The sequence below is a fragment of the Diceros bicornis genome, chromosome 19 (genome assembly GCF_020826845.1).
Source record: "Diceros bicornis minor isolate mBicDic1 chromosome 19, mDicBic1.mat.cur, whole genome shotgun sequence".
Classification (NCBI taxonomy): domain Eukaryota; kingdom Metazoa; phylum Chordata; class Mammalia; order Perissodactyla; family Rhinocerotidae; genus Diceros; species Diceros bicornis.
In genome coordinates this window covers 55,894,688-56,183,045 of record NC_080758.1, presented here as the reverse complement: position 1 = coordinate 56,183,045, position 288,358 = coordinate 55,894,688, and positions in this window count along the sequence as shown.

The following is a 288,358-nucleotide window of genomic DNA, read 5'->3' as shown; positions in this document are numbered from 1 at the left end:
CACCCGAGTGCTTCCCAGGTTGGAGTGAGAGCCAATAGTACTGCTGCACCCCCAAAAGTAGGAATGCGCCTTGGTGCAACTCTGGGAGGTGTTGGCGGCAGCCCTGGACCTGCAAATGAATGCTTTCCTGGATGGTTGGAAAGCCCACCGTGCCACTGCAGTCCCAATGATTGGCCAATGCTTAGAACCCGTGAAGAAGTCCCACATACCAAGTACAGAGACTGGCATGAGCATAAGAAAAGGCAGCAGCAGATATATGCACACATGCAAATGCTTTCCCAGATGGCACAAATAACCATAGTAGTGCTGCGGTCTCACAAGTGGGTAGGTGCCTCCGTGTGACGGCAGCTCTGAGCCCAGTGTGAATGCTTTCCCAGCGGATGGGAACACTCACTGTACCCACACAACTTCCAGCATATGGGGTGGGATCAGAAACACAGCTCATGCTTCCCCCACAGTGGTAGCAGGTGGAATCTGTGACCTGATACTACCACAAATACGCAGGCAAAAGATTAGTTCATCAAACACCATCAGAAACTACACTAACAATTCAGAGCAGAAGGAAATGACAAATCTCCAGAAACGAACCTTGAAGTCACAGAAATTTACAATCTAAATGACAGAGAATTCAAAATAATTGTCATTAAAGAAACTCACCAAGTTACAAGAATGTTAAGACAGTTCGATAAACTCAGGAATAAAATTAATGAGGAAAAGGAATACTTCATCAAAGAGACTGAAACTATTTAAAAAAAAGACAAGCAGAAATTCTGAATATGAAGAACATAATTAATGACATAAAAAAGAATCTAGAATCCTTAAAAAACAGAGGTGATATTATGGATAAAAGAATTAGTGATTTAGAGGATAGAAATATAGAAATGCTTCCAGTGGATGAGGAGAGAAGACTCAGATTTTTAAAAAATGAAGGAATTCTTGGAGAAATATATGACTCAATTATAAAAGCAACCTAAGAATTATATGTATCCTAGAGGGAGAAAAGAGGGAGAAAGGAGCAGAGAGCTTGTTCAAAGAAATAATAGCTGAGAACTTCCTAAACCTGGGGAAGAACCGGACTTACAAATACATGAAGCCAACAGAACGTCTAACTACATCAATGCTAAAAGACCTTCTCCAAGGCATATAATAGTAAAATTGACAAAAGCCAATGACAAAGAAAAAATATTAAGGGAAGCAAGACAGAAGAAAATAACCTACAAAGGAACACCTATCAGGCTTTCAGCATATTTCTTGGCAGAAACTTTACAGGCAAGGAAAGAATGGAATGATATATTAAAAATACAGAAAGACAAAAACTTTCAGCCAAGAATACTCTATCCAGTGAAACGATCCTTATGATACAATGGAGAAATAAAAGTTTTCCCAGATAAACAAAGGCTGAGGGAGTTCATCGCCACTAGATCTCCCATACAAGCAATGATCAAGAACGCCCTCATACCTGAAACAAAAAGAAGGCAAATGTCTACAAAGCTTTGAGCAAAGAGATAAATAGACAGACAAAATCAGAAAGCTACAGCTCTGCTTCACAACAGGGTAGCAAATACTTAATTATAACTTAAAAGAAGAAGGGAAGGAAAGCATCAGAAGTAACTATGAACACTTCAGCTTAGTCACAAATGCACAACACAAAAATGAATAACTTGTGACAACAATAACTCAGAAGGAGAAGAGGAAAGGAATGGAACCTGCTTAGGCTAATAGAGATAAGAGGCTCTCAGAAGATGGACTATGTCATCTATGAGATCTTCATACAAACCTCACAATAACCAGCAAACAAAAAATCAGAGCAGAGCCATAGATCATAAAAAAAGAGAGAACCTCCACAGAAAACCCCCAAAATGAAATGGTAGTCAGAAACACAAAGGAAGAGAAACAGTGGAAATATAGATTAGGTGGGATTAAGCCCTCATGTATCAATAATCACTCTAAATGTAAATCGATTGACTTCTCCAATCAACAGACACAGAGTGGTGGGGTGGATTAGAAAACAAGACCCAACAATACGCTGCCTCCAGGAAACACATCTCAGCACTAAAAACAAACAGGCTCAGAATGAATGGAGGGGAGAAAATACTGCAAGCAAATGGCAAATAAAAGAAAGTAGGTGTTTCCATACTTATATCAGACAAAGCAGACTTCAAGATAAAAAAGACTATGAGAGACAAAGAGGGGCAGTATATAATGATAAAGGGGACTTTCCACCAAGAGGACATAACACTTATAAAGATATATGCACCTAACACAGCAGCACAAAAGAATATAAAGCAACTATCAATAGACCTAAAGGGAGAAATTAACAGCAACACAATAATAGCAGGGGAGCTGAACAACCCACTTACATCCATAGATAGATCATGCATAGAAAGGCAACACGTAAATAGTGGAATTAAATGAAACATATGATCAGATGAACTTAATCGATATATATAGAGCATACCCTCCCAAAAAAGCGGAATACACATTCTTCTTAAGTGCACATGGAAACTTCTCAAAGATATAACATATGTTGTGAAACAAAACAAGCCTGAATAAATTTAAGATTGAAATCATATCAAGCTTCTTTTCTGACCACAATGCTATGGCACTAGAAATCAACTAGAAGACAAAAGATGGGGAAGTTACAAATATGTGGAGACTAAAGAACACAGGACTGAAAAAACATTGGATCAATGAACAAACCAAAGGAGAAATCAAAAAATACCTGAAGACAAATGAAAATGAAAAGACAACAAAACAACTCTTATGGGATGCAGCAAAAGCAGTTCTAAGAAGGAAATTCATAGCAATACAAGTGCACCTCAACAAACAAGAAAAATACCAAATAAGTAACCTTAAACTACACCTAATAGAACCAGAAAATGAAGAACAAATGAAGCCCAAAGTCAGCAGAATAAGGGAAATAATAAAAATTAGAGCAGAAATAAATGAAATAGAGACTAAAAAAACAGTAGAAAGGATCAATGAAACAAAGAGCTGGTTCTTTGTGAAGATTGAAACAAAACTGACAGACCCTTAGCCAGACTCACTAAGAAAAAAAGAGAGAGGCCTCAAAGACATAAAATTAGAAATGAAAGAGGAGAAATTACAACAGATACCACAGAAATCCAAAGGATAATAACAGAATACTTTGAACAACTTACATGCCACCAAATTGGATAACCTAAAAGAAATAGATAAATTATTAGATTCATACAACCTCCCAAAACTGATTCAAGAAGAAATAGAGAAAATAAACAGACAAATCACAAGCAAAGAGATCAAAATGGTCATCAAAAACCTCCCAAAAAACAAAAGTCCAGGACCAGATGCCTTCTCTGGAGAATTCTACCAAATATTCAAACAAGCTTTAATACCTATGCTTCTCAAACTATTCCAAACACTTGAAGAAGATGGAACACTTCCTAATTCATTCTATGAGGCCAACATCACCCTGACAGCAAAAGCAGGCTAGGACAGCACAAAGAAGGAATATTACAGGCCAATATCGCTGATGAACACAGATGCAAAAATCCTCAACTAAATATCAGCAAATCGAACACAGCAATATATTAAAAGGATCATATACCATGATCAAGTGGAATTTATACCAGGGATGCAGAGATGGTTCAACATCCGCAAATCAATCAATGTGATACACCACATTAACAAAATGAGGAATAAAAATCACATGATCCTCTCCACAGATGCAGAGAAAAGATTTGACAAGATCCAACATCCATTTATGATAAAAACTCTCAATAAAATGGGTATAGAAGGAAAGTACCTCAACACAATAAAGGCCATATATCACAAACCCACAGCCAACATCATACTTAATGGTGAAAAACTTAAAGCCATTCCTCTGAGAACAGGAAGAACACAAATGTGCCCACTCTCACCACTCTCATTCAACATAGTACTGGAGGTTTTGGCCAGAGCAATTAGGCTGGAAAAAGAAATAAAAGGAATCCAAATTGGAAAGGAAGAAATGAAACTCTTGCTGTTTGCAGATGAGATGATTGTAAATATAGAAAACCCTAAACAATCCATCAGAAAACTATTAGAAATAATGAACAACTACAGCAAAGTTGCAGCGTACAAAATCAACTTACAAAAATCAGTTGCATTTCTATACTCTTATAATAATGGACTAACAGAAAGAGAACTCAAGAATACAATCCCATTTACAATTGCAACAAAAAGAAAAAAGTGTCTAGGGGTAAATTTAACCAAAGAGGTTAAAGACCTATACAATGAAAACTATAAGACATTGATGGTGCTCAGGGCAAGCTGCCCCAGGAAGCACCACTCTGGTATGCGGATTATTTCGAGCTGAAGACAATAAGGACTCAGAGAGCTCAGGAAAAATATTTGAGTTTCCCCTCCCAAACTGCCTAAAGAATTTAAAACCAAAAAATCTGTTTTAGGAAGGGGTTATTATCATGACTGCTATAAAAGATAATTTAGGATAGAGGTTACAATAGAAAAGGCACCAACAAGCCCATCTTATCGGGAGTCCTGTCTCTCTGGCCACATTCTTTGGATGGCCCTGCGAGGAGTTGTCAGACAATCCTTTACAAGGGAAGTCTCCATTTGCAAAGGTATCTCCCTCTCTGTATTGAGAAAAAGGGGGGGTGAGCTCATTTCTAGTAACTTATCAATGTGGAAGATGAGGCCTTGGGGCTGTATAATAAACCTTACTCTTGTTTACTGTGCTTTAGTGGTAATCTCCTGTAACTGACTCCCCCCACCCCCAAAATCCTCCTTTGTCATTGGCTGAAAATGATATTTAAGACGAGAATTTCTGCTATTGTGTTGAGAAACGCAGTGTCCCTGCTTTCTCCCATGTATACATGTTATTAAACTTGGTATTATTTTCTCCTGCTAACCTGTCTTGTTGATTATTTGGCCAGCCAGAAGAACCTTAAGAGAAAGGGGAGAGGGAGATTCTCCCTCTTCCCCCGACAGTTTTGGCGAGCCAGCCAGGAGAAGCACTGGCTGGTAAGTTGCCTTCTCTGGCTGGAAGACCTGCCTTCTCCCTGGACTACTGCAGATGGTGAGATACGGGAACGCCTGACGAAAGCCGGCAAAAGGTAAGACTTCTTACCACGTCAGCCTCCCGGAATCTCTATCTGCGGAGTCCGGCGGAAGGAAGTGGTGAGAATTTTTTCTCTTTCTAAATTTAGATTGGCAGGAGAAAATATTTGGGAAACTAGTTTCTTGGGCTTTTAGTGACTCTTGGTTTAAATTTGGTAGAGTACTCTTGGTTTTTGATCTTGATCCCTTTTCCTCCCAGAGATAGTCTCTGTTTTTCTCTTTTGTCTGTGTCTTTTGTCATAAGAAGGAAATACCATAGGGTAGGACACAGGCATAGGCCGTATAAGCCTGCTGTCCGGGCAGGCCCCACAGACTGGTGAGTTTGCGGGTCTCACCAGACCGGCGTTTACAAACTTTGCTGTGGGTTATTATGCACATGAAGTGAAGGCCATTGCCAAGGGCATCTTGGAAGCCAAAAAGGCCGCAAATTTGGTGGGCGCGGGTCGAGCAGTTAAGAGCCATTAGGGCTCTCGCCACTTTCAAAAGACTCCCCTGTCAGGATAAGTTGGGTCACGGAACGGGGTAGATGACACAGGTCCCCCGCCAACTGCAAGAAAATGTCCGTGCAATGACGAGGTACTCTGTAAAGCACACAGTCCCCAACCCCGCGGCACCTCCCCCGCTAGGTATTATTCTGGCTCCAAGAGACCTAAGGCGTGGCTAAAGCTGTCATTGTGCACATAAGAAAAAAAAAAAAAACCGGATGAGGTTTTTCCTTCTGTCTTGTTCTGTGTCCTGAGAAAACTTGGCTTTGTGACCAGAGAGAATATTCTCCTTGGTCTCCACCATACGGAAGGTGCATTTACCGGGGTGCACCTTGGTGGCCAGTAGAGTAGACTGGGGTTCCGAACTGTCTCTGTCCGGCTGTGCCAAGCTCTCAGGGGAGTCTGAATATCTTTGGGAGTGAATTCTACACTCCCAAAGGGAGTGTAGATGGGGCTACATCATCTGTGCCCTCACCAGGGACACCTCTTGCGTCCATGGGAAAGATTTATTTTAAGCGTGGAAAGTTACCTCCGGGTCTTTCCTTAAAAAGGCTTATTGGTTCGAGTCACTATTGGAATAAATATACAAATGAAGATCCTACTCGTCAATGGCCAGACGACGGATCCTTTGAATTGGAAAAACTTCTATATTGGGGAAAAAAAATGTATTGAAAGCTCTCACATAATTGCTTAATTGGTACCTAAGAATTAAGGCCAGAAAAAGGAAGGAAAAAATTTGACTAGTCTTAAGACCTTGACTCAGGTTACAATTAAATTGAGAACATGTAAAAGTGTAAGTGTTGATAAGATTATAAAGGTTGGAATGTTTGAGCTAATTTTATACAAAGAGGTTACATCAACTTTGCCTGAGTATGTTTTAAAATGTCTGACTGGGAATGCTCCTCTTGTCCAAAATTAGAAGATCAGGACCTATTGATAAAAATCTTAATGATAATTATGTTTAAAGGTATAAGAGGTGACGAAATTTACATGAAATTTTGTAAGAAAAAAACTGTTATTTCTATTACAGAACTGGTTAACAAAAATAGTAGTTTAAATGATGGCTAATTTTATCTGAAGTCTTATGAAGTCTTGTAGGCAATCTAAATAATTATTGGGAATAAGTAACTAAATAGTTGTGAAAAAGATGAATGTTGGATGAACTTTAAACAATAATTATGTGTTATGGTGGTTACAGCTTCCAAACTCTTTTTGGTGACTTAAAACTTGAGAGTTTTGCTAAGTTTTATGATAAAAATTCTCTGAGTATCATCATTTCCAAATAAGATAAGATATTAGACATTGATTGCTAAATGTACATTTGTCTACTTTTGGCTTTTCATTACAGGAAAACTAAAAGGTGTTTTGGGTCTATTGGTAAACATGTGTTTTATTAAAAGATTGTACTATAAAGTAACATGTTTCCAGAAATGATGAAGTAAGTGTTCATAAATTTTCCAAGCCACAAGATACTAATGTAAAAGAAAGTTTATAATTGTTTACTTAGTTTTTACTTACAAATTAAGGTTTCTAAGGGGTAAAATTCCTAATTAGTATATGTGATTGAAGCTACTAAAAATTAAGAAAAATGTGTCTGTGTACAAGGAAAGAAAGATGTATAAAGGTACAAAGAATGGAAATATTTTGTTTGGTTAAGAAAGATAAATTTGTCCTCAAGTACTAGGAGGGAAAAGAAAGACATGGGACAAATTTTGAATGTAAAAAGAAAGTTATAGAAGGTTTGTGGAAGAGGAATTCTGGAAAAGGAGTTTTATGCATGGTCAAGTTGGCTAAGATTGAAATGAATTTAAGTAAATGAGTTTTAATAGCAGAAATAAGCTGGTGCAAAATTAAAATTTGGTCTTCTGTCTCTTAAAAGGATAATTTGCTTAAACTTGATAAAGAGGTTACAAAAGATTTTTCTTTACCTTTGAGTAAGTCTACCTAAAAGACAGAAAAAAAAAACTGTTAAAATAATTTCCTACGTTCAAAAGACTGAGGTCTCTCTATTAAGACTTTTGGACTGTTAATGCTCTGTTTGCTTTGATTGTTTATATTTTTGACAAGCTCCCCCAAAATTCATATCTTAAAGTCTTTTTTTTAACTTTTATTTCTTTGGGAATTTTCAAAGGGCCCTGGAACTTCTCAAAGAAATTTGCTCTCTTCCTATAAGGGGAAAGATACTAAACTTATTAGGCTTATTCAATATGTTCAATTACATGGAAAGCATTGTCAGAACAGTGATGATAAGCCTGCTTAGGTGCTATTATGTGGGCAAATGTTATTGACATAGGTGTTTTAAAATTGTATAACATTACTGAAATTCTGATCTGTTCTGGTTATCAGTCATAATTCTGGTTATTATTATTTTAAAGTGTTGTATGTCACAAAATTAACCAAATTTCCTTGTCAATTGCCATTTTGAGGTCTTGTTGTTTACAGACTTATTTCTTGGCTCTAATGCTTTTGCGAAATGTTTCAACATCAGAAAAATTCATAGAAAGGACTCTGACATTTACACTGGAGTACAGGTTTCTGACAAACTTTCTGATCATAAAACTGAACTTGGTAAAAAAATTACAGAAATCCGATGGAGAAACTGATGACTTCATAAAGCCACTAACAAAAAGAGTGGGATCAAGAATGGATTACACAGGACTGAATAAACTGATAAGGATGCTTATAATTTTTATGATTTTTCATTTGAAGTATTGCTGAATTTTTAATGTTTTGTTTTTTCAGATTTAAGGAAAACTTTTTCTCTTTTCTCCTGAGCTAGCTATGACATAACAATTTGATAAATGATACTTTTGTAAGCAAAATTGAAATATTTACCTTTTTCTCTCTACCTGATCCCTCGAATTTAGAAACTCTTAGTAAGTGAGTATTGTTGTCTTCATGGCAATATAGTTATTTGCATAAGTTCAATAAGAATCTGTTCTCCTTATAACAGGACACAATTGGAAACACTGGTTCTATTACCAAGGTTGTGACTGGAACATCATATTTGCAATATAACCATACAGCCTTTGAGAAATGAAGATTGGACTTTATGGAATAAAGCCACATGGAAATATTAGCCTGGTACCTTATGTTCCAAGCAGCACTTACCAGGATAAGTAAAGAATGTCACTTATCTGGCAGGTACAAGGAAACTTGAAATATTTTGGGGAAACCTCGGAATAGAGGAATTCACCCAAATCTATAGGTATTGCAGGCAAAGTCTGATGACAAAATCCTTGACTTGGCTTTCCTGGCCTCGAGAGACCTTTAAAGTTCAATGTGAGATTCCTTATAAAAAGTTCCAGCAAAGCAGATTTAAAAGAGCCTATGTGATCAACTGCTATTCTTGCTGTACTTATGTAAATAATTGGGCCAACTCTATTGGAACTAGACTTATTTTGCAAACTAGTTTTAATTTTGCTATCAATAAAAATGAGGGTGATTTTAGAGAAAAAAATTATATTTCAGTAAAAACTATTTCAGTATAAATTTGCGGATATTAGATCCTAGTTTTGTTGTCTTTTGAGGTTTTTGTTTTATATCTGTTGACTAGACTGGATCCTGATTTCTTCTAGTCTCCTGAAATATCTGGCTACAGATGTCCAAACTAACGTTTTCTATTTTTTTCCATCATTTTCATTTAAAATCACTGAGGACTGAACCTGCCCTTTTTCCTGAAGCCTTACAAACTGAAGCTGATGAACTTGATATAAACTTAAGAGATGACCTGACGACACCATCAGAGACATTTTAAACTGCAAAAGATACTTTGACGCTGACATCTAAAATTCTTCTTCACTGGCTGTCCTCTGAACTCAAAAACTGGTTTACAATTTGCTCTAACCATTAATCTTGTTTTTCTTTCATTTACACAAATATGCTTCTGGAGTCTGCCATGCTGTTGGCACAATTTGGAAATCCCGTGGATTCTTAACTTCTGCAGGAACTCCTATTGCTAATGGACACTTAATTGCAGCCTTATTACAAGCTATTCACCTTCCTTCAAAAATTGCCATTGTTCATTGTTCAGCCCATACTAAGGAGATTGATGTCATATCTTTAGGGAATGACAGGGCTGACAGAGCTCCTAAACATGCAGCTCACTATGGACCCCCTTATCCGTTTTCCACCCAATTCTTAAACCTGCCTTTATCCCTGACTGATGTTATTAACTATTAGGCAAATGCCCCACAATCTGAAAAAGACAATTGGATACAAAAGGGTGCCAAACAATTATCAGATGGATTATACATTGGACCAAATGGACTTCCAGTAGCTCCTTTTCTTTTGACTTTTTGGCTTACACTTATCTCCCACCAAATGGGACATATGTGCAAACGGGGGATAGTTAAGGAACTAAAAGACGATTGGTTTTGCCCTGGCATCCATAACATTTCTGACCAAATCCCCTCCCAGTGCACAACTTGCAAATCTTACCAAGTCTCTGGGAGAAATCAGTGTGATCCAGGAAGTCCTCCCAGGCCCACGCTGCCTTTTGCGGCACTCCAAATGGATTTTATAGACATGCCTTCAGCTTTAGCTTACTCTCACTGTTTGGTTATTGTCTGCATGTTTAGTGGATGGACTGAATGCTATCCGACCAGACATGCAGATGCCACAACAGTGGTAAAGAAATTAATAACTGAAGTTATTCCTCGCTTTGGCATTCCTTTATGGATTGAATCAGACCAAGGAACTCATTTTACAGCAGAGATAAACCACTTGCTTGCAAAAACTCTGGGTATTCATTAAAATTTCATACCCCATATCACCCTCAGTCATCAGGGCAAGTGGAACGTAAAAATCTAGATATAAAAAGAACTCTAGGAAAAGTCTGTCAAGAAACTGGACTTAAATGGCCAGAGGCTCTGCCCTTGGCCCTTATGAAGATTCAAAATACTCCAAATAGAAGGCATGGACTGACTCCTTTTGAAATAGTTTTTGGACGTCCGATGCCTACTGGCGTCTCTAAACCTTCAATTCCTGGATTAAATGAATATTATGGGAACTTAAGTGAACAATTTGATGCTATGACTTGTTATATACAAAAATTAACTAGTATACTTGAAGCATATCGTCAACAGGTAAAAGAGGCATGGCCACCACCTTCTGACAAGTCTTACCATCCCTTTCGACCAGGAGACCTGGTGTACATCAAGGTCTTTAGAAAAAAACACGCACTGTCACCTCACTGGGAAGGACCTTATGAAGTTTTACTGACGACCTGCACTGCCATCAAAATAAAAGAAAAATCTTCCTGGATCCATGCGAGCCACGCCAAAATAGACCCAGAACATCGCTCTCAAGACAACTGGGAGATAATCCCCACAGGAGACCTTAAACTAAGGATTTCGAGGGCCAAAACCCAGGCCCCAGAAGCAGCCGACATCACGAAGTAGACAGCTTTTCCCAAGATCACGGATCAAGAAAACCTACTTTGACCCATTTCCTCCCCCTTGCTTCAAAACTCCCTATATATATACACACTCACACACACAAACTATTAGTGGATATATATATATATATATATATTTTTTTTTAATCATTTAATAGAAAGCTGACTGGAGAGTGCTGGTCTCTATCTGTCCCTCTTCCCCTCTCTAAGTCTCCGCTATGGGCTCTTTTACGATCTGTGTCTTGCTTTTACTAACCCTCTCCTTTTCAACAGGTCGGGCACAGACCAAACACCCCCTTATGCCAGTTTACCAAGCCCTAGCCACGCTAACTAATCAATCTGACTGTTGGTTATGTCAACAGCTAGATAGTGCAAAAGAACCTGAACTAGTCTTTGTTCCTGCTGATATGAACACCTGGTAGACTAAGTATGGAAAATGGATGAATAACAGCGTATGGTATCCGCAACAAGGGAAACTTCACTCTGCTTCTTCTCCTGGTGAGTCACTTGGGCCCCAGAAAGATTACTTAGAAGGTCAAGGACTGTCCCTTGCCCAAGCACAAATAATAAGTGAAAGTTTTTCCCTCTGCATTGAAAGTAAACATGGCACTGGACCTTTCCTGGGTGATATACCGAGACAATATTGCAGTCAAACTCTGTGGTTTGATTCCGCAGGTGGCATCTTCAGAACTCTCAAGGGAATTGTAAGTGACTCTATCACTACTCCCTCTGGCACAAACATTTGCCAAATCACCAAGTGCTCTGGATGGCTTACGAGCCACCCGTGTGCAACTTGGGGTATAGCAGCTATCCGCATGGTTAAGCTGCCCAATGCCACAGACTATATATGGGTGGATCAAAAATCTGGACTCACCTGGTCAGGTGACAAGACCAGGCTTTATAGCTGCCAAAATCAGACTGCAGGCCTCCTGTACCAGCTATTCCACAATCTATTCTGTTCTCGCAGACTGACAGGAGCTCATGGGAAATGGAGATGTTTAGGTAGTAATAGTGCAAGTGGCACAGATCATGAAATAGTCCAGATCCTGGGAACTACAGATTCAATTCTAACCTTGTCTTTAAACTACACTGGTCTTTTCATTTTATGCGGCAACAAAGTGTATAAAGGATTCCCACCTAATTGGTCAGGACGATGCGGACTTGGATACCTGGCTCCTTCTGTCACCAAACACTCCACCTTAAATGCTAGCCAAATTACAAACTTGGGTTCGTTTGTTCATAAGATTGTGCCACATAAACGTGCCAGTCGAGAAATCGTGGAAAATCCACTTGTGTATCACAACTCCAAGTTCTTTTCAGCCTTGAGAGTCCTATTCCCCGGCTTTGGAGATTATGAGTTAGAGAAAGCAATATTAAATCTCTCTATGGTAATGGAACAAGAGTTCAACACCACCATGCAAACCTTAAACATACTCCAGTCAGAGATTAACAGCCTAGCATCTGTGGTGCTCCAAAATCGACGTGCTCTGGACATACTCACTGCTCAGCAAGGAGGAGCATGCGCAATCTTTGGAGAAAAATGTTGCTTTTATGTGAATCAAACAGGTCAAGTAATATCTAACTTAAATCTATTAAAAGAGAAGATTGACATTTTTCATCAGATAAACGAAGCTCACACATTTTATTGGACTGACTTATTTCCAGGATTGGGGGACTGGTTTAATGGAATGTGGGGAAATGTGCTCCGATTTGTTCTTTTCTGCCTGTTCATCCTCATTCTAATCTACGTTCTTTTCTCTCTTTGCAGACTTCTTATCACTCGGATACTAACACGATTTCTCTCTCCACAGTCACCAGCTCGGCTTTTAATATGTGAAACTTCTAGGGAAGTTTCAGAGGAGGGAACTGATGGTGCTCAGGGCAAGCTGCCCCAGGAAGCACCACTCTGGTATGCGGATTATTTCGAGCTGAAGACAATAAGGACTCAGAGAGCTCAGGAAAAATATTTGAGTTTCCCCTCCCAAACTGCCTAAAGAATTTAAAACCAAAAAATCTGTTTTAGGAAGGGGTTATTATCATGACTGCTATAAAAGATAATTTAGGATAGAGGTTACAATAGAAAAGGCACCAACAAGCCCATCTTATCGGGAATCCTGTCTCTCTGGCCACATTCTTTGGATGGCCCTGCGAGGAGTTGTCAGACAATCCTTTACAAGGGAAGTCTCCATTTGTAAAGGTATCTCCCTCTCTGTATTGAGAAAAAGGGGGGGTGAGCTCATTTCTAGTAACTTATCAATGTGGAAGATGAGGCCTTGGGGCTGTATAATAAACCTTACTCTTGTTTACTGTGCTTTAGTGGTAATCTCCTGTAACTGACTCCCCCCACCCCCAAAATCCTCCTTTGTCATTGGCTGAAAATGATATTTAAGACGAGAATTTCTGCTATTGTGTTGAGAAACGCAGTGTCCCTGCTTTCTCCCATGTATACATGTTATTAAACTTGGTATTATTTTCTCCTGCTAACCTGTCTTGTTGATTATTTGGCCAGCCAGAAGAACCTTAAGGGAAAGGGCAGAGGGAGATTCTCCCTCTTCCCCCGACAACATTATTGAAAGAAATCAATGATGACCTGAAGTAATGGGAAGATATTCCATGCACATGGATTGGAAGAATAAACACAGTTAAAATGCCCATATTACCTAAAGTAATCTACAGATTCAAAGCAATCCCAATCAGAATCCCAATGACATTCTTCATAGAAACAGAACACAGAATCCTAAAATATATATGGAATAACAAAAGACCTCAAATAGCCAAAGAAATACTGAGAAGAAAGAACAAAGCTGGAGGCATCACAATCCTAACTTGAAAATATATTACATAGCTATAGTAATCAAAATGGCATGGTACTGGCACAAAAACAGACTCATAGATCAATGGAGCAGAACTGAAAGCCCAGAAAACAAACCACACATCTGTGGTCAGTTAATCTCTGACAAAGGAGCCAAGATCATACAATGGAGAAAGGAAAGTCTCTTCAATAAACGCTGTTGGGAAAACTGGACAGCCACATGCAAATGAATGAAAGTAGATCATTATCTTCCACCATACACAAAAATTAACTCAAAATGGATAAAAGACTTGAATCTAACACTTGATATAATAAAACTCCTAGAAGAAAACATACGCAGTACAGTCTTTGACATTGGTCTTAGCTGCACCCTTCCCAATACCATGTCTACTCAGGCAAGGGAAAGAAAAGAAAAAATATACAAATGGGACTACATGAGACTAAAAGACTTCTGCAAGGCAAAGAAAACGATGAACAAAACGAAAAGACAGGGCCAGCCCCGTGGCTTAGTGGTTAACTGCGCAAGCTCCGCTACTGACGGCCCAGGTTCGGATCCCAGACGCACACAGATGCACCGCTTGTCTGGCCATGCTGAGGCCACATCCCACATACAGCAACTAGAAGGATGTGCAACTATGACATACAACTATCAACTGGGACTTTGGGGAAAAAATAAAGGAGGAGGATTAGCAATAGATGTTAGCTCAGAGCTGGTCTTCCTCAGGAAAAAAGAGGAGGATTAGCACGGATGTTAGCTCAGGGTTGATCTTCCTCAAAAAAAAAAAAAAAAACGAAAAGACAACCCACGAACTGGGAGAAAATATTTGCAAATCATCTATCTGAGAAGGGGTTAATCTCCAAAATATATAAACAACTCATACACTCAACAACAACAAAAAAGATAATCCAATCTAAAAATGGGCAGAGGATATGAATAGACATTTTTCCAAAGAATATATACAGAAGCCCAACAGGCACATGAAAAGATGTATAACATCATTAATTATTAGGGATATTCAAATCAATACTACAATGAGAGATCACCTTACACCTGTCAGAATGGCTATAACTCCCAAGACAAAAAATAACAAATGTTGGAGAGGATAAGGAGAAAAGAGCACCCTCACACACTGCTGGTGGGAATGCAAACTGGTGCAGCCACCAGGGAAAACAGTATGGAGATTTCTCAAAAAATTAAAAATAGAAATACCATACCTTCCAGCTATCCCACTACTGGGTATTTATCCAAAGAAGTTGAAATCAACAATTCAAAGAGATTTACGCACCCCTGTGTTCACTATGGCATTATTCACTATAGCCAAGACATGGAAGCACCCCAAGTGCCCTGCTACAGATGAATGGATAAAGAACATGTGGTATGTCTTATATACAATGGAATACTACTCAGCCAGAAAAAAAAAACAAGATCATCCTGTTTGCAAAACCTGGATGGACCTTAGGGTGTGATGTTAAATGAAATAAGCCAGACAAAGAAATATGCATAATTTCACTCATATGTAGAAGATAAACATACACAGGGATAAAGAGAACAGATTAGTGCTTACCAGAGGGGAAGGGGGCTGGGGGTTGAGTGAAAAAGTTAAAGGGGTACAGGTGCATGGTATGGATAAAAGTCAGACTACTGGTGGTAAGCACGATGCCGTCTATACAGAAAATCACAAATAATAATGGACACCCGAAATTACACAATGTTAAAACCCTTTATAACTTCAATAAAATAATTAAAAAAGAAAAAAAATCATTCATTCCTTTTTATGGTTGAATAGTACTCCACTGTGGGGATATACCACACTTTGTGTATCCATTCACTAGTAGATGGACGTTTGGGTTGTTTTCCGTTTTTGTCTACTATAAATAGGTTGTTATCAACATGTGTGTACAAGTCTGTGTATAGACATATGTGTTATTTCCCTTAGATGGATTCCTAGGAGAGGAATGGCTGGGTAGACGTATGTAATTATTAAAGACGAATCCAAGCTATTTTTCACCAGCACTGAGAGTTTCAGTGACTTGACATCTTCAACAACATTTGCTATAGTCAGTTTTTTTAATTTTAGCCATTCTCAAGTGTGGTGGAATCTCATGATGACTGTCACTTACATTTCCCCAATGACTCATGTTGTGAAGGAGAAGGCAAGCCACACACAGACTGGGAGAAAACATCTGCAAAACATATCCCTAGAAAAGGATGTGTATTTATAATATATAAATAGCTCTTACAACGCAATAGTAAGAAGACCAGCAACACGTCATGGCTTACCAGGAGACAGCAGATCAGGCCTGTGATGAGCACCAGGAGTCCTGCCAAGCAGATGAGGATGAGGGCCCAGAACGGGAGGTCTGGGGAGACAAGTGGTGGGGTGAGCCACGTCCTTTCATCGCCCCAGGGCTCCTGGTGACCCCACTGTGTCTCAACCCTCCTTGACAAGGGTTGGCCAACATTCTTCATCATCCAAGACACTGTGCGCATGGTTCTCTTCGATGAGACACAGCATCAAGACACTCGTCCCCTACCATGGGCTGGGGCTTCCTGCAGGTTTACCAGGCTTCTCAGTCAAGGTGTCATCTCTATTGGGAGAATATTCTGGAAGTGAATGAAATGGAGAATGCATGTGAGTGTGTTTCACTCTTTTAAATAAAACTTTTTAGACACAGAAAAATAAAGGCAACAGTCTCATAAACATCCATCATCTAGATTTAACAATGTATAGTCCATCCAATTAAAACAATATTTCATCAATGTATAAACTATTAACACTTGCCACCCTTGATTCATCCCATGTTTTCAATGAAATATTAAAGTCAAGTAGACATCATGATGTTTCACCCCATTTTAGTTTCCATCTCTAAAAAGTGAGCACACTTTGCTACAAAATCCAAGACCATTATCACAGAACAAAAGTGTAATAAATTAAACCAAATTCATACCTCTGGGCACAGAGGACTGAATTTGGGCTGGACTTTCTTATGACGGTCGGGGGGAGAATGGGTCATCACAGTTGGCAAGCCTATGGGATCTCTCTAAATTTGTAAAATCCCACTCAAGTGTTCTTCCATGCCTAGAAACATATCATCCACTTCTCCTTTATCTATTTGCTTAATATTCATTTTCTAGGATTAACCTACAATGTAATATCCTGCAGGAAGTCTTCTCTGATTACCGCCTCCAAATATGAGTTTGCTCACATCGAATAATTGATAAGTTTCAATTCTCTATTCTTGTTATTGCCAGCTACAACATAAACTCCAGGAGGGGAGGACACACAGCACCCAGTGGGCATGGGGGGAGGGGTGCAGGTCCCCCTACTTGTACCTCTATCTAGACAAACTCTTAGAGGTGTGCTGTCTGATATGGATCAGCAACAAGTCTCGTTTTGAATTAAAATTAATTTTAGTTAAATAAAATAAAAAAATCTAGTACCTCAGTAACACTAAAAATCAGTAACAATAAAGAGCAGTCACAATATCATCCTTCGAGTACTCAACAGCCACATATGGCTATGCATTGGAGAGCACAGATATAGAACATTCCACCACTGCAGAAAGTTCTAGCGCATTGGTGCTCATCTAGCGTGGGACTTGGCAAACTATAGCCTGTGGATCAGAAACCACATGACCCCCAAACCTGTAAGTCTGCTTCACACACAGCTGGAGGCCCTCACTGACCATCTGGCCCAGTGGCTTACAGTGCAGAGATAAGGAAACAAAAGTCCAGAGAGGGGAGGTGACTAGCTTGAGGTCACAGAGCTGTCTAGGAGAAGGTGACGGCCTCTTATATCACACTGGTGTCCTTTTCTCTCTCTCAATGGTGGGTAAAGACTGGGGGACTATGCCACCTCCTGCCAGCCTGAGAAAGGTCAATGCTCTCTCAGCCCCAGGCATCCAGAGTCCCCAGAAAAGCCTCACTTCCTTTCACAATGACCAGGGAGCCTTACCATCCCCAAGGACACTCTTCCTGTCCAGAGTCAAGTTCTGCAGCTTGGTCCATTCTTGGTCAGCTGCAAGAATTCCTCATAGATGGCAACTCTGTCCAGTCTCTGTGCCAAGGCGACAAGGTACACAGGGAGTCCACTCCAGTGTGGTTACTGTGGGGGACAGAACTGGAAGGCCACAAGGGATGAACAAGAGTGTCTAGAATTCTACCCTGATTCTAGATTCCCTTCTTCTGGGTCCTGTCCAAGATAACTTTCTACAATAATGTAAACATTTGTCTGCACTAACGAATACACTCATTATTAGCCCCATGTTGTTATCGAGCACTTAAAATGTGGCTAGTGTGTGTGAGTGAGGAACTGAATTTCTCATGTAATTTAATTTTAAGTAATTAATTTATAAATAAATAACCACAGGGAGAACATTTTTGAAACATTTGAGAAAGGACTTCTGCAAATGCATAAAAACAATGAGAACACTGGTAAAAATGGTCAAAATCAACTTTTCAGAAGTCTAGAAATTAATCAACGGCTTGTAAGAATCTGAGGAGGGTTTAGTGAAGAAACATGGTGGAATCTTGATAAAGGGAGCAAACTTTGTGGCACTATAACTTGCACTATCCCATCCTGCTCTCACAATATCCTCCATAACTTTGAAAGCCATCAGTCTCAGAACCATGGTAGCTGAGACAACCAGCAGCCCAGCAGCCATAATGGGTTTGGAGCTCTGAAAAGACCCATCCCCATCGAACTCTCACTAGCTGACCTGCCTGGCAGCTCCCCGAAAAAGCCCCATGTTCAGGGTTTGACGTTACTTGACTCAGAGCTTGCCCAGGGTGGAAAGTCTGTCCCCAGGACACTTGATAAAAATATTCAGGGCTAATTGTTTTCTATTGTAGTTGCCTGAGGGAGTGATACCAGCTGAGACAGGCAAGAGGTGAGCCAAAAACTTAGAAGAAAAATTGGGGGAATGAGATGTCCACAGGGGGCTTTGAAAAGCTCCAGTGTATTTGCGGGCATCTAGAAGGCCACAAGTGCTCAGGGCTGTGGCACGCCCAGGAAAGACTTGAGAACATCTTAATCTCTCACCTCTAGTTGAAGGGTTAGCTTAATATCTGAAAACTTGGTTATGTATTACACAATATTAATAGAATACGGGCCAATACCATGCAATCTCCATCACATATACAGAAAAGAATTTCACAAAATACAACGCCCTTCATGTCTAAAAAAGAAAACACTCAACAAATTAGGAATAGAAAAAAACTTTCTCAACCTATAAACAGCATCGATGAAAAACCCACGGCTAACACCATATTCAATGGTGAAAGACTGAAAATTTCCCCCTAAGGCCAGGGACAAGACAATGATTCTTCCCATATCTCGTATGTTAATCACAGGTACTAGAGGTTCTAATGAGGGCAATTAGGCAAGAAAAAGGAATAAAGAAACCCAGATTGGAAGGGAAGAGGTAAAACTATTTGTTTTGCAGATGAGAAGATATTGTATATAGAAAAACCTAAAAAATACACTCCTCCCCACACATAATATGTCAATCGTATCCTAATAGGTGTATAAAAAATTTAAATTGCCCCATGTGTTTAGTGGCTAGACCTTTGGAGAGCACAGTTAGACTGCTGATATTTGTTGAAAGTCTCCAGAAGAGGAGGAGGAGGAGGATGCTGGAGGTTGGTGACACTAAACGTTAATGCTTTCCTCATCCCCCCAAAACCTATGGAAGGAGATGTTAGGATTAGCTGACAGGGATGTGGGGCAGAATGGTCACGATGTAAGTGACTTCCAGATCAATGATGTGTCACGGGAGCTCAGAGTCATCAGCCACCAGCTCAGCCAATGCTTCCAATCTCCTCAACCTACATCAAGTCGGTGACCAGGCAGGAATGAAATATGTCTCAAAGCTGGCTGCCTCTGTAGAGCTTGGTGACCTAGAACAAACATGAGGGAGAGTGGGTGAGGTGGAGGTCTCCCGGGGACGCAGGGGGCCACTGGAGCCAGTGAAAGATCATAGACCTTGGGGCAAGGGAGACCTGACTTCTAATCCTGGCTCTGCCCCTAACTCACTGTGTGACCTTTGGCACAATACTCCCCTTTCTGAGCTTCAGTTTACCCATGCGAGAAATGGGGAAGGCAGCTAGGACATCACATCTGGACACTGAGAGAACCCAGACATGCAGGGAAAGTGAAGGGTTGAAACAATCACACAACAGATATAAGTCAGACAGAGGAATGACGGTGCCCTCAGGGCAAGGAGAGACGGGAGAGGGAAACCCCACCTGGTCCTGGGTGTCCCTCAGCAGGGCAGTGTACTCCGAGGATGTGGGCTCCGAGTTGTTGAGGTTCCAGCTGATGATGTAGAAATGTAGCTGGTGCTCTTTCTTGATGGATAAACTCCAGGCTGCAGAGCCTGGAGCCACCGAGAGGAAGAGCAGACAGGTGGAGATTCTCAGCTCCCTGCACAGAGGCATGGTGGCCCACGGGGTCAGTGTGGTGGGTGCAGACAGCGTCCACACTGGTGGCTGGCCCATCCTTCTCAGGCCTGGGGAGAGAGGGATGTGGGGACTCTAGAGAGAGGTCCTGAAAGCTCTGGGGGTGGGGGCCAGACCAGGAAGGAAGAAATGGGAGGACAGTGGGGAGACAGAGAGGGGTGGTCACAAAAGTGGTCATTAGGGGCAAATGCTCAGGGGAGGGTCTCACCTGAGGGAGACCAGTCTGCAACTCGAGTAGAAGGGACCCAGGCTGCTCTTCTTAAACAAGGATCCAGCTGGGGAGGAAGGAGGAGGAGGAGGAGCAGGAGGGACAGGGGTTGGGGGAGGGGCTGGGTGGGAATTAACCCACCAGGAGCTGCTGGGACCAGGGTCTCACCAGGATCTGCAGGAGCCTCTCAGTGGAGTTGAACGTGGCTGAGCCGTTGCTCATGTGTGATGAATACCGAAGGGTGGAGATGGTGACATTGACTGTGAGGGTCTTCAGGTTGTGCCCCAAAGCTGCAAGACGAGAGGGAGAGCGATGGCCATCTCTGAAAGCTGGCCTGAGACCACACCAGAGTCCTGTACTCATTATAATCTGTCGTCTTCTGTCCCAGTGGCACCACCACCCACCCGTGTGGTCACCCAAGTCAGAACCAGCATATCTGCTCAGCTCCTCCTCCCTCCCAGTAACACCCATTCACCTTGCACACTGGTCCTCACATACACTCCCTCTCTCCATCCCTGTCCTAGCTCAGGTCTTAACTTCCTTCACCCGGACCAACACCCCAGCAGACTCACTCGATGCTCTGTCTAAATGATGTTCTACGTGGACTACTAGAAGAATCTTTCTGAAATGAATACCTCACTAGGGCCACCACTGCTCTAGTACCACCCATGGCTCCCTATGGCCTTCAGTGTTTAGTTCAACCTTATTGACCTGGCACTCAAGGCTCTACTCAATCTGGCTCCTGCTGACCTTTCAGTCTCATTTTATTCATCTTCTGCAGGTTAAACATTATGCTTCTTGCAACCCAAATTCGTTTCAATTCTCCCCATAGGGCATGTTGTTTCTGGCCGGAGCCTTTGCTCATGGAATCCTCTCTGCCAGGAAAACCCTTCATCCTCTATTTGCCAGGTACCCTCCTACTCATTCTTAAAGTCTTCATTCTTGTGTAACTTTCTCTAGCAAGCTCTTCCCCTCAAAATTATGCCAGGTGCCTCTCCCCAAAATATCCCACATTGTATTATAATGGTGTGTTAATTTCACAAGACTAGGGGCTCTCTGAGGGCTGGCCTCAGACTGAATCGTTGGTATAATCTTTGTGATCAGCATGATTGCTCTAAAACCAGAATTTCACACCCTGGCTTCCCAGCTCCTGGATCACAACTGGCTCGTGGGGGAGTGGGGCCAGAGAGCTTCTCTTGGGAAGGAAAAGGGGCCCCCAGATACCTGTGGTGGCTTCTGGTGGCACAGGCGATGATCAAGTATGCAGGGACGTGGTGGCCGGCTCGGGAGCTGTGGAGAGGGCTGTCAGCAGGGAGGGACAGAGTGGGAGGAGCCTCCAGGCTCACACGGGCTCCAGCACTGGCTGTCTCAGGACCACCATTCACAGATGAAGCATAAATGAGAGTGAGGGGACGGGTGACTGTGTGAGCAGAGGGACGAGCAAGCCTGTTGGTGAGAGGAGCCCAAGAGAGAGAGATAGGTGAACAAGAGAGACTGAACTTGGAGGAGAGACAGATAGACAGGCAGAAAAATGGGCAGATGGATAGGATACCTGGAAAAGGAGGACCAAGGGGGGGGCTTTAGGAGAATTAAAGTGAAAACCACGTGGGGTCAGAATGTGGTGGAGAACATGTTTGTGTCTAAGGCTTTCTCACACTGGGCTGGGACTCTCCACCAGAACCTGGGCGGGAGAGAAGGGATGATTTAGGGCCCTTCCAGGTGCTTCCCTCACCAAGGACAGCAGGTGAAGGAGAACAAGTGCTCCCCAACCCCAAATGCAGACGGGACACAGGAGATCAGGGCCAGGAATACTCATTGGTGGTAGTCGGGGCCACGGCTCCATAGGTGTAACCTGTGGAGAGAAGGCGAGAGGAGCTGAGCAAGAGTTGGGGTGAACATAAAGAATTAAGGGAGAGGAAGGATGTAGGGACCTTTGTGGGAAAAGCAGAGGGGAAAGCAGCGGGGACGAGTGGAGGGGTGTTCAGGGGGAAGGCAACGAGATGGAAGATGGCTGGACCCAGTGATCACACAGTGATGAGAAGACTGAACCCAGACCAGGAGGATAGAGAGATGGATCATAGCTCACTTTAGAGCAACGGAGGGAACACAGAACTCCGACTGGGAGAGAGAGTGTGGCTGTAGCACAGCCCCTCACCACCGACGTAGAGGCTGTCCCCGTCCAGGGTGAAGGCGCCCAGGTGGGTGACACACTGGGTCTCATGGCTCAGCTTCCAGTAGAAGCCCTCTCTGTCCAGCCCGGGACCTGTGGAGGTCAGAGTGGAAGGTGCAGATCATGTCCACCCCAGTGGCTGCCCCATCCTTCTCAAGCCTGGGTGAGGAAGATCATGGGGATGTGGAATACTGAGCAGGGTCATTCTGGGTGTGGATAGCGAGAGAGGGGAAGGGAGGAGGCTGATGGAGATGCTGAAGGGGCTGCTCTGATGCCTGCAGGGTCTCTCCTAGGTGTCTCCCGTGTGAGACACCCCCCTCACAAGTAAGGCCTGGCTTCTTTTAGGATGTGGAGGGGGGCCTGTGAGTGGCAAAGAGGGGTGAACACACAGACCTGTGTGAGGGGGTGCCTGCAGGTCTGCACGGACAGCAGCGAGAACAGTCAGTGCCCTGTGCCATCTGACACATGCAGGCAAGAAAGTACCGTTATGTTCTCTCGGTTCTACATTCCAAGGTCTTTTCTTTCTACTTCTTTCCTACTCCACAGCCATCACCCAGGCCTAGGGAACAATCATCTTATTCCTAATCTTATTCCCAGCACCTCCCATCTTGCCTACTAAGTCTTCATTCTTAACCATGAAGTCCATTTTAACCCACGTGCTTAGACCAAACGCTAATCACATCATCCTTCTACTCGCATCTCTCCAGAGTCTTCCCACTGGTCTTAGAACAGAGTCCCAAGTCACCCCTGATCTGGTCCTGCCTGTCCTCCCCTCGCAAGTGTGGCTCACACCGCTCCCCCTGAGTTGACTCGGCTCGGCCATCCCTGTTCTCAGTTCATGGACACACCAGGCTCTCTGCTTCAGGGGTGTCCTCATGCGGGTCCCTCTGCCTGAAACGCTCTCTTGAACACACTCCCACACCCTCACTCCAGTCTAACCCTCCGACCAGCTAAATCCAGTCCCAACTCCAGCTCTCAAGCTAAATATCAGTCCTTCTCAAGAGGGCTTCTCTGCCCGCTCATGTTGATTCCCCTTGTGCCAAACTCCCACATCACTCTTATCATTAACTTTTCAAAATCCAAATTCCCAAATACAATATAAATTCCATGGAGGTGGGACAAGGTCTCTCTGGTTCTCCAGGTCCCCATGCATGTGTCCCAGGGCCTGGCTCATGAGATGAGGAACCATCCCGGTTTGTCTAGGACTGCCCTGGTTTGAACACTAAACGTCCTGTGTCCTGGAAAACCCCACTGTCCTGAATAAACGAGGATGGTTGGTCACCATAAATTATACACTCAAAGACTATCTATTGCATGACAAGCACACATTCCCCTCAAGAACATCACAGGAAAGCTAGAATGAAAAAGGCACACACACATACACACACAATTAGTAGAGGCCAACAACTAAATACAAAATTACTTAACAAGATTCTCTGCAACGTGAATCATCAGACCGTTATTTCAGAAAAGTTTCAAAAACAAAGTTAATTCCCTTTAAAAGGCAAGGTGGTGAGGACAGTCTTTTTGGAGACTAGCGCCCTTCCCTTCAATCTACAGTGTTGTTTAGTACTCCTCCAAATGATTTGAAATGTCATAAAGAAAAAAAATGCTCAAAATAAATCTGGCTACTGGCAAATTCAATTTTAAATTTGTTATTAATACAAAGAAGTTCAAATCATCTTTTTCCCTGAATGCTCCTTTATTTCAAATTTTTGTGGATGATTTATAGGACTTTAGAACTCAAATTGAATGGGTCTAAGGAATGTTGTTGAGTATCCCTGCTAATATTTCATGGGATGTCTTCTAATACTAGATACACATGCAAAACATTTCTGTATTTATATTATATATAAATCCTGACTTTTGAGTATTATGCAATGCAAGTAAATCTATATTTTCTTCTATAATACACATTTGCAGTTATTTACGTTTGTTTCATGTGTTTTTACTTGCATATAACTGTACTTACTGAAATATTTACCACACAGAACCACACACAGCTTACCATATTTCCATCCATCCAACATCAATAATATTTCTCAAGATACCCTCACTCTCAATGACTCCCTGTGGTGAGAACCTGAGCCCAGGAAAGCCCACTGGCAGGTCTTCTGCACAACGGAGGCTGCCGGAACCTGTTGGTACCAGGTCCACAGGGTACTCACCTGGTCACACAGAAATCCATGGATCAGCGAGGACAGGTGGACCCTCAGCCTGGTTTCACCTCAAACTTGATCTCCACGGATGCTTCTTGTGTCTGAGGGGGGAAAAAAAAGCACAAACAAGCTTTTGAGGCCTTTTATAGGGTGTTGGATGGAAAGTTCACCCCATTCACTTTTCTTTTTCGTATTTACTGATTTAACTGTAACCGTTGGTTGTGACTGGATTTTCCCGATTCCTATCCAGCCACCTGCTGCTCCCAGAGAGGGGAGAAAGCAGCTTCGTGCTGTGTGCACTTGAGTCGCTCAACTCACTTGGCTGGACAGAGACTTTTTGGTGACTCTGGACCCTTTAAACAAGCTTGTCATTTAGGGACCCTGTAAGTGACTCGCTGACTTGTCAACAATTTCCACACTTCATTCAGGGCTCGGGAGATTTTCAGACCCTGGAGCAGGTTTCCCAACCTCGGCATCACTGACATTTGGGGCTGGATAATTCTCTGTCAGGCTGTCCTGGGCCCTGGAGGACGCTGAGCAGCATCCCTGCCCCCCCCTCTAGATGCCAGGAGCGCCCCATTTGTAACAACACAAACACCGTCTGCAGATGCGGATAAGCCCTCTGGGGACAAAATCACACGGAGGACGATGACGGGGACTCTGAAGAGGGGACGGCGGCGCCTGGAGCCAGGAGGAACAGCAGCCTCGGGCGCCCTGAGCAAACAGCCCAGGGGAAATGGGGCTCCGGGAGGACGGAGGGAAGCCGGGCCCCGGCGGGGCTGCACCTGGCCCATGCCCCTCCGTGGACCGTGACTGGAGCCGGGACCGCCCACCGCTCACCGCGCTCCGCCCCTTCGGGCGAACATCCACGGGAATGCGGTCCGCTCCGAGAAGACGGAACACACCTTGCAGAACGCCCGCTCCATCCACGGCGCCGCACGCGCTTCCGGTTCCGGTCTCAGGCGGACGTTCGGGGAGGACGAACGTTTGGGGAATGCTGGTTGAGGCGGCGGGCGAGGCGAGGCCACGCACCACAACCTCGGGGTAGGTGTCTAGTTTCTAGAGTGAGTGAGAAGCTGGAAAGCGGTCTGGGTCAGCTCCAGGGACAGGGACAAAATCTAGGGCGGGGCTGTGTGCGGGAACCAGTTCTAGGGGCCGGCTGTGGGCGGGGACAAGGCTGTGAGTGACAGCAGGCTGGGGAGGCGCTTCTGTGGGCGGGAACAAGGCTCCCGGAGGGGCAATGAGCCGGGACCAGGCTGTGGGCGTGGACCAGGCTGTGGGCTGAGCCAGGCCCGAACGTTGTGGGCGGAGACCAGTTCCAGGGGCGGGAAGAGGCGGGCGTGTGGCTGGAATAATTCAGGCAGACTTCACAGGGGGAGGAAATCAGCTCCAGGGGCGGGGCTGGAGGCGAGGCTTTCTGTGGACCCCTAGACTGTACAGGTAGCTGGATGTTGAACAGCTGTTCTTCATTCCTTTCCCCACCTTTACACAGCCTCATAGAATGATGTGCCCATATTTAGAATTCTAAATTTTTTGTGCGTTTGCTGTTCTCAATTTCGTTAAAAAATTGGATCATATATTCACATTTGTCTACAACTTGATGTTCCAAGCCAGTAGATAAGGATATAACGCTATTTTAATTTTAAAAATCTGGGGGGAGGTAGGCCCACGTCGTAGGTGCACGTATACGAAAACTTCAAAGAGTGGTGCAAAGTCAATAAAATATTCTCACTCTACCACTGTCTCCCGGTACTTTTGCACAGAGATAAACATCCTTTCCTCCTCTATCCTTCCAGACATACTGCGTATATGTGGGACCGTGTATATGTTCAAGCCCAAGAGGGATGTCCCCAAGCAAAACCTGAAGCCCATGAATTGTCTCATGCATCATAAGTTAATGAGAAGAGATTTAATTTTTTGGTGGAAGGAGATGAACCAGTGATGAATCCATAGGAAGACAACAAAGAAACAAGAGAATTTTACCATTTAAAAGGTCAAAGGAAAAAGTGAGAAAGAAAATGTATTCATACTATCTGACGTAGCACATCTCTGGATAAGATTCATCTGCTATAAAATTGTAAACACTTATGTCATAAAACAGAGGACATCGAATTTTGAGTTATCCTAATTCATTAAATAGTTATATTGGGCAAGGGGAATTATGTTTTTAACATATGTAAGAACTCTTCATGCTGATTTTTTTCAGAGAAGAAAGAAACTATAAATAGTCAAAACCTGAAAAATGAAAAAGCTGTATGAGTAGCTAATTTAGAAATATAGATTTTCAACCAGAAAATTAAAGAAGTTGTTTTTGGAACCAGAGTCAAGAGTGGGGAAGGTAGCTTTTCATTATCAGGTTTGAAGTATTATTGGAGAGATGTGCGTATACATACACACATATGCACACACACGGGAGCCTGAATTTGTATTCCAAAGGGATCATCTAACTCTACAAAGAATTTGTAAAAAGGATTCACTTTACAACAGTAGAATGTATTTTGAAAACTACAGACTTCAAGCATTAAAAAAGCTGTCATCATCCCGGTGGAAAAATGAATGGGGCATCACTTTCCAACCCACATGGTGATAAGCATTTTACATACATTACTCTTGACTTTTCTCACAGCAACCCATAAGGAAGATGGTATTATCTATCTCCATTTTGCAGATGAGGAAATTGGTGACAACAGATTGCTAAAATTTTCATATAAGTTCTCAATAGATATTGTTTTATGTTAAAATTGTTTATTGAATTTTCTTTTCATTAATAAAATGATATGTGTCACTCTTACAAATAAGCAAAGGCTGTGTAAAAACAATTTAGCAAAACTACAGTTTTCTTTTGATATAATTAAATATAACAATCACTTTATTATATTTCTGCTCTCTGCCTCACATCTACGAAGATATTTCCTATCCTAAAGGCTTACTAGAAAACTCTACTAAAAATCAAGAATCAGGGAATACCCATATTATGCAAGGTTCCTGAATACATGCAAAAAAAGCCATTATAACAAATTTTTGTACAAAAATCTTAGATCATTCATGAACTGATAACAACACAAATCATGATTAGGCAAGGTATTTCTGTAGAATGACAAATATTTAAACTTTAGACATTTAGAAAGGTAGTTCATTACAGTAACTAATGTGTATAAGAAGAATTTTTTCAAACTCACTAAGTGCCAGGAAATTATTTGACAAAATGCACTGCAATATTATTCACAATAGCCAAGAGATGGAAACTACCTAATTGTGCATCCGTGGGTGAAAGGATGAAGAAAATCTAGGGCATCTATACAATGAAATATTATTCAGCCTTAAAAAGGAAGGAAATCCTGTATTCAGAATTGCTTGCCTGGATCATTTCAGTAGCCATGTGCTTTCTTCCTTAGTACCCTCTGATCCATTCGCCAACCAGGAACCAGGGTGATCCTTTTACAATGTAAGCGCCACAACCTCTAATGGATCCCTAAAACAGATTTTGGAGGTGGACTGCCTGGGTACCGGTTGTGTGACCTTGGTCAATTATATAACCTCTAATATTCCTCATCCATACAATAGAGGTTAATAGTATTGTCTCCATGGCATTGTTGTGAGGATTAAATGAGTGAATACATGTCAGATGCCTAGCATGTGCCTGGCATATGGTAAGGCATCATGAAAAATTTAACTGTAATTATAACCAAATTAAATATTGTGATGGCCTATTAATTAAGTTAAACCATATGAAATTTCTAATATTCAACCATTTTGACCCATTATTATTGTTGAATAAATGATAAAACTCAGTCAAGGCAGGTTGCATAGAGTCAAAAAGGATTGGATAAATGAAAATATTTTTAGAAAAAATAAGCTGAAATAGATTGCTTTGTAATTTACAAAGCAGTTTCTCATACTTTGTTTCATTTAATCTCTATAGAATGCTTTTCAGGGTATTATTACCACTGTCTCTGAAGGAGTAACTGACTTTCCCCAAATCACACCACATTAAATAACACAATTAGAGTGGAAACATCATTTCAAGTATAAATCCCATATGATATTTTATTTCCCCTTCATAATAACATCTGTCCTCTCAGGAAAGTGAGGAAATAATGCTGATTCATAGGAACTTAGTCTTAAAGAGACATACTCTCAGATGATAAACACTATGTCTTTGAAACAAGGGTGTTGAGAGAAGAAACTTGGGACCAATGCTTTCTGGGTTTTCAAGTCCATGATTAGACTTCTGGTAAACAGCCAAAGAAGGGAAAGGGTGAAAAATAGTCCAGAATGAAAAAAGTTTGACGTATATGTAACTTTATTGATCACCTCAAGATTCTCTTTTTGTTTATGGTCTGTGTCACCCTACTAGAATATAAATGCTCTCAGGGTAGATGACTGCTATCGTGCAGCAAGTGGTAGGCGCTGAGTAAATATTTATTAAAGGAATGAAAGTGGCCTTGAATACATCTGCTCTTTACTCACCAGAGAACAGCCCCATAGCAGGCAAATGGCATCATTAACAAAATTTTAAAAATCATATCCTTATTAGCTCATAACCATGGATACAAGGCTCCCATTTATTTCATACTTTCTAAGTACTTCAGCATTCTGTTTTATTAGGGAGTGTTTCCACAGCCTTGCTGTAAAATAAAGCAAGACTTTTTGGCCCATTGATTGCTGTTTCCAGCAGAGCCCATCTCTATACTTACCTCTAAACAATTAACTATAGATTTGTTATCCCAATGAACAGCGATTTGTTATGGAACCTGTTTTATCAGTGTCATGCGAAGGTAGACATTTGACATGTCTTTAAGGGGTGATATGGATAATAATGTTGATGCAGAAGAAAACTAAAAATTCTCTCTGGTCTTTGTCAAGTGCATCTGGGTGAAGGGTATCTTGTTGTCACTGGATTTGAGAACTCAAAAAGACTCGCCCAACTCTTCATGTTACAGGTGAAGAAAATGAGGTCTAAAGAGGTTGAGAGATTTGACCAAGACTAATTCCTGGGACTAGAGAAAGATCTTCTGATTCTCAGCTGGCCACATTGTCATAAGATCTCCAGCTCCAAACAGCCAAGAGACGCAAGTCTGTTGATTTCCAGGCAGAAATGATTCCCCTTCACGTTTTTACTTTTTCTCCCTTAGATGCCTGCTCTGCCCTGACAAGGAATTTATCTGATGTTTACGCTACACTTAAGAAGAGGAAAATGCTCCTGGCAAACACTACTGTGATTCAGTGTGGCATTGGAGAGCCCAGTCATGAAAAAACGAGAATCAACAGAATAAGAGGTAAATAAAATTAGAGAAGAAGAGAAAATCTATTATTTTAGTGGGACATAACTTATAAAGTTTAGAACTGGTAAATAAATGCAGTAATGTGTAAGGAAGCTAGATTTCTATATGAAACATCAAAAATACTGTTACATGAGCAAGAATTAGTTTAAACATGTAAATAATTATTCCATTCATAAGAGCAATGAATTATTTAAGATGAGTAGTGAAAATAATTGGAACTACACATTAGTTATATGAAGAAGATTATAAAAAGATACAAAGCGTGTAAAAGCTCTGATTAAATGGAGAGATATACTATACTTGTGATTGAAAACAGTGTTTCAAAGATATAAGTTTAATGTTTCCAAACATTATTCAGATTCCATATGCTTCAAATCAACTTTTAAAATGATGTAGTGTTTGTTTTATAGACTAAAAGATATCCATTTGTAAAATAAAACACTGGACCATCAACTAACATTATTCACAAGTAAATCATTCCAAATGGATTATAAGGGCTAAAATTAAAAGTAAAAATCCCCTGCGTATAACAGTAGTGGATGACAATATAGAAGAATATCCATAATCTTAAAATTAGTGAAGATATTCTTAATATATATGCTTAAAGATGTCTGGTTGAAAAGAGGAAGGAGAAAAAGTAAAATGGAACGTGATATTGTCTCTGATTTTCTTTCAGAGACTTAATCTAGAGAAGAATATTCCAGTCTACGATATTGGATAAAGAAATAGAAATCTGTGATAATTACACAAATAATGAGATGACATATATAAATGGTAGCATAATGTATCAGTTAGCTTTTGCTGTATAACAAAGCATCCTAAAATTTGGTGGCTTCAAATAAGAATAGTTTACTTTTTCTCAAGATTCTGTGGGTTAACTGGGCAGTTATTTTGATCTGGACCTATTGGTTGCTCAGCTAGGATTGGCTGGTCTAGGACGGCCTTACTCACATATCTGATTGTTGACTTGAAGTCACCTGGAGTGATGGAGATGTGCAGTCTATCTAGACTCATTCACATATTGATGGCCTCAGGCTTCCCAAGGGCAGCCAGAGAAGGACAAGTACCAACAATGAGCAAGTGTTTTTCAAGCCTTTGCTTATGTCATTTGTTAATGTCCCATTGGCCAAAGCAAGTTACAAGGCCAAGTTTACCCAGAGTCAACGTGGGATGGTACAACCAAAGAGACAGTGGGAGAGGACTAATGTGTGGCCATTTTTGCAATCTTTAACACATAAGTTTAGAGGAGAATTAGTATGAATGTTTTTGTATTTGTTCATTTGAATGCCCGAGGAAAATTGCACAAAGCCAAAAGAAACATAAAGCAAAAAATTAAGTGGAGATGTAAGGTAAGTTTAGTTGGGACTTAAAGTGGGTCTGCACAAATGTCGTAGTTTATTTTTCAAGTGTAGGCAAGTTCTTGTGACCTATGAAAATAACTTACATTTCGATTATTTTCTCGCTGAATGTGTTTTATTCATTAACACATTTGATGTGTTTCTCTCTGGCCTTAGGAAAATAACGTAGCACTTGGGAGCAAAGATGCAGCCTAATAGCCCCACACTGGAGGCCAAGATAGAGCAGACATCCATGGCCACCATGACCTTGCCCTTGGTGCTGTGGTAGATGGGGAGGAAGGTGACCCAGACACTGCAGAACACCAGCATGCTGAACGTCAGGAACTTGGCTTCATTAAAGGTGTCAGGCAGGTTCCGTGCCAGGAAAGCCACAATGAAGCTACCCAGGGCCAAGGAGCCCAGGTATCCCAGGACACAGTAGAAAGCAGTGACCGAGCCCTTGTTGCACACGATGAAGATGTGGCCGTGTTGAGAGTGTGCATCTGTGTCAATGAAGGGAGGAGAGGTTCCCAGCCAGATTCCACAGAGACTCAGCTGGATAAAGGAGCAGATGGGAAAGATGAAGTTAGGTTCCTCTGACACCAACCACTGCCTCATCCTTCTCCTTGGTGCAGTGACCTTGAAGGACACAGCCACAGTCATAGTTTTGGCCAAGACACTGAAAACTGCCACAGTAAATACAACTCCAAATGTGATTTGTTGAAGACTGCAGGTGGCTGTGTTGGGACGACCAATGAAGAGTAAGGAGCAGAGGAAGCAGAGGGTGAGGGAGATGAGCAAGATGTAGCTGAGAGTCTGATTATTGGCCTTGACTATGGGAGTGTCTTGGTGCTTCACAAAGACCCCCAGCACCACAGCTGTGAGGAGAGAAAAGCACAGAGCTGTGCACCAGGGCCATCCCTAAGGAGTCCTCCTAAGCCAGAAAAGTCACAGCTTTTTTTGAGGCAGCAATCTCACCCTCTGTTGGCATACTGATGATCTGGACACTTCACACACTGATCCATGTCTGGGGAGAGATGCAAAGTGTCCTCAGCCCAGGTTCAGTCATTCTCTCTCATTCGCATGCCCCCAAAGAAGGCATGGGGTAAGCTTAGCCAATTGTCTTCCTTTGTTGCTCCAGGCACCAAATAACAGAATGCTCTGCAGAGAACCATTCCCAGTTAATACTGCCCATCTTATTTATGGTTAAGTAAAGCTATTATCCATCTCAGTATTTATCTTGCATATTCATGAAAGCACATTTTTCTCAGCAGAAAACCAAACGTCCTCCCTGTCTCTCTGAGCTATACCCCTGTAAACTATGGCCTAGATTTACTCATTCAATGAGCAAGCAGTTATTGGAAAACCTCCATGAGGCAGATAATATGCTACATACTAGGGAAACAGAGATGACCAAGTCATAGACCTCACTCCTCGGGAGTTTCAAAATGAGACCATTTCTACCATCTAAAATGATCTACAAAACATTTCATCTTAATTTCACTTCCACCACTTCTGTTAAGATTTTAGTCACTTCTCTCCTACGTTATCATAAGATCCTTTTACTCTGGTTCCCTGCCCTTGTCCTGCATCACAAGTGATACGTCTACATGTAAGTGGGATCATGTTTATCCTCCATTAAAAAATCCGACAAAATCGTAGGAAGACCAAAAAGACTGTATAACCTTGGTCATGCCTACCTCTACTACCTCTGCTCTGATTTTTAAGATTCCCAAATCTTCATGTGGTTCTGAAAGTGTTCCGTGCCCACTCATCCCTGCAGGTATGAATACATGCTTTTTCCTTCTACAGGGGCATTGCTCCTTCCTCTTTACGTCCTCTTAAATTCTCTCACTTTTCACGTTTAGAAGTACAATCTGCCTGATAACGTTTTCTGTGGATGGTGTGAGTTAGGGTTGGTGAGTCATTGCCTTCTCCATGAAGACAGCCAATTTACCCAACATGGTTTATTGAAAAGGCTTTCATTTTCCCACTCCTCTTCAGTGTTTCCTTGTAAATCAGACGTCTATACGTGAGTCCCTATATGAGCAGCTTTTATCTGAACTCACCATTTGGTTCCGTTGATTTTCTTGTTTATCCTCTTGATGAACCTCCTCTATTGTGATGCTATAATACTTGATGTCAGGTAGAGTAAGTCCTCCCACTCTATTCATTGTTTGCAAGATTTTCTTAGCTAAGTTTTTCCTTTATCATTTCCATAAGAATTGTATCAATTGTAATTTCCACAGAACAGGTCAGCATTTTAGCTGCAATTTTGTGGAAGCTGTAGATTAATTTGGAGAGTTTTGATATCTGTAGAATTTTGAGTCTGTTCAGTCACGAATTTGATTTATCCCTCCAGTTCTTTCAGTTTTCCTCCATTTATCTAAATGCTGTTCTATAAATTAATGGACAGAAATCTTTTGAAAGTCTCATTAAAGTTATTTCTAGGTACTTCATACTTTAAGATGTTGTAAATGTCATTTTTTTAAATTTAAATTTTGAATGCTTATGACGGGTAGATGGAAGCAAAACTTTCTATATTAACCTTGTATTCAGCCACCAATAAACTCAGTTAATACCTTAATTTATATGGATTTTACATTTATACCATAATATCATCTGAAGATAACATCAATTTTACTTCTTCCTTTGAAGTAAATTATTCCTTTTATTTCTTTTCCTGCCAATATTTTATCAAGCAAGACCTCCAGCATAACGGCTTATAGAGGCAGTGATGTTGAACATTCTTCTCTTATCCTTGCTTTCATCAGTGTAAGATAAAGTTCCATTCTGTGAATACTGTGTATGGGAGTAAGAGAGTTTCGTTCTGTTCCTGATTTGGTAAGTGTTTTTTCTGTTGTTGTTGTTTGTTTTAAAATATGAATAGGTGTTTAATTTTACTAGTTTTTCTTACAGTTACTGAGATTATTATTTCTCTTTTTTCAGAGATTAGTGTACTGAATTACATTGCATGAACCTAACTTGGTCATGATATGTTCTTCTTATAAAATATAGCTAGATTTGGAACCTTGATTTGATTTGATTTTTTTTTTTTAGGATAAATGAATTTAACCCAACAAAGAATGTGGCCTGTAATTTCCTTTCCTGCAATGATTTTGTTAGATTTTGGTACCAATGTTAATCTAGTCTCTCAAAGTGAGTCAAAAAGTTTTCAGTTTTTCCTATTCTCTGGAAGAGTTTGAGTAGATGTATATTATTTTTTTCTTGAATATTTTGGCAGATTCATCAGCTTTGTACCAAATAAATAGCTTACAATAAAATTTTGTAGAAATGTTTTAAAGGATGGTCTCAATTTCTGTAATAGGTCTGGCAATATTCAGATTTTTCATTTTTTCTTGAGGCAGTTTGGTAACTTTTATTTGCCAGAAATTCGTGAATTTCCTCTAAATTTTCATTGTATCAACATGATGTTATTTATGTTTTCTTCATGTTAAATATTTTCCATGTGATCTGCACAGATTACTCCCTTTTCTACCTTGGTATTATTTTGTTGCAATTTTTCTTTTTTTGAACACTAGTACTAGGATTTTATTGAGCATATTTGTCATTTATTAGAATCTAATTAGTTTTATTTATCCTTTTGATGTTTGTCTTTTATTTTGTTAACACTTCCTCTAATATTTATCACTTTGTGTTTTCTCTTTTGCTTGTGTTTACATTTCTGCTCTTTTTCTAGTTTGTGATGAATGCTTAGAACTTAGAAATTCAACCTTTCTTTATTTAAATATACACAATAATATATAAATATATATAATCTAGGATTATACATTTCTCTTTAAGGATAGATTTAACTCCACCCCATCAGATTTGATGAATAATATTTTTAATTGGAAATACATTCTAATTTCCATCATAGTTTACTCATTAATCATCGGTTGTTTACAAGTGTATTTATTAATATCCAAGCATGTAGGAATTGAAGCTAGTGGACGTAGTGTTCTTTAGATGTGCATATGGAACATATACCCAAACTCACCACATGCCAAATGTGCACGTGGAAGCTTTATCCAAATTGACGATATGCCAGACTATGTCATCAATCTCAGTACATTTCAAATAAATTGAAATTATACAAAAGATGTTGTGAAATTAAGCTTCATATCAATCACAAAAATAAAATTAGATAATGCCACCATTGAGGTTATTTCAACATTGCACCGTTTAATATCATAAATCTGAGTAATTCCAAGATGTTAATTATTGTATGAAAAATCTTCAGTGTTGGTTTTCTGTCCCTCTTCTATTTCATGACCCAACTCCCAAACCCACATTGTCTGTGTTCTAGTCACGTTGAACCTTTTCTCAGCTCCCTAGAATATTAAATGCAGGGCTAATTTGCCAGTTTCTGCCATTTCTAAGAATTCCACCAAGAATTTAATCTGCTTACATTAGTCTGATATAATACTAATGCTACTGCCTCTATGAAAAAGTCCATGACACTTCCCTCCCCACAAACATATATGCTATCACTTATTTCATCCCATGGGTCTCTGCATACCTATATTGCAGCCCTATGTCACCACCTTGAATTTGCATCACTGCATATTGTCTCCCCTACTCACCTGTGAACTCGAGGAGATCAGAAACCAAGCAGTTCCATAAGCTCATTGTACACCATAGAAATATTTACTTCTTAAATCAAACACAACCTTCTGAGCTCCTGTTCTGTGCCAAGAACAGCACCAGACACTGGAAAAATAAGGATTTCTTCAATGTGATCTAAATGTAGCTTTAAAGATGATGAAAAGTAAGGACTTACAATACCATGTGTTAGATTCCATGAGAGAGATTTAAGTTAGTTACTGTGGAGTGGTCATAAAGGGTTTCCTTGAGATCATAATGCCTGCAATGATGCTAAAATGAGACAAGTAAGCTAGTTCAAGGTAGAGAGAGAGGGTATCATTTTGGGAGGAAATATTATTGGCTATAAAAGTTAAATTACTAAATGGAGGAAGGCAACATTTTGACCCTGCAGTCCTCATCAGAGTTTTTCCATTTCTTTGGGAGAACGGTGCATACAAAAGAGAGGTGGAGAGCCAGCCCTGATAGCCTAGTGGTGAAAGTTCAGTGCTCACCACTTCGGTGGCCCATGTTGGTTTCCTGGTCATGGATCCACACCATCTCTCTGTGAATTGCCATGCTCTGGTGGTGGCTCACATAGAAGAACCAGAGTGATTTACAACTAGGATATAAAACTATGTACTACAGTTTTGGGGACAATAATAAAAGAGCAAGATTGGCAACAGATATTAGATAGCTCAGGACAAATATTTCCCTTCAAAAAAAAAATAGAAGTGGAGAATGTCGCTGCGAGGCATATACTCACCTATTTCATTGGAAATCACATTCTCTGGGCTGGGAATGCAAGCAAAACAACAGGCAGCCTTGCTCTCTTGAGGGCTCTTCCTGAATCCCGGACTGCAACTCTCACTGCATACAGAATGTGGAGTCTGGAGAAAATCAGATAACACTTGGTAACAGCTGTGACTTTTACCTAATTTTCAAGTAGCTAGAGTGTTTAGAGTATTGGGCCTTAACAAACTTAATCTTGAAATATCTAAATCCAATTCATTGGTTGGACGCCATGCTTATTGTATGATATAAAACACTGGTACACCTCAGAAATACTGTGGGTTTGTTTCCAGAGCACTGCAATAAATCAAATATTGCAATAAAGTGAGTCACACCAATTTTTTGATTTCCTAGTGTATAAAGAAGTTATGTTTACACTATACTGTAGTGTACTAAGTGTGCAATAACATTATCTCTAAAAATCATGTACATAACTTAATTTTTTTTAAAAAATTATTCCTGAAAATTACTAACCACCTTCTGAACCTTCAGCAACTTGCAATCTTTTGCTTATGAAGGTCTTGCTTCTATCTTGGATTGTTGGTAAATGAAAAAATTACTTCAGTTGGAAGTGAATTGTTAAATTCCCATATGTGGCCCTTTATGAAGCTCTGAGGGGGCACAAAACCCAACAAGATTTTGGTTATTCATGTGTAGTGTAAGTAATTGTGATTGGGTTCAACCCACCTCAGTAATTCCCGTGTCCCACTCAATCACCTCCTCAGATAAAGACAATTCTTGACCACGTGGAGCATGTTGGGAATATTCTCCTACTTTCACCTTAAGTCCAAGACCTTCGGGAAAATTCCAAAAGTTGAGAATGGTTTACTCTGAATCTGATTTTCCTTCATCAGCCAAATTCACTGAGTCACCAGCAGGATTGTTAAATTCTATGTTCCTCAGAAAAGGGTGCAGCTAAAAGAGACACATCATCCTGTGGTGAAGTGGGCCCGGGTGTTAAAGAGAAAAACCCTGAATTGGGGACAGCCTTTCATTGTCTGTAATCTTTGCTTCATAGTGTACCTTTATTACAAGTATCCAATGAAGTAAAGCAAATGAAATCATATGGAGAACTAAAATATCATAATGTTTCTAAAATATCAGTTAGTTTCGAGAGAAAATGACTAAAGACAAGAATATCAAGATGATCAGTGGTGATAGGATTCAGACAAATCTCGAGTACAAGGTACAATCTAGCCACCCTCATGCACTCTCTGAATTTTCCCAGACCATCAATCTGCAAAATGATGTTAGCAATACCTAAAGTTGTTACAGAATTAAATGAGATCATTTATGTAAAGTATTCACTATGATGTTCAGCACCAGATAGGCACATAAAGGACAAGTTCTCTTCTTGTCATTGAGGAGCTTCATGGGAGAAGACAGGATATTCCCTATTGAAACGTTAGGCAGGCAGGATGTTGGGATCCTTTGTAACACAAAGCATTGATATTGACTCATAGCTCACTTCCTCGTTGCCACTAGAACCTTCTTGTAGATGACTTACTACTCAGGACTAGATATACCTCCTAGAGAGTGAAACAAGTATAGAAACTCTTGTGCTTTTCTTGGAGAAAGAGTCCTAACTGCTTGGTTTGAGCACCTGTGGAACCATAAGAAAGTCACTTTTGCGAGTATACATTCTGTTAAGTCGAAGAGACTTTACCTGCCAGGGACAAAACACCAGACCTTCCCACTTCGCATTGGCTGCATTTCTGCATGTTGAAGAAGCAGCTTGTGAAGGTTCCAGGCCACAGCATACACAACATTTTACATACTGTAACTCCATTCAGTCGTGCTTGTGTCAAACATCTGCCAAGGCAGCCATGCTAAGGAGGCATTAGGTGGACAATTCTCCAGTGTTTTACAGTAAGACTCAGAAATCGTGCAAGGAATAAAGGGAAACCACAACATAGTGAGGTAAATGTCTTCTGGATATTTGGAAGGGTTAACTATCTGGATAAAATTTTCAAAGCCAGGGACCTCACTATGGTGGTGTGAAAAAATGAGAGTCCCATGGAATGAGTCAAGGATGAAATCTCTCTCACTGTGGATAAAATCCCACTCTGATGTCGTGACCCAGACTTTCCATATCACTAAGTACTCCCAAGTAGAAAAGCTCAAGCTTATGAGAGAGTTGGCATCACCAGAAATGATAACCACATTCCCTTCTGTTTCCTCTACTTGCAAATCATATGGCCATGTCCTTGAGTAATATGACCTTTCAGTCACAGGAATCTTTTCCACAAAGGCTGCACAGATTCCATTCCTGTCCATCTCTCCTCTCAAGTCTGAGAGAAACACAACACCTTTCTTGTCTTCTGAGATGACCAGCCCCACCCAGCTCCAACTCAAATGAAGCAGCAAAGAGTCCATGCCAATGGCTAGAGATGTGTCCCTGGGGGCCATCTAATAGAGAGATGGAAACTGCTTATCATCATTCAGGGTAAGATCAAAAGGACCATAGGTAAGCTAAAAGGAAAAGACAACTGGAAGTAATATTAGGAAGGGGATTGGCAAAAATCACACTCTCAGTCCTGAAGGCTGTTCAGCAACACCTGGAGTGGTAGAAGAGGACAATTGCTCATTTCATTTTCTAATCATTTTGCACTCCCTGAAAGCTTTCTATAAAATAAGATCAGCCAGAGTTTCAGGAAACTGCTTTGTCTCCTTCCCCCTCAAACTTCTCTCTACTCCAAAGAAAGGAAATGTCATTCTCCATCGAGGTCCTGTACACGGATCCTTTGAGATCATATCCTTTGAGAGATGCACAAACCCAGTCTCCTCCTCTCTTCCTTTTTAGGCCCCTGAGAATGGCACCAAAGGAGACGTGGTTTCATCTCTCCCCATCCCATGCAGTCTTACCTGTGGAAATTTGTACAGTTCTAGCAGTGTTCCAATCTGGGCAGAAATTGCCCAGGTGGTTCCTGTAAGGACCGCTAGAGACTTACTCTCTCTCCTGCAGTCGTAATTAGGGATGTCCTTGCCCAACCCTGAGAGCCAAATCAGGGAACTCTCCAATGTCCTCCTTTCACTGGGTAGGGCATTATAGAGATCAAATCCCAGAGACATGTTGGGCAATATATGAGGGTCCCTGTTGATTTCCTCAATGGCAAAAACCAAGGACAGAACATACTAGTAGTTCTTGTACTGAAACCTGCATAGAGGGATAAGGATCCTTAGGGAAAATACTCAAAATGATTTCCTTCAAATGCAATACAATGACTTTATTAAAATGAATTTGCTATTGACTCGAATGTCTGTGGCAACAGATGACACTCTTGAAGCCTTAGAATTTATAACTAAAGAAAATAACATGACTCCAGCTGTGGAACGTCCTTACTGAATTCCACACTCATGAAAGAAACTGGTTAAATACACAGAAGAAAGTACAATGAATGGAAAAACAGATCACATTCAGAGTAGACTTGTAAATGGCTCTTTGGTTCAGGATCCAAAATGCTTGTTTATATGAGCACACCATTAAATCCTTCCTAGAAGAGCAACAATATTAGCATGAGATTGGAGAAAGCCCTGGGGAGGAAGAATAATTGCAACTGGAAGATACGTGACAAGCATAGACGCATGACATGTGCACGTTGAGAATGGTGCAACAGAAGGCTGTCAATCAAATTGCCTAAACCTCTGTCCCCTCAAACCTGTGCGTCTGCCACCATCAAAACCAGGAAACTAAGGTGAACTTCAGAGATCCAATGAAGGAGGAATCATCAACAGGCAGGAACAATTGAAAGAATCAAGAAGGACTGAAGGGACTAGAAACACTTAGGAATCTAAGAGAGAGAGCATTGTAAAGTTTAAAAAGCTTCTCATCCATTTCTTATTTTAAAAATATAAAATTAAAATTAATCATTAACATCTTTAACGGTACCTATTCCTGATAGCCCATATTGTCTTCATCTTTCCTACAGACTTTCTGCACACAAATAACACCTAAGCCAAAGAAAATTCTCTGCATTTCTATTGCCTGGGATTTGTAATAGCATCAAGAATAAAATAGAGCAGTCTCTTATACTTATTTCAAGTGTTCTATTATTTGAGGATTGATTAGTACCCTAGTTCATGCTCACTGCTTATTAATGTTCCCCATGTCCCTGTGAAGAATAGGTGTTCTTCACTTGTTGGGTATAGGGTTCGATGTGTATCCATTAAATCAAACTTGCTAATTTGTTTTTCAAATACTCTATTATTAGATATATGTTATTCTTTGTCTCAGAGGAAAGTTGAAATTCTTCACTATGATGATATATTATGTCTACCTCTCCTCTTCCTCTGCCTCCTTCTCTTGTACTTCCTCCTCCTCCTCCTCCGACTTTTTCTTCTTGTCTTCTCCTTCTTCTCCTTCTCCTCCACTTCCTTCTCCTCCTTCCTTTCCTAGTTGAGGCTATATTATCTTCACAGGACATCGTGTGTAGTATAACAACTATATCTTCATGATAAGTTGAACTTATATACCATTGGGGATTAACCACTTAATTCCTAATGATGCTTTGTTCCGCATCTGTTTTATCTCATATTATTATAGCTACCCTGGGTTGATTTTTGATTGATTTTGTCCTAGCATATCTTTATATCTTCTATTCTGTTTTGAATTTCTAGTTTTCCATGTTTTTTAGTTTTCACAAGTCTTGTAAACAAGATATAGCTAAATTTATCATTGTCGCATCAAATTTAACAATCTGTATTTAACTGGAGAATTTATTGCATTTACATTTGTTTTATTTATATCCTTCTTTTGCTCCCACTATCTATATGTTTTCCTTCTATTTTTTCCACAAGTTTTATTATGTTATTTCCCTTTAAAATTTATTGATTTATACTTGTTTTCCATATTCTATTGTATCTCCTCTATTTGGGTGAGAGTTATAGTCTCTACTTCTATTTTACCACCAGCCCACATTGCCTGAAGTGGATATAGTTTCTCATCTCCTGAGAAATTTATAGACCCTTTAACTTTCAGTTTTACCCTCATGACTCACTTGTTTTTGCTGTACAGTACTTTATTTCTCCTTTTTCTTTACTCTCTCTCATCATCTCCATATCTAAATTATCTTTCATGTTTTTTAGTTCCTTGTCTTTCTATGCTGCATTCTATTTCCTTCAGAATTCAAATTTGGTTTTCTATTCTCTCTTCTGTTGTAGAACCCATCTATGAAGTTTTAAAACTCAACAGTTATGTATTTTTCATCTCTTAAAGTTCTATAAGGCCCTTTGCCAAATATGTCATATCATTTCTAGAGTCTCCTGCTTGATTTTGTTATTCCATTTTTTGTCGTTCCATTTTTTATACACAGTTATTTTATATCTTGAAGTTGGTAAGTCTAATAGTGAAGGTTTTGGTGTTTAAATCTATTGTTTTATTTTTAATTTTCTTATGTCTTATGACTCTTATCGACAATGGCATGTATTCCTTATTTGTTTGGAGAACTTTGATTATGAGCTCATATTTGTCTGATTTTAATGTGTACAGAATGTAAGGCTTTAGTTTAGATTCTTTCCTCCAGAGAAGAATGTCACTGGTTTCTGCTCACAGTCATGTGGGATGACACCAAGCTAAGTGCCTTTTTTGTGTGACTCACAACTAATCTGTGAGTCCCAGATTCATTCCCTCAAATCACTGGTGACTCAAAGACAAATCCTTTCATGAGAGGATCATACTGGCCTTTGACCACTGGGTGAATCCAAATTTGTCTAGTGCTTACAATTTCCTTCTTCTGTCCTTTGAGACTTGGCTTACATCTTGTGAACTCAAGAATGCAATAACATTATATTTTATGGAAGATAGCGTTATGTGGAGGGAAACTCCTTTGAGGTATCTAGTCCTCCATACTCCTAGTATTTCATTCTTTTGGATACTTCTTTGCATTTCTTTCTTTTAATAAAAATTCTTTCTTTAACTTGAAAAGAAAATAAATTTTAAAATCAAATGTGTGAGCTTGGGAGTATAGAAATAATTTACACGCTATTCAACAAAATAAGTTTAAGATATAGATAATTTTCCAGTAATGTATGTATGGATTAGGTACATTTAAGTGAAACTAAGAACCTCTATTTAGAACATATTTAATCAAGTTTTAGGAGAAGAATCATTGAGATGCACACTCCAGGAACATTCTGTTTCTGTGAGGTGCACACATACTACACATATACCTGATCGTCATGTGACAAGCCATGATATGGCCAACTTTAGTTCAACTTAGTTCAGGTGTGATGTGATCAATTAAACTTGAAGAAGGGAGAGTGTCCAGAATGTCCAGAAGCCCCATGTGTTTCCAATGTTAGAGCATTAAATACTGAGAACAAGGAAGAATGGTGCAGGTGTTGTATAAATAAATTACAATGTCTAAAGAACAGAGAACAGCATCCACATTAAACGTATTGCTGATTGTGCCACATTTCTGAAAATAAAGCACACCTTTCAGAGGAAAAATGAAGAACGTTTTTGTGTCAGTTAGGGCCTCAAAATGCTGAGGTGGAGTTAGGAGTACAAGAAGATTATTGTGGCATAACACCTGTGAAGAATCAAAGGCTTGGGTAGGAACAGCCCGCACACTCAGATACGGATTTTACTCCCTCTGAAATGAAAAAAAATAAGGAATGTTAGGCAGAGGAGCTTTGAATCACAATGTGGAGATGCTAGTCTCCACCCGAGACCTACTGAATCAGAATGTTTGGGGTGGGGTACAGCAAACCTTCTGTGTTTTAACAAGCCTTCCAGATAATTCAGATCCATAATCAAGTTTGAGGTTGACGAGTTTCAAAAAAAAACACAGTACCAAAGAAGTGAACACTGAAAAATTAAAACAATTGTCTCAGTACTTTGTGTTAATGTGATTTTTAAAAAATGCAAAACACAAACTACTTTAAAGAATGTGCATAAAATTTAAAACCATCCTGAACCAAGAGCTTAATCTATACCTAGAGACACTGGATTTGGAGAAAAAGAAAAGAAGTAGAATACTAATTAATTTTTCACCTAACATTGAGGAGGCAGTGAGGCAAGACTTCAGATTCTGGGTTCTTCTTATTTCTCAAATTAAAAATATTGTAAAATAGGGGCCAGCCTGGTGGCATAGTGGTTAAGTTTGCACGCTCTGCTTTGGTGGTCTAGGGTGCGTGGGTTCGGATCCCGGGTGCGGACCTCTGCACCACTCATCAAGCCATGCTGTGGTGGTGTCGCATATAAAGTAGAGGAAGATGGTCATGGATGTTAGCCCAGGGCCAGTTTTCCTCAGCAGAAAAAATAATTCTAAAATAGAATGTGAAAAAGATGTATATATCCAACATGGTGAAAAAAAGTTTAATAAGGAAAATTACTTTAAATGGTGCAAAACAAGGAAAAAAGAAAAAAAGCAAAGTACAAAATTTAAAAATAAAACCACAGAGATAATGCTACATATAGCAGTTATACTATACTGAAGTTACTTAAATCACTTTTTCAATATTGAATGTTACTCTACATTCCACAAAGACATAGGAAACTAACATTGAACATAGATGCTGAAAGAAAGGGGATTGTCAGTGATATTCCATACACGTGCTCACAAAAGTAAAGCCACAACTAATATGAAACTTTTATATATGAATGTGTATAATGGTACACATATCTGAAGGCAAAATATTTAGGCGCTAAAAGGTGGTTAGCAGTCAAAATGTATATGTTCAATTATAGTATCATATATTTAAAAAAGGATTTAATAATAGGAAGTAAAGTGAACCTAACTACAACCAAAGTAAGAGTATTCAATTAACTTCTCAGTATTTGTCCAAAAAAAGTCAATATAGGAATCATATATATTGTTAATCTTGATTTATCATTAAATATGTTTGGAGCATACACACACACGTGCCTGCATATAAATATCAAACATCCTACTTCAAAACAAAGAAAGCATATTATTATAAAATTAGGTCTATCCTTGTCCAGCAAGCAATTTCGACATAGCAATCAATTCCTGAAGCCGCCAGAAGAGAGATACATGGCCAACCATAGATATTCTGACTCAGTAGCTCATCAGAGGAACGGGCAGAATTGAAATCCAGTTCCTTAACCAACTTGCACGCAAAAATGCTCATTAACTGCCAACATATCTTAAACAAATCAGACAATTTATAAGCCAATAAACACTCTCATGCATAACCGTTTGGTCAAACAGGAAATCAAACCAATGATTAGAAAGGAGTGGTGATGGTTTGTAATTGGTATTTGAGTGGTGAACACGATGTAATCTATGCAGAAATAGAAGCATAATGATATAAACCTAAAATTTATACAGTGTTATAAACCAATGTTACTGCAATAAACAAAAATTAAAAATAAATAAATAAATAAATGAAGGAGTAGCAAGGAGCCCTGGAGAGAGAGGAGAGAGAAAGGAAGAAGAAAAGAAAACTGTCTGTTCTGAGAGAAAATATCTCAGCAAGGGAGGGGGAGAGGGGAATCACCTCCCCCAAACCTGGAGGAGGAGAGAGAGGGGGAGGAAAGGGGGAGAGAGAATCCCCCTCTGACCGTTCCCTGCAGGATCTTAGGGCTGGCCAAATCCTTAACAAGACAGGTTGGCTGGAGAAAATCAGACCCAGCTGAAGAACATGTGTCCATGGGAGAAACCTGGGAAACTGAGTTTCTCCACACAGGGCAGAGATTCTCATCTTGCATCCTCTCCTGAGCTAATGACAAAGGTGTATGTCTTGGGTGGGCCTGGGGGATGGGAGAGGGGGAGAAGGCCATTGTCATGCAGAGGGACATGGAAAGGCTTATCTGAACCCTTTCCCCTGCACTGGGGTCAGGTCCAGAAGGGCCAGCACGGAGGTGACCAGGAACAGGCCTGTCTGTGGTGTGGCTGGCCCCGGGGCAGGCATGGGGGTGGTGGGTGGAAGTGGGATGGCGTGTGAGTTGGCACCAGCCAGCGGTGGAGGCAGCGACTCAGAGGTCAGGGGTCTCTCTCTCTCTCTCCCCCTCTCTCTCTCTCTCCCCGCCTCGGGGACCTGAGGAGAGTAAGGTGCTGCGCCCTGCCCACCTCGCCTACCTCTCCCATGGGCCCTTCTTTCTCTGACCGCTCCAGGAGCCCTGCGGGCTTGGGTTCAACCCTCCACACCCCCGTACAGGCCAAGGGCGTGTGCGCGATCGGCGGGGCCTAGGGCTGGCCTCGGGGGTCCGCAGTGAAGGCCCCGCCCACCCGCCAGGCTCTGACCGGCTGGCGCCACCCAGCTGCAGCGGTTTCATCGCCGCCCTTCTGGACTTGGCTTCAGCTGCTGTCTCCCTCCCCTCCCCCACTCCCACTCAGCTTGAAGGCCGCTTCCCTGCCTTGAAAGCATTGCTCTGGCTCTGATGGCCAGAGGCGTACCGGGCTTCAAGCTCAAGGCTCTGCCTGGCCAGCTGCTTCGTCCCCTGGCTCATTTCTTCCTGGAAAGACAAAGCTATTGCTTCACCCCACACCTCCACTTTGCGACTGCAGCCAGGCCAGGTGTAGGAAAGGCTCTTGAAGTCAGAAGTGCCGAGACAGGCGTATGGCACTGCAGGGCTAGGGAGCCAGGGCCCTACTGGCCCTACTGGCCCTACTGGGCAATCCCTTCCCACAACAGCTCCCAGCCTCCTCTCTGGAGTCGGGAAGGTCTGGCCTTCCTAGTCCTTGGCCATGGCTCTAGGGAGAAATCCTCGCCAGAGTGTGGCATGAGGCCCTCTGACTAAGGGTGCATGTGCCACACCCAGGGCGACATGAAGGCTGGCGCAGATCGCGTGCTCTTTCCAAAGGAGGCTTGCCTATTGGCTCATCCACCTGCGCCGGGCCCCTTTCCTTGTGGGATCATGTCCGGTGGAAAGAGCCTTGGTGCCTGCTGCCAATTTTTTGGGGTGTGTTCTTGCCCCCTTCTGCGAAGGGAACCACTTGACAACTGCTGTGCCACACCTCGGGTCTTTTAGCCTCCCTCAGCTGTGTCCCCGCCATGCCCATTCCTACCTCCATGGAGGGACTACTAAGGTCTTGGCACTTGCCAAGTGGAAATAGTCATTAGAGACTTAACTTGGAGTTGTAGTAAAAGAGCATAACATAACAGCATTGAGCTTGGGCTCTGCCATTTATGAGCTGTGTAACCTGGATGAGTTTTCTAGCCCCTGCACCCAGTCTCTTCATCTATATAATTGTGAAAAGACCAACATCTACTACGTCGGGATATTTTGAGGATTATGTGTGTTAATGTATCTTCAAGCACAGAATTAACATTCAGAGTGTAGTGCCTGGCTCAGTAGAAGTGTTTGCTGCTGTTATTATAATTATCATTATTTCATGTCCTTCACTTCCTCGTGAGTTCCCTGTCAAACCAACCATGGTCCATGGTGTCAACAGTTTTATTCCAGGCTCCTGCTTAATGGCCTGCAGAGGGATCCTCCCGCTCATAACCTCTTATTTTTATCCCAGTCTCTGGAACTCTTTCTTCTTGGCACTGAGGCACTGAATGGGGTCCCACACCCAACCCTGCATGTACTCCTTTTAATATCCCATGCTTTTGAAATACTGTTTAGTGTTTACTTGGTGGAATATACTCCCTGACATGAACAACACACGGGAGATAGGATTTAGGAAACATTGTTCCATGTAGGGCTCTGATTTTATCATAACACAGAGTACAGATGATCAAGGGCCAAGGTAGAGTTCCTTATTGCAAAAATCTTCAGAGATGAGGGTGTTCTAATGTGACACCACCTGAAAATAAAGCCAGCACATAAAAGCAGTTGTAGTTTTAAAAGGAAAAGCACACAACTGAAAGAATTGATCCCATTAAATACACTATTCTATTTGTTTACGTATCAAATTACTGATAGGTAATAAGCAGGTGTACAGATAGTAGAATTATCAATTTCACAGAGAATTCTTTTAACAGTTGTTCATATCTTGTGTTTTACATCATTTATTAAGGTAATATTTTCATCTTTACTTTTCCTTGTGTCTCTATCTTTCTCAACTTTTCCAAGAGATATATTTATATTATCTTCTCAAATTTTAGGGAAAGTTAAAAAAAGTTATGAAACATTTGAAGTTGTTGATTTTGTATATTGGAGGAGGACTAGATTGCAAGTGAATTAGTGATAATTAGAGTTTTAGTTTGGTAAAAGATGGTAGCTGGAATTGATACCAGGATGTTTGTAAGCTAATTTTTACTTCATTATTTGATATAGTTTCTAAAATGCCAGAACCGGTAATTTTAAATTTAACAACTTGTCTCATTTTAAAATATGTGTTCTTGGAGAGGGTGACTGAGGTAAGTAGACAATAATTTACTGTAGTGACTTGTTTTTCTCCAATTAATCTGTTATAAACCCAACAGGCATATAGCATTCTTTTGTCCAAATGACCTGATGGCACTTTCTTAACTTTTCTTGCTGTGATTCTAGCAATCTAGGGTCACACCACCTTCTCTCTCCTAGTCATGATTTCAGTTGTAAGAGTCACATTGTCAATAATATGGTGACAAATTTGCACACAGTCTACAATTTACTAAAATATATATATCAATTGCAAGCTTTGATAACATGATTGTTAAGGAATGAACAATTTGCAGTGCACTTAACAGCTGATTGCTACACATTATTGTGTAAGGACATCATGGTTAAAACCATTATTTGCAACATGGGGCCCCTTTCAATTTTATTTTAATGGAAAGTGTTCAATGACATTTTTCTTTTGAAGAAGAAAGACTTGCATTTCCATCTTAGAAAATTATGAACTTGTTTTTAGCCCTTTTTCTTGTCTTCAGCTCTTCTTTATATTGATTACTAATTCACATGTCCAGTTACTTCAGATTCATGGTGCTATCTCCTCTGCCTTTTTCATGGCTCTCACATTAATTTTTCCATAATCCATTCTGTGAAAGAGGTTTATCTCCACCTTCATATATTGAGGAAGGAACCGACCCTCCTTTATGTGAACTTGGAAAGAAAGGCCAAGGTGATGCCACGGTGTCCTTCCCCACCACTGAGCTGCAGAATGGCTGCAGAGTCCTGTGAATCTTTTGCTCACCTCCTGGCTCCCTACATACTTGGCATTGTCTGCGCGGAGAACCCCAGCTTGTTACAAGTGAATTTTTGAAGTCTTTAGAAGCCGGCTGAAGGATAAGACTGGCTAGAAAGGACATCAGCAAGCAGTGTACTCCAAAAGTTGGTGGCAGAAACATTAAGAAGAAGAAAACCTTTCCGTTTATCTTGTTTTCTCTTTATCTTCTCTCTTTTCATTTTCCTTTAGTTATATGGTATAAACCCTATCCACCACCCATGGTGCTTTTTTTTTTTTCCCTCAAAACCCCAGTACATTGCTATATATCTTAGTTGTAGGTCAACCCATGGAGGTTCTTTTTCTTGGAGTCCCATGGCATTTTATTCATATCTCTTTCTATCAAATTATTTCCATAGCATAATTTATCTGTTTATACATATCTGTCTTCCTTGCAGACCCCCAACATTTCAAGACCTTTGGGCACATAATATATACATAAGTATTTGAGTGAATCAATGAAGATCTTTTGTTGAATAAGATCTAAATAAATACAATACCTACTCAGCACATGAATGCAAGCATTTGAGAGAGAGTTTTGTGTCTGCTGAAGCAAGCTGTGGACCAGTTTAGGGGCTCAGTGCCAAGGTTACTCAATAGATTGAGACAAAATGAAATAGATAATTAACTTTAGTTTTAAAATTCATGGAGAACAGGAGCAGGATATCTAGGTGTGAATCAGCACTTGATCATTCATGTTGCATGTTTGGAAAATCCAGTCCTTTATTTTTCTATGAAAATGTGACAGGCTAAGAGAGTGAACAGAGGACTGGTTTTTAGAAAGGCAATTTTGTTGCAGGAAATCGTGGAGGAAAATATATGGAAGGAGAGCTGGTAGAAACATGGCAGAAACTTTTTGTGTAGAAATCCTAAAAATTGAGTTTACATGCTGGCTGAAAGATTTGTAACTCAACATTTCTCCAATATAGGTTAGAGCAAATTTTAAATATCTAGGTATACAAAAGGAATACAAAGGAACATAGATCAAACTGAAAGGAGTTTAGGATAGAACAAAGAAATGAAGCTAAGGTAAACCAGCACACTAAAATGTGTTTCAGAAGGACCTGCAGTTTTTAAAGGTAGTTGGAAATTTATCACTCAGGTTTAAAGTAGAAAGGGAAATGGGAACAATTCTCTATCATTTCATGTCCATGAGATTAAAAGCTACATTCTGTCAGAGAAGCAAAACTTGTATGCCCTCTAATGTCCAAAAAAGTGTTTTGAATCATACCTAATGAAAGATAGTCTGTGTGATGTAATGCAAATACAGTATCATCAACTCATTTCCAAGTTTATTACAAACACTTTAGCATAAGTTTAATTGAGGTAATGCAGAATTCTATAAGGGGCCAAGGAAGAGGCTGATAGCATTCTCTCTTTCAGCTTCTCACTTGACCAAGGGAGAAAATGTTCTTGAACAGATTGACTACGTCTCCTAAAGACAGTGCTCATTTTCAATTTTTCTTTTTATAAACTCATCCTGCATTTCCCCTTACATATGCAAGCTAAAGCGTGTGTGTAGACATCCTTCATTGGCAATGAGGAGCAGATCCATACTATTAAATAATCAAATAAGCAGAACATACGGTTGGTGCCTTTTAGGAAAACTACAAGTTTAAGCCCACCCTCATTGGTGGAAGAACATGGTATACCCGAATTAAAATATCTACCATTTATTATGCAGCTAATCATGTCATGCTATTTAAATGAAACTTAATGAATTCTTCTTCTATAAAATTAATTTTATTTTAGTCAAACTGATGTATAATTTTATATAAGTGCATTTTTACTTAAAATGTAAAACTCTTTAGAGTCTGCTTCTTTCAGTTTTAGAGGCATATTTTGTATATATTTTTTTTAAAGATTTTATTTATTTATTTTTTCCCCCAAAGCCCCAGCAGATAGTTGTATGTCATAGCTGCACATCCTTCTAGTTGCTGTATGTGGGACGCAGCCTCAGCATGGCCGGAGAAGCGGTGCGTCGGTGCACGCCCGGGATCTGAACCCGGGCCGCCAGCAGCGGAACGCGTGCACTTAACCGCTAAGCCACAGGGCCGGCCCATATTTTGTATATTTTGGTGTGATTTTATTTATTATCCTTCATAGCAGAGAGGCACATCCTACTCTTTTTCTTGCTGTCCTCTCTCTACAAGTTAAAACTCATCCAAGTTTATTTTGCTTTATAAGGCATAGGCTTACTTTGTGAATGAAAAAGAGATCATTTCTGAAACATGTTTGGAACTGTAGGGAGCCCAGAATTTTAGACTATGCTCAGAATTTTGTGAGGTAACTTCAAAAAAGATGGAACATTTAACGTTTGCCAGGAAAGTTTTCTGCTACTTTGCTTAACAGTAGGGTTTTTTTTTTTTTTTTGGTTTCTTAATTCTTTGAAAGGATGAGTGAAGGAGTTGGCAGGTTTAAATTTACCCTTGATAGAGCTCCCTCTGGGTTACTCTTTCAAAACAACCATCCCAGTTGATGAATATTTAATGGGGACTCTGTCAGTCCCAGAGCTGAGAGAGGCAGTTCTCAAAGCTCCAGCAGGTCCTGGGAGAGGAGAGCGCTGGTAGCCAGTGTTGTTTGAGTTTGGATGAGGCATGGTCTTTCTCAGGATGTTAGAACTGAGTGGAGTTCTCAGATGCAGCCCAGTGACTCTAGAACTGAGCCCTGCTCAGAAACCAGTTGACTTTTCATTCGCTCTGAGCCTGGTGTCTGCCCTCTGCTCGTGCCCCTTTCTGCCATTTCTCATGCTTCTCCTGACTCTCTCTCTTTCCTACACCTTCTTTCTTCTTTTTTCTCTTTTTCTTACTTTTACTCTCTATTATATTCCTTCTCCTTATCATTTTTCTCAGTCTCTTATTGTTCTCATTCATTTTCTTTTTATTTTGTAGTACAGTTACTCTGTACATCACATTCACCTTAAAATCTTGATCCTCTACAACTCCTATACTTCAGCTAGCTATGTTTTTTAAAGATTTTATCTATTTTTTATTTTTCCCCCCCAAAGCCCCAGTAGATAGTTGTATGTCACAGCTGCACATCCTTCCAGTTGCTGCACGTGGGACGCAGCCCCAGCATGACCAGTGAAGCAGTGCGTTGGTGCGCGCCCGGGATCCGAACCCGGGCCAACAGCAGCGGAGCACGCGCACTTAACCGCTAAGCCACGGGGCTGGACCTCAGCTCGCTATTTTGAAGAGAGTATTTTGATAAATTTCTCTTAGATGTTATAACATGCTGATTCAAGGAAATAAAAACTATCACAAATGGGATGGGGATGAAGAGTGAATTCAGTTCAGGTAGCCATGGAATTAGACAGAGGGAAACTGAGAGCTTAAGTGTAGGTGTTCAAAATATTTCCTGATACATCTTCGTAGTTCATTGTTGTGGTAAACTGCACAGAGTCTTATTTACTGCTGGAGCCCAGATGTTTGCTCCTTGGGGCAGCTCATCAGACCTTGGCCTATAGAAAAGAAGCTAGGAAACATTACATGCATTTCTAATGTGAAGAACTGTTAGTGTTCCACCAGGAGACACCTTGGGATCTTCCCTGCACTATCTGAATAGAAAAAGAGGAAGAGAAGCTTTTCTCCATCTGCACAAAACCAAGACCTTATCTTGAGTTTGAGAGGATTGGAGGTGACTGAAAACAAAAGTTTTCCCGAGTTTGGATTTGCTTTAACAAGAACTATTTGCTGGCTTTGATGTTAAAGGTCTTTATTCAAAATTGACTACCTCTAATGCTAAGTTCAGAGTGGAGATGTGTCAGTATAAGAGAGAAGAATCCCTTTTTGATTATATCACTGAAATACAGTATTTGGGAGAATGGTTATATTTGAAGGTCACTTGTTCATATTCTGTTGCCACAGTGACATCTGTTGGTAAGTGACTACTTCATGCTATTCTCGATGATTTCTGTTTGAAAGACATACTGAGCTTGATAAATAAATGGCAAGCAATAGGATATAATGGAACACATGAGGAAGCCATTTGGGGTAAAGCTAATTCAGTCTGAATTTGTTTTTCCAAAAGGGTCTGTCGCCTGCACTGTGTATCTGCTTTGCCATGTCCCAAAGAGAAGAGTAAATGCCCTTAAGATAAGAATGTAACTTCCCCCTCATTGGCATTTCCTTAAGGATAAGCATTTCTCCCTAGGCTAGGATTTGATTGTTGCAGTCATCCTGTGATCACCCAGCTCCAGACAACAGACGTGACACCAGCCATGCCCATTGAGACAACAGATCTGCTCCCCGCTGTGTCCATCAATAGCTGTTCTGGCAGGGCAATCTGGCAGGGCTGATCTCGTGGCTATTGTAAAAGGGACATTGCAATCACTTGCAATACATGCTCTTTGATGGTATATAACCGCTCTGTACAGCCCACTTCTTCGGTGACCTTCCTTCCTTAGGGAAGGAAGGCCACAGGTCATGGTCCTCAAAAGTTGGCTCATAATAAACTCACCCCAATTTTGATTTATAGATTGATTATGGATTATTTACGTCGACAAGCTGAGGTGTAGGAAGCAGTAAAGGCACAGTGGTACTCGTGTTGCCCGATATAAAATCTTTCCTCCCTCTTTCCCTTCCCAGGATACCCACTCTTCATGGTGGCACCGACTTCCATGGTGTGATCATTCTTCTGATCACTACTTTCATTCCCTCTTACAATTACTCAACAAATATTTAAACACCTACTGTATGCCAGGCTTGGGATACACTAAGGAAAAATTTTTCTACAAAATCTCTGTCTTCACAGAACTTGTTTTTGTTGGCTAAGTGAGATAATGGATAAGTAGACAGACAAGAGAATTACATAGTCTATCGTGTGATGATCTGTGTCAAGAAGAAGGTAAGCGACAGGCAATGGGGAGAGCTAGAGAGTGAGTGGGTTGCTACTTTAATTAGAGAGCACAGGGAGGCTGGAGCAAGGCCCAGAGGGAAGGGACAGAGCAGGAGGACATGCAGATATCCCAGGGCTGCAGAGATGCTGTGGAGGAATTATGACTCGGATGTTGTTGGGCAGCAAGAAGCCAGTGTGGCTGGAGCACAGTGAGCAAGAGGAGAAAGGCAGAGAAGGTTTGAGATGCCAGGGAGGGTGAGCAGATGAAAGAAGGCCCCTGGGCCCATCAAAACTCTGCTGTAAGTGAAATGAAAACTTTCAATGTCATTTAACTATACGTTATACAATTTAAGTAGTAAATACCTTTTGTTTTTCTATAGTCTTGTTAAGCACATCAACTAAAATGCTGCTAAATTGGGAATGTCTAAATTATCCCCAGGAGTGACTGCTGTATCTTGTCAGGCGTCTGGTCTGCACAGCAGTCGGGGGTGGGAGTGATGTGACAGTCAGGAGAGGAGCTCTAGTCTTCAGGTTGTCACAAACAGTTTGTGTTATGTTTCATCTGTAACATGCGAAGGACGGAAAAGATGAGTGGTTTTCAGACTCCGATCCATGGAGCGCTGGATATTCCTGAAGGCTCTTGGTTTTTGTTTGTTTGTTTGTTTGTTTTTGTGAGGAAGATCGGTCCTGAGCTAACATCTATCACTCCTCCTCTTTTTGCTGAGAAAGACTGGCCCTGGGCTAACATCCATGCACATCTTCCTCCACTTTATATGGGATGTCACCACACCATGGCCTGACAAGCGGTGCGTCGGTGCGCGCCCAGGATCCGAACCGGTGAACCCTGGGCCGCTGCAGCAGAGCGCGCGCACTTAACCGCTTCCCCACCCAGCTGGCCCTGAAGGCTCTTTGTTTTTTTTCTTATGTTTATAAACTTCGATGCAAGCTTCACATAGAAGAGAGTGTCCCTTAGCTTTAAAAAGATTCCTGGACTTGGTCCTCACTTAGGTTTTCCAGTACGAAGAGTTTGCAGTCTCACAGACTCCCAAAGGACAGACAAAAGGAGCAAGATCCCTTTTTTCCGAGTGTCTCTTGTGACAGTGCTCATTGTCGCTCATTTAAACCAGAAGGTGATTTGTCAATAGTGAGATATAGCATTTGAGACCCCATCCTTCAAGATGGCTGAGTTGTCGTCCATCATTTTACAGACTTATTCTAAGTGAATAATATAAAAAGTGAATGTCTCAGCAGGTACTCTCTGACACAAAATAGAAACTAGGAATTGAGAAAAGTAATTATGATTGATGTCTGTCAATAAGGGCATAGGGCTAGTCTAATTCAAAAGTAATTAAAGGCATGAGTGTTAGTCACTGTACATATTAAATATATTGAAAAGTATTCATGTTCTCATAACACAGAATTATAACTGGAAGATAAACTGGATGTTTTTGGTACTTATGGTTAAAGATATATTTTATTTAGTTTTGTTTTCCGATTGAGGAAATGAGAAAATTTATTTTTTAATATATTGACTATCTTCTTCCTTTCCAACCTAGAATCTCAATCTGCTATTTTGGAAACTCTGAAAAATATGTTCAGATGCTGTTCAACAGGTAAGAAAATCTTGTTAGGATGTCAAATACTTTTCTCTCTTATTTATCATAAAATTGTGACAGACTCTCATTTATCTTCCTGTCTGCCCATCTGACTAGGCCACCTTGTTTCTCTAAGCCTGCAGGGGAATCCAGTCAGGTGGAAAGGGATGTTTTCTTCCACTTAGACTTTGCAGAGAAAATCAGCCTTGAAGTGGAACTGAGCACATGCTTTTCAGAAGCTGCATCATTCTCTACCCAGCCAGAGCATTGGGCCTGACAACAGCTGGATCCAGTAGAAAACTGGACACTCTAGGAGATGTCATGTGCAGATGTGCCTGGCTGGACTAATAGTCACATGGATATGAGTTTTAAAAAAATCTCTCAGAGCTTTTCCAAAATCCAATAATATTCTTAAGTTGCTGTAGTAGATGAAACATTAGTTAGTGTCTTTTTAATTTCAACAGAAGCTTTTTTTTTTGTTACTAAAGAAGCCAAATTTCATGTCTTTTTTCTTGTTACCAAAATGGGCTTACTATTAAAAAAAAGAAAACTTCAAGAAAGGAAACACTCATATGGAATAGAAATTGTGAGTAACAATTGCTACTTTTTTATATAAAATCATCTGTTTTATTTATTTACACTTTCTATCAACGGCGCTTTTGAAAATAACTTAGTATTAGAAATTACCAGTAAGAAGAGGGTGTGCGCCCTTGAGTGTGGTCCAGTAGAAGTCAGGTGACTCAGACCTGAGTTCTAGGCCCAGGTCTGTTTCTGGTTAGTGTGTGACAACGTACTTAGGCTCTCTGGAACGTAGTATTCCTTTCTGTAAAATTAAAGAATTGATGATTTTTGAGAACTTTCCCAAATATTAAATGACTTCTCTTATAAAAAGTAGAAAGATCCTTCTCAAACTTATAAATTATCAAAAATTTTTTGTGACCTTTCACGTACCAAGAACAACTGATGTCCCCTCAATTATATTGATTGAAAATAAAGATCGTAAAAGTATATATTTGGTAATCTAATAAATGAATTAGCATAAAAATGAGCCAGGAAAAATTTTATGATCAATCAAGATATTACATTATGAAAGTATTACTGTTTGTTACAGTATATAAAATTATGACTCTAAAATAGTATCTTTTTGCTGTCTGTAAGTTTATATTGTTACTCATATATCACTATTAACCCTATTATGTTTTACAAGAAATAAAATGTCTTGAAAGGAAAAAACAATAAAGCAGCAGCCCTGCATTACACATGAAAGTTGTGCTCCCCCTGGAGGGAAAATGAGGATACAACATTGGTCGAGTACTTCATTTTGTAACCCACTGGTGCCTTTCAAAAATATAGCTATTATTGTCATAGTAAAGATATTCTTAAGAATAGTGCCACAAAACTGGTTTTCCAGCTTCTTTTTGTCAGAGCTGAGACCTACATCAGGCTGGGGCACTTGAAGAGGCATGGGGGACTCAGCTGAGGGTGGTTTAATTACTGTAAGATGATTAGCCAATAGCAAATAAGACAGAGAACGATTAAAAAGAGGTAAAGGGAAATAAAGTTGGAAATAATTAAGAAAAATAGTGCCTTCAAAATATCCTCTCATTATTTTTATAGCTTTTTATTTATTTTATTTTATTTTTTTTGAGGCATGACGAGGATAGTATGTTAGATTTTTCTAAACCCTTATCTCCAGGGCATATATTACTGAGTTTTTCATTATAAATGATAATGCCAAAGAAAACCTGGACAAAAGTATTCTGTACTATCCACAAGGACAAAACATGTACAACATTGCTCTATATATTAAGAGTCGAGCTGTAATAGTCAAGATATATACTCATGTGTGTAAAATTATAATGATTTTCTAATTTTCTCGGGCTGTGAACCATGGTAAAATATACAGGAATAAGCAGGAAACCTGAAAAACTAGGTGATTTAAAAAACCTGATGTTACAGCTAGACCATTCATGGGTGAAATCAATTTCAATTTCACACTTCTCCTTTCCTTGTAGCCAGTGAAGTGTCTGGAAGACAGAAAACACATAAAATTAATTGAGAGTTAACAGTATTTGGAGGCAGTTGAGGTTAAGCATTCAACAATGATGTCCCTTACTTCAGGAGCCATTGAATTTTTGTCATAAGTTTACTTTATACACGGGTTCTCTTCTTAGATTATTTCTGTATGTTTCTTAGAAGAGAAACAGGGAAGGAGAATTAACTATCAATCTACTGTGCGCCAGTTCCTTTACTGTATTCCCTTATGCAATTCTTACAATAATCCTTTAAAGTAACTGTTATAATTCATATTTGATAAAGAAAACCATGTTTACAAAATTGATCAAGGGTAAGAGGGAAGATCTGAACATCAGTCCATTGGGTTCTGCCTCATATTCTCCCCACTGTGATAAAAATGGTGCTTCAACATGGGTTCTCACCATCTGGCTATTTATTACTGGCTCCTGCCAACAGCATTGGATGAGATGAGATGAGAAGTTATTTCCAAAGATATTCTATTATATTTAAACTGTACTATTTATGAGTCAGATGTCAAGACATGTTTTAGAGACATAGAGAGCAACTGATTAGTTCACCCACACATTATTAATGTTTACTATAACTTTCGTGTGCCACATCGTGTCAACTTTACCAACTTTAGTGCTTCACTGTTCTTTTTGAAAAAACTCAGAATGTCACTTTTCGTGTCAAACACCTTGCTGTTTTATTCTTATTCACTAGATGACAGTTCTGTATCTCTGTAAATTACCACTGCAGCAGGAAACGAGAGGTCTTAAGCCAGTTTGCTCTGCACAAATGATGGACATAGGAGGACTTCTGCTCCATCAAGGCTGCCTGTGTCATTCCGTGGCTGTAACGGGGATGTCCAGGACTGCTTAGTCAGAGGCACGAAGCAGAGTCAGAAAGCATCCTCTAAATTCTTCAGATGTGAGTTCAGGCACCTGTCCTCTCACCTGAGCACACTGGAGTTTATTGAATGTGTTCTGACTCTTACTCTCTCCCTGTAGTTAATAAGTCTGGGAGCTCCATAACTCTAGAAAAAACACAGGACTCATAAAGCCTTTTCTCAACTAAACAGAGTTGAGGGCTATGGTGTTGCCCGAGAGTCTCATGCTTAAAGAAATTACAGCTGGTGCTCAGGCGGAAGGCAAGTGTCAGCTACTCCTGGAGGGGTTTTATTGATGCTCCCATGGAATGAGCAAGTTTAAAAGAAAACCACATTGCTTAAACCTCACTAACTGATTGTTTTATTTTCAAGTAATATGCTCTGAAATCTGCTATGTCTAAAAAACCATTTCAGGCCGGCCCCATGGCTTAGTGGTTAAGTGCGTGCGGTCCGCTACTGACGGCCCGGGTTCGGATCCCGGGCGCACACGGATGCACTGCTTCTCCGGCCATGCTGTCGCCACGTCCCACATACAGCAACTAGAAGGATGTGCAAATATGACATACAACTATCTATTGGGGCTTTGAGGAAAAAAAGGAGGAAGATTGGCAATAGATCTTAGCTCAGAGCCAGTCTTCCTCAGCAAAAAGAGGAGGATTAGCACAGATGTTAGCTCAGGGCTGATCTTCCTGACACACACACACACAAAAAAAAATTCAGTCTTTTTTCTTTGCTGTCTGTTTATTATCATTTTTACGAATGCTTTGATTTCACCATCTTCTTGGCACCACAACAGTAGCCATTGAGATGTTATTATAGATTCAGTTTTGAAATTTTATCATCTTATCTCTATTTCCTCTGCCATTTCTTAGTTTTAGTTCTTACTGCATCTTATGCTTGAAAATATTTGAAGCTTATAGTGTTTCTTATTTTCTCAACTTTTTATTATCTAAGGGCCCTCAACTATCACTTTTTTAAAAAAGGAAGTGAAATACATAACAGAACAATACACTGTAATAAATTGACCAATTATAAAATTAAGTTCAACCTGAAATCCCTCCCCACTTAACAGAGACCATCTTTCATAATTCACCATACTTTAGTTTGGGCAGGGTCAGTTTATCAATGATTTTTGGATGTTTTAAACCACACGTTTTAAACCACACGAGATGAATACAATATGGTAAAATTGTTAATCTTGCAGAAGTTGTAGAATTTCCTGATGGTTAGAGAAGTTGATGGTGGAGAACCTGAATCATATGAAAAGTAGTTGATTAATTAACACCTGACAGAGTTTGTTAATTTGTTAAAGATGATGATAAGATATACATGCTGAAAAGATAACTTTGCATATCAGAGTATTGTGAGAGGCCACTGGAAAAATTCATAATGTTTTCAAATACTACAAAAAATGGCCATTTTTTCATAAAAAATGTCATACATGATGGCATCAAATACTTATGTCAGAAAATTTACAATGAAGAAAATTAACACTTGAGTCATTTTAATTCTAATAATTTGTTCATGCTTACTATTAGGTTGCAAACAATTTTTAGAAATAAAGTGATAAATGATGTACTTGCTTAATTTTTAATTTTTTTAGGAAAAGACTTTTTCACATTTTAAAAAATATTTATTTGTATTTATTTTATGCTGAATTTATTCCTTGGCTCAAAGACTTTTTTTTAATTAACTAACACCAATTCTTTTCAAACTCTTTCAAAAAGTTGAAGAGGAGAGAATACTTCTAAAGTCATCCTATGGGGTTAATACTACACTGATATCAAAGCCAAAGACACTAAGAGAAAAGAAAACTATAGGTCAATATCTTTCATGAATATTGATACAAAAATTCTCAATAAAATAGTAACAAAGCAAATTCAGCAGCATATTGAAAGGATTATACATCATTTTTAAGTGGGATTTATTCCTGGAATACAAGGATGTTTCAATATATGAAAATGAATCAATGTAATTAACCACATTAACAGAATGAAGGAAAAAAAGTGATCACCTCAATGGATGCAGAAAAGGCGTTTGACAAAACTAAACATGCTTTCATGTTAAAAACACTAAAAATCCCTCAGAGTAAAAGGAAGCTACTTCAACATAATAAAAGCCATATACAGAAATCCACAGAGAACATCGAATTCAAGGGTGAAAGACTGAAATGTTTTTATCTAAGATCAGGAGAAAGGCAAGAAGGCCCACTTTCACCCTTCTATTCAACATGGTATTAGAAGTTCTAGCCAAAGCAATTAGATAAGAAAAAGAAAGAAATAGCATTCAAATTGGAAAGGAAGAAGTGATATTATATTTGTTTACACATAATATCTTATATGTTGAAACCCCTAAAAATTTCACAAAAAATTTTAGAACTAATAAATTATGCAGAGTAGTGGGACAGAAAATTAACTTGCAAAAATTAGTTGTTCTTCTATACATTAATAACAAGTAATCTGAAAAAGAAATTTAAAAAATTTACATTTTTATTTACAATAGCATCAAAAAGAGTAAAATACTTAAGAATCAACTTACTCATGGAGGTAAAAATCCCAATGATTTTTTTGCAAAAATAGAAAAATCTATCCTAAAATTCATATGGACTCTCAAGGGACCCTGAATAGCCATAACAATCTAGAAAAAGAACAAAGTTAGAGAACACACACTTCCTGATTTCAAAACTTACTACAAAGTAATCAAAACAGTGCAGTACTGGCATAAATACACACAATATACTAATGAAATATTAGAGAGAGCCCTGAAATAAACCTTTGCATATATGGTCAAATGATTTTTGACAAGGGTGCAAAGATCATTCACTGGAGAAAGGATAAGTTTTTCAACAAATGGTGCTGGAAAACTGGATACCCACATGCAATAGAATGATGTTGGACACTTACCTTACACCATATACAAAAATTAACTCAAAATGGATCCAAGATATAAATGTTGGAGTTGAAGATATAAAATCCTTAGAAGAAAACACAGGGTAAAAGCTGCATGTCATTGGGTCCAAATGCCATTGCCAACAATGATTTCTTTACTATGACACCAAAGACATAAGCAACAAAAAAAATAACAAATTGCACTTCATCAAAATGAAACGTTTTCTGTATCACAAGATACTAGTAACAGAGTAAAAAGGTAATGCACAGAATGGTTGAAAAGATTTGCAAATCACATATCTGATAAGGGATTAATATCTAGCATATATAAAGAACTCCTACAACTCAACAATAAAAAAAAACCCAATTTAAAAATGCACAAAGGACTTGAATAGACATTTCTCCAAACAAGATATAAAATGGCCAGTAAACACATGAAAAGTTGTTCAACATCACTAAGTATCAGGAAAATGAAAAATAAAACCACAATGAGATACATGTTCACACCCATTAGCATAGTTACTATCACAAAATCAGAAAATAACAAGTGTTGGCAAGGATGTTGAGAAATTAGACCACTTGTGCAATGAAGGTGAGAACGTAAAACTGGAAAACAGTATGGCAGTTCCTTCAAAAATTAAAAATAGAATTCACCATATGACCTAGCAATTCCACTTATGGGTTCTGAAATAATAGAAAATATATTTATCAGTCTCTGCCTCCAGTTCCTGGCACAGAGCTCCTAAAACTTTGTAATTTCCTAAATGATAAGAACACTAGGAGCAACTCTTATTCTAATATTTGTCTTTGACACCATTCCTGACACAGAGACCCTAAAACCCTTGTAATTTCCATTTTTTTTTTTTAGGAAAATCAGCCCTGAGCTTACATCTGTGATAATCCTCCTCTTTTTGCTGAGGAAGACCGGCTCTGAGCTAACATCTATTGCCAATCTTCCTCCTTTATTCTCCCCAAAGCCACAGTAGATAGTTGTATGTCATTCTTGCATATCCTTCTAGTTGCTGTATGTGAGATATGGCCTAAGCATGGCCGGAGAAATGGTGCATCGGTGCGTGCCCGGGATCTGAACCTGGGCCGCCAGTAGTGGAACGTGTGCACTTAACTGCTAAGCCACGGGGCCTACCTCCTTGTAATTTCCTAATTGATAAGAACACTAGGAGAAGCTTTTGTTCTATTGAGGCAACTCTGGGTGGGCTTCTGGATGGCTCCTTGATGGGGGCTGGTCACCAGGAAGACCAAGCCCTGATTAGAAGGTTCGAAATTTTGGCCCTACCCCTTATCTTGCAGAGAGGGGAGGGGGGCTGGAAACTGAGTTAATAATTAATCATGCTTATGTGACAGAGACTCCATTAAAATCCCAATAGAAGGAGGTTCAGAGAGCTTCCAGGTTGGCAATGACAAGGAGTGCTTGGAGAGTGGTGCACTTGGATATGGCATGAAAACTTTGTGCCCCTTCTCACATACCTTTCCCTATGCACCACTTCCATCGGCTGTTCTTGAGTCATATCCTCTTATAATAAACTGGTGATCTAGTAAATGTTTCTCTGAGTTTTGTGAGCCACTCTAGTAAATTAATCACACCCAATGAGGAGGTTGTGGGAACCTCTGGTTTATAGCCAGTCAGTCAGAAGTACAGGTAACAGCCTGGGCTTGTAACCGGCATCTGAAGTTGAGGTGAGGTAGGGTGGGTGTGCAGTCTTATAGGACTAAGCCCTCAACCTGTGGAATCTGATGTATCTCTGGGTTGACAGTATCAAATTGAGTTGAATTATCTGACGACTAGCTGGCATTCCAAGAATTGCTTGTTGGAGGTGTGGGGAACCCTCCCACGTGTGAAAAAATGAATCTCAGAACACCATTTATGAGCATACACCCAAAATGATTGAATGCAGAGGTATAAAGACATAAATGTACACCCATGTTCTTAACAGCATTATTCAAAATAGCCAGAAGCTGGAAGCAAACCAGGTGTCCATCAACAGATGAAATGACAAAAAACATGTGGTGTATACACACAGTGAAATATCATTCACCCTTAAAAAGGAAGAAATCCTGACACATGTTATGACAAGGAAGAACCTTGAGGACTTTATGCTAAGTGAAATAAAGCTATCCACAAAAGGAAAAATACTGTATGATTCCACTCATATAAGGTACTTAGAGAACTTAAATTCATAGGAATAGAAAGGAGAATGGTGTTTCCCAAAGGCAAGAGGAAGGGATAACAGGGAGTTGTTGCTTAATGAGCACAGAGTTTCAGTGCAAGGTGAAAATAGTTCTGTGGATCGTTCGAGGTTATGGCTACACAATAATGTGAATGTACTGCATGTCACTGAACTGTACACTTAAAATTGGTTAAAATGGTCAATTTTAGGTTATGTATATTTTATGACCATTTAAAAAAATTAATTATTTTCAACAAATGAACAAACACTAGCTACATGCAATAGATGAATATCACAACCAAAATGCTGCATAAAAGAAATTATATTCAAAAGGCTATAGATTTTTTAATTCCATATATATAAAATCTAAAAAAGAAACAAAACCGAGGTCTGGCTTCCAGTAATGGTGGAGTGGCTTGTTGAACTAACACTCTCACAGATAACAATGATAAAATCTGCATAAAATATTATATGTATTTATATAGAATCATGTATTTATATGTAATACACATATAATAAATGCATATATGTGTGTATGTATAAATGTCTTCCGAAAGCAAGCAGAACTGAGAGGGAGCCTTCCCTTAAATGATGGGAATTGCACCAGGAGATATTTGCAAGCTTGAGTCTTTTGCCTCAAAGCATTCCAAAATCTGTACATGGCCGAGACAGGGGAAAAACTACAGTCTTACTTGTAAAGTTAGAGGATGTATTTTGGGGCTGACAGAGTAGCTGGAAAGTTAAGGGAGAAATTCTGGAAGGGAGGGAGACACACAGAGGAAAATCTCAAAATATGTACGTAAGTCTCCCCCCCACACACACACCAAATTGGCAGATCTTTGAACAACACACATGCAGGGTAGACACCAGAGGGCTTAGTGTAAAAACAGCAATTGGTAGATGAAAGAACTGAATGAGAATTTCAGCTATGCTCACGGTAAAGGAGAGAAGATTGGAGTTTCAGTCCAGCCAAGTTATCTCCCTGCTAGAAAAATAACAACACTCTTCAAAGGAATACAATAGAATCCAGAGTCTCTATAACTATCATTCATGGTTTCCAGTACACAGTTTAATTTTTTTTTTATTTATTTTTCCCCCAAAGCCCCAGTAGATAGTTGTGTGTTATAGCTGCACATCCTTCTAGTTGCTGTATGTGGGACGTGGCCTCAGCATGGCCGGAGAAGCAGTGACTCGGTGCGCGCCCGGGATCTGAACCCAGGCCACCAGTAGCAGAGCATGCACACTTAACTGCTAAGCCATGGGGCCGGCCCTCCTGTACACAGTTTAAAAAATCATGAGATTTGAAGAGATGGGAAAATGTAATCCATATATGACCAAAAGCAGGGAGGAGAAACTCTCCCCAAGGTGTTGCAATTAACTGACAAGGATAAGACAGCAGCTATTATAAAGAGGATCAAGGTGGTATGAAAAATATTCTCATAATGAATGAACATATCTGGAAACTCAGCAGAGAAGTGGAAATTACAAAAAAGAACCAAATAGGAAGATTAAATAAAAAAAATACTTTTGAGTTTACATGTACATTAGAAACAGTAGAAGAGGGCCGGCCTTGGGGTTTAGCAGTTAAGTGTGCGGGCTCCACTGCTGGCGGCCCCGGGTTCGGATCTTGGGCTCGCACGGATGCACTGCTTCTCTGGCCATACTGAGGCTGCATTCCACATACAGCAACTAGAAGGATGTGCAGCTATGACATAGAACTATCTACTGGGGCTTTGGGGCAAAAAATAAATAAGTAAATAAAATTAAAAATAAAAAGGAACAGTAGAAGAAACATGATGATAGAGCAATAGAAATTATCCAGTCTGAACAAAAGAATGTAAAAATTTTGAAGAAAAATGAAGAAAGCCTTACCTGTGAGATGATTGAGTCCCCAGCAGAGAGGGGAGAGACAGAAAAATTAAATGAGGCAGAAAGACAAATCAATAAGTAATAGCATAAAACTTCCAAAATTTGGTGGAAAATCTAAAATTTTAGATCCAAGGAAGTCAGCAAACCCAGAAAATAAAATACAAAATAAAACCATACCTGGGCACATGATAGTCAAGCTGCTAAAATCCAAAGATAAAAACAAAATCTTGAAAGCAGTCAGGGAAATACATATATACAGGGGAAGACATTACATACAGGGAGAAATAATGTCATTGATGGATGATATATTATCAAAAACAAAAGAGACAAATCAACAACAAAATGACATCTTTCAAGTGCAGAAACAAAACCCAAAAGTCAACACGAGATTCTATATTTAGCAGATCTCACTTTCAAAAAGGAGGCAGAAGCCACAATAATATTCCGCACACCCATTAGGTGGCTGAAATAAAAAATAAAATTGCAAATATCAAGTCCTGGTGAGGACAAGGAGCAACTAGAACTGGGAATGCAACATGATAGTTGCATTCGGATAATGGTTTAGCAGGTTCTTATAAAGTTAAACATACACTTATTATATGACTCAGATATCCCACTCCTAGGGATTTACTCAAGCAAATTGAAAACTAATGTTTAAACAAAATCTTTGGGTGAATATTCATAACCATGTTATTCATAATTACCACAAGCTGAAAATAAACTAAATGTCCTTCGTCAGGTGAATGGAGAAAGAAATTGTGGTGAATTGTGACATTAGAATACTACTTGGCAATAAAAAGGATAAACTCTTGATTCACACAACAACATGGATGAATCTTGGCTGCATTTCTCTAAGTGAAGGAAGCCCGATTCAAAAGGCTGTACAGTATGTGGTTTCATTTGTATGACTTTCTAGAAAAGTCAGCATTACAGAGATGAAAAATGATCAGTGGTTGCCAAGGGATGGAATGGGGGAAGGGGTTGATTACAGAGGGACAGTATGAGAGAATTTTGGGGAGTGAAAAAAACAGCTCTGTATGCTACTGTGGAGGTGGATACATGACCATAAAGTTGTCAAAACCCACAGAACTGTACACTACAAAGAGTGAATTTTACTCTGCAAATTTTAAAAATCAATCAGGATGCTGGGGAACTCAGATGAAATGCAGTGACAAATGAATCTCACTGTATTACAAGCATGTGACATAGCCACACATAATGGGTGGGGATGAAAGGTCCTGAACTAAGTTACAGTGGAAGACAGTGTTTTGATGGGATACTGTAAAACTAAAGTAATGTACACAAACACTCTACTCTAGGTGGTAAGTTTGTTTTTCATAAGGGTATGGATTAGCAATTCTGAAACTAGTTGACACATTAGGAAATATATTGTAGCTAACTGGAGTTAAATTTCTCACTGTTGGTCAAAGAAGTTAAAAATAAACAAAAGGAGAATGCTAGAATAAACTCTGTGGTGCTGGATAGGAGTTGGAAGTATCAGTATGAATCCATGTCACTTCTAATATATCTATCCAGATAGATGGATAGATTGATAGATGAATAGATAGATGTGTATACCTGTGTTTATATTCATACATACATTTCCAGGCTCTGCTGAGAGGGTCCAGAAGCACTGACACCCTAGTATCAATGAGCACACTTAGCTCCCAGATCTTGGTTTCCAAATATCATTCTCCAATAAAAAGAACCAGGTTTTCTTGGAGAAATGGCTAATTCTAGGGTGGAGATGGAAAATACAATATGAACCTGGACCATCTTGTAGTGTCAGAAGTAGGAAAGTGCTTTAAATAAAACACAGCAAATGATGAGATGTGTCAAAAGGAATCAATCTGAAAGACTTCTCAATGGCTCAAGCTGGAAAACTGTGAGCAACATAATAAATAATGGTAGCATTGGATTATTATACAGAGAATAAAATAAATATCCATGAGTCTATACTGACATAAAATAGATTAAATAAGAAAGGAAGAAAGAAAGAGGAATAAAAAAGAATAAGAGAAAGAAAGGAAGAAGGACGGGAGAAGGAGGGAGGGAATCTTCCTCACAGAATTCCAAATAATAAATGTGGCTGGATAGCATGAAATAGAGAATCGCCACTAGAACACCACAGTAATAATTATTGTGGGTAAGGCTGACTGATGAATGCAAAAACTGTGGGTGAAATTAAAAAAAAAGAATACATTTGCAGAGCCTCAAATCATCTGCCTCAAAATATATAACTTTTTTATGTTAATTACTTTAAAAGACCTATGACTATTGAAAGCAAAAATTATAACACTGTATTGTGGGATTTATAACATGAGAAGATGTAAAATTTATGATAACAATAGCACAAAGGACAGACAGAGGTAAATGGAACTGTTCTGTAGCAAGTCTTCCATATTTTACATTGATTAAACTGGTGCACTATTAAGTCTAGGTAGGCTGTGATATGTTAAAGATGCATATTGTAATCTGGACCAACCACTAAAAAATGCAAAGGTGTGTCACTTAAATGCTAATAAAGGAATTAAACAGCATACCAAAAAACGTTTGTACAAGACTGTTCACAGGAGATGACCTGCACGTCCCCAGGACGAAGAAGAGCCCACTGCGACGCATCCACAGAGCAGAACGCCCTCAGCTGTGCCGAGGAGCAAACGCTGACACACACATGCTGGGAGAGACTCATCAACCTCGTGCCGAGGGAAGCAAGCTGGACAGAAAACAATACACGTGTGATGATTTCAGCCGAGATGAACCTATGCTGAAAAAACCAGAACAGTGGTTGCCTCGGGGGAAGGAAGAAATTGCCTAGGAAGGAACAGGAAGGGGTTTTCTGGGGGTGATGGAAATATCCTGTTCTTAAAGGGGTGAAGGTTATATGGGCATGTTTATTTGCCAAAAATGTAAGGTTGAGATTTGTGCCTTTCAGTGTGCGTACTTCTTACCCCCCCCCACACACACAAAGGACTAAAAGAATAATAAAGTGATGTGGGAATGGGATGGAGTGTGGAAGAAACAAAAATGGCAGATGATTAGTAGTTGTTGAAGCTGGGTGACGAGCCTACTATGCTGTTTTGTTTATTTTGTATATTGTTTAAATTGTTCTGTAATAAAACACTTGTATAAGAAGACAAACTCGATATATAGTGTTCGCTGGTAAGGTGTCAGCTACCTTTGGGGAGGAAGGAGGGAGAAAGGGATTGTCGGGGCCTGAGTGAAGCTGGTGCTAGTTCTTGGTCACACAAGTGTGTTCACTTTGTAATAATTCTTTGAGGTTTACATGGATGACTTCTGCGTATATTTCTATACGCATGTTATACATCAATAAACATTTTAAATCCGGTATATTTGCAAAAAGATCCTAACTCAATATCTCAGAATAACAGCAGTGTTTTGTTTTAAAGTGGAACACGTTCACTCATGATATCATCAGATGGATTTTAATACTCCCAAGTATCTAGTAATGCCCTCACCCTTGAGTGGCCCCCCTGGGTGGTTCCATTTTTGCCTCAATTTGGCAAGTGGCATGGCTTTGAGTTTTTATGATGGGTATGGGCCCTTAAGGTGGGTGGGTTCCAAGGGGAGGATCTCTGCAGCGACCCTGATCACGAGGTCCAGAGGGAGGAACATGGCAGGCTGGATGGATGGAGGGGATGGTAGGACAGATGGCCTTGAAAAGGCAAATTCCAGGATCCCATGCACCTGGTATTTCTATTTTAGATATTGAATTTACATTTCAAATACTGGCCAGGGAGCTTCCACCAGGGCTGCAAGCAACCTCAGCAATAGCCAGGCTGGTGAGCCCCACCCCTACCTGAGTACTGGCCCCAAAGGATGCAGCCCAACCACACTGCACAACTCTGGGGGATTGGCAAGGCATGGAGAGATGACATTGTATAGAGAAGAGGCGGAGTAGAAGGTGGGGTGTAGAAGCAGAGGGGCGTGGGCCAGGGGTGGAGGGACAGGTGGGAGTGGGGTCCCCTAGCTGTGTATGCTTGGTGCTTTTGTCTCTTAACCATTCCCTGCTGGGAGCTTGCAGGACAGCAGGACTACAACTCCCAAGATGCTCTGGGCACGGGGCGGTGTCTAGCCCTGGGGGGAGGAGCAGGGCTGTGAAGGCTTGCCTCAGGGCAAAACCGCCGTTGACTCAGGACTCTGGTCCTGCACCCGCTCCAACTGGACTGAGTCCCGGAGGGATGTGACGGGACGAGAGGGACCAGGGAGTTAGGAGGGTGTGGCAGCTGCATGGGCAGCTGCGGGCCTGCAGCGTGCAACTGCTTTTGTCCAAAATTGAAGCTGAACTCATGCCTCTTCCCCACCGCCTCCCTCCGTTGCTTGATTCCTCCTCCCCCCTGTGTGCCTGTGGGTCTTTCCACAGCCTCCTACCTAGTCCAAGGCCAGGTGCTTCTCTAAAGTGCTTATGGGAACTGGTTTGACATCCCAGAAACTTTCCACTTTGCCTGCTGCCCTCTGCCTTCTCCAGCCAAAGTGCCATCATTTCATCAGCTTTTGGGAGACATTCGCCCTTGTGGCCCCTCTTGCAAGCCCAACTGAAGAGTTTGCAGGGTGGTAACATTGGCTGTTGCTTGCCTTTTTCGCAGATGTGGAAGTTGAGGCATGTGTGAGGTTACTCACTGGTTTCCCCACAATCCACTAAGAGCAGAGGAGAACAAATCAATTCCCAGGCAAGTATCTAGTAGGCCGTTTTCACCAACCCATTCCAGTGCAGAGGCCTCCAAAACAGCATCCTTAAGATGAGAATAGCTTAAGTATTTTGCCCTTTAGATTGATCACCTAATCTCAGCTCAGGCCTGAGTGGCCAGTCTCTCAGGGACATGGGTGGTGATTCTGATCCCTCAGGAAGAGACCAGTGGTCCAGCTTTGCGAGAGGGATATTCGTGGTAGACAGCACCTGGGCAGCATTTGAAACCCGTCAGCTTTAACATCTCTGTTTTGGATTCAGGCAAGTTTCCCAGATAAACACACCTTGGGATAGTCAGATGTACCGTATTCTTTAAAAATTGATTACATCAGTGAAAAGAACAGAACATAAAATATCCTGCTCATTTGCAAAAGATAAAATGCAAGCAAGACTTTCTTGTTAATTTTTTTCTGCTCATTCTCTTGGCTGTACTGTACGCTTGAATGCAGAAACAAAAAACTTGAATTGCCGTATTCTCTTTTCCTGAGATTAGTAAATTAACTTAAAAGTCTTATTGAAACCTGTGGAGGAATGATTAGCAGTTTTTCTGATTTATGTCATCCTTAAAAGTCTGGGCGTTGATTTAAATGAAAACAAGTCCTTGTTTATATCAAACACCCCAATAGGTTACATTTCCGATTCCTGAATGTGTAATATTATCAAAACAACTGGAAAACCTGGTCATCGAAACTAGACCCTGTCACTTTGTCAAGAATTTGCCTCTTTATGAATTAATGACACATGAATTCTTCAACATTTTTGTAAAGAAAGGATGAGAATCTCTGCAGTGTCTCTGAATGTGGCAAGACAGGGAATTCTCGTTAGACCGCAACCTCGGGTTCTTCTCTCGTGTTCAACAGGCCCGGGTGGTAGTCCGTGTGGTCAGGTGCAGCACCGCTCCCCAGCCCCCAGTGTTCCATCCTACTCTGGCCTGTGACCTCTTCAGGGGGTTCTGATGACACTCGTCCACAAGTGTTGGAAGGAGACATTGTAACGTGAGGATATTCCTCATCTTGAAACAAGAATTAATTGAGAGGAAAGTCTCTGGGTCTGTGTGCTCCGATGCACTGCTGTTGGGGTGTGGCTGCAGTGACCACTGTGCTCCCAGCAGTCCCCACAATGGCTGCCTCATACATTTGATCTTCTGGTGCAACCACAGCAGCTGTTGACAGAGCTGGGCGCTCACCATGGTTAAGTGTCTTCCATCAATTTTGTGGCTCTGACCCTCCTCTGATCAGCCCCTTCTCATTCCTAACTGCTGCATTGATTGCTTTGTAGTTGTTTCCTAGGAGCCACTGTGTGTAACTGGATTTCACAGTGTCTTTAGGGACCCACCTTCACTACACGAGTCACTGTACAACAGCCACTTATCCTGGTGTAGCCCATGTTCGTCCTCTAAAGTGGAGCTGTGAAGAACCCTGCTTACTCGGAGCTCCTCTCATTCTCATGCTGCTGGGGCTGCTTATGAAGCTGGGCATCTCGTCTTTGGTCTCATCACATTATTCTTTTCATCGATTATTCTGAAGTCGGATACGACTTTGTTAATAATGTGACACTGGCTGTCACAGGCACTTCTATGTATCTTCCTCAACAGCTCTGTGAAGTATGCCTGTGATCCCCATTTTACAGGGGGGACACTGAGGCTCAGAGAGGTCGAGTAGCTTCCTTCACACAGTTTCTTGGTGCATTTTGAGTCTCCACCTGGAACTCCGCCTCTCAGGTGTGTGCACTTAGCTGGTGTTCCACTTTGTCCCTCTCTGCCAGCCTCACCAAAGGCACACGGCCCATCCTGAGTCCATTGTCTGCTAGTTGGCAGTCACCCTGCACAAACAGGCCCTGGGTGGGGAGTGGACTAGCAGGGCGTGGTCGTCCGGCCTACCCTGGGCAGATTCTAGGTTTATTGCAAGAGCTGGAGTAGTGGAAGATACTGACCGTCACTCACCTGCAAGGTTTCTTATGTAGAAATACTCCACTGACTTTTTACAGGTGTCATGTCTTTTTGTCTTCATTGCTCCTCTGGGCTTTCTCCTACAGTCCGTGTTGTGCAGTAACATACAGTACAGAGACTGGTGAACATAATATTGTTGCCCTGCACCAAACGGTCACATCATTCATTTTTCTAATTATGAAAGAATTACATACTTCGTAAAAAAAGGCAAATTACACAGATCTATGTAGAGTAAAGTGAAACCTTCCCCTTCCATCCCCTTCCCTGCACACTCACTCCCCTACTCAGAAGGAACTATTGTTAAGAGGTGGCAGCTTATTCTTCTGGACATTTCCTATGAATTTATAAATACACATAAAGATTTTTTTAACATAAATAAATTACATAACTACATCGTTTTGCAGCTTGCTGTTTCCCAAAACATATATCATAGACGTCTCTCCTTATCAGTGCACGTCCCTCTAACTTAGCTTTTTAGAAGTTTTAGAGCTACTCCAAAGAACAGGAATACCATGATCTGTATATTTCTTCTTTGATAGAGATGGGGTTATTTCCAGTTTCACTATTATACATAATGCTGCAGTAAGATCCTTGTATGGAATTTATTACACTGCTATTCAACTGCTCAATTTGCTTTGTTCCCTTTTAGTCAGAGACTATGATATATTTTTAACAATTTTATGGGAATTGTTTTATAGGGAAATTAATTTTATCTCTGAATCAAGACATTTATGGGGAAACTGGAGTTCAAGGTCATCCATCTCAGTATTCTGGAGAAAAATCATGAAACTTAGAAGATATTATGCTAGCTGCATCACATTCTAACAAGTCACGTTAACAATTTAAAGTTGAATGTTTGGGCTGGCCCGGTGGCGCAAGCGGTTAAGTGCGCGTGCTCCGCTGCGGCGGCCCGGGGTTCGCGGCGGCCCGGGGTTCGCGGGTTCGGATCCCGGGCACTCACCGACGCACTGCTTGTCAAGCCATGCTGTGGCGACGTCCCATATAAATTGGAGGAAGATGGGCATGGATGTTAGCCCACGGCCAGTCTTCCTCGGCAAAAAGAGGAGGATTGGCAGATGTTAGCTCAGGGCCGATCTTCCTCACAAAGCAAAAATAAAAAACAAAATAAATAAAATTGAATGTTAGTATAGCCTTACAGTCTTTGTTCAGAAGAAGGATGACATTTTCTTGTCTTGAAAACTTCTGACTCCAGGGGCTCTCAGTTGGGCTTCAGAGAGGATAAGATGTTGGTGTTGTATCTGTTTCTCTTCAGCTGTAGGCTGCATCTTCTAAAGATCATAGAATTGAACATGGTCCAATCTATATATATGATTTGGGTCAAAAATTCAAAGTAATGAACCCAAGATAGGAATCTATAACTTTGGTTCATTTTTAAAGTTTTTTATTTATTTATTTTTTCCCCCAAATCCCCAGTAGATAGTTGTATGTTATAGCTGCACATCCTTCTAGTTGCTGTATGTGGGACGCGACCTCAGCACGGCCGGAGAAGCGGTGCGTCGGTGCGCACCCGGGATCCGAATCCGGGCTGCCAGCAGTGGAGTGCGCGCACTTAACTGCTAAGCCACCGGGCCGGCCCTATAACTTTGGTTCTTAATGAAGAATTTCCTTTGATATCCTCAAGTCTCTGTGATTACTAGTAAAAACTCACCTGTGGATGAAGAGATGTGGTTCTGCTGGCAATGTCTGGCTTGAACATCTATAGTTAAGGCTGCCACATCCCTAGGTAGATTAGACTTGACCTCTCCATGACCTCTGCCCTTGTTCTTTGACGTGGGAAAAATAAGAATTTAAAAAAACTGTTGTTACTAGCACTGAATGCTAGAAATGCCCATTAAAGAGTGAGTTTGATTTGGTAAACCAAAGGGAGTATAAGCAGAAGAAAATCTTTAATATCTATGAAATTTCAAGAAGTTCTAAATTTTTTAAATGTAACTCTATTTTTGCAACAATGCAAAATGTATATATATGAATGAAATATCCCTCTGTCTATTTCTTAACTTGTTTCCATTGATTTGATGGATTTATCCTCTAATCAGGATTCCAAGTGTGAAAGAACATCTTGGTATTTCAAAGAAAAGAAGCCATTGATATTTGATTTGCTTTTAGCTCGGCATCCTACAGGTTTGAGGAATAAATTATCATGTAATGATACAATGATTCTGAAATCTAATTGTTAATTAGAGGAGTGTAAGGGATGATTGAATAGTGGTTCATCTCCATGGTCAGGGGTATTGTACACATGGACATGTAAACACGAATCAGGAAGCTGCTTCAGCCCCGTGACATCGCTGAGAACCACAGTGCAGGAGGATCTAGGGGCACAGCCCTTTGCCTCGATCTCCTGGGTTACATGTAGATCCAGAGGTCTTGACAGTGGCTTCAGAGCAGCTAACTTTTGTCTATTTCTCCCTTTCCTTCTCTCCAGCTTATCTCAAACAGTCCTGACTACCATGTTTTAAAGTAAGGCCAATTATAGTTATTTACATGAGCTTCTTGTTCATTATTGAAGAGTAATAATCAGGCATAACATTAAATATCATTTAATCTACCTAAATAAATTTGTTGTACCTTTTAATTGATTAGAACACTAAAGTTGGTTCAGAGTTTGATATTCACCAAGTGCGTTAATCTGCTTACAACTGCCATGTGCCTCACTCCTCTTAGAAGTGTATCATTGGCCCATCACAAGATTTTAATGACTCAAATCATCATAAATTAAGATAATGCACTCTCTTTTTGATGACCGGGAAGCACATGGGTCCATTTTGGAAATATGCCCATCTGTCTTTTCTCCCCATGGGAAGTTTCTTGTCACTAGGTCTCCAGTGGCTTGCACAAGCCCTAGGTCTGTAATAGCTTGGTGCCTCTCCTTCTACTTGGGGTAGAAATAAAAGAGGTCAGAGAGACTTATTAAAGTTTTGGTTGCATGAAGTCTTCTATGAAGACCATCCATACATATTGTTCTGGATAGCTCTCTGTTCCTAAGACTACTAGTTATTTTAAGGGCTTGTCAGAAACCGTGAAAGATCTGATGTTTTACCTTACCTGCAAACCAATAAGTTAGCCTACAATGGTCTTACAGATGCTGGCAAAAGTCAAGAGACCCAGGCGTCAGAGACAAAGGACTTAATGACACAACAATAGCGGTGGCTAGAGTATCAGCATTTGCACCAGTTCAATAAATCTCACTTCCTACAGGGTGATACACAGTGGGCCAGGTGACATGCAGAGAGATGCAAGATCTCAGAGCCTAAGGAACTCAAATCTTTGATAACGGGCAGGATGTCTGCTAACCTTTGCCCTGGGGGCGGGGGGTGTTATTTTTATTATACTGGGCAGTAATCAAGCCTGCCCTTTGCTCCAGAGGAGGCCACTATTTCTATCTTCCAAGGCTGACAGCTCTACACACATCCTTGAAAAGACAGCCTGGTTTTACTGGCTTTCAAAGATAAGCTTGAGTGAGACTTGATCATCATTCAGTTCTTCTGTGTCCTGTTTTGAGATTGTGCAAATATGTTCTTTTCTCTGTAAAGTTCACTAACTTTATTCATACATAAGAGATGCTTTTTGTTTTATTTATTAAGTTGAAATTTTCTTATTAGAGAAAATGATGAAACTATTATGGGTTGGATGTGAAAGTATGTTTTTTCAGGAAAAATGTGAAAGTAGATCGGTGCTCGCAGAACTTTGCCACAAGGAGCTGATAGCAACTTAAATGATTTTAATTTGAATACTGTTTTGTACAACTTTCTTCCATCTTACATCATCCTCTCTGCTTCCTGTAATTCCCATATGGGAATGGGGCAGTTTCAGGGATTCACTGAACTCATATACAGTATTCAAATGGTTTTGTCTGTTGTGGTTTTTTAATTGAGATAAAGTTGACATACAACATTAAATTAGTTTCAGCGGTACGACATAATGATTCAATGTTTGTATATATGTTGAAATGATCACCACAATAAGTCCAGTTAACATCCGTCACCATATAGAGTTACAAATTTTTTCTCTTGTGATGAGGACATGGCATATTTCAAGGTGCAGAAGAATCAACGATGATGTCATACATTTCCATAGACAGCTTGATGAATTTGGACTTAAGCATACACCCTTGAGACTGTCACCACCATCAAGGCCACAAACATATCCATCATCTCCCAAAGTTTTCTCTCACCTCCTTTATTACTATCATTCTGTTGTAAGAACTCTTAATATCTACTCTATTAGCAAATGTAACGTATGCAATACAGTCTTGTTAGCTGTAGGCACTATGTCGTATCCTAGATTTCCAGAACTTATTTATCTTGATAACTGAAACTTTGTATCTTTGAACATCAGCTCCCCATTTCTCCATCTCCCCAGCCCCTGGCAACCACCATTCTAACCTCTGCTTGTGTGAGTTTGACTATTTTAACTTCCACAAATAAGGGAATATTTGCCTTTCTCTGTCTGCCTTATTTCACTTAGCACAATGTCTTTTAGGTGCATTCATGTTATCAAATATAGCAACAATTCCTTCTTTTTTCAATGTTGAAGAATATGCCATTTCTTTATCCCTTCATCCATCAGTGACGTTTAGGTTACTTCCATATCTTGGCTATTGTGAATTTGCTGCAATGAACATTAGAGGGCAGATATCTCTTTGAGACCCTGATTTCAATTCCTGTGGGTGTCTACCAGAAGTGGGATTGCTGGATCATAAGCTAGTTTTCACTTTTGGAGGAAATTCCATACTGTTTTCCATAATGGCTGTACTAGTTTACATTCCGACGAGGTTTCCTTTTCTCCACATCCTCACCAACATTTGTCATCTTTAGTTTTTTTGATAATCGCCATCATAACAGGTGTGAAATGATAGCTCATTGTGGTTTTGATTTGCATTCCCTGATTTGTGATGCTGAACAACTTTTCATACACCTTCTGGCCACCTGTATGTCTTCACTGGAAAAATTTTACTCTGGTCCCTTGCCCATTTTTAAATTGATTTGTCTTTTTGTTTTTGAGCCAAACAAAAAAAGAGAACAAAATTTCCAGGCATTATGGGTGCTTCCCAGTTGATGCAGATGGCTTTGTATTTACAGTGGTACAAAAAGATCGTGTTTCGTGCTTTTTCTTCAGCTTGTCATAAGACCAGCAGTAGCTGTGGCACGGCAGATAATCGGGATGTTCTGGGTTTGGAGGTTTACAAAATAAATGAGTGGTAAGGAATTTTTTATTTTTCCAAGGAAATTATTGTGATCATAGTCCATGGAATCCAGGATTGATAGGTGTAGGAGGAAATTAAGGTGAGAATCGTTGATCTGGCATTACTACTGATCTTGAGGGACAGGTATCTACTGTATGAATGTTTGAATAAAAATATTAGAGATCAGGCATCTGTGATGGGTGAATATGTTTTCTGAGTTGTTTACTTTTGAACATAACCATTTGGATTATGTGAACATCTGGGATATGGGAGTAAGTTGCTAACAGGGGGTGGTTGATAACGTCACTATTGATTTAACCTCTATGAACACAAAGTGGTCAATGGATTAAGCAAATGAGTAGACAGAAAACACAGAAATGGTAAGATTTGGGATTTAGTAAAGGACTGGGGGCCGACTGTCCTGAGAGGGAGTGCCAGGACTTGTGCGGTTGAGAGTGACAAGGAAAAGAAGAGAATAGACTAACACTCAAACAAGGAGGGCGTGTTAACAGGATGGAGGGGGAAATGATCTGGAGGAGCCTTGAGTTTTGACCTTGAGCTTTCTGTTCTTGATGCAAGTCTGCCTGATGACATCCCAGGACACAGGTCAGATATATCCCGAGTGCGTAGAGGGAGGGTGGAAGTACAAAACAGCCAGGATAATTGTCCTAAAAAGGCAGGCCTCTTTTATCATTTGACCCAGTTTCATGGTTTGTTTTTATAGGGTAAGAGGAAAAGAAGGATGATAAGTCACGTCTTCACAGAAGAAGCAGCGTAACTGTGGGAACCAGTCCAAACCAAAGCCTGGTTTAAGCATTTCCATTCTTTTGAGGTTGTCCAGTGACATATTCAAGAGGCCAGTTACTAGAATCCCATCCCATCCTGGCAATTTCTGGTCTCTGAGAGGACAACTTGGACCAGCCCCACCAGATCTGCTGGCCCGAGAGACCGCAAGGACTCCAGGCCTGCAGCAGTGCATGACAACACGTAAGTCCTTTCAATCTTGCCAAAACGTTGTAAAAACTTGCACCTAGTCACACAGGTGAATCCCTGCCAGGTGTGCTCGCAGGTGGTCTGCATTCCAGGTCCCATTCCCACTCCTGCTGGTCTTCAGATTTGGCAGAGATGATTCCAGGAACTGATCTGTGCATTCCACAGCTCCACTGTGGAGGTATCAGGAAGGAGGAAAGGGCAGTGAAGAGCACAGGAGCGAGACTGGTGATAGCACTGATGGCGGACACACTTGCTAGCAAGGCAGAGAAAGTGAGGGTCTAAGAAGGCCGTCCTGACAGCAGATTAAATGGAGCAGGCACCTCAGTGAGGTCTCTTGGCAGCGTCCCTAATGTTTCCTTGCTTTGAGCTCTTGAAACTTTAAAATATATTGATACTTTTCTTTTATTAAACTCTGCTTCGAGACATAGAAAATATAGACAACAGTTTCTTTCTGAGGTGAGAGGTTGAGTTTCAGGTGAGGAGAGAAAGATCTTCCTTTTTCATGCTGTTCTCTCATTTTCCTTTACTATGTATATTATTTATTTGTACTTTAAAGTCAGCAGCGAGTTATCAATGTCACGGGATGATTCAGTTTTTCCCCTCACAGTCACAGTAAAACCTACTAAAAATGGATTATTCTTTTTGTATAATATTCCAATAGATTCCAAAATATTATTTCAAACGCACTTTTGTGTCTATGTTCTCAAATTAGATATTTACTTCTTGGTCTCCATTTTTCTGTTCTCTGTTGCATGCTAATTCAGAGTTGCATCTAAGGAAATACCAGATTTCCCTTAGTTTTTTAGATCCATATGTGTTGGAAATTTGATTCATGGAGATGAACATGGCAGTTGGGGGATCGTGCGATTATCAAAAGAGATCTTTTCAGCATCAATAATGCGGAAAGAACCCACTGCTTGTTGGGATTTAATTGTCTATTTGAGGGATCAAGCTTTCACTGTTGGCTCTTCTCTTTCTCTTTGGAGAGAAAGTACAGCCTTCCCAGTCTTTCCGTTACCAAATCACTTTCCTGGGTGGCTGTGCCATGTCAGGAAGGGCTTGGGATGCTGGGAACCAGGATTCATTTTCAGCTTCTGGTTGTCCTGAGAAGGCTTCCCTGGCAGAGTGCAGCCTGTGTGTCTGAGTGACACTTGCAGCCATCAGAAATGAGGGGATAACTCACAAATGCCAAGCAATTCATCTGGTCCTTGTCTTACAGGGTGTTCCCAAGGGATGAGGTTCAAAATGCCACTTGGTAACCATTTGAAAGCTCCTAGTCATGGGGTGGGTTCTCGGTGCGAGCTCAGAGCAGTGTCTGTTCACCACCAGATGGGAAGCATTTCAGTATTTTAATTGGTAAGGCTGTGTTCATGCACGTCCATGGACCATCGGTTCAGTGGCATTCCCTGCTGTAGCCCCCCACACCTCTGTCGTGCGTCATCTTTGAAAGCTCCAAACAGTGTTCACACTCCAGCAGGTGGTGGTAATGTAACCACAGCACAGGACTGGGGACAAAAACACAAAAACCCAGGGGCAACACAGTTTATGGGCTCAGGCCCAATTGCCCCATTTGGACGAGTTGGTAACACCAACACTTAGTGTGTAAACTGGAGGATTGTCCAAGACCATGGACCTCAGAATGACACGGGCTCAGAAGTCACCTTGGACAGCAAGGGACAGTGTGAGGTCACTCACTGACCAGGATTATGGTCCCTTATACTGGCCAAGTAGAGCTCACCCGGGATCCATCGAGGGAGGAGGCTTGGGGCCTTCTGGGGAATTTCTGCCCTAAAGGGAATTGCATAAGGAAGGCAGGGGTGCTGAAAATCCTAGTTCACAGGGAGCAGTCATGTTTATGGAACGAGACCCAGCAGTAGCCTTAAAAGCTGCGTCACAAATCTTTCCGCCTGGATACAAAACAAGCAGGAGAAGGAATTCAGAGTCCTGGACAAGGATCCCAGCAGGATTCAAATCCACGTCAGGGGTGAACAGGGAGCTCCTAGAGGGGCCTCAGGAGCGAGGTCCTGCCTGCCTTTAGTCCATTTGCAAATGAGCTTCCTTGGGCCTTGTCCTCTCAACGTGAAAGTTTTGATCTTTTTACATTGTTTTCATCACTTAGAGCTGATGCAATTCCAGAGATTCAACTAGAAAACTACAAGTTCCTAAAATTTAGTCAAAAGAAATCTCAAAAAGAGGAGCAGAAAAAGTTCCCTGTTCCTCAAGAATGGAGAAAGGCAGCCCCTGCCTGTGGCACGACGTTGTCCTGGGTAGTGCTATTTTAAAGACACCCACATTTCAGTGGTTGTTGCTCTGCCTGTGAAAGTACCTTCAACCTTAAAATCCCAAGAGAAAGGGTGGGGGCCATGTCTGCTCCTGGAGGAGCTGAATGATACTGAAATGAACTGATCTTCGGAATTATGGGGACTTGGGAGTGTCCCCACTAAGCAGGGAAGGGGCTGGCCCTTCTCCCTTCGCCCACAGACAATAAGCTGATGAACCCAGAAGAGTTCGTGATTCAAGTAGAAATGTGAGATTCAGTGTCTCACTTACATGCCTACAGAAAGCGACAGAACCACACCACAACTCCCAGCTCTAAAGGGAACAGGACTTTAATATAATATTCAAATAGGGCATTTATTATTTACAACAAATAACTACTGTCCCTCCCCAATGGGTGAATAGGTGCTGGGGTAGAGACATCAGGGAGCTGGGGTGGGGTCGTCCCCTCTCTCTTGGGTTTCAGGGGACCTCAGAGATCAGCTTACAATGCTCCCCTTCCCGTCAGGTGGGAGGAGCTGGCCCAGTGCATCGAAAGCCTCCCAGCTGTGTCCCCGCTGCTGAGGATGGGGCTGTGATCGGCCACTGGTACAGGGCTCGGTGTTGGGGCCTGGGGACTGAGTAGAAGAGTCGGGTTACCCTGGGGGGCCTCCCTCAGAATCATGGCCCCCACCCTGTCCCCACTGCACTGAGTGCTCCAGACTCTGTGCTCAGTGCTGTCAGCCACCAGTACCCCATTTGTCCCTGCCACGCAAGAGATCATTTGGTATCACCTATTTCACAGAGGAGGAAACGGAGTCTCAGGAAGCTGAAGAGAGTCACCCCAGTCACAGGACTGCTCAGTAGTGGAGCTGGGATCCCAGTGCCAGCTGTCCAACTCCCCAAGGGCACGTTTAGCCCGAAGCTTTACTGAACCCCTGGGAGTCAGTCACCACGGCCCAGACACTCACTCACCCCTGACCTTAATGATGGCGGGTTCTTCTTATCCTTGAGTATTCTTCTGGCCAACTAGGTCTGGGGGGTCCAACTGGCAGGACAGGCTGTAGCTCCAGGACAGAAAGGCACCTGTGAGCCTACCAGGAGACACACCTCAGGTGTCCCCCCACTGCCTGCCCAGCAGCTGGAGTCTAGGAGTCCCAGAGGTCGCCATGCAATAAGACCTGGGGCTGAGTGGGGGGCCACGGAGACAGGCTCTCTGGACTGGCCAACAGGGAGCGTCCACCCCTGCCCTCACCCAACTCCTGCCCGGCCTCACCTATCATTCTCGTTGAGCAGCTCCATGTCCTAGAACCAGGCCCCAAATCGCTCCTCGGGCTCTAGGTTGTAATTCTTTGCGGCCACCTGGAGCAGAAGGATCGCCCTCATGACTGGGTATTCCTGGGACCAGAGGGAAGGAGAGGATGCAGATAGGGCCTGGGTGGGGGATGCTTCATGGACCTTGTGGGTGGTGAGGAGTGGGGCAGGGGACCATCCTGGGAACCCTCCTTCCCTCCAGTTCCATCCAGGCTCTACCTGTTCTCAGAATGGGAATAATCAGCCCCTCCTCCAGGATGTTTTCCTTGATGTCATCTTCCCCTCAACCCACCCGCCAATTGGTTGGGTCTCCCACTTCTCTGTTATCAAACTCTTCCACTAAATGTAAGATACAGGGGGTGGAGCCAGGGACTGTTCTGCCCAGAGGGTCTCTGATTTCCTCCTCCTTCCCCTCCCCTGCAGGCAGTGCGGCAGCTGTTCACTTCAGTCCTCTTCTCAGGTTGATCTCATTCCCCTGGAAGGCAGAGAGCCAGAGTCCATCAGACAGGGCCCTCTAGCCTGACTAGACCCCTAGGCCCACCCCTTCTCATGTTGCACTACTGCCAGGTCCCCAGAGGGGGCCGGGCATGCACAGAAAACAGGACTTGGACCTAGGCTGGGATCTGGGCTCCAGAGAAGCAGGACATGGGGGAGAGGCTGAGGGACCTGGCAGCACAACCCTCTCTGATGACAGACTTGGAGGCTGAGGCCTCAGGCAGAGGGGACTGCTCAGCCACTTATGTGCTGCCTGACTTGGAGGGGTCTGACATCTCTCTCCCTCCATGGGCAGCGTGGGAGGGAGAGGCTGCGTCCAGCTCAGATAAAACCTCAAGCAGCTGTGCCGTCAGGCAGATCTGAGCTTCCCCAGCCTGAGGAACCAGAATGGGTGTCTCAGGTGGAGCCTCTGTTCACTCATCCCTAAGATGGGCCTGATGCCCCAGCTCCCAGGGGTGGCTGAGAGGCTCTTATGACAGGAGATGTGCCAAGCGCTGAGAGCTCAGAGCTCAGTTCGGGGGCTCCCCATCCCAAGGCTCAGGATCCTGGTCCTCCCTGCCTGGTCCTCAGGTGCACCCATCTCGAGATTATCACCCATCAGCAGGTGCAGCATCAGCAGGTGACCAAGGAAAGTGCCAAGATAGGGGACGACACTTTGTGATATCGGGGTGTGGGTGGGATGAGTCCTTGCTCTCAAGTCAGCCCCCTGCAGAGCCTCCCCTGAAAAGTCCTCACCCTCAGCCTCCTGGCCCACCCCAGGGTTCCCACGGGGAGCAGCCAAGACCCTTAGCAGCCTCCCCTCAACTCCTCCTCCTTTCACAGCCCAAGAAAACCACACTCCTCCTCCTCACCTCCCAGGGCCGGCTTCTGGCAAATCACAGGGTGTGCAGTCCCTGGCCCTCCCCACAACAAACCCATCCTGCACCAGCTCTTCCAGGCCCTCACCCCGGTCACTTCTACTGGGGGATTCAGGCACTGTGGCAGCAAGAGGAAGGGGCCTCCTCTCTTGATTTGAGGGCCTCCAGCTGGGAGGGCAGAACCCCTCCCCCACAGGCACACTCACCTGCTGCTGCTGCTGCTTCTCCTGCACTCTCTGGGGGCTGATCTGTGGGGGGGCAAACGTGGAGGGCCTCTGCTGCCAGGGTCGAGGTGAGTGTCAGTAAGACCATAGTCCCCTCACTCCATTTCTCTCCAGCACCGCTGGCCTCTGACCGTGGACATCTGACTCCAGGCATCTGGTACCAATAGCACTCCATCCTCCAAGGTGTTGTGATCCTAGAACAAGCCAAGCTCCAACTCTCACTCTGGGTGTGAGCTTGGGCTTTGGGCCAGGCCTCCCCGAGGCTGTTTCCTCATCTGGAAGGTGTGAGAATTCCAGCTACCTCACAGGTTCTCCTGAGGACTCAGTGTCACATGACACTGTTCTCGCCCTCACTCTTCCAGGTGGATCAGGCAGAAAGCTCCCACAGTCCTTTCTTCCCTCTTACCTCATCACCCCCTTGTGTGGCCTGAAACTGAGGCTCAACTTGGGGAGGACTGGCCCCCAAGTTCACTCTCAGCTTTCAGGGTTCAGTTTGGACTGAGAGCCTGAGTTTCTTTCTGTCTGTTGGCCTGGGCAATCTCGTGCTTCTCTCCTCTCTAGGCGTCCACATTGGGCAGCCCAAAAACACTGGTATTTGATTCCTCAGTTACAGGGATTCGACAGAGTGAGAGAGAGAGAGAGAGAGATGGGACATGAAAGAGGGAGTAAGAGGAAGTGAGAGACTTTTTTAGTTAAAATTTAGACAAGACATCCCATCACTTTGGCTGTTATTATGTTAAGAAGCCAGTTACTAACTACTTAGTGGTTCCACTGGGATGGCTATACCATGGGTGGCGCTTACTAGGTACCACTGTGGAGATTGCCCACCTCGTATGCGAAGATGAGGCACTTGGGTCACATTCTCCATTAAACAGGAAACAATTGAATGGTTTTATGCCACAGGATGGCAGTATCTAAATTTCCATTAGTTTCAACCCCCTCATGATGCTGACCTGAAAATGAGGCCAAGTTGGAAGCGACTGTTCCAATATCACATTGCTAGAACCCAGGCCTGTTTTGAGTGGTGTTCTGTGCTACCTGTCACCCCTTCTTGTTATTCTTCCATCTCTAAGTTTGTGCCTTACGTACATGTGACACCAGCCCACAGGGGTAATAGATATTATGTCATATACACCGGGTGACATCCCTAGGAAGTAGATTCTAGCCTGATCCCCATGGTGCAGGTTTAGAGACTGAGGAGGACCTGAGAGGTACAGGGACTTTCTCAGGATGAAGAACTGGTAAGAAAAAGGAGGTCTGCATTCGTCTCTGTCTCCTCAAAGCTAAGACCCGACTTAGGTTTCCAGGGAGCTGTGGCTAGGGCTGTGTAGGCTCCTTGTGTACAGTTCAAGAGATGACATGGGGGAGGAGGGTTAGCAGCCAGGGCACAGGCGGCAGCTCTGGACAAGTCTGATTGAGGGAAGGGGCCCAGGTAAAGGAATCTTGAAAAATGACCTCACTTCCTTGGTCATAAACCTCAACAGATCTTAGAACTCTGGTAACCAGGCACCCACAGCCCCCAATTCAGCTCACTTGACTGGAGACAGTCAACAGGCAAAAATATTTTGTTGTTGTATCCCAAATTTTGGAGGATCTAGGCTCAAAAAAAACCAGAAAGAGAAACTTTTTGGTCGTTGCCGACGTTGGCTCAGCCCTCATCCCCGACGCCTCTGGACATCTGGCAGGAGGCAGTGAAGGGTAACACGGGGCAGCCCAGGAAAGGCTAGTGCAGGCCAGGACACAACTGTGATCCCACCTGATCAGCCCCACACCCCTTACACTTCATCGTGTGTGTGTGTGTCTGTGTGTGTTTGTGCAGAGGGGAGAAGGCAGGGTATGAGGGGTAGGCCATTCTTGGGCAGGAGCTGGTTGTTAGGTGTCGGAAGCATGGTGGGCCTGTCATGTTCATAGCCCAGGTCATGGCTGGCAGCATGAGAAGGTGAGCTCCTCTACTCTTATGTTACTGAGCCATAGAGGTTTCATCTCTTTTCCTGCCTGACCACAGTTCTTTGCAGGGATGTCCCTCTGTGCCTGAACTGAGGAGCAGACTTTCTCTTGGGGGTTGACCCCAGTGGCAGTGTGCAGGCAGCCCCTGATTCCTTCTGGCCCAGCTCCAGAGCAGTCTTTGCAGAACTCCAATCAGAAGGTCATCGAGGAGCTGCCCAATGGTTTCAATTTCACCAACTCACTAGGCAAGGGGAAGGTGCCTGAGGCCACAAACACCATCCAGTGCTGCTCTGAGATAAGAGCAGGAGCAGAGGGTCTCCACACTCAGGACCTTGAGATAACCAGGTTGGAGCAGAACTAGGGCATGACCAGACTGGGGCTGTCCCTTTTTCAAGCTAAAGGGGATGTACACGCAGGTAACCTTGCCTGGTTCGGAGCTGAGCTGCCATGACCCTCTTACCCTTGCCCGGTTTGAGCTTCTGGAGGCCACTGAGACAGAGGCAGAGGGTAAGGGGGACTGCAGGCTGCATATTCCTGGAAGGGAAGTGGGATCTTTCCTGTGTTTAGAGGGACACATGGACAGTCAGCTATGTGGGTGAATCTTTCTCTTTATCCCACTGTAGCGCCAGCTGCAGAGCTCCAGCCAGTGGCAGAAGCAGAGCAGTGGGCAGTGGTGGAGGTAGAGCTGGCTACAGCTCCGTTGACATCACCCCTTCTAGCGTTGGAGCCAGCGTCCCCTCCATCAGCAGTGTTGGAGCTGGAGCAAGGGCCAACATCGGCTCCAGCAGGAGTGGGAGCTGCTGAGCTGGAGTCACCTGGACCATCATTTCTAGTGGGAAGTCTGTCTCCACCTGTGGCTGTTAAGGAGCGTGAGAAGAAGCCCAACCTCACGGCCTTCTCTCCTAAGCAGGTGGTAGAGCGGTTGACCGTGATGGATGCGGTGAGCAGCTGGGCTCTCAGGGCAGGGTGGAACAGGCCTTCCCTCCGCCATCGTTGTCCCAGACCTGATCCAGACTCCCATGATCTGGGCCCAAATCCCAGCTCCACCCCTTACCAACCGTATGACCTGGGCAACTTCTGGAACCCCCAAGCCTTTGCTGTCCACCTGCAGATCGTAGAGGTGGACACTAACAGGACCTGCTGCACAGAGTGGCTGTGCCGGCTCCATGAGGTAGAAGAGATGGAAAGCTGGACAGGGCCTGGCCCATCAGCGGTGGAGGGGAACTCACTGTGTGCAGCCAGGTCTACGGTGGCCCTGCCGTCTCCTCAGGAGGCTCAACAGCCTCAGGACTTGACACCTGATGTGTGCTTCACTACAAGGGAGACAGACAAGGCCAGTGGTTGTAGCTGCCACGGGGGAATGTGCATCAGAATGGGGAGTGGGATCAGAGCGGAGATCAAGGTGGTGGAAGATGCCTCCTTGACATGAGCAGAGTTGAGCCACCATCTGGAGCTTGGAGTTAGCCAGGACGGGCTGGGTGCAAATGCCCCTCTCCCTTCCCTGCCGGGATTGGGTCCTGGGTCATCCTGTGCTGGGCACCCTCGGTGGACAGAGAAGAAAACCCAGGGACTCTCACAAGGCTCAGGACACATCCTGAGCTTCCTGAGCTCCAGCTCTAAACTGTGACACCTGTGTCGGACTTTAGGGGCTGTGGACACAGAGGTGACCTGTGGCAGGGCTGGATGACATTCCCCCTGTTCCCCAGGAGCTCTTCTGGAAGGTGGTGCCCTCTCAGTGCCTGGGATCCACCTGGCACAAGAAGAACAAGCCTGGCAGTGAGCACTAGACACCCACCATCCAGGCCACCATCGACCAGTTCAGAAGGGTGGCCAGCCTCGTCATCACCACCTGCCTCAGGGACGCGAGCATGACAGCCCAGGACAGGGCGAGGGTGGTAGAGCACTGGGTCCAGGTGGCCCAGGCGTGCCGTGGGAGGCCCAGTGGAGCCCCTCTCTGGAGACTTGGGAACTGCCTCTCCACCTTTATCAGCTCCCAGGATTGCAGTGTGTGGTCTAAGCTCCTGCAAGTCCCTAGGCGCTTCCTGCCAGGGGCCCACTGACCTTGACTCCAGGTCCTAGTGGGAGGATGCTCACTTCCTACCTGTCTAATTCCCTGGGTTGAGCTAAACTCCTCCTCCTTGTGAGTGTTACTCTCTGAGTCCTAAATGTCCTTCTGGGGCTCCCTGAGCATCTGTCTCATCCAGGAGGGGAGATTTAAATAGAAGGGGACTGAAGCTAGAGCAAGCGGGGCTCCAGTGCCCAACCTCACACCTCATTCTTTTCCCTTCCCCAGGAGTGCGAGATCTGGAAGAACTTCTCCTCGCCCTGCACTGTCATCTCTGCTCTGCAGAAAACTTCCACAAGCCACCTGAAGAACACATCGGGGGAAGTTTCCCCGTGGGTAAGCCTCTCTCCATAGGAGGACCAGGATGGATGGGGGATCTCCTGTATGACTGCCATTGGCGCCTCAGTCAGCTGGGAACTCCTGGGAGGCAGCAAATGCTGGGGACAGGGCCTGGGCGTCGGCAGTTGGTCTCTAAGTCTCCTGGTGTCCTTAGTGAACCAGTTCTGCTTCAGGACTCAGTTTCCCTAAATGTCAGGTACTGGGTTGAGCCACATTGGAGATTTTCAAGTGTTTATAGCAACAGAACTCTATGGTCAGTTGAAACTCATAGTGGTCAAAACAGAGCTGCTCTGTAGAGCTGGGGAGTGGAGACCCCAGTGACCAACAGGAGAGTCCCCTCCCAGTCCCATGAGACCTTAGCGCTCAGAGGAGCCCAGTGAGAACACTCCTCCAGGCAGGTTGAATCTCTTGGGTTGTCAAAGAAAAGGGATTTGCACTCAGACCCCTCACATTATCCCTAAATTTATCCTTCCCTCTTTCCCCTCCCCTCGGGTAAAGCTCTGAAAAACTTAAGGAGCTCTATAGCCAAGACGAGTCCTTGAGCAGAGAACTGATGACCAAGACAGAGTGGAGGCTGTGGGTCTGGAAAGAGAGGAGGGGAGTGTGGGGCAGGGGACTGAGTGGGCTGTGGTTTTGATAGTTTCTCACTTGAGCATTCTCTGAAACATTCCCATCTATCTTGTCCAGGTTAACAAGCAGAGGGATCTGTTCAGCCCATGGGCAGCAGGGTGCCATTTTTGGGCAGGAGGCCCTGGTCATGGGACACAGTGGTGTTGGCTGGGCTGTTCCAGGAGGAGTTGCCGAGCTGGTGCCATCAGCAGGTCTCTGGCTTCCGTGCTCGTCTATCCTGCTGGATGTAGCTTCTTCCAGGCTGTTGCGGTGGGTTTAGCCCTCAGCCTAAACCTGTCCTCAGGAAGCCAGGCCCCTGCTGCTCCTTCTGTGTTCACCAAGTCTGCGAAGACGTGACTATCATCCTTCTTATCATCTTTCTTTTCCTCTTACCCTAGATAAACCAATCATGAAAGTGGGTCAAATGATAAAGGAAGCCTGCCTTTTTAGGACAATTATCCTGGCTGTTTTGTACTTCCACCCTCCCTCGATCCCCTGGGGATAGATCTGACCTGTGTCCCAGGATGTCATCAGGCAGATTTGCATCAAGAACAGAAAGCTCAAGGTCAAAACTCAAAGCTACTCCAGATAATTTCTCCCCCTCCATCCTGTTAACACCCCCTCCTTGTTTGAGTGTGATTCTATTCTCTTCTTGTCCTTGTCACTCTCAACCGCACAAGTCCTGGCACTCCCACTCAGGACAGTCAGTCCCCAGTCCTTTACTAAATCCCAATTTTTACCATTTCTGTGTTTTCTGTCTACTCATTTGCTTAATCCATTGACCACTTGGTGTCCATAGAGGTTAAATCAATAGTGATATTATCAACCACCCCCTGCTAACGACTTACTCCCATATCCCAGATGTTCACATAATCCAAGTGGTTGTGTTCAAAAGTAAATAATTCAGAAAACATATTCACCCACCACAAATTCCTGATCTCTAATATTTTTATTCAAACACTCATGCAGTAAATACCTGTCCCTCAAGATCAGAAGTAATGCCAGATCACCATTCCTGACCTTAATTTTCTCCTCCACCTATCTAATCCTGGATTCCATGGACAATGATCACAATAACTTCCTTGGAAAAATAAAAAATCCTTACCACTCATTTATTTTGTAAACCTCCAAACCCAGAAGATCCCGATTATCTGCCATGCTGCAGCTACTGCGGGTCTTATAACAAGCCGAAGAAAAAACACGAAACATGATCTTTTGGTACCACTGTAAACACAAAACCATCTGCATCAACTGGGAAGCATCCATAATGCCTGGAAATTTTGTTCTCCTTTTTTTGTGTTGGCTCAATAACAAAAAGACAAATCAATTTATAAAATGGGCAAGGGACCACAATAGACTTTTTCCAATGAAGATATACAAGTGGCCAATAGGTCTATGAAAAGGTGTTTGGCATCGCTAATCATCAGGGAATACGAATCAAAACCACAATGAGCTATCACTTCACACCTGTTAAGATGGCGATTATCAGAAAAACTAAAAATGACGAATATTGGTGAAGATGTAAATAAAAGGAACCCTTATGGGAATGTAAACTAGTACAGCCATTATGAAAAACAGTATGGAGGTTCCTCCAAAAAAGAAAACTAGCATATGATCCAGCAATCCCACTTCTGGTATATACACACAGGAATTGAAATCAGGGTCTCAAAAAGATACCTGTACTCTAATGTTCCTTGCAGCTAATTCACAATAGCAAAGATATGGAAGTAACCTAAACGTCACTGATGATGAATGGATAAAGAAATGGAATATTCTTCAACCTTGAAAAAAGAAGGAATTCCTGCCATTTTTGACAACATGAGGGACCTAGAAGATATTATGCTAAGTGAAATAAGGCAGACAGAGAAAGACAAATACTTATATGTGGAATCTAAAATTGTGAAATTCATACAAGCAGAGGTTAGAATGGTGGTTGGCAGGGGCTGGGGAGATGGAGAAATGGGGAGCTGATTGTCAAAGGATACAAAGTTTCAGTTATCAAGAGAAATAAGTTCTGGAGATGTAGGATACGGCGTAGTGCCTTCAGCTAACAAAACTCTATTGCATACGTCACATTTGCTACTAGAGTAGATACTAAGAGTTCTTACCACAGAATGATAGTAATAAAGGAGGTGAGAGAAAACTTTGGAAGGTGATGGAAATGTTTGTGGCCTTGATGGTGGTGACAGTCTCAAGGGTGTATACTTATGTCCAAATTCATCAAGCTGTATATAGAAAAGTATGACACCATCGTTGAGTCTTCTGCACCTTGAAATATGCCATGTCCTCATCACAAGACAAAAACATTTGTAACTATGTATGGGGACGGATGTTAACTGGACTCATTGTGGTGATCATTTCAATATATACTCAAACATTGAATCATTACGTTGTACCCCTGAAACTGATATAATATTGTATGTCAACTTTACCTCAATAAAAAAAAACACAACAAACAAAACCATTTGAATATTGTAAATGAGTTCAGTGAATCCCTGAAAGTGCCCCATTCCCATATGAGAGTTACAGGAAGCAGAGAGGATGAAGTAAATGGAAGAAAGATGTACAAAACACTATTCAAATTAAAATAATTTAAGTTGCTATCAGCTCCTTGTGGCAAAGTTCTGTGAGCACTGATCTTCTTTCACATTTTTCCTGGAAAAGCATACTTTCAGATCCAACCCATAACAGTTTCATCATTTCCTCTAATAAGACAATTTCAACTTAACAAATAAAACCAAAAGCATCCCTTATGTATGAATAAAGTTAATGAACTTTACAGAGAAAAGAGCATATTTGCACAATCTCAATAAAGGAAACAGAAGAACTGAATGATGATCAAGTCTCATTCAAGCTTATCTTTGAAAGCCAGTAAGACCAGCTTATCTTTTCAAGGATGTGTGTAGAGTTGGGAGGCTTGGAAGATAGAAATAGTGGCCTCCTTTGGAGCAAAGGGTAGCCTTGCTTACTGCCCAGTATAATAAAATTAACACCCCCCCAGGGCAAAGGTTAGCAGACATCCTGCCCGTTATCAAAGATTTGAATTCCTTAGGCTCTGAGATCTTGTAACCCTCTGCATGTCACCTGGCCCACTGTGTATCAGCCTGTAGGAAGTGGGATTTAGTGAACCAGTGCCAATGCTGATACTCTGGCCACTGCTATTGCTGTGTCATTAAGTCCTTTGTCTCTGACCCATGGGTCTCCTGTCTTTTGCCAGCATCTGTAAAACCATTGTAGGCTGACTTATTAGCTTGCAGGAAAGGTAAAATATCAGACCTTTCACAGTTCCCGACAAGCCCTTTAAGTAACTAGTAGTCTTAGGAACAGAGAGCTATCCAGAACACTATGCATGGATGGTCTTCATAGAAGACTTCATGCAACCAAAACTTTAATAAGTCTCTCTGATCTCTTTTATTTCTACCCCAATTAGAAGGAGAGGCACCAAGCTATTACAGACCTAGGGCTTGTGCAAGCCACCTGGAGACCTAGTAACCAGCAACTTCCCATGGGCAGCAAAGACAGATGGGCATACTTCCAAAATGGACCCATATGTCTCCCTATCATCCAAAAGACAGTACATTATCTTAATTTATGATGATTTGAGTCATTAAAATCTTGTGATGGGCCAAAGATACACTTCTACGAGGAGTCAGGCACATAGCAGTTGTAAGCAGATTAACACACTTGGTGAATATCAAACGCTCAACTAAATGTAGTGTTCTAATCAATTATAAGGTACAACAAATTTAATTAGGTCAATTAAATGATATTTGATGGTATCCTTGACTATCACTCTCTAATAATAAACAAGAATCTCACATAGATAACTATAATTGGTCTTACTTTAAAATATGGTAGTCAGGAGTGTTTGAGGTAAACTGGAGATAAGGAAGGGGAGAAATAGATAAAAGTTAGCTTCTCTGAAGCCACTGTCAAGACACCTGGATCTACATGTAACCCAGGAGATCGAGGCAGACGGCTTTGTGCCTAGATCCCCCTGCACTGTGGTTCTCAGTGATGTCACGGTGCTGAAGCGGCTTCCTGAATCGTGTTTACATGTCCATGTGTACAATACCCTTGACCATGGTGATGAACCACCATTCGGTCATCTCTTACACCCCTCTAATTAACAATTAGATTTCAAAATCATTGTATCATTACATGATCATTTATTCCTCAAACCTTTGGGATGCCGAGCTAAAGGAAAATTAAATCTCAATGGTTTCTTTTTTTTGAAGGACCAAGATGTCCTTTCACACTTGGAATCCAGGTTTGAAGATAAATCCATCAAATCAATGGAAATAACTTAAGAAATGGACAGAGGGATACGTCATTCATATATACACAGTTTGCACTGTGGCAAAAACAGTTATATTTTTAAAAATTAGAATTTTTTGAAATTTTATAGATATTAATGACTTTGTTCTGCTTATACTCCCTTTGGTTTACCAAACCAAACTCACTCTTTAATGGGCGTTTCTAGCATTGAGTGCTAATAACAGCAGCTTTTTTAAATTCTTATTTTTCCCAGGTCAAAGACCAAGGGCAGAGGTCATCAAGAGGTCAAGTGTAACCTACCTACAGATGTGGCAGGCTTAACTATGGATGTTCAGCCAGACATTGTCAGCAGAACCACATCTCTTCACCCATAGGTGAGTTTTTACTAGTAATCACAGAGAGTTACGGATATCAAAGGAAATTCTTTATTAAGAACAAAAGATATAGATTCCTATGTTGAGTTCATTACTTTGAATTTTTGAACCAAATCACATATATCGATTGGACCATGATCAATTCTATGATCTTTAGAAGACGCAGCCTACAGCTGAAGAGAAATAGATACAACACCATATCTTACCCTCTCTGAAACCCAACTGAGAGCTCTTGGAGTCAGAAGTTTTCAAGACAAGAAAAAGTCATCGTTCATCTGAACAGAGAAAGTAGAGGCTATTCAAAGATTCAACTCACATTGTTAACATGACTTGTTAGAATGTGATGGAGCAAGCATAATACCTTCTAAGTTTCATTATTTTTCTCCAGAATACTGACATGGATGACCTTGAAGTCCAGCTTCCGCATAAATGTCGTTATTCAGTGATAAAATTAATTTCCCTATAAAATAATTCCCGTAAAAGTGTTAAAAATATATCATAGTCTCTGACTAAAAGGAAACAAAGCATATTGAGCAGTTGAAAGCAGTGTAATAAATTCCATACAAGGATCTTATAGCAGCATTATGTATAATAGTGAAACTGGATGTAATCCCTTTGCTATCAAAGAAGATATAAACAGATCATGGTATACCTATTCTTTGGAATACCTCTAAAACTTCTAAAAAGGTAAGTTAGAGTGATGTGCACTGATAAGGAGAGAGGTCTATGATATATGGTTTAGGAAACAGCAAATTGCAAACGATGTAGTTATGTAATTTATGTTTAAAAAAAATTTTGTGTATTTATAAATTCATAAGAAATTTCCAGAAGAATAAGTCACAACCTCTTAACAATAGTTTCTTCTGAGTAGGAGAGTGAGTTTGCAGGGAAGGGGATGAAAGGGGAATGTTTCACTTTACTCTACATAGATCAGTGCAATTTGACTTTTTTACAGTGTGTATTTGTTTCATAATTAGAAAAATGAGTGATGTGACCATTTGGTGCATGGCAACAGTATTATGTTCACCAGTCTCTGTACTCTATGTTACTGCACAGCCTGGACTGTAGGAGAATGCCCAGAGGAGCAATGAAGACAAAGAAGACATGACACCTGCAAAAAGTCAGTGGAGTATTTCTACATAACAAACCTTCCAGGTGAGTGACGGTCAGTATCTTCCACTGCTCCAGCTCTCGCCATGAACCTAGTACCTGCCCAGAGTAAGCCGGAGGACCACTCCCCGCTAGTCCAATCCCTGCCCGGAGACTGTTTGTGCAGGGTGACTGCCATCAAGCAGACAATGGACTCAGGATGGGGCGTGTGCCTTTGGGGAGACTGGCAGAGAGGCATAAAGTGGAACACCACCTAAGTGCACTCACCTGAGAAGCGGAGCTCCAGGTGGAGACACAAAATATACCGAGAAATTGTGTGACGTGAAGGAAGCTACTCCATCTCTCTGAGCTTCAGTGTCCCCCCCTGTAAAATGGGGATCACAGGACTACTTCACAGAGCTGTTGGGGAAGTTACATAAAAGTTCCTGTGACAGCAAGTGTCCACATTATTAACAAAGTCATATCCGACTTCAAAATAATCGATGAAAAGAATAATGGCAATGAGACCAAAGACGGGATGCTCAACTTCATAAGCAGCCCCAGCAGCATGAGAATGAGACAGGGTACTAGTAAGCAGGGTTCTTCACAGCTCCACTGGAGATGATGAACACGGGCTACACCAGGATAAGTCACTGTTGTACAGTGACTCGTGTAGTGAAGATGGGTCTCTAAAGACACTGTGAAATCCAGTTACACACAGTGGCTCCTAGGAAACAACTACAAAGCAATCAACTCAGCAGATAGGAATGGGAAGGGGGTGAGCATAGGAGGGTCAGAGCCACAAAATCTGACGGAAGACATTGAACCACGAGCGCTCAGCTCTGTCAACAGCTGCTGTGGTTGCACCAGGAGATCAAATGTCTGAGACAGCCATTTTGGGGACTGCTGGGAGCACAGTGGTCACTGAAGCCACACCCCAACAGCAGTTGCATCGGAGCACACAGAACCCGAGACTTTCCTCTCCATTAATCGTTGTTTTAAGATGATGAATATCCTCATGTTACAATGTCTCCTTCCAACCCTTGTGGAGGAGTGTCATCAGAACCCCCTGAAGAGGTCACAGGCCAGAGTAGGATGGAACACTGGGGGCTGGGGGAGCGGCGCTGCACCTGACCACACGGACTATCACCCGGGTCTATTGAACACGAGAGAAGAACTCGAGGATGTGGTCTAAGGAGAATTCCCCGTCTTGCCACATTCAGAGACACTGCAGAGTTTCTCGTCCGTTCTTTACAAAAATGTGAAAGAATTCGAGTCATTAATTCATAAAGAGGTAAATTCTTCACATAGTGACAGGGTCCAGTTTCCATGACCAGCTTTTTCAGTTGTTTTGATGATATCCCACATTCAGGAATCGGAAATGTAACCTATTGGGATGTGTAATATAAACAAGGACTTTTTTTCATGTAGATCAACACCCAGGTTTTTAGGGAGGACGTGAATCATGAAAGCTGCTAACCATTCCTCCACAGGTTTCAATAAGACTTTTAAGTTAATTTACCAATCTCAGGAAAAGATAACTTGGCAATGCAAATTTTTTCTTTCTGCATTCAAGCGTATAGTACAGCCAAGAGAATGAGGAGAAAAAAATTAACAAGAAGGTCTTGCTTGCATTTCATCTTTTGCAAATAATCAGGATATTTTATGCTCTGTTCCTTTCACTACTCTAATCAATTTTTAAAGAATACGGTACATTTGACTATCCCTGGGCATGTTTATCCTGGAAACTTGCCAGAATCCAAAGCAGAGATGTTAAAGCTGACGGGTTTCAAATGCTGCCCAGGTGCTGTCTACCATGAACATGCCTCTCCCAAAGCTGGACCACCGGTCTCTTCCTGAAGGATCAGAGTCATCACTCATGTCCCTGAGAGACTGGCCACTCAGGCCTGAGCTGAGATTAGGTGATCAATCTAAAGGGCAAAATGCTTAAGCTATTCTCATCTTAAGGATGCTGTTTTGGAGGCCTCTGCACTGGAATGGGTTAGTGAAAACGGCTTACTAGATACTTGCCTGGGAATTGTGTTGTTCCCCTCTGCTCTTAGCAGATCCTGGGGAAACCAATGATTAACCCCGAGGATGCCTCAACTTCCACACCTGTGAAAAAGGCAAGCAACAGCCAATGCTACCACCCTGCAAACTCTTAAGTTGTGCTTGCAAGAGGGGCCACAAGGGCGAATGTCTCCCAAAAGCTGATGAAATGATGGCACTTTGGCTGGAGATGGCAGAGGGCAGCAGGCAAACTGGAAAGTTTCTGGGATGTCAAACCAGTTCCCATAAGCACTTTAGAGAAACACCTGGCCTTGGACTAGGTAGGAGGCTGTGGAAAGACCCACAGGCATGCAGGTGGGAGGAGGAATCAAGCAACGGAGGGAGGTGGTGGGGAAGAGGCGCCAGTCCAGCTTCAATTTTGGACAAAAGCAGTTGCATGTGGCAGGCCCGCGGCTGCCACTGCAGCCGCCACACCCTCCTAACTCCCTGGTCCCTCTCATTCCCTCCGGGACTCAGTCCAGTTGGAGCGGGTGCAGGGCCAGAGTCCTGATTCAATGGGGGTTTGGCCCTCGGCCAAGCTCACATTGCCCTGTTCCTCCCCCCAGAGCTAGGCACGGCCTCGTGCCCAGAGCCTCCTGGGAGTTCTAGTCCTGCAGCCCTACGGGTTGCCAGCTGGGAGCGGTTAAGAGAGAAAAGCTCCCAGCATGCACAGCTCGTGGCCCCAACTCGTGCCTTGTCTCTCGGGCCCTGGGCCCCACGACTCTGATTCTCCATCCAACCCTCTTCTCTATACCACGCCCATTCTCCATGCCCTGCCCACCTCCCAGAGTATGCGCAGTGTGGTTGGGCTGCATCCCTTGAGGCCGGGACTCAGGTAGGGGTGGGGCTCACCAGCCTGGCTGTTGCTGAGGTTGCTTGCAGCCCTGGTGGAAGCTCCCTGGCCAGTATTTGAAATGTGAATTCAATATCTAAAATGGAACTACCAGGTGCCTGGGATCCTGGAATTTGCCTTTTCAAGGCCACTGTCCTACCATCCCCCCATCCCTCCAGGCTGCCATGATCCTCGCTCTGGACCCGTGGTCAGGGTCGCTGCAGAGATCCTCCCTTTGGACCCAATCTGCCTGAAGGGCCCATACCTTGGTCAGGAGTCTTAGAAGGACTGCCCTGAGCCATGTCATAAAAAGGAGAAAACATCACATTGGACAGCCCCAATTCCTGCATTATACAGACAGGAAACTCAGGCGCACTGGTAAGTGACCCCTAAGCCACTTCAGGGGACCACACACATGTCCCTTTTCCCACGCTGCACACAGGCTGGTTCACTGGACTTCCTTATCCCAGTGTGGACCTCTTGGCCTCGTTAACATAGGCAACAACACCGAAACGTCCCTTTGGTCCTTCGCACAATGTTAGGCAAGTTTGTGCAGGAAGGTAATATGCAATTTCTGCTCTACTATAGGGCTGGCTCCTTGGGAACTAGTTTTAATATCCTTGTTTGAATATACCCTCAGAATCACAAAATAATTTGTTGCTGTGGGGGGTTATGGTGATAATTCTCTGAAGTCGTTTTTCCATTTAGCTTTTCTGATTGACTCCAAATACTACAGCACCACACACTTCTTAGACTGGTGGATGCACAGCTCCACTTCTTTGCAGGGAGGATGCACAACAGCAGAATATCTGTGGCCTGACTTTCTGGAGCATCGGTATTACTACAAGATTTGGAAGAAGAAATGTTAGGTCATTTCCAAGGTAAGGAATTAAAAACTTAACACTAAGATGAGGTGGGAAAGTCATATGCCATTAATAATTGTCAGTAATCTGTGCCTGAAATGTCAGACTTTCTCTGAGAAAGAACTCTGAGACCCTATTTCCCATTGTTTTAAATAGGAAAAATTAGAAGGCATAGCAAAGCTATCGAAAAACTCTACCAATTTCCTAAGTCACAGTATGGCACCTAGACATAAGTTACGAACATCATGAGCTCCTCATTTTGTTCCTCATCCAACCCAGTCTCACAGGTCTTCAGTGCATGCTGTGAACACGGCACTGTGCTAGGTCTCGAGGCCTTGGTGAGCATCGTGGTGGGGGTGGACCTTGCTGGAGAAAGATGGCATCATAAAAACTCAAATCCATGCCACTTACAAAACTGAGGCAAAAATGGAAAGACCCAGGAGCCACGCAGGGATGAGGGCATTAATAGATACTTGGGAGTATTAAAATCCATCTAATGGTGTCATGAGTGAATGTGTTCCACTTTAAAACAAAACACTGCTGTTATTCTAAGATATTGACTTAGTATCTTTGTGCAAATATGCAGGATTTAAAATGTTTATTGATGTATAACATGCGTACAGAAATATATGCAGAAGTCATCCACGTAAATCTCAAAGAATTATTACAAAGCGAACACACTTGTGTGACCAAGAACTAACACCAGCTTTACTCAGGCCCCGACAATCCCTTTCTCCCTATTTCCTCCCCAAAGGTAACTGATATCTTACCAGTGAACACTGTATATCGAGTTTGTCTTCTTATACAAGTGTTTTATTACAGAACAATTTAAACAATATACAAAATAAGCAAAATAGCATAGTAGCCCCATCACCCAGCTTCAACAACTACTAATCATCTGCTATTTTTGTTTCATCCACACTCCATCCCATTCTCACCTCACTTTATTATTCTTTTAAGCCTTTGTGCGTGTGTGGTGAGTAAGATGTATGCACACTGAAAGGCACAAATCTCAACCGTACAGTTTTGGCAAATAAACATGCCCATATAACTTTCATCCCTTTAAGAATAGGATAGTTCCATCACCCCCAGAAAACTCCTTCCTGTTCCTTCCCAGACAATTTTTTCCTTCCCCCGATGCAACCCCTGTTCTGGTTTTTTCAGCATAGGTTCATCTTGGCTGAAATCATCCCATGTGTGTTGGTTTCTGTCCAGCTTGCCTCCCTCAGCACGAGGTTGATGAGTCTCTCTCAGCATATGTGTGTCAGCGTTTTCTCCTTGGCACGGCTGAGGACGTTCTGCTCTGTGGATGCCCCAAAGTGCGCTCATCTTGCTCCTGGGGACGTGCAGGTCATCTCCTGTGAACAGTCTTGTACAAACGTTTTTTGGTATGGTGTTTAATTCCTTTATTAGCATTTAAGTGACACACCTTTGGATTTTTACTGGTTGGTCCAGATTACAATATGCATCTTTAACATATCACAGCCTACCTAGACTTAATAGTTCACCAGTTTAATCAATGTAAAATATGGAAGACTTGCTACAGAACGGTTCCATCTACCTCTGTCTGTCCTTTGTGCTATTGTTGTCATAAATTTTACATCTACCCATGTTATAAATCCCACAATACAGTGTTATAATTTTTGCTTTAAATAGTCATAGGTATTTTAAAGAAATAAGAGAAATAAGTTAAATGTTTGGAAGGAAATGCTTTGAGACTCTGCAATTGTACTGTTTCTTCTTTAAGTTTCCTCCACAGTTTTTGCATTCATCAGTCAATCTTTCCAACAGTAATTATTACTGTAGCGTTCTAGTGGCGATTTTCAATTTCATGCTATCTAGCGCATTTATTATTTGGAACTCTGTGAGGAAGATTCCCCACCCTCCCTCTCCTTTCCTTCTTCCTTTCTTTCTCTCTTTCTCTCATTCTTTTTTTTCCCTTTTTTCTTTCTTCCTTCCCTTCCTTTCTTATTTAATCTTTTTTATATCAGTATAGCCTCGTGGATATTTATTTTAGTCTCTGGGTAATAATCCAATGCTACCATTATTTATTTTGTTGCTCACAGTTTTCCAGCTTGAGTCATTGGGAAGTCTTTTAGACTGATTCATTTTGACACGTCCCATCATTTTCTGTGTGTGTGCGTGTGTGTGTGTGTGTGTGTGTTTTAAAGCACTTTCCTACTTTCTGGCACTACAAGATGATCCAGGCTCATTTTGTATTTTCTATCTCCAGCCCTAGAATTAGCCATTTCTCCAAGAAAACCTGGTTCTTTTTATTGGAGAATGATATTTAGAAAACAAGATCTGGGAGCTAGATGTGCTCATTAATATTAGAGTGTCACTGCTTCTAGTCCCTCTCAGCAGAGCTTGGAAATGTATGTATGAATATAAACTCAAGTATACGCATCTGTCTATCGATCTATCAATCTATCTATCTTTTTTGATAGATATATTAAAAGAGACATGGATTCATACTGATACTTCCAACTCCAAGCCAGCACCACTGGGTTTATTCTAGCATTCTCCTTTTGTTTATTTGTAACTTCTTTCACCAACAGTGAGAAACCTAACTCCAGTTAGCTACAATATGTTTACTGTGTCAACTAGTTTCAGAATTGCTAATCCATACCCTTATGAAAAACAAATTGACCACCTAGAGTACAGTGTTTATGTCCAGTACTTTAGTTTTACAGTATCCCGTCAAAACACTGTCTTCCACTGTAACTTAGGTCAGGACCTTTCATCCCCACTCCTTCTGTATGGTTATGTCACATGCTTGTAATACAGTGAGATTCATTTGTCACTGCATTCCATCTGGGTTCCCCAGCATCCTGATTGATTTTTAAAATTTGCAGAGTAAAATTCACTCTTTGCTGTGTACAGTTCTATGGGTTTTGACTTTATGGTCATGCATACATGTCCACAGTACCATACAGAGCTGTGTTTTTCACTCCCAAAGTTCTCTCATGCTATCCCTTTGTATTCAACCCCTTCCCCTACTCCATCCCTTGGCAACCACTGATCATTTTCCATCCCTGTAATTCTGCCTTTTCTAGAAAGTCATATAAATGGAATCATATTCTATACAGCCTTTTGAATCTGGCTTCCTTCACTTAGAGAAATGCAGCCAAGATTCATCCATGTTGTTGTGTGAATCAAGAGTTTATCCTGGGACCGACCCATGGCTTAGCGGTTGAGTGCGTGTGCTCCCCTACTGGCGGCCCAGGTTCAGATCCATGGTGCGCACTGACACATCGCTTCTCAGGCCATGCTGAGGTCGTGTTCCACATACATCAACTAGAAGGGTGTGCAAATATGACATACAACTATCTACTGGGGCTTTGGGGGGAAAAAGGAGGAGGATTGGCACTGGATGTTAGCTCAGGGCTTATCTTCCTCACACACAAAAAAAAGAGTTTATCCTTTTTATTGCCAAGTACTATTCTAATGTACCAATGCAACACAGTTTCTTTCTCCATTCACCTGATGAAGGACATTTAGTTTATTTCCAGCTTTTGGCAAGTATGAATAAAATGGCTATAAAGATTCCCACAAAGATTTTTGTTTAAACATTAGTTTTCAATTTTCTTCAGTAAATACCTAGGAGTGGGATATCTGAGTCATATAATAAGTGTATGTTTAGCTTTATAAGAACCTGCTCAACTGTTTTCTGAATGCAACTATCATGTTGCATTCCCAGTTCTAATTGCTCCTAGTCCTCACCAGCACGTCGTATTTGCAATTTTATTTTTTATTTCAGCCATTTAATAGGCGTGCAGTATCTTATTATGGCTTCTACTTCCTTTTTGAAAGTGAGTTCTGCTAAATGTAGAATTTTGTGTTGACTTTTGGGTTTTCTTTCTGCACTTGAATGATGTCATTTTGTTGTTGAGTTGTCTCTTTTGTTTTTGATAGTACATCATCCATCATTCACAGTATTTCTCCCTGTATGTAATGTCTTCCACTGTATGTGTGTATTTCCCTGATGCTTTTAAGAATTTCTTTTTATCTTTGGATTTTAGTAGCTTGACTATCGTGTACCTAAGTATGCTTTTCTTTTATATTTTATTTTGTGGGTTTGCTGAATTTCTGGGATCTAAAATTTTAGATTTTCCAACAAATTTTGGAAGTTTTATGCTATTACTTATTGATTTGCCTTTCTGCCTCATTTAATTTTTCTGTCTCTCCCCTCTCTGCTTGGGACTCAATCATCTCACAGGTCATAAGGCTCTCTTCATTTTTCTTCAAAATTTTTACATTCTTTTCTTCAGACTGGATAATTTCTATTGCTGTATCTTCATGTTTTTTCTACTATTTCTAATCTACCGGTAAACTCAAAAGTATTTTTTTTATTTCATCTTCCTATTTGGTTCTTTTGTGTAATTTCCACTTCTCTGCTGAGTTCCCACATCTGTTCATTCACTATGGGAATATTTTTCTTTACCACCATGATCACCTTTATAATAACTGCTTTCGTATTCTTGACTGCTAATTAGAACACATTGGGGAGAGTTTCTACTGCCTGCTTTTGGTCACATATGGATTACATTTTCCTATTTTGTCAAATCTCGTGCTTCTTTTAAATTGTGTACTAGAAATCATGAAAGATAGGTATAGAGGCTCCGGATTCTATTGTATTCCTTGGAAGAGTTTTGTTATTTTTCTAGCAGGGAATCAACTTGGCTAGACTGAAATTCCAATCCTATCTCATTTACAGTGGGCATAACTGAAATCCTAGTTTAGTTCTTTCATCTTCCAACTGCTATTTTTACACTAGGCCTTCTGGGGCCTACCCTGCATGTGTGTTGTTCAAAGATCTGCCAATTTGGAGTGTGTGGGGGAGAGACTTACATATATATTTTGCAATTTTCCTCTTTGTGGCTCCCTCCCTTCCAGAATTTCTCCCCTAACTTTCCAGCTACTCTGCCAGCCCAAAAATACATCCTCTAACATGACAAGTAAGACTGTAGTTTTTCCCCTGTCTAGGCCATGTGCAGATTTTGGAATGCTTTGAGGCAAAAGACTCAAGCTTGCAAATATCTCCTGGTGCAATTCCCATCATTTAAAGGAAGATTCCCTCTCAGTTCTGCTTGCTTTTGGAAGTGATTTATACATACACACAAGTACACATTTATTTTATGTGTATTACATATAGCCACACGAGTCTGTATAAATATATATAATATTTTGTGCAGATTTTATCATTGTTATCTGTGAGAGTGTTAGTTCAACAGGCTACTCCACCATTACTAGAAGCCAGACCTCGGTTTTGTTTCTTTCTTGGATTTTATATAAATGGAATTATAAAATATATAGTCTTTTGAATATAATTTCTTTTATGCAGCCTTATGGTTGTGATATTCATCCATGCTATCGCATGTAGCTAGTGTTTGTTCATTTGTTGATAATAATTAATTTTTTAATGGTCATAAAATATGCATAACATAAAATTTTAACCATTTTTAAGTGTACAGTTCAGTGTCATTCAATACATTCACATAGTTGTGTAGCCATAACCTCCAACCTTCCACAGAACTGTTTTCACCTTGCACTGAAACTTTGTGCCCATTAAGCAACAACTCCCTGTTATCCCTCCCTCTTGCCCCTGGGAACCACCATTCTCCTTTCTATTCCTATAAATTTGACTACTCTAAGTACCTTATATGAGTGGAATCATACAGTATTTTTCCTTTTGTGACTGGCTTTATTTCACTTAGCATAAAGTCCTCAAGGTTCATCCATGTCATAGCATGTGTCAGAATTCCTTCCTTTTTAAGGGTGAAGAGTATTCCACTATGTGTATACACCACATTTTTTTGTCAGTTCGTCCATTGATGGACACCTGGCTTGATTCCAGCTTCCGGCTATTTTGAATAATGCTGTTAAGAACACGGGTGTACATATATGTCTTTATACCTCTGCGTTCAGTTCTTTTGCGTGTATACCCATAAATGGTGTTCTCAGATTCACTTTTTCACATGTAGGAGGGTTCCCCACGCCTCCAACAAGCAATTCTTGGAATGCCAGCTGGTCGCCAGATAATTCAACTCAATTTGATGCTGACAACCCAGAGATACATCAGATTCCACAGGTTGATGGCTCCGTCCTATAAGTCTGCACACCCACCCAACCTCGCCTCAACTTCAGATGCCAGTTACAAGCCCAGGCTGTTACCTATACTTCTGACTTACTGGCTAAAAACCAGAGGTTCCCACAACCTTCTCCTTGGGTTTGATTAATTTGGTAGAGTGGCTCACAAAACTCAGAGAAACATTTACTAGGTCACCAGTTTATTATAAGAGGATATAATTCAAGAACAGCCTGTTGGAAGTGGTGCATAGGGAAAGGTATGGAGACGGTACACAGAGCTTTCATGCCATCTCCAGGTACACCAGTCTCCAAGCAGTCCTTGTCATTGCCAACCTGGAAGCTCTCTGAACCGCCTTCTCTTGGGATTTTTATGGAGGCTCTCTCACATAGGCATGATCAATTATTAACTCAATTTCCAGCTCCTCTCCTCTCTCTGGAGGATAAGGGGTAGGGCTAAAAATTCCAAGCTTCTAATCAGGGCTTGGTCTTTCTGGTGACCAGCCCCCATTCAGGAGGCATCCAGGAGCCCACCCAGAGTAGCCTCAATAGAACAAAAGATTCTCCTAGTGTTCTTATCACTGGGGAAATTACAAAGGTTTTAGGAGCTCTGTGCCAAGAACTGGACACAGAGGCTGATAAATATGATTTTTATTATTTCAGAACCCATAAGTGGAATTTCTAGATCATATAGTAATTCTATTTTTAATTTTTGAAGGAACTGCCACACAGTTTTCCACAGTTTTATATTCTCACACTCAGAGCACAAGGGTTCCAATTTCTCAACATCCTTGCCAACACTTGTTATGTTCTGATTTTGTGATAGTAACTATCCTAATGGGTGTGAAAAGGTATCTCATTGTGGTTTTATTTCACATTTTCCTGATACTTAGTGATGTTGAGCATCTTTTCATGTGTTTCCTGTTCATTTTATATCTTCTTTGGAGAAATGTCTATTCAAGTATTTTGTGCATTTTTAAATTGAGTTGTTTTTTTATTGTTGAGTTGTAGATGTTCTTTATTTATTCTAGATATTAATCCCTTATCAGATTTGTGATTTGCAAATATTTTCAATCTTTCTATGGTTTGCCTTTTTACTCTGTTGATAGTATCTTGTGATACAGAAATCTTTTTCATTTTGATGAAGTAAAATTTGTTATTTTTTTTGTTACTTATGTCTTTGGTGTCATAAAGAAATCATTGTTACAATGGCATTTGGACCCAATGACACACAGCTTTTACCATGTGTTTTCTTCTAAGGACTTTATAGCTTCAACTCTAACATTTATATCTTTGATCCATTTTGAGTTAATTTTTGTATATGGTGTAAAGTAAGGGTCCAACCTCGTTCTTTTGCATGTGGGTATCCAGTTTTCCCAACAACATTTGTTGAAAAACTGATCTTTTCTCCTTTGAATGATCTTTGTACCTTTGTCAAAAATCATTGGACCATATACGCAAAGTTTTATTTCTGGGGTCTCTGTGCTATTTCATTAGCATAGTGTGTGTATTTACGCCAATACCACACTGTTTTGATTACTTTATAGTAAGTTTTGAAATCAGGAAGTGTGAGTTCTCTAACTTTGTTCTTCTTTTTCTAGATTGTTTTGGTTATTCAGGGTCCCTTGAGAGTCCATATGAATTTTAGGATAGATTTTTCTAATATTGCAAAACCATCACTGGAATTTTTACCTCTTTGAGTAAGTTGATTCTTAAGTATTTTACTCTTTTTGATGCTATTGTAAATAAAAATGTAAAGTTTTTAAATTTCTTTTTCAGATTACTTATTATTAATGTATAGAAGAACAACTAGTTTTTGCATGTTGATTTTGTGTCCCACTACTCTGCAGAATTTTCTAGTTCTAACAAATTTTTGGTGGAATTTTTAGGGGTTTCAGCATATAAGATACTATTTGTAAACAAATATAATATTACTTCTTCCTTTCCAATTTGGATGCTATTTCTTTCTTTTTCTTGCCTACTTACCTTGGCTAGAACTTCTAATACCATGTTGAATAGAAGTGGTGAAAATGGGCCTTCTTGCCTTGTTCCTGATCTTAGAGAAAAAGCTTTCATTCCTTCACCCTTGAATATGATGTTCTCTGTGGATTTCTATATATGGCTTTTATTATGTTGAAGTAGTTTCCTTTTACTCTGAGGGGTTTTTTAGTGGTTTTAGCATGAAAGCATGTTTAGTTTTGTCAAACGCCTTTTCTGCATCCATTGAGATGATCATGTGTTTTTTTCCTTCATTCTGCTAATGTGGTTTATTACATTGATTCATTTTCATATATTGAAACATCCTTTATTCCAGGAGTAAATCCCACTGAAAAATGCTGTATAATCCTTTTAATATGTTGATTGATTTAGTTTATTACTGTTTTATGGAGGATTTTTATATCAATATTCATCAAAGATATTGACCTATAGTTTTCTTTTCTCTTAGTGTCTTTGGCTTTGATATCAGGGTAGTGTTAATCCCATAGGATGACTTTAGGGGTATTCTCTCCTCTTCAACTTTTTGAAAGAGTTTGAAAAGAATGGGTGTTAGTTAATTAAAAAAAAAAATCTTTGGCCCAGGAATAAATTCAGCATAAAATAAATACAAATAAATATTTTTTAAAAATATGAAAAAGTTTTCTTACTAAAAGAAATTAAAAATTAAGCAAGTACATCACTTATCACTTTCTTTCTTTTTTTTTTTGATTTATTTATTTATTTATTTATTTTTCCCCCAAAACCCCAGTAGATAGTTGTATGTCGTAGTTGCACATCCTTCTAGTTGCTGCATGTGGGACGCGGCCCCAGCGTGGCCAGAGAAGCGGTGCGTCGGTGCACGCCCGGGATCCGAACCCGGGCCACCAGCATCGGAGCGCGCGCACTTAACCGCTAAGCCACCGGGCCAGCCCTCACTTTATTTCTAAAAAGTTTTTTAACCTACTAGTAAGCATGAACAAATTGTTAGAATTAAAATGACTGAAGTGTTAATTTTCTTCATTGCAAATTTTCTGACAGAAGTATATGATGCCGTCATGTATCACATCTTTTATGAAAAAATGATCATTTTTTTGTAGTATTTGAAAATATTATGAATTTTCCCAGTGGCCTCTGACAATACTCTGATATGCAAAGTTATCTTTTCAACATGTATGTCTCATCATCATCTTTACCAAATTAACAAACTCAGGTGCTAATTAATCAACTACTTTTCATATGATTCAGGTTCTCCACCACCAACTCCCCTAAGCATCAGGAAATTCTACAACTTCTGCAAGATTAACAATTTTACCTTATATTGTATTCATCTCATGTGGTTTAAAACATCCAAAAATCATTGATAAACTGACCCTGCCCAGACAAAAGCATTGTGAATTATAAAAGATGGTCTCTGTTAAGTGAGGAGGGATTTCAGGTTGAACTTAATATTATGAGTGGTCAATTTATTACAGTGTATTGTTCTGTTATGTATTTCACTTCTTTTCTAAAAAAAAGTGATAGTTGAGGGCACTTAGATAAAAATTTGAGAAAATAAGGAACTGTTACACACTGTAAGCTTCAAATGTTTTCAAGCATAAGATAAAATAAGAACTAAAACTATGAAATGACAGACGAAATAGAGATAAGGGGATGAAATTGCAAAACTGAATCTATAATAATATCTCAATGGCTAATGTTGTGGTGCCAGAAAGGTGGTGAAGTCAAAGAATTCGTGAAGATGATAATAAACACACTACAAAGAAAAAAGATTGAAATTTTCATAGAGAGAATTTTTACAGTGATATGACAGAGAACAGGGAAGAGAAGTTGGAGTGAGAGACTATCTGCTTCTTAAATTATTTCCACTGTTGAGAACAAAAATCCAATTTGCTGAAATCTTTATTCCCCTCTATGACCCTATCTTTACCTGCAAAGTCTCAGCATTGAATCGATGTCACAGTCCAGCTTTTCCATCCCTAGGGAACAAAGCAATTTATCTCATCTGAAACCTCAATTGCTCAGGCTGTGAAACAAGGCCGGCCATCCATTCTCACAGAGGAGCCAACTGGAGGTAGGAGTTTGGTTCTGAATTCAGCTAAACATCTTCAAAGAATTGTATCTGGCCTTCCTTATCCAGGGCTATCAGTGAAGTGCTGGCTGGCTTTCAGAGAAGAACAATTCACAGTCAGCGGAGATATTTTCTGTTGAGCTCTCTAGAGAAGGCTGTGGGGCTTGTCAGTAAGAGTTAATTTATATGCGGGTTATAAATTTTTATTTTATTCAAAGATTTATAAAGAAATTTACATGGTAAGTATTATTATCAACATAAAACGTTGTCTATTCTCTGGTCATTTAAGCAAAATTTTCCTCTCAGGGTCCACCCATGGACAAAGCCCAGATTTAATCTCCAAGAGTCAGCCAGGCACTCTGTGGTCCATGGGAAGCCCTCAAGTTTGCAGCCTGTTTCCTTGTGTGCTGTGCTGGTGTTTAATCTTCCATCTCTTCTGGGTACAACTAGACAGATGCTTATCAAATCATCAAGGGACTTGACATTCGAAAAATGTACTTTTCATTATCTTTAGACTTCTGCACTTTTCAAAAAGACTCTCAGCATTTCCAGTAATTGTGCAGCAGTTTACCCAACACTAAGGTTCTCACTATTAAAAGTTAAAACAAATAAATGTTGAAAAGGAAAAAGTGATCTTTGCAATTTTGTACAGAATCTATATAATGGGTGCATCCTTATAAATGGAGGTGATGGTGCTCAGGGCAAGCTACCCCAGGAGGCACCACTCTGGTATGCAGATTATTTCGAGCTGAAGACAATAAGGACTCAGAGAACTCACGAAGAATATTTGAGTTTCCCTTCCCAAACTGCCTAAAGAATTTAAAACAAAAGATCTGTTTCAGGAAGGAGTTATTATCATGATGGCTGTAAAGATAATGTAGGATAGAGGTTACAACAGGAAAGGCACCAAGCCCCTTTTATCAAAAACTCTCTCTCTCCCTGACCACATTATCTATAGATGACCCTGAGAGGAGTTGTCAGGCAAACATTTGCATTTCTATCTCCATGTGAGTTGTCTTCTTGCCTTCTGAGGTCCCAGACCACTACCCATCCCCAACACCTTCCTCGTCTTTAGCTACAATACTTAAGCGGGCAGCTGAGACAGAGGGACGAGTTGCTCATTTCTGAGTTTCTCCCATGTATACATGTTATTAAACTTGGTTTTATTTTCTCCTGCTAACCTGTCTTGTTAATTATTTGGCCAGCCATAAGAACCTTAAGAAAAGGACAGAGGAAGATTCTCTCTCTCCCCCAACAGTTTTTGTGCCCAACGTGGGGCTACACTGGCTGGCAAGTTGCGTTCTCTGGCTGGAAGAACTGCCTTCTCCCTGGATTACTTCAGATGATGAGATACGGGAACGCCTGACGAAAGTCGGCAAAATATAAGACTTCTTACCACGTCAGCCTCCCAGAATCTCTACCTGTGGAGTCCGGTGGAAGGAAGTGGTGAGAATTTTTTTCTCTTTCTAAATTTAGATTGGCAGGAGAAAATATTTGGGAAACGAGTTTCTTGTGCTTTTAGTGACGCTGGTACATTTGGTAGAGTACTCTTGGTTTTGATCTTGATCCCTTTTCCTCCCAGAGATAGTCTCTGTTTTTCTCTTTTGTCTTTGTCTTTTGTATCGTGTGTCATAAGAAGGAAATACCATAGTGTAGGACGCAGGCATAGACCCTATAAGCCTAATGTCTGGGCCGGCCCCACAGACTGGTGAGTTTGTGGGTCTCACCAGACTGGCGTCTATTTAGACAAACTTTGCTGTGGGTTAATATGCACATGAAGTGAAGGCCATTGCCAAGGGCATCTTGGAAGCCAAAAAGGCCACAAATTTGGTGGGCACGGGTCGAGCGGTTAAGAGCCATTAGGGCGCTCGCCACTTTCAGGAAACTCCCGTGACAGGATAAGTTGGGTCACGGAACGGGGTAGATGACACAGGTCCCCCGTCAACTGCAAGAAAATGTCCATGCAATGACGAGGTACTCTGTAAAGCACACAGTCCCCAACCCCGTGACACCTCCCCTCCTAGGTATTATTCTGGCTCCAACAGACCTAAGGCGTGGCTAAAGCTGTCATTGTGCACATAAGAAAAAAACCGGATGAGGTTTTTCCTTCTGTCTTGTTCTGTGTCCTGAGACAACTTGGCTTTGTGCCAAGTGAGAATATCCTCCTTGGTCTCCACCATATGGAAGGTGCATTTACTGGGGTGCCCCTTGGTGGCCAGTCGAATAGACTGGGGTTCTGAACTGTCTCTTTGTCTGGCTGTGCCAAGCTCTCAGGGGAGTTTGTCATAAAGGGCCCAGTCCATAAGGGCTTTTGTCGTCTTAACCTTCGTTGCTTGTTAGTGCTGGAAAAATCCCATACCAGTATCACCTGCCCGATGTCACAGATTAGCGTAGCGGGTCTGTGACTGGAGGCGTCCCACACTATTGTGGGAGACCGGAGACACCGTTTTCACTACACCATCCTTACCGCCTGTGCAACGAAGGTCTTTACTTTCTCTGAATATCTTTGGGAGTGAATTCTGTGGATCATGGGGGCTACATCATCTGCGCCCTCACCAGGGACGCCTCTTGCGTCCACGGTAAAGATTTATTCTAAGCGTGGAAAGTTACCTCTGGGTCTTTCTTAAAAAGTCTTATTGGATCGAGTCACTATTGGAATAAATATACAAATGAAGATCCTACTCGTCAATGGCCAGATGACGGATTCTTTGAATTGGGAAAACTTCTAAATTGGGGGAAAAAAATATGTTTTGAGAGCTCTCACACAATTGTTTAATTGGTACCTAAAAAAGGGCCAGAAAAAGGAGGGGAAAAATTTAAATAGCCTTAAGAGCTTGACTCAGGTTACAATTGAATTGAGAACATGTAAAAGTGTAAGTGTTGATAAGATTATAAAGGTTGGAATGTTTGAGCTAATTTTATATAAAGAGGTTACATCAACTTTGCCTGAGTATATTTTAAAATGTCTGACTGGGAATTCTTCCCTTGTCCAAAATCAGAAGACCCAGATCTATTAATAAAAATCTTAATGATAACTATGGTTAAAGGTATAAGAGGTGATGAAATTTACATGAAGTTTTGTACAAAAAACTGATGTTATTTCTATTACAGAACTGGTTAACAAAAATAGTAATTTAAATGATGGCTAATTTTATCTAATGTCTTATGAAGTCTTATAGACAATCTAAATAATTATTGGGAACAAGTAACTAAATAGTTGTGAAAAAGATGAATGTTGGGTGAACTTTAAACAATAATTATGTGTTATGGTGGTTACAGCTTCCAAACTCTTTTTGGTGACATAAAACTTTAGAGTTTTGCTAAATTTTGTGATAAAAATTCACTGAGTATTATCATTTCCAAATAAGATAAGATATTAGACATTGATTGCTAAACTTACGTTTGTCTACTTTTGGCTTTTCATTACAGGAAAACTAAAAGGTGTTTTGGGTCTATTGGTAAACGTGTGTTTTATTAAAAGATTGTACTATAAAGGAACATATTTCTAGAAGTTATGAAGTCTTTATAAATTTTCCAAGCTACAAGATCCTAATGTAAAAGAAAGTTTATAATTGTTTACTTAGTTTTTACTTACAAATTGGGGTTTCTAAGAGTTAAAATTTCTAATTAGTATATGTGATTGAAGCTACTAAATATTAAGAAAATTATGTCTGTGTACAAGGAAAGTAAGATGTATAAAGAAGGAACAAAGAATGGAGATATTTTATTTGATTGATTAAGAAAGATAAATTTGTCTTCAAGAACTAGGAGGGAAAAGAAAGACATGGGACAAATTCTGAATGTAAAAAGAAAGTTATAGGTTTGTGGAAGAGGAATTCTGGAAAAGCAGTTTTTGTATGGTCAAGTTGGCTCAGATTGAAATGAATTTAATTAAGTAAATGAGTTTTAATATCAGAAGGAAGCTGGTACAAAATTATAATTTGGTCTTCTTTCTCTTAAAAGGATAATTTTCTTGAACTTGATAAAGAGGTTATAAAAGATTTTTCTTTACCTTTGGGTAAGTCTACCTAAAAGACGGAAAAAAAAAATCTGTTAAAATGATTTCCTGCGTTCAAAAGACTGAGGTCTCTCTATTAAAATGTTTGGACTGTCAATGCTCTCTTTGCTTTAACGTTTTCTATTTTTGACAAGCTCCCCAAAATTCATATAAATAAAGTCTTTTTTTTTACTTTTTTTCTTTGAGAATTTTCAAAGGGCCCTGGAACTTCTCAAAGAAATTTGCTCTCTTCCTACAAAGGGAAAGATACTAAATTTATTAGGCTTATTCCGTATGTTAAATTACATGGAAAGCATTGTCAGACAAGTGATGGTAAGTCTGCTTAGGCGCTGTTATGTGGGCAAATGTTATTGACATAGGTGTTTTAAAATTGTATAACATTACTGAAATTCTGATCTGTCCTGATTATCAGTCATAATTCTGGTTATTATTATTTTAAAGTGTTGTATGTCACAAAATTAACCAAATTCCTCTGTCAATTGCCATTTTGAGGTCTTGTTTACAGACTTATTTCTTTGCTCTAATGCCCTTGCAAAATGTTTCAACTTCAGAAAAATTCATGGAAAGGACTCTGACATTTACACTGGAGTACAGGTTTCTGACAAACTTTCTGATAATAAAACTGAACTTGGTAAGAAATTACAGAAAGCTGATGGAAAGACTGATAACTTCATGAAACTGCTCACAAAAAGATTGGGATCAAGAATGGATTACACAGGACTGAATGAACTGATAAGGATGATTATAATTTTTATTATTTTTCATTTGAAGTATTGCTGAATTTTTAATATTTTGTTTTTTTAGATTTAAGGAAAACTTTTTCTCTTTTCTCCTGAGCTAGCTATGACTTATAACAATTTGGTAAATAATATTTTTGTAAGTAAAATTGAAATATTTATCTTTCTCTCTATCTGATCCCTCGAATTTGGAAACTCTTAGTGAGTATTGTTGTTTTCATGGCAATATAGTTATTTGCATAAGTTCAATAAGAATCTCTTCTCCTTATAACAGGACACAATTGGAAACACTGGTTCTATTACCAAGGCTGTGACTGGAACATCATATTTGCGATATAACCATACAGCTTTTGAGGAATGAAGATTGGACTTTATGGAATAAAGCCACGTGGAAACATTGCCCTGGTACCTTATGTTTCAAGCAGCGCTTACCAGGATAAGTAAAGAATGTCACTTATCTGGCAAGCACAAGGAACCTCGAAATATTTTGGGGGAACCTCGGAAGAGAGGAGTTCACCCAAATCTGTAGGTATTACAGGCAAAGTCTGATAACAAAATTTTGGCTTGGCTTTCCTGGCCTGGAGAGGCCTTTAAAGTTCAATCTGAGATTCCTTATAAAAAGTTCCAGCAAAGCAGATTTAAAAGAGCCTATGTGATCAATTGCCATTCTTGCTGTACTTATGTAAATAATTGGGCCAACTCTATTGGAACTAGACTTATTTTGCAAACTACTTAGTTTTAATTTGTCCATCTTTGATAAAAATGAGGGTGATTTTAGAAAGAAAAATTATATTTCTGTAAAAACTATAGTGTAGATTTGCGGATATTAGATCCTGGTTTTGTTAATTGTCTTTTAAGGTTTTTGTTTTATATTGTTGACTTGACTGGATCCTGATTTCTTCTAGTCTCCTAAAATATCTGGCTACAGATGTCCAAACTAACGTTTTTTATTTTTTCCATCATTTTCATTTGGAATCGCTGAAAACTGAACCTGCCCTTTTTCCTGAAGCCTTTCAAACTGAAGCTGATGGACTTGCTATAAACTTAAGAGATTACCCGATGACATCATCAGAGACATTTTAAACTGCAAAAGCTGCTTTGACGCTGACATCTAAAAATCTTATCTGGCTGTCCTCTAAACTCAGAAACTGCTTTACAACTTGCTCCAACCATTAACCTTGTTTTTCTTTCGTTTACATAGAAATGCTTCCATTAAATACTTGATTGCTTGCTTCCACGATATAGGTGTAACCTTGAGAGCCCACCTGCATCACCACCTTCTAAAATGTACTTAATTGAACTATCTATTATCAGGACTAAGAAATGTGCTCAGTGAGATGAAACAATCTACCAACTCAGCTTTTGGACTATGAAACGTCTTTAATTTTCAAAAGGACTGTGAAACTTCTAGGAAAGTTTCAGAGGAGGGAACTGATGGTGCTCAGGGCAAGTTACCCCAGGAGGCACCACTCTGGTATGCAGATTATTTCGAGCTGAAGACAATAAGGACTCAGAGAGCTCAGGAAGAATATTTGAGTTTCCCCTCCCAGACTACCTAAAGAATTTAAAACAAAAGATCTGTTTCAGGAAGGAGTTATTATCATGATGGCTGTAAAGATAATGTAGGATAGCGGTTACAAAAGGAAAGACACCAAGCCCCTTATATCAAAAACTTTATCTCTCCCTCCACATTATCTATAGATGACCCTGAGAGGAGTTGTCAGGCAAACATTTGCATTTCTATCTCCATGTGAGTTGCCTCTTGCCCTCTGAGGTCCCAGACCACTACCCACCCCCAACACGTTCCTCGCCTTTAACTGCAATACTTAAGCAGGCAGCTTAGACAGAGGGATGCGTTGCTCATTTCTGAGTTTCTCCCATGTATACATGTTATTAAACTTGTTATTATTTTCTCCTGCTAACTTGGCTTGTTAATTATTTGGCCAGCCATAAGAACCTTAAGGGAAAGGGCAGAGGGAGATTCTCCCTCTTCCCCCAACAACAAGATTATCTGATTCCCAGAAAAAGAAAACAGTACTATAATATTAAGGCTACAACTGTCAAAATGAAGCCAATATACACTCAAGTCAAGCTTTTGCTCAAAAGTTAATTGGCTCCTCTTTGAAACTTTATCATGTTTATTATGTAAGCATAATATAGAGCCTAGAATATAGAAAGTGCTTATTGGTAAGTTAACATTGTGATCATTTATTTTGTAAATGTTAGTATGAGAGATGTAATTCGTTTTCTAGTATATTCAGATTTTCAAGTTCTGCTAAACCTAAAGCCACATTACTGGCAAGTTGGGATACCTCTAGACATCTGAAAAATATGAATCCTAAACAGAAGCATATAAATTCTCTATTCATCAGGTTCTAAGTTCTAAAACATTCTAAGGTGTTGGAACAAATCAATGGCATTCCAAATTTACAGTAAGGCTACATGTGCCACACAGGATCCTACAGGAAGAGAAATCCAGATTTTAAATAGAGGAGATTATGCACAAAAATAAAGTACGTTTTCAAGTCTGAAAGGGGATTTCAAGAAAGAAGAGACTCTCAGAACATGTGGGAAGTGGTAAATAACTTATCAAGGGCTCTCTAAAGGAGAACATATTGTGGACAAAAGAGCTTCACACCAGAGAGCTAAAATGGCATCTCTGGAATCCTTACGATGAAATAGATGCTGAACTACTATTTCCTGAAACTTAAAATGCACCTTGGGCCGGCCCCGTGGCTTATCAGTTAAGTGCACACGCTCCGCTACCTGCGGCCCGGGTTCGGATCCCGGGCGCGCACCGACGCACGGCTTCTCCGAGCACGCTGAGGCCGCATCCCACATACAGCAACTAGAAGGATGTGCAACTATGACATACAACTATCTACTGGGGCTTTGGGGGAAAATAAAAGGAGGAGGATTGGCAGCGGATGTTAGCTCAGAGCTGGTCTTCCACAGCAAAATGAGGGGGATTAGCATGGATGTTAGCTCAGGGCTGATCGTCCTCACACAAAAAAATAAAAATAAAATGCATCTTATCCTCCAAACAAATACCACCTCCTGCCTTGCAGCTTACCTGGACATAGTGATGTGTTGGAATCGTTTTTCTAATTCATTGGTTCTTTTTTTTTTTGAAGATTTTATGTATTTATTTTTCCCCCCAAAGCCCCAGTAGATAGTTGTGTGTCGTAGCTGCACATCCTTCTAGTTGCTGTATGTGGGACTTGGCCACAGCATGGCAGGAGAAGTGGTGCCTTGGTGCGCGCCCAGGAACCGAACCTGATCCACCAGCAGCAGAGCGTGCGCACTTAACCGCCAAGCCACGGGGCCGGCCCCTAATTCATTGGTTCTTAAACTTGATGGGCACCAGAAGCACCTGGAGGCCTTGTTGAAACCCAGATTGCCAGGCCCCACCCCAGACTTGCCAGTTCAGCAGGTCTGCAGCAGCACCTGACAATTTGCATTTCAGCCCAGTTCCCAGGTGATGCTGATGCTGCTGGTCCAAGGACTCCACTTTGAGAACCACAGCCTGATTTGCACCCTATATATGGTTACCAAATCCATTATTTTATCCTTTGGCTGCTACTTTTCCTTTATCACATCAGCACCTTAGCTCCGAATCTCCTCACCTAGCAATGGGAATACGTGGAGAGTTTAACAGCTGGTTCTCCTTTCCAGATCAGTTCTCCCTCTTCCTCTCAATACTACATTCTCTTGCCAGGTAACTGTTCCTTAAACATCAGTGCATCATAGATCTTCCTCGCTCAAAAACTCATGACTCTTATGCTGAACACAAGACATTTTAAATTCTCCACTTGGTTCACAATGTCTTTAATAGCCTTACTTTAATAGTAAAATGTGGACACCCTGTTCCATACCCTGCCTGCTATAAAGGAGTATGTGAGGATTACATAAGATACAGTCAGTTCTCTTTCTGCACAGTGTGACATTCTATAAGGTCATTGTGTACACTGAATCGGTGAATATGACCCACTGCTCCTACGGGAAATGCAGTGTTAGGTTTCTGTAAGCCTTAGTCACATTTTCTTCAACTCATCAGTACATTACCTTGTTCTCTGTGTGTTCTCTTTAAAGTCACCTTATTTAATATATATTGTTGATATATTAACATTGAACTCACACCAACAGCACTGTAACTCGTGTCTGATAGTAGCTTGTCGAACACACATACTTTCTCAGTAAAGGCACGTCACAGCCTCTTGCCCTGAGGAACACCAGGCAGCATTGCAGCACTACACATGGGGGACATATTAAATGGCAAGGTCACCAACATAATGCACAAAAAGATAAGAAATGAGGCACTAAATAGACTGCAAGAAGGACACTTGTTTACAATGTGGGCTGAAACAAGAGGGCAGAGCAGCACCTTGTTCCCCCTCAGCTGGGAACGTGCACGTCGAGTGAATCAAATTTCTCACCACTTTGTGCATATCTGCAAATGGACATGAAAGCCCTGAGAGTGTTCATTTGGGGGCTGCCAGTACATTTTAGCTAGTGGGCAAGTGTGCAAACACGGAATCCACAAATAATGAGGAGCAACTATATTATGAAAGCATCTTTTCAAAACCAGAATATTGCTTATATATAAGAGCAATAATGATAACATAACAGCTAACATTTAATTGCCTACTGTGTGCCAGGAGCTCTTCTAAGTACTTTACATAAGTTAATGCATGTAAATCTCACTAAAACGCTACAAGACAGGAGTTTTCAGTAGCCCCTTTTGATAGATGAGGAAACTAAGGTTCAGAGAGTAAATATTTCCACAGGTTCTCCAGTTAAAAGTGGAATAACTGGGATTGATGCCCAGACAAACTAGTCCAAAGCCCACAGCCTCAACCACTATGGTAGGAATGTGAGCGAATTTTCTACCACTCCCTAAAAAGCCCCTTCTGATGCAGCCTGTGTGGTCTCACACATACTTATTCACTCATCAAACATTTTCTGAGTGCACCAAAGGTGTCAGGTACGGTGTTTAGATACTGGAGGGACAAATAGAATATCGTCACAAATAATCCATAACCAACCAATAAATCAAAATTGGGGTGAGTTTATTATGAGCCAAGCTTTGAGGATCATATAGCCCAGGAGAGTCTTTTCACAAAGAAATGGAGCACTGCAAAGAAGTGGGGTGTATAGTGTGGTTATATACCATCAAAGAGCATGTACCACATGTGATTGCAATGTCCCTTTTACAATAGCCACGACATTGACCTGTTGGCACGTGGATTGATGGACACTATGGGTATCAGGTGTGCTGTCTCCATGGGCGTGGCTGTTGTCTCAAGTTTGGTGGTCACGGAATGATCGCAGCAATCAAATCCTAGCCTATGGAGAAATGCTTATCCTTAAGGAAATGCTAATGTGGGGGAAGTTGCATTTACACCTTAAGGGCATTGCTTTTGTCTTTGGGACACGTTAATTGCTTAAAGCGGATATACAATGGATGAACAGAGGCTACAGGCCCCTTTTGGGGAAAAGAAAAAAAAAACAAGGTCAGGCCCAATTAGTTTTACACCAAATGGCTTCCTCATATGCTCCAATGTATCCTGTTGCTGGCCATTTATTCATCAAGAAGAAGGATCGTCTCAGATTTAAGGAGCTCACTGTCTATGAGACAAGAATAAAACAACAGTTATGGAAAAGGAAATAAGTACAGGGTCCCAGAGTGGGGACATCAAAATGGGTCTCTAGATGGAGACCTCTCAGGAAATGTCTTCAAGAGGAAGGAACATTTGATATGAGTTTAGATCAAGAAATAGGAATTAAGTTGATTAATAAAGGAGGTAGGAGTGCAGAAGAAACACATATAAAAAGACAGATATAAAGGATGCTAAAGCTTTCAGAAAATGGGGGTATTTTTAAGGCTGGAACAAAGCGAACATGTAGGACACAGTGGGTGATGAGGCTAAAGATGAGGACAGCAAGAGAAAGCCTGCGTGTCCAGCTCAGGAGTCTGAATGTTCTCTCGGATGCTCTGAGCAGTCATTGAAGGAGTCTAAGCAGATATCAGATTTAAGCAAATTTGGATTCTAGAAGGTAACTCTGGAGGCATTGTGAAGGAAAGATTAGAAGAAATTAAGACTGAAGGAAAGGGACCTGTTGGAAGACTAGGCAGCGATCCAGATAAGATAGGTCTTGGCCGGCCCGGTGGCGCAAGCTGTTAAGCATGCGTGGTCCAATGCGGTGGCCCGGGCCTCGCCGGTTAGGATCTCGGGTGCGCACCAACGTAGCGCTTGGCAGGCCATTCTGTGGCAGCATCCCATACAAAGTGGAGGAAAGTGGGCATGGATGTTAGCCCAGGGCCAGTCTCCCTCAGCAAAAAAAGAGGAGGATTGGCAGATGTTAGCACAGGGCTGATCTCCTCACACACACAAAAAAGATAGGCCTTGGCTCAACCACGGAGTCTGCAGGTGGAGGAGGCCAGGAGGTGGGAAACAGTGCTGGGTTCCTGCAGGAGGAAACTGAGCTGCCTCTCAGTCACGGGAAGACTGTGCCTGTCATGGCCTCCCCACTCCCATGCCCAAATGCCATGTTCCTTTCTGCTTCAGTACCTTTCCTCTCTTCTCCCATCTGAAATCCTCACTCTTTCTTCCCTCCACCTGCTCAAAAGTGGTCCCTTTGAGGACTTGATCTAGTCTACCTCTCCTAAGAAGCTGTCCTTAATTACAATTTCTCGATAACATTCTCATTTTTTTTAAGGTTCTGTAATACAACATACACTAAATACCTTGGCAGAATCAAATTATATCTTGCAAACAATTTCATGTATGTGGAGGAGCTTGGAACCGTATAATTCTTTATATTTCCTTCGATACCTACCACAAATACCTTGCACATAGACGTCAATGGATGTCCAGTAAAGTTAAATAGAGTGGAAGCACACTTTATAAGCTAAAAACTTTTATGAGTTCAGTTATTCCTTTAGATCAGCTGCTTGAACCATTTGTTTTTCTCCACAGGTCAACAGTGTTGCCCAGCACAAATGAATTTTACACCTTCTCAAACTCAATAGAGCAAAGATGGATCTTCATTCCCCTTGCAAGTCTTACTGCCCCAGAGGAAAGCAACAACATGTGACGTCTAATTCTTTCTTCACATTCTCGTCTCAAATTGTAACTGTTTCCCAGTTGCTAATTGGTTTTCATTATTAAAACTGACAAAAAAGTTTCTCATAATTTCTTTCTTTCTTTTTTTTGTGTTATGAGAAAGATCAAACCTGAGCTAACTTACAATGCCAATCCTCCTCTTTTTGCCGAGGAAGATTGGTCCTGGGCTAACAATTGTGCCCATCTTCCTCCACATTATATGGGATGCCGCCACAACATGGCTCGACAAGCGGTGCATTGGTGTGCGCCCGGGATCCAAACCTCTGAACCCGGGGCTGCCGTAGCGGAGCGTGCTCACTTAACTGCTGCACCACCGGGCTGGCCCCTCTCTTTATTTCTAAAGCTAAAATGTCTAAATCTTTCTCTGGGCTAGTTGGAGTTTCCATAAAATGAAAATGTACATTCCAGAAAAATCCTTAACTTTCCAGAATAATCTTGAATATGGTAAACACCTTGGCAAAAATGTCACTGATTTTCAATGTCAGTGCCTCCACAAGGGTATCCTTGCATTGTCTCCCCTCCCAACCACCTCTCACTTTGGCCCTCCCCAGGCTCATGGGGTCAAACTCTTTACTGAGCGCTAGGAATGATCAGAGTCTGAGGGAGACTTCAAGGATGACTAAGCCATGGTTTCTGACCCCAACCATCTCTCTCCATCTCTGCTTTAACCTCTATTTTTCTTACTCTGGTTTCTACTTTAGTTGTTTACTTGTCTTGTGAATTGTTGTTTTGTGGTTTATAATTATCATGTAAATTCATATTACTTGTTGCCTTAGAGTTTAGAAAGAACTTACATTAAACAATGTTTTTTCCCAGCCCTTTGATGTGTCTAACACCTTTCAACGAAATTCAAGTGGCTTCTTGTTTTTACGTCTCCATCATTATTTAGAATTATGTTCACCCCACACTTTTGAACTGACTAATGCTGCTTTATTCTTTAAACTATTCTATGACAAGACTCACGTGAGGAATCCCTGAAGCACCATCAGCTAGGCATCCCCACATTCCTCACATCTGTTTCCTTGATTTGTTCCTAACTAAAGATGTTTCTGAAACTAATACTGAATTGTACCAAGTGGTCATTGCATAAAAAGCACTATCACAGATACCTTAAAGAGAAGAAATGGAAAAGAATATTCAATTCCTCAGATAAGTTTGCAATCCAATGAGGCATTGAGGGGACCAGGGGGCACTGATCAGAGCAGGAATCTAAGAGAAGAGTTTTAAGTCAATTTCAAATGAGGTTAAAACTGGAATGAGATAGTATTTTACCGGTTATCTGAAATCATAGGCATTTTTCTGACCTATGAAAATTTATTTGCATATAAACTGTACGTGTGGGGTAAGAGAGTGCTGATATTTTTTGATTTCTTTTTATTATTCACCACTTTGTAATAGATGTGGCTATTCACAATTAATAAATATCATAACGTGGAGAGACCCAATTGCCTCTTGTTATCAATTCTTACACAAAGCTAAAGTTTTAAAGATCAAACTTCATTCTAGTTACCTTGCAACTAGTCTATTTATATCAGAAAGATGCTGAGTTTTAGGAAAATACTTCAAAACACAAATTTTATATGTAATTTCAAAAGCAAAAAATGAGTTAAAAATTGGGTGGTAACCAGTTTTGCTGCTATATATTAAACTTTAACATGGGAGCAGACATTTTTAGAGAATATAATTGATATTTGCCTATTTGTATATTGTAGAATGTTAAAGGATTTACAGTTTTAATAGTATTTCAAATACCAGAGAATAAAAAACAGAACTGTTTCAGTTTTACGAAATAGCTTTTTAGACATAGCAGATTTTCAGAGCATATTACTTGAAAATAAAATAATCAGTTAGTGAGGTTTAAGCCATGTGGTTTTATTTTGAAATTGCTCATTCCATAGGAGCATCAGTAAAAGCCCTCCAGGAGTAGCTGATGCTCTTTCCTTCCGCCTGAGCACCGGCTGTATTTTCTTTAAGCCTCAGACTCTCGGGCAACACCATAGCCCTCAACTCTGTTTAGTTGAGAAAAGGCTTTATGAGTCATATGTTTTTTCTAGGGGTATGGAGCTCCCAGACTTATTAAGTACAGGGAGAGAGTAAGAGTCTGAACACATTCAATAAACTCCAATGTGCTCAGGTGAGAAGACAGGTGCCTGAACTCACATGTGAAGAAGAACTTAAGAGGATGCTTTCTGACTCTGGTTCGTGCCTCTGACTAAGCAGTCCTGGACATCCCCGTTACAGCCACGGAATAACACAGGCAGTCTTGATGGAGCAGAAGTCCTCCTATGTCCATCATTTGTGCAGAGCAAACTGGCTTAAGATCTCTCATTTCCTGCTGCAGTGGTAATTTACAGAGATACAGAACTGCCATCTAGTGACTAAGAGAGCAGCAAAGTGCTTTACATGAAAAGTGAAATTCTGAGTTTTATAAAACAGAACAGTGAAGCACTAAAGTTGGTAAAGTTGATACAATGTGGCACACGAAAGTTATAGTAAACCTGAAAAATGTGTAGGTGAACTAATCAGTTGCTCTCTATGCCTCTAAAACATGTCTTGACATCCTACTCATAAATAGTAGAGTTTAAATATAATAGAATAACTTTGGAAACAAACTTCTCATCTCATCTCATCCACTGCTGTTGGCAGGAGCCGGTATTAAATAACCAGATGGTGAGAACCCATGTTGAAGCACCATTTTTATCACAATGGAGAGAATATGAGGCATAACCCAACGGACTGATGTTCACATCTTCCCTCTTACCCTTGATCAGTTTTGTAAACATGGTTTTCTTTATCAGTTAAATATGAATTATAACAGTTACTTTAAAGGATTACTGTAAGAATTGCATAAGGGAATACAGTAAAGGAACTGGCGCACAGTAGATTGATAGTTAATTCTCCTGCCCTGTCTCTCTTCTAAGAAACATACAGAAATAATCTAAGAATAGAACCCATGTATAAAGTAAACTTATGACAAACAGTCAATGGCTCCTGAAGTAAGGGACATCATTGTTGAGTGCTTAACCTCAACTGCCTCCAAATACTGTTAACTCTCAATTAATTTTATGTGTTTTCTGTCTTCCAGACACTTCACTGGCTACAAGGAAAGGAGAAGTGTGAAATTGAAATTAATTTCACCCTTGAATGGCCTAGCTGTAACAACAGGTGTTTTAAATCACCTAGTTCTTCAGGTTTTCTGCTTATTACTATATATTTTAACATGGTTCACAGCCAGAGAAAATAAGAAAATCATTATAATTTTACACACGTGAATATATGTCTTGACTATTACAGCTGGACTCTTAATATATAGAGCAATGTTGTACATGTTTTGTGCTTGTTGATAGTACAGAATACTTTTGTCCAGGCTTTCTTTGGCATTATCATAAATAATGAAGATCTCAGTAATATAAGCCCAGGAGAAAAGGGTTTATAAAAATCTAACATACTATCCTAGTCATGCCTCAAAAAAAAAAAAGCTATAAAAATAATGAGAGGATATTTTGAAGGCACTATTTTTCTTAATTATTTCCAACTTTATTTCCCTTTACCTCTTTTTAATCTTTCTCCGTCTTATTCGCTATTGGCTAATCATCTCACAGTAATTAAATCACCCTCAGCTGAGTCCACCATGCCTCTTCAAGTGCCCCAGCCTAATGTCTGTCTCAGCTCTGACAAAAAGTAGCTGGGAAAACCTGTTTTGTGGCACTATTCTTAAGAATATCTTTACTCTTGGGCTGGCCCCGTGGCTTAGTGGTAAGTGTGCACACTCTGCTGCTGGCGGCCCGGGTTTGGATCCCAGGCATGCACTGACATGTCAGTTCTCTGGCCATGCTGACACCGCGTCCCAAATACAGCAACTAGAAGGATGTGCAACTATGACATACAACTATCTACTGGGGCTTTGCGGGGAAAATAAATAAATAAATAAAATTATTAAAAAAAAAAGAACATCTTTACTCTTACAATAATAGCTATATGTTTGAAAGGCACCAGTGGATTACAAAATGAAGTACTTGACCAATGTTGTATCCTCATTTTCCCTCCAGGGAGAACACAACATTCGTGTGTAATGCAGGGCTGCTGCTTTATTGTTCTCTCCTTTCAAGACATTTTATTACTTGTAAAACATAATAGGATTAATGGTGATATATGAGTAACAATATAAACTTACAGACAGCAAAAAGATACTATTTCAGTGTCATCATTTTATGTACTGTAACAAACAGTAATATTTTCATAGTGTAATATCTTGATTGATCATAAATTTTTTCCTGGCTCATTTTTATGCTAATTCATTTATTAGATTACCAAATTTATACTTTTATGATCTTTATTTTCAATCAATATAATTGAAGGGACATCAGTTGTTCTTGGTAAGTGAAAGTTCAGAAAAAATTTTTGATAATGTATAAGTTTGAGAAGGATCTTTTTGTTTTTTAAAAGAGAAGTCAGGCCTGGCCCTGTGGCTTAGTGGTTAACTGCGCGCGCTCCGCTGCTGGAGGCCCGGGTTCGGATCCCGGGCACGCACCGACGCACCACTTCTCCGGCCATGCTGAGGCAGTGTCCCACATACATCAAGGATGTGCAGCTATGACATACAGCTATCTACTCGAGCTTTGGGGGAAAAATAAATAAATAAAATTATAAAAAATATAAAAGAGAAGTCATTTAATATTTAGAAAAGTTCTCAAAAATCATCAAACTCTTTAATTTTACAGAAAGGAATACTACGTTCCAGAGAGCCTAAGTACGTTGTCACACACTAACCAGAAACAGACCTGGGCCTAGAACTCAGGTCTGAGTCACCTGACTTCTACTGGACCACACTCAAGGGAGCACACCCTCTTCTTACTGGTAATTTCTAATACTAAGTTATTTTCAAAAGCACAGTTGAGAGAAATTGTAAATAAATAAAACATGATTTTATATAAAAAAGTAGCAATTGCGACCCACAATTTCTATTCCATATGAGTGTTTCCTTTCTTGTAGGTTTCTTGTTTTTAATACCAAGTCCATTTTGGTAACAAGAAAAAAGACATAATGTTTAGTTTCTTTAGTAACATACAAAAAGCTTCTGTGGAAATTAAAAAGACACTAACTAATGTCTCGTCTACTAAAGCAACTTAAGAATATTATTTGATTTTGGGAAAGCTCTGAGAGATTTTTTTAAAAATCATATCCACGTGACTATTAGTCCAGCCAGGCACATCTCCACATGACATCTCCTAGAGTGCCCAGTTTTCTGCTGGATCCAGCTATTGTCAGGCCCAATGCTCTGGCTGAGTAGAGAATGATGCCGCTTCTGAAAAGCATGTACTCAGTTCCACTTCAAGGCTGATTGATGGAGACACTAGGAAAGGAAAAGATGAAAATATTACCCTAATCAATGATGTAAAACACAAGCTATGAGCAACCGTTAAAAGAATTCTCTATGAAATTGATCAAATCTACTATCACTACACCGGGCTATTTCCTATCAGTAATTTGACACATAAACAAATAGAATAGTGTATTTAATGATATCAATTCTTTTAGTTGTGTGCTTTTCCTTTTAAAACTACATATGCTTATATGTGTTTGCTTTATTTTCAGGTGGTGTCACCGTGTCAAGGCCTCGCGGGCAGGTGGGGCTTTCACTGAGGACCCCCAAGGCCCCCCCTAGGCCCGCTGGCTGTGCACGTGCCCTTGGCCTCATGGGTTAAACCCAAGGCCGCAGGGCTTCCATAGCGAGCGGCCAGAGAAAGAAGGGCCCATGAGAGAGGTAGGCGAGGGGCGCGGGCTCTGCCAACTTCCTCTTCTCAGGTCCCTGAGAGAGAGAGACACAGAGAGAGAGAGAGAGAGTGAGAGAGCGAGAGAGATCCCTGACCTCTGCATTGCTGCCTCCACCGCTGGTGCCATGTCACACACCATCCCCCTTCCCCCAGCATCCCCATGCTACCCCTGGGAAGGCACCACCACTGGGAGGCCTGTTCCTGGTCACCTCCCTGTCGTCCCTTCAGGACCAGAGCCCAGTGCAGGGGAGTTGGTTCAGACAAACATTTACATGTCCCTCTCCATGAGAATTGTCTTCTCCAGTCTCACATCCCAAACCCCACCCCCAACATCCTCCTTTGTCTTATCTGAAGATAGTATTTAAGAGGAGCATCTCTGCCATTCTTTTGAGAGACTCCATTTCTCATGTGTCTCCCATGTATACATGTTATGAGCCCAATTTAATCAAGCATGGATTCTTTTACTTGCCTATTTGCATCAGGAACATAATTACTAGCTAGAGAATTAATTAGAGAATATTCATGGTGAATGAAAGATGTCATTTCTAATAACATAATGGAATTCCTTGAGGCTTTATTCTGGGGATATGTGTAGGATTAAGTCAGGACACACTGTGAGAGTGATAGATAAGTTCTATATATTTTTCTTCTTCAAGACCATGAATTTCAGCCACAGTTCATACCCATCTACTTTGCAACAATGAAAAACAAACAATGACCTTGAATATTTTGCCCTCAGATTCATTAGTCTTTAAAGTATTAATTGAACAATTTAAATCTAGATGAGTGAAAGACTATGGAGACTTCTAGAATGTCACGTTAGGTCCTTTAGAAGTGAAGAATTGTTTTTATAAAACATTTCTATTCCTTCTTATACCTTGACAATAATGTTACTCTGAATCTGTTTTAAAGAGGATAATGGCAGATTTACTTTAATTTGCACCCTTTTTTAAGTACATTTACCTAATATTTCTCAGTCTCTTGAAAACTTTTATCTTTAGCTCAACATTCATTTAAATCACCAGACCTATTTGATGAAGCCGACATGAACATTTACTCGAAAACTCCTCAGAAAATTACTAATTTAACCTGTACTCTGGACGATCCATTGTAAAACGCAAACTGGATTTGCCAGGCCCCTCAAAACGGCTCATAACTCTGTTTGTACATTTATCTGGGCAGATACTATCTGAAGGTAATTGTTCTTCCCAAATGCTTTCTTTAATTCAATCAGCAATACTTCCAAAGTCTTAATGAAAATGTGGCCAATTTTGTGAAATCCAAGTGACTTTTTTGTTTTTGCATGCCAATGAGATTAAGAAAATAAGTGTTTTAATTATTGTTATTGATTTTAAAAATCAGAGACGAAGAAAACAAACTTCTTTGTCCAAAGACATTTCTGCAAATGAAATCGTCTGAAAAACTGACAGCTAGCCCCCTGTTTTAACCACTAAACCATAAGAAATGTAATACCGTGGGCAAACACTTGAGAGTTGTCACCTGCAGGAGTCCCCAGCACTGTTGCCCCATCAGGGCCATGGATCAGGGGAAGGAGCCAGTGGAGGGGAGTCAGCTGGGCCCTCAGCATCCTTCCTTCCTTGGTCAGAACCCGGTCCCAGCTGCTCCCTGTATCATCTTCTGGGGAAGCAGAGAATTCTTCTGGAGACACAACACATTGGGTGTTAAGGATGTCATTGTTCTTTTATAAACAGATGTTAGATCGTGTAACGGGCTTCTCAGCACAGGAGAAGCCACCTCAAGGGAAGGCAGAACTTCTCCAGGAGCTGAAGGTCATCCAGGGAGAGCAGAGTCAAGGGCTGCACAGCGTCAGCCGGCTCCTGCTCTCCATCTCATGGACACCTCGGTCCCCAATCCCCGACACCCCTCCCAGTGCCCCCCCCAAGGGTTCCCATTGTATCCTCAGAGTCCCGAGCAAGCGCAGGACCGGTGCTCAGAGTGGCAGAGGGGCCGCCGAGCTGGAGAGCCCCGGGGCGCAAGCACTGGGGGCGGAGTCCCTGATGCGGAAGTGGCGGCCACTGGAGTTTGTGTGGGGGGCTCAGGCAGTTTCTGGATCCTTCCTCCAGGATTTTCAGCGCGGGGAGCTCTCCTTTCTGCAGTGTGGAGGAGCGCTGGGCAGGAGCGGCGCTGAGGTAGGCGGTGGGCAGCGGGCTCGGCGTGGAGATCGCCGCCGCGTATGGCGGGAGCGCGGCGTCCGGGGCGGCGGATGGGACCGGGGGCCGGGGCTGCTGGCGGGCTGCTCCAGGCGGGGGAGCCCAACCTCTGTCCCTTGGAGGAGCAGAAGAGCGCCGCTTGGCCAGCCTGTCCCTGTGCCTTGGCGGGGCCCCACCTCAGCGGGGTCACACCCATCCGTGGTGCAGGGGGCGGCAGGGAGTCGCCTGCCCTGTGCGCCCGCCCTTGAGTTCGCGCCCCCCGGGACCCCGTCTAGGCCAGGTCGCGACATCTCTGGGTGAACGCTTTCCTTCGGAAGAGGGCCTGTGGTCAGCGCTCCTCTGCCTGACTCCGCTCAGGCTATTGGGTTCCTCATTGCCTTCATTAAACAAATGAACGGTTCCTACATCCTTGGGACCACCTTTATTGAAAAGCCTGATCGCATTCATGGTTTCTGATAATTGACTCTATATTTGCAAGGTGAACTTTGAAGCCTGTGAATTGTTGTAAACTGCATTTAATGAAAGGAGCTTTAAACAATCTTTGGTGCAAATTGTGTAGCTTCCTAATACTAACTCACCTTCTGTTAACATAGACTGATGACTGATCAATTGATGATTGACATAATGTGTATGGAATTTTGGTTTCAGTTGAAAAGATTTTCTTGGCAGTCGGTGCTAAAATTAAAATCGGATAAAGAGGAGGATTTTGGAAGCTGTATGTAGTGTCTGTTTTGTCTCCGTACTCATTTAGAATTGTAAGAATTTAGATTTGGAAAGCCCATAGAACAAGAAGTTTGAAATTTTGATTTGACTGACAAGGGGAAAGGTCAAAAGGTCAAATACGGTAAGATGTCATTTATATAATATTCTAGAAAAGATAAACCATAGGGAAAGACAACAGATCGTTAGTTGTCATTAGTTTTCATATTTAGTTAATCATTTAGTTCAATAGTTTAATCATTAGTTTTAATATTTCTTATTAAAAAATACATTTTAATGATAGCATCCTAATTATGCTTTTGGGTGATACCAGAAGTTGATAACCTATTAAATTCTGCAGTAGGAAGAAATGACATGTTGGTTATTGGCGTCTTTGAAGTGTAAGTATTGGCGGTAATGAAACTTTTAAATGAGCTTTTTTGGATTCTGAACTACTGATTTTTTTACTAGATCCTGTTGGACGTGGCATGTTACAAGTTTCAAAAGGCTCTTTAAATTATTGTAGCAGGCTGAAGCTATTAAATTATAATGTAAGCTCTTTATAGATGAAACAGGCAAAAATACAAAAAGCCATTCATCAATTTATTTTTGTTAAAAAATCAAGTGAATCTTACCATACACATGAATGACTTTTGGCTAGACAGACCTGAACTTGACAAGATGGACTCATTGGTATGGGGAACTTCTTTTGGAATGTTAAAATGGGAGAGGATATATAAATTTTACCTGAGGGTGACCCAAGTCGATATGGCAGGTTTAGTTGCTTTTACACTCTTTCTGAGTTATGATCTTGATTAAAAACCTGGTCATAGACATTCCAAGACATTTGGACCATTTTATGTATCAATATAATAAGATGTTTTATTTCTCTGATACTTTCTGATTTCAGGGTGTCTGGGAAAAACAGTTTCTCAACATAGGTACTTTGGAATATAATTTTTGATTGTTGACTTATTGAATCATAGAATTGTTGAGTTGGAAATAATTTTAGTGGTTTAGAGCCTAACCTCTTCAATTTCCAGGAAATGGAACGTGAGGTTTCTTGAGTTAAGTCGTCCACAGTCAGACTGCTACTTTAGTGGCAGAGTTGGAACTAAATGCTCAGATGCTTGTCTCCAGATTCCTAGTACAGTGCTCTCTGTGCTGCGTACTATTAAGTAGACAAATCAATGAGTTACCTTCTCATATCATATACATAGCCAGCAGGGTCGATTATTTCCCATATGCATTTCTTTCCTTTCTTTTTTAAGTAACTACTAACCACAATTAATTTATTCCCCTGCCATGTTTAATGACCATCCTTGTGTGTGTCTCCTCGAGCACACGTGTGAACTCCCTAGAATGGACACCTGCCTGTGATTGGATTGTTGGGCCAGAGGCTGATGTGCATCAGCCTCTTGATGAGCTGCAGCCAAATCATCCTCTGAAGTTTTAACAATTTCCATTCCCTCCAACAGTGTTTGAGTCATCCTTGCCCTGGGAATGGTCAGATTGGCATTGTCAGATTTTTAAATTTTTGCCAATCTGATGGGTGAGGAATGAAGTATTTGTTTTCCTCTTTTGACAAACGCATGGAGCTGTGCAACTACCAAAATTGAGATACAGAACAGTTCCAGCACCCAGAACTCCCTTGAGCTGCTCTTTTCTAGTCAACTCTTCCCCCAACCTTAACCCCTGGTGGTTAATGATCTGTTGTCTTTCTCTATGGTTTGTCTTTTCTGGAATATCATATAAATGGAATCCTACAGTATTTGGCCTTTTGAGTCTGGTTTCTTTCATTTAGCATGATACATTTATTTGAGTGTTCATCCATGTTGTTGACTGTATCAGCAGTTCCTTCTGTTTTATTGCTGAATGTAGTATCCATTGTATGAATTTACCACAGTTTATCCATCCACCAGTTGAAGGACATTTGAGTTATTTTCAGTTTTGTCTTTTTTGACTATGAATAAAGCTGCTATAAATCTTTATGATTTGAGAAGGCAAACAAGTTTTTGCATGAACATGTCTTCTTCTCCTGGGTAAGCACATAGAAGTGGAATTGCTGGGTCATATGGTATGTGCATGTTTAACTTTATTTTAAAAACTCTTTGTGGTAGCAAAGTCATGGCCCACAAAGATGTCCTAATCCCTGAACCTGGGAATACATTGGTTTACTTGGCAAAGGTGAATTAAATTTGCAGACAGAATTAAGGTTACTGATCAACTGACTTTAAAATAGGGAGAGGATCCTGGATTATCCAGGTGGGCCCAGTGCATCACAAAGGCCCTTAAAAGGGAAAGAGAAGCAGTAGAGTAGAAAAAGATCCAAGGGAAGCAGGGCCAGAGAGATGCCGAGTTCTTGGTTTTGAGGGTGGAGGAGGGGGGCATAGGCTAAGGAATGTGGTGGTCTCTAGAAGCTTGAAAAGGCTAGGAAATGGATTAAGCTTTAAAGTCCCCCCAAAAGAACCTAGCTCTGCCAACACCTTGATTATAGCCCAAAGAGACCCGTGTCAGACTGCTAACCTACAGTACTGTAAAACAATAAATCTGAGTTGATTTAAGCCATGAAATTTGTGCTAATTTGTTACAGCAGCATAATAAACTCCACTTTAAAACTGTTTTCCAAAGAGGCTGAACCACTTTGTGTTCCCACCAGCAATGTAAGGGTGTTCCAGTTACTTTCCATCCTCATTAACACTTGGTATGCTCAACCTCTTTAATTCTAGTCATTCCAGTATGTACATAGCAGGATCTCAATGTGGTTTTTATGTGCCTTTTTCTCATGATTAACGACCTTGAGCATCTTTTCATGTGCTTATTTGCCATCTGCGTATCTTCTTTGGTGAAGTGTCCAAATCTGTGACCATTTTAAACTTGAATTTTCTTATTGCCGAGTTTTGAGAGTTCTTTATAGTCCTGTCAGATATGTGATTTGCAAAGGTCTTCTCCCAGTCTGTGGTTTGCCTTCTCCAGCCTCCCACGAGTGTCTTTGTAACGTCCGTGTAACATAACTCGAGAGGTTTCACATGACCTTATCTTCCTTCATTGGGAAACAGAGTGAAGTTGGAGCACTTGAGTCCAATCAGACCTTGATCAGAGTTGGGTCTGGGTCTCAGTTTTAGTAAACCCAGGCCTTCCACTTTCCCCCTGTTCCTGTTTGAGGTGCTCCCCTCCCCCGCACAGGGGTCTGGTCCTAAGTCTGGTAGATCTGTCTCCTCAGGTTTGGGAGCCCACAGAAAACTTAGCTACGCCCGTCAGACATCTCAGCGTAGCTCTCCAGCCTCCTACCTTACATTGTTCACAATATGGCAAATTCCCAAAAGGTCACACTAGCAGTATGTTTGACTTAGGCCACTTCCACCACTTCTGGAGGTTTCGCTTTGCTTTGTGGAAGCTTTTGGCCTATTTCCCCAGATTCCTGTGTGGCACCAAAACTTAACACAGGTGCTGTGAGGAAGAGCAGTTGTGTGTCTGAGAGCCTTCAGGTTTCCTCTGCCACACCAAACTAGAAGTTTGGCTAGTTTCTCTTTTCCCTAGCCGAGGCTCTGACTGAGCAAGCCAGAGTCTCGGCAAGCACCTAGAATCAGAAAATGCCTGCAGGGGAAAGAAAGATAAAAATCCCTGCTCACATAAAAGAGTTTTCTTCTTTCTGGAATTTTAGTTGGTTGGTTCTGAAGTTCTCTGATGCTCTAAAAATATATTTATAATTTATCTGGCTTTGTCCAGTTTTGCAGCAAGAGTGTTTTCCTGTCCTAGTCTCCTCTAAACCAGAAGTTCCCTTGTCATTAGTTTTTAACTCCATCAGTTATACCCTGCCAATATTATTATTGTTTGGTAAAGTCATGCTTTCAATGATTTACTCAGACGTTTACCCTTTTTTATCCTCACGATCCATTTTTACATCTTAGCATTTCTTCTTCTATCAATTTCTTCTTAAAGTACATTCTTTTTCACTTTTTAAATTTTTTCTTTGAGGAAGATTAGCCCTGGGCTAACATCTTTTCCTATCTTCTGCTATTTTGCATGTGGGTCACCACCACGGCATGGCTGATGAGTGCTGTAGGTCCACACCTGAGATCCAAACCCATGAACCCAGGCAACCAAAGTGGTGCGTGGTGAACTTAAACCAATACACCAGGTGGCTGGCTCCCTTAAAGTACATTCCTTCGATGTTCCTTAATGAGCATTTGTTGGTGGTAATACTCTTAGTAAATGTTTGCATAAAAATATCTTTAATTCACCCCAGTTCTTGAGATATGGTTTGATTGGGTATACACTGAAAGTGATCGTCTCTCTGTACCCTGAAGAATTAATCCAACTCTCTCTTGCCTTCCGTTGTTAAGACACGTATCATGGGTCTAAATGTAAGTCTCCATAAGTGTTCTGTCCCTCTGCGGGGCTTTGAATATCTTCTTTTGTATTTGGTGTTCTTTGGTTTCCCTGGATGGATCTGACTCTAGATTTATTTTTTTAATTCTGCTTGAGATGTATTCAGCTGCCTGAAGCTAGAGTAGAAGAATTTTATCAATTCTGGAAATTTCTGTTATTATGTCTGAATATTCCTTTAAATCATATATATATTTATATTTTTTAATTCAAATATATATGCACATACTTATTTATACACATTCAATATATATTCATTAAATATATATTTATATTATTTAACTCAATGTATTATATTACTCAATATAATGATTTATGTTATTCAAAAAATACATATATTATTCATATATATAGTTTCCTTTACTTGACCAAACTCAAGCCAGGCTCCTTTGAGCCCTCTTCTTCACTAGGCCTTGATCTTGGCCTATAATAACTACAGCCTCTCAGCACAAATGGTTTCACCCCACACACACACATTAAAGAATTAAACACTGACATAGTTTCTAACAGCTCAAATCCACATCCCTACGATGACCCCTGCCCCCTTATAGTGCCTGCCTGAGAAAGCTCAAGGCAGCCAAAAGAATTGACTGTTTGTTCTGGCCAACACTCGATCATTGGCCCCTGACATCCCTTTCTTAGAGCATTTACCCAAAAGTGCTTACAACTGTGAATCTTTCCTCTGTCTTTTTGAGTTGTGTATGTGTCTCCTATAACTGCATTTCTCAAGGTTCTGAGAGCCATTCCTTGAGAGGAGGACAGGGTGTCTGTCTCCCAGACTCTGTGAGAGGAGAGAAGTTAAACTTTGATCATTTCCAACTAGCAGACACAACTGGCCAGATCACACTGCACTGACCAACACTCTGTAGCTGTTCCCTCCCTGACTCTACTGAGCCCCTGCTCACCCCTCTGCCTGCTCCCTCATTCTCCCTTTCAAATGCCCCGTCACCTCTGTACAAATCAAATTGAATTCAGCCCTGTTCCCTCTTCCCTACTGCAGTGGTATATTACTGATTAAAATCTGTTTTGATCTTTTTAACTAGATTCTGGCTTTGTGTATACTCTACATTTAACACACATCCTGATAATCTCATGCATATGCATATATATGCATATACCAACACAACCATGGGCCCTCCAGGACCAGTTCAGCTGACCCCATCTTATCAACAGAGTAGTTCCGCATTTTCTTTCAGGAACTGACACCCCTCGTCCAGTTCAGGCCAGTTGAGACCACCAACCCATCAACCGGGCCTGCGCAAATGCTTGATAAGTGACCTTTTTGACATCGAGCTAAAAGCTCCATCCTCAGATCATGGTAACACTGCCAATTTGTGAACACACATCTGATGAAGAGCCATGAAGCTTGACTTTGCTTGCGCAGATCATCAATTACCTCACTTCTCCTTACTTCCAATCATCTACCTCCACACATCAGACCACCCTACCCTTCATCCCATAAATTGTAACCCAAGCCCTGGATCAGGGAGACAGATCTGAGACAGACACGTGCCCCATCTCCTTGCAGATCAATCTCACAAAATAAAGCTACAATTCTTTCCCCAAAAGCTAATGCCAGAATAATTACCTTTTTTAATGTAGATTGGGCAAGAGAACCTCAATATTGTGCGGTAACATCAATACATATATATATACTTAATGGATGTTTTATCTTCTTTTTCTTTTTCTTTGCTGAGGAGGATTCACCCTGAGCTAATATCTGTTGCCAATCTTCTTCTTTTTCAAAGGAAGATTCGCCCTGAGCTAACCTCTGTGCCAACCTTCCTCTATTTTGTATGTGGGTTGCCACCACAGCCTGGACCACTGATGAGTGGTGTAGGTCCATGCCCAGGAACTGAACCTGGGCCGTTGAAGTGGAGTTCTCTGAATTTAACCACTAGGCCATGGGTCTGGCCCATCTCTAACTGTTTTGAAGATGTTACTAGAGATGTAATTGAAGTTTCACTATGATCTCTGGATTTCCTTGCTGCTCCTTTAGTCCCTCACTTCAGTGTATGTGTTTCTTGCTCCATCTTTCATGCTAGAGGAATTCCTCAAATATCTAGTGGTCCTTGGCTACCCATTCGTATTTCTGTGATGAGGAGGAAACAGCTGAGTATGATCTCTGTGGGCCTGATGGGGCCTGTGTCTGTCTGGACTCAGTGTTTCTTCAGGGGTGTAGAGTGTTGACATAAACAAGCAAACAATGTTGGTACCCACACTGATCTCTAACAACATACTTATTCCACACATTCCCACAATGACAGACATCCTCTGAACACTTGGAAATGCTGACAACACACACACACACACACACACACACACACACTATTTGCAAATGACCAGCAGCATTCAGCCTGTAAACTGCACCTGATAATGCACACTGATAATCAGAACATACACACAAACTCACACACATACAGACCACTCACTGTCTCAGAGCCCACAGTGACTTGAACTCTAAACACACACAGACATCAACAAAACACACATTCACATAGATGCTATAATAGCCATGCACCCTGTGACCATACAGAATTGCTGAACACACACACATCCACACAACAAGGAACGTGGCCATGCACGTGTGGGCTTGATCAGGGGTTTTTTCACACCTCAGCATCAACATGGACACCCCGGGGCGAGAGGGAGAGGCAGAGGGAACAGGGGGAACATGGGGGGAGCAGACAGGAGGCACTTGCATAAAGCAAATATGATACCTGCAAAGCTGGTTCCTAAATGACATATGACTCAAGGGTATGAGGAGCCAAGAGGGTCTGAAATGGTACAAAGGAGGTGACTGATACAAACCCATCACAAGATATTGAAATGTAAGGGACAGTGATATTTTAAAAGGCACTGAGGAGAGTTCATCAAAGCTTAGGTATAATTCCAGACAATGAGTGACATGGAATTCTGGCCAAAGAACAGCCATTATTGCTGTTAAAATTCCTATTTAAATGTTTCTTATAAAATTATACTCATTGAAAAATGACAAATATTCATTGGTTTAAAACATTTAAAACATTTCAGGATAAAATTACTGCAGGTTCCACTTTTATTGAGTAGCTTTCCTTGGGCAGCTATAAAAGCTGGATAAAGCACACAGAACAGCTGCTTGAAGGGTCAGAGAACATGCCGTGCAGGCAGGACTTGGGGGTCTATAATCTCTGAGATGAGGGAAGCACAAGATTGTGAGCACCAGCTCCATGCAGCTTCTCCCCTAAGGCATTTGCTATTTCAACAGTGAGAGAAGAGAGTCTGAGTAGAAAGAGGAGGAAAAATGAAATGAAATTTGGTTCCAGCAAAGTCCAGTAACTTCTGCTTCCAGTCAGATGTGGTAAAGGCAGAGCAACAATTAAACATTGATTTAATAAATACAGTGTGTTTGAAAACACCAAAGGGATGTGGAAGAAACAGGACTAGATGAAATAAAATTTCAAAAAGTTAAGAGCCTTTTTAGGTGAGATTGCCCGACATACCCTCACCCGGGGGAATTTGCGTAATCTGGACTGTGGTAATCAGACTTGTGTTAGCAGAAGACAATAGTAAGTATAATCTGTCATATTGATCTATGTTAGCTTTTTAATATCACAAGTTTTGTTTCCCTGTTAAATTTTATTGCCTCCACTAGAAGACTCTGTGAAGGGAAGGACATTGTATCATTTGCCACGTGATCTCCAGAACATTCTTCAGTTGGGGCTGCATGACTACTATAGATATTTGTTAATTGTTGGTTTCATGAATGCTATGGACTGAATGTCTATGTAACCCAATTTCATACATTAAAATCCTAACCCCTGACGCGATGGTATTTGAAAGTGGAGCCTTTGGGAGTTAATTAGGTTAGGTGAGGCCATGAGTGTGAAGCCCCCATGATGGGATTAGTGCCCTTATAAGGAGATGGAGGGCCAGAACTCTCTCTGCCAGATGAGGGTAGAGCAACAAGCTGTCCTTCTGCAAAACAGGAAGACAGGTCTCACCAAAAACAAATCAGCTGGAACCTAGATCTTGAACATCCCAGTCTTGAGAACTCTAAGGAATGCATTTCTGTTGTTAAAAGTGCCCAGTCTAGGGACAGCCCAGTTGCGCAGTGGCTAAGTGTGTGTGCTCCACTTCGGCGGCCTGAGGGTTTGCAGGATCGGATCCTGGGTGCACACTGACGCACCGCTTGTCAAGCCGTGCTGTGGCAGCATCCCATATAAAAAGTAGAGGAAGATGGGCACAGATGTTAACCCAGGGCCAATCTTCCTCAGCAAAGATGAGGAGGATTGGCATCAGATCTTAGCTCAGGGCTGATCTTCCTCACACACACACACACAAAAACCCAAAAGTGCCCAGTCTAGGGGCCTGCCCCACCACCTAGTGGTTAAGTTTAGTGAGCTCCTCTCTGGTAGTCTGGGTTCGGTTCCTGGACACAGACCTACGCCACTCATCAGCAGCCATGCTGTGGGGGTGACCCACATACAAAATAGAGGAAGACTGGCATGGATGTTAGCTCATGATGACTCTTCCTCAGCAAAAATATAAATAAAGAACCCAGTCTATGGTATTTTTGTTACAGCATCCCATACTGACTAGGACACTGAGTGTGTGAATAACTTCATCTAGATCCATGATCCTTCTTCCACGTGACACATTATTGCCAATGATTCCTAATTTGGTGTGAGTCAAATGTCCCTTAAGGATCATAAAGACGTTAGGGACCTTCTCCGTAGTTATGTACATATTGATACGCATGAAAACGTTGCATCAAGTGCTTTATCGACGCCTTAGTCTCACACCTCATCCCATTAGCCTTCAACGAACCTCAGTGTTACAGCCAGTGCTTTGGGAAATAGAGGAAAGTCCCTGGACGGAAGAGGGACTGGTGTCCATCGTGCAGCTCCTGTCCTCTGCCCAGCCAGCTCCAGCGCAGGGTCAATTTATAAGATGGGCTTTCCTCCAGGCAGCTCTGTCTTTCTCCCAGCCTGTTCTCATATAGGATGATCTCACCAAGAGCAATGAGTGGAAATTGGAAGGGAAGAGCTACAGAAGGCATCTGCCAGGGGAAATTCTTTGTGGTTACATGATCTAGAATATGGACACCCGGCTGCTCTAAAGGGTCCTGAAAATGGAACCCTTCCCATGTCTGCAATATCCCTCTATGTCCTCTTTCCCCACCATCTCTCTGTTCTTGGTGGCAAAATTCCCTTGGCAACGACAATATAAAAATGCAAATAGGGAATGGTCCATTTCCAGTCTCAGAATTCTGTGAAATTTTACTGCCTATCCCCAGTCTCCCAGGACTAAGGCCCTTTTTACTCTTTTAAGATTAGATCACATTTTAATCTCCTTGAATCAGAGTTTTCTCTCATCCTTGTTATGTATATACATTTTCTAACACAGAATATTGAAAACATTATTTTTGGCCCTACAATTTCCAGATTAATTCATAGCTATTTTCTGATGGATGCATGCCTTTTTAATTATGTTTATAACTCCATTAACTATAGAAATTGACTACATGCTGAGTAGTAATGTACTAATACAGGAAAATGGCCCATTTTTATTCATCATAAAGTTTCATGTTTTCATCAAGACAAATACACGAATACTTAATTATTCAGCAAAAACTCTTACTGTGTACATGTAAGCAATAATAAATCTATTGGAGTTGGTTTACCTTGTCGATTATTCCTTGTTTCTGAATTGTCCCTTCAGCATTTCCATGAACATTTTAGAATCCTGCATCCTTATCCTACCATTTTAAATACTAGGTCATTGACAAAAGTCCACATGAAGAAATACGGAATAGATAGAAAATGACTGGCTTACTCTGGTCCTAACTCAGATCACGTAGGGCTTGAATCGTTGAACAAATGAGCCATTAACGGCGGCTACACCACTGGGATTTCCTGATCTAACATCGGTTATACAGCCTATTGTGGATATGGACTCTAGAATAGGATTGTGCTGTTATCCTCAGGGTAACTTGTTCTGCTGATCAATATTTTGGATCAATAAGTGATAAAATATTTTGACTAGCTGGTCTAGATTTTAATCACTCGGTGGTTATTTTCTTCCCTGAGGTCACCCCAACCAAAATTCTTAGTCCATTTAAGTTTTGTTATCCCTTGATTTGGCTTACCTTTGTTTTTTTTTAATTAATTGAAGCTCCATAGGGTCTTCTCGCCTTATTTTGTCATTCCCACCTCTTCAGGGAAAGGTCCATTTCACTGTTTAAATGTAAGAGAGAGTAAAACCCTCGAGTGGCCCTTCATACAAGTTCTCATTTAGACAACAAATGATGATGTTGCCTTTGCAAGGTCTGGTCACCGCGGCTTTTACACCGTGTCACTGAGCAAGCAGTGCCTGTAACACCAGAAATGCCAGAGGAGATGCTTTTTCTAAACAGGTGTGGGCTGTGTTTGCCGATTTTCTTTTAATTTTTAAAGCTTTCCTTGAATGCCTACCTGTGTTGGGTTAACAATTAATATAATAAATAATTATTGGGTTGAATTTATTTTATTGTTAACTTTTGGTGATTATGTGTTCTGATATCAGATTATGCAAGGAGAAACAACTCTTATTCCTCATAGTAACAGTACTACTTCTATGAATTAATAGATTAATGCAGTATTAGATTAGGAGTTAGTTTCTGTGACTGAAATTAAGTATATTGTCGAACCCGAAAGCTTTCTTAATTGGTGGCTGAATTTAGGCCAACGAGGGTATTGTTTGTACTCCCTCTCTAAGGAAGGTTGTATCCTGTATCTAAAAGGCTGTACCTCTTTAGGGCTGGGTCTGGAGGAGGCAGGAGGCTGGACAAGTGTGGAGCTGGCTCTGGCCCAGAGGGATGAGCAAGAGACACAGGGCACCTGCTGCCACACACAGCCGCAGCAGACATCACTCATCAGTCACGACATGCTTGGCTGCAGAGCCAAGAGAGCCCCCAGTCCAACAAGGTGCACTCCGAAGCCACTCCCGGGCAGAGCAGGGGACTGTGATGAACCCATTTGCAGTCCCTGCTCCCCTAAGACGTGCTGCAGGCCTCCTCTCCCCACTTACCTCAGCAGCTCCTCACTGTCCTCGGGACTCAGGCCTTCAAGGCCCGCCAGCAGGCTGCTCCAGCACTTCTCCTTCCTTATCATCGTCTCCCCTCTCTGCTCCAACTCTAGTTCCAGGGCAAGTTACTTGTGGCTCCTGAGTGCTGCTCCTTGGCCTGGAAGGCCCTTCCTTCACCCCATCCACCCTGTGCACTCCTACTTACGCTTCAAGACTCGACTCCAGTGATGCCTCCTCAGGAAGCCCTCCCTGATGCTCCATCTTCCCAGGCATGCTCTGGGCCACCACTCTGCCTCCTGCCCACGTCCATCACTGCCGGGAACCTTGCTGGGCCCTTGTCTGGTCTCCACGTCCAGCCTAGCCCCTAAGGGGGGGAGGAAATGCTTAGGCTCAGGCAGTGGAGCAGACTCCTGGACCGTGGTGACACTCTCCACCCAAGGAGAGGTCATTCATTGACCCACTTCCAGCTTGGGCCCAATGCAGCTCAGGGGGAGCCAGGACACAGGGAGGCTGGCTCTGGGCTCCACAGGTCACAGGGTCAGCCTAGAGAAAGGGCACAAGGGGCCACACAAAGGGCCTCAGGACAGAACTCCAAGTCAACAATACCCTTGCCAAGGGCAGCAGGGGCCAAAGGCAGCTGCACAGGCCGCAGGAGGTTCTGGTGAGCTTTTCATCTGCTCAGAGAGGCCCAGGGCTGGATAGAAGGAACTCAGGAGGCCCGTCTGAGGTGGAGGCCACCTCGGGGGCATGTAAGCAGAAGCTGAGCTTCCCACAGTAAGTGGAATCTGAAGAGGTGACCCTCAGACCCCTGGCAGCTCTAACGTCTCCGAGTTGGAAGTCAGTCCCCTCAGTCACAGCCTCTAGCTGCCCCCTCATAGGGCTGTGCCTCTCAAACACAGCTCCCAAGGTGAGTGGAGGCTGAAGGTGAATCAAACTTCCTACCCGTGAGAACCTCTGTGATCCCGGCCTCCCACAAGGGGCCAAGGATGATGAGCAAGGGACAGAGGGACTGACCCACACGACTTCCCCACGGATTCTGAACATGCTTGTGATTCACGGGGCCAATTAGTATCTGTCCTCATCTCCACTCCTCTCTCCCCAAAAGGACATGTCAGTGTTTACTATGACATCCACAGACACATCAAGGGCATCTGGGAAGAGTCATGTGTACATCTGGAGAGAAAGGAACTGTGAAAACCAGTAATATCTGCATCCATGTGTGCAGATACTGACATCCACATACAGCTGTCACATTCCTCCAGCAGCCCTGGAATACTCCGCAATCACGCTGACAGGTTTTGGCACATGGGAGCCAAACCAACTGGTGCTGTCCCCGAATGCCACCACTGCTGGGGCCTACCTTGAGATTGGGGGGAGCCTGGGTGCCATGCCCCATCTCACAAAATTCTGGCTGTTGTCCAGGAGGGTCTCACAGCCTTTGAGGATCATGCACTCCATGGCTATGTTTTCCTGGATGCTCTCTGTCTCATTTACTTCATTGTTCATTATCCTGTGGGGACAGAAAATAAGCCAGAGACAGGCTGTCCCCACCTCTCAGGGAGAAGGGAATGCCGGGCCTCTGGCCAGACGTAGGAAGAAGGCCTGGCACCCAGGATGCTCAAGTGGAGCCTGTGGTCATGAAGGGGGAGAGAGCATGCATATTGAATACCTGCTGTGCTGGGCACTCTATGGGCATGATCTCACATCATCCTTCTGACAGCCCAAGGAGACAGATGGCCTTATTTCAGAGAGACGGAAATGGAGATTAATAGCTAGAAAGCAGGTCTGATCTAAAAGTCTGAACCATGTCCTTGAGGGCACATGCCTGGGGAGACCACTCGGGGGCCATGGCAGTGAGGGCCCCAGCTGGGAGGAAGCCACCTCTGGGAACACCAGGGGCCCATGGCCGGGAGGGCCCAGGCCCTAACAGGCTCCAGCTCTGGGCTGCGTGGAGAATGCGGTTAGAGCCAGCCCCTGACCCAGCGGACCACACAGGCTGTCCAGCTCCGCAGAGCAGGCAGTGTGGGAAGGTGAGGGGGAGCTCTGGGTCCTAAGCCCACCTCCAGGCCCTTCCTCCTGTCGGCTTAGAGCCTCAAGCGTTGGGCTCTTGCCCCAGACAAGACCTTGGAAGAGGCTCCACCTTAGAGTCTGAGATCAGAAGTGCTGTGGGTGTCCATCCTCAGCCCTGCTCGTGGGAGTGCTGGGAGCTGAGAGAGCCATTCTCCATTTGCTTTGTCTCTCTCTCTCCCCCTCTCTACGTTGCTGCTCTCTCTCTGACTTGCTTCATCACTGTCTCTCTCCTTCCCCATCTTTGCCTCTGTTCTTCTCCCCCTGCCTCTCCCTCCTGCAGATTCCCAGGCACATTCTGACACTGCATGAGCTCCTGGCCCACTTTTCATGAGCACATCGAGCCAATAGCCTGGACGACGCCAGGGCTAAAATGGAGGAGCTGTCTGGGTGAGCCCGGCTTCCGGGTGCCCCCGCCAGTGGACAAGCCAGGGCTGAGGAGGCTCCCCAGTGGGAGTTTGCTGACCCCCAGATGGTAAAATCTCATGTTCAGGTTAGGATCCCAAGTGGTGAGGGTTGGGGGACCCCCAGCTTGCCCCACCTGCAAGCAGGGCCCCCGGAACAATCTGAGGAGTTCACAGCTGAAGCCCAGTGGGCACTTGGTGGGATGGTGTGGGTGCTGTGCTGTCCTTGGCACAGATGGGGTTCGAGGAAGGGCCTTGGGTACTCACGTGAGCCCACCTGCCAAAATGGGGAACCGCCCAGGGACTCACAGGCACTCTGCCAACTTCCTCTGTTCTCCAGTGTCAGTGTGTCACAATCTGTGGTTTAGGAGCCCCAGAGGGGGTCCTGGGTGATGGGCCTTCATGTGCTCAAGGCTGCAGTCAACAGCAGGCAGTGTCATGGGTGGAGAAGCCCATGACTAGTCCAGTGTCAGAGGCCCCAGCCCTCTGGTCAAGGCCCCTCCCCTGCCCCTCTTTCAGTCACCAAAGTACGGGGCAACCTTCCTCTGCCGGGGCAGAAGCAGAGGGGCCAGGAACAAGGCGCCTACAACAACCCAGGCAGCAGTTGACGGTGGCCTGTACCAGGTGGTGGCAGTGGAGGCGAGAAGGAGGTTCAGATTCTGGGTGTGTTTTGAAGATGGAACCAACAGGAGTTTCTGATGCATTAGATGTGAGGAGAGAGAAGACGGGAGTCAAGGGTGAGTCCAGCGTTTTTGGCTGAGCAAGCAGAAGGTTGGAGTTGCTGCTAACCGGGATGGAGAAAGGTGCAGGAAGGGCAGGTGTGGAGGGGCAGTCTTTCTTGCTTCACTGGAGCTTTACTGGGGGCATGTTGAACTTGAGATGGACAACAGTGGTGGAGAGGACAAGAAGGGAGGAGGGTGTTTGAGTCTGGGGTTTCAGGATGGGAGCCATTCAGGAACCATCAGCTCGGAGATGGTATTTAAAGTCACAAGACTAGTGAGATCACCAGGGGAGTGAGTTTAGGCAGGAACGAGATGCGCACCAAGAGCTGAACCCTGGGTTCTCCACCTTATGAAGGCCAAGAGATGATGAGCAGCCTCGTAGTCAGTGTTGAGCTGCCACAAACTGCAAAGGATTGTCGGTGTGCAGTATGTGAGGTCCAGTACCCAGCCCTGCCAAACACTCAGTGCCCTAAATGGCTTCCCGAATCCAGCAAAAGGCAGCCAGTAGGGCCACGGATCCCAGCTGGGTAGAGGGAGGACAAGGCTGGACCAGGGTAGGGCACAGGCTCCGGAGTGGAGGTTCACTCAGGGAGCAAATGTAATCAGAGCGTGATTGCAGACTAACAAAAACCATTGTGGGGTGGGGACCCCAGTCTTCTCATGCCCCAAGGAGCCAAATCCTGCACACTTCCCCAAGGATGATACCTGGGTCTCCTGCTAGGCTCCTCGTCACTGTGGGTTGCCCTGTTCCCGGTCGGGCAGGAGTGAGGAAGGCACATGAGTGCCAAGCCCTTTGTCCCAAGACCCTGATCCCCTTTCCTGAAGCCTGTCTCCTTGGGCTGTCAGAAGGATGATGTGAGATCATGCCCATAGAGTGCCCAGCACAGCAGGTATTCAATATGCATGCTCTCTCCCCCTTCATGACCACAGGCTCCACTTGAGCATCCTGGGTGCCAGGCCTTCTTCCTACGTCTGGCCAGAGGCCCGGCATTCCCTTCTCCCTGAGAGGTGGGGACAGCCTGTCTCTGGCTTATTTTCTGTCCCCACAGGATAATGAACAATGAAGTAAATGAGACAGAGAGCATCCAGGAAAACATAGCCATGGAGTGCATGATCCTCAAAGGCTGTGAGACCCTCCTGGACAACAGCCAGAATTTTGTGAGATGGGGCATGGCACCCAGGCTCCCCCCAATCTCAAGGTAGGCCCCAGCAGTGGTGGCATTCGGGGACAGCACCAGTTGGTTTGGCTCCCATGTGCCAAAACCTGTCAGCGTGATTGCGGAGTATTCCAGGGCTGCTGGAGGAATGTGACAGCTGTATGTGGATGTCAGTATCTGCACACATGGATGCAGATATTACTGGTTTTCACAGTTCCTTTCTCTCCAGATGTACACATGACTCTTCCCAGATGCCCTTGATGTGTCTGTGGATGTCATAGTAAACACTGACATGTCCTTTTGGGGAGAGAGGAGTGGAGATGAGGACAGATACTAATTGGCCCCGTGAATCACAAGCATGTTCAGAATCCGTGGGGAAGTCGTGTGGGTCAGTCCCTCTGTCCCTTGCTCATCATCCTTGGCCCCTTGTGGGAGGCCGGGATCACAGAGGTTCTCACGGGTAGGAAGTTTGATTCACCTTCAGCCTCCACTCACCTTGGGAGCTGTGTTTGAGAGGCACAGCCCTATGAGGGGGCAGCTAGAGGCTGTGACTGAGGGGACTGACTTCCAACTCGGAGACGTTAGAGCTGCCAGGGGTCTGAGGGTCACCTCTTCAGATTCCACTTACTGTGGGAAGCTCAGCTTCTGCTTACATGCCCCCGAGGTGGCCTCCACCTCAGACGGGCCTCCTGAGTTCCTTCTATCCAGCCCTGGGCCTCTCTGAGCAGATGAAAAGCTCACCAGAACCTCCTGCGGCCTGTGCAGCTGCCTTTGGCCCCTGCTGCCCTTGGCAAGGGTATTGTTGACTTGGAGTTCTGTCCTGAGGCCCTTTGTGTGGCCCCTTGTGCCCTTTCTCTAGGCTGACCCTGTGACCTGTGGAGCCCAGAGCCAGCCTCCCTGTGTCCTGGCTCCCCCTGAGCTGCATTGGGCCCAAGCTGGAAGTGGGTCAATGAATGACCTCTCCTTGGGTGGAGAGTGTCACCACGGTCCAGGAGTCTGCTCCACTGCCTGAGCCTAAGCATTTCCTCCCCCCCTTAGGGGCTAGGCTGGACGTGGAGACCAGACAAGGGCCCAGCAAGGTTCCCGGCAGTGATGGACGTGGGCAGGAGGCAGAGTGGTGGCCCAGAGCATGCCTGGGAAGATGGAGCATCAGGGAGGGCTTCCTGAGGAGGCATCACTGGAGTCGAGTCTTGAAGCGTAAGTAGGAGTGCACAGGGTGGATGGGGTGAAGGAAGGGCCTTCCAGGCCAAGGAGCAGCACTCAGGAGCCACAAGTAACTTGCCCTGGAACTAGAGTTGGAGCAGAGAGGGGAGACGATGATAAGGAAGGAGAAGTGCTGGAGCAGCCTGCTGGCGGGCCTTGAAGGCCTGAGTCCCGAGGACAGTGAGGAGCTGCTGAGGTAAGTGGGGAGAGGAGGCCTGCAGCACGTCTTAGGGGAGCAGGGACTACAAATGGGTTCATCACAGTCCCCTGCTCTGCCCGGGAGTGGCTTCGGAGTGCACCTTGTTGGACTGGGGGCTCTCTTGGCTCTGCAGCCAAGCATGTCGTGACTGATGAGTGATGTCTGCTGCGGCTGTGTGTGGCAGCAGGTGCCCTGTGTCTCTTGCTCATCCCTCTGGGCCAGAGCCAGCTCCACACTTGTCCAGCCTCCTGCCTCCTCCAGACCCAGCCCTAAAGAGGTACAGCCTTTTAGATACAGGATACAACCTTCCTTAGAGAGGGAGTACAAACAATACCCTCGTTGGCCTAAATTCAGCCACCAATTAAGAAAGCTTTCGGGTTCGACAATATACTTAATTTCAGTCACAGAAACTAACTCCTAATCTAATACTGCATTAATCTATTAATTCATAGAAGTAGTACTGTTACTATGAGGAATAAGAGTTGTTTCTCCTTGCATAATCTGATATCAGAACACATAATCACCAAAAGTTAACAATAAAATAAATTCAACCCAATAATTATTTATTATATTAATTGTTAACCCAACACAGGTAGGCATTCAAGGAAAGCTTTAAAAATTAAAAGAAAATCGGCAAACACAGCCCACACCTGTTTAGAAAAAGCATCTCCTCTGGCATTTCTGGTGTTACAGGCACTGCTTGCTCAGTGACACGGTGTAAAAGCCGCGGTGACCAGACCTTGCAAAGGCAACATCATCATTTGTTGTCTAAATGAGAACTTGTATGAAGGGCCACTCGAGGGTTTTACTCTCTCTTACATTTAAACAGTGAAATGGACCTTTCCCTGAAGAGGTGGGAATGACAAAATAAGGCGAGAAGACCCTATGGAGCTTCAATTAATTAAAAAAAAACAAAGGTAAGCCAAATCAAGGGATAACAAAACTTAAATGGACTAAGAATTTTGGTTGGGGTGACCTCAGGGAAGAAAATAACCACCGAGTGATTAAAATCTAGACCAGCTAGTCAAAATATTTTATCACTTATTGATCCAAAATATTGATCAGCAGAACAAGTTACCCTGAGGATAACAGCACAATCCTATTCTAGAGTCCATATCCACAATAGGCTGTATAACCGATGTTAGATCAGGAAATCCCAGTGGTGTAGCCGCCGTTAATGGCTCATTTGTTCAACGATTCAAGCCCTACGTGATCTGAGTTAGGACCAGAGTAAGCCAGTCATTTTCTATCTATTCCGTATTTCTTCATGTGGACTTTTGTCAATGACCTAGTATTTAAAATGGTAGGATAAGGATGCAGGATTCTAAAATGTTCATGGAAATGCTGAAGGGACAATTCAGAAACAAGGAATAATCGACAAGGTAAACCAACTCCAATAGATTTATTATTGCTTACATGTACACAGTAAGAGTTTTTGCTGAATAATTAAGTATTCGTGTATTTGTCTTGATGAAAACATGAAACTTTATGATGAATAAAAATGGGCCATTTTCCTGTATTAGTACATTACTACTCAGCATGTAGTCAATTTCTATAGTTAATGGAGTTATAAACATAATTAAAAAGGCATGCATCCATCAGAAAATAGCTATGAATTAATCTGGAAATTGTAGGGCCAAAAATAATGTTTTCAATATTCTGTGTTAGAAAATGTATATACATAACAAGGATGAGAGAAAACTCTGATTCAAGGAGATTAAAATGTGATCTAATCTTAAAAGAGTAAAAAGGGCCTTAGTCCTGGGAGACTGGGGATAGGCAGTAAAATTTCACAGAATTCTGAGACTGGAAATGGACCATTCCCTATTTGCATTTTTATATTGTCGTTGCCAAGGGAATTTTGCCACCAAGAACAGAGAGATGGTGGGGAAAGAGGACATAGAGGGATATTGCAGACATGGGAAGGGTTCCATTTTCAGGACCCTTTAGAGCAGCCGGGTGTCCATATTCTAGATCATGTAACCACAAAGAATTTCCCCTGGCAGATGCCTTCTGTAGCTCTTCCCTTCCAATTTCCACTCATTGCTCTTGGTGAGATCATCCTATATGAGAACAGGCTGGGAGAAAGACAGAGCTGCCTGGAGGAAAGCCCATCTTATAAATTGACCCTGCGCTGGAGCTGGCTGGGCAGAGGACAGGAGCTGCACGATGGACACCAGTCCCTCTTCCGTCCAGGGACTTTCCTCTATTTCCCAAAGCACTGGCTGTAACACTGAGGTTCGTTGAAGGCTAATGGGATGAGGTGTGAGACTAAGGCGTCGATAAAGCACTTGATGCAACGTTTTCATGCGTATCAATATGTACATAACTACGGAGAAGGTCCCTAACGTCTTTATGATCCTTAAGGGACATTTGACTCACACCAAATTAGGAATCATTGGCAATAATGTGTCACGTGGAAGAAGGATCATGGATCTAGATGAAGTTATTCACACACTCAGTGTCCTAGTCAGTATGGGATGCTGTAACAAAAATACCATAGACTGGGTTCTTTATTTATATTTTTGCTGAGGAAGAGTCATCATGAGCTAACATCCATGCCAGTCTTCCTCTATTTTGTATGTGGGTCACCCCCACAGCATGGCTGCTGATGAGTGGCGTAGGTCTGTGTCCAGGAACCGAACCCAGACTACCAGAGAGGAGCTCACTAAACTTAACCACTAGGTGGTGGGGCAGGCCCCTAGACTGGGCACTTTTGGGTTTTTGTGTGTGTGTGTGTGAGGAAGATCAGCCCTGAGCTAAGATCTGATGCCAATCCTCCTCATCTTTGCTGAGGAAGATTGGCCCTGGGTTAACATCTGTGCCCATCTTCCTCTACTTTTTATATGGGATGCTGCCACAGCACGGCTTGACAAGCGGTGCGTCAGTGTGCACCCAGGATCCGATCCTGCAAACCCTCAGGCCGCCGAAGTGGAGCACACACACTTAGCCACTGCGCAACTGGGCTGTCCCTAGACTGGGCACTTTTAACAACAGAAATGCATTCCTTAGAGTTCTCAAGACTGGGATGTTCAAGATCTAGGTTCCAGCTGATTTGTTTTTGGTGAGACCTGTCTTCCTGTTTTGCAGAAGGACAGCTTGTTGCTCTACCCTCATCTGGCAGAGAGAGTTCTGGCCCTCCATCTCCTTATAAGGGCACTAATCCCATCATGGGGGCTTCACACTCATGGCCTCACCTAACCTAATTAACTCCCAAAGGCTCCACTTTCAAATACCATCGCGTCAGGGGTTAGGATTTTAATGTATGAAATTGGGTTACATAGACATTCAGTCCATAGCATTCATGAAACCAACAATTAACAAATATCTATAGTAGTCATGCAGCCCCAACTGAAGAATGTTCTGGAGATCACGTGGCAAATGATACAATGTCCTTCCCTTCACAGAGTCTTCTAGTGGAGGCAATAAAATTTAACAGGGAAACAAAACTTGTGATATTAAAAAGCTAACATAGATCAATATGACAGATTATACTTACTATTGTCTTCTGCTAACACAAGTCTGATTACCACAGTCCAGATTACGCAAATTCCCCCGGGTGAGGGTATGTCGGGCAATCTCACCTAAAAAGGCTCTTAACTTTTTGAAATTTTATTTCATCTAGTCCTGTTTCTTCCACATCCCTTTGGTGTTTTCAAACACACTGTATTTATTAAATCAATGTTTAATTGTTGCTCTGCCTTTACCACATCTGACTGGAAGCAGAAGTTACTGGACTTTGCTGGAACCAAATTTCATTTCATTTTTCCTCCTCTTTCTACTCAGACTCTCTTCTCTCACTGTTGAAATAGCAAATGCCTTAGGGGAGAAGCTGCATGGAGCTGGTGCTCACAATCTTGTGCTTCCCTCATCTCAGAGATTATAGACCCCCAAGTCCTGCCTGCACGGCATGTTCTCTGACCCTTCAAGCAGCTGTTCTGTGTGCTTTATCCAGCTTTTATAGCTGCCCAAGGAAAGCTACTCAATAAAAGTGGAACCTGCAGTAATTTTATCCTGAAATGTTTTAAATGTTTTAAACCAATGAATATTTGTCATTTTTCAATGAGTATAATTTTATAAGAAACATTTAAATAGGAATTTTAACAGCAATAATGGCTGTTCTTTGGCCAGAATTCCATGTCACTCATTGTCTGGAATTATACCTAAGCTTTGATGAACTCTCCTCAGTGCCTTTTAAAATATCACTGTCCCTTACATTTCAATATCTTGTGATGGGTTTGTATCAGTCACCTCCTTTGTACCATTTCAGACCCTCTTGGCTCCTCATACCCTTGAGTCATATGTCATTTAGGAACCAGCTTTGCAGGTATCATATTTGCTTTATGCAAGTGCCTCCTGTCTGCTCCCCCCATGTTCTCCCTGTTCCCTCTGCCTCTCCCTCTCGCCCCGGGGTGTCCATGTTGATGCTGAGGTGTGAAAAAACCCCTGATCAAGCCCACACGTGCATGGCCACGTTCCTTGTTGTGTGGATGTGTGTGTGTTCAGCAATTCTGTATGGTCACAGGGTGCATGGCTATTATAGCATCTATGTGAATGTGTGTTTTGTTGATGTCTGTGTGTGTTTAGAGTTCAAGTCACTGTGGGCTCTGAGACAGTGAGTGGTCTGTATGTGTGTGAGTTTGTGTGTATGTTCTGATTATCAGTGTGCATTATCAGGTGCAGTTTACAGGCTGAATGCTGCTGGTCATTTGCAAATAGTGTGTGTGTGTGTGTGTGTGTGTGTGTGTGTGTTGTCAGCATTTCCAAGTGTTCAGAGGATGTCTGTCATTGTGGGAATGTGTGGAATAAGTATGTTGTTAGAGATCAGTGTGGGTACCAACATTGTTTGCTTGTTTATGTCAACACTCTACACCCCTGAAGAAACACTGAGTCCAGACAGACACAGGCCCCATCAGGCCCACAGAGATCATACTCAGCTGTTTCCTCCTCATCACAGAAATACGAATGGGTAGCCAAGGACCACTAGATATTTGAGGAATTCCTCTAGCATGAAAGATGGAGCAAGAAACACATACACTGAAGTGAGGGACTAAAGGAGCAGCAAGGAAATCCAGAGATCATAGTGAAACTTCAATTACATCTCTAGTAACATCTTCAAAACAGTTAGAGATGGGCCAGACCCATGGCCTAGTGGTTAAATTCAGAGAACTCCACTTCAACGGCCCAGGTTCAGTTCCTGGGCATGGACCTACACCACTCATCAGTGGTCCAGGCTGTGGTGGCAACCCACATACAAAATAGAGGAAGGTTGGCACAGAGGTTAGCTCAGGGCGAATCTTCCTTTGAAAAAGAAGAAGATTGGCAACAGATATTAGCTCAGGGTGAATCCTCCTCAGCAAAGAAAAAGAAAAAGAAGATAAAACATCCATTAAGTATATATATATGTATTGATGTTACCGCACAATATTGAGGTTCTCTTGCCCAATCTACATTAAAAAAGGTAATTATTCTGGCATTAGCTTTTGGGGAAAGAATTGTAGCTTTATTTTGTGAGATTGATCTGCAAGGAGATGGGGCACGTGTCTGTCTCAGATCTGTCTCCCTGATCCAGGGCTTGGGTTACAATTTATGGGATGAAGGGTAGGGTGGTCTGATGTGTGGAGGTAGATGATTGGAAGTAAGGAGAAGTGAGGTAATTGATGATCTGCGCAAGCAAAGTCAAGCTTCATGGCTCTTCATCAGATGTGTGTTCACAAATTGGCAGTGTTACCATGATCTGAGGATGGAGCTTTTAGCTCGATGTCAAAAAGGTCACTTATCAAGCATTTGCGCAGGCCCGGTTGATGGGTTGGTGGTCTCAACTGGCCTGAACTGGACGAGGGGTGTCAGTTCCTGAAAGAAAATGCGGAACTACTCTGTTGATAAGATGGGGTCAGCTGAACTGGTCCTGGAGGGCCCATGGTTGTGTTGGTATATGCATATATATGCATATGCATGAGATTATCAGGATGTGTGTTAAATGTAGAGTATACACAAAGCCAGAATCTAGTTAAAAAGATCAAAACAGATTTTAATCAGTAATATACCACTGCAGTAGGGAAGAGGGAACAGGGCTGAATTCAATTTGATTTGTACAGAGGTGACGGGGCATTTGAAAGGGAGAATGAGGGAGCAGGCAGAGGGGTGAGCAGGGGCTCAGTAGAGTCAGGGAGGGAACAGCTACAGAGTGTTGGTCAGTGCAGTGTGATCTGGCCAGTTGTGTCTGCTAGTTGGAAATGATCAAAGTTTAACTTCTCTCCTCTCACAGAGTCTGGGAGACAGACACCCTGTCCTCCTCTCAAGGAATGGCTCTCAGAACCTTGAGAAATGCAGTTATAGGAGACACATACACAACTCAAAAAGACAGAGGAAAGATTCACAGTTGTAAGCACTTTTGGGTAAATGCTCTAAGAAAGGGATGTCAGGGGCCAATGATCGAGTGTTGGCCAGAACAAACAGTCAATTCTTTTGGCTGCCTTGAGCTTTCTCAGGCAGGCACTATAAGGGGGCAGGGGTCATCGTAGGGATGTGGATTTGAGCTGTTAGAAACTATGTCAGTGTTTAATTCTTTAATGTGTGTGTGTGGGGTGAAACCATTTGTGCTGAGAGGCTGTAGTTATTATAGGCCAAGATCAAGGCCTAGTGAAGAAGAGGGCTCAAAGGAGCCTGGCTTGAGTTTGGTCAAGTAAAGGAAACTATATATATGAATAATATATGTATTTTTTGAATAACATAAATCATTATATTGAATAATATAATACATTGAGTTAAATAATATAAATATATATTTAATGAATATATATTGAATGTGTATAAATAAGTATGTGCATATATATTTGAATTAAAAAATATAAATATATATATGATTTAAAGGAATATTCAGACATAATAACAGAAATTTCCAGAATTGATAAAATTCTTCTACTCTAGCTTCAGGCAGCTGAATACATCTCAAGCAGAATTAAAAAAATAAATCTAGAGTCAGATCCATCCAGGGAAACCAAAGAACACCAAATACAAAAGAAGATATTCAAAGCCCCGCAGAGGGACAGAACACTTATGGAGACTTACATTTAGACCCATGATACGTGTCTTAACAACGGAAGGCAAGAGAGAGTTGGATTAATTCTTCAGGGTACAGAGAGACGATCACTTTCAGTGTATACCCAATCAAACCATATCTCAAGAACTGGGGTGAATTAAAGATATTTTTATGCAAACATTTACTAAGAGTATTACCACCAACAAATGCTCATTAAGGAACATCGAAGGAATGTACTTTAAGGGAGCCAGCCACCTGGTGTATTGGTTTAAGTTCACCACGCACCACTTTGGTTGCCTGGGTTCATGGGTTTGGATCTCAGGTGTGGACCTACAGCACTCATCAGCCATGCCGTGGTGGTGACCCACATGCAAAATAGCAGAAGATAGGAAAAGATGTTAGCCCAGGGCTAATCTTCCTCAAAGAAAAAATTTAAAAAGTGAAAAAGAATGTACTTTAAGAAGAAATTGATAGAAGAAGAAATGCTAAGATGTAAAAATGGATCGTGAGGATAAAAAAGGGTAAACGTCTGAGTAAATCATTGAAAGCATGACTTTACCAAACAATAATAATATTGGCAGGGTATAACTGATGGAGTTAAAAACTAATGACAAGGGAACTTCTGGTTTAGAGGAGACTAGGACAGGAAAACACTCTTGCTGCAAAACTGGACAAAGCCAGATAAATTATAAATATATTTTTAGAGCATCAGAGAACTTCAGAACCAACCAACTAAAATTCCAGAAAGAAGAAAACTCTTTTATGTGAGCAGGGATTTTTATCTTTCTTTCCCCTGCAGGCATTTTCTGATTCTAGGTGCTTGCCGAGACTCTGGCTTGCTCAGTCAGAGCCTCGGCTAGGGAAAAGAGAAACTAGCCAAACTTCTAGTTTGGTGTGGCAGAGGAAACCTGAAGGCTCTCAGACACACAACTGCTCTTCCTCACAGCACCTGTGTTAAGTTTTGGTGCCACACAGGAATCTGGGGAAATAGGCCAAAAGCTTCCACAAAGCAAAGCGAAACCTCCAGAAGTGGTGGAAGTGGCCTAAGTCAAACATACTGCTAGTGTGACCTTTTGGGAATTTGCCATATTGTGAACAATGTAAGGTAGGAGGCTGGAGAGCTACGCTGAGATGTCTGACGGGCGTAGCTAAGTTTTCTGTGGGCTCCCAAACCTGAGGAGACAGATCTACCAGACTTAGGACCAGACCCCTGTGCGGGGGAGGGGAGCACCTCAAACAGGAACAGGGGGAAAGTGGAAGGCCTGGGTTTACTAAAACTGAGACCCAGACCCAACTCTGATCAAGGTCTGATTGGACTCAAGTGCTCCAACTTCACTCTGTTTCCCAATGAAGGAAGATAAGGTCATGTGAAACCTCTCGAGTTATGTTACACGGACGTTACAAAGACACTCGTGGGAGGCTGGAGAAGGCAAACCACAGACTGGGAGAAGACCTTTGCAAATCACATATCTGACAGGACTATAAAGAACTCTCAAAACTCGGCAATAAGAAAATTCAAGTTTAAAATGGTCACAGATTTGGACACTTCACCAAAGAAGATACGCAGATGGCAAATAAGCACATGAAAAGATGCTCAAGGTCGTTAATCATGAGAAAAAGGCACATAAAAACCACATTGAGATCCTGCTATGTACATACTGGAATGACTAGAATTAAAGAGGTTGAGCATACCAAGTGTTAATGAGGATGGAAAGTAACTGGAACACCCTTACATTGCTGGTGGGAACACAAAGTGGTTCAGCCTCTTTGGAAAACAGTTTTAAAGTGGAGTTTATTATGCTGCTGTAACAAATTAGCACAAATTTCATGGCTTAAATCAACTCAGATTTATTGTTTTACAGTACTGTAGGTTAGCAGTCTGACACGGGTCTCTTTGGGCTATAATCAAGGTGTTGGCAGAGCTAGGTTCTTTTGGGGGGACTTTAAAGCTTAATCCATTTCCTAGCCTTTTCAAGCTTCTAGAGACCACCACATTCCTTAGCCTATGCCCCCCTCCTCCACCCTCAAAACCAAGAACTCGGCATCTCTCTGGCCCTGCTTCCCTTGGATCTTTTTCTACTCTACTGCTTCTCTTTCCCTTTTAAGGGCCTTTGTGATGCACTGGGCCCACCTGGATAATCCAGGATCCTCTCCCTATTTTAAAGTCAGTTGATCAGTAACCTTAATTCTGTCTGCAAATTTAATTCACCTTTGCCAAGTAAACCAATGTATTCCCAGGTTCAGGGATTAGGACATCTTTGTGGGCCATGACTTTGCTACCACAAAGAGTTTTTAAAATAAAGTTAAACATGCACATACCATATGACCCAGCAATTCCACTTCTATGTGCTTACCCAGGAGAAGAAGACATGTTCATGCAAAAACTTGTTTGCCTTCTCAAATCATAAAGATTTATAGCAGCTTTATTCATAGTCAAAAAAGACAAAACTGAAAATAACTCAAATGTCCTTCAACTGGTGGATGGATAAACTGTGGTAAATTCATACAATGGATACTACATTCAGCAATAAAACAGAAGGAACTGCTGATACAGTCAACAACATGGATGAACACTCAAATAAATGTATCATGCTAAATGAAAGAAACCAGACTCAAAAGGCCAAATACTGTAGGATTCCATTTATATGATATTCCAGAAAAGACAAACCATAGAGAAAGACAACAGATCATTAACCACCAGGGGTTAAGGTTGGGGGAAGAGTTGACTAGAAAAGAGCAGCTCAAGGGAGTTCTGGGTGCTGGAACTGTTCTGTATCTCAATTTTGGTAGTTGCACAGCTCCATGCGTTTGTCAAAAGAGGAAAACAAATACTTCATTCCTCACCCATCAGATTGGCAAAAATTTAAAAATCTGACAATGCCAATCTGACCATTCCCAGGGCAAGGATGACTCAAACACTGTTGGAGGGAATGGAAATTGTTAAAACTTCAGAGGATGATTTGGCTGCAGCTCATCAAGAGGCTGATGCACATCAGCCTCTGGCCCAACAATCCAATCACAGGCAGGTGTCCATTCTAGGGAGTTCACACGTGTGCTCGAGGAGACACACACAAGGATGGTCATTAAACATGGCAGGGGAATAAATTAATTGTGGTTAGTAGTTACTTAAAAAAGAAAGGAAAGAAATGCATATGGGAAATAATCGACCCTGCTGGCTATGTATATGATATGAGAAGGTAACTCATTGATTTGTCTACCTAATAGTACGCAGCACAGAGAGCACTGTACTAGGAATCTGGAGACAAGCATCTGAGCATTTAGTTCCAACTCTGCCACTAAAGTAGCAGTCTGACTGTGGACTCAAGAAACCTCACGTTCCATTTCCTGGAAATTGAAGAGGTTAGGCTCTAAACCACTAAAATTATTTGCAACTCAACAATTCTATGATTCAATAAGTCAACAATCAAAAATTATATTCCAAAGTACCTATGTTGAGAAACTGTTTTTCCCAGACACCCTGAAATCAGAAAGTATCAGAGAAATAAAACATCTTATTATATTGATACATAAAATGGTCCAAATGTCTTGGAATGTCTATGACCAGGTTTTTAATCAAGATCATAACTCAGAAAGAGTGTAAAAGCAACTAAACCTGCCATATCGACTTGGGTCACCCTCAGGTAAAATTTATATATCCTCTCCCATTTTAACATTCCAAAAGAAGTTCCCCATACCAATGAGTCCATCTTGTCAAGTTCAGGTCTGTCTAGCCAAAAGTCATTCATGTGTATGGTAAGATTCACTTGATTTTTTAACAAAAATAAATTGATGAATGGCTTTTTGTATTTTTGCCTGTTTCATCTATAAAGAGCTTACATTATAATTTAATAGCTTCAGCCTGCTACAATAATTTAAAGAGCCTTTTGAAACTTGTAACATGCCACGTCCAACAGGATCTAGTAAAAAAATCAGTAGTTCAGAATCCAAAAAAGCTCATTTAAAAGTTTCATTACCGCCAATACTTACACTTCAAAGACGCCAATAACCAACATGTCATTTCTTCCTACTGCAGAATTTAATAGGTTATCAACTTCTGGTATCACCCAAAAGCATAATTAGGATGCTATCATTAAAATGTATTTTTTAATAAGAAATATTAAAACTAATGATTAAACTATTGAACTAAATGATTAACTAAATATGAAAACTAATGACAACTAACGATCTGTTGTCTTTCCCTATGGTTTATCTTTTCTAGAATATTATATAAATGACATCTTACCGTATTTGACCTTTTGACCTTTCCCCTTGTCAGTCAAATCAAAATTTCAAACTTCTTGTTCTATGGGCTTTCCAAATCTAAATTCTTACAATTCTAAATGAGTACGGAGACAAAACAGACACTACATACAGCTTCCAAAATCCTCCTCTTTATCCGATTTTAATTTTAGCACCGACTGCCAAGAAAATCTTTTCAACTGAAACCAAAATTCCATACACATTATGTCAATCATCAATTGATCAGTCATCAGTCTATGTTAACAGAAGGTGAGTTAGTATTAGGAAGCTACACAATTTGCACCAAAGATTGTTTAAAGCTCCTTTCATTAAATGCAGTTTACAACAATTCACAGGCTTCAAAGTTCACCTTGCAAATATAGAGTCAATTATCAGAAACCATGAATGCGATCAGGCTTTTCAATAAAGGTGGTCCCAAGGATGTAGGAACCGTTCATTTGTTTAATGAAGGCAATGAGGAACCCAATAGCCTGAGCGGAGTCAGGCAGAGGAGCGCTGACCACAGGCCCTCTTCCGAAGGAAAGCGTTCACCCAGAGATGTCGCGACCTGGCCTAGACGGGGTCCCGGGGGGCGCGAACTCAAGGGCGGGCGCACAGGGCAGGCGACTCCCTGCCGCCCCCTGCACCACGGATGGGTGTGACCCCGCTGAGGTGGGGCCCCGCCAAGGCACAGGGACAGGCTGGCCAAGCGGCGCTCTTCTGCTCCTCCAAGGGACAGAGGTTGGGCTCCCCCGCCTGGAGCAGCCCGCCAGCAGCCCCGGCCCCCGGTCCCATCCGCCGCCCCGGACGCCGCGCTCCCGCCATACGCGGCGGCGATCTCCACGCCGAGCCCGCTGCCCACCGCCTACCTCAGCGCCGCTCCTGCCCAGCGCTCCTCCACACTGCAGAAAGGAGAGCTCCCCGCGCTGAAAATCCTGGAGGAAGGATCCAGAAACTGCCTGAGCCCCCCACACAAACTCCAGTGGCCGCCACTTCCGCATCAGGGACTCCGCCCCCAGTGCTTGCGCCCCGGGGCTCTCCAGCTCGGCGGCCCCTCTGCCACTCTGAGCACCGGTCCTGCGCTTGCTCGGGACTCTGAGGATACAATGGGAACCCTTGGGGGGGGCACTGGGAGGGGTGTCGGGGATTGGGGACCGAGGTGTCCATGAGATGGAGAGCAGGAGCCGGCTGACGCTGTGCAGCCCTTGACTCTGCTCTCCCTGGATGACCTTCAGCTCCTGGAGAAGTTCTGCCTTCCCTTGAGGTGGCTTCTCCTGTGCTGAGAAGCCCGTTACACGATCTAACATCTGTTTATAAAAGAACAATGACATCCTTAACACCCAATGTGTTGTGTCTCCAGAAGAATTCTCTGCTTCCCCAGAAGATGATACAGGGAGCAGCTGGGACCGGGTTCTGACCAAGGAAGGAAGGATGCTGAGGGCCCAGCTGACTCCCCTCCACTGGCTCCTTCCCCTGATCCATGGCCCTGATGGGGCAACAGTGCTGGGGACTCCTGCAGGTGACAACTCTCAAGTGTTTGCCCACGGTATTACATTTCTTATGGTTTAGTGGTTAAAACAGGGGGCTAGCTGTCAGTTTTTCAGACGATTTCATTTGCAGAAATGTCTTTGGACAAAGAAGTTTGTTTTCTTCGTCTCTGATTTTTAAAATCAATAACAATAATTAAAACACTTATTTTCTTAATCTCATTGGCATGCAAAAACAAAAAAGTCACTTGGATTTCACAAAATTGGCCACATTTTCATTAAGACTTTGGAAGTATTGCTGATTGAATTAAAGAAAGCATTTGGGAAGAACAATTACCTTCAGATAGTATCTGCCCAGATAAATGTACAAACAGAGTTATGAGCCGTTTTGAGGGGCCTGGCAAATCCAGTTTGCGTTTTACAATGGATCGTCCAGAGTACAGGTTAAATTAGTAATTTTCTGAGGAGTTTTCGAGTAAATGTTCATGTCGGCTTCATCAAATAGGTCTGGTGATTTAAATGAATGTTGAGCTAAAGATAAAAGTTTTCAAGAGACTGAGAAATATTAGGTAAATGTACTTAAAAAAGGGTGCAAATTAAAGTAAATCTGCCATTATCCTCTTTAAAACAGATTCAGAGTAACATTATTGTCAAGGTATAAGAAGGAATAGAAATGTTTTATAAAAACAATTCTTCACTTCTAAAGGACCTAACGTGACATTCTAGAAGTCTCCATAGTCTTTCACTCATCTAGATTTAAATTGTTCAATTAATACTTTAAAGACTAATGAATCTGAGGGCAAAATATTCAAGGTCATTGTTTGTTTTTCATTGTTGCAAAGTAGATGGGTATGAACTGTGGCTGAAATTCATGGTCTTGAAGAAGAAAAATATATAGAACTTATCTATCACTCTCACAGTGTGTCCTGACTTAATCCTACACATATCCCCAGAATAAAGCCTCAAGGAATTCCATTATGTTATTAGAAATGACATCTTTCATTCACCATGAATATTCTCTAATTAATTCTCTAGCTAGTAATTATGTTCCTGATGCAAATAGGCAAGTAAAAGAATCCATGCTTGATTAAATTGGGCTCATAACATGTATACATGGGAGACACATGAGAAATGGAGTCTCTCAAAAGAATGGCAGAGATGCTCCTCTTAAATACTATCTTCAGATAAGACAAAGGAGGATGTTGGGGGTGGGGTTTGGGATGTGAGACTGGAGAAGACAATTCTCATGGAGAGGGACATGTAAATGTTTGTCTGAACCAACTCCCCTGCACTGGGCTCTGGTCCTGAAGGGACGACAGGGAGGTGACCAGGAACAGGCCTCCCAGTGGTGGTGCCTTCCCAGGGGTAGCATGGGGATGCTGGGGGAAGGGGGATGGTGTGTGACATGGCACCAGCGGTGGAGGCAGCAATGCAGAGGTCAGGGATCTCTCTCGCTCTCTCACTCTCTCTCTCTCTCTCTGTGTCTCTCTCTCTCAGGGACCTGAGAAGAGGAAGTTGGCAGAGCCCGCGCCCCTCGCCTACCTCTCTCATGGGCCCTTCTTTCTCTGGCCGCTCGCTATGGAAGCCCTGCGGCCTTGGGTTTAACCCATGAGGCCAAGGGCACGTGCACAGCCAGCGGGCCTAGGGGGGGCCTTGGGGGTCCTCAGTGAAAGCCCCACCTGCCCGCGAGGCCTTGACACGGTGACACCACCTGAAAATAAAGCAAACACATATAAGCATATGTAGTTTTAAAAGGAAAAGCACACAACTAAAAGAATTGATATCATTAAATACACTATTCTATTTGTTTATGTGTCAAATTACTGATAGGAAATAGCCCGGTGTAGTGATAGTAGATTTGATCAATTTCATAGAGAATTCTTTTAACGGTTGCTCATAGCTTGTGTTTTACATCATTGATTAGGGTAATATTTTCATCTTTTCCTTTCCTAGTGTCTCCATCAATCAGCCTTGAAGTGGAACTGAGTACATGCTTTTCAGAAGCGGCATCATTCTCTACTCAGCCAGAGCATTGGGCCTGACAATAGCTGGATCCAGCAGAAAACTGGGCACTCTAGGAGATGTCATGTGGAGATGTGCCTGGCTGGACTAATAGTCACGTGGATATGATTTTTAAAAAAATCTCTCAGAGCTTTCCCAAAATCAAATAATATTCTTAAGTTGCTTTAGTAGACGAGACATTAGTTAGTGTCTTTTTAATTTCCACAGAAGCTTTTTGTATGTTACTAAAGAAACTAAACATTATGTCTTTTTTCTTGTTACCAAAATGGACTTGGTATTAAAAACAAGAAACCTACAAGAAAGGAAACACTCATATGGAATAGAAATTGTGGGTCGCAATTGCTACTTTTTTATATAAAATCATGTTTTATTTATTTACAATTTCTCTCAACTGTGCTTTTGAAAATAACTTAGTATTAGAAATTACCAGTAAGAAGAGGGTGTGCTCCCTTGAGTGTGGTCCAGTAGAAGTCAGGTGACTCAGACCTGAGTTCTAGGCCCAGGTCTGTTTCTGGTTAGTGTGTGACAACGTACTTAGGCTCTCTGGAACGTAGTATTCCTTTCTGTAAAATTAAAGAGTTTGATGATTTTTGAGAACTTTTCTAAATATTAAATGACTTCTCTTTTATATTTTTTATAATTTTATTTATTTATTTTTCCCCCAAAGCTCGAGTAGATAGCTGTATGTCATAGCTGCACATCCTTGATGTATGTGGGACACTGCCTCAGCATGGCCGGAGAAGTGGTGCGTCGGTGCGTGCCCGGGATCCGAACCCGGGCCTCCAGCAGCGGAGCGCGCGCAGTTAACCACTAAGCCACAGGGCCAGGCCTGACTTCTCTTTTAAAAAACAAAAAGATCCTTCTCAAACTTATACATTATCAAAAATTTTTTCTGAACTTTCACTTACCAAAAACAACTGATGTCCCTTCAATTATATTGATTGAAAATAAAGATCATAAAAGTATAAATTTGGTAATCTAATAAATGAATTAGCATAAAAATGAGCCAGGAAAAAATTTATGATCAATCAAGATATTACACTATGAAAATATTACTGTTTGTTACAGTACATAAAATGATGACACTGAAATAGTATCTTTTTGCTGTCTGTAAGTTTATATTGTTACTCATATATCACCATTAATCCTATTATGTTTTACAAGTAATAAAATGTCTTGAAAGGAGAGAACAATAAAGCAGCAGCCCTGCATTACACACGAATGTTGTGTTCTCCCTGGAGGGAAAATGAGGATACAACATTGGTCAAGTACTTCATTTTGTAATCCACTGGTGCCTTTCAAACATATAGCTATTATTGTAAGAGTAAAGATGTTCTTTTTTTTTTAATAATTTTATTTATTTATTTATTTTCCCCGCAAAGCCCCAGTAGATAGTTGTATGTCATAGTTGCACATCCTTCTAGTTGCTGTATTTGGGACGCGGTGTCAGCATGGCCAGAGAACTGGCATGTCAGTGCATGCCTGGGATCCAAACCCGGGCCGCCAGCAGCAGAGTGTGCACACTTACCACTAAGCCACGGGGCCAGCCCAAGAGTAAAGATATTCTTAAGAATAGTGCCACAAAACAGGTTTTCCCAGCTACTTTTTGTCAGAGCTGAGACAGACATTAGGCTGGGGCACTTGAAGAGGCATGGTGGACTCAGCTGAGGGTGATTTAATTACTGTGAGATGATTAGCCAATAGCGAATAAGACGGAGAAAGATTAAAAAGAGGTAAAGGGAAATAAAGTTGGAAATAATTAAGAAAAATAGTGCCTTCAAAATATCCTCTCATTATTTTTATAGCTTTTTTTTTTTTGAGGCATGACTAGGATAGTATGTTAGATTTTTATAAACCCTTTTCTCCTGGGCTTATATTACTGAGATCTTCATTATTTATGATAATGCCAAAGAAAGCCTGGACAAAAGTATTCTGTACTATCAACAAGCACAAAACATGTACAACATTGCTCTATATATTAAGAGTCCAGCTGTAATAGTCAAGACATATATTCACGTGTGTAAAATTATAATGATTTTCTTATTTTCTCTGGCTGTGAACCATGTTAAAATATATAGTAATAAGCAGAAAACCTGAAGAACTAGGTGATTTAAAACACCTGTTGTTACAGCTAGGCCATTCAAGGGTGAAATTAATTTCAATTTCACACTTCTCCTTTCCTTGTAGCCAGTGAAGTGTCTGGAAGACAGAAAACACATAAAATTAATTGAGAGTTAACAGTATTTGGAGGCAGTTGAGGTTAAGCACTCAACAATGATGTCCCTTACTTCAGGAGCCATTGACTGTTTGTCATAAGTTTACTTTATACATGGGTTCTATTCTTAGATTATTTCTGTATGTTTCTTAGAAGAGAGACAGGGCAGGAGAATTAACTATCAATCTACTGTGCGCCAGTTCCTTTACTGTATTCCCTTATGCAATTCTTACAGTAATCCTTTAAAGTAACTGTTATAATTCATATTTAACTGATAAAGAAAACCATGTTTACAAAACTGATCAAGGGTAAGAGGGAAGATGTGAACATCAGTCCGTTGGGTTATGCCTCATATTCTCTCCATTGTGATAAAAATGGTGCTTCAACATGGGTTCTCACCATCTGGTTATTTAATACCGGCTCCTGCCAACAGCAGTGGATGAGATGAGATGAGAAGTTTGTTTCCAAAGTTATTCTATTATATTTAAACTCTACTATTTATGAGTAGGATGTCAAGACATGTTTTAGAGGCATAGAGAGCAACTGATTAGTTCACCTACACATTTTTCAGGTTTACTATAACTTTCGTGTGCCACATTGTATCAACTTTACCAACTTTAGTGCTTCACTGTTCTGTTTTATAAAACTCAGAATTTCACTTTTCATGTAAAGCACTTTGCTGCTCTCTTAGTCACTAGATGGCAGTTCTGTATCTCTGTAAATTACCACTGCAGCAGGAAATGAGAGATCTTAAGCCAGTTTGCTCTGCACAAATGATGGACATAGGAGGACTTCTGCTCCATCAAGACTGCCTGTGTTATTCCGTGGCTGTAACGGGGATGTCCAGGACTGCTTAGTCAGAGGCACGAACCAGAGTCAGAAAGCATCCTCTTAAGTTCTTCTTCACATGTGAGTTCAGGCACCTGTCTTCTCACCTGAGCACATTGGAGTTTATTGAATGTGTTCAGACTCTTACTCTCTCCCTGTACTTAATAAGTCTGGGAGCTCCATACCCCTAGAAAAAACATATGACTCATAAAGCCTTTTCTCAACTAAACAGAGTTGAGGGCTATGGTGTTGCCCGAGAGTCTGAGGCTTAAAGAAAATACAGCCGGTGCTCAGGCGGAAGGAAAGAGCATCAGCTACTCCTGGAGGGCTTTTACTGATGCTCCTATGGAATGAGCAATTTCAAAATAAAACCACATGGCTTAAACCTCACTAACTGATTATTTTATTTTCAAGTAATATGCTCTGAAAATCTGCTATGTCTAAAAAGCTATTTCGTAAAACTGAAACAGTTCTGTTTTTTATTCTCTGGTATTTGAAATACTATTAAAACTGTAAATCCTTTAACATTCTACAATATACAAATAGGCAAATATCAATTATATTCTCTAAAAATGTCTGCTCCCATGTTAAAGTTTAATATATAGCAGCAAAACTGGTTACCACCCAATTTTTAACTCATTTTTTGCTTTTGAAATTACATATAAAATTTGTGTTTTGAAGTATTTTCCTAAAACTCAGCATCTTTCTGATATAAATAGACTAGTTGCAAGGTAACTAGAATGAAGTTTGATCTTTAAAACTTTAGCTTTGTGTAAGAATTGATAACAAGAGGCAATTGGGTCTCTCCACGTTATGATATTTATTAATTGTGAATAGCCACATCTATTACAAAGTGGTGAATAATAAAAAGAAATCAAAAAATATCAGCACTCTCTTACCCCACACGTACAGTTTATATGCAAATAAATTTTCATAGGTCAGAAAAATGCCTATGATTTCAGATAACCGGTAAAATACTATCTCATTCCAGTTTTAACCTCATTTGAAATTGACTTAAAACTCTTCTCTTAGATTCCTGCTCTGATCAGTGCCCCCTGGTCCCCTCAATGCCTCATTGGATTGCAAACTTATCTGAGGAATTGAATATTCTTTTCCATTTCTTCTCTTTAAGGTATCTGTGATAGTGCTTTTTATGCAATGACCACTTGGTACAATTCAGTATTAGTTTCAGAAACATCTTTAGTTAGGAACAAATCAAGGAAACAGATGTGAGGAATGTGGGGATGCCTAGCTGATGGTGCTTCAGGGATTCCTCACGTGAGTCTTGTCATAGAATAGTTTAAAGAATAAAGCAGCATTAGTCAGTTCAAAAGTGTGGGGTGAACATAATTCTAAATAATGATGGAGACGTAAAAACAAGAAGCCACTTGAATTTCGTTGAAAGGTGTTAGACACATCAAAGGGCTGGGAAAAAACATTGTTTAATGTAAGTTCTTTCTAAACTCTAAGGCAACAAGTAATATGAATTTACATGATAATTATAAACCACAAAACAACAATTCACAAGACAAGTAAACAACTAAAGTAGAAACCAGAGTAAGAAAAATAGAGGTTAAAGCAGAGATGGAGAGAGATGGTTGGGGTCAGAAACCATGGCTTAGTCATCCTTGAAGTCTCCCTCAGACTCTGATCATTCCTAGCGCTCAGTAAAGAGTTTGACCCCATGAGCCTGGGGAGGGCCAAAGTGAGAGGTGGTTGGGAGGGGAGACAATGCAAGGATACCCTTGTGGAGGCACTGACATTGAAAATCAGTGACATTTTTGCCAAGGTGTTTACCATATTCAAGATTATTCTGGAAAGTTAAGGATTTTTCTGGAATGTACATTTTCATTTTATGGAAACTCCAACTAGCCCAGAGAAAGATTTAGACATTTTAGCTTTAGAAATAAAGAGAGGGGCCAGCCCGGTGGTGCAGCAGTTAAGTGAGCACGCTCCGCTACGGCAGCCCCGGGTTCAGAGGTTTGGATCCCGGGCGCACACCAATGTACCGCTTGTCGAGCCATGTTGTGGCGGCATCCCATATAATGTGGAGGAAGATGGGCACAATTGTTAGCCCAGGACCAATCTTCCTCGGCAAAAAGAGGAGGATTGGCATTGTAAGTTAGCTCAGGTTTGATCTTTCTCATAACACAAAAAAAAGAAAGAAAGAAATTATGAGAAACTTTTTTGTCAGTTTTAATAATGAAAACCAATTAGCAACTGGGAAACAGTTACAATTTGAGACGAGAATGTGAAGAAAGAATTAGACGTCACATGTTGTTGCTTTCCTCTGGGGCAGTAAGACTTGCAAGGGGAATGAAGATCCATCTTTGCTCTATTGAGTTTGAGAAGGTGTAAAATTCATTTGTGCTGGGCAACACTGTTGACCTGTGGAGAAAAACAAATGGTTCAAGCAGCTGATCTAAAGGAATAACTGAACTCATAAAAGTTTTTAGCTTATAAAGTGTGCTTCCACTCTATTTAACTTTACTGGACATCCATTGACGTCTATGTGCAAGGTATTTGTGGTAGGTATCGAAGGAAATATAAAGAATTATACGGTTCCAAGCTCCTCCACATACATGAAATTGTTTGCAAGATATAATTTGATTCTGCCAAGGTATTTAGTGTATGTTGTATTACAGAACCTTAAAAAAAATGAGAATGTTATCGAGAAATTGTAATTAAGGACAGCTTCTTAGGAGAGGTAGACTAGATCAAGTCCTCAAAGGGACCACTTTTGAGCAGGTGGAGGGAAGAAAGAGTGAGGATTTCAGATGGGAGAAGAGAGGAAAGGTACTGAAGCAGAAAGGAACATGGCATTTGGGCATGGGAGTGGGGAGGCCATGACAGGCACAGTCTTCCCGTGACTGAGAGGCAGCTCAGTTTCCTCCTGCAGGAACCCAGCACTGTTTCCCACCTCCTGGCCTCCTCCACCTGCAGACTCCGTGGTTGAGCCAAGGCCTATCTTTTTTGTGTGTGTGAGGAGATCAGCCCTGTGCTAACATCTGCCAATCCTCCTCTTTTTTTGCTGAGGGAGACTGGCCCTGGGCTAACATCCATGCCCACTTTCCTCCACTTTGTATGGGATGCTGCCACAGAATGGCCTGCCAAGCGCTACGTTGGTGCGCACCCGAGATCCTAACCGGCGAGGCCCGGGCCACCGCATTGGACCACGCATGCTTAACAGCTTGCGCCACCGGGCCGGCCAAGACCTATCTTATCTGGATCGCTGCCTAGTCTTCCAACAGGTCCCTTTCCTTCAGTCTTAATTTCTTCTAATCTTTCCTTCACAATGCCTCCAGAGTTACCTTCTAGAATCCAAATTTGCTTAAATCTGATATCTGCTTAGACTCCTTCAATGACTGCTCAGAGCATCCGAGAGAACATTCAGACTCCTGAGCTGGACACGCAGGCTTTCTCTTGCTGTCCTCATCTTTAGCCTCATCACCCACTGTGTCCTACATGTTCGCTTTGTTCCAGCCTTAAAAATACCCCCATTTTCTGAAAGCTTTAGCATCCTTTATATCTGTCTTTTTATATGTGTTTCTTCTGCACTCCTACCTCCTTTATTAATCAACTTAATTCCTATTTCTTGATCTAAACTCATATCAAATGTTCCTTCCTCTTGAAGACATTTCCTGAGAGGTCTCCATCTAGAGACCCATTTTGATGTCCCCACTCTGGGACCCTGTACTTATTTCCTTTTCCATAACTGTTGTTTTATTCTTGTCTCATAGACAGTGAGCTCCTTAAATCTGAGACGATCCTTCTTCTTGATGAATAAATGGCCAGCAACAGGATACATTGGAGCATATGAGGAAGCCATTTGGTGTAAAACTAATTGGGCCTGACCTTGTTTTTTTTTTCTTTTCCCCAAAAGGGGCCTGTAGCCTCTGTTCATCCATTGTATATCCGCTTTAAGCAATTAACGTGTCCCAAAGACAAAAGCAATGCCCTTAAGGTGTAAATGCAACTTCCCCCAAATTAGCATTTCCTTAAGGATAAGCATTTCTCCATAGGCTAGGATTTGATTGCTGCGATCATTCCGTGACCACCAAACTTGAGACAACAGCCACGCCCATGGAGACAGCACACCTGATACCCATAGTGTCCATCAATCCACGTGCCAACAGGTCAATGTCGTGGCTATTGTAAAAGGGACATTGCAATCACATGTGGTACATGCTCTTTGATGGTATATAACCACACTATACACCCCACTTCTTTGCAGTGCTCCATTTCTTTGTGAAAAGACTCTCCTGGGCTATATGATCCTCAAAGCTTGGCTCATAATAAACTCACCCCAATTTTGATTTATTGGTTGGTTATGGATTATTTGTGACGATATTCTATTTGTCCCTCCAGTATCTAAACACCGTACCTGACACCTTTGGTGCACTCAGAAAATGTTTGATGAGTGAATAAGTATGTGTGAGACCACACAGGCTGCATCAGAAGGGGCTTTTTAGGGAGTGGTAGAAAATTCGCTCACATTCCTACCATAGTGGTTGAGGCTGTGGGCTTTGGACTAGTTTGTCTGGGCATCAATCCCAGTTATTCCACTTTTAACTGGAGAACCTGTGGAAATATTTACTCTCTGAACCTTAGTTTCCTCATCTATCAAAAGGGGCTACTGAAAACTCCTGTCTTGTAGCGTTTTAGTGAGATTTACATGCATTAACTTATGTAAAGTACTTAGAAGAGCTCCTGGCACACAGTAGGCAATTAAATGTTAGCTGTTATGTTATCATTATTGCTCTTATATATAAGCAATATTCTGGTTTTGAAAAGATGCTTTCATAATATAGTTGCTCCTCATTATTTGTGGATTCCGTGTTTGCACACTTGCCCACTAGCTAAAATGTACTGGCAGCCCCCAAATGAACACTCTCAGGGCTTTCATGTCCATTTGCAGATATGCACAAAGTGGTGAGAAATTTGATTCACTCGACGTGCACGTTCCCAGCTGAGGGGGAACAAGGTGCTGCTCTGCCCTCTTGTTTCAGCCCACATTGTAAACAAGTGTCCTTCTTGCAGTCTATTTAGTGCCTCATTTCTTATCTTTTTGTGCATTATGTTGGTGACCTTGCCATTTAATATGTCCCCCATGTGTAGTGCTGCAATGCTGCCTGGTGTTCCTCAGGGCAAGAGGCTGTGACGTGCCTTTACTGAGAAAGTATGTGTGTTCGACAAGCTACTATCAGACACGAGTTACAGTGCTGTTGGTGTGAGTTCAATGTTAATATATCAACAATATATATTAAATAAGGTGACTTTAAAGAGAACACACAGAGAACAAGGTAATGTACTGATGAGTTGAAGAAAATGTGACTAAGGCTTACAGAAACCTAACACTGCATTTCCCGTAGGAGCAGTGGGTCATATTCACCGATTCAGTGTACACAATGACCTTATAGAATGTCACACTGTGCAGAAAGAGAACTGACTGTATCTTATGTAATCCTCACATACTCCTTTATAGCAGGCAGGGTATGGAACAGGGTGTCCACATTTTACTATTAAAGTAAGGCTATTAAAGACATTGTGAACCAAGTGGAGAATTTAAAATGTCTTGTGTTCAGCATAAGAGTCATGAGTTTTTGAGCGAGGAAGATCTATGATGCACTGATGTTTAAGGAACAGTTACCTGGCAAGAGAATGTAGTATTGAGAGGAAGAGGGAGAACTGATCTGGAAAGGAGAACCAGCTGTTAAACTCTCCACGTATTCCCATTGCTAGGTGAGGAGATTCGGAGCTAAGGTGCTGATGTGATAAAGGAAAAGTAGCAGCCAAAGGATAAAATAATGGATTTGGTAACCATATATAGGGTGCAAATCAGGCTGTGGTTCTCAAAGTGGAGTCCTTGGACCAGCAGCATCAGCATCACCTGGGAACTGGGCTGAAATGCAAATTGTCAGGTGCTGCTGCAGACCTGCTGAACTGGCAAGTCTGGGGTGGGGCCTGGCAATCTGGGTTTCAACAAGGCCTCCAGGTGCTTCTGGTGCCCATCAAGTTTAAGAACCAATGAATTAGGGGCCGGCCCCGTGGCTTGGCGGTTAAGTGCGCACGCTCTGCTGCTGGTGGATCAGGTTCGGTTCCTGGGCGCGCACCAAGGCACCACTTCTCCTGCCATGCTGTGGCCAAGTCCCACATACAGCAACTAGAAGGATGTGCAGCTATGACACACAACTATCTACTGGGGCTTTGGGGGGAAAAATAAATACATAAAATCTTCAAAAAAAAAAAGAACCAATGAATTAGAAAAACGATTCCAACACATCACTATGTCCAGGTAAGCTGCAAGGCAGGAGGTGGTATTTGTTTGGAGGATAAGATGCATTTTATTTTTATTTTTTTGTGTGAGGACGATCAGCCCTGAGCTAACATCCATGCTAATCCCCCTCATTTTGCTGTGGAAGACCAGCTCTGAGCTAACATCCGCTGCCAATCCTCCTCCTTTTATTTTCCCCCAAAGCCCCAGTAGATAGTTGTATGTCATAGTTGCACATCCTTCTAGTTGCTGTATGTGGGATGCGGCCTCAGCGTGCTCGGAGAAGCCGTGCGTCGGTGCGCGCCCGGGATCCGAACCCGGGCCGCAGGTAGCGGAGCGTGTGCACTTAACTGATAAGCCACGGGGCCGGCCCAAGGTGCATTTTAAGTTTCAGGAAATAGTAGTTCAGCATCTATTTCATCGTAAGGATTCCAGAGATGCCATTTTAGCTCTCTGGTGTGAAGCTCTTTTGTCCACAATATGTTCTCCTTTAGAGAGCCCTTGATAAGTTATTTACCACTTCCCACATGTTCTGAGAGTCTCTTCTTTCTTGAAATCCCCTTTCAGACTTGAAAACGTACTTTATTTTTGTGCATAATCTCCTCTATTTAAAATCTGGATTTCTCTTCCTGTAGGATCCTGTGTGGCACATGTAGCCTTACTGTAAATTTGGAATGCCATTGATTTGTTCCAACACCTTAGAATGTTTTAGAACTTAGAACCTGATGAATAGAGAATTTATATGCTTCTGTTTAGGATTCATATTTTTCAGATGTCTAGAGGTATCCCAACTTGCCAGTAATGTGGCTTTAGGTTTAGCAGAACTTGAAAATCTGAATATACTAGAAAACGAATTACATCTCTCATACTAACATTTACAAAATAAATGATCACAATGTTAACTTACCAATAAGCACTTTCTATATTCTAGGCTCTATATTATGCTTACATAATAAACATGATAAAGTTTCAAAGAGGAGCCAATTAACTTTTGAGCAAAAGCTTGACTTGAGTGTATATTGGCTTCATTTTGACAGTTGTAGCCTTAATATTATAGTACTGTTTTCTTTTTCTGGGAATCAGATAATCTTGTTGTTGGGGGAAGAGGGAGAATCTCCCTCTGCCCTTTCCCTTAAGGTTCTTATGGCTGGCCAAATAATTAACAAGCCAAGTTAGCAGGAGAAAATAATAACAAGTTTAGTAACATGTATACATGGGAGAAACTCAGAAATGAGCAACGCATCCCTCTGTCTAAGCTGCCTGCTTAAGTATTGCAGTTAAAGGCGAGGAACGTGTTGGGGGTGGGTAGTGGTCTGGGACCTCAGAGGGCAAGAGGCAACTCACATGGAGATAGAAATGCAAATGTTTGCCTGACAACTCCTCTCAGGGTCATCTATAGATAATGTGGAGGGAGAGATAAAGTTTTTGATATAAGGGGCTTGGTGTCTTTCCTTTTGTAACCGCTATCCTACATTATCTTTACAGCCATCATGATAATAACTCCTTCCTGAAACAGATCTTTTGTTTTAAATTCTTTAGGTAGTCTGGGAGGGGAAACTCAAATATTCTTCCTGAGCTCTCTGAGTCCTTATTGTCTTCAGCTCGAAATAATCTGCATACCAGAGTGGTGCCTCCTGGGGTAACTTGCCCTGAGCACCATCAGTTCCCTCCTCTGAAACTTTCCTAGAAGTTTCACAGTCCTTTTGAAAATTAAAGACGTTTCATAGTCCAAAAGCTGAGTTGGTAGATTGTTTCATCTCACTGAGCACATTTCTTAGTCCTGATAATAGATAGTTCAATTAAGTACATTTTAGAAGGTGGTGATGCAGGTGGGCTCTCAAGGTTACACCTATATCGTGGAAGCAAGCAATCAAGTATTTAATGGAAGCATTTCTATGTAAACGAAAGAAAAACAAGGTTAATGGTTGGAGCAAGTTGTAAAGCAGTTTCTGAGTTTAGAGGACAGCCAGATAAGATTTTTAGATGTCAGCGTCAAAGCAGCTTTTGCAGTTTAAAATGTCTCTGATGATGTCATCGGGTAATCTCTTAAGTTTATAGCAAGTCCATCAGCTTCAGTTTGAAAGGCTTCAGGAAAAAGGGCAGGTTCAGTTTTCAGCGATTCCAAATGAAAATGATGGAAAAAATAAAAAACGTTAGTTTGGACATCTGTAGCCAGATATTTTAGGAGACTAGAAGAAATCAGGATCCAGTCAAGTCAACAATATAAAACAAAAACCTTAAAAGACAATTAACAAAACCAGGATCTAATATCCGCAAATCTACACTATAGTTTTTACAGAAATATAATTTTTCTTTCTAAAATCACCCTCATTTTTATCAAAGATGGACAAATTAAAACTAAGTAGTTTGCAAAATAAGTCTAGTTCCAATAGAGTTGGCCCAATTATTTACATAAGTACAGCAAGAATGGCAATTGATCACATAGGCTCTTTTAAATCTGCTTTGCTGGAACTTTTTATAAGGAATCTCAGATTGAACTTTAAAGGCCTCTCCAGGCCAGGAAAGCCAAGCCAAAATTTTGTTATCAGACTTTGCCTGTAATACCTACAGATTTGGGTGAACTCCTCTCTTCCGAGGTTCCCCCAAAATATTTCGAGGTTCCTTGTGCTTGCCAGATAAGTGACATTCTTTACTTATCCTGGTAAGCGCTGCTTGGAACATAAGGTACCAGGGCAATGTTTCCACGTGGCTTTATTCCATAAAGTCCAATCTTCATTCCTCAAAAGCTGTATGGTTATATCGCAAATATGATGTTCCAGTCACAGCCTTGGTAATAGAACCAGTGTTTCCAATTGTGTCCTGTTATAAGGAGAAGAGATTCTTATTGAACTTATGCAAATAACTATATTGCCATGAAAACAACAATACTCACCAAGAGTTTCCAAATTCGAGGGATCAGATAGAGAGAAAGATAAATATTTCAATTTTACTTACAAAAATATTATTTACCAAATTGTTATAAGTCATAGCTAGCTCAGGAGAAAAGAGAAAAAGTTTTCCTTAAATCTAAAAAAACAAAATATTAAAAATTCAGCAATACTTCAAATGAAAAATAATAAAAATTATAATCATCCTTATCAGTTCATTCAGTCCTGTGTAATCCATTCTTGATCCCAATCTTTTTGTGAGCAGTTTCATGAAGTTATCAGTCTTTCCATCAGCTTTCTGTAATTTCTTACCAAGTTCAGTTTTATTATCAGAAAGTTTGTCAGAAACCTGTACTCCAGTGTAAATGTCAGAGTCCTTTCCATGAATTTTTCTGAAGTTGAAACATTTTGCAAGGGCATTAGAGCAAAGAAATAAGTCTGTAAACAAGACCTCAAAATGGCAATTGACAGAGGAATTTGGTTAATTTTGTGACATACAACACTTTAAAATAATAATAACCAGAATTATGACTGATAATCAGGACAGATCAGAATTTCAGTAATGTTATACAATTTTAAAACACCTATGTCAATAACATTTGCCCACATAACAGCGCCTAAGCAGACTTACCATCACTTGTCTGACAATGCTTTCCATGTAATTTAACATACGGAATAAGCCTAATAAATTTAGTATCTTTCCCTTTGTAGGAAGAGAGCAAATTTCTTTGAGAAGTTCCAGGGCCCTTTGAAAATTCTCAAAGAAAAAAAGTAAAAAAAAAGACTTTATTTATATGAATTTTGGGGAGCTTGTCAAAAATAGAAAACGTTAAAGCAAAGAGAGCATTGACAGTCCAAACATTTTAATAGAGAGACCTCAGTCTTTTGAACGCAGGAAATCATTTTAACAGATTTTTTTTTTCCGTCTTTTAGGTAGACTTACCCAAAGGTAAAGAAAAATCTTTTATAACCTCTTTATCAAGTTCAAGAAAATTATCCTTTTAAGAGAAAGAAGACCAAATTATAATTTTGTACCAGCTTCCTTCTGATATTAAAACTCATTTACTTAATTAAATTCATTTCAATCTGAGCCAACTTGACCATACAAAAACTGCTTTTCCAGAATTCCTCTTCCACAAACCTATAACTTTCTTTTTACATTCAGAATTTGTCCCATGTCTTTCTTTTCCCTCCTAGTTCTTGAAGACAAATTTATCTTTCTTAATCAATCAAATAAAATATCTCCATTCTTTGTTCCTTCTTTATACATCTTACTTTCCTTGTACACAGACATAATTTTCTTAATATTTAGTAGCTTCAATCACATATACTAATTAGAAATTTTAACTCTTAGAAACCCCAATTTGTAAGTAAAAACTAAGTAAACAATTATAAACTTTCTTTTACATTAGGATCTTGTAGCTTGGAAAATTTATAAAGACTTCATAACTTCTAGAAATATGTTCCTTTATAGTACAATCTTTTAATAAAACACACGTTTACCAATAGACCCAAAACACCTTTTAGTTTTCCTGTAATGAAAAGCCAAAAGTAGACAAACGTAAGTTTAGCAATCAATGTCTAATATCTTATCTTATTTGGAAATGATAATACTCAGTGAATTTTTATCACAAAATTTAGCAAAACTCTAAAGTTTTATGTCACCAAAAAGAGTTTGGAAGCTGTAACCACCATAACACATAATTATTGTTTAAAGTTCACCCAACATTCATCTTTTTCACAACTATTTAGTTACTTGTTCCCAATAATTATTTAGATTGTCTATAAGACTTCATAAGACATTAGATAAAATTAGCCATCATTTAAATTACTATTTTTGTTAACCAGTTCTGTAATAGAAATAACATCAGTTTTTTGTACAAAACTTCATGTAAATTTCATCACCTCTTATACCTTTAACCATAGTTATCATTAAGATTTTTATTAATAGATCTGGGTCTTCTGATTTTGGACAAGGGAAGAATTCCCAGTCAGACATTTTAAAATATACTCAGGCAAAGTTGATGTAACCTCTTTATATAAAATTAGCTCAAACATTCCAACCTTTATAATCTTATCAACACTTACACTTTTACATGTTCTCAATTCAATTGTAACCTGAGTCAAGCTCTTAAGGCTATTTAAATTTTTCCCCTCCTTTTTCTGGCCCTTTTTTAGGTACCAATTAAACAATTGTGTGAGAGCTCTCAAAACATATTTTTTTCCCCCAATTTAGAAGTTTTCCCAATTCAAAGAATCCGTCATCTGGCCATTGACGAGTAGGATCTTCATTTGTATATTTATTCCAATAGTGACTCGATCCAATAAGACTTTTTAAGAAAGACCCAGAGGTAACTTTCCACGCTTAGAATAAATCTTTACCGTGGACGCAAGAGGCGTCCCTGGTGAGGGCGCAGATGATGTAGCCCCCATGATCCACAGAATTCACTCCCAAAGATATTCAGAGAAAGTAAAGACCTTCGTTGCACAGGCGGTAAGGATGGTGTAGTGAAAACGGTGTCTCCGGTCTCCCACAATAGTGTGGGACGCCTCCAGTCACAGACCCGCTACGCTAATCTGTGACATCGGGCAGGTGATACTGGTATGGGATTTTTCCAGCACTAACAAGCAACGAAGGTTAAGACGACAAAAGCCCTTATGGACTGGGCCCTTTATGACAAACTCCCCTGAGAGCTTGGCACAGCCAGACAAAGAGACAGTTCAGAACCCCAGTCTATTCGACTGGCCACCAAGGGGCACCCCAGTAAATGCACCTTCCATATGGTGGAGACCAAGGAGGATATTCTCACTTGGCACAAAGCCAAGTTGTCTCAGGACACAGAACAAGACAGAAGGAAAAACCTCATCCGGTTTTTTTCTTATGTGCACAATGACAGCTTTAGCCACGCCTTAGGTCTGTTGGAGCCAGAATAATACCTAGGAGGGGAGGTGTCACGGGGTTGGGGACTGTGTGCTTTACAGAGTACCTCGTCATTGCATGGACATTTTCTTGCAGTTGACGGGGGACCTGTGTCATCTACCCCGTTCCGTGACCCAACTTATCCTGTCACGGGAGTTTCCTGAAAGTGGCGAGCGCCCTAATGGCTCTTAACCGCTCGACCCGTGCCCACCAAATTTGTGGCCTTTTTGGCTTCCAAGATGCCCTTGGCAATGGCCTTCACTTCATGTGCATATTAACCCACAGCAAAGTTTGTCTAAATAGACGCCAGTCTGGTGAGACCCACAAACTCACCAGTCTGTGGGGCCGGCCCAGACATTAGGCTTATAGGGTCTATGCCTGCGTCCTACACTATGGTATTTCCTTCTTATGACACACGATACAAAAGACAAAGACAAAAGAGAAAAACAGAGACTATCTCTGGGAGGAAAAGGGATCAAGATCAAAACCAAGAGTACTCTACCAAATGTACCAGCGTCACTAAAAGCACAAGAAACTCGTTTCCCAAATATTTTCTCCTGCCAATCTAAATTTAGAAAGAGAAAAAAATTCTCACCACTTCCTTCCACCGGACTCCACAGGTAGAGATTCTGGGAGGCTGACGTGGTAAGAAGTCTTATATTTTGCCGACTTTCGTCAGGCGTTCCCGTATCTCATCATCTGAAGTAATCCAGGGAGAAGGCAGTTCTTCCAGCCAGAGAACGCAACTTGCCAGCCAGTGTAGCCCCACGTTGGGCACAAAAACTGTTGGGGGAGAGAGAGAATCTTCCTCTGTCCTTTTCTTAAGGTTCTTATGGCTGGCCAAATAATTAACAAGACAGGTTAGCAGGAGAAAATAAAACCAAGTTTAATAACATGTATACATGGGAGAAACTCAGAAATGAGCAACTCGTCCCTCTGTCTCAGCTGCCCGCTTAAGTATTGTAGCTAAAGACGAGGAAGGTGTTGGGGATGGGTAGTGGTCTGGGACCTCAGAAGGCAAGAAGACAACTCACATGGAGATAGAAATGCAAATGTTTGCCTGACAACTCCTCTCAGGGTCATCTATAGATAATGTGGTCAGGGAGAGAGAGAGTTTTTGATAAAAGGGGCTTGGTGCCTTTCCTGTTGTAACCTCTATCCTACATTATCTTTACAGCCATCATGATAATAACTCCTTCCTGAAACAGATCTTTTGTTTTAAATTCTTTAGGCAGTTTGGGAAGGGAAACTCAAATATTCTTCGTGAGTTCTCTGAGTCCTTATTGTCTTCAGCTCGAAATAATCTGCATACCAGAGTGGTGCCTCCTGGGGTAGCTTGCCCTGAGCACCATCACCTCCATTTATAAGGATGCACCCATTATATAGATTCTGTACAAAATTGCAAAGATCACTTTTTCCTTTTCAACATTTATTTGTTTTAACTTTTAATAGTGAGAACCTTAGTGTTGGGTAAACTGCTGCACAATTACTGGAAATGCTGAGAGTCTTTTTGAAAAGTGCAGAAGTCTAAAGATAATGAAAAGTACATTTTTCGAATGTCAAGTCCCTTGATGATTTGATAAGCATCTGTCTAGTTGTACCCAGAAGAGATGGAAGATTAAACACCAGCACAGCACACAAGGAAACAGGCTGCAAACTTGAGGGCTTCCCATGGACCACAGAGTGCCTGGCTGACTCTTGGAGATTAAATCTGGGCTTTGTCCATGGGTGGACCCTGAGAGGAAAATTTTGCTTAAATGACCAGAGAATAGACAACGTTTTATGTTGATAATAATACTTACCATGTAAATTTCTTTATAAATCTTTGAATAAAATAAAAATTTATAACCCGCATATAAATTAACTCTTACTGACAAGCCCCACAGCCTTCTCTAGAGAGCTCAACAGAAAATATCTCCGCTGACTGTGAATTGTTCTTCTCTGAAAGCCAGCCAGCACTTCACTGATAGCCCTGGATAAGGAAGGCCAGATACAATTCTTTGAAGATGTTTAGCTGAATTCAGAACCAAAAATCCTACCTCCAGTTGGCTCCTCTGTGAGAATGGATGGCCGGCCTTGTTTCACAGCCTGAGCAATTGAGGTTTCAGATGAGATAAATTGCTTTGTTCCCTAGGGATGGAAAAGCTGGACTGTGACATCGATTCAATGCTGAGACTTTGCAGGTAAAGATAGGGTCATAGAGGGGAATAAAGATTTCAGCAAATTGGATTTTTGTTCTCAACAGTGGAAATAATTTAAGAAGCAGATAGTCTCTCACTCCAACTTCTCTTCCCTGTTCTCTGTCATATCACTGTAAAAATTCTCTCTATGAAAATTTCAATCTTTTTTCTTTGTAGTGTGTTTATTATCATCTTCACGAATTCTTTGACTTCACCACCTTTCTGGCACCACAACATTAGCCATTGAGATATTATTATAGATTCAGTTTTGCAATTTCATCCCCTTATCTCTATTTCGTCTGTCATTTCATAGTTTTAGTTCTTATTTTATCTTATGCTTGAAAACATTTGAAGCTTACAGTGTGTAACAGTTCCTTATTTTCTCAAATTTTTATCTAAGTGCCCTCAACTATCACTTTTTTTTAGAAAAGAAGTGAAATACATAACAGAACAATACACTGTAATAAATTGACCACTCATAATATTAAGTTCAACCTGAAATCCCTCCTCACTTAACAGAGACCATCTTTTATAATTCACAATGCTTTTGTCTGGGCAGGGTCAGTTTATCAATGATTTTTGGATGTTTTAAACCACATGAGATGAATACAATATAAGGTAAAATTGTTAATCTTGCAGAAGTTGTAGAATTTCCTGATGCTTAGGGGTGTTGGTGGTGGAGAACCTGAATCATATGAAAAGTAGTTGATTAATTAGCACCTGAGTTTGTTAATTTGGTAAAGATGATGATGAGACATACATGTTGAAAAGATAACTTTGCATATCAGAGTATTGTCAGAGGCCACTGGGAAAATTCATAATATTTTCAAATACTACAAAAAAATGATCATTTTTTCATAAAAGATGTGATACATGACGGCATCATATACTTCTGTCAGAAAATTTGCAATGAAGAAAATTAACACTTCAGTCATTTTAATTCTAACAATTTGTTCATGCTTACTAGTAGGTTAAAAAACTTTTTAGAAATAAAGTGAGGGCTGGCCCGGTGGCTTAGCGGTTAAGTGCGCGCGCTCCGATGCTGGTGGCCCGGGTTCGGATCCCGGGCGTGCACCGACGCACCGCTTCTCTGGCCACGCTGGGGCCGCGTCCCACATGCAGCAACTAGAAGGATGTGCAACTACGACATACAACTATCTACTGGGGTTTTGGGGGAAAAATAAATAAATAAATAAATAAATCAAAAAAAAAAAGAAAGAAAGTGATAAGTGATGTACTTGCTTAATTTTTAATTTCTTTTAGTAAGAAAACTTTTTCATATTTTTAAAAAATATTTATTTGTATTTATTTTATGCTGAATTTATTCCTGGGCCAAAGATTTTTTTTTTTAATTAACTAACACCCATTCTTTTCAAACTCTTTCAAAAAGTTGAAGAGGAGAGAATACCCCTAAAGTCATCCTATGGGATTAACACTACCCTGATATCAAAGCCAAAGACACTAAGAGAAAAGAAAACTATAGGTCAATATCTTTGATGAATATTGATATAAAAATCCTCCATAAAACAGTAATAAACTAAATCAATCAACATATTAAAAGGATTATACAGCATTTTTCAGTGGGATTTACTCCTGGAATAAAGGATGTTTCAATATATGAAAATGAATCAATGTAATAAACCACATTAGCAGAATGAAGGAAAAAAACACATGATCATCTCAATGGATGCAGAAAAGGCGTTTGACAAAACTAAACATGCTTTCATGCTAAAACCACTAAAAAACCCCTCAGAGTAAAAGGAAACTACTTCAACATAATAAAAGCCATATATAGAAATCCACAGAGAACATCATATTCAAGGGTGAAGGAATGAAAGCTTTTTCTCTAAGATCAGGAACAAGGCAAGAAGGCCCATTTTCACCACTTCTATTCAACATGGTATTAGAAGTTCTAGCCAAGGTAAGTAGGCAAGAAAAAGAAAGAAATAGCATCCAAATTGGAAAGGAAGAAGTAATATTATATTTGTTTACAAATAGTATCTTATATGCTGAAACCCCTAAAAATTCCACCAAAAATTTGTTAGAACTAGAAAATTCTGCAGAGTAGTGGGACACAAAATCAACATGCAAAAACTAGTTGTTCTTCTATACATTAATAATAAGTAATCTGAAAAAGAAATTTAAAAACTTTACATTTTTATTTACAATAGCATCAAAAAGAGTAAAATACTTAAGAATCAACTTACTCAAAGAGGTAAAAATTCCAGTGATGGTTTTGCAATATTAGAAAAATCTATCCTAAAATTCATATGGACTCTCAAGGGACCCTGAATAACCAAAACAATCTAGAAAAAGAAGAACAAAGTTAGAGAACTCACACTTCCTGATTTCAAAACTTACTATAAAGTAATCAAAACAGTGTGGTATTGGCGTAAATACACACACTATGCTAATGAAATAGCACAGAGACCCCAGAAATAAAACTTTGCGTATATGGTCCAATGATTTTTGACAAAGGTACAAAGATCATTCAAAGGAGAAAAGATCAGTTTTTCAACAAATGTTGTTGGGAAAACTGGATACCCACATGCAAAAGAACGAGGTTGGACCCTTACTTTACACCATATACAAAAATTAACTCAAAATGGATCAAAGATATAAATGTTAGAGTTGAAGCTATAAAGTCCTTAGAAGAAAACACATGGTAAAAGCTGTGTGTCATTGGGTCCAAATGCCATTGTAACAATGATTTCTTTATGACACCAAAGACATAAGTAACAAAAAAAATAACAAATTTTACTTCATCAAAATGAAAAAGATTTCTGTATCACAAGATACTATCAACAGAGTAAAAAGGCAAACCATAGAAAGATTGAAAATATTTGCAAATCACAAATCTGATAAGGGATTAATATCTAGAATAAATAAAGAACATCTACAACTCAACAATAAAAAAACAACTCAATTTAAAAATGCACAAAATACTTGAATAGACATTTCTCCAAAGAAGATATAAAATGAACAGGAAACACATGAAAAGATGCTCAACATCACTAAGTATCAGGAAAATGTGAAATAAAACCACAATGAGATACCTTTTCACACCCATTAGGATAGTTACTATCACAAAATCAGAACATAACAAGTGTTGGCAAGGATGTTGAGAAATTGGAACCCTTGTGCTCTGAGTGTGAGAATATAAAACTGTGGAAAACTGTGTGGCAGTTCCTTCAAAAATTAAAAATAGAATTACTATATGATCTAGAAATTCCACTTATGGGTTCTGAAATAATAAAAATCATATTTATCAGCCTCTGTGTCCAGTTCTTGGCACAGAGCTCCTAAAACCTTTGTAATTTCCCCAGTGATAAGAACACTAGGAGAATCTTTTGTTCTATTGAGGCTACTCTGGGTGGGCTCCTGGATGCCTCCTGAATGGGGGCTGGTCACCAGAAAGACCAAGCCCTGATTAGAAGCTTGGAATTTTTAGCCCTACCCCTTATCCTCCAGAGAGAGGAGAGGAGCTGGAAATTGAGTTAATAATTGATCATGCCTATGTGAGAGAGCCTCCATAAAAATCCCAAGAGAAGGCGGTTCAGAGAGCTTCCAGGTTGGCAATGACAAGGACTGCTTGGAGACTGGTGTACCTGGAGATGGCATGAAAGCTCTGTGTACCGTCTCCATACCTTTCCCTATGCACCACTTCCAACAGGCTGTTCTTGAATTATATCCTCTTATAATAAACTGGTGACCTAGTAAATGTTTCTCTGAGTTTTGTGAGCCACTCTACCAAATTAATCAAACCCAAGGAGAAGGTTGTGGGAACCTCTGGTTTTTAGCCAGTAAGTCAGAAGTATAGGTAACAGCCTGGGCTTGTAACTGGCATCTGAAGTTGAGGCGAGGTTGGGTGGGTGTGCAGACTTATAGGACGGAGCCATCAACCTGTGGAATCTGATGTATCTCTGGGTTGTCAGCATCAAATTGAGTTGAATTATCTGGCGACCAGCTGGCATTCCAAGAATTGCTTGTTGGAGGCGTGGGGAACCCTCCTACATGTGAAAAAGTGAATCTGAGAACACCATTTATGGGTATACACGCAAAAGAACTGAACGCAGAGGTATAAAGACATATATGTACACCCGTGTTCTTAACAGCATTATTCAAAATAGCCGGAAGCTGGAATCAAGCCAGGTGTCCATCAATGGACGAACTGACAAAAAAATGTGGTGTATACACATAGTGGAATACTCTTCACCCTTAAAAAGGAAGGAATTCTGACACATGCTATGACATGGATGAACCTTGAGGACTTTATGCTAAGTGAAATAAAGCCAGTCACAAAAGGAAAAATACTGTATGATTCCACTCATATAAGGTACTTAGAGTAGTCAAATTTATAGGAATAGAAAGGAGAATGGTGGTTCCCAGGGGCAAGAGGGAGGGATAACAGGGAGTTGTTGCTTAATGGGCACAAAGTTTCAGTGCAAGGTGAAAACAGTTCTGTGGAAGGTTGGAGGTTATGGCTACACAACTATGTGAATGTATTGAATGACACTGAACTGTACACTTAAAAATGGTTAAAATTTTATGTTATGCATATTTTATGACCATTAAAAAATTAATTATTATCAACAAATGAACAAACACTAGCTACATGCGATAGCATGGATGAATATCACAACCATAAGGCTGCATAAAAGAAATTATATTCAAAAGACTATATATTTTATAATTCCATTTATATAAAATCCAAGAAAGAAACAAAACCGAGGTCTGGCTTCTAGTAATGGTGGAGTAGCCTGTTGAACTAACACTCTCACAGATAACAATGATAAAATCTGCACAAAATATTATATATATTTATACAGACTCGTGTGGCTATATGTAATACACATAAAATAAATGTGTACTTGTGTGTATGTATAAATCACTTCCAAAAGCAAGCAGAACTGAGAGGGAATCTTCCTTTAAATGATGGGAATTGCACCAGGAGATATTTGCAAGCTTGAGTCTTTTGCCTCAAAGCATTCCAAAATCTGCACATGGCCTAGACAGGGGAAAAACTACAGTCTTACTTGTCATGTTAGAGGATGTATTTTTGGGCTGGCAGAGTAGCTGGAAAGTTAGGGGAGAAATTCTGGAAGGGAGGGAGCCACAAAGAGGAAAATCGCAAAATATATATGTAAGTCTCTCCCCCACACACTCCAAATTGGCAGATCTTTCAACAACACACATGCAGGGTAGGCCCCAGAAGGCCTAGTGTAAAAATAGCAGTTGGAAGATGAAAGAACTAAACTAGGATTTCAGTTATGCCCACTGTAAATGAGATAGGATTGGAATTTCAGTCTAGCCAAGTTGATTCCCTGCTAGAAAAATAACAAAACTCTTCCAAGGAATACAATAGAATCCGGAGCCTCTATACCTATCTTTCATGATTTCCAGTACACAATTTAAAAGAAGCACGAGATTTGACAAAATAGGAAAATGTAATCCATATGTGACCAAAAGCAGGCAGTAGAAACTCTCCCCAATGTGTTCTAATTAGCAGTCAAGAATACGAAAGCAGTTATTATAAAGGTGATCATGGTGGTAAAGAAAAATATTCCCATAGTGAATGAACAGATGTGGGAACTCAGCAGAGAAGTGGAAATTACACAAAAGAACCAAATAGGAAGATGAAATAAAAAAAATACTTTTGAGTTTACCGGTAGATTAGAAATAGTAGAAAAAACATGAAGATACAGCAATAGAAATTATCCAGTCTGAAGAAAAGAATGTAAAAATTTTGAAGAAAAATGAAGAGAGCCTTATGACCTGTGAGATGATTGAGTCCCAAGCAGAGAGGGGAGAGACAGAAAAATTAAATGAGGCAGAAAGGCAAATCAATAAGTAATAGCATAAAACTTCCAAAATTTGTTGGAAAATCTAAAATTTTAGATCCCAGAAATTCAGCAAACCCACAAAATAAAATATAAAAGAAAAGCATACTTAGGTACACGATAGTCAAGCTACTAAAATCCAAAGATAAAAAGAAATTCTTAAAAGCATCAGGGAAATACACACATACAGTGGAAGACATTACATACAGGGAGAAATACTGTGAATGATGGATGATGTACTATCAAAAACAAAAGAGACAACTCAACAACAAAATGACATCATTCAAGTGCAGAAAGAAAACCCAAAAGTCAACACAAAATTCTACATTTAGCAGAACTCACTTTCAAAAAGGAAGTAGAAGCCATAATAAGATACTGCACGCCTATTAAATGGCTGAAATAAAAAATAAAATTGCAAATACGACGTGCTGGTGAGGACTAGGAGCAATTAGAACTGGGAATGCAACATGATAGTTGCATTCAGAAAACAGTTGAGCAGGTTCTTATAAAGCTAAACATACACTTATTATATGACTCAGATATCCCACTCCTAGGTATTTACTGAAGAAAATTGAAAACTAATGTTTAAACAAAAATCTTTGTGGGAATCTTTATAGCCATTTTATTCATACTTGCCAAAAGCTGGAAATAAACTAAATGTCCTTCATCAGGTGAATGGAGAAAGAAACTGTGTTGCATTGGTACATTAGAATAGTACTTGGCAATAAAAAGGATAAACTCTTTTTTTTGTGTGTGAGGAAGATAAGCCCTGAGCTAACATCCAGTGCCAATCCTCCTCCTTTTTCCCCCCAAAGCCCCAGTAGATAGTTGTATGTCATATTTGCACACCCTTCTAGTTGATGTATGTGGAACACGACCTCAGCATGGCCTGAGAAGCGATGTGTCAGTGCGCACCATGGATCTGAACCTGGGCCGCCAGTAGGGGAGCACACGCACTCAACCGCTAAGCCATGGGTCGGTCCCAGGATAAACTCTTGATTCACACAACAACATGGATGAATCTTGGCTGCATTTCTCTAAGTGAAGGAAGCCAGATTCAAAAGGCTGTATAGAATATGATTCCATTTATATGACTTTCTAGAAAAGGCAGAATTACAGGGATGGAAAATGATCAGTGGTTGCCAAGGGATGGAGTAGGGGAAGGGGTTGAATACAAAGGGATAGCATGAGAGAACTTTGGGAGTGAAAAACACAGCTCTGTATGGTACTGTGGACATGTATGCATGACCATAAAGTCAAAACCCATAGAACTGTACACAGCAAAGAGTGAATTTTACTCTGCAAATTTTAAAAATCAATCAGGATGCTGGGGAACCCAGATGGAATGCAGTGACAAATGAATCTCACTGTATTACAAGCATGTGACATAACCATACAGAAGGAGTGGGGATGAAAGGTCCTGACCTAAGTTACAGTGGAAGACAGTGTTTTGACGGGATACTGTAAAACTAAAGTACTGGACATAAACACTGTACTCTAGGTGGTCAATTTGTTTTTCATAAGGGTATGGATTAGCAATTCTGAAACTAGTTGACACAGTAAACATATTGTAGCTAACTGGAGTTAGGTTTCTCACTGTTGGTGAAAGAAGTTACAAATAAACAAAAGGAGAATGCTAGAATAAACCCAGTGGTGCTGGCTTGGAGTTGGAAGTATCAGTATGAATCCATGTCTCTTTTAATATATCTATCAAAAAAGACAGATAGATTGATAGATCGATAGACAGATGCGTATACTTGAGTTTATATTCATACATACATTTCCAAGCTCTGCTGAGAGGGACTAGAAGCAGTGACACTCTAATATTAATGAGCACATCTAGCTCCCAGATCTTGTTTTCTAAATATCATTCTCCAATAAAAAGAACCAGGTTTTCTTGGAGAAATGGCTAATTCTAGGGCTGGAGATAGAAAATACAAAATGAGCCTGGATCATCTTGTAGTGCCAGAAAGTAGGAAAGTGCTTTAAAACACACACACACACACACACACGCACACACACAGAAAATGATGGGACGTGTCAAAATGAATCAGTCTAAAAGACTTCCCAATGACTCAAGCTGGAAAACTGTGAGCAACAAAATAAATAATGGTAGCATTGGATTATTACCCAGAGACTAAAATAAATATCCACGAGGCTATACTGATATAAAAAAGATTAAATAAGAAAGGAAGGGAAGGAAGAAAGAAAAAAGGGAAAAAAAAGAATGAGAGAAAGAGAGAAAGAAAGGAAGAAGGAAAGGAGAGGGAGGGTGGGGAATCTTCCTCACAGAGTTCCAAATAATAAATGCGCTAGATAGCATGAAATTGAAAAACGCCACTAGAACGCTACAGTAATAATTACTGTTGGAAAGATTGACTGATGAATGCAAAAACTGTGGAGAAAACTTAAAGAAGAAACAGTACAATTGCAGAGTCTCAAAGCATTTCCTTCCAAACATTTAACTTATTTCTCTTATTTCTTTAAAATACCTATGACTATTTAAAGCAAAAATTATAACACTGTATTGTGGGATTTATAACATGGGTAGATGTAAAATTTATGACAACAATAGCACAAAGGACAGACAGAGGTAGATGGAACCGTTCTGTAGCAAGTCTTCCATATTTTACATTGATTAAACTGGTGAACTATTAAGTCTAGGTAGGCTGTGATATGTTAAAGATGCATATTGTAATCTGGACCAACCAGTAAAAATCCAAAGGTGTGTCACTTAAATGCTAATAAAGGAATTAAACACCATACCAAAAAACGTTTGTACAAGACTGTTCACAGGAGATGACCTGCACGTCCCCAGGAGCAAGATGAGCGCACTTTGGGGCATCCACAGAGCAGAACGTCCTCAGCCGTGCCAAGGAGAAAACGCTGACACACATATGCTGAGAGAGACTCATCAACCTCGTGCTGAGGGAGGCAAGCTGGACAGAAACCAACACACATGGGATGATTTCAGCCAAGATGAACCTATGCTGAAAAAACCAGAACAGGGGTTGCATCGGGGGAAGGAAAAAATTGTCTGGGAAGGAACAGGAAGGAGTTTTCTGGGGGTGATGGAACTATCCTATTCTTAAAGGGATGAAAGTTATATGGGCATGTTTATTTGCCAAAACTGTACGGTTGAGATTTGTGCCTTCCAGTGTGCATACATCTTACTCACCACACACGCACAAAGGCTTAAAAGAATAATAAAGTGAGGTGAGAATGGGATGGAGTGTGGATGAAACAAAAATAGCAGATGATTAGTAGTTGTTGAAGCTGGGTGATGGGGCTACTATGCTATTTTGCTTATTTTGTATATTGTTTAAATTGTTCTGTAATAAAACACTTGTATAAGAAGACAAACTCGATATACAGTGTTCACTGGTAAGATATCAGTTACCTTTGGGGAGGAAATAGGGAGAAAGGGATTGTCGGGGCCTGAGTAAAGCTGGTGTTAGTTCTTGGTCACACAAGTGTGTTCGCTTTGTAATAATTCTTTGAGATTTACGTGGATGACTTCTGCATATATTTCTGTACGCATGTTATACATCAATAAACATTTTAAATCCTGCATATTTGCACAAAGATACTAAGTCAATATCTTAGAATAACAGCAGTGTTTTGTTTTAAAGTGGAACACATTCACTCATGACACCATTAGATGGATTTTAATACTCCCAAGTATCTATTAATGCCCTCATCCCTGCGTGGCTCCTGGGTCTTTCCATTTTTGCCTCAGTTTTGTAAGTGGCATGGATTTGAGTTTTTATGATGCCATCTTTCTCCAGCAAGGTCCACCCCCACCACGATGCTCACCAAGGCCTCGAGACCTAGCACAGTGCCGTGTTCACAGCATGCACTGAAGACCTGTGAGACTGGGTTGGATGAGGAACAAAATGAGGAGCTCATGATGTTCGTAACTTATGTCTAGGTGCCATACTGTGACTTAGGAAATTGGTAGAGTTTTTCGATAGCTTTGCTATGCCTTCTAATTTTTCCTATTTAAAACAATGGGAAATAGGGTCTCAGAGTTCTTTCTCAGAGAAAGTCTGACATTTCAGGCACAGATTACTGACAATTATTAATGGCATATGACTTTCCCACCTCATCTTAGTGTTAAGTTTTTAATTCCTTACCTTGGAAATGACCTAACATTTCTTCTTCCAAATCTTGTAGTAATACCGATGCTCCAGAAAGTCAGGCCACAGATATTCTGCTGTTGTGCATCCTCCCTGCAAAGAAGTGGAGCTGTGCATCCACCAGTCTAAGAAGTGTGTGGTGCTGTAGTATTTGGAGTCAATCAGAAAAGCTAAATGGAAAAACGACTTCAGAGAATTATCACCATAACCCCCCACAGCAACAAATTATTTTGTGATTCTGAGGGTATATTCAAACAAGGATATTAAAACTAGTTCCCAAGGAGCCAGCCCTATAGTAGAGCAGAAATTGCATATTACCTTCCTGCACAAACTTGCCTAACATTGTGCGAAGGACCAAAGGGACGTTTCGGTGTTGTTGCCTATGTTAACGAGGCCAAGAGGTCCACACTGGGATAAGGAAGTCCAGTGAACCAGCCTGTGTGCAGCGTGGGAAAAGGGACATGTGTGTGGTCCCCTGAAGTGGCTTAGGGGTCACTTACCAGTGCGCCTGAGTTTCCTGTCTGTATAATGCAGGAATTGGGGCTGTCCAATGTGATGTTTTCTCCTTTTCATGACATGGCTCAGGGCAGTCCTTCTAAGACTCCTGACCAAGGTATGGGCCCTTCAGGCAGATTGGGTCCAAAGGGAGGATCTCTGCAGCGACCCTGACCACGGGTCCAGAGCGAGGATCATGGCAGCCTGGAGGGATGGGGGGATGGTAGGACAGTGGCCTTGAAAAGGCAAATTCCAGGATCCCAGGCACCTGGTAGTTCCATTTTAGATATTGAATTCACATTTCAAATACTGGCCAGGGAGCTTCCACCAGGGCTGCAAGCAACCTCAGCAACAGCCAGGCTGGTGAGCCCCACCCCTACCTGAGTCCCGGCCTCAAGGGATGCAGCCCAACCACACTGCGCATACTCTGGGAGGTGGGCAGGGCATGGAGAATGGGCGTGGTATAGAGAAGAGGGTTGGATGGAGAATCAGAGGCGTGGAGCCCAGGGCCCGAGAGACAAGGCACGAGTTGGGGCCACGAGCTGTGCATGCTGGGAGCTTTTCTCTCTTAACCGCTCCCAGCTGGCAACCCGTAGGGCTGCAGGACTAGAACTCCCAGGAGGCTCTGGGCACGAGGCCGTGCCTAGCTCTGGGGGGAGGAACAGGGCAATGTGAGCTTGGCCGAGGGCCAAACCCCCATTGAATCAGGACTCTGGCCCTGCACCCGCTCCAACTGGACTGAGTCCCGGAGGGAATGAGAGGGACCAGGGAGTTAGGAGGGTGTGGCGGCTGCAGTGGCAGCCGCGGGCCTGCCACATGCAACTGCTTTTGTCCAAAATTGAAGCTGGACTGGCGCCTCTTCCCCACCACCTCCCTCCGTTGCTTGATTCCTCCTCCCACCTGCATGCCTGTGGGTCTTTCCACAGCCTCCTACCTAGTCCAAGGCCAGGTGTTTCTCTAAAGTGCTTATGGGAACTGGTTTGACATCCCAGAAACTTTCCAGTTTGCCTGCTGCCCTCTGCCATCTCCAGCCAAAGTGCCATCATTTCATCAGCTTTTGGGAGACATTCGCCCTTGTGGCCCCTCTTGCAAGCACAACTTAAGAGTTTGCAGGGTGGTAGCATTGGCTGTTGCTTGCCTTTTTCACAGGTGTGGAAGTTGAGGCATCCTCGGGGTTAATCATTGGTTTCCCCAGGATCTGCTAAGAGCAGAGGGGAACAACACAATTCCCAGGCAAGTATCTAGTAAGCCGTTTTCACTAACCCATTCCAGTGCAGAGGCCTCCAAAACAGCATCCTTAAGATGAGAATAGCTTAAGCATTTTGCCCTTTAGATTGATCACCTAATCTCAGCTCAGGCCTGAGTGGCCAGTCTCTCAGGGACATGAGTGATGACTCTGATCCTTCAGGAAGAGACCGGTGGTCCAGCTTTGGGAGAGGCATGTTCATGGTAGACAGCACCTGGGCAGCATTTGAAACCCGTCAGCTTTAACATCTCTGCTTTGGATTCTGGCAAGTTTCCAGGATAAACATGCCCAGGGATAGTCAAATGTACCGTATTCTTTAAAAATTGATTAGAGTAGTGAAAGGAACAGAGCATAAAATATCCTGATTATTTGCAAAAGATGAAATGCAAGCAAGACCTTCTTGTTAATTTTTTTCTCCTCATTCTCTTGGCTGTACTATACGCTTGAATGCAGAAAGAAAAAATTTGCATTGCCAAGTTATCTTTTCCTGAGATTGGTAAATTAACTTAAAAGTCTTATTGAAACCTGTGGAGGAATGGTTAGCAGCTTTCATGATTCACGTCCTCCCTAAAAACCTGGGTGTTGATCTACATGAAAAAAAGTCCTTGTTTATATTACACATCCCAATAGGTTACATTTCCGATTCCTGAATGTGGGATATCATCAAAACAACTGAAAAAGCTGGTCATGGAAACTGGACCCTGTCACTATGTGAAGAATTTACCTCTTTATGAATTAATGACTCGAATTCTTTCACATTTTTGTAAAGAACGGACGAGAAACTCTGCAGTGTCTCTGAATGTGGCAAGACGGGGAATTCTCCTTAGACCACATCCTCGAGTTCTTCTCTCGTGTTCAATAGACCCGGGTGATAGTCCGTGTGGTCAGGTGCAGCGCCGCTCCCCCAGCCCCCAGTGTTCCATCCTACTCTGGCCTGTGACCTCTTCAGGGGGTTCTGATGACACTCCTCCACAAGGGTTGGAAGGAGACATTGTAACATGAGGATATTCATCATCTTAAAACAACGATTAATGGAGAGGAAAGTCTCGGGTTCTGTGTGCTCCGATGCAACTGCTGTTGGGGTGTGGCTTCAGTGACCACTGTGCTCCCAGCAGTCCCCAAAATGGCTGTCTCAGACATTTGATCTCCTGGTGCAACCACAGCAGCTGTTGACAGAGCTGAGCGCTCGTGGTTCAATGTCTTCCGTCAGATTTTGTGGCTCTGACCCTCCTATGCTCACCCCCTTCCCATTCCTATCTGCTGAGTTGATTGCTTTGTAGTTGTTTCCTAGGAGCCACTGTGTGTAACTGGATTTCACAGTGTCTTTAGAGACCCATCTTCACTACACGAGTCACTGTACAACAGTGACTTATCCTGGTGTAGCCCGTGTTCATCATCTCCAGTGGAGCTGTGAAGAACCCTGCTTACTAGTACCCTGTCTCATTCTCATGCTGCTGGGGCTGCTTATGAAGTTGAGCATCCCGTCTTTGGTCTCATTGCCATTATTCTTTTCATCGATTATTTTGAAGTCGGATATGACTTTGTTAATAATGTGGACACTTGCTGTCACAGGAACTTTTATGTAACTTCCCCAACAGCTCTGTGAAGTAGTCCTGTGATCCCCATTTTACAGGGGGGGACACTGAAGCTCAGAGAGATGGAGTAGCTTCCTTCACGTCACACAATTTCTCGGTATATTTTGTGTCTCCACCTGGAGCTCCGCTTCTCAGGTGAGTGCACTTAGGTGGTGTTCCACTTTATGCCTCTCTGCCAGTCTCCCCAAAGGCACACGCCCCATCCTGAGTCCATTGTCTGCTTGATGGCAGTCACCCTGCACAAACAGTCTCCGGGCAGGGATTGGACTAGCGGGGAGTGGTCCTCCGGCTTACTCTGGGCAGGTACTAGGTTCATGGCGAGAGCTGGAGCAGTGGAAGATACTGACCGTCACTCACCTGGAAGGTTTGTTATGTAGAAATACTCCACTGACTTTTTGCAGGTGTCATGTCTTCTTTGTCTTCATTGCTCCTCTGGGCATTCTCCTACAGTCCAGGCTGTGCAGTAACATAGAGTACAGAGACTGGTGAACATAATACTGTTGCCATGCACCAAATGGTCACATCACTCATTTTTCTAATTATGAAACAAATACACACTGTAAAAAAGTCAAATTGCACTGATCTATGTAGAGTAAAGTGAAACATTCCCCTTTCATCCCCTTCCCTGCAAACTCACTCTCCTACTCAGAAGAAACTATTGTTAAGAGGTTGTGACTTATTCTTCTGGAAATTTCTTATGAATTTATAAATACACAAAATTTTTTTTAAACATAAATTACATAACTACATCGTTTGCAATTTGCTGTTTCCTAAACCATATATCATAGACCTCTCTCCTTATCAGTGCACATCACTCTAACTTACCTTTTTAGAAGTTTTAGAGGTATTCCAAAGAATAGGTATACCATGATCTGTTTATATCTTCTTTGATAGCAAAGGGATTACATCCAGTTTCACTATTATACATAATGCTGCTATAAGATCCTTGTATGGAATTTATTACACTGCTTTCAACTGCTCAATATGCTTTGTTTCCTTTTAGTCAGAGACTATGATATATTTTTAACACTTTTACGGGAATTATTTTATAGGGAAATTAATTTTATCACTGAATAACGACATTTATGCGGAAGCTGGACTTCAAGGTCATCCATGTCAGTATTCTGGAGAAAAATAATGAAACTTAGAAGGTATTATGCTTGCTCCATCACATTCTAACAAGTCATGTTAACAATGTGAGTTGAATCTTTGAATAGCCTCTACTTTCTCTGTTCAGATGAACGATGACTTTTTCTTGTCTTGAAAACTTCTGACTCCAAGAGCTCTCAGTTGGGTTTCAGAGAGGGTAAGATATGGTGTTGTATCTATTTCTCTTCAGCTGTAGGCTGCGTCTTCTAAAGATCATAGAATTGATCATGGTCCAATCGATATATGTGATTTGGTTCAAAAATTCAAAGTAATGAACTCAACATAGGAATCTATATCTTTTGTTCTTAATAAAGAATTTCCTTTGATATCCGTAACTCTCTGTGATTACTAGTAAAAACTCACCTATGGGTGAAGAGATGTGGTTCTGCTGACAATGTCTGGCTGAACATCCATAGTTAAGCCTGCCACATCTGTAGGTAGGTTACACTTGACCTCTTGATGACCTCTGCCCTTGGTCTTTGACCTGGGAAAAATAAGAATTTAAAAAAGCTGCTGTTATTAGCACTCAATGCTAGAAACGCCCATTAAAGAGTGAGTTTGGTTTGGTAAACCAAAGGGAGTATAAGCAGAACAAAGTCATTAATATCTATAAAATTTCAAAAAATTCTAATTTTTAAAAATATAACTGTTTTTGCCACAGTGCAAACTGTGTATATATGAATGACGTATCCCTCTGTCCATTTCTTAAGTTATTTCCATTGATTTGATGGATTTATCTTCAAACCTGGATTCCAAGTGTGAAAGGACATCTTGGTCCTTCAAAAAAAAGAAACCATTGAGATTTAATTTTCCTTTAGCTCGGCATCCCAAAGGTTTGAGGAATAAATGATCATGTAATGATACAATGATTTTGAAATCTAATTGTTAATTAGAGGGGTGTAAGAGATGACCGAATGGTGGTTCATCACCATGGTCAAGGGTATTGTACACATGGACATGTAAACACGATTCAGGAAGCCGCTTCAGCACCGTGACATCACTGAGAACCACAGTGCAGGGGGATCTAGGCACAAAGCCGTCTGCCTCGATCTCCTGGGTTACATGTAGATCCAGGTGTCTTGACAGTGGCTTCAGAGAAGCTAACTTTTATCTATTTCTCCCCTTCCTTATCTCCAGTTTACCTCAAACACTCCTGACTACCATATTTTAAAGTAAGACCAATTATAGTTATCTATGTGAGATTCTTGTTTATTATTAGAGAGTGATAGTCAAGGATACCATCAAATATCATTTAATTGACCTAATTAAATTTGTTGTACCTTATAATTGATTAGAACACTACATTTAGTTGAGCGTTTGATATTCACCAAGTGTGTTAATCTGCTTACAACTGCTATGTGCCTGACTCCTCGTAGAAGTGTATCTTTGGCCCATCACAAGATTTTAATGACTCAAATCATCATAAATTAAGATAATGTACTGTCTTTTGGATGATAGGGAGACATATGGGTCCATTTTGGAAGTATGCCCATCTGTCTTTGCTGCCCATGGGAAGTTGCTGGTTACTAGGTCTCCAGGTGGCTTGCACAAGCCCTAGGTCTGTAATAGCTTGGTGCCTCTCCTTCTAATTGGGGTAGAAATAAAAGAGATCAGAGAGACTTATTAAAGTTTTGGTTGCATGAAGTCTTCTATGAAGACCATCCATGCATAGTGTTCTGGATAGCTCTCTGTTCCTAAGACTACTAGTTACTTAAAGGGCTTGTCGGGAACTGTGAAAGGTCTGATATTTTACCTTTCCTGCAAGCTAATAAGTCAGCCTACAATGGTTTTACAGATGCTGGCAAAAGACAGGAGACCCATGGGTCAGAGACAAAGGACTTAATGACACAGCAATAGCAGTGGCCAGAGTATCAGCATTGGCACTGGTTCACTAAATCCCACTTCCTACAGGCTGATACACAGTGGGCCAGGTGACATGCAGAGGGTTACAAGATCTCAGAGCCTAAGGAATTCAAATCTTTGATAACGGGCAGGATGTCTGCTAACCTTTGCCCTGGGGGGGTGTTAATTTTATTATACTGGGCAGTAAGCAAGGCTACCCTTTGCTCCAAAGGAGGCCACTATTTCTATCTTCCAAGCCTCCCAACTCTACACACATCCTTGAAAAGATAAGCTGGTCTTACTGGCTTTCAAAGATAAGCTTGAATGAGACTTGATCATCATTCAGTTCTTCTGTTTCCTTTATTGAGATTGTGCAAATATGCTCTTTTCTCTGTAAAGTTCATTAACTTTATTCATACATAAGGGATGCTTTTGGTTTTATTTGTTAAGTTGAAATTGTCTTATTAGAGGAAATGATGAAACTGTTATGGGTTGGATCTGAAAGTATGCTTTTCCAGGAAAAATGTGAAAGAAGATCAGTGCTCACAGAACTTTGCCACAAGGAGCTGATAGCAACTTAAATTATTTTAATTTGAATAGTGTTTTGTACATCTTTCTTCCATTTACTTCATCCTCTCTGCTTCCTGTAACTCTCATATGGGAATGGGGCACTTTCAGGGATTCACTGAACTCATTTACAATATTCAAATGGTTTTGTTTGTTGTGTTTTTTTTTATTGAGGTAAAGTTGACATACAATATTATATCAGTTTCAGGGGTACAACGTAATGATTCAATGTTTGAGTATATATTGAAATGATCACCACAATGAGTCCAGTTAACATCCGTCCCCATACATAGTTACAAATGTTTTTGTCTTGTGATGAGGACATGGCATATTTCAAGGTGCAGAAGACTCAACGATGGTGTCATACTTTTCTATATACAGCTTGATGAATTTGGACATAAGTATACACCCTTGAGACTGTCACCACCATCAAGGCCACAAACATTTCCATCACCTTCCAAAGTTTTCTCTCACCTCCTTTATTACTATCATTCTGTGGTAAGAACTCTTAGTATCTACTCTAGTAGCAAATGTGACGTATGCAATAGAGTTTTGTTAGCTGAAGGCACTACGCCGTATCCTACATCTCCAGAACTTATTTCTCTTGATAACTGAAACTTTGTATCCTTTGACAATCAGCTCCCCATTTCTCCATCTCCCCAGCCCCTGCCAACCACCATTCTAACCTCTGCTTGTATGAATTTCACAATTTTAGATTCCACATATAAGTATTTGTCTTTCTCTGTCTGCCTTATTTCACTTAGCATAATATCTTCTAGGTCCCTCATGTTGTCAAAAATGGCAGGAATTCCTTCTTTTTTCAAGGTTGAAGAATATTCCATTTCTTTATCCATTCATCATCAGTGACGTTTAGGTTACTTCCATATCTTTGCTATTGTGAATTAGCTGCAAGGAACATTAGAGTACAGGTATCTTTTTGAGACCCTGATTTCAATTCCTGTGTGTATATACCAGAAGTGGGATTGCTGGATCATATGCTAGTTTTCTTTTTTGGAGGAACCTCCATACTGTTTTTCATAATGGCTGTACTAGTTTACATTCCCATAAGGGTTCCTTTTATTTACATCTTCACCAATATTCGTCATTTTTAGTTTTTCTGATAATCGCCATCTTAACAGGTGTGAAGTGATAGCTCATTGTGGTTTTGATTCGTATTCCCTGATGATTAGCGATGCCAAACACCTTTTCATAGACCTATTGGCCACTTGTATATCTTCATTGGAAAAAGTCTATTGTGGTCCCTTGCCCATTTTATAAATTGATTTGTCTTTTTGTTATTGAGCCAACACAAAAAAAGGAGAACAAAATTTCCAGGCATTATGGATGCTTCCCAGTTGATGCAGATGGTTTTGTGTTTACAGTGGTACCAAAAGATCATGTTTCGTGTTTTTTCTTCGGCTTGTTATAAGACCCGCAGTAGCTGCAGCATGGCAGATAATCGGGATCTTCTGGGTTTGGAGGTTTACAAAATAAATGAGTGGTAAGGATTTTTTATTTTTCCAAGGAAGTTATTGTGATCATTGTCCATGGAATCCAGGATTAGATAGGTGGAGGAGAAAATTAAGGTCAGGAATGGTGATCTGGCATTACTTCTGATCTTGAGGGACAGGTATTTACTGCATGAGTGTTTGAATAAAAATATTAGAGATCAGGAATTTGTGGTGGGTGAATATGTTTTCTGAATTATTTACTTTTGAACACAACCACTTGGATTATGTGAACATCTGGGATATGGGAGTAAGTCGTTAGCAGGGGGTGGTTGATAATATCACTATTGATTTAACCTCTATGGACACCAAGTGGTCAATGGATTAAGCAAATGAGTAGACAGAAAACACAGAAATGGTAAAAATTGGGATTTAGTAAAGGACTGGGGACTGACTGTCCTGAGTGGGAGTGCCAGGACTTGTGCGGTTGAGAGTGACAAGGACAAGAAGAGAATAGAATCACACTCAAACAAGGAGGGGGTGTTAACAGGATGGAGGGGGAGAAATTATCTGGAGTAGCTTTGAGTTTTGACCTTGAGCTTTCTGTTCTTGATGCAAATCTGCCTGATGACATCCTGGGACACAGGTCAGATCTATCCCCAGGGGATCGAGGGAGGGTGGAAGTACAAAACAGCCAGGATAATTGTCCTAAAAAGGCAGGCTTCCTTTATCATTTGACCCACTTTCATGATTGGTTTATCTAGGGTAAGAGGAAAAGAAAGATGATAAGAAGGATGATAGTCACGTCTTCGCAGACTTGGTGAACACAGAAGGAGCAGCAGGGGCCTGGCTTCCTGAGGACAGGTTTAGGCTGAGGGCTAAACCCACCGCAACAGCCTGGAAGAAGCTACATCCAGCAGGATAGACGAGCACGGAAGCCAGAGACCTGCTGATGGCACCAGCTCGGCAACTCCTCCTGGAACAGCCCAGCCAACACCACTGTGTCCCATGACCAGGGCCTCCTGCCCAAAAATGGCACCCTGCTGCCCATGGGCTGAACAGATCCCTCTGCTTGTTAACCTGGACAAGATAGATGGGAATGTTTCAGAGAATGCTCAAGTGAGAAACTATCAAAACCACAGCCCACTCAGTCCCCTGCCCCACACTCCCCTCCTCTCTTTCCAGACCCACAGCCTCCACTCTGTCTTGGTCATCAGTTCTCTGCTCAAGGACTCGTCTTGGCTATAGAGCTCCTTAAGTTTTTCAGAGCTTTACCCGAGGGGAGGGGAAAGAGGGAAGGATAAATTTAGGGATAATGTGAGGGGTCTGAGTGCAAATCCCTTTTCTTTGACAACCCAAGAGATTCAACCTGCCTGGAGGAGTGTTCTCACTGGGCTCCTCTGAGCGCTAAGGTCTCATGGGACTGGGAGGGGACTCTCCTGTTGGTCACTGGGGTCTCCACTCCCCAGCTCTACAGAGCAGCTCTGTTTTGACCACTATGAGTTTCAACTGACCATAGAGTTCTGTTGCTATAAACACTTGAAAATCTCCAATGTGGCTCAACCCAGTACCTGACATTTAGGGAAACTGAGTCCTGAAGCAGAACTGGTTCACTAAGGACACCAGGAGACTTAGAGACCAACTGCCGACGCCCAGGCCCTGTCCCCAGCATTTGCTGCCTCCCAGGAGTTCCCAGCTGACTGAGGCGCCAATGGCAGTCATACAGGAGATCCCCCATCCATCCTGGTCCTCCTATGGAGAGAGGCTTACCCACGGGGAAACTTCCCCCGATGTGTTCTTCAGGTGGCTTGTGGAAGTTTTCTGCAGAGCAGAGATGACAGTGCAGGGCGAGGAGAAGTTCTTCCAGATCTCGCACTCCTGGGGAAGGGAAAAGAATGAGGTGTGAGGTTGGGCACTGGAGCCCCGCTTGCTCTAGCTTCAGTCCCCTTCTATTTAAATCTCCCCTCCTGGATGAGACAGATGCTCAGGGAGCCCCAGAAGGACATTTAGGACTCAGAGAGTAACACTCACAAGGAGGAGGAGTTTAGCTCAACCCAGGGAATTAGACAGGTAGGAAGTGAGCATCCTCCCACTAGGACCTGGAGTCAAGGTCAGTGGGCCCCTGGCAGGAAGCGCCTAGGGACTTGCAGGAGCTTAGACCACACACTGCAATCCTGGGAGCTGATAAAGGTGGAGAGGCAGTTCCCAAGTCTCCAGAGAGGGGCTCCACTGGGCCTCCCACGGCACGCCTGGGCCACCTGGACCCAGTGCTCTACCACCCTCGCCCTGTCCTGGGCTGTCATGCTCGCGTCCCTGAGGCAGGTGGTGATGACGAGGCTGGCCACCCTTCTGAACTGGTCGATGGTGGCCTGGATGGTGGGTGTCTAGTGCTCACTGCCAGGCTTGTTCTTCTTGTGCCAGGTGGATCCCAGGCACTGAGAGGGCACCACCTTCCAGAAGAGCTCCTGGGGAACAGGGGGAATGTCATCCAGCCCTGCCACAGGTCACCTCTGTGTCCACAGCCCCTAAAGTCCGACACAGGTGTCACAGTTTAGAGCTGGAGCTCAGGAAGCTCAGGATGTGTCCTGAGCCTTGTGAGAGTCCCTGGGTTTTCTTCTCTGTCCACCGAGGGTGCCCAGCACAGGATGACCCAGGACCCAATCCCGGCAGGGAAGGGAGAGGGGCATTTGCACCCAGCCCGTCCTGGCTAACTCCAAGCTCCAGATGGTGGCTCAACTCTGCTCATGTCAAGGAGGCATCTTCCACCACCTTGATCTCCGCTCTGATCCCACTCCCCATTCTGATGCACATTCCCCCGTGGCAGCTACAACCACTGGCCTTGTCTGTCTCCCTTGTAGTGAAGCACACATCAGGTGTCAAGTCCTGAGGCTGTTGAGCCTCCTGAGGAGACGGCAGGGCCACCGTAGACCTGGCTGCACACAGTGAGTTCCCCTCCACCGCTGATGGGCCAGGCCCTGTCCAGCTTTCCATCTCTTCTACCTCATGGAGCCGGCACAGCCACTCTGTGCAGCAGGTCCTGTTAGTGTCCACCTCTACGATCTGCAGGTGGACAGCAAAGGCTTGGGGGTTCCAGAAGTTGCCCAGGTCATACGGTTGGTAAGGGGTGGAGCTGGGATTTGGGCCCAGATCATGGGAGTCTGGATCAGGTCTGGGACAACGATGGCGGAGGGAAGGCCTGTTCCACCCTGCCCTGAGAGCCCAGCTGCTCACCGCATCCATCACGGTCAACCGCTCTACCACCTGCTTAGGAGAGAAGGCCGTGAGGTTGGGCTTCTTCTCACGCTCCTTAACAGCCACAGGTGGAGACAGACTTCCCACTAGAAATGATGGTCCAGGTGACTCCAGCTCAGCAGCTCCCACTCCTGCTGGAGCCGATGTTGGCCCTTGCTCCAGCTCCAACACTGCTGATGGAGGGGACGCTGGCTCCAACGCTAGAAGGGGTGATGTCAACGGAGCTGTAGCCAGCTCTACCTCCACCACTGCCCACTGCTCTGCTTCTGCCACTGGCTGGAGCTCTGCAGCTGGCGCTACAGTGGGATAAAGAGAAAGATTCACCCACATAGCTGACTGTCCATGTGTCCCTCTAAACACAGGAAAGATCCCACTTCCCTTCCAGGAATATGCAGCCTGCAGTCCCCCTTACCCTCTGCCTCTGTCTCAGTGGCCTCCAGAAGCTCAAACCGGGCAAGGGTAAGAGGGTCATGGCAGCTCAGCTCCGAACCAGGCAAGGTTACCTGCGTGTACATCCCCTTTAGCTTGAAAAAGGGACAGCCCCAGTCTGGTCATGCCCTAGTTCTGCTCCAACCTGGTTATCTCAAGGTCCTGAGTGTGGAGACCCTCTGCTCCTGCTCTTATCTCAGAGCAGCACTGGATGGTGTTTGTGGCCTCAGGCACCTTCCCCTTGCCTAGTGAGTTGGTGAAATTGAAACCATTGGGCAGCTCCTCGATGACCTTCTGATTGGAGTTCTGCAAAGACTGCTCTGGAGCTGGGCCAGAAGGAATCAGGGGCTGCCTGCACACTGCCACTGGGGTCAACCCCCAAGAGAAAGTCTGCTCCTCAGTTCAGGCACAGAGGGACATCCCTGCAAAGAACTGTGGTCAGGCAGGAAAAGAGATGAAACCTCTATGGCTCAGTAACATAAGAGTAGAGGAGCTCACCTTCTCATGCTGCCAGCCATGACCTGGGCTATGAACATGACAGGCCCACCATGCTTCCGACACCTAACAACCAGCTCCTGCCCAAGAATGGCCTACCCCTCATACCCTGCCTTCTCCCCTCTGCACAAACACACACAGACACACACACACACGATGAAGTGTAAGGGGTGTGGGGCTGATCAGGTGGGATCACAGTTGTGTCCTGGCCTGCACTAGCCTTTCCTGGGCTGCCCCGTGTTACCCTTCACTGCCTCCTGCCAGATGTCCAGAGGCGTCGGGGATGAGGGCTGAGCCAACGTCGGCAACGACCAAAAAGTTTCTCTTTCTGGTTTTTTTTGAGCCTAGATCCTCCAAAATTTGGGATACAACAACAAAATATTTTTGCCTGTTGACTGTCTCCAGTCAAGTGAGCTGAATTGGGGGCTGTGGGTGCCTGGTTACCAGAGTTCTAAGATCTGTTGAGGTTTATGACCAAGGAAGTGAGGTCATTTTTCAAGATTCCTTTACCTGGGCCCCTTCCCTCAATCAGACTTGTCCAGAGCTGCCGCCTGTGCCCTGGCTGCTAACCCTCCTCCCCCATGTCATCTCTTGAACTGTACACAAGGAGCCTACACAGCCCTAGCCACAGCTCCCTGGAAACCTAAGTCGGGTCTTAGCTTTGAGGAGACAGAGACGAATGCAGACCTCCTTTTTCTTACCAGTTCTTCATCCTGAGAAAGTCCCTGTACCTCTCAGGTCCTCCTCAGTCTCTAAACCTGCACCATGGGGATCAGGCTAGAATCTACTTCCTAGGGATGTCACCCGGTGTATATGACATAATATCTATTACCCCTGTGGGCTGGTGTCACATGTACGTAAGGCACAAACTTAGAGATGGAAGAATAACAAGAAGGGGTGACAGGTAGCACAGAACACCACTCAAAACAGGCCTGGGTTCTAGCAATGTGATATTGGAACAGTCGCTTCCAACTTGGCCTCATTTTCAGGTCAGCATCATGAGGGGGTTGAAACTAATGGAAATTTAGATACTGCCATCCTGTGGCATAAAACCATTCAATTGTTTCCTGTTTAATGGAGAATGTGACCCAAGTGCCTCATCTTCGCATACGAGGTGGGCAATCTCCACAGTGGTACCTAGTAAGCGCCACCCATGGTATAGCCATCCCAGTGGAACCACTAAGTAGTTAGTAACTGGCTTCTTAACATAATAACAGCCAAAGTGATGGGATGTCTTGTCTAAATTTTAACTAAAAAAGTCTCTCACTTCCTCTTACTCCCTCTTTCATGTCCCATCTCTCTCTCTCTCTCTCTCACTCTGTCGAATCCCTGTAACTGAGGAATCAAATACCAGTGTTTTTGGGCTGCCCAATGTGGACGCCTAGAGAGGAGAGAAGCACGAGATTGCCCAGGCCAACAGACAGAAAGAAACTCAGGCTCTCAGTCCAAACTGAACCCTGAAAGCTGAGAGTGAACTTGGGGGCCAGTCCTCCCCAAGTTGAGCCTCAGTTTCAGGCCACACAAGGGGGTGATGAGGTAAGAGGGAAGAAAGGACTGTGGGAGCTTTCTGCCTGATCCACCTGGAAGAGTGAGGGCGAGAACAGTGTCATGTGACACTGAGTCCTCAGGAGAACCTGTGAGGTAGCTGGAATTCTCACACCTTCCAGATGAGGAAACAGCCTCGGGGAGGCCTGGCCCAAAGCCCAAGCTCACACCCAGAGTGAGAGTTGGAGCTTGGCTTGTTCTAGGATCACAACACCTTGGAGGATGGAGTGCTATTGGTACCAGATGCCTGGAGTCAGATGTCCACGGTCAGAGGCCAGCGGTGCTGGAGAGAAATGGAGTGAGGGGACTATGGTCTTACTGACACTCACCTCGACCCTGGCAGCAGAGGCCCTCCACGTTTGCCCCCCCACAGATCAGCCCCCAGAGAGTGCAGGAGAAGCAGCAGCAGCAGCAGGTGAGTGTGCCTGTGGGGGAGGGGTTCTGCCCTCCCAGCTGGAGGCCCTCAAATCAAGAGAGGAGGCCCCTTCCTCTTGCTGCCACAGTGCCTGAATCCCCCAGTAGAAGTGACCGGGGTGAGGGCCTGGAAGAGCTGGTGCAGGATGGGTTTGTTGTGGGGAGGGCCAGGGACTGCACACCCTGTGATTTGCCAGAAGCCGGCCCTGGGAGGTGAGGAGGAGGAGTGTGGTTTTCTTGGGCTGTGAAAGGAGGAGGAGTTGAGGGGAGGCTGCTAAGGGTCTTGGCTGCTCCCCGTGGGAACCCTGGGGTGGGCCAGGAGGCTGAGGGTGAGGACTTTTCAGGGGAGGCTCTGCAGGGGGCTGACTTGAGAGCAAGGACTCATCCCACCCACACCCCGATATCACAAAGTGTCGTCCCCTATCTTGGCACTTTCCTTGGTCACCTGCTGATGCTGCACCTGCTGATGGGTGATAATCTCGAGATGGGTGCACCTGAGGACCAGGCAGGGAGGACCAGGATCCTGAGCCTTGGGATGGGGAGCCCCCGAACTGAGCTCTGAGCTCTCAGCGCTTGGCACATCTCCTGTCATAAGAGCCTCTCAGCCACCCCTGGGAGCTGGGGCATCAGGCCCATCTTAGGGATGAGTGAACAGAGGCTCCACCTGAGACACCCATTCTGGTTCCTCAGGCTGGGGAAGCTCAGATCTGCCTGACGGCACAGCTGCTTGAGGTTTTATCTGAGCTGGACGCAGCCTCTCCCTCCCACGCTGCCCATGGAGGGAGAGAGATGTCAGACCCCTCCAAGTCAGGCAGCACATAAGTGGCTGAGCAGTCCCCTCTGCCTGAGGCCTCAGCCTCCAAGTCTGTCATCAGAGAGGGTTGTGCTGCCAGGTCCCTCAGCCTCTCCCCCATGTCCTGCTTCTCTGGAGCCCAGATCCCAGCCTAGGTCCAAGTCCTGTTTTCTGTGCATGCCCGGCCCCCTCTGGGGACCTGGCAGTAGTGCAACATGAGAAGGGGTGGGCCTAGGGGTCTAGTCAGGCTAGAGGGCCCTGTCTGATGGACTCTGGCTCTCTGCCTTCCAGGGGAATGAGATCAACCTGAGAAGAGGACTGAAGTGAACAGCTGCCGCACTGCCTGCAGGGGAGGGGAAGGAGGAGGAAATCAGAGACCCTCTGGGCAGAACAGTCCCTGGCTCCACCCCCTGTATCTTACATTTAGTGGAAGAGTTTGATAACAGAGAAGTGGGAGACCCAACCAATTGGCGGGTGGGTTGAGGGGAAGATGACATCAAGGAAAACATCCTGGAGGAGGGGCTGATTATTCCCATTCTGAGAACAGGTAGAGCCTGGATGGAACTGGAGGGAAGGAGGGTTCCCAGGATGGTCCCCTGCCCCACTCCTCACCACCCACAAGGTCCATGAAGCATCCCCCACCCAGGCCCTATCTGCATCCTCTCCTTCCCTCTGGTCCCAGGAATACCCAGTCATGAGGGCGATCCTTCTGCTCCAGGTGGCCGCAAAGAATTACAACCTAGAGCCCGAGGAGCGATTTGGGGCCTGGTTCTAGGACATGGAGCTGCTCAACGAGAATGATAGGTGAGGCCGGGCAGGAGTTGGGTGAGGGCAGGGGTGGACGCTCCCTGTTGGCCAGTCCAGAGAGCCTGTCTCCGTGGCCCCCCACTCAGCCCCAGGTCTTATTGCATGGCGACCTCTGGGACTCCTAGACTCCAGCTGCTGGGCAGGCAGTGGGGGGACACCTGAGGTGTGTCTCCTGGTAGGCTCACAGGTGCCTTTCTGTCCTGGAGCTACAGCCTGTCCTGCCAGTTGGACCCCCCAGACCTAGTTGGCCAGAAGAATACTCAAGGATAAGAAGAACCCGCCATCATTAAGGTCAGGGGTGAGTGAGTGTCTGGGCCGTGGTGACTGACTCCCAGGGGTTCAGTAAAGCTTCGGGCTAAACGTGCCCTTGGGGAGTTGGACAGCTGGCACTGGGATCCCAGCTCCACTACTGAGCAGTCCTGTGACTGGGGTGACTCTCTTCAGCTTCCTGAGACTCCGTTTCCTCCTCTGTGAAATAGGTGATACCAAATGATCTCTTGCGTGGCAGGGACAAATGGGGTACTGGTGGCTGACAGCACTGAGCACAGAGTCTGGAGCACTCAGTGCAGTGGGGACAGGGTGGGGGCCATGATTCTGAGGGAGGCCCCCCAGGGTAACCCGACTCTTCTACTCAGTCCCCAGGCCCCAACACCGAGCCCTGTACCAGTGGCCGATCACAGCCCCATCCTCAGCAGCGGGGACACAGCTGGGAGGCTTTCGATGCACTGGGCCAGCTCCTCCCACCTGACGGGAAGGGGAGCATTGTAAGCTGATCTCTGAGGTCCCCTGAAACCCAAGAGAGAGGGGACGACCCCACCCCAGCTCCCTGATGTCTCTACCCCAGCACCTATTCACCCACTGGGGAGGGACAGTAGTTATTTGTTGTAAATAATAAATGCCCTATTTGAATATTATATTAAAGTCCTGTTCCCTTTAGAGCTGGGAGTTGTGGTGTGGTTCTGTCGCTTTCTGTAGGCATGTAAGTGAGACACTGAATCTCACATTTCTCCTTGAATCACGAACTCTTCTGGGTTCATCAGCTTATTGTCTGTGGGCGAAGGGAGAAGGGCCAGCCCCTTCCCTGCTTAGTGGGGACAATCCCAAGTCCCCATAATTCCGAAGATCAGTTCATTTCAGTATCATTCAGCTCCTCCAGGAGCAGACATGGCCCCCACCCTTTCTCTTGGGATTTTAAGGTTGAAGGTACTTTCACAGGCAGAGCAACAACCACTGAAATGTGGGTGTCTTTAAAATAGCACTACCCAGGACAACGTCGTGCCACAGGCAGGGGCTGCCTTTCTCCATTCTTGAGGAACAGGGAACTTTTTCTGCTCCTCTTTTTGAGATTTCTTTTGACTAAATTTTAGGAACTTGTAGTTTTCTAGTTGAATCTCTGGAATTGCATCAGCTCTAAGTGATGAAAACAATGTAAAAAGATCAAAACTTTCACGTTGAGAGGACAAGGCCCAAGGAAGCTCATTTGCAAATGGACTAAAGGCAGGCAGGACCTCGCTCCTGAGGCCCCTCTAGGAGCTCCCTGTTCACCCCTGACGTGGATTTGAATCCTGCTGGGATCCTTGTCCAGGACTCTGAATTCCTTCTCCTGCTTGTTTTGTATCCAGGCGGAAAGATTTGTGACGCAGCTTTTAAGGCTACTGCTGGGTCTCGTTCCATAAACATGACTGCTCCCTGTGAACTAGGATTTTCAGCACCCCTGCCTTCCTTATGCAATTCCCTTTAGGGCAGAAATTCCCCAGAAGGCCCCAAGCCTCCTCCCTCGATGGATCCCGGGTGAGCTCTACTTGGCCAGTATAAGGGACCATAATCCTGGTCAGTGAGTGACCTCACACTGTCCCTTGCTGTCCAAGGTGACTTCTGAGCCCGTGTCATTCTGAGGTCCATGGTCTTGGACAATCCTCCAGTTTACACACTAAGTGTTGGTGTTACCAACTCGTCCAAATGGGGCAATTGGGCCTGAGCCCATAAACTGTGTTGCCCCTGGGTTTTTGTGTTTTTGTCCCCAGTCCTGTGCTGTGGTTACATTACCACCACCTGCTGGAGTGTGAACACTGTTTGGAGCTTTCAAAGATGACGCACGACAGAGGTGTGGGGGGCTACAGCAGGGAATGCCACTGAACCGATGGTCCATGGACGTGCATGAACACAGCCTTACCAATTAAAATACTGAAATGCTTCCCATCTGGTGGTGAACAGACACTGCTCTGAGCTCGCACCGAGAACCCACCCCATGACTAGGAGCTTTCAAATGGTTACCAAGTGGCATTTTGAACCTCATCCCTTGGGAACACCCTGTAAGACAAGGACCAGATGAATCGCTTGGCATTTGTGAGTTATCCCCTCATTTCTGATGGCTGCAAGTGTCACCCAGACACACAGGCTGCACTCTGCCAGGGAAGCCTTCTCAGGACAACCAGAAGCTGAAAATGAATCCTGGTTCCCAGCATCCCAAGCCCTTCCTGACATGGCACAGCCACCCAGGAAAGTGATTTGGTAACGGAAAGACTGGGAAGGCTGTACTTTCTCTCCAAAGAGAAAGAGAAGAGCCAACAGTGAAAGCTTGATCCCTCAAATAGACAATTAAATCCCAACAAGCAGTGGGTTCTTTCCGCATTATTGATGCTGAAAAGATCTCTTTTGATAATCGCACGATCCCCCAACTGCCATGTTCATCTCCATGAATCAAATTTCCAACACATATGGATCTAAAAAACTAAGGGAAATCTGGTATTTCCTTAGATGCAACTCTGAATTAGCATGCAACAGAGAACAGAAAAATGGAGACCAAGAAGTAAATATCTAATTTGAGAACATAGACACAAAAGTGCGTTTGAAATAATATTTTGGAATCTATTGGAATATTATACAAAAAGAATAATCCATTTTTAGTAGGTTTTACTGTGACTGTGAGGGGAAAAACTGAATCATCCCGTGACATTGATAACTCGCTGCTGACTTTAAAGTACAAATAAATAATATACATAGTAAAGGAAAATGAGAGAACAGCATGAAAAAGGAAGATCTTTCTCTCCTCACCTGAAACTCAACCTCTCACCTCAGAAAGAAACTGTTGTCTATATTTTCTATGTCTCGAAGCAGAGTTTAATAAAAGAAAAGTATCAATATATTTTAAAGTTTCAAGAGCTCAAAGCAAGGAAACATTAGGGACGCTGCCAAGAGACCTCACTGAGGTGCCTGCTCCATTTAATCTGCTGTCAGGACGGCCTTCTTAGACCCTCACTTTCTCTGCCTTGCTAGCAAGTGTGTCCGCCATCAGTGCTATCACCAGTCTCGCTCCTGTGCTCTTCACTGCCCTTTCCTCCTTCCTGATACCTCCACAGTGGAGCTGTGGAATGCACAGATCAGTTCCTGGAATCATCTCTGCCAAATCTGAAGACCAGCAGGAGTGGGAATGGGACCTGGAATGCAGACCACCTGCGAGCACACCTGGCAGGGATTCACCTGTGTGACTAGGTGCAAGTTTTTACAACGTTTTGGCAAGATTGAAAGGACTTACGTGTTGTCATGCACTGCTGCAGGCCTGGAGTCCTTGCGGTCTCTCGGGCCAGCAGATCTGGTGGGGCTGGTCCAAGTTGTCCTCTCAGAGACCAGAAATTGCCAGGATGGGATGGGATTCTAGTAACTGGCCTCTTGAATATGTCACTGGACAACCTCAAAAGAATGGAAATGCTTAAACCAGGCTTTGGTTTGGACTGGTTCCCACAGTTACGCTGCTTCTTCTGTGAAGACGTGACTTATCATCCTTCTTTTCCTCTTACCCTATAAAAACAAACCATGAAACTGGGTCAAATGATAAAAGAGGCCTGCCTTTTTAGGACAATTATCCTGGCTGTTTTGTACTTCCACCCTCCCTCTACGCACTCGGGATATATCTGACCTGTGTCCTGGGATGTCATCAGGCAGACTTGCATCAAGAACAGAAAGCTCAAGGTCAAAACTCAAGGCTCCTCCAGATCATTTCCCCCTCCATCCTGTTAACACGCCCTCCTTGTTTGAGTGTTAGTCTATTCTCTTCTTTTCCTTGTCACTCTCAACCGCACAAGTCCTGGCACTCCCTCTCAGGACAGTCGGCCCCCAGTCCTTTACTAAATCCCAAATCTTACCATTTCTGTGTTTTCTGTCTACTCATTTGCTTAATCCATTGACCACTTTGTGTTCATAGAGGTTAAATCAATAGTGACGTTATCAACCACCCCCTGTTAGCAACTTACTCCCATATCCCAGATGTTCACATAATCCAAATGGTTATGTTCAAAAGTAAACAACTCAGAAAACATATTCACCCATCACAGATGCCTGATCTCTAATATTTTTATTCAAACATTCATACAGTAGATACCTGTCCCTCAAGATCAGTAGTAATGCCAGATCAACGATTCTCACCTTAATTTCCTCCTACACCTATCAATCCTGGATTCCATGGACTATGATCACAATAATTTCCTTGGAAAAATAAAAAATTCCTTACCACTCATTTATTTTGTAAACCTCCAAACCCAGAACATCCCGATTATCTGCCGTGCCACAGCTACTGCTGGTCTTATGACAAGCTGAAGAAAAAGCACGAAACACGATCTTTTTGTACCACTGTAAATACAAAGCCATCTGCATCAACTGGGAAGCACCCATAATGCCTGGAAATTTTGTTCTCTTTTTTTGTTTGGCTCAAAAACAAAAAGACAAATCAATTTAAAAATGGGCAAGGGACCAGAGTAAAATTTTTCCAGTGAAGACATACAGGTGGCCAGAAGGTGTATGAAAAGTTGTTCAGCATCACAAATCAGGGAATGCAAATCAAAACCACAATGAGCTATCATTTCACACCTGTTATGATGGCGATTATCAAAAAAACTAAAGATGACAAATGTTGGTGAGGATGTGGAGAAAAGGAAACCTCGTCGGAATGTAAACTAGTACAGCCATTATGGAAAACAGTATGGAATTTCCTCCAAAAGTGAAAACTAGCTTATGATCCAGCAATCCCACTTCTGGTAGACACCCACAGGAATTGAAATCAGGGTCTCAAAGAGATATCTGCCCTCTAATGTTCATTGCAGCAAATTCACAATAGCCAAGATATGGAAGTAACCTAAACGTCACTGATGGATGAAGGGATAAAGAAATGGCATATTCTTCAACATTGAAAAAAGAAGGAATTGTTGCTATATTTGATAACATGAATGCACCTAAAAGACATTGTGCTAAGTGAAATAAGGCAGACAGAGAAAGGCAAATATTCCCTTATTTGTGGAAGTTAAAATAGTCAAACTCACACAAGCAGAGGTTAGAATGGTGGTTGCCAGGGGCTGGGGAGATGGAGAAATGGGGAGCTGATGTTCAAAGATACAAAGTTTCAGTTATCAAGATAAATAAGTTCTGGAAATCTAGGATACGACATAGTGCCTACAGCTAACAAGACTGTATTGCATACGTTACATTTGCTAATAGAGTAGATATTAAGAGTTCTTACAACAGAATGATAGTAATAAAGGAGGTGAGAGAAAACTTTGGGAGATGATGGATATGTTTGTGGCCTTGATGGTGGTGACAGTCTCAAGGGTGTATGCTTAAGTCCAAATTCATCAAGCTGTCTATGGAAATGTATGACATCATCGTTGATTCTTCTGCACCTTGAAATATGCCATGTCCTCATCACAAGAGAAAAAATTTGTAACTCTATATGGTGACGGATGTTAACTGGACTTATTGTGGTGATCATTTCAACATATATACAAACATTGAATCATTATGTCGTACCGCTGAAACTAATTTAATGTTGTATGTCAACTTTATCTCAATTAAAAAACCACAACAGACAAAACCATTTGAATACTGTATATGAGTTCAGTGAATCCCTGAAACTGCCCCATTCCCATATGGGAATTACAGGAAGCAGAGAGGATGATGTAAGATGGAAGAAAGTTGTACAAAACAGTATTCAAATTAAAATCATTTAAGTTGCTATCAGCTCCTTGTGGCAAAGTTCTGCGAGCACCGATCTACTTTCACATTTTTCCTGAAAAAACATACTTTCACATCCAACCCATAATAGTTTCATCATTTTCTCTAATAAGAAAATTTCAACTTAATAAATAAAACAAAAAGCATCTCTTATGTATGAATAAAGTTAGTGAACTTTACAGAGAAAAGAACATATTTGCACAATCTCAAAACAGGACACAGAAGAACTGAATGATGATCAAGTCTCACTCAAGCTTATCTTTGAAAGCCAGTAAAACCAGGCTGTCTTTTCAAGGATGTGTGTAGAGCTGTCAGCCTTGGAAGATAGAAATAGTGGCCTCCTCTGGAGCAAAGGGCAGGCTTGATTACTGCCCAGTATAATAAAAATAACACCCCCCGCCCCCAGGGCAAAGGTTAGCAGACATCCTGCCCGTTATCAAAGATTTGAGTTCCTTAGGCTCTGAGATCTTGCATCTCTCTGCATGTCACCTGGCCCACTGTGTATCACCCTGTAGGAAGTGAGATTTATTGAACTGGTGCAAATGCTGATACTCTAGCCACCGCTATTGTTGTGTCATTAAGTCCTTTGTCTCTGACGCCTGGGTCTCTTGACTTTTGCCAGCATCTGTAAGACCATTGTAGGCTAACTTATTGGTTTGCAGGTAAGGTAAAACATCAGATCTTTCACGGTTTCTGACAAGCCCTTAAAATAACTAGTAGTCTTAGGAACAGAGAGCTATCCAGAACAATATGTATGGATGGTCTTCATAGAAGACTTCATGCAACCAAAACTTTAATAAGTCTCTCTGACCTCTTTTATTTCTACCCCAAGTAGAAGGAGAGGCACCAAGCTATTACAGACCTAGGGCTTGTGCAAGCCACTGGAGACCTAGTGACAAGAAACTTCCCATGGGGAGAAAAGACAGATGGGCATATTTCCAAAATGGACCCATGTGCTTCCCGGTCATCAAAAAGAGAGTGCATTATCTTAATTTATGATGATTTGAGTCATTAAAATCTTGTGATGGGCCAATGATACACTTCTAAGAGGAGTGAGGCACATGGCAGTTGTAAGCAGATTAACGCACTTGGTGAATATCAAACTCTGAACCAACTTTAGTGTTCTAATCAATTAAAAGGTACAACAAATTTATTTAGGTAGATTAAATGATATTTAATGTTATGCCTGATTATTACTCTTCAATAATGAACAAGAAGCTCATGTAAATAACTATAATTGGCCTTACTTTAAAACATGGTAGTCAGGACTGTTTGAGATAAGCTGGAGAGAAGGAAAGGGAGAAATAGACAAAAGTTAGCTGCTCTGAAGCCACTGTCAAGACCTCTGGATCTACATGTAACCCAGGAGATCGAGGCAAAGGGCTGTGCCCCTAGATCCTCCTGCACTGTGGTTCTCAGCGATGTCACGGGGCTGAAGCAGCTTCCTGATTCGTGTTTACATGTCCATGTGTACAATACCCCTGACCATGGAGATGAACCACTATTCAATCATCCCTTACACTCCTCTAATTAACAATTAGATTTCAGAATCATTGTATCATTACATGATAATTTATTCCTCAAACCTGTAGGATGCCGAGCTAAAAGCAAATCAAATATCAATGGCTTCTTTTCTTTGAAATACCAAGATGTTCTTTCACACTTGGAATCCTGATTAGAGGATAAATCCATCAAATCAATGGAAACAAGTTAAGAAATAGACAGAGGGATATTTCATTCATATATATACATTTTGCATTGTTGCAAAAATAGAGTTACATTTAAAAAATTTAGAACTTCTTGAAATTTCATAGATATTAAAGATTTTCTTCTGCTTATACTCCCTTTGGTTTACCAAATCAAACTCACTCTTTAATGGGCATTTCTAGCATTCAGTGCTAGTAACAACAGTTTTTTTAAATTCTTATTTTTCCCACGTCAAAGAACAAGGGCAGAGGTCATGGAGAGGTCAAGTCTAATCTACCTAGGGATGTGGCAGCCTTAACTATAGATGTTCAAGCCAGACATTGCCAGCAGAACCACATCTCTTCATCCACAGGTGAGTTTTTACTAGTAATCACAGAGACTTGAGGATATCAAAGGAAATTCTTCATTAAGAACCAAAGTTATAGGGCCGGCCCGGTGGCTTAGCAGTTAAGTGCGCGCACTCCACTGCTGGCAGCCCGGATTCGGATCCCGGGTGCGCACCGACGCACCGCTTCTCCGGCCGTGCTGAGGTCGCGTCCCACATACAGCAACTAGAAGGATGTGCAGCTATAACATACAACTATCTACTGGGGATTTGGGGGAAAAAATAAATAAATAAAAAACTTTAAAAATGAACCAAAGTTATAGATTCCTATCTTGGGTTCATTACTTTGAATTTTTGACCCAAATCATATATATAGATTGGACCATGTTCAATTCTATGATCTTTAGAAGATGCAGCCTACAGCTGAAGAGAAACAGATACAACACCAACATCTTATCCTCTCTGAAGCCCAACTGAGAGCCCCTGGAGTCAGAAGTTTTCAAGACAAGAAAATGTCATCCTTCTTCTGAACAAAGACTGTAAGGCTATACTAACATTCAATTTTATTTATTTTGTTTTTTATTTTTGCTTTGTGAGGAAGATCGGCCCTGAGCTAACATCTGCCAATCCTCCTCTTTTTGCCGAGGAAGACTGGCCGTGGGCTAACATCCATGCCCATCTTCCTCCAATTTATATGGGACGTCGCCACAGCATGGCTTGACAAGCAGTGCGTCGGTGAGTGCCCGGGATCCGAACCCGCGAACCCCGGGCCGCCGCGAACCCCGGGCCGCCGCAGCGGAGCACGCGCACTTAACCGCTTGCGCCACCGGGCCAGCCCAAACATTCAACTTTAAATTGTTAACGTGACTTGTTAGAATGTGATGCAGCTAGCATAATATCTTCTAAGTTTCATGATTTTTCTCCAGAATACTGAGATGGATGACCTTGAACTCCAGTTTCCCCATAAATGTCTTGATTCAGAGATAAAATTAATTTCCCTATAAAACAATTCCCATAAAATTGTTAAAAATATATCATAGTCTCTGACTAAAAGGGAACAAAGCAAATTGAGCAGTTGAATAGCAGTGTAATAAATTCCATACAAGGATCTTACTGCAGCATTATGTATAATAGTGAAACTGGAAATAACCCCATCTCTATCAAAGAAGAAATATACAGATCATGGTATTCCTGTTCTTTGGAGTAGCTCTAAAACTTCTAAAAAGCTAAGTTAGAGGGACGTGCACTGATAAGGAGAGACGTCTATGATATATGTTTTGGGAAACAGCAAGCTGCAAAACGATGTAGTTATGTAATTTATTTATGTTAAAAAAATCTTTATGTGTATTTATAAATTCATAGGAAATGTCCAGAAGAATAAGCTGCCACCTCTTAACAATAGTTCCTTCTGAGTAGGGGAGTGAGTGTGCAGGGAAGGGGATGGAAGGGGAAGGTTTCACTTTACTCTACATAGATCTGTGTAATTTGCCTTTTTTTACGAAGTATGTAATTCTTTCATAATTAGAAAAATGAATGATGTGACCGTTTGGTGCAGGGCAACAATATTATGTTCACCAGTCTCTGTACTGTATGTTACTGCACAACACGGACTGTAGGAGAAAGCCCAGAGGAGCAATGAAGACAAAAAGACATGACACCTGTAAAAAGTCAGTGGAGTATTTCTACATAAGAAACCTTGCAGGTGAGTGACGGTCAGTATCTTCCACTACTCCAGCTCTTGCAATAAACCTAGAATCTGCCCAGGGTAGGCCGGACGACCACGCCCTGCTAGTCCACTCCCCACCCAGGGCCTGTTTGTGCAGGGTGACTGCCAACTAGCAGACAATGGACTCAGGATGGGCCGTGTGCCTTTGGTGAGGCTGGCAGAGAGGGACAAAGTGGAACACCAGCTAAGTGCACACACCTGAGAGGCGGAGTTCCAGGTGGAGACTCAAAATGCACCAAGAAACTGTGTGAAGGAAGCTACTCGACCTCTCTGAGCCTCAGTGTCCCCCCTGTAAAATGGGGATCACAGGCATACTTCACAGAGCTGTTGAGGAAGATACATAGAAGTGCCTGTGACAGCCAGTGTCACATTATTAACAAAGTCGTATCCGACTTCAGAATAATCGATGAAAAGAATAATGTGATGAGACCAAAGACGAGATGCCCAGCTTCATAAGCAGCCCCAGCAGCATGAGAATGAGAGGAGCTCCGAGTAAGCAGGGTTCTTCACAGCTCCACTTTAGAGGACGAACATGGGCTACACCAGGATAAGTGGCTGTTGTACAGTGACTCGTGTAGTGAAGGTGGGTCCCTAAAGACACTGTGAAATCCAGTTACACACAGTGGCTCCTAGGAAACAACTACAAAGCAATCAATGCAGCAGTTAGGAATGAGAAGGGGCTGATCAGAGGAGGGTCAGAGCCACAAAATTGATGGAAGACACTTAACCATGGTGAGCGCCCAGCTCTGTCAACAGCTGCTGTGGTTGCACCAGAAGATCAAATGTATGAGGCAGCCATTGTGGGGACTGCTGGGAGCACAGTGGTCACTGCAGCCACACCCCAACAGCAGTGCATCGGAGCACACAGACCCAGAGACTTTCCTCTCAATTAATTCTTGTTTCAAGATGAGGAATATCCTCACGTTACAATGTCTCCTTCCAACACTTGTGGACGAGTGTCATCAGAACCCCCTGAAGAGGTCACAGGCCAGAGTAGGATGGAACACTGGGGGCTGGGGAGCGGTGCTGCACCTGACCACACGGACTACCACCCGGGCCTGTTGAACACGAGAGAAGAACCCGAGGTTGCGGTCTAACGAGAATTCCCTGTCTTGCCACATTCAGAGACACTGCAGAGATTCTCATCCTTTCTTTACAAAAATGTTGAAGAATTCATGTGTCATTAATTCATAAAGAGGCAAATTCTTGACAAAGTGACAGGGTCTAGTTTCGATGACCAGGTTTTCCAGTTGTTTTGATAATATTACACATTCAGGAATCGGAAATGTAACCTATTGGGGTGTTTGATATAAACAAGGACTTGTTTTCATTTAAATCAACGCCCAGACTTTTAAGGATGACATAAATCAGAAAAACTGCTAATCATTCCTCCACAGGTTTCAATAAGACTTTTAAGTTAATTTACTAATCTCAGGAAAAGAGAATACGGCAATTCAAGTTTTTTGTTTCTGCATTCAAGCGTACAGTACAGCCAAGAGAATGAGCAGAAAAAAATTAACAAGAAAGTCTTGCTTGCATTTTATCTTTTGCAAATGAGCAGGATATTTTATGTTCTGTTCTTTTCACTGATGTAATCAATTTTTAAAGAATACGGTACATCTGACTATCCCAAGGTGTGTTTATCTGGGAAACTTGCCTGAATCCAAAACAGAGATGTTAAAGCTGACGGGTTTCAAATGCTGCCCAGGTGCTGTCTACCACGAATATCCCTCTCGCAAAGCTGGACCACTGGTCTCTTCCTGAGGGATCAGAATCACCACCCATGTCCCTGAGAGACTGGCCACTCAGGCCTGAGCTGAGATTAGGTGATCAATCTAAAGGGCAAAATACTTAAGCTATTCTCATCTTAAGGATGCTGTTTTGGAGGCCTCTGCACTGGAATGGGTTGGTGAAAACGGCCTACTAGATACTTGCCTGGGAATTGATTTGTTCTCCTCTGCTCTTAGTGGATTGTGGGGAAACCAGTGAGTAACCTCACACATGCCTCAACTTCCACATCTGCGAAAAAGGCAAGCAACAGCCAATGTTACCACCCTGCAAACTCTTCAGTTGGGCTTGCAAGAGGGGCCACAAGGGCGAATGTCTCCCAAAAGCTGATGAAATGATGGCACTTTGGCTGGAGAAGGCAGAGGGCAGCAGGCAAAGTGGAAAGTTTCTGGGATGTCAAACCAGTTCCCATAAGCACTTTAGAGAAGCACCTGGCCTTGGACTAGGTAGGAGGCTGTGGAAAGACCCACAGGCACACAGGGGGGAGGAGGAATCAAGCAACGGAGGGAGGCGGTGGGGAAGAGGCATGAGTTCAGCTTCAATTTTGGACAAAAGCAGTTGCACGCTGCAGGCCCGCAGCTGCCCATGCAGCTGCCACACCCTCCTAACTCCCTGGTCCCTCTCGTCCCGTCACATCCCTCCGGGACTCAGTCCAGTTGGAGCGGGTGCAGGACCAGAGTCCTGAGTCAACGGCGGTTTTGCCCTGAGGCAAGCCTTCACAGCCCTGCTCCTCCCCCCAGGGCTAGACACCGCCCCGTGCCCAGAGCATCTTGGGAGTTGTAGTCCTGCTGTCCTGCAAGCTCCCAGCAGGGAATGGTTAAGAGACAAAAGCACCAAGCATACACAGCTAGGGGACCCCACTCCCACCTGTCCCTCCACCCCTGGCCCACGCCCCTCTGCTTCTACACCCCACCTTCTACTCCGCCTCTTCTCTATACAATGTCATCTCTCCATGCCTTGCCAATCCCCCAGAGTTGTGCAGTGTGGTTGGGCTGCATCCTTTGGGGCCAGTACTCAGGTAGGGGTGGGGCTCACCAGCCTGGCTATTGCTGAGGTTGCTTGCAGCCCTGGTGGAAGCTCCCTGGCCAGTATTTGAAATGTAAATTCAATATCTAAAATAGAAATACCAGGTGCATGGGATCCTGGAATTTGCCTTTTCAAGGCCATCTGTCCTACCATCCCCTCCATCCATCCAGCCTGCCATGTTCCTCCCTCTGGACCTCGTGATCAGGGTCGCTGCAGAGATCCTCCCCTTGGAACCCACCCACCTTAAGGGCCCATACCCATCATAAAAACTCAAAGCCATGCCACTTGCCAAATTGAGGCAAAAATGGAACCACCCAGGGGGGCCACTCAAGGGTGAGGGCATTACTAGATACTTGGGAGTATTAAAATCCATCTGATGATATCATGAGTGAACGTGTTCCACTTTAAAACAAAACACTGCTGTTATTCTGAGATATTGAGTTAGGATCTTTTTGCAAATATACCGGATTTAAAATGTTTATTGATGTATAACATGCGTATAGAAATATACGCAGAAGTCATCCATGTAAACCTCAAAGAATTATTACAAAGTGAACACACTTGTGTGACCAAGAACTAGCACCAGCTTCACTCAGGCCCCGACAATCCCTTTCTCCCTCCTTCCTCCCCAAAGGTAGCTGACACCTTACCAGCGAACACTATATATCGAGTTTGTCTTCTTATACAAGTGTTTTATTACAGAACAATTTAAACAATATACAAAATAAACAAAACAGCATAGTAGGCTCGTCACCCAGCTTCAACAACTACTAATCATCTGCCATTTTTGTTTCTTCCACACTCCATCCCATTCCCACATCACTTTATTATTCTTTTAGTCCTTTGTGTGTGTGGGGGGGGTAAGAAGTACGCACACTGAAAGGCACAAATCTCAACCTTACATTTTTGGCAAATAAACATGCCCATATAACCTTCACCCCTTTAAGAACAGGATATTTCCATCACCCCCAGAAAACCCCTTCCTGTTCCTTCCTAGGCAATTTCTTCCTTCCCCCGAGGCAACCACTGTTCTGGTTTTTTCAGCATAGGTTCATCTCGGCTGAAATCATCACACGTGTATTGTTTTCTGTCCAGCTTGCTTCCCTCGGCACGAGGTTGATGAGTCTCTCCCAGCATGTGTGTGTCAGCGTTTGCTCCTCGGCACAGCTGAGGGCGTTCTGCTCTGTGGATGCGTCGCAGTGGGCTCTTCTTCGTCCTGGGGACGTGCAGGTCATCTCCTGTGAACAGTCTTGTACAAACGTTTTTTGGTATGCTGTTTAATTCCTTTATTAGCATTTAAGTGACACACCTTTGCATTTTTTAGTGGTTGGTCCAGATTACAATATGCATCTTTAACATATCACAGCCTACCTAGACTTAATAGTGCACCAGTTTAATCAATGTAAAATATGGAAGACTTGCTACAGAACAGTTCCATTTACCTCTGTCTGTCCTTTGTGCTATTGTTATCATAAATTTTACATCTTCTCATGTTATAAATCCCACAATACAGTGTTATAATTTTTGCTTTCAATAGTCATAGGTCTTTTAAAGTAATTAACATAAAAAAGTTATATATTTTGAGGCAGATGATTTGAGGCTCTGCAAATGTATTCTTTTTTTTTAATTTCACCCACAGTTTTTGCATTCATCAGTCAGCCTTACCCACAATAATTATTACTGTGGTGTTCTAGTGGCGATTCTCTATTTCATGCTATCCAGCCACATTTATTATTTGGAATTCTGTGAGGAAGATTCCCTCCCTCCTTCTCCCGTCCTTCTTCCTTTCTTTCTCTTATTCTTTTTTATTCCTCTTTCTTTCTTCCTTTCTTATTTAATCTATTTTATGTCAGTATAGACTCATGGATATTTATTTTATTCTCTGTATAATAATCCAATGCTACCATTATTTATTATGTTGCTCACAGTTTTCCAGCTTGAGCCATTGAGAAGTCTTTCAGATTGATTCCTTTTGACACATCTCATCATTTGCTGTGTTTTATTTAAAGCACTTTCCTACTTCTGACACTACAAGATGGTCCAGGTTCATATTGTATTTTCCATCTCCACCCTAGAATTAGCCATTTCTCCAAGAAAACCTGGTTCTTTTTATTGGAGAATGATATTTGGAAACCAAGATCTGGGAGCTAAGTGTGCTCATTGATACTAGGGTGTCAGTGCTTCTGGACCCTCTCAGCAGAGCCTGGAAATGTATGTATGAATATAAACACAGGTATACACATCTATCTATTCATCTATCAATCTATCCATCTATCTGGATAGATATATTAGAAGTGACATGGATTCATACTGATACTTCCAACTCCTATCCAGCACCACAGAGTTTATTCTAGCATTCTCCTTTTGTTTATTTTTAACTTCTTTGACCAACAGTGAGAAATTTAACTCCAGTTAGCTACAATATATTTCCTAATGTGTCAACTAGTTTCAGAATTGCTAATCCATACCCTTATGAAAAACAAACTTACCACCTAGAGTAGAGTGTTTGTGTACATTACTTTAGTTTTACAGTATCCCATCAAAACACTGTCTTCCACTGTAACTTAGTTCAGGACCTTTCATCCCCACCCATTATGTGTGGCTATGTCACATGCTTGTAATACAGTGAGATTCATTTGTCACTGCATTTCATCTGAGTTCCCCAGCATCCTGATTGATTTTTAAAATTTGCAGAGTAAAATTCACTCTTTGTAGTGTACATTTCTGTGGGTTTTGACAACTTTATGGTCATGTATCCACCTCCACAGTAGCATACAGAGCTGTTTTTTTCACTCCCCAAAATTCTCTCATACTGTCCCTCTGTAATCAACCCCTTCCCCCATTCCATCCCTTGGCAACCACTGATCATTTTTCATCTCTGTAATGCTGACTTTTCTAGAAAGTCATACAAATGAAACCACATACTGTACAGCCTTTTGAATCGGGCTTCCTTCACTTAGAGAAATGCAGCCAAGATTCATCCATGTTGTTGTGTGAATCAAGAGTTTATCCTTTTTATTGCCAAGTAGTATTCTAATGTCACAATTCACCACAATTTCTTTCTCCATTCACCTGACGAAGGACATTTAGTTTATTTTCAGCTTGTGGCAATTATGAATAACATGGTTATGAATATTCACCCAAAGATTTTGTTTAAACATTAGTTTTCAATTTGCTTGAGTAAATCCCTAGGAGTGGGATATCTGAGTCATATAATAAGTGTATGTTTAACTTTATAAGAACCTGCTAAACCATTATCCGAATGCAACTATCATGTTGCATTCCCAGTTCTAGTTGCTCCTTGTCCTCACCAGGACTTGATATTTGCAATTTTATTTTTTATTTCAGCCACCTAATGGGTGTGCGGAATATTATTGTGGCTTCTGCCTCCTTTTTGAAAGTGAGATCTGCTAAATATAGAATCTCGTGTTGACTTTTGGGTTTTGTTTCTGCACTTGAAAGATGTCATTTTGTTGTTGATTTGTCTCTTTTGTTTTTGATAATATATCATCCATCAATGACATTATTTCTCCCTGTATGTAATGTCTTCCCCTGTATATATGTATTTCCCTGACTGCTTTCAAGATTTTGTTTTTATCTTTGGATTTTAGCAGCTTGACTATCATGTGCCCAGGTATGGTTTTATTTTGTATTTTATTTTCTGGGTTTGCTGACTTCCTTGGATCTAAAATTTTAGATTTTCCACCAAATTTTGGAAGTTTTATGCTATTACTTATTGATTTGTCTTTCTGCCTCATTTAATTTTTCTGTCTCTCCCCTCTCTGCTGGGGACTCAATCATCTCACAGGTAAGGCTTTCTTCATTTTTCTTCAAAATTTTTACATTCTTTTGTTCAGACTGGATAATTTCTATTGCTCTATCATCATGTTTCTTCTACTGTTCCTTTTTATTTTTAATTTTATTTACTTATTTATTTTTTGCCCCAAAGCCCCAGTAGATAGTTCTATGTCATAGCTGCACATCCTTCTAGTTGCTGTATGTGGAATGCAGCCTCAGTATGGCCAGAGAAGCAGTGCATCCGTGCGAGCCCAAGATCCGAACCCGGGGCCGCCAGCAGTGGAGCCCGCACACTTAACTGCTAAACCCCAAGGCCGGCCCTCTTCTACTGTTTCTAATGTACATGTAAACTCAAAAGTATTTTTTTTATTTAATCTTCCTATTTGGTTCTTTTTTGTAATTTCCACTTCTCTGCTGAGTTTCCAGATATGTTCATTCATTATGAGAATATTTTTCATACCACCTTGATCCTCTTTATAATAGCTGCTGTCTTATCCTTGTCAGTTAATTGCAACACCTTGGGGAGAGTTTCTCCTCCCTGCTTTTGGTCATATATGGATTACATTTTCCCATCTCTTCAAATCTCATGATTTTTTAAACTGTGTACAGGAGGGCCGGCCCCATGGCTTAGCAGTTAAGTGTGCATGCTCTGCTACTGGTGGCCTGGGTTCAGATCCCGGGCGCGCACCGAGTCACTGCTTCTCCGGCCATGCTGAGGCCACGTCCCACATACAGCAACTAGAAGGATGTGCAGCTATAACACACAACTATCTACTGGGGCTTTGGGGGAAAAATAAATAAAAAAAAAATTAAACTGTGTACTGGAAACCATGAATGATAGTTATAGAGACTCTGGATTCTATTGTATTCCTTTGAAGAGTGTTGTTATTTTTCTAGCAGGGAGATAACTTGGCTGGACTGAAACTCCAATCTTCTCTCCTTTACCGTGAGCATAGCTGAAATTCTCATTCAGTTCTTTCATCTACCAATTGCTGTTTTTACACTAAGCCCTCTGGTGTCTACCCTGCATGTGTGTTGTTCAAAGATCTGCCAATTTGGTGTGTGTGTGGGGGGGAGACTTACGTACATATTTTGAGATTTTCCTCTGTGTGTCTCCCTCCCTTCCAGAATTTCTCCCTTAACTTTCCAGCTACTCTGTCAGCCCCAAAATACATCCTCTAACTTTACAAGTAAGACTGTAGTTTTTCCCCTGTCTCGGCCATGTACAGATTTTGGAATGCTTTGAGGCAAAAGACTCAAGCTTGCAAATATCTCCTGGTGCAATTCCCATCATTTAAGGGAAGGCTCCCTCTCAGTTCTGCTTGCTTTCGGAAGACATTTATACATACACACATATATGCATTTATTATATGTGTATTACATATAAATACATGATTCTATATAAATACATATAATATTTTATGCAGATTTTATCATTGTTATCTGTGAGAGTGTTAGTTCAACAAGCCACTCCACCATTACTGGAAGCCAGACCTCGGTTTTGTTTCTTTTTTAGATTTTATATATATGGAATTAAAAAATCTATAGCCTTTTGAATATAATTTCTTTTATGCAGCATTTTGGTTGTGATATTCATCTATTGCATGTAGCTAGTGTTTGTTCATTTGTTGAAAATAATTAATTTTTTTAAATGGTCATAAAATATACATAACCTAAAATTGACCATTTTAACCAATTTTAAGTGTACAGTTCAGTGACATGCAGTACATTCACATTATTGTGTAGCCATAACCTCGAACGATCCACAGAACTATTTTCACCTTGCACTGAAACTCTGTGCTCATTAAGCAACAACTCCCTGTTATCCCTTCCTCTTGCCTTTGGGAAACACCATTCTCCTTTCTATTCCTATGAATTTAAGTTCTCTAAGTACCTTATATGAGTGGAATCATACAGTATTTTTCCTTTTGTGGATAGCTTTATTTCACTTAGCATAAAGTCCTCAAGGTTCTTCCTTGTCATAACATGTGTCAGGATTTCTTCCTTTTTAAGGGTGAATGATATTTCACTGTGTGTATACACCACATGTTTTTTGTCATTTCATCTGTTGATGGACACCTGGTTTGCTTCCAGCTTCTGGCTATTTTGAATAATGCTGTTAAGAACATGGGTGTACATTTATGTCTTTATACCTCTGCATTCAATCATTTTGGGTGTATGCTCATAAATGGTGTTCTGAGATTCATTTTTTCACACGTGGGAGGGTTCCCCACACCTCCAACAAGCAATTCTTGGAATGCCAGCTAGTCGTCAGATAATTCAACTCAATTTGATACTGTCAACCCAGAGATACATCAGATTCCACAGGTTGAGGGCTTAGTCCTATAAGACTGCACACCCACCCTACCTCACCTCAACTTCAGATGCCGGTTACAAGCCCAGGCTGTTACCTGTACTTCTGACTGACTGGCTATAAACCAGAGGTTCCCACAACCTCCTCATTGGGTGTGATTAATTTACTAGAGTGGCTCACAAAACTCAGAGAAACATTTACTAGATCACCAGTTTATTATAAGAGGATATGACTCAAGAACAGCCGATGGAAGTGGTGCATAGGGAAAGGTATGTGAGAAGGGGCACAAAGTTTTCATGCCATATCCAAGTGCACCACTCTCCAAGCACTCCTTGTCATTGCCAACCTGGAAGCTCTCTGAACCTCCTTCTATTGGGATTTTAATGGAGTCTCTGTCACATAAGCATGATTAATTATTAACTCAGTTTCCAGCCCCCCTCCCCTCTCTGCAAGATAAGGGGTAGGGCCAAAATTTCGAACCTTCTAATCAGGGCTTGGTCTTCCTGGTGACCAGCCCCCATCAAGGAGCCATCCAGAAGCCCACCCAGAGTTGCCTCAATAGAACAAAAGCTTCTCCTAGTGTTCTTATCAATTAGGAAATTACAAGGAGGTAGGCCCCGTGGCTTAGCAGTTAAGTGCACACGTTCCACTACTGGCGGCCCAGGTTCAGATCCCGGGCACGCACCGATGCACCATTTCTCCGGCCATGCTTAGGCCATATCTCACATACAGCAACTAGAAGGATATGCAAGAATGACATACAACTATCTACTGTGGCTTTGGGGAGAATAAAGGAGGAAGATTGGCAATAGATGTTAGCTCAGAGCCGGTCTTCCTCAGCAAAAAGAGGAGGATTATCACAGATGTAAGCTCAGGGCTGATTTTCCTAAAAAAAAAAAATGGAAATTACAAGGGTTTTAGGGTCTCTGTGTCAGGAATGGTGTCAAAGACAAATATTAGAATAAGAGTTGCTCCTAGTGTTCTTATCATTTAGGAAATTACAAAGTTTTAGGAGCTCTGTGCCAGGAACTGGAGGCAGAGACTGATAAATATATTTTCTATTATTTCAGAACCCATAAGTGGAATTGCTAGGTCATATGGTGAATTCTATTTTTAATTTTTGAAGGAACTGCCATACTGTTTTCCAGTTTTACGTTCTCACCTTCATTGCACAAGTGGTCTAATTTCTCAACATCCTTGCCAACACTTGTTATTTTCTGATTTTGTGATAGTAACTATGCTAATGGGTGTGAACATGTATCTCATTGTGGTTTTATTTTTCATTTTCCTGATACTTAGTGATGTTGAACAACTTTTCATGTGTTTACTGGCCATTTTATATCTTGTTTGGAGAAATGTCTATTCAAGTCCTTTGTGCATTTTTAAATTGGGTTTTTTTTTATTGTTGAGTTGTAGGAGTTCTTTATATATGCTAGATATTAATCCCTTATCAGATATGTGATTTGCAAATCTTTTCAACCATTCTGTGCATTACCTTTTTACTCTGTTACTAGTATCTTGTGATACAGAAAACGTTTCATTTTGATGAAGTGCAATTTGTTATTTTTTTTGTTGCTTATGTCTTTGGTGTCATAGTAAAGAAATCATTGTTGGCAATGGCATTTGGACCCAATGACATGCAGCTTTTACCCTGTGTTTTCTTCTAAGGATTTTATATCTTCAACTCCAACATTTATATCTTGGATCCATTTTGAGTTAATTTTTGTATATGGTGTAAGGTAAGTGTCCAACATCATTCTATTGCATGTGGGTATCCAGTTTTCCAGCACCATTTGTTGAAAAACTTATCCTTTCTCCAGTGAATGATCTTTGCACCCTTGTCAAAAATCATTTGACCATATATGCAAAGGTTTATTTCAGGGCTCTCTCTAATATTTCATTAGTATATTGTGTGTATTTATGCCAGTACTGCACTGTTTTGATTACTTTGTAGTAAGTTTTGAAATCAGGAAGTGTGTGTTCTCTAACTTTGTTCTTTTTCTAGATTGTTATGGCTATTCAGGGTCCCTTGAGAGTCCATATGAATTTTAGGATAGATTTTTCTATTTTTGCAAAAAAATCATTGGGATTTTTACCTCCATGAGTAAGTTGATTCTTAAGTATTTTACTCTTTTTGATGCTATTGTAAATAAAAATGTAAATTTTTTAAATTTCTTTTTCAGATTACTTGTTATTAATGTATAGAAGAACAACTAATTTTTGCAAGTTAATTTTCTGTCCCACTACTCTGCATAATTTATTAGTTCTAAAATTTTTTGTGAAATTTTTAGGGGTTTCAACATATAAGATATTATGTGTAAACAAATATAATATCACTTCTTCCTTTCCAATTTGAATGCTATTTCTTTCTTTTTCTTATCTAATTGCTTTGGCTAGAACTTCTAATACCATGTTGAATAGAAGGGTGAAAGTGGGCCTTCTTGCCTTTCTCCTGATCTTAGATAAAAACATTTCAGTCTTTCACCCTTGAATTCGATGTTCTCTGTGGATTTCTGTATATGGCTTTTATTATGTTGAAGTAGCTTCCTTTTACTCTGAGGGATTTTTAGTGTTTTTAACATGAAAGCATGTTTAGTTTTGTCAAACGCCTTTTCTGCATCCATTGAGGTGATCACTTTTTTTCCTTCATTCTGTTAATGTGGTTAATTACATTGATTCATTTTCATATATTGAAACATCCTTGTATTCCAGGAATAAATCCCACTTAAAAATGATGTATAATCCTTTCAATATGCTGCTGAATTTGCTTTGTTACTATTTTATTGAGAATTTTTGTATCAATATTCATGAAAGATATTGACCTATAGTTTTCTTTTCTCTTAGTGTCTTTGGCTTTGATATCAGTGTAGTATTAACCCCATAGGATGACTTTAGAAGTATTCTCTCCTCTTCAACTTTTTGAAAGAGTTTGAAAAGAATTGGTGTTAGTTAATTAAAAAAAAGTCTTTGAGCCAAGGAATAAATTCAGCATAAAATAAATACAAATAAATATTTTTTAAAATGTGAAAAAGTCTTTTCCTAAAAAAATTAAAAATTAAGCAAGTACATCATTTATCACTTTATTTCTAAAAATTGTTTGTAACCTAATAGTAAGCATGAACAAATTATTAGAATTAAAATGACTCAAGTGTTAATTTTCTTCATTGTAAATTTTCTGACATAAGTATTTGATGCCATCATGTATGACATTTTTTATGAAAAAATGGCCATTTTTTGTAGTATTTGAAAACATTATGAATTTTTCCAGTGGCCTCTCACAATACTCTGATATGCAAAGTTATCTTTTCAGCATGTATATCTTATCATCATCTTTAACAAATTAACAAACTCTGTCAGGTGTTAATTAATCAACTACTTTTCATATGATTCAGGTTCTCCACCATCAACTTCTCTAACCATCAGGAAATTCTACAACTTCTGCAAGATTAACAATTTTACCATATTGTATTCATCTCGTGTGGTTTAAAACGTGTGGTTTAAAACATCCAAAAATCATTGATAAACTGACCCTGCCCAAACTAAAGTATGGTGAATTATGAAAGATGGTCTCTGTTAAGTGGGGAGGGATTTCAGGTTGAACTTAATTTTATAATTGGTCAATTTATTACAGTGTATTGTTCTGTTATGTATTTCACTTCCTTTTTTAAAAAAGTGATAGTTGAGGGCCCTTAGATAATAAAAAGTTGAGAAAATAAGAAACACTATAAGCTTCAAATATTTTCAAGCATAAGATGCAGTAAGAACTAAAACTAAGAAATGGCAGAGGAAATAGAGATAAGATGATAAAATTTCAAAACTGAATCTATAATAACATCTCAATGGCTACTGTTGTGGTGCCAAGAAGATGGTGAAATCAAAGCATTCGTAAAAATGATAATAAACAGACAGCAAAGAAAAAAGACTGAATTTTTTTTTGTGTGTGTGTGTGTCAGGAAGATCAGCCCTGAGCTAACATCTGTGCTAATCCTCCTCTTTTTGCTGAGGAAGACTGGCTCTGAGCTAAGATCTATTGCCAATCTTCCTCCTTTTTTTCCTCAAAGCCCCAATAGATAGTTGTATGTCATATTTGCACATCCTTCTAGTTGCTGTATGTGGGACGTGGCGACAGCATGGCCGGAGAAGCAGTGCATCCGTGTGCGCCCGGGATCCGAACCCGGGCCGTCAGTAGCGGACCGCACGCACTTAACCACTAAGCCATGGGGCCGGCCTGAAATGGTTTTTTAGACATAGCAGATTTCAGAGCATATTACTTGAAAATAAAACAATCAGTTAGTGAGGTTTAAGCAATGTGGTTTTCTTTTAAACTTGCTCATTCCATGGGAGCATCAATAAAACCCCTCCAGGAGTAGCTGACACTTGCCTTCCGCCTGAGCACCAGCTGTAATTTCTTTAAGCATGAGACTCTCGGGCAACACCATAGCCCTCAACTCTGTTTAGTTGAGAAAAGGCTTTATGAGTCCTGTGTTTTTTCTAGAGTTATGGAGCTCCCAGACTTATTAACTACAGGGAGAGAGTAAGAGTCAGAACACATTCAATAAACTCCAGTGTGCTCAGGTGAGAGGACAGGTGCCTGAACTCACATCTGAAGAATTTAGAGGATGCTTTCTGACTCTGCTTCGTGCCTCTGACTAAGCAGTCCTGGACATCCCCGTTACAGCCACGGAATGACACAGGCAGCCTTGATGGAGCAGAAGTCCTCCTATGTCCATCATTTGTGCAGAGCAAACTGGCTTAAGACCTCTCGTTTCCTGCTGCAGTGGTAATTTACAGAGATACAGAACTGTCATCTAGTGAATAAGAATAAAACAGCAAGGTGTTTGACACGAAAAGTGACATTCTGAGTTTTTTCAAAAAGAACAGTGAAGCACTAAAGTTGGTAAAGTTGACACGATGTGGCACACGAAAGTTATAGTAAACATTAATAATGTGTGGGTGAACTAATCAGTTGCTCTCTATGTCTCTAAAACATGTCTTGACATCTGACTCATAAATAGTACAGTTTAAATATAATAGAATATCTTTGGAAATAACTTCTCATCTCATCTCATCCAATGCTGTTGGCAGGAGCCAGTAATAAATAGCCAGATGGTGAGAACCCATGTTGAAGCACCATTTTTATCACAGTGGGGAGAATATGAGGCAGAACCCAATGGACTGATGTTCAGATCTTCCCTCTTACCCTTGATCAATTTTGTAAACATGGTTTTCTTTATCAAATATGAATTATAACAGTTACTTTAAAGGATTATTGTAAGAATTGCATAAGGGAATACAGTAAAGGAACTGGCGCACAGTAGATTGATAGTTAATTCTCCTTCCCTGTTTCTCTTCTAAGAAACATACAGAAATAATCTAAGAAGAGAACCCGTGTATAAAGTAAACTTATGACAAAAATTCAATGGCTCCTGAAGTAAGGGACATCATTGTTGAATGCTTAACCTCAACTGCCTCCAAATACTGTTAACTCTCAATTAATTTTATGTGTTTTCTGTCTTCCAGACACTTCACTGGCTACAAGGAAAGGAGAAGTGTGAAATTGAAATTGATTTCACCCATGAATGGTCTAGCTGTAACATCAGGTTTTTTAAATCACCTAGTTTTTCAGGTTTCCTGCTTATTCCTGTATATTTTACCATGGTTCACAGCCCGAGAAAATTAGAAAATCATTATAATTTTACACACATGAGTATATATCTTGACTATTACAGCTCGACTCTTAATATATAGAGCAATGTTGTACATGTTTTGTCCTTGTGGATAGTACAGAATACTTTTGTCCAGGTTTTCTTTGGCATTATCATTTATAATGAAAAACTCAGTAATATATGCCCTGGAGATAAGGGTTTAGAAAAATCTAACATACTATCCTCGTCATGCCTCAAAAAAAATAAAATAAAATAAATAAAAAGCTATAAAAATAATGAGAGGATATTTTGAAGGCACTATTTTTCTTAATTATTTCCAACTTTATTTCCCTTTACCTCTTTTTAATCGTTCTCTGTCTTATTTGCTATTGGCTAATCATCTTACAGTAATTAAACCACCCTCAGCTGAGTCCCCCATGCCTCTTCAAGTGCCCCAGCCTGATGTAGGTCTCAGCTCTGACAAAAAGAAGCTGGAAAACCAGTTTTGTGGCACTATTCTTAAGAATATCTTTACTATGACAATAATAGCTATATTTTTGAAAGGCACCAGTGGGTTACAAAATGAAGTACTCGACCAATGTTGTATCCTCATTTTCCCTCCAGGGGGAGCACAACTTTCATGTGTAATGCAGGGCTGCTGCTTTATTGTTTTTTCCTTTCAAGACATTTTATTTCTTGTAAAACATAATAGGGTTAATAGTGATATATGAGTAACAATATAAACTTACAGACAGCAAAAAGATACTATTTTAGAGTCATAATTTTATATACTGTAACAAACAGTAATACTTTCATAATGTAATATCTTGATTGATCATAAAATTTTTCCTGGCTCATTTTTATGCTAATTCATTTATTAGATTACCAAATATATACTTTTACGATCTTTATTTTCAATCAATATAATTGAGGGGACATCAGTTGTTCTTGGTACGTGAAAGGTCACAAAAAATTTTTGATAATTTATAAGTTTGAGAAGGATCTTTCTACTTTTTATAAGAGAAGTCATTTAATATTTGGGAAAGTTCTCAAAAATCATCAATTCTTTAATTTTACAGAAAGGAATACTACGTTCCAGAGAGCCTAAGTACGTTGTCACACACTAACCAGAAACAGACCTGGGCCTAGAACTCAGGTCTGAGTCACCTGACTTCTACTGGACCACACTCAAGGGCGCACACCCTCTTCTTACTGGTAATTTCTAATACTAAGTTATTTTCAAAAGCGCCGTTGATAGAAAGTGTAAATAAATAAAACAGATGATTTTATATAAAAAAGTAGCAATTGTTACTCACAATTTCTATTCCATATGAGTGTTTCCTTTCTTGAAGTTTTCTTTTTTTTAATAGTAAGCCCATTTTGGTAACAAGAAAAAAGACATGAAATTTGGCTTCTTTAGTAACAAAAAAAAAAGCTTCTGTTGAAATTAAAAAGACACTAACTAATGTTTCATCTACTACAGCAACTTAAGAATATTATTGGATTTTGGAAAAGCTCTGAGAGATTTTTTTAAAACTCATATCCATGTGACTATTAGTCCAGCCAGGCACATCTGCACATGACATCTCCTAGAGTGTCCAGTTTTCTACTGGATCCAGCTGTTGTCAGGCCCAATGCTCTGGCTGGGTAGAGAATGATGCAGCTTCTGAAAAGCATGTGCTCAGTTCCACTTCAAGGCTGATTTTCTCTGCAAAGTCTAAGTGGAAGAAAACATCCCTTTCCACCTGACTGGATTCCCCTGCAGGCTTAGAGAAACAAGGTGGCCTAGTCAGATGGGCAGACAGGAAGATAAATGAGAGTCTGTCACAATTTTATGATAAATAAGAGAGAAAAGTATTTGACATCCTAACAAGATTTTCTTACCTGTTGAACAGCATCTGAACATATTTTTCAGAGTTTCCAAAATAGCAGATTGAGATTCTAGGTTGGAAAGGAAGAAGATAGTCAATATATTAAAAAATAAATTTTCTCATTTCCTCAATCGGAAAACAAAACTAAATAAAATATATCTTTAACCATAAGTACCAAAAACATCCAGTTTATCTTCCAGTTATAATTCTGTGTTATGAGAACATGAATACTTTTCAATATATTTAATATGTACAGTGACTAACACTCATGCCTTTAATTACTTTTGAATTAGACTAGCCCTATGCCCTTATTGACAGACATCAATCATAATTACTTTTCTCAATTCCTAGTTTCTATTTTGTGTCAGAGAGTACCTGCTGAGACATTCACTTTTTATATTATTCACTTAGAATAAGTCTGTAAAATGATGGACGACAACTCAGCCATCTTGAAGGATGGGGTCTCAAATGCTATATCTCACTATTGACAAATCACCTTCTGGTTTAAATGAGCGACAATGAGCACTGTCACAAGAGACACTCGGAAAAAAGGGATCTTGCTCCTTTTGTCTGTCCTTTGGGAGTCTGTGAGACTGCAAACTCTTCGTACTGGAAAACCTAAGTGAGGACCAAGTCCAGGAATCTTTTTAAAGCTAAGGGACACTCTCTTCTATGTGAAGCTTGCATCGAAGTTTATAAACATAAGAAAAAAAACAAAGAGCCTTCAGGGCCAGCTGGGTGGGGAAGCGGTTAAGTGCGCGCGCTCTGCTGCAGCGGCCCAGGGTTCACCGGTTCGGATCCTGGGCGCGCACCGACGCACCGCTTGTCAGGCCATGGTGTGGTGACATCCCATATAAAGTGGAGGAAGATGTGCATGGATGTTAGCCCAGGGCCAGTCTTTCTCAGCAAAAAGAGGAGGAGTGATAGATGTTAGCTCAGGACCGATCTTCCTCACAAAAACAAACAAACAAACAAACAAAAACCAAGAGCCTTCAGGAATATCCAGCACTCCATGGATCGGAGTCTGAAAACCACTCATCTTTTCCGTCCTTCGCATGTTACAGATGAAACATAACACAAACTGTTTGTGACAACCTGAAGACTAGAGCTCCTCTCCTGACTGTCACATCACTCCCACCCCCGACTGCTGTGCAGACCAGACGCCTGACAAGATACAGCAGTCACTCCTGGGGATAATTTAGACATTCCCAATTTAGCAGCATTTTAGTTGATGTGCTTAACAAGACTATAGAAAAACAAAAGGTATTTACTACTTAAATTGTATAACGTATAGTTAAATGACATTGAAAGTTTTCATTTCACTTACAGAACAATTTTGATGGGCCCAGGGGCCTTCTTTCATCTGCTCACCCTCCCTGGCATCTCAAACCTTCTCTGCCTTTCTCCTCTTGCTCACTGTGCTCCAGCCACACTGGCTTCTTGCTGCCCAACAACATCCGAGTCATAATTCCTCCACAGCATCTCTGCAGCCCTGGGATATCTGCATGTCCTCCTGCTCTGTCCCTTCCCTCTGGGCCTTGCTCCAGCCTCCCTGTGCTCTCTAATTAAAGTAGCAACCCACTCACTCTCTAGCTCTCCCCATTGCCTGTCGCTTACCTTCTTCTTGACACAGATCATCACACGATAGACTATGTAATTCACTTGTCTGCCTACTTATCCATTATCTCACTTAGCCAACAAAAACAAGTTCTGTGAAGACAGAGAATTTGTAGAAAAATTTTTCCTTAGTGTATCCCAAGCCTGGCATACAGTAGGTGTTTAAATATTTGTTGAGTAATTGTAAGAGGGAATGAAAGTAGTGATCAGAAGAATGATCACACCATGGAAGTCGGTGCCACCATGAAGAGTGGGTATCCTGGGAAGGGAAAGAGGGAGGAAAGATTTTATATCGGGCAACACGAGTACCACTGTGCCTTTACTGCTTCCTACACCTCAGCTTGTCGACGTAAATAATCCATAATCAATCTATAAATCAAAATTGGGGTGAGTTTATTATGAGCCAACTTTTGAGGACCATGACCTGTGGCCTTCCTTCCCTAAGGAAGGAAGGTCACCGAAGAAGTGGGGTGTACAGAGCGGTTATATACCATCAAAGAGCATGTATTGCAAGTGATTGCAATGTCCCTTTTACAATAGCCACGAGATCAGCCCTGCCAGATTGCCCTGCCAGAACAGCTATTGATGGACACAGCGGGGAGCAGATCTGTTGTCTCAATGGGCATGGCTGGTGTCACGTCTGTTGTCTGGAGCTGGGTGATCACAGGATGACTGCAACAATCAAATCCTAGCCTAGGGAGAAATGCTTATCCTTAAGGAAATGCCAATGAGGGGGAAGTTACATTCTTATCTTAAGGGCATTTACTCTTCTCTTTGGGACATGGCAAAGCAGATACACAGTGCAGGCGACAGACCCTTTTGGAAAAACAAATTCAGACTGAATTAGCTTTACCCCAAATGGCTTCCTCATGTGTTCCATTATATCCTATTGCTTGCCATTTATTTATCAAGCTCAGTATGTCTTTCAAACAGAAATCATCGAGAATAGCATGAAGTAGTCACTTACCAACAGATGTCACTGTGGCAACAGAATATGAACAAGTGACCTTCAAATATAACCATTCTCCCAAATACTGTATTTCAGTGATATAATCAAAAAGGGATTCTTCTCTCTTATACTGACACATCTCCACTCTGAACTTAGCATTAGAGGTAGTCAATTTTGAATAAAGACCTTTAACATCAAAGCCAGCAAATAGTTCTTGTTAAAGCAAATCCAAACTCGGGAAAACTTTTGTTTTCAGTCACCTCCAATCCTCTCAAACTCAAGATAAGGTCTTGGTTTTGTGCAGATGGAGAAAAGCTTCTCTTCCTCTTTTTCTATTCAGATAGTGCAGGGAAGATCCCAAGGTGTCTCCTGGTGGAACACTAACAGTTCTTCACATTAGAAATGCATGTAATGTTTCCTAGCTTCTTTTCTATAGGCCAAGGTCTGATGAGCTGCCCCAAGGAGCAAACATCTGGGCTCCAGCAGTAAATAAGACTCTGTGCAGTTTACCACAGCAATGAACTACGAAGATGTATCAGGAAATATTTTGAACACCTACACTTAAGCTCTCAGTTTCCCTCTGTCTAATTCCATGGCTACCTGAACTGAATTCACTCTTCATCCCCATCCCATTTGTGATAGTTTTTATTTCCTTGAATCAGCATGTTATAACATCTAAGAGAAATTTATCAAAATACTCTCTTCAAAATAGCGAGCTGAGGGCCAGCCCCGTGGCTTAGCGGTTAAGTGCGCGTGCTCCGCTGCTGTTGGCCCGGGTTCGGATCCCGGGCGCGCACCAACGCACTGCTTCACTGGTCATGCTGGGGCTGCGTCCCACGTGCAGCAACTGGAAGGATGTGCAGCTGTGACATACAACTATCTACTGGGGCTTTGGGGGGGAAAAATAAAAAATAGATAAAATCTTTAAAAAACATAGCTAGCTGAAGTATAGGAGTTGTAGAGGATCAAGATTTTAAGGTGAATGTGATGTACAGAGTAACTGTACTACAAAATAAAAAGAAAATGAATGAGAACAATAAGAGACTGAGAAAAATGATAAGGAGAAGGAATATAATAGAGAGTAAAAGTAAGAAAAAGAGAAAAAAGAAGAAAGAAGGTGTAGGAAAGAGAGAGAGTCAGGAGAAGCATGAGAAATGGCAGAAAGGGGCACGAGCAGAGGGCAGACACCAGGCTCAGAGCGAATGAAAAGTCAACTGGTTTCTGAGCAGGGCTCAGTTCTAGAGTCACTGGGCTGCATCTGAGAACTCCACTCAGTTCTAACATCCTGAGAAAGACCATGCCTCATCCAAACTCAAACAACACTGGCTACCAGCGCTCTCCTCTCCCAGGACCTGCTGGAGCTTTGAGAACTGCCTCTCTCAGCTCTGGGACTGACAGAGTCCCCATTAAATATTCATCAACTGGGATGGTTGTTTTGAAAGAGTAACCCAGAGGGAGCTCTATCAAGGGTAAATTTAAACCTGCCAACTCCTTCACTCATCCTTTCAAAGAATTAAGAAACCAAAAAAAAAAAAAAAACCCTACTGTTAAGCAAAGTAGCAGAAAACTTTCCTGGCAAACGTTAAATGTTCCATCTTTTTTGAAGTTACCTCACAAAATTCTGAGCATAGTCTAAAATTCTGGGCTCCCTACAGTTCCAAACATGTTTCAGAAATGATCTCTTTTTCATTCACAAAGTAAGCCTATGCCTTATAAAGCAAAATAAACTTGGATGAGTTTTAACTTGTAGAGAGAGGACAGCAAGAAAAAGAGTAGGATGTGCCTCTCTGCTATGAAGGATAATAAATAAAATCACACCAAAATATACAAAATATGGGCCGGCCCTGTGGCTTAGCGGTTAAGTGCACGCATTCCGCTGCTGGCGGCCCGGGTTCAGATCCCGGGCGTGCACCGACGCACCGCTTCTCCGGCCATGCTGAGGCTGCGTCCCACATACAGCAACTAGAAGGATGTGCAGCTATGACATACAACTATCTGCTGGGGCTTTGGGGGAAAAAATAAATAAATAAAATCTTTAAAAAAAATATATACAAAATATGCCTCTAAAACTGAAAGAAGCAGACTCTAAAGAGTTTTACATTTTAAGTAAAAATGCACTTATATAAAATTATACATCAGTTTGACTAAAATAAAATTAATTTTATAGAAGAAGAATTCATTAAGTTTCATTTAAATAGCATGACATGATTAGCTGCATAATAAATGGTAGATATTTTAATTCGGGTATACCATGTTCTTCCACCAATGAGGGTGGGCTTAAACTTGTAGTTTTCCTAAAAGGCACCAACCGTATGTTCTGCTTATTTGATTATTTAATAGTATGGATCTGCTCCTCATTGCCAATGAAGGATGTCTACACACACGCTTTAGCTTGCATATGTAAGGGGAAATGCAGGATGAGTTTATAAAAAGAAAAATTGAAAATGAGCACTGTCTTTAGGAGACGTAGTCAATCTGTTCAAGAACATTTTCTCCCTTGGTCAAGTGAGAAGCTGAAAGAGAGAATGCTATCAGCCTCTTCCTTGGCCCCTTATAGAATTCTGCATTACCTCAATTAAACTTATGCTAAAGTGTTTGTAATAAACTTGGAAATGAGTTGATGATACTGTATTTGCATTACATCACACAGACTATCTTTCATTAGGTATGATTCAAAACACTTTTTTGGACATTAGAGGGCATACAAGTTTTGCTTCTCTGACAGAATGTAGCTTTTAATCTCATGGACATGAAATGATAGAGAATTGTTCCCATTTCCCTTTCTACTTTAAACCTGAGTGATAAATTTCCAACTACCTTTAAAAACTGCAGGTCCTTCTGAAACACATTTTAGTGTGCTGGTTTACCTTAGCTTCATTTCTTTGTTCTATCCTAAACTCCTTTCAGTTTGATCTATGTTCCTTTGTATTCCTTTTGTATACCTAGATATTTAAAATTTGCTCTAACCTATATTGGAGAAATGTTGAGTTACAAATCTTTCAGCCAGCATGTAAACTCAATTTTTAGGATTTCTACACAAAAAGTTTCTGCCATGTTTCTACCAGCTCTCCTTCCATATATTTTCCTCCACGATTTCCTGCAACAAAATTGCCTTTCTAAAAACCAGTCCTCTGTTCACTCTCTTAGCCTGTCACATTTTCATAGAAAAATAAAGGACTGGATTTTCCAAACATGCAACATGAATGATCAAGTGCTGATTCACACCTAGATATCCTGCTCCTGTTCTCCATGAATTTTAAAACTAAAGTTAATTATCTATTTCATTTTGTCTCAATCTATTGAGTAACCTTGGCACTGAGCCCCTAAACTGGTCCACAGCTTGCTTCAGCAGACACAAAACTCTCTCTCAAATGCTTGCATTCATGTGCTGAGTAGGTATTGTATTTATTTAGATCTTATTCAACAAAAGATCTTCATTGATTCACTCAAATACTTATGTATATATTATGTGCCCAAAGGTCTTGAAATGTTGGGGGTCTGCAAGGAAGACAGATATGTATAAACAGATAAATTATGCTATGGAAATAATTTGATAGAAAGAGATATGAATAAAATGCCATGGGACTCCAAGAAAAAGAACCTCCATGGGTTGACCTACAACTAAGATATATAGCAATGTACTGGGGTTTTGAGGGAAAAAAAAAAAAAGCACCATGGGTGGTGGATAGGGTTTATACCATATAACTAAAGGAAAATGAAAAGAGAGAAGATAAAGAGAAAACAAGATAAACGGAAAGGTTTTCTTCTTCTTAATGTTTCTGCCACCAACTTTTGGAGTACACTGCTTGCTGATGTCCTTTCTAGCCAGTCTTATCCTTCAGCCGGCTTCTAAAGACTTCAAAAATTCACTTGTAACAAGCTGGGGTTCTCCGCGCAGACAATGCCAAGTATGTAGGGAGCCAGGAGGTGAGCAAAAGATTCACAGGACTCTGCAGCCATTCTGCAGCTCAGTGGTGGGGAAGGACACCGTGGCATCACCTTGGCCTTTCTTTCCAAGTTCACATAAAGGAGGGTCGGTTCCTTCCTCAATATATGAAGGTGGAGATAAACCTCTTTCACAGAATGGATTATGGAAAAATTAATGTGAGAGCCATGAAAAAGGCAGAGGAGATAGCACCATGAATCTGAAGTAACTGGACATGTGAATTAGTAATCAATATAAAGAAGAGCTGAAGACAAGAAAAAGGGCTAAAAACAAGTTCATAATTTTCTAAGATGGAAATGCAAGTCTTTCTTCTTCAAAAGAAAAATGTCATTGAACACTTTCCATTAAAATAAAATTGAAAGGGGCCCCATGTTGCAAATAATGGTTTTAACCATGATGTCCTTACACAATAATGTGTAGCAATCAGCTGTTAAGTGCACTGCAAATTGTTCATTCCTTAACAATCATGTTATCAAAGCTTGCAATTGATATATATATTTTAGTAAATTGTAGACTGTGTGCAAATTTGTCACCATATTATTGACAATGTGACTCTTACAACTGAAATCATGACTAGGAGAGAGAAGGTGGTGTGACCCTAGATTGCTAGAATCACAGCAAGAAAAGTTAAGAAAGTGCCATCAGGTCATTTGGACAAAAGAATGCTATATGCCTGTTGGGTTTATAACAGATTAATTGGAGAAAAACAAGTCACTACAGTAAATTATTGTCTACTTACCTCAGTCACCCTCTCCAAGAACACATATTTTAAAATGAGACAAGTTGTTAAATTTAAAATTACCGGTTCTGGCATTTTAGAAACTATATCAAATAATGAAGTAAAAATTAGCTTACAAACATCCTGGTATCAATTCCAGCTACCATCTTTTACCAAACTAAAACTCTAATTATCACTAATTCACTTGCAATCTAGTCCTCCTCCAATATACAAAATCAACAACTTCAAATGTTTCATAACTTTTTTTAACTTTCCCTAAAATTTGAGAAGATAATATAAATATATCTCTTGGAAAAGTTGAGAAAGATAGAGACACAAGGAAAAGTAAAGATGAAAATATTACCTTAATAAATGATGTAAAACACAAGATATGAACAACTGTTAAAAGAATTCTCTGTGAAATTGATAATTCTACTATCTGTACACCTGCTTATTACCTATCAGTAATTTGATACGTAAACAAATAGAATAGTGTATTTAATGGGATCAATTCTTTCAGTTGTGTGCTTTTCCTTTTAAAACTACAACTGCTTTTATGTGCTGGCTTTATTTTCAGGTGGTGTCACATTAGAACACCCTCATCTCTGAAGATTTTTGCAATAAGGAACTCTACCTTGGCCCTTGATCATCTGTACTCTGTGTTATGATAAAATCAGAGCCCTACATGGAACAATGTTTCCTAAATCCTATCTCCCGTGTGTTGTTCATGTCAGGGAGTATATTCCACCAAGTAAACACTAAACAGTATTTCAAAAGCATGGGATATTAAAAGGAGTACATGCAGGGTTGGGTGTGGGACCCCATTCAGTGCCTCAGTGCCAAGAAGAAAGAGTTCCAGAGACTGGGATAAAAATAAGAGGTTATGAGCGGGAGGATCCCTCTGCAGGCCATTAAGCAGGAGCCTGGAATAAAACTGTTGACACCATGGACCATGGTTGGTTTGACAGGGAACTCACGAGGAAGTGAAGGACATGAAATAATGATAATTATAATAACAGCAGCAAACACTTCTACTGAGCCAGGCACTACACTCTGAATGTTAATTCTGTGCTTGAAGATACATTAACACACATAATCCTCAAAATATCCCGACGTAGTAGATGTTGGTCTTTTCACAATTATATAGATGAAGAGACTGGGTGCAGGGGCTAGAAAACTCATCCAGGTTACACAGCTCATAAATGGCAGAGCCCAAGCTCAATGCTGTTATGTTATGCTCTTTTACTACAACTCCAAGTTAAGTCTCTAATGACTATTTCCACTTGGCAAGTGCCAAGACCTTAGTAGTCCCTCCATGGAGGTAGGAATGGGCATGGCGGGGACACAGCTGAGGGAGGCTAAAAGACCCGAGGTGTGGCACAGCAGTTGTCAAGTGGTTCCCTTCGCAGAAGGGGGCAAGAACACACCCCAAAAAATTGGCAGCAGGCACCAAGGCTCTTTCCACCGGACATGATCCCACAAGGAAAGGGGCCCGGCGCAGGTGGATGAGCCAATAGGCAAGCCTCCTTTGGAAAGAGCACGCGATCTGCGCCAGCCTTCATGTCGCCCTGGGTGTGGCACATGCACCCTTAGTCAGAGGGCCTCATGCCACACTCTGGCGAGGATTTCTCCCTAGAGCCATGGCCAAGGACTAGGAAGGCCAGACCTTCCCGACTCCAGAGAGGAGGCTGGGAGCTGTTGTGGGAAGGGATTGCCCAGTAGGGCCAGTAGGGCCAGTAGGGCCCTGGCTCCCTAGCCCTGCAGTGCCATACGCCTGTCTCGGCACTTCTGACTTCAAGAGCCTTTCCTACACCTGGCCTGGCTGCAGTCGCAAAGTGGAGGTGTGGGGTGAAGCAATAGCTTTGTCTTTCCAGGAAGAAATGAGCCAGGGGACGAAGCAGCTGGCCAGGCAGAGCCTTGAGCTTGAAGCCCGGTACGCCTCTGGCCATCAGAGCCAGAGCAATGCTTTCAAGGCAGGGAAGCGGCCTTCAAGCTGAGTGGGAGTGGGGGAGGGGAGGGAGACAGCAGCTGAAGCCAAGTCCAGAAGGGCGGCGATGAAACCGCTGCAGCTGGGTGGCGCCAGCCGGTCAGAGCCTGGCGGGTGGGCGGGGCCTTCACTGCGGACCCCCGAGGCCAGCCCTAGGCCCCGCCGATCGCGCACACGCCCTTGGCCTGTACGGGGGTGTGGAGGGTTGAACCCAAGCCCGCAGGGCTCCTGGAGCGGTCAGAGAAAGAAGGGCCCATGGGAGAGGTAGGCGAGGTGGGCAGGGCGCAGCACCTTACTCTCCTCAGGTCCCCGAGGCGGGGAGAGAGAGAGAGAGGGGGAGAGAGAGAGAGAGACCCCTGACCTCTGAGTCGCTGCCTCCACCGCTGGCTGGTGCCAACTCACACGCCATCCCACTTCCACCCACCACCCCCATGCCTGCCCCGGGGCCAGCCACACCACAGACAGGCCTGTTCCTGGTCACCTCCGTGCTGGCCCTTCTGGACCTGACCCCAGTGCAGGGGAAAGGGTTCAGATAAGCCTTTCCATGTCCCTCTGCATGACAATGGCCTTCTCCCCCTCTCCCATCCCCCAGGCCCACCCAAGACATACACCTTTGTCATTAGCTCAGGAGAGGATGCAAGATGAGAATCTCTGCCCTGTGTGGAGAAACTCAGTTTCCCAGGTTTCTCCCATGGACACATGTTCTTCAGCTGGGTCTGATTTTCTCCAGCCAACCTGTCTTGTTAAGGATTTGGCCAGCCCTAAGATCCTGCAGGGAACGGTCAGAGGGGGATTCTCTCTCCCCCTTTCCTCCCCCTCTCTCTCCTCCTCCAGGTTTGGGGGAGGTGATTCCCCTCTCCCCCTCCCTTGCTGAGATATTTTCTCTCAGAACAGACAGTTTTCTTTTCTTCTTCCTTTCTCTCTCCTCTCTCTCCAGGGCTCCTTGCTACTCCTTCATTTATTTATTTATTTATTTTTAATTTTTGTTTATTGCAGTAACATTGGTTTATAACACTGTATAAATTTTAGGTTTATATCATTATGCTTCTATTTCTGCATAGATTACATCGTGTTCACCACTCAAATACCAATTACAAACCATCACCACTCCTTTCTAATCATTGGTTTGATTTCCTGTTTGACCAAACGGTTATGCATGAGAGTGTTTATTGGCTTATAAATTGTCTGATTTGTTTAAGATATGTTGGCAGTTAATGAACATTTTTGCGTGCAAGTTGGTTAAGGAACTGGATTTCAATTCTGCCCGTTCCTCTGATGAGCTACTGAGTCAGAATATCTATGGTTGGCCATGTATCTCTCTTCTGGCGGCTTCAGGAATTGATTGCTATGTCGAAATTGCTTGCTGGACAAGGATAGACCTAATTTTATAATAATATGCTTTCTTTGTTTTGAAGTAGGATGTTTGATATTTATATGCAGGCACGTGTGTGTGTATGCTCCAAACATATTTAATGATAAATCAAGATTAACAATATATATGATTCCTATATTGACTTTTTTTGGACAAATACTGAGAAGTTAATTGAATACTCTTACTTTGGTTGTAGTTAGGTTCACTTTACTTCCTATTATTAAATCCTTTTTTAAATATATGATACTATAATTGAACATATACATTTTGACTGCTAACCACCTTTTAGCCCCTAAATATTTTGCCTTCAGATATGTGTACCATTATACACATTCATATATAAAAGTTTCATATTAGTTGTGGCTTTACTTTTGTGAGCACGTGTATGGAATATCACTGACAATCCCCTTTCTTTCAGCATCTATGTTCAATGTTAGTTTCCTATGTCTTTGTGGAATGTAGAGTAACATTCAATATTGAAAAAGTGATTTAAGTAACTTCAGTATAGTATAACTGCTATATGTAGCATTATCTCTGTGGTTTTATTTTTAAATTTTGTACTTTGCTTTTTTTCTTTTTTCCTTGTTTTGCACCATTTAAAGTAATTTTCCTTATTAAACTTTTTTTCACCATGTTGGATATATACATCTTTTTCACATTCTATTTTAGAATTATTTTTTCTGCTGAGGAAAACTGGCCCTGGGCTAACATCCATGACCATCTTCCTCTACTTTATATGCGACACCACCACAGCATGGCTTGATGAGTGGTGCAGAGGTCCGCACCCGGGATCCGAACCCACGCACCCTAGACCACCAAAGCAGAGCGTGCAAACTTAACCACTATGCCACCAGGCTGGCCCCTATTTTACAATATTTTTAATTTGAGAAATAAGAAGAACCCAGAATCTGAAGTCTTGCCTCACTGCCTCCTCAATGTTAGGTGAAAAATTAATTAGTATTCTACTTCTTTTCTTTTTCTCCAAATCCAGTGTCTCTAGGTATAGATTAAGCTCTTGGTTCAGGATGGTTTTAAATTTTATGCACATTCTTTAAAGTAGTTTGTGTTTTGCATTTTTTAAAAATCACATTAACACAAAGTACTGAGACAATTGTTTTAATTTTTCAGTGTTCACTTCTTTGGTACTGTGTTTTTTTTTGAAACTCGTCAACCTCAAACTTGATTATGGATCTGAATTATCTGGAAGGCTTGTTAAAACACAGAAGGTTTGCTGTACCCCACCCCAAACATTCTGATTCAGTAGGTCTCGGGTGGAGACTAGCATCTCCACATTGTGATTCAAAGCTCCTCTGCCTAACATTCCTTATTTTTTTTCATTTCAGAGGGAGTAAAATCCGTATCTGAGTGTGCGGGCTGTTCCTACCCAAGCCTTTGATTCTTCACAGGTGTTATGCCACAATAATCTTCTTGTACTCCTAACTCCACCTCAGCATTTTGAGGCCCTAACTGACACAAAAACGTTCTTCATTTTTCCTCTGAAAGGTGTGCTTTATTTTCAGAAATGTGGCACAATCAGCAATACGTTTAATGTGGATGCTGTTCTCTGTTCTTTAGACATTGTAATTTATTTATACAACACCTGCACCATTCTTCCTTGTTCTCAGTATTTAATGCTCTAACATTGGAAACACATGGGGCTTCTGGACATTCTGGACACTCTCCCTTCTTCAAGTTTAATTGATCACATCACACCTGAACTAAGTTGAACTAAAGTTGGCCATATCATGGCTTGTCACATGACGATCAGGTATATGTGTAGTATGTGTGCACCTCACAGAAACAGAATGTTCCTGGAGTGTGCATCTCAATGATTCTTCTCCTAAAACTTGATTAAATATGTTCTAAATAGAGGTTCTTAGTTTCACTTAAATGTACCTAATCCATACATACATTACTGGAAAATTATCTATATCTTAAACTTATTTTGTTGAATAGCGTGTAAATTATTTCTATACTCCCAAGCTCACACATTTGATTTTAAAATTTATTTTCTTTTCAAGTTAAAGAAAGAATTTTTATTAAAAGAAAGAAATGCAAAGAAGTATCCAAAAGAATGAAATACTAGGAGTATGGAGGACTAGATACCTCAAAGGAGTTTCCCTCCACATAACGCTATCTTCCATAAAATATAATGTTATTGCATTCTTGAGTTCACAAGATGTAAGCCAAGTCTCAAAGGACAGAAGAAGGAAATTGTAAGCACTAGACAAATTTGGATTCACCCAGTGGTCAAAGGCCAGTATGATCCTCTCATGAAAGGATTTGTCTTTGAGTCACCAGTGATTTGAGGGAATGAATCTGGGACTCACAGATTAGTTGTGAGTCACACAAAAAAGGCACTTAGCTTGGTGTCATCCCACATGACTGTGAGCAGAAACCAGTGACATTCTTCTCTGGAGGAAAGAATCTAAACTAAAGCCTTACATTCTGTACACATTAAAATCAGACAAATATGAGCTCATAATCAAAGTTCTCCAAACAAATAAGGAATACATGCCATTGTCGATAAGAGTCATAAGACATAAGAAAATTAAAAATAAAACAATAGATTTAAACACCAAAACCTTCACTATTAGACTTACCAACTTCAAGATATAAAATAACTGTGTATAAAAAATGGAACGACAAAAAATGGAATAACAAAATCAAGCAGGAGACTCTAGAAATGATATGACATATTTGGCAAAGGGCCTTATAGAACTTTAAGAGATGAAAAATACATAACTGTTGAGTTTTAAAACTTCATAGATGGGTTCTACAACAGAAGAGAGAATAGAAAACCAAATTTGAATTCTGAAGGAAATAGAATGCAGCATAGAAAGACAAGGAACTAAAAAACATGAAAGATAATTTAGATATGGAGATGATGAGAGAGAGTAAAGAAAAAGGAGAAATAAAGTACTGTACAGCAAAAACAAGTGAGTCATGAGGGTAAAACTGAAAGTTAAAGGGTCTATAAATTTCTCAGGAGATGAGAAACTATATCCACTTCAGGCAATGTGGGCTGGTGGTAAAATAGAAGTAGAGACTATAACTCTCACCCAAATAGAGGAGATACAATAGAATATGGAAAACAAGTATAAATCAATAAATTTTAAAGGGAAATAACATAATAAAACTTGTGGAAAAAATAGAAGGAAAACATATAGATAGTGGGAGCAAAAGAAGGATATAAATAAAACAAATGTAAATGCAATAAATTCTCCAGTTAAATACAGATTGTTAAATTTGATGCGACAATGATAAATTTAGCTATATCTTGTTTACAAGACTTGTGAAAACTAAAAATCATGGAAAACTAGAAATTCAAAACAGAATAGAAGATATAAAGATATGCTAGGACAAAATCAATCAAAAATCAACCCAGGGTAGCTATAATAATATGAGATAAAACAGATGCGGAACAAAGCATCATTAGGAATTAAGTGGTTAATCACCAATGGTATATAAGTTCAACTTATCATGAAGATATAGTTGTTATACTACACACGATGTCCTGTGAAGATAATATAGCCTCAACTAGGAAAGGAAGGAGGAGAAGGAAGTGGAGGAGAAGGAGAAGAAGGAGAAGACAAGAAGAAAAAGTCGGAGGAGGAGGAGGAGGAAGTACAAGAGAAGGAGGCAGAGGAAGAGGAGAGGTAGACATAATATATCATCATAGTGAAGAATTTCAACTTTCCTCTGAGACAAAGAATAACATATATCTAATAATAGAGTATTTGAAAAACAAATTAGCAAGTTTGATTTAATGGATACACATCGAACCCTATACCCAACAAGTGAAGAACACCTATTCTTCACAGGGACATGGGGAACATTAATAAGCAGTGAGCATGAACTAGGGTACTAATCAATCCTCAAATAATAGAACACTTGAAATAAGTATAAGAGACTGCTCTATTTTATTCTTGATGCTATTACAAATCCCAGGCAATAGAAATGCAGAGAATTTTCTTTGGCTTAGGTGTTATTTGTGTGCAGAAAGTCTGTAGGAAAGATGAAGACAATATGGGCTATCAGGAATAGGTACCGTTAAAGATGTTAATGATTAATTTTAATTTTATATTTTTAAAATAAGAAATGGATGAGAAGCTTTTTAAACTTTACAATGCTCTCTCTCTTAGATTCCTAAGTGTTTCTAGTCCCTTCAGTCCTTCTTGATTCTTTCAATTGTTCCTGCCTGTTGATGATTCCTCCTTCATTGGATCTCTGAAGTTCACCTTAGTTTCCTGGTTTTGATGGTGGCAGACGCACAGGTTTGAGGGGACAGAGGTTTAGGCAATTTGATTGACAGCCTTCTGTTGCACCATTCTCAACGTGCACATGTCATGCGTCTATGCTTGTCACGTATCTTCCAGTTGCAATTATTCTTCCTCCCCAGGGCTTTCTCCAATCTCATGCTAATATTGTTGCTCTTCTAGGAAGGATTTAATGGTGTGCTCATATAAACAAGCATTTTGGATCCTGAACCAAAGAGCCATTTACAAGTCTACTCTGAATGTGATCTGTTTTTCCATTCATTGTACTTTCTTCTGTGTATTTAACCAGTTTCTTTCATGAGTGTGGAATTCAGTAAGGACGTTCCACAGCTGGAGTAATGTTATTTTCTTTAGTTATAAATTCTAAGGCTTCAAGAGTGTCATCTGTTGCCACAGACATTCGAGTCAATAGCAAATTCATTTTAATAAAGTCATTGTATTGCATTTGAAGGAAATCATTTTGAGTATTTTCCCTAAGGATCCTTATCCCTCTATGCAGGTTTCAGTACAAGAACTACTAGTATGTTCTGTCCTTGGTTTTTGCCATTGAGGAAATCAACAGGGACCCTCATATATTGCCCAACATGTCTCTGGGATTTGCTCTCTATAATGCCCTACCCAGTGAAAGGAGGACATTGGAGAGTTCCCTGATTTGGCTCTCAGGGTTGGGCAAGGACATCCCTAATTACGACTGCAGGAGAGAGAGTAAGTCTCTAGCGGTCCTTACAGGAACCACCTGGGCAATTTCTGCCCAGATTGGAACACTGCTAGAACTGTACAAATTTCCACAGGTAAGACTGCATGGGATGGGAAGAGATGAAACCACGTCTCCTTTGGTGCCATTCTCAGGGGCCTAAAAAGGAAGAGAGGAGGAGACTGGGTTTGTGCATCTCTCAAAGGATATGATCTCAAAGGATCCGTGTACAGGACCTCGATGGAGAATGACATTTCCTTTCTTTGGAGTAGAGAGAAGTTTGAGGGGGAAGGAGACAAAGCAGTTTCCTGAAACTCTGGCTGATCTTATTTTATAGAAAGCTTTCAGGGAGTGCAAAATGATTAGAAAATGAAATGAGCAATTGTCCTCTTCTACCACTCCAGGTGTTGCTGAACAGCCTTCAGGACTGAGAGTGTGATTTTTGCCAATCCCCTTCCTAATATTACTTCCAGTTGTCTTTTCCTTTTAGCTTACCTATGGTCCTTTTGATCTTACCCTGAATGATGATAAGCAGTTTCCATCTCTCTATTAGATGGCCCCCAGGGACACATCTCTAGCCATTGGCATGGACTCTTTGCTGCTTCATTTGAGTTGGAGCTGGGTGGGGCTGGTCATCTCAGAAGACAAGAAAGGTGTTGTGTTTCTCTCAGACTTGAGAGGAGAGATGGACAGGAATGGAATCTGTGCAGCCTTTGTGGAAAAGATTCCTGTGACTGAAAGGTCATATTACTCAAGGACATGGCCATATGATTTGCAAGTAGAGGAAACAGAAGGGAATGTGGTTATCATTTCTGGTGATGCCAACTCTCTCATAAGCTTGAGCTTTTCTACTTGGGAGTACTTAGTGATATGGAAAGTCTGGGTCACGACATCAGAGTGGGATTTTATCCACAGTGAGAGAGATTTCATCCTTGACTCATTCCATGGGACTCTCATTTTTTCACACCACCATAGTGAGGTCCCTGGCTTTGAAAATTTTATCCAGATAGTTAACCCTTCCAAATATCCAGAAGACATTTACCTCACTATGTTGTGGTTTCCCTTTATTCCTTGCACGATTTCTGAGTCTTACTGTAAAACACTGGAGAATTGTCCACCTAATGCCTCCTTAGCATGGCTGCCTTGGCAGATGTTTGACACAAGCACGACTGAATGGAGTTACAGTATGTAAAATGTTGTGTATGCTGTGGCCTGGAACCTTCACAAGCTGCTTCTTCAACATGCAGAAATGCAGCCAATGCGAAGTGGGAAGGTCTGGTGTTTTGTCCCTGGCAGGTAAAGTCTCTTCGACTTAACAGAATGTATACTCGCAAAAGTGACTTTCTTATGGTTCCACAGGTGCTCAAACCAAGCAGTTAGGACTCTTTCTCCAAGAAAAGCACAAGAGTTTCTATACTTGTTTCACTCTCTAGGAGGTATATCTAGTCCTGAGTAGTAAGTCATCTACAAGAAGGTTCTAGTGGCAACGAGGAAGTGAGCTATGAGTCAATATCAATGCTTTGTGTTACAAAGGATCCCAACATCCTGCCTGCCTAACGTTTCAATAGGGAATATCCTGTCTTCTCCCATGAAGCTCCTCAATGACAAGAAGAGAACTTGTCCTTTATGTGCCTATCTGGTGCTGAACATCATAGTGAATACTTTACATAAATGATCTCATTTAATTCTGTAACAACTTTAGGTATTGCTAACATCATTTTGCAGATTGATGGTCTGGGAAAATTCAGAGAGTGCATGAGGGTGGCTAGATTGTACCTTGTACTCGAGATTTGTCTGAATCCTATCACCACTGATCATCTTGATATTCTTGTCTTTAGTCATTTTCTCTCGAAACTAACTGATATTTTAGAAACATTATGATATTTTAGTTCTCCATATGATTTCATTTGCTTTACTTCATTGGATACTTGTAATAAAGGTACACTATGAAGCAAAGATTACAGACAATGAAAGGCTGTCCCCAATTCAGGGTTTTTCTCTTTAACACCCGGGCCCACTTCACCACAGGATGATGTGTCTCTTTTAGCTGCACCCTTTTCTGAGGAACATAGAATTTAACAATCCTGCTGGTGACTCAGTGAATTTGGCTGATGAAGGAAAATCAGATTCAGAGTAAACCATTCTCAACTTTTGGAATTTTCCCGAAGGTCTTGGACTTAAGGTGAAAGTAGGAGAATATTCCCAACATGCTCCACGTGGTCAAGAATTGTCTTTATCTGAGGAGGTGATTGAGTGGGACACGGGAATTACTGAGGTGGGTTGAACCCAATCACAATTACTTACACTACACATGAATAACCAAAATCTTGTTGGGTTTTGTGCCCCCTCAGAGCTTCATAAAGGGCCACATATGGGAATTTAACAATTCACTTCCAACTGAAGTAATTTTTTCATTTACCAACAATCCAAGATAGAAGCAAGACCTTCATAAGCAAAAGATTGCAAGTTGCTGAAGGTTCAGAAGGTGGTTAGTAATTTTCAGGAATAATTTTTTAAAAAAAATTAAGTTATGTACATGATTTTTAGAGATAATGTTATTGCACACTTAGTACACTACAGTATAGTGTAAACATAACTTCTTTATACACTAGGAAATCAAAAAATTGGTGTGACTCACTTTATTGCAATATTTGATTTATTGCAGTGCTCTGGAAACAAACCCACAGTATTTCTGAGGTGTACCAGTGTTTTATATCATACAATAAGCATGGCGTCCAACCAATGAATTGGATTTAGATATTTCAAGATTAAGTTTGTTAAGGCCCAATACTCTAAACACTCTAGCTACTTGAAAATTAGGTAAAAGTCACAGCTGTTACCAAGTGTTATCTGATTTTCTCCAGACTCCACATTCTGTATGCAGTGAGAGTTGCAGTCCGGGATTCAGGAAGAGCCCTCAAGAGAGCAAGGCTGCCTGTTGTTTTGCTTGCATTCCCAGCCCAGAGAATGTGATTTCCAATGAAATAGGTGAGTATATGCCTCGCAGCGACATTCTCCACTTCTATTTTTTTTTTGAAGGGAAATATTTGTCCTGAGCTATCTAATATCTGTTGCCAATCTTGCTCTTTTATTATTGTCCCCAAAACTGTAGTACATAGTTTTATATCCTAGTTGTAAATCACTCTGGTTCTTCTATGTGAGCCACCACCAGAGCATGGCAATTCACAGAGAGATGGTGTGGATCCATGACCAGGAAACCAACATGGGCCACCGAAGTGGTGAGCACTGAACTTTCACCACTAGGCTATCAGGGCTGGCTCTCCACCTCTCTTTTGTATGCACCGTTCTCCCAAAGAAATGGAAAAACTCTGATGAGGACTGCAGGGTCAAAATGTTGCCTTCCTCCATTTAGTAATTTAACTTTTATAGCCAATAATATTTCCTCCCAAAATGATACCCTCTCTCTCTACCTTGAACTAGCTTACTTGTCTCATTTTAGCATCATTGCAGGCATTATGATCTCAAGGAAACCCTTTATGACCACTCCACAGTAACTAACTTAAATCTCTCTCATGGAATCTAACACATGGTATTGTAAGTCCTTACTTTTCATCATCTTTAAAGCTACATTTAGATCACATTGAAGAAATCCTTATTTTTCCAGTGTCTGGTGCTGTTCTTGGCACAGAACAGGAGCTCAGAAGGTTGTGTTTGATTTAAGAAGTAAATATTTCTATGGTGTACAATGAGCTTATGGAACTGCTTGGTTTCTGATCTCCTCGAGTTCACAGGTGAGTAGGGGAGACAATATGCAGTGATGCAAATTCAAGGTGGTGACATAGGGCTGCAATATAGGTATGCAGAGACCCATGGGATGAAATAAGTGATAGCATATATGTTTGTGGGGAGGGAAGTGTCATGGACTTTTTCATAGAGGCAGTAGCATTAGTATTATATCAGACTAATGTAAGCAGATTAAATTCTTGGTGGAATTCTTAGAAATGGCAGAAACTGGCAAATTAGCCCTGCATTTAATATTCTAGGGAGCTGAGAAAAGGTTCAACGTGACTAGAACACAGACAATGTGGGTTTGGGAGTTGGGTCATGAAATAGAAGAGGGACAGAAAACCAACACTGAAGATTTTTCATACAATAATTAACATCTTGGAATTACTCAGATTTATGATATTAAACGGTGCAATGTTGAAATAACCTCAATGGTGGCATTATCTAATTTTATTTTTGTGATTGATATGAAGCTTAATTTCACAACATCTTTTGTATAATTTCAATTTATTTGAAATGTACTGAGATTGATGACATAGTCTGGCATATCGTCAATTTGGATAAAGCTTCCACGTGCACATTTGGCATGTGGTGAGTTTGGGTATATGTTCCATATGCACATCTAAAGAACACTACGTCCACTAGCTTCAATTCCTACATGCTTGGATATTAATAAATACACTTGTAAACAACCGATGATTAATGAGTAAACTATGATGGAAATTAGAATGTATTTCCAATTAAAAATATTATTCATCAAATCTTATGGGGTGGAGTTAAATCTATCCTTAAAGAGAAATGTATAATCCTAGATTATATATATTTATATATTATTGTGTATATTTAAATAAAGAAAGGTTGAATTTCTAAGTTCTAAGCATTCATCACAAACTAGAAAAAGAGCAGAAATGTAAACACAAGCAAAAGAGAAAACACAAAGTGATAAATATTAGAGGAAGTGTTAACAAAATAAAAGACAAACATCAAAAGGATAAATAAAACTAATTAGATTCTAATAAATGACAAATATGCTCAATAAAATCCTAGTACTAGTGTTCAAAAAAAGAAAAATTGCAACAAAATAATACCAAGGTAGAAAAGGGAGTAATCTGTGCAGATCACATGGAAAATATTTAACATGAAGAAAACATAAATAACATCATGTTGATACAATGAAAATTTAGAGGAAATTCACGAATTTCTGGCAAATAAAAGTTACCAAACTGCCTCAAGAAAAAATGAAAAATCTGAATATTGCCAGACCTATTACAGAAATTGAGACCATCCTTTAAAACATTTCTACAAAATTTTATTGTAAGCTATTTATTTGGTACAAAGCTGATGAATCTGCCAAAATATTCAAGAAAAAAATAATATACATCTACTCAAACTCTTCCAGAGAATAGGAAAAACTGAAAACTTTTTGACTCACTTTGAGAGACTAGATTAACATTGGTACCAAAATCTAACAAAATCATTGCAGGAAAGGAAATTACAGGCCACATTCTTTGTTGGGTTAAATTCATTTATCCTAAAAAAAAAAAATCAAATCAAATCAAGGTTCCAAATCTAGCTATATTTTATAAGAAGAACATATCATGACCAAGTTAGGTTCATGCAATGTAATTCAGTACACTAATCTCTGAAAAAAGAGAAATAATAATCTCAGTAACTGTAAGAAAAACTAGTAAAATTAAACACCTATTCATATTTTAAAACAAACAACAACAACAGAAAAAACACTTACCAAATCAGGAACAGAACGAAACTCTCTTACTCCCATACACAGTATTCACAGAATGGAACTTTATCTTACACTGATGAAAGCAAGGATAAGAGAAGAATGTTCAACATCACTGCCTCTATAAGCCGTTATGCTGGAGGTCTTGCTTGATAAAATATTGGCAGGAAAAGAAATAAAAGGAATAATTTACTTCAAAGGAAGAAGTAAAATTGATGTTATCTTCAGATGATATTATGGTATAAATGTAAAATCCATATAAATTAAGGTATTAACTGAGTTTATTGGTGGCTGAATACAAGGTTAATATAGAAAGTTTTGCTTCCATCTACCCGTCATAAGCATTCAAAATTTAAATTTAAAAAAATGACATTTACAACATCTTAAAGTATGAAGTACCTAGAAATAACTTTAATGAGACTTTCAAAAGATTTCTGTCCATTAATTTATAGAACAGCATTTAGATAAATGGAGGAAAACTGAAAGAACTGGAGGGATAAATCAAATTCGTGACTGAACAGACTCAAAATTCTACAGATATCAAAACTCTCCAAATTAATCTACAGCTTCCACAAAATTGCAGCTAAAATGCTGACCTGTTCTGTGGAAATTACAATTGATACAATTCTTATGGAAATGATAAAGGAAAAACTTAGCTAAGAAAATCTTGCAAACAATGAATAGAGTGGGAGGACTTACTCTACCTGACATCAAGTATTATAGCATCACAATAGAGGAGGTTCATCAAGAGGATAAACAAGAAAATCAACGGAACCAAATGGTGAGTTCAGATAAAAGCTGCTCATATAGGGACTCACGTATAGACGTCTGATTTACAAGGAAACACTGAAGAGGAGTGGGAAAATGAAAGCCTTTTCAATAAACCATGTTGGGTAAATTGGCTGTCTTCATGGAGAAGGCAATGACTCACCAACCCTAACTCACACCATCCACAGAAAACGTTATCAGGCAGATTGTACTTCTAAACGTGAAAAGTGAGAGAATTTAAGAGGACGTAAAGAGGAAGGAGCAATGCCCCTGTAGAAGGAAAAAGCATGTATTCATACCTGCAGGGATGAGTGGGCACGGAACACTTTCAGAACCACATGAAGATTTGGGAATCTTAAAAATCAGAGCAGAGGTAGTAGAGGTAGGCATGACCAAGGTTATACAGTCTTTTTGGTCTTCCTACGATTTTGTCGGATTTTTTAATGGAGGATAAACATGATCCCACTTACATGTAGACGTATCACTTGTGATGCAGGACAAGGGCAGGGAACCAGAGTAAAAGGATCTTATGATAACGTAGGAGAGAAGTGACTAAAATCTTAACAGAAGTGGTGGAAGTGAAATTAAGATGAAATGTTTTGTAGATCATTTTAGATGGTAGAAATGGTCTCATTTTGAAACTCCCGAGGAGTGAGGTCTATGACTTGGTCATCTCTGTTTCCCTAGTATGTAGCATATTATCTGCCTCATGGAGGTTTTCCAATAACTGCTTGCTCATTGAATGAGTAAATCTAGGCCATAGTTTACAGGGGTATAGCTCAGAGAGACAGGGAGGACGTTTGGTTTTCTGCTGAGAAAAATGTGCTTTCATGAATATGCAAGATAAATACTGAGATGGATAATAGCTTTACTTAACCATAAATAAGATGGGCAGTATTAACTGGGAATGGTTCTCTGCAGAGCATTCTGTTATTTGGTGCCTGGAGCAACAAAGGAAGACAATTGGCTAAGCTTACCCCATGCCTTCTTTGGGGGCATGCGAATGAGAGAGAATGACTGAACCTGGGCTGAGGACACTTTGCATCTCTCCCCAGACATGGATCAGTGTGTGAAGTGTCCAGATCATCAGTATGCCAACAGAGGGTGAGATTGCTGCCTCAAAAAAAGCTGTGACTTTTCTGGCTTAGGAGGACTCCTTAGGGATGGCCCTGGTGCACAGCTCTGTGCTTTTCTCTCCTCACAGCTGTGGTGCTGGGGGTCTTTGTGAAGCACCAAGACACTCCCATAGTCAAGGCCAATAATCAGACTCTCAGCTACATCTTGCTCATCTCCCTCACCCTCTGCTTCCTCTGCTCCTTACTCTTCATTGGTCGTCCCAACACAGCCACCTGCAGTCTTCAACAAATCACATTTGGAGTTGTATTTACTGTGGCAGTTTTCAGTGTCTTGGCCAAAACTATGACTGTGGCTGTGTCCTTCAAGGTCACTGCACCAAGGAGAAGGATGAGGCAGTGGTTGGTGTCAGAGGAACCTAACTTCATCTTTCCCATCTGCTCCTTTATCCAGCTGAGTCTCTGTGGAATCTGGCTGGGAACCTCTCCTCCCTTCATTGACACAGATGCACACTCTCAACACGGCCACATCTTCATCGTGTGCAACAAGGGCTCGGTCACTGCTTTCTACTGTGTCCTGGGATACCTGGGCTCCTTGGCCCTGGGCAGCTTCATTGTGGCTTTCCTGGCACGGAACCTGCCTGACACCTTTAATGAAGCCAAGTTCCTGACGTTCAGCATGCTGGTGTTCTGCAGTGTCTGGGTCACCTTCCTCCCCATCTACCACAGCACCAAGGGCAAGGTCATGGTGGCCATGGATGTCTGCTCTATCTTGGCCTCCAGTGTGGGGCTATTAGGCTGCATCTTTGCTCCCAAGTGCTACGTTATTTTCCTAAGGCCAGAGAGAAACACATCAAATGTGTTAATGAATAAAACACATTCAGCGAGAAAATAATCGAAATGTAAGTTATTTTCATAGGTCACAAGAACTTGCCTACACTTGAAAAATAAACTACGACATTTGTGCAGACCCACTTTAAGTCCCAACTAAACTTACCTTACATCTCCACTTAATTTTTTGCTTTATGTTTCTTTTGGCTTTGTGCAATTTTCCTCGGGCATTCAAATGAACAAATACAAAAACATTCATACTAATTCTCCTCTAAACTTATGTGTTAAAGATTGCAAAAATGGCCACACATTAGTCCTCTCCCACTGTCTCTTTGGTTGTACCATCCCACGTTGACTCTGGGTAAACTTGGCCTTGTAACTTGCTTTGGCCAATGGGACATTAACAAATGACATAAGCAAAGGCTTGAAAAACACTTGCTCATTGTTGGTACTTGTCCTTCTCTGGCTGCCCTTGGGAAGCCTGAGGCCATCAATATGTGAATGAGTCTAGATAGACTGCACATCTCCATCACTCCAGGTGACTTCAAGTCAACAATCAGATATGTGAGTAAGGCCGTCCTAGACCAGCCAATCCTAGCTGAGCAACCAATAGGTCCAGATCAAAATAACTGCCCAGTTAACCCACAGAATCTTGAGAAAAAGTAAACTATTCTTATTTGAAGCCACCAAATTTTAGGATGGTTTGTTATACAGCAAAAGCTAACTGATACATTATGCTACCATTTATATATGTCATCTCATTATTTGTGTAATTATCACAGATTTCTATTTCTTTATCCAATATCGTAGACTGGAATATTCTTCTCTAGATTAAGTCTCTGAAAGAAAATCAGAGACAATATCACGTTCCATTTTACTTTTTCTCCTTCCTCTTTTCAACCAGACATCTTTAAGCATATATATTAAGAATATCTTCACTAATTTTAAGATTATGGATATTCTTCTATATTGTCATCCACTACTGTTATACGCAGGGGATTTTTACTTTTAATTTTAGCCCTTATAATCCATTTGGAATGATTTACTTGTGAATAATGTTAGTTGATGGTCCAGTGTTTTATTTTACAAATGGATATCTTTTAGTCTATAAAACAAACACTACATCATTTTAAAAGTTGATTTGAAGCATATGGAATCTGAATAATGTTTGGAAACATTAAACTTATATCTTTGAAACACTGTTTTCAATCACAAGTATAGTATATCTCTCCATTTAATCAGAGCTTTTACACGCTTTGTATCTTTTTATAATCTTCTTCATATAACTAATGTGTAGTTCCAATTATTTTCACTACTCATCTTAAATAATTCATTGCTCTTATGAATGGAATAATTATTTACATGTTTAAACTAATTCTTGCTCATGTAACAGTATTTTTGATGTTTCATATAGAAATCTAGCTTCCTTACACATTACTGCATTTATTTACCAGTTCTAAACTTTATAAGTTATGTCCCACTAAAATAATAGATTTTCTCTTCTTCTCTAATTTTATTTACCTCTTATTCTGTTGATTCTCGTTTTTTCATGACTGGGCTCTCCAATGCCACACTGAATCACAGTAGTGTTTGCCAGGAGCATTTTCCTCTTCTTAAGTGTAGCGTAAACATCAGATAAATTCCTTGTCAGGGCAGAGCAGGCATCTAAGGGAGAAAAAGTAAAAACGTGAAGGGGAATCATTTCTGCCTGGAAATCAACAGACTTGCGTCTCTTGGCTGTTTGGAGCTGGAGATCTTATGACAATGTGGCCAGCTGAGAATCAGAAGATCTTTCTCTAGTCCCAGGAATTAGTCTTGGTCAAATCTCTCAACCTCTTTAGACCTCATTTTCTTCACCTGTAACATGAAGAGTTGGGCGAGTCTTTTTGAGTTCTCAAATCCAGTGACAACAAGATACCCTTCACCCAGATGCACTTGACAAAGACCAGAGAGAATTTTTAGTTTTCTTCTGCATCAACATTATTATCCATATCACCCCTTAAAGACATGTCAAATGTCTACCTTCGCATGACACTGATAAAACAGGTTCCATAACAAATCGCTGTTCATTGGGATAACAAATCTATAGTTAATTGTTTAGAGGTAAGTATAGAGATGGGCTCTGCTGGAAACAGCAATCAATGGGCCAAAAAGTCTTGCTTTATTTTACAGCAAGGCTGTGGAAACACTCCCTAATAAAACAGAATGCTGAAGTACTTAGAAAGTATGAAATAAATGGGAGCCTTGTATCCATGGTTATGAGCTAATAAGGATATGATTTTTAAAATTTTGTTAATGATGCCATTTGCCTGCTATGGGGCTGTTCTCTGGTGAGTAAAGAGCAGATGTATTCAAGGCCACTTTCATTCCTTTAATAAATATTTACTCAGCGCCTACCACTTGCTGCACGATAGCAGTCATCTACCCTGAGAGCATTTATATTCTAGTAGGGTGACACAGACCATAAACAAAAAGAGAATCTTGAGGTGATCAATAAAGTTACATATACGTCAAACTTTTTTCATTCTGGACTATTTTTCACCCTTTCCCTTCTTTGGCTGTTTACCAGAAGTCTAATCATGGACTTGAAAACCCAGAAAGCATTGGTCCCAAGTTTCTTCTCTCAACACCCTTGTTTCAAAGACATAGTGTTTATCATCTGAGAGTATGTCTCTTTAAGACTAAGTTCCTATGAATCAGCATTATTTCCTCACTTTCCTGAGAGGACAGATGTTATTATGAAGGGGAAATAAAATATCATATGGGATTTATACTTGAAATGATGTTTCCACTCTAATTGTGTTATTTAATGTGGTGTGATTTGGGGAAAGTCAGTTACTCCTTCAGAGACAGTGGTAATAATACCCTGAAAAGCATTCTATAGAGATTAAATGAAACAAAGTATGAGAAACTGCTTTGTAAATTACAAAGCAATCTATTTCAGCTTATTTTTTCTAAAAATATTTTCATTTATCCAATCCTTTTTGACTCTATGCAACCTGCCTTGACTGAGTTTTATCATTTATTCAACAATAATAATGGGTCAAAATGGTTGAATATTAGAAATTTCATATGGTTTAACTTAATTAATAGGCCATCACAATATTTAATTTGGTTATAATTACAGTTAAATTTTTCATGATGCCTTACCATATGCCAGGCACATGCTAGGCATCTGACATGTATTCACTCATTTAATCCTCACAACAATGCCATGGAGACAATACTATTAACCTCTATTGTATGGATGAGGAATATTAGAGGTTATATAATTGACCAAGGTCACACAACCGGTACCCAGGCAGTCCACCTCCAAAATCTGTTTTAGGGATCCATTAGAGGTTGTGGCGCTTACATTGTAAAAGGATCACCCTGGTTCCTGGTTGGCGAATGGATCAGAGGGTACTAAGGAAGAAAGCACATGGCTACTGAAATGATCCAGGCAAGCAATTCTGAATACAGGATTTCCTTCCTTTTTAAGGCTGAATAATATTTCATTGTATAGATGCCCTAGATTTTCTTCATCCTTTCACCCACGGATGCACAATTAGGTAGTTTCCATCTCTTGGCTATTGTGAATAATATTGCAGTGCATTTTGTCAAATAATTTCCTGGCACTTAGTGAGTTTGAAAAAATTCTTCTTATACACATTAGTTACTGTAATGAACTACCTTTCTAAATGTCTAAAGTTTAAATATTTGTCATTCTACAGAAATACCTTGCCTAATCATGATTTGTGTTGTTATCAGTTCATGAATGATCTAAGATTTTTGTACAAAAATTTGTTATAATGGCTTTTTTTGCATGTATTCAGGAACCTTGCATAATATGGGTATTCCCTGATTCTTGATTTTTAGTAGAGTTTTCTAGTAAGCCTTTAGGATAGGAAATATCTTCGTAGATGTGAGGCAGAGAGCAGAAATATAATAAAGTGATTGTTATATTTAATTATATCAAAAGAAAACTGTAGTTTTGCTAAATTGTTTTTACACAGCCTTTGCTTATTTGTAAGAGTGACACATATCATTTTATTAATGAAAAGAAAATTCAATAAACAATTTTAACATAAAACAATATCTATTGAGAACTTATATGAAAATTTTAGCAATCTGTTGTCACCAATTTCCTCATCTGCAAAATGGAGATAGATAATACCATCTTCCTTATGGGTTGCTGTGAGAAAAGTCAAGAGTAATGTATGTAAAATGCTTATCACCATGTGGGTTGGAAAGTGATGCCCCATTCATTTTTCCACCGGGATGATGACAGCTTTTTTAATGCTTGAAGTCTGTAGTTTTCAAAATACATTCTACTGTTGTAAAGTGAATCCTTTTTACAAATTCTTTGTAGAGTTAGATGATCCCTTTGGAATACAAATTCAGGCTCCCGTGTGTGTGCATATGTGTGTATGTATACGCACATCTCTCCAATAATACTTCAAACCTGATAATGAAAAGCTACCTTCCCCACTCTTGACTCTGGTTCCAAAAACAACTTCTTTAATTTTCTGGTTGAAAATCTATATTTCTAAATTAGCTACTCATACAGCTTTTTCATTTTTCAGGTTTTGACTATTTATAGTTTCTTTCTTCTCTGAAAAAAATCAGCATGAAGAGTTCTTACATATGTTAAAAACATAATTCCCCTTGCCCAATATAACTATTTAATGAATTAGGATAACTCAAAATTCGATGTCCTCTGTTTTATGACATAAGTGTTTACAATTTTATAGCAGATGAATCTTATCCAGAGATGTGCTACGTCAGATAGTATGAATACATTTTCTTTCTCACTTTTTCCTTTGACCTTTTAAATGGTAAAATTCTCTTGTTTCTTTGTTGTCTTCCTATGGATTCATCACTGGTTCATCTCCTTCCACCAAAAAATTAAATCTCTTCTCATTAACTTATGATGCATGAGACAATTCATGGGCTTCAGGTTTTGCTTGGGGACATCCCTCTTGGGCTTGAACATATACACGGTCCCACATATACGCAGTATGTCTGGAAGGATAGAGGAGGAAAGGATGTTTATCTCTGTGCAAAAGTACCGGGAGACAGTGGTAGAGTGAGAATATTTTATTGACTTTGCACCACTCTTTGAAGTTTTCGTATACGTGCACCTACGACGTGGGCCTACCTCCCCCCAGATTTTTAAAATTAAAATAGCGTTATATCCTTATCTACTGGCTTGGAACATCAAGTTGTAGACAAATGTGAATATATGATCCAATTTTTTAACGAAATTGAGAACAGCAAACGCACAAAAAATTTAGAATTCTAAATATGGGCACATCATTCTATGAGGCTGTGTAAAGGTGGGGAAAGGAATGAAGAACAGCTGTTCAACATCCAGCTACCTGTACAGTCTAGGGGTCCACAGAAAGCCTCGCCTCCAGCCCCGCCCCTGGAGCTGATTTCCTCCCCCTGTGAAGTCTGCCTGAATTATTCCAGCCACACGCCCGCCTCTTCCCGCCCCTGGAACTGGTCTCCGCCCACAACGTTCGGGCCTGGCTCAGCCCACAGCCTGGTCCACGCCCACAGCCTGGTCCCGGCTCATTGCCCCTCCGGGAGCCTTGTTCCCGCCCACAGAAGCGCCTCCCCAGCCTGCTGTCACTCACAGCCTTGTCCCCGCCCACAGCCGGCCCCTAGAACTGGTTCCCGCACACAGCCCCGCCCTAGATTTTGTCCCTGTCCCTGGAGCTGACCCAGACCGCTTTCCAGCTTCTCACTCACTCTAGAAACTAGACACCTACCCCGAGGTTGTGGTGCGTGGCCTCGCCTCGCCCGCCGCCTCAACCGGCATTCCCCAAACGTTCGTCCTCCCCGAACGTCCGCCTGAGACCGGAACCGGAAGCGCGTGCGGCGCCGTGGATGGAGCGGGCGTTCTGCAAGGTGTGTTCCGTCTTCTCGGAGCGGACCGCATTCCCGTGGATGTTCGCCCGAAGGGGCGGAGCGCGGTGAGCGGTGGGCGGTCCCGGCTCCAGTCACGGTCCACGGAGGGGCATGGGCCAGGGGCAGGCCCGCCGGGGCCCGGCTTCCCTCCGTCCTCCCGGAGCCCCATTTCCCCTGGGCTGTTTGCTCAGGGCGCCCGAGGCTGCTGTTCCTCCTGGCTCCAGGCGCCGCCGTCCCCTCTTCAGAGTCCCCGTCATCGTCCTCCGTGTGATTTTGTCCCCAGAGGGCTTATCCGCATCTGCAGACGGTGTTTGTGTTGTTACAAATGGGGCGCTCCTGGCATCTAGAGGGGGGGGCAGGGATGCTGCTCAGCGTCCTCCAGGGCCCAGGACAGCCTGACAGAGAATTATCCAGCCCCAAATGTCAGTGATGCCGAGGTTGGGAAACCTGCTCCAGGGTCTGAAAATCTCCCGAGCCCTGAATGAAGTGTGGAAATTGTTGACAAGTCAGCGAGTCACTTACAGGGTCCCTAAATGACAAGCTTGTTTAAAGGGTCCAGAGTCACCAAAAAGTCTCTGTCCAGCCAAGTGAGTTGAGCGACTCAAGTGCACACAGCACGAAGCTGCTTTCTCCCCTCTCTGGGAGCAGCAGGTGGCTGGATAGGAATCGGGAAAATCCAGTCACAACCAACGGTTACAGTTAAATCAGTAAATACGAAAAAGAAAAGTGAATGGGGTGAACTTTCCATCCAACACCCTATAAAAGGCCTCAAAAGCTTGTTTGTGCTTTTTTTTCCCCCCTCAGACACAAGAAGCATCCGTGGAGATCAAGTTTGAGGTGAAACCAGGCTGAGGGTCCACCTGTCCTCGCTGATCCATGGATTTCTGTGTGACCAGGTGAGTACCCTGTGGACCTGGTACCAACAGGTTCTGGCAGCCTCCGTTGTGCAGAAGACCTGCCAGTGGGCTTTCCTGGGCTCAGGTTCTCACCACAGGGAGTCATTGAGAGTGAGGGTATCTTGAGAAATATTATTGATGTTGGATGGATGGAAATATGGTAAGCTGTGTGTGGTTCTGTGTGGTAAATATTTCAGTAAGTACAGTTATATGCAAGTAAAAACACATGAAACAAACGTAAATAACTGCAAATGTGTATTATAGAAGAAAATATAGATTTACTTGCATTGCATAATACTCAAAAGTCAGGATTTATATATAATATAAATACAGAAATGTTTTGCATGTGTATCTAGTATTAGAAGACATCCCATGAAATATTAGCAGGGATACTCAACAACATTCCTTAGACCCATTCAATTTGAGTTCTAAAGTCCTATAAATCATCCACAAAAATTTGAAATAAAGGAGCATTCAGGGAAAAAGATGATTTGAACTTCTTTGTATTAATAACAAATTTAAAATTGAATTTGCCAGTAGCCAGATTTATTTTGAGCATTTTTTTTCTTTATGACATTTCAAATCATTTGGAGGAGTACTAAACAACACTGTAGATTGAAGGGAAGGGCGCTAGTCTCCAAAAAGACTGTCCTCACCACCTTGCCTTTTAAAGGGAATTAACTTTGTTTTTGAAACTTTTCTGAAATAACGGTCTGATGATTCAGACCGTTGCAGAGAATCTTGTTAAGTAATTTTGTATTTAGTTGTTGGCCTCTACTAATTGTGTGTGTATGTGTGTGTGCCTTTTTCATTCTAGCTTTCCTGTGATGTTCTTGAGGGGAATGTGTGCTTGTCATGCAATAGATAGTCTTTGAGTGTATAATTTATGGTGACCAACCATCCTCGTTTATTCAGGACAGTGGGGTTTTCCAGGACACAGGACGTTTAGTGTTCAAACCAGGGCAGTCCTAGACAAACCGGGATGGTTCCTCATCTCATGAGCCAGGCCCTGGGACACATGCATGGGGACCTGGAGAACCAGAGAGACCTTGTCCCACCTCCATGGAATTTATATTGTATTTGGGAATTTGGATTTTGAAAAGTTAATGATAAGAGTGATGTGGGAGTTTGGCACAAGGGGAATCAACATGAGCGGGCAGAGAAGCCCTCTTGAGAAGGACTGATATTTAGCTTGAGAGCTGGAGTTGGGACTGGATTTAGCTGGTCGGAGGGTTAGACTGGAGTGAGGGTGTGGGAGTGTGTTCAAGAGAGCGTTTCAGGCAGAGGGACCCGCATGAGGACACCCCTGAAGCAGAGAGCCTGGTGTGTCCATGAACTGAGAACAGGGATGGCCGAGCAGAGTCAACTCAGGGGGAGCGGTGTGAGCCACACTTGCGAGGGGAGGACAGGCAGGACCAGATCAGGGGTGACTTGGGACTCTGTTCTAAGACCAGTGGGAAGACTCTGGAGAGATGCGAGTAGAAGGATGATGTGATTAGCGTTTGGTCTAAGCACGTGGGTTAAAATGGACTTCATGGTTAAGAATGAAGACTTAGTAGGCAAGATGGGAGGTGCTGGGAATAAGATTAGGAATAAGATGATTGTTCCCTAGGCCTGGGTGATGGCTGTGGAGTAGGAAAGAAGTAGAAAGAAAAGACCTTGGAATGTAGAACCGAGAGAACATAACGGTACTTTCTTGCCTGCATGTGTCAGATGGCACAGGGCACTGACTGTTCTCGCTGCTGTCCGTGCAGACCTGCAGGCACCCCCTCACACAGGTCTGTGTGTTCACCCCTCTTTGCCACTCACAGGCCCCCCTCCACATCCTAAAAGAAGCCAGGCCTTACTTGTGAGGGGGGTGTCTCACACGGGAGACACCTAGGAGAGACCCTGCAGGCATCAGAGCAGCCCCTTCAGCATCTCCATCAGCCTCCTCCCTTCCCCTCTCTCGCTATCCACACCCAGAATGACCCTGCTCAGTATTCCACATCCCCATGATCTTCCTCACCCAGGCTTGAGAAGGATGGGGCAGCCACTGGGGTGGACATGATCTGCACCTTCCACTCTGACCTCCACAGGTCCCGGGCTGGACAGAGAGGGACTCTACTGGAAGCTGAGCCATGAGACCCAGTGTGTCACCCACCTGGGCGCCTTCACCCTGGACGGGGACAGCCTCTACGTCGGTGGTGAGGGGCTGTGCTACAGCCACACTCTCTCTCCCAGTCGGAGTTCTGTGTTCCCTCCGTTGCTCTAAAGTGAGCTATGATCCATCTCTCTATCCTCCTGGTCTGGGTTCAGTTCAGTCTTCTCATCACTGTGTGATCACTGGGTCCAGCCACCTTCCATCTCGTTGCCTTCCCCCTGAACACCCCTCCACTCGTCCCCGCTGCTTTCCCCTCTGCTTTTCCCACAAAGGTCCCTACATCCTTCCTCTCCCTTAATTCTTTATGTTCACCCCAACTCTTGCTCAGCTCCTCTCGCCTTCTCTCCACAGGTTACACCTATGGAGCCGTGGCCCCGACTACCACCAATGAGTATTCCTGGCCCTGATCTCCTGTGTCCCGTCTGCATTTGGGGTTGGGGAGCACTTGTTCTCCTTCACCTGCTGTCCTTGGTGAGGGAAGCACCTGGAAGGGCCCTAAATCATCCCTTCTCTCCCGCCCAGGTTCTGGTGGAGAGTCCCAGCCCAGTGTGAGAAAGCCTTAGACACAAACATGTTCTCCACCACATTCTGACCCCACGTGGTTTTCACTTTAATTCTCCTAAAGCCCCCCCCTTGGTCCTCCTTTTCCAGGTATCCTATCCATCTGCCCATTTTTCTGCCTGTCTATCTGTCTCTCCTCCAAGTTCAGTCTCTCTTGTTCACCTATCTCTCTCTCTTGGGCTCCTCTCACCAACAGGCTTGCTCGTCCCTCTGCTCACACAGTCACCCGTCCCCTCACTCTCATTTATGCTTCATCTGTGAATGGTGGTCCTGAGACAGCCAGTGCTGGAGCCCGTGTGAGCCTGGAGGCTCCTCCCACTCTGTCCCTCCCTGCTGACAGTCCTCTCCACAGCTCCCGAGCCGGCCACCACGTCCCTGCATACTTGATCATCGCCTGTGCCACCAGAAGCCACCACAGGTATCTGGGGGCCCCTTTTCCTTCCCAAGAGAAGCTCTCTGGCCCCACTCCCCCACGAGCCAGTTGTGATCCAGGAGCTGGGAAGCCAGGGTGTGAAATTCTGGTTTTAGAGCAATCATGCTGATCACAAAGATTATACCAACGATTCAGTCTGAGGCCAGCCCTCAGAGAGCCCCTAGTCTTGTGAAATTAACACACCATTATAATACAATGTGGGATATTTTGGGGAGAGGCACCTGGCATAATTTTGAGGGGAAGAGCTTGCTAGAGAAAGTTACACCAGAATGAAGACTTTAAGAATGAGTAGGAGGGTACCTGGCAAATAGAGGATGAAGGGTTTTCCTGGCAGAGAGGATTCCATGAGCAAAGGCTCCGGCCAGAAACAACATGCCCTATGGGGAGAATTGAAACGAATTTGGGTTGCAAGAAGCATAATGTTTAACCTGCAGAAGATGAATAAAATGAGACTGAAAGGTCAGCAGGAGCCAGATTGAGTAGAGCCTTGAGTGCCAGGTCAAGAAGGTTGAACTAAACACTGAAGGCCATAGGGAGCCATGGGTGGTACTAGAGCAGTGGTGGCCCTAGTGAGGTATTCATTTCAGAAAGATTCTTCTAGTAGTCCACGTAGAACATCATTTAGACAGAGCATGCAGTGAGCCTGCTGGGGTGTTGGTCCAGGTGAAGGAAGTTAAGACCTGAGCTAGGACAGGGATGGAGAGAGGGAGTGTATGTGAGGACCAGTGTGCAAGGTGAATGGGTGTTACTGGGAGGGAGGAGGAGCTGAGCAGATATGCTGGTTCTGACTTGGGTGACCACACGGGTGGGTGGTGGTGCCACTGGGACAGAAGACGACAGATTATAATGAGTACAGGACTCTGGTGTGGTCTCAGGCCAGCTTTCAGAGATGGCCATCGCTCTCCCTCTCGTCTTGCAGCTTTGGGGCACAACCTGAAGACCCTCACAGTCAATGTCACCATCTCCACCCTTCGGTATTCATCACACATGAGCAACGGCTCAGCCACGTTCAACTCCACTGAGAGGCTCCTGCAGATCCTGGTGAGACCCTGGTCCCAGCAGCTCCTGGTGGGTTAATTCCCACCCAGCCCCTCCCCCAACCCCTGTCCCTCCTGCTCCTCCTCCTCCTCCTTCCTCCCCAGCTGGATCCTTGTTTAAGAAGAGCAGCCTGGGTCCCTTCTACTCGAGTTGCAGACTGGTCTCCCTCAGGTGAGACCCTCCCCTGAGCATTTGCCCCTAATGACCACTTTTGTGACCACCCTTCTCTGTCTCCCCACTGTCCTCCCATTTCTTCCTTCCTGGTCTGGCCCCCACCCCCAGAGCTTTCAGGACCTCTCTCTAGAGTCCCCACATCCCTCTCTCCCCAGGCCTGAGAAGGATGGGCCAGCCACCAGTGTGGACGCTGTCTGCACCCACCACCCTGACCCCGTGGGCCACCATGCCTCTGTGCAGGGAGCTGAGAATCTCCACCTGTCTGCTCTTCCTCTCGGTGGCTCCAGGCTCTGCAGCCTGGAGTTTATCCATCAAGAAAGAGCACCAGCTACATTTCTACATCATCAGCTGGAACCTCAACAACTCGGAGCCCACATCCTCGGAGTACACTGCCCTGCTGAGGGACACCCAGGACCAGGTGGGGTCTCCCTCTCCCGTCTCTCCTTGCCCTGAGGGCACCGTCATTCCTCTGTCTGACTTATATCTGTTGTGTGATTGTTTCAACCCTTCACTTTCCCTGCATGTCTGGGTTCTCTCAGTGTCCAGATGTGATGTCCTAGCTGCCTTCCCCATTTCTCGCATGGGTAAACTGAAGCTCAGAAAGGGGAGTATTGTGCCAAAGGTCACACAGTGAGTTAGGGGCAGAGCCAGGATTAGAAGTCAGGTCTCCCTTGCCCCAAGGTCTATGATCTTTCACTGGCTCCAGTGGCCCCCTGCGTCCCCGGGAGACCTCCACCTCACCCACTCTCCCTCATGTTTGTTCTAGGTCACCAAGCTCTACAGAGGCAGCCAGCTTTGAGACATATTTCATTCCTGCCTGGTCACCGACTTGATGTAGGTTGAGGAGATTGGAAGCATTGGCTGAGCTGGTGGCTGATGACTCTGAGCTCCCGTGACACATCATTGATCTGGAAGTCACTTACATCGTGACCATTCTGCCCCACATCCCTGTCAGCTAATCCTAACATCTCCTTCCATAGGTTTTGGGGGGATGAGGAAAGCATTAACGTTTAGTGTCACCAACCTCCAGCATCCTCCTCCTCCTCCTCTTCTGGAGACTTTCAACAAATATCAGCAGTCTAACTGTGCTCTCCAATAGTCTAGCCACTAAACACATGGGGCAATTTAAATTTTTTATACACCTATTAGGATACGATTGACATATTATGTGTGGGGAGGAGTGTATTTTTTAGGTTTTTCTATATACAATATCTTCTCATCTGCAAAACAAATAGTTTTACCTCTTCCCTTCCAATCTGGGTTTCTTTATTCCTTTTTCTTGCCTAATTGCCCTCATTAGAACCTCTAGTACCTGTGATTAACATACGAGATATGGGAAGAATCATTGTCTTGTCCCTGGCCTTAGGGGGAAATTTTCAGTCTTTCACCATTGAATATGGTGTTAGCCGTGGGTTTTTCATCGATGCTGTTTATAGGTTGAGAAAGTTTTTTTCTATTCCTAATTTGTTGAGTGTTTTCTTTTTTAGACATGAAGGGCGTTGTATTTTGTGAAATTCTTTTCTGTATATGTGATGGAGATTGCATGGTATTGGCCCGTATTCTATTAATATTGTGTAATACATAACCAAGTTTTCAGATATTAAGCTAACCCTTCAACTAGAAGTGAGAGATTAAGATGTTCTCAAGTCTTTCCTGGGCGTGCCACAGCCCTGAGCACTTGTGGCCTTCTAGATGCCCGCAAATACACTGGAGCTTTTCAAAGCCCCCTGTGGACATCTCATTCCCCCAATTTTTCTTCTAAGTTTTTGGCTCACCTCTTGCCTGTCTCAGCTGGTATCACTCCCTCAGGCAACTACAATAGAAAACAATTAGCCCTGAATATTTTTATCAAGTGTCCTGGGGACAGACTTTCCACCCTGGGCAAGCTCTGAGTCAAGTAACGTCAAACCCTGAACATGGGGCTTTTTCGGGGAGCTGCCAGGCAGGTCAGCTAGTGAGAGTTCGATGGGGATGGGTCTTTTCAGAGCTCCAAACCCATTATGGCTGCTGGGCTGCTGGTTGTCTCAGCTACCATGGTTCTGAGACTGATGGCTTTCAAAGTTATGGAGGATATTGTGAGAGCAGGATGGGAATAGTGAAAGTTGTAGTGCCACAAAGTTTGCTCCCTTTATCAAGATTCCACCGTGTGTCTTCACTAAACCCTCAGATTCTTACAAGCCTTTGATTAATTTCTAGACTTCTGAAAAGATGATTTCGACCATTTTTACCAGTGTTCTCATTGTTTTTATGCATTTGCAGAAGTCCTTACTCCAAAGTTTCAAAAATATTCTCCCTGTAGTTATTTATTTATAAATTAATTACTTGAAATGAAATTACATGAGAAATTCAGTTCCTCACTCACACACACTAGCCACATTTTAAGTGCTCGATAACAACATGGGGCTAATAATGAGTGTATTTGGTAGTGCAGACAAGTGTTTACATTATTGCAAAAAGTCCTCTTGGACAGGACCCAGAAGCAGGGAATCTAGAATCAGGGTAGAATTCCAGGCACCCTTGTTCATCCTTTGTGCCCTTCCAGGTCTGTCCCCCACAGTAACCACACTGGAGTGGACTCCCTGTGTACCTTGCCGCCTTGGTACAGAGACTGGACAGAGTTGCCATCTATGAGGAATTCCTGCGGCTGACCCAGAATGGTACCCAGCTGCAGAACTTGACTCTGGACAGGAAGAGTGTCCTTGGGGATGGTAAGGCTCCCTGGTCATTGTAAAAGGAAGTGAGGCCTTTCTGGGGACTCTGGATGCCTGGGGCTGAGAGATCATTGAACTTTCTCAGGCTGGCAGGAGGTGGCATAGTCCCCCAGTCTTTACCCACCATTGAGAGAGAGAAAAGGACACCAGTGTAGTATAGGAGGCCCTCACCTTCTCCTAGACAGCTCTGTGACCTCAAACTAATCACCTCCCCTCTCTGGACTTTTGTTTCCTTATCTCTGCACTGAGAGCCACTGGGCCAGATGGTCAGTGAGGGACTCCAGCTGTGTGTGAAGCAGACTTACTGGTTTGGTGGTCATGTGGTTCCTGATCCACAGGATATAGTTTGCCAAGTCCCACTCTAGATGTGCACCAATGCGCTGGAACTTTCTGTAGTGGTGGAATGTTCTATCTGTGCTGTCCAGTGCATAGCTGCATGTGGCTGTTGAGTCCTCAAAGGATGGTATTGTGACTGGTCTTTATTGTTACTGATATTTAATGTTACTGAGGTACTAGAATTTGTATTTTATGTAACTAAAATTAATGTTAATTTAAAAAGAGACTTGTTGCTGCTGCATATCAGACAGCACACCTCTAAGAGGTTGTCTGGATAGAGGTACAAGTAGGGGGACCTGCACCCCTCCCCCCATGCCCACTGGGTGCTGTGTGTCCTACCCTCCTGGAGTTTATGTTGTAGCTGGCAATAACAAGAATAGAGAATTGAAATTTATCAATTATTTGATGTGAACAAACTCATACTTGCAGGTGGAAATCAGAGAAGACTTCCTGCAGGATATTACATTGTAGCTTAATCCTAGAAAATTAATATTAAGCAAATAGATAAAGGAGAAGGGGATGAATGTGTTTCTAGGCACGGAAGAACACTTTTGAGTGGGAATTTACAAATTTAGAGAGATCCCATAAGCTTGCCAACTGTGATGACCCATTCTCCCCCCGGCCGTCATAAGAAAGTCCAGCCCAAATTCAGTCCTCTGTGCCCAGAGGTATGAATTTGGTTTAATTTATTACATTTTTGTTCTGTGATAATGGTCTTGGATTTTGTAGCAAAGTGTGCTCACTTTTTAGAGATGGAAACTAAAATGGGGTGAAACATCATGATGTCTACTTGACTTTAATATTTCATTGAAAACATGGGATGAATCAAGGGTGGCAAGTGTTAATAATTTATAAATTGATGAAATATTGTTTTAATTAGATGGAATATACATGGTTAAATTAGATGATGGATGTTTATGAGACTGTTCCGTTTATTTTTCTGCGTCTAAAAAGTTTAATTAAAAAGAGTGAAACACATTCATATGCCTTCTCCATTTCATTCATTTCCAGAATATTCTCCCAATAGAGATGACACCTTGACTGATAAGCCTGGTAAACCTGCAGGAAGCCCCAGCCCACGGTAGGGGGCGAGTATCTTGATGCTGTGCCTCATCTAAGAGAACCATGCTCACAGCGTCTTGGATGATGAGGAGAGTTGGCCAACCCTTGTCAAGGATGGTTGAGGCACAGTGGGGTCAGCAGGAGCCTTGGGGCGATGACAGGAGGTGGCTCACCCCAGCACATGTCTCCCCAGACCACCCTGTCTGGGCCTTCATCCTCAGCTGTTTGGTGGGAATCCTGGTGCTCATCACAGGCCTGATCTGCTGTCTGCTGGTAAGCCATGACGTGTTGCTTGTCTTCTTACTATTGGGTTGTAAGACCTCTTTATATATTAAAAATACACATCCTTTTCTAGGGATATGTTTTGCAGATGTTTTCTCCCAGTCTGTGTGTGGCTTGCCTTCTCCTTCACTACATGAGTCATTGGGGAAATGTAAGTGACAGTCATCATGAGATTCCACCATACTTGAGAATGGCTATAATTAAAAAAACTGACTATAGCAAGTGTTGTTGAAGATGTCAAGTCACTGAAACTCTCATCGAGTGCTGGTGAAAAATAGCTTGGATGCATCTTTAATAATTATATACGTCTACCCAGCCATTCCTCCCCTAGGAATCCATCCAAGGGAAATAAACCCGTATGTCTATACACAGACTTGTACACACATGTTGATAACAACCAATTTATAGTAGACAAAAACGGAAAACAACCCAAATGTCCATCTACTGGTGAACGGATACACAAAGTGTGGTATATCCCCACAGTGGAATACTATTCAACCATAAAAAAGAATGAATTATTTTTTTTCTTTTTTAATTATTTTATTGAAATTATAAAGGGTTTTAACATTGTGTAATTTCGGGTGTTCATTATTATCTGTGAATTTCTGTATAGACTGCATCCTACTCACCACCAGTAGTCTAACTTTTATCCATCACCATGCATATGTGCCCCTTTAACACTTTCACACAACCCCCAGCCCCAGCCCCCAGCCCCTCTGGTAAGCACTAATCTGTTCTCTTTATCCCTGTGTATGTTTATCTTCTACATATGAGTGAAATCAGGCATATTTGTCTTTGTCTGGCTTATTTCATTTAACTTCATACCCTCAAGGTCCATCCAGGTTGTTGCATACAGGATGATCTTGTCTTTTTTTTCTGGCTTAGTAGTATTCCATTGTATATATACCACATCTTCTTTATCTATTCATCTGTAGCAGGGCACTTGGGTTGCTTCCATGTCTTGGCTATTGTAAATAATGCCGCAGTGAACACAGGGGTGCATAAATCTCTTTGAATTGTTGATTTCAATTTCTTTGGATAAATACCCAGTAGTGGGATAGCTGAAAGGTATGCTATTTCTATTTTTAAGTTTTTGAGAAATCTCCATACTGTTTTCCCTGGTGGCTGCACCAGTTTGCATTCCCACCAGCAGTGTGTGAGGGTGCCCTTTTCTCCTTCTCCTCTCCAACATTTGTTATTTTTTGTCTTGGGAATTATAGCCATTCTGACAGGTGTAAGGTGATCTCTCATTGTAGTTTTGATTTGAATATCCCTAACAATTAGTGATGTTATACATCTTTTCATGTGTCTGTTGACCTTTTGTATATCTTCTTTGGAAAAATGTCTGTTCATACCCTCTGCCCATTTTTAGATTGGATTATCTGTTTTTTTGTTGTTGGGTAGTATGAGTTGTTTATATATTTTGGAGATTAACCCCTTGTCAGATATATGATTTGCAAATATTTTATCCCAGTTTGTGGGTTGTCTTTTCCTTTTTTTTTTTTTTTGTGAGGAAGATCAGCCCTGAGCTAACATCCGTGCTAATCCTCCACTTTTTTTCTGAGGAAGACCGGCTCTGAGCTAACATCTATTGCCAATCCTCCTCCTTTTTTTTTCCCCCAAAGTCCCGGTTGATGGTTGTATGTCATAGTTGCAGATCCTTGTAGTTGATGTATGTGGGACGCGGCCTCAGCATGGCCGGACAGGAGGTGCGTCTATTCGCATCCGGGAACCGAACCTGGGCCGCCAGTAGCGGAGCACGCGCACTTAACCACTAAGCCACGGGGCCGGCCCTGTCTTGTCGTTTTGTTCATCATTTCCTTTGCCTTGCAGAAGGCTTTTAGTCTCATGTAGTCCCATTTGTATATTTTTTCTTTTCTTTCCCTTGCCTGAGTAGACATGGTATTGGAAAAGATGCTGCTAAGACCGATGTCAAAGACTGTACTGCGTATATTTGCTTCTAGGAGTTTTATGGTTTCAAGTGTTAGATTCAAGTCTTTTATCCATTTCGAGTTAATTTTTGTGTATGGTGGAAGATAATGATCTACTTTCATTCATTTGCATGTGGCTGTCCAGTTTTCTCAACAGCATTTATTGAAGAGACTTTCCTTTCTCCATTGTATGATCTTGGCTCCTTTGTCAGAGATTAACTGACCACAGATGTGTGGTTTTTTTCCTGGGCTTTCAGTTCTGCTCCATTGATCTATGAGTCTGTTTTTGTGCCAGTACTGTGCCATTTTGATTACTATAGCTATGTAATATATTTTCAAGTTAGGATTGTGATGCCTCCAGCTTTGTTCTTTCTTCTCAGGATTTCTTTGTCTATTTGAGGTCTTTTGTTATTCCATATATATTTTAGGATTCTGTGTTCTGTTTCTATGAAGAATGTCATTGGGATTTTGATTGGGATTGCTTTGAATCTGTAGATTACTTTAGGTAATATGGACATTTTAACTGTGTTTATTCTTCCAATCCATGTGCATGGAATATCTTCCCATTACTTCAGGTCATCATTGATTTCTTTCAATAATGTCTTATAGTTTTCATTGTATAGGTCTTTAACCTCTTTGGTTAAATTTATCCCTAGACACTTTTTTCTTTTTGTTGCAATTGTAAATGGGATTGTATTCTTGAGTTCTCTTTCTGTTAGTTCATTGTTAGGGTATAGAAATGCAACTGCTTTTTGTAAGTTGATTTTGTACGCTGCAACTTTGCTGTAGTTGTTGATTATTTCTAATAGTTTTCTGATGGATTTTTAGGGTTTTCTATATTTACAATCATGTCATCTGCAAACAGCAAGAGTTTCATTTTTTCTTTTCCAATTGGGATTCCTTTTATTTCTTTTTCCAGCCTAATTGCTCTGGCCAAAACCTCCAGTACTATGTTGAATGCGAGTGGCGAGAGTGGGCACCTTTGTCTTCTTCCTGTTCTCAGAGGAATGGCTTTAAGTTTTTCGCCATTAAGTATGATGTTGGCTGTGGGTTTGTGATATATGGTCTTTATGGTGTTGCAGTACGTTCCTTCTATACCTATTTTATTGAGAGTTTTTATCATAAATGGATGTTGGATCTTGTCAAATCCTTTCTCTGCATCTGTGGAGAGGATCATGTGATTTTTATTCCTCATTTTCTTAATATGGTGTATCACATTGATTGATTTGCGGATGTTGAACCATCCCTGCATCTCTGGTATAAATTCCACTTGATCATGGTATATGATCCTTTTAATATATTGCTGTGTTCGATTTGCTGATATTTAGTTGAGGATTTTTGCATCTGTGTTCATCAGTGATATTGGCCTGTAATATTCCTTCTTTGTGCTGTCCTTGCCTGCTTTTGCTGTCAGAGTGATGTTGACCTCATAGAATGAATTAGGAAGTGTTCCATCTTCTTCAAGTGTTTGGAATAGTTTGAGAAGCATAGGTATTAAATCTTGTTTGAATATTTGGTAGAATTCTCCAGAGAAGCCATCCGGTCCTGGACTTCTGTTTTTTTAGGAGGGTTTTGATGACCATTTTGATCTCTTTACTTGTGATTGGTCTGTTCATTTTCTCTATTTCTTCTTGATTCAGTTTTGGGAGGTGGTAAGAATCTAAGAATTTATCTATTTCTTTTAGGTTATCGAAATTGGTGGCATGTAAATTGTCCAGTGTATTCTCTTATTGTCCTTTTTATTTTATTATTTTTTTAATAAAGATTTAATTTATTTATTTTTCCCCCCAAAGCCCCAGTAGATAGTTGTATGTCATAACTGCACATCCATCTAGTTGCTGTATGTGGGACGCTGCCTCAGCAGCGGTGCATCAGTGCGTGCCCGGGATCCGAACCCTGGCCGCCAGCAGCGGAGCGCACGCACTTAACCGCTAAGCCACGGGGCCGGCCCAAACAATTTTTTTTTTTTAAAGATTTTATTTATTTATTTTTTCCCCCAAAGCCCCAGTAGATAGTCGTATGTCATAGCTGCACATCCTTCTAGTTGCTGTATGCGGGACTCAGCCTCAGGATGGATGGAGAAGTGGTGCCTCGGTGCGTGCCCGGGATCCAAACCCGGGCCGCCAGCATCGGAGCGCGCGCACTTAACCACCAAGCCATGGGGCCGGCCCATCTCTTATTGTCCTTTTGATTTCTGTGGTATCTGTTGTAATTTCTCCCCTTTAATTTCTAATTTTAGGTCTTTGAGGCTTCTCTCTTTTTTTCTTAGTGAGTCTGGCTAAGGGTCTGTCAATTTTGTTTCAGTCTTCTCAAAGAACCAGCTCTTTGTTTCATTGATCCTTTCTACTGTTTTTTTAGTCTCTAATTCATTTATTTCTGCTCTAATTTTTATTATTTCCTTCATTCTGCTGACTTTGGGCTTCATTTGTTCTTCATTTTCTGGTTCTATTAGGTGTAGTTTAAGGTTACTTATTTGGTATTTTTCTTGTTTGTTGAGGTGCGCTTGCATTGCTATGAATTTCCGTCTTAGAACTGCTTTTGCTGCATCCCATAAGAGTTGTTTGGTTGTCTTTTCATTTTCCTTTGTCTTCAGGTATTTTTTGATTTCTCCTTTGATTTGTTCATTGATCCAATGGTTCTTCAGTCGTGTGTTCTTTAGTCTCCACATATTTGTGACTTCCCCATCTTTTTTCTTGTAGTTGATTTCTAGTGCCATAGCATTGTGGTCAGAAAAGAAGCTTGATATGATTTCAATCTTAAATTTATTCAGGCTTGCCTTGTTTCACAGCATATGGTATATCTTTGAGAAGGTTCCATGTGCACTTAAGAAGAATGTGTATTCTGCTGTTTTGGGAGGGTATGCTCTCTATATATCAATTAAGTTCATCTGATCATATGTTTCATTTAATTCCACTATTTACTTGTTGCCTTTCTCTGCATGATCTATCCGTAGATGTAAGTGGGTTGTTCAGGTCCCCTGCTATTATTGTGTTGCTGTTAATTTCTCCCTTTAGGTCTATTGATAGTTGCTTTATATTCTTTTGTGCTGCTGTGTTAGGTGCATATATCTTTATAAGTGTTATGTCCTCTTGGTGGAAAGTCCCCTTTATCATTATATACTGCCCCTCTTTGTCTCTCATAGTCTTTTTTTATCTTGAAGTCTGCTTTGTCTGATATAAGTATGGAAACACCTACTTTCTTTTATTTGCCATTTGCTTGCAGTATTGTCTCCCATCCATTCATTCTGAGCCTGTTTGTTTTTTGTGCTCAGATGTGTTTCCTGGAGGCAGCGTATTTTTGGGTCTTGTTTTCTAATCCACCCCACCACTCTGTGTCTGTTGATTGGAGAATTCAATCGATTTACATTTAGAGTGATTATTGATACATGAGGGCTTAATCCCACCTAATCTATATTTCCATTGTTTCTCTTCCTTTGTCTTTCTGACTACCATTTCATTTTGGGGGTTTTCTGTGGAGGTTTTATCTTTTTTTATGATCTATGGCTCTGCTCTGACTTTTTGTTTACTGGTTACTGTGAGGTTTGTATGAAGATCTCACAGATGACATAGTCCATCTTCTGAGAGACTCTTATCTCCATTAGTCTAAGCAGGTTCCGTTCCTTTCCTCTTCTCCTTCTGAGTTATTGTTGTCACAAGTTATTTATTTTTGTGTTGTGCATTTGTGACTAAGCTGAAGTGTTTATAGTTACTTTTGATGCTTTCCTTCCCTTCTTCTTTTAAGTTATAATTAAGTATTTGCTACCCTGTTGTGAAGCAGAGCTGTAGCTTTCTGATTTTGTCTGTCTATTTATCTCTTTGCTCAAAGCTTTGTAGACATTTACCTTCTTTTTGTTTCAGGTATGAGGGCGTTCTTGATCATTGCTTGTATGGGAGATCTAGTGGCGATGAACTCCCTCAGCCTTTGTTTATCTGGGAAAACTTTTATTTCTCCATTGTATCATAAGGATCGTTTCACTGGATAGAGTATTCTTGGCTGAAAGTTTTTGTCTTTCAGTATTTTTAATATATCATTCCATTCTTTCCTTGCCTGTAAAGTTTCTACCAAGAAATATGCTGAAAGCCTGATAGGGGTTCATTTTTAGGTTATTTTCTTCTGTCTCGCTTCCCTTAATATTTTTTCTTTGCCATTGGCTTTTGCCAATTTTACTATTATATGCCTTAGAGAAAGTCTTTTAGCATTGATGTAATTAGGCATTCTGTTGTCTTCATGTATTTGTAAGTCCGGTTCTTCCCCAGATTTGGGAAGTTCTCAGCTATTATTCTTTGAACAAGCTCTCTGCTCCTTTCTCCCTCTTTTCTCCCTCTGGAATACGTATAATTCTTAGGCTGCTTTTATAATTGAGTCATATATTTCTCCAAGAATTCCTTCATTTTTTAAAAATCTGAGTCCTCTCTCTTCGTCCACTGGAAGCATTTCTATATTTCTATCCTCTAAATCACTAATTCTTTCATCCATAACATCAGATCTATTTTTTAAGGATTCTAGATTCTTTTTTATCTCATTAATTATGTTCTTCATATCCAGAATTTCTGCTTTTTTTTTAATAGTTTCATTCTCTTTGCTGAAGTATTCCTTTTCCTCATTAATTTTATTTTGAGTTCATCGAACTGTCTGAACATTCTTGTAACTTGGTGAGTTTCTTTATGACAGTTATTTTGAATTCTCTGTCATTTAGATTGTAAATTTCTGTGACTTCAAGGTTGGTTTCTGGAGACTTGTCATTTCCTTCTGCTCTGAATTTTTACTGTAGTTTCTTATGGTGTTTGATGAACTAATCTTTTGCCTGCATATTTGTGCTAGTATCAGGTCACAGATTCCACCTGCTAGCACTGTGGGGGAAGCATGAGCTGTGTTTCTGATCCCACCCCATATGCTGGAAGTTGCATGGGTACTGTGGGTGTTCCCACCCGCTGAGAAAGCATTCACACTGGGCTCAGAGTTGCCGCCACACGGAGGCACGTACCCAGTTGTGTGACCATAGCACTACTACGGGTATTTGTGCCATCTGGGAAAGCACTTGCATGTGCACAGATATCTGCTGCTGCCTTTTCTTATGCTCATGCCAGCCTCTGTGCTTGGTGGGTGGGTCTTCTTCAAGGGTTCTGAGCATTGGCCAATCATTGGGACTCCAGTGGCACGGTGGGCTTTCCAACCATCCAGGAAAGCATTCATGCGTGGGTCCAGGGCTGCTGCCAACCCCTCCCAGAGTTGCACCAAGGCGCCTTCCTACTTTTGGGGATGCAGCAGTACTATTGGCTCTCATGCCAACCTGGGAAGTGCTCGGGTGTGTGCACAGTGCTGCCAGGGAAGGGATGGGGATAGGAATGAATTCATAGTACATGCAGTGACAAGCATAAATCTCAGAATAATTATGCTGAGTGAAAGAAGCCAGTAAAAAATGAGTACATAGTATATGATCTCATTTATAAAAATTCTTGGAAAATACAGGAAAATCTGTAGGGACATATACCGGATCACTGGTTGCCTGGGAATGAGAATGTGTTTGCAAATGGCAGGAAAGGAGGAATTAAAATGAGCATGAGGAAATTTGGGGAGGATGGGCATTCCTTTTCTTGATTGTGGTGTTGGTTGAATAAGTTATAATCAAAATGTATCAAATTGTTCACTTTAAATGTATGCAGTTAATTGTATGTCGTTAATACCTCAATTAAGTTAGAACATGTAGGGGAAAGAGAGGAAGAGAGAGCCAAGAGAGGGAAAAGGGAAGGAAAAGAAGGACTGAGGGTGAAAATTAAGTGGACAAAAGGAAGAGGGAGACACAGGAGGCATCGGGTCTCTGTGACTTTGACATCTCCTTCCCCTGGAGTCTCCCATACTGGGCAACTGACTGGAACATTCTGATGTGCTCTCCTCACCTCACAAGTCACTGTCTGCCAGCGGAGGAAGGAGGGCGACTATGAGGTCCAGTGACGGCGCCTGGGCTATTACCTGCCTCATGGCGACCTATGGAAGCTGCGATGACTAGATCTGACTAGATCTGAGGTCCCCTTTTCCCAGCTTGGGTCCAGAGGAGCTTGGCTGAAACAGAACGAAACCACATTGGATGGACTCAGGCTCCAAGCCTTTCTAGACTTGGCCCCTGACTGGCTCACAGGGGACTAAGCTGAAAGATTTCACCTTCTTTAAGTCCTGAAAGTGACTGCAACTTCTGTCCTGTGGTGTCACACCAGTTCATCCCTCAGGGACACCAGAATTGGTGAAACCAGCACAGACATTGCCATCATGTAAAATCGAATCTCCACATCAGTGCAAGGTTTCCCTTCTCTTAGGAAACTTTGGAACATTCCTCCCCTTGACTCTGTGCAGCCATCACACCCCTCTCGGTTCCTCCATATTCCTCCCCCACTGAAGGCCTGGCAGTCTTAAGTTCCCCTTTTCTGCTTCATTCTCTGAAGCTCAGATTCACCAGGACTTCCAGATCAATCTCCCTCGATGGCTCCTCTCCCCACTCATGGGTCCTCCATGACGGGAAACAGGCCAAGATGGGAGGAGTGGGTGAGACATGACTCTGCAGTCACCTTGGGCCTTGGGAGCTGAAATGACGAGGTGTCTGGGAAGCCTGAATCCCAGAGTAACACCAAGGCTCTGGGAAGAGAGTATCTGCTCTGGATGTAAAACTGAATAAAACTCGGGGGGAGAAATCTGAGGGAAAAGAAAGAGTCTTTTTTCATCTTTCTCTGTACAGAGTCCAACTAGCCTCACAGCAGAGGCTCCCCAAAAAGCAGCCCAGAGCATCCCAAGCATGAGGCAGGCTGCGCTGTTCTGCTGTGGGTCTGTGGGAACAGATTACATTATCTGCACACACTGTGCAGATGACCACAGCTGAAGATACGCAAGGGCTGAGAATTAAAGTCATGGTCATGCCACTCTCTCAGACTTTTTGTGTGTGAGCTTCATATTCTCAATCTTAGGCAGTGATTTTCTGAGAATGCACACTCTGAGGATTATAATGATTAATAATATTAATATATTATTATTATACATTGCATACATTATACACTGTACATTATAATTATAAATTAACGTATAATTATTATTATACATTAATATATTATTATATATTACATTATTATAATAATATCATTATAATGATTAATAATAATCATTATTGATTATTTAATTTCTGCTAAGCAACATGACTGGCATGCTCTGCGTGTATTATCTCAGTTACAGTCACCATTTTTAGGGTTTTATTCCCATTTTAATCTAAAGATATGGAGGCTCAGATATATTAAATAACTTGACAAAGAAGGAAAAAAATTACTCCAAAGCTAAATTAAATACCTATTCAAACTATGTGTCAAAGAAAGAAAGACGTTATCTGACCTACAAACAGACTCAAAGTTGACCTCCCACAGGCCTGCAGTGAAAGAACCGCTAAAGAATGTACATCAGGAAGAAGAAATGTGAACCCAGGAAAACATAACAGGAGTCACGAGGAAAGGAAAAAACAGTCTGTCTAATTTAGTATTAGTTTTAAAACAAGACATTAAAAACACATTCGAACCAAAATTCCAGATGATTACCACATGGAAGAATAGAGGAGAGAAGATTTAGCTAAAAAATAACTCATTTTTTAGGGAAGATATAAGTACTAAGATACTCTATTATTGTTTAACACATTGCTCTCAGAAACTGATAAATCTGTGGGACAAAAGTAAGTAATGATAAAGAGGATTTGAAGAGTGCAACGTACTCGATCAGACAAATAGACAAATCCCAACACACTGGCTTATTGTGAGACTTGTGATGCTGAAAACAGTCATTCTCCTGAGAGCATGATACCACAATGGCATATCAATTTTCATGAATCAAATTTCCAACACATATAAATCTAAAAAAAGGGAAAATCCAGTATTTCATTATATGCAACTGTGATTCAACATGCAACAAATACCAGAAAAATAGAGACCCAGAAGTAGGTGTCTTTTTTGAGAAGACAGATATAACAGCTCTTTAGTGAAATATGTTGGAATCTATTGGAATATTACACAAAAAGGACAATCCATTTGGACTAGGTATGTTTTCTCTGTGACTGTGAGGGCAAAACTCTAAAGAATCCCCTGACTGTAATAACTCTCTGTTGATCTTAAAATACAAATGCGTAACACTCAGGAAAGGAAAATGAGAGAACAAAATGAGAAGAAAAGCTCTCCTTTCTCTCCTCACCTGAAACCCAATCTCTCACCTCAGAAGGATCACTGTCTGTATCTTCTCTGTCATGCAAAGGAATCAAAGAAAAGAAAACTATTGGTATATACTAAAGTCTCAAGAGCTCAAAGCAAGAAGACATCAGGAGCCCTGCAGAGGCATTAATGTAGTGTGAGCTCCATGTCATCTGCACCGTCTTGTCTTTTCTTCATCGTGTTTGTCGGGACGTCCTTCTTGGCCCCTCACTCTCCCTGCCTCGCTAGCGAGTCTCTCTGCCTCAGTGCTACCGCCAGTCTCTCTCTTGCCGTCTTCACTTTTTTTTCCTGTTTCCTAATATCCTCCTCAGTCACCAGAAGTTGTTTGCAAAGGAGCTGTGGGATGTACAGACCAGCTCCTGGGATCGTCTCTGCTGAATCTGAAGACCAGGCAGGGGTGGGCATGGGGCTGGAGTTCAGACCACCTGTGAACACACCTGGCAGGGATGCATCTGTGCAACTAGGTGCAAGACTCAGCAGGGCTTTGGCAAGGTCCAAAGGTCTTAACAGTTCTCCTGCACTCTGCAGGCTTGGAGACCTTGCAGTCTCTTCTGCCAGCAGAGTTGTTGGGGCTGCTCCAACGTTTCCTCCCATTGATGGCATCTGACCTCATTGCCAGGATAGGATGTGATTCTAGTAACTGGCCTCTTGAATATGTAACTGGACATCCTCAAAGGGATGGAGATGCTCAAACCAGGCTTTGGGTTGGATTGGTTTCCACAATCATGTCGTTTCCTCTGTGATGATTTGACCCTCATACTTCTTTTCCTCTTACCCTATAAAAATAAATTGTGAATGTGGATCAGAGTGATAAATGAAGCCTGCTTTCCCAGGACAATTATGTCAGATGCCTTGTACTTCTACCCTCCCTCTTTCCCTGTGGGGATTAATCTGACCTGTGTCCTGGGACATCATCAAAGAGATTTGTGTAAAGAACAGAAAGCTCGAGGTCAAAACTCAGGACTACGGCAGGTCATTTCTTCTCCCCCATGTTGTTAGACACTTATGAGTATGACTTTATTCTCTTTTTGTCCTTGTCACTCTCAACAAGAAAAGCCCTGGTGCTCCCTGTCAGGACACACGGTCCCCAGTCTTTTTCTAAATCCCAAATCGTACCATTCTTCTGTACTATATGACTATTCATTTGATTAACCCATTGACCAGTTGGTGTTCATAGCTCCATTAGAGCTTAAATCAGTAGTGAAATTATCATCCACCCCACTCCTAGTGACTCTTATTTGACGACTGTGAACATTAAATCTCAGTACAGAGAATGTATGAAAAAACTCAACTTCCAAATGGAGATTGTGCTGAGAGTGGGAAGTACACACTGGATTTATGAAACCCAGGAAAAAAAGGTAAACTTTCTCATTATTAATTTTTGTATAGATTGCACCCACATTGATAATATCTTGGTTCTAGTGGGTTAAAATATACTATTAAAATTAGTTTCACCTGTTTGCTTTCATTTTTTAAAATGTGGCTACTAAGAAAAAAATTAAATTCTATAATATAGAGTGCTTAATGTTACTATTGGACAGTGCCGAGGAAGCCACCAGTGAAAAGAAAGTCCGGAGAAAGTGGTTAGGGAAATTTTTTCCCTAGAAAAGGAGTCTACACTGGCCCACACTGCAAGATGCAGCAAAAACTGTCATACACACACACACACACACACACACACACACACACACACACTGACAGAAAGAAACAAACCTCTTCCTAGAGTCACCATTTCTCACATGGCATGAGGTTGCACTCCTACTTAGTCCTAAATGCACTAATCTCAAGAAAGAAGGCAGAAGTCAAGGTAATTTACCAGTTAGGAAGATCTAAAACCAGAGACTAAAGCTCAAGATATGTGGTGAATTTCCTGTCGTGGCTTCTGTTATTAATTCAATATGTTAGGGAGACTTTTCCAAGGAGAGTTGTTTTAAAACTCACTTTTTCTTTACTATGTAAAAACAGACAGGCTATGTAAAGAATAATTACTCTAGCCAATCAATGAAAAGGAGATAATAGAACACTAATACCTTTATTATAAGTCACTACTGGATTAGAGAGTCAGGGAACAGCTGACATTGGGTTAACTTGGCCTTAATTAGGCTGATTCTGATTTCATGACCATTATATTGATTGTATTATGCTAGAACCTAGGAAATTTCCCAGCCCCCCTACTATTTAACCACCAAGGCCCACCAACCAGACCAGTCCTTGCTGACACATCCCCTGCCTCCATCCCTTCTGAAAACACCTGGAGGATTTTCCCCAAATCCCACTCTGTCCCTGCGCTCTTCTACCTGCCCCAGGGCCAGGGAATCATTTTCTCCAAGGCTCAGCCTCTGCGTGTGCCCAGCTCTGGGGATGGCACTTCTCCCTCGAGTGAAGACAAGGATCAGAGTGCAGACCCTGTGAGCTGCAGCAATTGGACAAAGACTGGGGTTTGCTGACAGAAAAGAACCTTTAGTGGGCACGGTTACCAGGGTCTAAGAAGCCCCAGTGATTCCTCCAGGAAATGTGATGCAGGACAGAGCAGGAATGTCTGCATGTGGTTCAGCTTGGGAATGCCTGTAGGGTGACATAGGTGACATTGGTAATGCATTCGCCAATGTTGTTCACTCATTTATTCATCGTATGTCATGGAGTGCTTTCTACATACATCCATCAACAGTCTCACACTCTGGGGCACACAGGCAGTGTCAGAAGAATTTCTAAATTTTATTTCTAATATATAGGTACAGCACTGGCAATACACTAGGTGTTCCAAACATTTTTCAAACATTAACTCCTTTAATACTCTCCATAAACCTACAAAGTAGGTATGCTGATCATTATTGCCAACTGAGAGATGAAGAAACTGAGGCACCAATCAGGTAAATAACTCTGCCAATACAAATACCTAGTAAGGGATGCAGCTGGAATTTGGACATGAGGAGTTAGCTCCATAGTCTGCGCTCTTAACCGTGACATTTATTCTCTAAAGACTTCACATCATGAAAAAATTTGATCAGTTATCCATTTTCTTGGTGCATTGAGTAGCCACACTATTTTATATGTGTCTGAAAAACAGGATACCTGCGTAGAAACTACTGCACATACACACTCAAATTACATCTACCAATATCCCCAGTCCCTGAAAATTAATACAGAGAACATTTCAGAATGTTTCTTGCCCAGGTTGGGAGAACTCTGAGGATATTTCGGTGTTACTGTAAGAAGCTAAGGACAGGTTGGGAGTGGGTCTCAGGGGAAAGGTGTCCTCAGGAGTCACCATTGAATGACAAAATTGATGGGAAGGTCTCAGCAGTGCCTGAATTCAGGATATGGTGGTGATTTAAACTTGTGCATATCTTCTGGCTGTGGGATTATGGTGATGCAGCACAGGGAGAGGGGATGGTTCACTGTGTTCTTGGGGGAAACCAGACCCATGAAAGAGAGGGAATGACAGTTTCCTTAAACAGTGGACTCGTGGTGGGAAAAATTTGGCCTGGAAGAGACAGTCATGTGCCTGGTATTACCAGCAGGTATTACCTGCTTCAGACAAAGCAGACAGCTCTTCCTCATGCACTCATTTTATCTCTATGGGAGGAAGGATGCGGAAATCATGTAATGCTCTTCTGATGTGAGATCGGTGATGGTAGAGACTGTGCTAGGTGCTTTTGAAAGGCCTCCCTGAGGCATTTCAGAACTTTGCTGTGACCAGAATGACAAGTGTTAGCACTCCTGCCTAGGTCTGGGAACAGTTAGTGTGACAAGGAGAAGGCACCCTGGTGCAGAGACTCACAGGAAGAAGTGAGTTTGACTAAGGAAGGTCAGAAATGTGGCCAGTGTGACAATGGCCAAACTGGGCAAGCCCCTCCTCTAGGGAGTCGGGAAGGCATGGCCTTCCTAGTGCTCAGGCCAAGGCCCCAGGGAGAAATCCGCCATGGAGGGCACACGTGAGACCCTGAGCCTGGGGTCACAGGTGGCCCACCCTGCCGACATCGCCTACCTCTCCATGGGCCCTTCTTTCTCTGGCCGCTCCGGGAGCCCTGCGGGCTTGGCTTCAACCCACCACACACTGCCCAGGCCAAGGGTGCATGCGCGACATCCGGGGGCCTAGGGCTGGCCTCGGGGGGTCCTCAGTGAAGGCCCCGCCCTCCCTCCAGGCTCTGACCCAGCTGCAGCTGTCCCATCGCCGCTCTTCTGGACTCGGCTTCAGCTGTTGTCTCCCTCCCCTCCCCCACTCCCACTCAGCTTGGAGGCCGCTTCCCAGCCTTGGAAGCATTACTCTGGCCCTGATGGCCACAGACGTACTGGGCTGCAAACTCAAGTCTCTGCCTGGGCCAGCTGCTTCGGCCAGGGGCTCATTTTTTCCTGGAAAGACAAAGCCATGGCCTCACCCCACGCCTGCACTTTGCCACTGCAGCCATCCCAGGTGTAGGAAAGGCTCTGTGGAGTCAGAAGCGCCGAGACAGGCAGACGGCACCGCAGGGTTTGGGGGCCAGGGCGCAACTGGGCTAGCCCCTCCTCCCGGGAGTCGGGGAGACCCGGCCTTCCTAGTGCCCAGGCCACGGCTCCGGGGAGAAATCCGCCATGGAGGGCACGCGGGAGGCCCTCTGCCTGAGGTGGCAGGTGTCACGCCAGGGCCACTGCAAGCCTGGCTCGGCTTGCCTGCTTTCTCCAAAGGAGGCTGGCCGACCCGCCGAACCTGGCACCTGGGCCAGGCCCCTTCCAAGGGGACGAGTTCCAGAGGATAGAGCCCTGGGGGCGGCTGCCAAGTCTCCTGGGGTGTGTGCTGGGCCCCCGTCAGAGGAGGAAGCAGCCTGGTAAACGGTGTGCCAGGCCTGAGATCTGGAGGCCTCCCACACCCGGGTCCCTGTCCTGCCCAGGCCCCCCTAGGGAGGACGATGGTCGGGCAGTGGCGAGCGGGGTGGGGCTGGCGCCGAGCCTGCCCTTGGATGCCTCGGGGAAGGGCGCCAGGGGATGGGCTGCCCCTGGCCAGGTCTGAGGGACCGACCCAGCTCGGGGCTGTCGGGGGCAGAGAGAGAACCCCCCTCCGCCCTTTCCCTTCAGGTGCTTAGGGCTGGCCAAATCCTTAACAAGACAGGCTGTCTGGAGAAAATCAGACCCAGCTGAAGAACATGTGTCCGTGGGGGAAACCCGGGAAACTGAGTCTCCCCACACAATAGCAGAGATTCTCATCTTGCATCCTCTCCTGAGCTAATGACTAAGGTGGATGTTCCGGATGGGCCTGTGGAATGGGAGAGGGGAGGAAGTCTATTGTCATGCAGAGGGACATGGAAAGACTTGTCTGAACCTTCTCCCCTGCACTGGGGTCAGATCGGGAAGGGACGGCACAGAGGTGACCAGGAACCGGCCGCTCTGTGGTGGGGCTGGCCCCGGGGCAGGCATGGGGGTGATGGGCGGAAGTGGGATGGCGTGTGAGTTGGCACCAGCCAGCGGTGGAGGCAGAGACTCAGAGGTCAGGGATCTCTCTCTCTCTCTCCTTCTCTCCCTCTCTGTCTCTCTTCTCTGTCTCTGTCTCTGTCTCTCTCTCTCTCTCTCTCTCCCTCTCCCTAGGGCACCTGTTGCATGGGCCCCCTGTGACATCCTGCTCTGAGCCTCCCAGACCATCCTCCTAATAGCCTGGTGATGTCTCCTTGCCCCTCTGAACAGGCCCTGTTCCAGGCCGCTGCCCCGCACATATGTCTCACCGTGGTCCTTGTGGGTGCCGTCCAAAGTAGTCTGTATTTTCTCAGTAGAGCTAGGGAGGGGGCCCTGGACATGCTGTGGATACCCCAAATCCTCTGTAGAAAGTGACTTGGGCAAGACCTCAGAGTACCCAAGAGGGCCCCAGCTTCTTCCTCAGAGATGGGGCGCTCTTCTCCTTGTCACCTCCTGGAACAGGCAGTTTCTCCTCTCCTGGTTCTGTCCTCTTCTCTCTCCTTGTCTCAGCTCACGCCCTCTAGCTGCATGTCCTCGGTGACAGAGACCTGGACACACGCCGTGGCTGGGCTGGTGTTCCCTGGGAAACACTTTCAGTGAAAGTGAGCTGTGAGTGTGCGTGCGTGTGTGTGTGTGTGCATGTGCGCACATGTATGTCACTTATAAGCATGCCTAAGCCAGCAGTGGCACACAACACACACACGTGCTCATTCTGAGGGTGGGCCCAGTCCCCCTCATGATACCCAGCGTTTCCCACCGTCTTGACTGTGTCCGCCAGCTTCAGACAAGTGCAGTCAACCTTCAAGAAGGAGAGAGCACTTGGTTCCCATAGCTGCTCTCGAGGGGACCAGGATGCAGACAGTTGGAGCAGAGGCTCCGCACGCATGTTCCAGGAGCTCCCGAGTCTGGCCAGTCTGGCTGCTCCCCACTCAGGAACCACATGGCTGGACCAAGTTCTTGAGCGGCTCCAGTCACGGCATTGCATCTGTATGGAGGGCAAGCACCCCCACGAAGCTCGTGTCCTGGCCCTGAGTCCCGGCTGTGGCGTGGCTAGCAGAGCCAGCAGCATCCCCCTCATCTCCTCCCACCGTGTCACCCTGTCAGCTCACCAGGACCATCAGACAACCCCATGGGGTCTACAGGGTCACAGTACTGTCAACCCTTTGTTGGAGACGGGGAAGCTGACCCTCTAAGGCCGGGGATGGCGGAGGTGGCTCTGCATCTAGGCTTCCCATGGGCCTCATGTGTTCATCTCAAGCTGGACCCTGATGGCTGCCCCGCATCAAAAATGGAGAGGAATCCCCACTTCCGGGAGGTGGTCAGAAGGGGAGGTGGTGCAGGTGAAGCACGGCAGGAGCATGCGCTCGATGCACGGTGGCTGCTGTTACAAGATTTACTGTCTTAACAACAGTGTGTCCGGGTTCTGGGGCCCTGCCGCCCCATCCACAGGAACTGAGTGTGCAGGTGAGACCTCCAGCCCTTAGACCATCACCTGAACACCGAGCCCCCCAGGACCATGACCTGCACCCGCTTTCCTGTCCTGGTAATGTCCCTGGCTGGGCTCCCCGTCAAATCCCTGCTTACCCCCGCCCTCCCATGCTGGATCTCTCCACCTCCTCTCAGCTCCAAACCCAGGACCACAGCCCTTCCCCCAGCACTCGGTGGGGAAATACTGCTGCCGGGATCCTTCTGGCTTGCGTCTACCCCTTTCTGGAGACGCACTGGGCGTGTCAGGGGCTGAGGCTGGATGGGAACTTGTTAATGTTGAGTGAAATGCAGTCGGATCACAACGCTCCTGGCACAACACTCCTCGGTGCCCCAGCTCCTGCTGCCTGCAGAGTGAGGACCACCCTCCTTCCGTGGCACAAGGGGGCCCCCCAACTTCCCTCAGGTGTAACCTCCTCTGGCTTGACCCTCACCCATCTCCCTCTCACCTGGCGTCTGTTAGCATGACTATCTCTGCTGAGCTGTGAGGCAGAAACCAGACTGCTCAGTGGTTTGTCCTTGGATCCTGGGCCCACTCTGACCAGTGGGCATGGTGTCAGGGTGACACTGAATGACTGGCGGGTTGGTGGGGATGGGGGGGGAAGGAGGTTGGCTTTATTTTTCTCTAAGGACATAGAAAGAAGGAGGGGAGGTGGCTTCTGGGCAGGAGCAGACAGCTGTGCTGAGATGGGGACTCTGAAAACAGAATAGGCTCCAGCTGTCCTCTCCTCTTCCCTCCTGTGGTAGCCGGCCCCAACCCCCGTCTAGTGCACCCGTGGCTATTCAGGGGTTCCGTTCACTATGCTGCACTCATGTCCTCTGGAAGATGGTAATCTGTTCCTCAAGTCCCCTGCAGTGAAGCTATCTCGACCTTTGAAACAGATGAAACGTACGCTTTTTCCAACTGGGACTCAAAGGATGTGAGGTTCGTGCACAAGGCAGTTCTAAAAGTGGACAGGTAATTGCTGGTTCTGCGTCCTGAAATGATTTTGTAAGATCATGCCACACTGCCTCCCCCGCAGAGAACAACTAGAAAATCTGTACATAATGCAACCAGGAGCCGCTTGATGGCATTGGGGAATGAACAGCAGCAGACAGATTCCTGGGGAGTAGTTTGAAGTGAATTTCTGTGGCTTCCAGTCTGGGGCCATGTGCAGTCAGAGCAGGGCATGGGAGGCAGTGGCTATGGGAAAACCACAGTCTTCACAGCCCAAGAACGAGAAAAATGAAACTGGGGGGCTGTGGTTGTTACCGAACCAAGTGGGCTTGTTACCAAACCAAGTGGGCTCACCTCCTGGTGAGTTAAACAAGACTATACCAGTGGAAGTTGTCTCACAAAGTAAACTGTATTTGCAGCAAATAGGAGGCCATGAGGAATCATTTCCAAAGTCATGGCGTCCCAGAACGAAGGGAAGCAGGAAATTTTATTTCAGTTGGGGAATAATATTCAAAAGGGAGAGGTGGGTATTCACTTCCACAAGCTCAGTTCGAGAACATGCTTCCACATAATGAGGCCTAAGCTCCTCCTGGAGAGATCTTTGCATTAAAAATAAAGCAAAGGTCATGGGCATAGCTCTTGTGGTGTGGCTTGTTCAGTTTCAGGATGGCTGGTGGTTACATCTCCCTTGAGTGCCTCATTTGGTCAGTTTCAGGATGGCTGGTGGTTACATCTCCTTAACCTACAAAAGGAAAAGAAACAGCTTGGAAAAACAGTTAATTGCTTCCAAACCCACCTTTGAGTTTCTCCAGGCACCTAGTCCCGGACATAGTCACTGAAGAGGGAGGGGGATTGCAGGAGGGGAAGAAATGTGCAGGGGAAACTTCAGACTCTGCCCCCACCTTTCTGACGGACTGAACCACACATGCACAAGCCACCCGCTAACAACAGAAGATCTGAACTGAGGCTGGAGCTGCAGCTAGGAGCCAGTTTGCAGTTGAAGACCAGCTGAGATCACTACCTGCTGAACCAAGAGACACAGTTATTGGTGGAAAATAACAGAATCCAAAATTTCCACCACACCACATTCATAATGTCCAGGACACAGTGCAAAATCACCCAACATCCAAAAATCAAGTAAATGGGACACATTATTAAGAGAAAAGAGGACCAACTGAGGTAGATCCCAAGATGACCCAGGTGTTGGAACTGGCAGATAAGGATTTTTCTTCATGTGCCATGAAGCTCAGTTATTAGGTGCATAAACAGTCTATATTATGTCTTCTTGATAATGGATCCTTTTGGATTTCACAATGACCTCCTTTATT